This window comes from Phaethon aethereus, assembly GCF_964289735.1.
Source record: "Phaethon aethereus genome assembly, chromosome: 1".
In the NCBI taxonomy this organism is placed as follows: Eukaryota; Metazoa; Chordata; class Aves; order Phaethontiformes; family Phaethontidae; genus Phaethon; species Phaethon aethereus.
The window spans coordinates 214574112-214849114 of record NC_138575.1 but is presented as its reverse complement, the minus strand read 5'-3'; the positions used below and the strand labels follow the sequence as shown (position 1 = coordinate 214849114).

At 45.5% G+C, this 275003-nt stretch overlaps 3 protein-coding genes across 3 annotated transcripts; 2 read left to right on the top strand and 1 right to left on the bottom strand.

Annotated features, from left to right (window-relative positions):
* Positions 1-27593: 27593 nt before the first annotated feature.
* On the top strand, positions 27594-28951 carry FAM181B (family with sequence similarity 181 member B; the record flags this gene model as incomplete). The annotated part of the gene is made up of 1 exon (XM_082014497.1): positions 27594-28951. The coding sequence occupies exon 1, from the start codon at positions 27872-27874 to the stop codon at positions 28949-28951; it is 1080 nt and encodes a 359-aa protein (XP_081870623.1). The 5' UTR covers positions 27594-27871.
* Positions 28952-58643: 29692 nt separating this feature from the next.
* On the bottom strand, positions 58644-200172 carry ME3 (malic enzyme 3). Its single transcript, XM_082008375.1, has 14 exons — positions 199755-200172; positions 130315-130448; positions 125023-125172; positions 104366-104441; positions 95622-95783; positions 92505-92608; positions 76932-77041; positions 64273-64370; positions 62950-63063; positions 62186-62291; positions 61464-61606; positions 60255-60428; positions 59716-59814; positions 58644-58876 (listed from the first exon to the last, which is right to left on the bottom strand). Exons 1-14 carry the CDS (start codon positions 199941-199943, stop codon positions 58715-58717), a joined length of 1821 nt encoding a protein of 606 aa, XP_081864501.1. The 5' UTR covers positions 199944-200172; the 3' UTR covers positions 58644-58714.
* Positions 200173-258475: 58303 nt separating this feature from the next.
* PRSS23 (serine protease 23) lies at positions 258476-260188 on the top strand (the record flags this gene model as incomplete). The annotated part of the gene is made up of 2 exons (XM_082005889.1): positions 258476-258612; positions 259057-260188. 2 exons carry the CDS (start codon positions 258476-258478, stop codon positions 260186-260188), a joined length of 1269 nt encoding a protein of 422 aa, XP_081862015.1.
* Between the last annotated feature and the right edge of the window lie 14815 nt (positions 260189-275003).

The window sequence follows — 275003 nt, the reverse complement described above, 5'->3', positions numbered from 1 at the left end:
TAGATCTTATGAAGTGACAAATAATTGGGGCTGTGCCTTGTGTGGGTTCCTCCCTCCCCCCATTCTGTGTATTGTTCAAATTCTGCACGATCTGTTTGCTGATGGCCCTTCAATAAAAGCCTTTTTTAAAAAAAAAAATTGTTTGCGGGACAAACTATTCAAAACACAGAATGCGGCTATCCTCTTGGATCTGCCTAAAGCCTGATGCTGAGCTCAACAAGCCAGGTGCACTGGGCTTTCTGTAAGGCTTCCAAAACAGGCAAACTGCCCTGATTCATGAGATGGCATATTTGACATTAATAAACGGCTGGGGCCATCCCCTCGTTTTCCAGCTTTGGCTTCATTCACACTGAAGCCCTTCTTCAGAAAGGATTCTTTGCAGTTTAAAGGACAACTTCATTTCAGAAAGACTCAGGCAAGGCTTCTTGTCCCCAGACTCTTAAAATTCCAATTCTGTTGAAAAGTTTTCTCAGCTTGGATATGCCTGATAGTTGAGTATTTTCGTAATACCAGGTGGCCTTTTCTGTTTCCAGTCTCCTCCCATCCTCTGGGAACAAAGGAAATCCAACACTGAAATTTTATCTTTTAAAATGCTCCTGTACATCTTTCCAATAGAGTTCCTGGCATTCCCTTGTCTTGTGTTAAACATGGCATTTATATTCAGACTCTGCAATCTGAACCCCTCATGCTCTTGAGCAAGGTAGTTACTTAAGAGACTATAGAGAACAAGACCAGAGAAAGAACCACAGGGGGAGAAGGAACAGCTACGTAGAACTTGCTTGAAACCTGTTGACTGAAAGCTGTTGGCAATCCCTTTTCCAATAGTTCCAATTTTTGGTACTCTGCTGTAAATAATACTCTAGTCTCTTGCTTGTCTACTTTATGATGACGTGGTAGCCTTGAATTTTTTTGAAACAAATAAAAATGATTGTTTTCTAATCAAATGAGTTGCAGTCAAGTTTTTAGAAATACCATTGTATCTTCTTACATGTTAGTTGATATGTGGTAATATCCTGGTTTACTGCAAGCCAAGGAATGGAATCTGCAAGAGTAAATATGAATTTGGGGGTCACAAATGGTTTGTAACTGTAAGCAAGAGCCTGGTTCAACTGCTCCCACTCTGCTGCTCCGAGTGCAAATTCTGGGAAAAAAACTTCCATGTTGTATGGAGAAGGATGTTGGGATATTCATGCAAAGGGATGTGAATGGTCTGAATTGGCAGCCACTGTATCTAGTAACTTATAGTAATATACAGTGATCAGCTTCTGTCTCCTCTCTTCCCCCCGGTAGCTACCTTACTGTCTCAGGGAGCAGCTGCAGTTTCATTGTTTGGAAGACATTTTGTAGTTTAAGTCAGAATAAGTACCTAAACTTTCATTCCTTCCCCCCCTTTCATAAGCAGGAAAAAAAATTGCCTTTAATGAAAATTAAAAAAACGAAAACCCTGCCATTTTCGAATCTGAGAAATTGCATTTAAAAACAAGTTGTTCAGTGTTTTGTGGGTTGTGGTTTTCTGGCTGGGTCTTTTTTGTGCATTTTTTTGTTGTTGTAGGGTGTGCTTTGTATTTTGATTTTGGTTTGGGGTGTTTTGGGGTTTTGTTTGTTTCTTTTTTGTGGTTTGGTTTTTTTTTTTACTATTCCATTCAGTTTCTGTCTGTGAGAATCTCATTCTAGTGCACGTGGGATCAGGTTCTTACTGCTTGGACCAGCTTATGAATTAAGTGACTAGCTTTGTGTAGTTTTTAATTGTTGTTCCTTTTTACTTTTTTCCTCCTCAAGTTGAGTGGTTGAAACTTCAGGTCCTATTTACCTTGAGCATTCAGACTTCATCTTAACATCTCTGAACACATCCCTGGACGCTACTGAGGGACTGTCTGTGGTGTTTGGCTACCTCGTCTAAACGTTCACTCTCCTCCTTGTTTCATGCAGGTGAGAACAAAATGGGCCACAGAAAATGGCTGATTTCTTTTTCCAGGTATATGGTGATGGGCCGTACTTCTCTAAGGTTTATGTGTGTCCTTGGCATGTGTCATGAATGACTGGAATTTAAAAATATTATGTTTCCTACTCGTTGGGGAAAATGCAGAAGGAAAAAGAATAAATGATTTGCCCAAAACATAAATCTTGCTGATGAAACTGCAGCTTTTATCAATAAAAAATGCATTAAAATACTGAAATGTGAGCGTCTAGAACCGGATTTTGTTTTGCGAGGACGTGAATTTTTATTACGTGGCAGATTTGGAGTTCTGCAAACAACGTTACCTTGTTTGTGCTTGACTCTGGTGGAGCAGGAGGGAGACTAGTTCAGGTAATCCTCAAGTTCCACACACAGCAGTCAGGAGGCCAGATGGTGAGTCTGCGCTTATTTGGTACTTTCTCATTTTGGAGGTTTAGCTGCCTGGTGAGGAGCAAATGTACAAACTGGTTGTTCTCCATAGGTGACCATGTCAAATACAATCAAGCTATTGTAATGAAAAATTAAAAGCATTTTGGTTTTAAAAGCTTGTTCCAGTCAGAAGCGAACACGCACTTCTTGCACGTCGAATGAAGGTTGCGTGGACGGATCCGTAACACTCCCTGACCCAGCAAGTGGAGGTTTTAACTGGGCTGTGTAGCCCACAGTTAATCAGGCAGGGCTAAGGCTGCAGGGTCTTGGGAGGCAGCTAAATAGCTTCTGCAACTTGTTGTGTTTTAGGTAATTTTAACTTTGAAGATCATCAAATATTGCACCATCAAAGATGATGATGGAAAGGAAAGCCCCTCCAGGAACGGGGAACGTGGTTTCTAAATCACAGGAAAAGTGCATGCAGAGTGAGAGTCAAGTTTTGTCTCCCATACTGTCTGCCCACCAAATATTTTGCAGACAAATGTCAGTATGCTGTAAATAAAGTTGGGGTTTTTTGGGTTTTTTTTACCTCTGCTCTTAAAACAGGTATTTAGCTGTTGTGAATCTAATCTCTGAGGAGTGGGAAAGGATCATAAATGACTTAAAGAGCTTTCTGTAGGTTAAAGACTGCACATTGACACGGGTATTTTAGCTCCTTCCAGGACTAATGGTGGAATCACTGGGCTTTCTGGCAGTCAGGAGGATGCTATGAAACCCCATAGACATGGGCTTGAGAGAGCACAGAGACAGTATACTCCAACCTTACGATTTTTGCTCTCCATGGTTGATTCAGAACATCATTGCTATGCTGTAACTGGGGACGTGCATTCGTGAAACTGTGTGTTTAGAGGAAAAAATGGAAGAGTTTTTTGGTAGTTTGAACTACTCAGACTGGTGAGGCGATGATACTTGCACTCACAGCCTTGACCAGCTTGAAGGACTTGTCTGTCCTCACGATGGTCTTTCAGTACAGGTTTGTGCTTGTGTTGCAACAACAAAATAGGCCCTTGCAGAGCTGGGCAAGTAACACATTTGTCTCATCCTTCTGAAACATGCTGCTGCTCCTTCAAAGAGAAGTTGTTCTGAAGTTGAAACCGTGCATATGTGACTTTTACTCCACAGGAACGATTTATAAATGATCCTTTGGAGGGGTTGGTTTGAATCCCTTTGCACGTGTGTCTGTCATTTGCCATGATAGCGTCATCGGCAAATGACAGACACTACTAATTCCTTGATTTCACAGCCTCTGCCTCCAGGTGCTGAGGTTGATGTTTAGTGTAGTACTGGGTGTTACTACTGTAGCCTTGAGATTTTTTACAATCTATCCTCTTTGTGTGTTTTTAAACTAAAGCCTTGGTCTTACAAATATAACTCTTTACAAGTCCAGCTTCTTTAAGATCATCTATGTTAAAAAATTAAAATAGTCTCTTTTGGCAGTGTAGGTTAACAGAAAAGGTATGTTATGGTGTATTACCTGAGCAGTGAAGCAATGGCAAAAGATCTGAACTGAGGATGGTATCTGGGGTAAAATCACAGTGCTTAAGTGCTTTTCAAAATTCCCCTTTTACTGTTTTGTTTTTTTTTAAAAAATCCCTATGTTGTCATTCTAAAGACGCTGGGCATCTGATTGCAGCTTCTGCTGACATCAGTAGATCTCTGCTCCTATATTATTTGAATTCCTTGATTTCACAGGGCTGCCTCCAGGTGCTGAGATGTGGCTGTTGAAGCCCCAAGTCAGCCTTTCATTTTTTTTTTCCCCCAGCCCAGCTCATTTTCACCAGCAAACCTGAAACTATTCGATCCACGTGCTTTAAGGCAGTTTCCTTCTATGTGTCCTTTCAATAATACAAGCCCGATGAAGAAATCGCTTTATAGCGTTGGCTGTATTGCTAACAGCTAGTTTAGTCTGAGCCTGGCCGAGGTGGGGAACTGCTCTGTCCCCTCTGCAGCCCCACGCTGGTGGTCCCCCCGGTCCTGGGGAACGATGCAGAGACGTGAATGCCCACAGCAGCCAAGAGTGAGAACATCCCCCTTCAGCCTGGAGCACCCCGTGTTTGTGCTCTCCAAGGCAGTAATAAACTAGGCCAGCTGCTGCTTATCTTGCAGTTGGGTTTTGGGTGCCAGATGTGAACATCTGGGTCCAGCTGGCTGTTGGGGTGCTCTGGGTGTAACCTGTGGGCATCACCGTACTGGAAAATGCATTTTCTGTAAGGCGGCAGGGCTATGGCCGAGCGTTTCCTCGGGGCGGGCGGGGGCGGCTGCTGCCCAGCTCTTGGGGGCTTTCCCCTCCGCTGGCGATTTGCAAAATCTTTTAGTTCAATCCCCTAGTTGAGAAAGTAGGTGCAGAGAAACACTGAGGCCAGGAATAGCAAATCCCTTCCGTTTGTCTTGTTGTTTTCTAATGTATGCGACCTCTCTGGGTGGTTTAAGCGGTTTAGGTACTTTCTATAAAAGGGATCTTTTAATGACAAAACTAATGTGATTATCTTACCGAGTGTGAGAGGCGTATTCAAGGTTTAAAGAAAATCTGTTAGAATAGCTGAATGTATCTGCTTAATCCTTTCTCTAATGTGGGTGGACAATGCTCTGGGAAGCAATTGGTCTTTCTTTCTTAGAGTAAATGCCTGGTCTCCAGAGGTAGGAACTTGTTTGCAGCTTTTTATACCCTTATGCTTCACCTTCTAGGGAATACAAAGGCACAGGAGAGAGGCAGAGAGCTTTGAGAGGCCAAGTTTTTCCTCAAATAGCCAGGGGTGTAACCAATACGGGGCCAATTCCGGCAGGCAGCCGAGCACCCTCCGCTCCCTTTGACTGCGACCTGAATAGAGGGTCCTCCTTTTGCCCTCCTGCAAAACCACATTCCCTGCAACATGAAATACAGACACGTTTTCTCTTCCCTGAGCGTGCAGGGAAGCTGCTCGCGGTTGCTTGGATGACAGGACCCTGCCTGGTTTTGTGTGTTGGGTGCGCAGCCCTTCCCAGGCGGATCCACAGTTTTGGGGAATTCTCCGAAGGTCCTGTTTTCCATCTCAACGCTTTGGAAAGGTTTGGAACAGCTGACAAGTTCTTGCAGGGTGATGCCTGAGCAGGGGTGAACACGGCCATGCTCGGACAGGGACGGCGGCAGCGAGGGGTGATGCTGTGGGATGCAGCCAAGGCTGGACCTCAGCTGGTACCAGCCTGGCGTTGCTCAGCTCCTCCACTGTTCATAGATCTGTGCTTGTGAATCTTTGATTTCCCCATGTCCCTCTGGATACACAGATCCCAGAAACATTAGGGAATCCTATTGTCCGCAACAGTTAGCAAGATGGGTAGAACCTCCCCCTTGCTGAAGTGTTTATCAAAGCAAGTGGTGGCTCTAGGACTCTTTAGCACATGGATTTGGTTTTGTAGCAGAGGCAAACAAGTTGCATTTTGTAATTTGTTACCCAAAGACACTCAAAACAGCACATAAGGAGGAAAAGGATACTGAGGTGCTGCCTTTCCCAGTATGAGTGAAACGTGCTGTCTCCTCTCACCAGCCGGTAGAGTAACACAGGGAAAAGAGGTACCTCAACATCAGTGCATCCTCTTCACGGAGACAGGCACTGAGCTACAGCCCTACACGCTCGGCTGGCTACCCCAGCCACGGAGCTGGAGTTGGATTCTCTGTTGTGGAGAGAGATGGTATTCGAGGACTTAGTGCACAACCTAAAAACCAGTCCCAGACTGTATCAGACTCTGAATTTTCTGAAGGAGGGGACTGCAATTCCTACAGATGAGGCCTTGGCACCTCCCCAGCAGGCTGCTGTGCGATGAGTAATTGTAGGATGATTTAGGTTTGAAGGGACTTCAGGAGGTCTCTGGTTCAACCTCCTGCTCACAGCAGGGTTAGCTCCAGGGTCAGACAAGGATGCTATGTATCCAGTTGGGACCTGAGAACCTCCAAGGACGGAGCCTGCACAGCCTCTCTGGGCATCGTGCTTGATTGTCTGCATGGTGGAAAAGTTTTGCATCTAGTCTGAACCTCTTGCTTCAATTTATGTGTTATCTTTTATCCTCCCACCATGCACTGTCATGAAGACCCCTGCTCTGTCTTCTTGATGACACCCATAGGCACTGCTATTAGGTGTCCCCAAAGCTGTCCCTTTTCCAGGTTGAACAAGTCCAGCTCCCCCATCCTCTCCTCATAGGCTAAGTGCTCCAGCCCCAACCATCCCAGTGGTCCTCCCCTGAACTTGCTCCAGTTGATCGGTGTCTTCCACTGGGAGACCCCAAACTAGATGCAGTATTTGATGTGTGGTCACCAAGCACCAACTAGAGGGGGATAATCCCTTCTCTGGATCTCCTGGCTCTGCTCCTGTTCATACAGCCCAGGGGGCTGTTGGTCTCTTTGCTGCCAGGACACACAGCTAGCTTATGCCTAACTTGATGTCTACCAGCACCTTTTCCACAGAGCTGCTCCCCAGACTGTCAGTGCCCAGCCTGCATCACTGCAATGAGTCCTTCCTTCCTAAAGGGGCAGGACTTTGTGCTTGCTCTTGTTGAATTTCATGAGGTTCTTGTTGTCTCCTTCCTTCAGCAAGTCTGTCTGAATGACTGCCCTTCCTTGAATGTATGAACTCTTCCCTCCAACTTGGTGTCATCTGCAAGGGTAAGAAATGCCAAAGAACTTGAAACCTGAGAACATCATGATTTCTTTTTTATTTCTGTGTAGAAGATATGCTTGGACTAGTCTTGAAAGCACTTATTCTCAAAAGTATTTGCAGCATTGAAAGGATGGCCATCATTCCTGACCACCTTCTTGCTGTCTGCATCCCTACGTGAGCTCTGCCATGGATTCTGCAGCTGAGATCTGATCAGCTGCCAGGACAAGGGAGTAAAGCCCCACGCCACTCTGTCCTCAGAGCCCTGATGGGTACAGCAGGGCTTTTGGACGTGCCTTGCTGCAATGCCTGTTGTCATACAAATGAGCTTTAGAAGTGACGTTCAGTCATCATGGCCTCCGTGCCACAATGAAAATGGAGCCCAACCCTTTCTTCAAGGAGCTGCAGAGCAGCTTTGACTGTTAAGCACTGCCCAAAAAACTGGGATGGGGAAGAATAGTGGCCTGCGCTACCCCCTTGAAAGCAGCAAAGGATTTCTTTTGGAGGATGGTTCATATGGTCAAACAAGTCAGACAACTCTGCACTGGGTCACCATTGTTACATCACAGGTACTTTATCACCATTTCATAAGTCAGGAATTTGGACCTGAATAAGACATGGAGGTCTTGACTGTTTTTCTGCAGGATGAATTATAAAACTTTTTGTCATATCACTGCCCAAATCTTGAGCGGTGCTCCAGGGCTGCCCACCCCTCCCAGGGAAGTTATCCACTAGATCTGGGCAGATGCTGAGGGGGCTCAGCAGTGATGGCAGGCACAGTCCCATGGGTCACAGTTTCCAACACTGGGCTTCCCCGAGCACCCAGAGCTCTGCTTCCACACCTGCACACACATGTTGGTGTTTCTCCAAGCACTCCACAGCTCCACTGGCTGAGGCAGGCTCTGGCCTGTTCCTTTGGTCCAAGGGGAGAACGGTGGCCCCCTCTCCATGAAATATGTGTATGTACATGAGTATGCATGGGAAAAAAATTCCTCTTCCAGAAAGAAAGGAATTACTTTTTCCTCCCTGCTTGCAGCCCGATGATGTGTTCAACCATGTAAACTGGGCTCTTTGGTTGCCCCTTAACATTTCACTGTGTGCCAGAGAACACAGGGGAGGAAGCAAAGGGTGTTATTTCCTCACAAAGACCAGTCCCCCATTCTCAGTCACCACGAACGGGGCTGCTGAAAGAGGCCAGGCCCTCCCAGGTCACGCTGGAGGAGAGCAGAGGCTCCCACCTTTCCTCCCAACAGATGAAGTCAGTACTTGCTACGCAAACTGGACTAATAAATGTCGGGGCAGCGGGAGGTGAGTGCAATCAAGTGCGAGAGCCTGAGTTATAGCGGTAACCTGCTGAATTCCTGGGTCACAAAGTAATTTACTGAACAACCCTAATGTCATGCAATAATTATTCAGGCGGCCTGGACCCCGGGGGGCACAGCCTCCTGCTGGGTGTATTATTAATACCATCAACAAGCAGCAGGATGTTGGTGTGAAGAAAAGAACCACAACGCAAGCGTGTGAACTGAAGGAACAAATGAAAACCGGTATTAATAGGATATTGCTCCCTAATGAGCAAAAAATTCTATCTATCTATCTTGTCCTAGCAAGTCGTTCAGCGAAATATGAGTGTGTCCCCTTACGCTGACAGTGAAAATCGCTCCTGGCAGTTTGCAGCAGAAGGGGAGGATGATCGGGGTGTCAGTGGCTGCCCATTGATATCTCTCAGCCTCTGCGATAGTCCCCATGGAGACTGAATGGGGAGGGGGGAGGCGGTTTCCAAGTGCCCCAGAATAATTTAAATTAATATCCAGTGAACAATGTAAACCTTCTCTTTGACGTGGCGTGGGAATAGGCAGTCACGGCGCTCGAACTGGGTCAGCTGAAAAGGAAGGTAATGCCGCAGCCCAGGATTTGATCAGTGGAGTAAACCAGGGGCTCGACCTCTGCTATCTCAGTCCCTCCCTTCTCCTCCCACCGCCCCCACCCTCCGAAACATCTAGAAATGGCAGCAAATTCCCTTCAGAAGCTTGTCGTTATGAATGGAGACTTCCTGGATGAAGAGGACATACACGAAACGTGAGAACGGGTGTAGAGGGCAATGTCTGCTGCAACGCCTATGGACCCCAGCACATGGGTGCCAGGAGGTGCAAGTGTCCCCAGGGTATCATTGCCACAGCTGCAATTCTAAACCTTTTTCCATCACTGCTTTGGGTTTTGTGACCCTTCCTCACCCAGCTGAAGGTCTGCGTGGCCTGAAGTTTGCTGCAAAGGGGATACAGGGATAGAGAGTCCTATAACTGGATGGATGCCCCATCATTGGGAGTGTTCAACGTCGGGTTTAAACAACCTGAGAAAGATGTCCTTGACCATGGCAGGGGGGTTGGACTAGATGATCTCTGAAGGTCCCTTCCAACCCAAACCATTCTATGGTTCTGTGGTTCTATGAAACACGTGCAGGTGGGATCTCCAGCTGGGAACCAGGGGGATCTGGGATCAAGGAGTGTGTCCTACACCCACAGCGAGCAGCCACAGCCTGAGGCTTAAGAAGCTCATCCATAGAAATTGTTTCAGTGGCTGCAAATGACTCCTCCTTCCGTGGCCTTTTTCAACATTTGGCCAGTGCTCTTTTTCAGTTTTTGGTTTTGCTTTGCTTTTACACTGCCAGTACCCAGCAGGCAGACAGGAGGGCAACAGAGCACCACGGGCATCAAGGACAGGAGGTACAGGGAGCTCTGATCTTAGTTTTAGTTTCCGGGCCCTTTCTTTCCACAGTTTAGCAATAAATTGCTAGTGACATCCACCCCCATCTAACTTCACTCCTTGATTTCTTCCACATGTACCACTGACCCGAAATGACTGTAATTTTGTGCCTGTGCTGCTTTTCTTGGTGGGACCCATGAAAAAAGAGCGAGAGATGTGTTACTCTGATGTTATCACTGTTGCTGCCCAAGAACAGGATCACCAAAATACTTCTATTTTCCCTTTGTGCTTGTGCACCGATGTTGCTGCTGATATTCCCTGAATTCCCCTGAAAAATAAAGAGTGTTTTATCCGTATTCCCCAAGTGCCCAATACAAATGCAAATCAGCTCCGGGTGGTAAATGTTGGTTTGGTTTTTTTTCCTGGCTGCCCAGCATCACTTGGCGGGTCTTTTCTCACTTGTTTCTTTTCCTCCCTTCCCTTTAGCCAGTGTGTCCGAAGAAGGGTCAGAGATCTGCTCCATTCCCACACCTCTGCCCTCCTCTTCCTCCTCCTCCTCTTGCCCAGCTTGTTTAAAGCCTGTTTGTTTATTAACCCCTTGAGCAGAAGGAGCTGAATGGCTGAGAATAAACCAAGACTTGCTCAAATTCCCTAAAATAATGGTCGGGTGGGCTGCGCCCATCCCAGATTAGAACAGTTGGGCACTTTATGCTCCTGCTGTGCTGCCTCTCCGCAGGGTTCATCTCTTGGGTAAAATCACGGGGAAGATCACGGCTGCAGGGAGTCAGGATCAGAGGGAGGAAGGTGACTCTGAACTTTGCCATCACTTAAATAGGTCAGTGCTTTTTAGGTAATAAAATACCTAAATGAGGGACTCCTAAATCCCCCACAAGTGGGATTTGGACAAGTGGGATTTTTAATCAGTGAGGCTGGTGAGAGTAACCGATGCTGTAAACCTGTAGGCCAAAGCAGGTGTCTACTCACTTAGAAAATTCATGCAGTGTCTTTTAAAACGTGCAGATAGTCTGCAGATCAGGCTGCTGTATTAAAGCCATGCCTGCCGTTTCTTCTTCCGGAGGTGGCACACTTTCTTCTGTGCCCAAATTTCAGACTGATGCAGACTCTCTGTGCCCTCAGGGTCCCTTGACTTTTTTAAAAGAAATTGGTTTTAATTGTATTTAAAGCTACGGCTGAACAGATCTGCAGTTTACATCAAATGCACACAGGATTGCTTGTTACACAAATGCACACAAGGAGACGTTAAAAATGAGACATCAACATCAAAATTCAGCTCCAGCAACTCAGCAAAAGGCAGCCTGCAGGTCCTGTGAGCCTGGGCTGAGCATTGCTGCCAGGCACAGCCGCCGGCTCAGTTGGGATCCATCCCTTCCTCCCATGGGTTTCAGATCAACCAAGCTCTTAAATACACACTTTTGAACAGCTCCCGCTTACCAAAATTCTCTTGCAATGGGCTTAGCACTTAGGATGTCCTTAAACCCAAGCAAAGGGCTGCCGAAGCCCGTGTGGGGCCAAAGGACGCTGCTTCCTTCCCTTCTTGGGTCCATCAAGGTTTCTTGAGGTCCCTTGAATCTCCTGAGCCCATGGACCTGGCTGCGTGTCGCTGTGTTTGGGCCCAGGAGGTGGCCAGAGCTGTCTGCTGGGAGTGACCAAATTTGGGTGGGAGATACATGGGGCCCGACCCGTCACCCGCATCGCTTCATGGCCACCTCCCATCGCCCACCTACCCGGTGCCGATACTGAGCAGCTTGTTCTGCCCTGAATGCCACAGCTGAGCTGGTTCCTAAAAAAAGACCTCAGAGTTAAAAAATTCATTTGTGTGTGTGGTTGTTGGGTTTTTTTTTTTTCCTTTTCATCTTCTTTCCTGCTGCTATTCATTTAGCATGAAATAACCTTCCAAATCAATCCGGAAGAGATCATTTGAAACTGTTGCTGTTCTCCCATTGCTAATTGCTGGTTTGAAATCCCGTTCGAATTGGCCTGAATACACAGTCTGATGTTCCTAAGCTAAGTGCCTACCAGGTATTTTCCCCAGCAGGCTTTTATTTCCCTGAAAAAAAAGAAAAAACAAACCCCAAAAAACCCAAGTCCTGGCTCGCTGGTTAGCTTTTAACGGGACAATAGTGTCTCCATAGTACGTCTTGTTTCCGAAGCAGAGCCGTGTTTTGGCAGGAACCGACTGCTGCCGGGCTTCACAGGGACAGTGGGGAGGTTTGGTACTCGCGGACCCAGAAGTGAAGCAGTTAAGTGCCCTACTGGGAAGGAGGAAATTTCTTGTAAAAATCCCGAATCTGGTTGAACAATGTGGCCTTTTATTTTTCAGCCTTGGAATCAAGCCTGGCTGCCCTTGTAAACAAAGAAAGGAAAGAATCACTGAACCAACCCAACACATAAAAACGGACCATGTCTGTCTTTGAAGTTCCCTTTATGTTGTTTGGAAAACTTGGGATTATGGAGGTTTCTTTTTTTTTTTTTTTTTAAGAAAAAGAGGGATGGGAGTTAAGGGAAACTTTTTCTTAAACAGAGCAGAAGTCATTAATTAGGTATCCCATTCATCCCCGAGGCACCGGCTCATCAATCAGATTTCTTATTAGCATTCTGATGACCCGCCTGACCCCCCGTCTCTGTACTGTCTGCATGACGACACGGAAAACCAGACCACACACCGAACGGAGGAGGATTATTTGACGCTTTTCCTTATGCCGGGGGGGGGACCAAGCCGGGAAGAGGAACGATGACGGACGTTGTTGTTTTGGCTCGAGGCACGTCAGCAAATGGCTCCTGGGGAAACCACCCTGAGAGCCCGGGAGGGTGACACCAGACATGTCCTGGTGGGTTTGCTGATGCGTGCGGGACCTACAGCTTGGTGCTGTCGCAGGGTCTCTCTGCTCCCGTCACGGTCACGGTGGGCTCGAATCCCGAGTGAAGAGCAGGATTTTAGCCCAGTGACCACCGTGCTCTTACACTTGGGTAACCCCAGTCAAGAAATAATCAGCTCTTGAAAATGTGCTGGCAGCTTCGGGTCCCCTAAGTAGGCTGCGGGTACAGGTCCCACATTACCAGTCCTTCAGCCTTTCTCCTTCCAGGTTATTCCTGTTGCAAGTAATTAGCTGATTCCGTCTTCACAAAGATGAAAAAACTTTTGGGCAAGTTTTTGCATTGAAAAAAAAAGAAGACAGCGAGAGCCGCAGGTTACCGGGCATGCACATCGCTCTTGAGAGAAAGCCCAACTGCAGCAGCCCCTTGCTTGGCACGGGGATTTGCACGGGCGCACACGAGCACGGCGCACGCAGCCGGGGGTGACCTTGACCCCGGGAAGGCGGTGGCCAGCCGAGGGAGGCAGCAGCGGGAGACCGCGAGCTGCCCTCCGTTACGTTTGCAGCGATGTTACGCGGAGCCGCGCGTCGGGGAGGAAGAAGGGCGGCATGAACGACGTGCCCGTGCGACTGCCGTGGCGATGGACGCAGGAATATGGCGCTGCTCTTAGGGCAACTTGTCAGCAAGAGCTGGCTAAGATTTCTAAGTGAGATTGTTTTTACCAAGTGTTCTCAAAATAAAACGTTTTTCTTTTTTTTTTTAAGCTGGTGAGGCTGTTTTCCTGACAAGATAAACGATTATTTGTTTTACTATTTTTTACTTCTTCTTCACTCTTCTCTCTTTTTCAAGAGAAAAATTATAGTAATGTGTGTGGTGGATGGAAAAAGGAAAACTGGAAAATATGGATGAAATTGGAAAGCTTCTAAAGCACTTGGGGTATTATTTTTGGTTTTTAATTAATTTCTTTTTTCTGATTTGCTTTAGTTGGAAGGGGTTGTACCTGACCAAGTGTGACATATTCTCCTTTAAGTCTTGCAGTCTGGGATAATTAATTATCATCACAGTGCATCTCTGCACAAATTAGATGCACATCTCGGGGAATTTAGGCAAAATTCCCCGAGTCACATTAGAATCTGGTAGGTATTAGGCACCTTTAGGGGTGTGAGCCTCAAGATTTAGCCCAGCAAGAAACGTCCCTCTGAGCAGGGAATTATATCTGATCTCCAGCTAAAACCCCAATAGATAAAACATCCTTGTCTTTGGGGCTCATCCTCAAGGCAGAGGGTTACTGTCACAACTGAAGGGGCCATCAGGGTACGTCCTGGGGATGCAAGGACATCCATCAGTCATTGCTGATGGAAGAGGAGATGGGGAGGATGGAAGTGAGAAGGGGCGGCAGTTTGGTCTTTCATGTTAAATACCAAAGCAGCACTGGGAGCAGATACCTGAACCCAGGGCTTCGTACCCGATGGAGGTGCCTTTGGCACGAAGCTGCAGGAACAATTCTACTCTCTGTATTGGATCCTGAATTAGCAGACATCAGTGTGAGGGATGCAAGTCAACTTCTTCTGCACTGTGTTCTTAAATTAGCATTTTATTTTCCTTCTGCTGTAGAATGAAGCTTGGGGCACTTCATAGCATCATCTGAGATTTTACTCAATGAATTCTTTGCTATTGTAGAAACCCAGAGACTGACATTGCAGGTGTCCCCTCCTCTCTTCCTGAGGCACGTTACAGTTCCTGATTTGGTTTTTTGCTGGCATTTATTTCCTATGGCCCAGGGTGCATAGTGCCAAGTGGAATGGATGCTCTATGGATCCCTCTGAACTCTGTCTGCTACAGCAGCTTCATGTTCTCTCCCTGACAGAGGCTAGAGGAGACCCTTGGGAAGAGCTATAAGGATGGGATGAGCACAGAGCAACACTCCGCCCAAACTGTCCCCATCCTCCTCCAATTTGTGGCTCGGGGACCTCTGACTACGTAGCTGTCTGAGCTTCATGACTCAGATGGTGTCTTCTGGTCCTGTGTAAGCCTAGACACATACAACCGAGGCAGCCCCTATGGCCCCAAGTGCACAACTTTGACAATGTCGTAGGGCCGTAACCAGCCCTTCCTTGGCCAGTAACTATGCACTGGGGCCAGCAGGATCAGCCGGGGCAAGGATTAGGGCAAGACAGAAGTCACACTATTAGTCAAAGTGGCTGGAAACCAGCTCCCAGGGCTACCAGCACAGACACATCCTCCATGGGCTCAGAAAGGGATCTGTGTATCCCAGACGTGTTAAAAAAGGTCATCTTTTTACGTGGTGATGGGAAGAGCTGGTGTGCTTAGACAGGCAGCCCTTAATGCCATGTTGGTGATGCCAGAGCATCCTCACAAATTCAACTCTGGTCTCAGATCCCTTCTCCCCGTAATCCAGAGGAGTCTTAACGAAGCATTAGCCCATTGGGTTATTGCTGGCCCTTTCTACATAGCCCTTCATGTCATGGTGCAAATCATGGACTGTGGGCATCAGACTGTGAAGCTCATCTCCATGCCTCCATCACAGCAGATTAATGGTGTGTATTTTGCAGTTGGGAAACACAGAGGGGAATCAAACCTATTACATACTGAAATGATAAGGGTGTGTTTTAGATATAGACAGTTAAGTCTAGTTTTCATGGTCCTTGTTAACCAAAGTAGTGCTTGATCTAGTTCCTCCCTGAGGTATCAGCTATGGCCTGTCAGTTGTCTGTGTGTGCTGTGCCATCCTATTCAATACACAGTGTATTTTGAATTTAGATCAGCTGGAATGTCAGATATTTCTCCAATGATGTCATTTTTTCTAACAGAGTGGCCTGGGAAGCAGCAAGTTAAAAAAAACACCCAAACAAGAATGTGTATTGGGTAGATACTGTCACAAAAGAGATCAGATGGGGAGAGACTTGCTCTGTGGAAGACCTAAAAAATGCACAAAGAGTTGTGAGGAAGAAGGCTCAAACCCCTTCCATCTCTCTCCAGTGCAGCAAACGAGGAGGTGAATTTGCCTGGCTACAAATTTGGCGGCTGCTGATCTGGTGCTGGACCATCTGACACAGCGATCAGATGTTGTTTGCAAAGCCTGCATAAATTAAATTCCATGTACATGGAAAAAATTTAAACAGGATCTCTGGTGCCAGCAACTTCTCTTATCACTTTGTAGCCTGTTTGCGTTCCCTGGCAGATAATCACCATGACTAACATTTATCTAACACAGCCAATTTTGCTACCAAAATCTGTTTTCCGACCTTAACTGACTATTCACAGAAATGACAGCTCCCCTCCAACAGTATAAATGCTAACAAAGCTCTCCTAGGAAATAGATGAGTTTTGTGGACACTTTATAAAGCCAAAATAAGATGCAATGAGTGCTCAGGAGAGCTGGATGGAGAGGCTGAGTGCCTTTTATTTCCCCATCTTAGTATTTGTGGTAGTTTCCTTCATCTATTTATTTTCTTTGCTGTTATATGTTGCATCTTCAAAAACAAACTTAGTGCAGTGGGATGTCCACGCTGGAGAAAGAGCTGCCTGCCATGCTCTTCATTCCAACTTGACTTCTCTCTTTCTTTCCCTGCTATTTTCTAAGCCATATTTTCAAGAGGTCTGTACAGGCACGAAAATCCAGTACAGCGTTTGGTGATGCAGTGAAGAGCACTGGGGAATTGCTCAGGTTTCAGATGAACCTGGCAAGATGGAAAAAGGAGAGGTTCAACTTTGAGCAACTCCTTCGGCTGCTCGCCATGGGGCTGCACATGATGCTGGCTCCAGACGGTGGTGAGAGCTGGGGCTGAGACAGGGGAAGAAGGAAGGACCAGGGCACATGCACACAGGTCTCCTTGTGGCTCGTTAGCAGATTTCTCATCTAACAGGGCTCTGCTACTCAGACCAATTCCCTTTACCGACTCATGTTTCCACAGATCTCCACTCACGTCATGTGCATTATAAATCCCCAGTTTATCCTCTTGGGACACAGATTGGGCAGGAGGGCAAAGAGCACTTGCTGGCTCGGGAGAGGAACCTTTTATCCACGATGAGTGTTTAAGCACTTGAGAGTTAGCTTATCTTTCCCAAGAACTGAATTCGTCAAGTGGATCTGCCCATTCCTTCAAAAATCTGTTGTTTGAGTCCTTCTCTGCCCTCTTTCTCCTTCTGATTCTTCCTCCATGAAGCCGATACTGTCCCATGAACCCATATCATGCTTCTAAGGAAAATCCACCTTTAAACAGTGCATCTAGGCCATGTGTTCACTCTGCAGCAGTCCAGACCTAGTGGTCCTCACCTGAAGATATGAGCTGAAGGCCCCAGACTGCAGAGGTATGACTTAAAGATGGTCCCTTGCAAAAAAATCACCAGACTTCCTCTAAGCAGGTCTAAATAAACTGCCTCTGGGCAAAATTGAGTGCACAATGTTTGTATTTCTATATCTTGCATGTCTGGCTGTTTGCCAGAGGCATGCCAGGCTCAGAACTGGCTCAAGTCATTGCCAAAAGTGCCCATCCTGCCTGTATCTGAGGACAGTCTTGTAGCCCGAATTCCCTCATCCCTCAGGGTTTCCCAGTGGTTTCTCTTCTTCACTTTGCCTATACTGATGACTCTCCCCACCCAAGCTGAATGAGTTCTCCGTACTCCTACTCAGATCCTTCTTACAAGCCCCTTCCATACGGCCAAAAGAAACAATTCAAAGCCCTACTCCAGAGAAGATATTGCCCTTCCTCACTTTCGTTTTCCTAGAGCATTGAGCCATACGGACAGGGCTTACCACATCGACAACTCTTTGCTGTAGCATCTGTACTTTCTTGTACGTATAGCAGAGAATATAGGGTGACTTGGAGAATCTGTAGAGAGATGCTCTGTGTTTTCTCTTTCCAGTTATGGTCCCAGCCTAGCTTAAACCTGTAATGAGCAGTAAGTTACTGGCTGGGTGTTTTTATACCCCTCAAAAAGGAGTGTGACTAAAAAGTATTTTCAGGACATTTTGGGCAATGGTCCTGCAATGGTTTGACACCTGGAGCTCCAAAGGGAGTTGGGCCCCATTGGCAGGTGCCCTGATTTTTTAAGATCTGGGTGGGATTAGTTTGATTAGGTTGATCGTGGGGGGGACCCCCTTCAAGGCCAGTGGGAAAGGCAAAGGTAGGATCACTAAAATAGGGCAGAAAGGTTACTCTGGAGCTGCCCGTTTCTCTCTGCCAACAAGAATCGTAGAAACATTCAGGTTGGAGAAGACCCTTAAGACCATCGAGCCCAACCATTAACCTAACACTACCAAGTCCACCAGTAGGCCATGTCCCTAAGCTCCGTGTCCACAGAAGAGGAGCTGTGGATGAGATGCTTGTGTGGGGTGCTCTTCAACAGCCGCAGTCAGTGGCTTTTGGGTCTTTCCGAGTTGCTTGTCAGTGTCTGTATTTGGCAATCTGGAGGGCAGCATCTCATGGTCCTCACTGAGGTCCTTACTGAGGTGAATTATGGCTCTGGGGATGGCTGTGCCCGGGTGTGAGCTGCAATAACTGGGGTCCTCCTGTGGGTCCCCACGGAGGGAGCACCGAGACTCTCGCACAGGTCACCCGAGGGAGGGTGGGCAGCGTACAAACCCTCCATCCTCCAGCTGGGAACCCGCTGGGAGCACCAAAACAAAGATGAGGGTATTAACACAGAGAAAAGGCAAAGCTTGAATGTCTTGATCAAAACCCAAGGCCCCAGGAAGGGCGCTACCAAAATCTACCTCGCACGAACTCAGCAGCCCCCCAACACGCGTGGTGGTGGCCGCAGGAGCAGCCGCGTTCCCCCCGCCGGGCATGCAGCGATATGACGGCGTGCCGAAGGATCTTGAGGGGTTGAGGGGGGGAAAAAATCCTGGCGTGGAATTTAAAATGTGCTCTAACCTTTTCTGCAAACTGAAAGCAAGAAAAATGCTCATAAAACTACTCTTTGTGCACAGAAAGAAGTCCGTTTTTATACTGTTGCTAAGTTCCTTATTGTTTTCTGGCTGTTTTTTGTGTTTCTGTGGCAGCCTTTTCTGTGGGCCTCTTTCAGTGACTTAGCTATATTGGCCTGCAGATAATTAGATCAGTGCTATCATTTTCACTGTCCTTTTTCCTCTGGGGATATTTGCATGATAATGGCAGTTTGTGCGACTCTCTCCCTCCGTCTCCCTCTCTCTTTTAACAAGACACCATTTCTAAACATGAAATAATTCAGGGAACACTCTGTGAGTGGCTCTGGCAAGAAAAGACTGAAAACATATGGTTAAGAAAACATTTCTGGTCACCAAAAATCCAATTTTTTTGTTAGCTATAGCTTTCAAAAAAAAGGTTTTTTATGGTCTTTTTAGCCTATATATATTTGCTGTATGCAAAGCTCCTAACCACCGTACGCTCCCACTCTCGGTATATATGTGTATATAATGATTTATTACGTGTTTATCTAGATAATTCATAGACAAGTAAGATATTAGGATTTAAACTGCTAATGAATCTTATGAACATTTGAAAGGTAGCTGTGCACCACAGAATGGTTTTGAACCCCTTTTGCTGTGAACAAAGTCTTCTGTTCAGCAAGGTATGCCCAAACCTAAGCATGAGAGTAATCCCATTGAAATCCAGAGGTTGACTTGGGTGTCTGATGCTTGTGTTGGGCCGATTTAGGGTGTGGGGCTTTTGAGAACATATCGGGGCCAAGGATGGGCAACACTTTGTGCAGGAGCGGGGACTGCTGCTGGCCCCAAGTCCTGCAGACTGGTGGCCATCTCAGCCTGTCCTTGCTGGAGGTGCAATGTGCCCCACATCTGCAAGACTGTGCTGCAACGAGAAGGTTATTTTTGACATTTGAAAGGGGTCTTGGGACCAGTTCCTGCTCCTGAAGCCATGAAACTCCTTGCAGATGTACCTCATCAGGGGAGAAAATAAATGGTGAAAGAAATGAAGGGAGTTAATAAAATTAGTGCTGGTATCAGGACATCATGATATTCACTTGAGATAAGACCTGGATTTGCCTCCCAGAAAGGACATCTAGAGAGACGGTCCAGGAGGGAACTAATGCAGGGCCTGGAATTTGCCATGGCAGCCTGGCAAGGGTCATCGGTTGCCCCACTCCTGCATTTTTTTGACATGGATCTGTCCAATCTTTGTGTCACCCTGGCAAAAACATATTCCTGGTCCTGCTCCAGGTCTCGAGGGCCTCCTCAGAGCAGCCCGGCCCTGCAGTGGATGGGGGTGAGACTGGGAATAGAAAATCATATTTATCTGTTTAGTTAAGCAAGTTAAAAAAGGCTTGAATGAGAGTGTTTTGCTGAAGGAAATGACCTTTCTAATGGGCCGTTTTCAACAGGCAAGACTGGTCACAGTTTTGATAACATTTTCTATTAAGAATAAAGCAACTAAAGATTCCGCAATTGTCCATTTTATGGAAAAAAATAATCTTGGAAGGAAACAGGGTTTAACCATTTAAATACTGGGACACAATGTTGACCAACATTTGAAGATGGTCTTGTGATGCAAATATTTCCCAACAATTGTAACACACCAGAAAAAAAAAATTTCCGTTGGGTAAATACCTGGGCTCTGATGTTGTGTGCCATGGGGTCACACAGCTCCCACCATTCCGGCACCTGAGCCCCAGCTCTTTCCTTGGGGCTGCCGCAGAGGCCGTGCCACAGCAGCTCCACAGGCAGAGGGCCCAATTTTTGCCAAGGCCATCACATTATAGATCCATCAGCTGGGCTGCACCAGGTTTATTTGAGCCATAAAGGAATAAGAAGAGTTATGATAACATTGCCATGGTTGCAGGTACCTGAAGTTACCTCCAAGTCAGGGGCTCTCCAGGACGGTTGAAGCAGCATTTGAGTGCTACCTGGAACGGGAGAGAGGGCTCAGGCCAGGCCATGGGTGAGCTGGAAGGACAAGCGGAGCTTAGCTCATAGCTACATGGAGGGAAGATGTCCTATGTCCTATGCCACATGTCCTATGAAGATTTTGACATGGGGTTTCCTGGCTTAAGAAAATTGGTTATTCCCAAACGGAGGGCAAAGAGACAGGGACTGGCTCACCAGGGAGTCACTGGTGCTCAGCAGTTCTGAAAATTAGGTCCATTAATTGGGGTTATTCATCATTCGGTGAAAGGAAGTGGGAATGGCTTCACCGGAGGTTGGACACAGTCCTCATTTCAGAGCATAAATAACAAATGAGAAGACTTCTTTCTGAAACGCTGGTGCCAGGCTGTGTATGACCATGGACCACACACCAAGCAGCACCCGGCCCTCCTATGCTCTCCCCCATGACGTGGACGGTGCATGGCCGGACCTCCGAGAAACACCTCAGTGCCTTTGGTTTCAGTGACTGGTTTGAGATGCATGAAGACTATTTTGCAGCGTTTGCTAAATCCTCGCTGTTTGCACCAGGTAAGATTTTGAGGACCTCCTGTCCTCCCCAAAACCCATGCAGCACCTCCTGAAAAAGCCTGTCAGGAGCCATGAGATCAAATCAACTGGTTCCCACCAAGCAGGCAGAGACTAGTGGAAGGATAGCATGCAGCGAACAAGGTGCTTGACGTTAGTTGCTATTTGTTTGCATTTCACATTTTATTTCCACCCAGCAAAGCATTACCAAGCAGCAGCCTGCATGACTAACGAAAATAAAGGAATGAGTTTGATCTCAAAACCTACATGTTTACTTGTAGAAATGTCTCTGAGTGAAGATAATACTCCACATATTTCAAGCAATACACAAGGTCTGAGGAAAACCAAATATGAAAAAATATTTCTCAATAATATGAAAAGTAATTTCCTTTCTTATTCTTTTCAAGTATCCGTAAACCTTTCCTCAATGCATATTTCTACCAGTAGCCAAGTGCCAGACTATGAGAAGGACTTTATGAAAGGAAATTACAATTTTAAGCCCCGAAACTCTTTCCTGAAGAGGCAAGTGGTGGTTTTGCACAGCTCTTGTAGTGGTGACAGGGAGCCACCAGCAATACACCCAAGTGCTGCGTTCAAGAAAGCAGCCCACGAAAGTTACCAAATGCATTATTTTTGCAGCAAAGTTGATGGGTTTGCAACTTTTGTGGGATTGTGGTCTAAACCAGGTAATTTTTAATCAAGCCATAAATAGTTATGCAAAATTTAGGTGGAAGACTGATATATTAACAGCTAATACTCTTCCTGAATCCTCACGTTTTCAGAGTATGAAAAAATATTCCACCCACTGAAGGCAAGTTCAGTGAAGAGCTGAAAGCCTGCTGCTATCACCTTTAAAATTATATAGAAAATATGAACAAAACCTACACTATTATGAAAAAGATGAGTGTTCCTCCAACAGGGAAGTTTATATAATGAAAACCAGTTACAATCTGAAACAGTGAAAGAAACACAAAGTTTTTTTAAGCTGGTGCTGAGGTTTGTTTTCAGATGAGCTGCCCCAGGAAGCAGATTTGGACATGGTCCCTTCCCCATTGCATGCATCTTATGATCTTTCTGTCCCTAACCTTCCAGACTACTTTCCCATAGATAGTTTTCCTTCACAAGCTATCATATATAAAAGCTCATAACACAGCTGTAAAACAGTATTTATGACTGCTCAGATGAAGGAGAATGAGATGGCTATGATGGAAGAGATGGTTCGCCACTAAGCAACCCCAGTTTTATGCTGGAGTAAACCCACTGAAACAAGGAATTCCACTCTTATAAAACCTACGGGTGGGTCAGGCTCACGTGAACGATGGACTTTCCTATTCATCCAGAAGATTAAATATAGTCCCTTCATGTACAGGCCATGTTTCAGCCGAGTCCTGCACTCCTCACATGAGCAACATGATCCCAGAACAGGACGCTGCTGGACTAGGATGAGTAAGACCCCAAGATTTCAGAAAATACTGGCAAACAGGAGATAAAGTCCCTCCCTGAAGAATTTATGAACTTAATTCCAGTGGAAACTTTGGATATACCAACTTGATTGGATGAGGGTCTGAAGTGACCCACTATTTCTTTTCCATTTCTGAACCATATCTGGTTTTTTTTTTCCTGATGGAGTGATGATCCCCTAAGAACAGACAACACAGCTTTGTGCTTGCACAGCTCTTTCCAGTGTAATGCCGTGCTTACAAACCCATGTCACCCACTCACCCGTGCCAGCAGAGCCACCAAAAACTGCTTTGCCCTTTCTTCTGGAGGGAATATATCTTTGGCAGAACACGAAATGCACACCGAGACTGAAAGAGGGGAAGGGAAACTGAGGCAACAGCATCCAGAGGCTGCAAGAAGAAAACTGGGCTTCGTTTGCGGGGTGCCAACTCTGCAGTCCTGTGTCCACTAGTAATTTCATTTGAATAAAATAGCATCTCTACTAAGAATGTAAAGGAAGGAACTCTGTATAGGCACATATACGGACATGCATCATTTGAAGGGGTCTATAGTGATTTAAGGCAGGTGAGGACTGGATCTACATAAGCCATCCAATCTTCTATCTACACACATATAATAAATTTAAGTTATGTGGCTGAAATTTGCCTTTAGTGGAATATGCCTTTGATCCCTCCTTCTGATTTTTCTGAGTATTTTATTGTCAATTTTTCTTTCTTGATTAGTGGGGAAGCAAACCAGTAGGTTTTAAAATCCCCCCCCCCCCCCATTACGAGTATAAACTTCCTGAAGATTTTAGCCTGTTTGCAAAAGATTCAGTAAAATGAAGATTTTTTTTTTTTTAGGTCAACATTTTCTTCTGGCAGACTGAGCCTGAAGTGCACTTTATTTCCCTTTAATTTAACAGCTCCAGCAGCTTTTCCAGTTAAATCGACTGTTCATTATTGAGCCCATTTATGAAGGGCTGTGCAGTGCAGTTTAATGAATCCCTGGCACAAAGCTCCCTTTCAGCGTAGGGAAAGAATAGCAGCCTATTTAGGTCCTGTAGGGCTGTATGTCAAAGGCTGCCTATAATACTTGTCAGGGAAGGGCAGAAATTCCCACTGATATAAGAATGTGCAAGAAATCAACTTTCACAACCAACTCGCCGATTAAGACGCGATCAGGAAATGAGGCTGTAGGTTGCGAGCGGTGGCACCTGTTTGGGCAGCCAGATTTTCCCATAACTCGATAACCATATGGGCCATACCACCGGCCAGGGAAAAAAAGTCCTAGAGATTTTCTTACTTTGACGCTGCCTTCCCGATGCTGCAGTGAAAGGAAAATGGGTGTTGTGAATTGTGAGGGCTGGGCTCAGTGCTCGATTGCCTTCCCCAAGGGAAGGTTTTGCTAGTGATCATAGAATCATGGAACGGTTTGTGTTGGAAGGGACCTTCAAAGGCCATCTGGTCCAACCCCCCTGCAGGGAGCAGGGACATCTTCAACTACAGCAGGTTGCTCAGAGCCCCGTCCAGCCTGACCTGGGATGGTTCCAGGGATGGGGCATCTCCCACCTCTCTGGGCACCCTGGGCCAGCATTTTACTGCCTTCATTGTCAAAAAATTCTTCCTTATATCTAGTCTGAATCTACCCTCTTTTAGTGATGGGGCACAGCATGAGATGTTTCCTTCAGGCTGGAAGGATTTACCCTGCAGAGGATTTACTGTTGCAGAGGATTTACCCTGGTGTTGGACACTGAGACAGGCGGTCCCACGAGCACCAGGAAGGGTGGATTTGGCTTCTGCAACCGCCTCCGATGAGGAGCTGCTCCACAAAAGTGCTGGCACCGTAACGTGGTCCTCAGCTGTGCAGGGCTTTCTTGTTTGTGTAAGGTGCTCTCTCCTTTCTGTCCCGCTCGGTCCGTAAGGAAAACAGATTGATCTTCTTGCGAAGGGCTTGATCGTGTGTCTACGAGCTCAATTTGTGGCCAGCACAAAGCATTAGTGAGTACAGCGTGTCCCTGCTCCCTTCGGTTCACAGGGTGACCATGCTGCGGTTCCCTCTAAAAAAGCCAAGCCTGATGCCAAGGGCATCGCTCTGCAGAGCCTGGGTTTAATCCCCAGAGCTGTTCAAGATGTTGCTGCCTGTAATGAGCAAGAAAGTAAACAAAACCAGATAAATTTCCTACAGAAAAGTGGGCAAGAAAATAGCAGTTATAGCCCCTGGAGCCCCTTAGAGAGCACGGAACACTATCCTGCGGGATGGAGGTTTGGCGTGTGGGAAGTGCTTCTGCAACCACTTCACTCGCCTTGGTCTGATGGGGGGAGAGTGTGGAGGGACCAGGACATCTGGTCCAATCCAGATGTGGGCTTGGGGTTACTTTGTGGGTCTAATCCTGGCACTTTGCGGACATTAGACCTTGCCAGTGAGCCGAGGTGCACCGCTGGCGGGGCGTGAGAGTCACCCGCACGGGCTGAGCATCGTCATCCTGAGAGAGCACAGGCAGAAGACAAGCGTCGCCTCATAGAGCCGCTGGGAAAAACAGACATTTTGCAGGAATAACCAAACCGCCGTTTCCTTGGAAAAATTAAGTTTCTTTGCAAGTTGTTGACATCATGTGGCTTAGCAAATTTCCCTCCAGGCATTGCCCAACTTGGGGTAATCAGCTCTGCTTGAGAGAACATGGAGAATAAGCATGTTTAATGCAATTATGAAGGCTTTCTAAATCTCCAGATCTGGTTGAGAATATGTAAATTTGGCTGCTTAGCACAACGGAATGCAAACTTTCCTTTGCATGCCTGACAATTGTTTTAATACTCTCCAATTTTTAGGAGGTAATAAAGTCTCCCGCTAAACCGTAGCTGAGCTCTCAAAGCCATTTAATGGAATGAATTCAGCCTTACAGCAGAGAAGCCAGGGCTTTCAGCTTTTTTTTTCTCTACGCCACTGGATATTTAGCCACTCTGCATATAATACCACCCAGACTCATTAACAGCCCCCTTTAGACAGACTATGAAATATTGCCATGAAATATTGCCACCATAACGCCGAAGCAGATACTAACTTGAGGACAACTTAGTTGCTGCTCTATTACAGAGTCATTTCGCGTTGCTCAGATAAAAAATGGTCCCAAACTGGCTGCACATCCAGCGACAGACAGTGATCCCCATTTTCTGGACCCATGTGCAGTCCATAGGTGGACTGCGTGAAAGTGGACACCCATGAAGGAGGCCTCAAAGTGCATGCAAAACTATCTAGTGGAGCATGCAGGGGATATGTACGTTGTTCTTTACATTTACCCATCAATAAGGGAGCTTGGAGCAGGCTGCAAAGCTTGACAGGACATGACAGGACGTCAGGGTAAAAGCTCAGGCAGCTAATCCATGTCAGCGGTACTTGAGCTAAGCGGTTTAAATCCACCTCCTATGGATACATACTCATTCTGATATGGAGAGAGATATAGATTTCCCATAGCCCTCTGCCTACCGGTATTTTCTGCTTTGATTACACAGTTGCCCTCAGCGCAGCTTCCCAAAGAAGAGACTCTGGGAGGCTCCAGCGGGGCAGGTTTTGTGAGGAGACCCAGTGCAGAGGCACCGGCAGCAGAGCCAAGGCTGCGCCTGGGACCGCGAGGCTCTGCCTGCTGCTGGGACCCTGCGGAGACCTGCTGGGGTGCAGGTGAGAGACCAAGAAAACCAGCGGGTTTGTTTTGTAGAGGATTTTGAGCCTTTTTTTCCCTCCCATGAAATATGTGCTTTCTCCTCTTTTCTCCTTGCAGTACTTGCTTTGCATTCAGCAAGTGTTTGAAACCACAGTGAGGTGAATTTGGCTGTTTTTTCCTTTTTTTTACCACTAAGTACAGTCTTAGGAGCCTGTTCCTTTCTGCAGAGTTTTGCTTTCTGTTTTTTCCTTCCAATACAAAACTGCTACACTTCTAATGATCGATGCAGACCAAGAAAACACACTTTATTTCAGTCAAAATAAGATACGCATCTTTATTCGTATTTGGACATGTAAAATCACTGAAAATAAATCTGGAGCTCAAAGGGTTGAGGTGGTTCTGCATCAATATAAAAGTTTGCTAAAGTAAAATCAACCAAATACCTTCCCTCGCCCCGCCAAAAAGACAAGATAGTTCCTTCAGGGGCTGTTACCAATACTTTCAGTAGCTGCTTCACTAATTTTTCTACCTTCCATATGGAAGATTTTATACTGTCGCTTCACTAAACCTGTGCAAGTAAAAATCTTCAGTTTTAACTGAATGCAACCCAGTCGTTTAAAATCTCTAGTGGATCACAGCGCTGGATTTTCTCAGGACTTGACCTGACTAGGAAAATACAATATGCTGGGTAATGTGCATGGCAATGAGCTTGGAAAATAAACCAACAAACCCCTTGCAAATTAATTTAGGCTTGTGCATCCTGGCGGGTGTCGGAGCGGGAGCGTGTCTCCATGCCCTTGCACCCAGAGCCGCGCGGGAGACCCAGCACCACCCGCTCAGACCTCGGGCAGAGGAACGTGCCCTGCACCAGCGGAGCAGCAGTGGGGGTCACACCGCTTGGGTCTGGGGGTGCATGTACCTGGTCCAGAGCTGGTCGGGGGATGTCTCTGTACCTGTCCTGGGGGTGTGTGTACCCAGCCCAGTGTGTACACCTGTCCTGGGGTTGCCTCTATGTGTCCTGGTGTGTGTGTACCTGTCCTGGGGGTGTGTGTACCTGTCCTGGAGGGCATGTGTACCTGTCCTGGGTGTGTGTGTGTACCTGTTCCAGTGTGTGTACCTATCCTGTGTCTGTGTGTACCTGTCCTGGGTGTGTGTACCTGTCCCAGGGTGTGTAACCTGTCCTGGGAATGTGTGAACCTGTCCCATGTGTGTGTGTGTGTACCTGTTCCAGTGTGTGTACCTGTCCTGTGTCTGTGTGTGTACCTGTCCTGGGGTGTGCGTACCTGTCCTGGGGTTTGTGTGTACCTGTCCTGGGTGTGTGTACCTGTCCCAGGGTGTGTAACCTGTCCTGGGAATGTGTGAACCTGTCCCGTGTGTGTGTGTGTGTACCTGTCCCGGGGAGTGTGTACCTGTCCTGGAGGGTGTGTGTGTACCTGTCCCGTGTGTGTGTGTGTACCTGTCCCAGGAGGTGTGTGTGTCCCTGTTCCTGGAGGTGTGTGTACCAGTCCTGGGGTTTGTGTGTACCTGTCCTGGGGGGATGTGTACCTGTCCCAGCGGGGTGTGTACCTCTCCCGGGGGGTGTGTGTGTACCTGTCCCGGCGTTATGCTCGTCCCGCCCCTCCGCCGCTGCCGGCCTCCCCAGCCGGGGGTGGGTGCAGCGGGCCCGGCCCCCGGGCGCCCGGCGGGGAGGCGGGCAGGGCCGGGCCAGCCCCGCGGCTGAGCCCTCCTCCGCCCCCGCCCGCCGCCTTTTCCCCGCCGCCGCCGCCCGCCCCGCGCAGCCCTGCCGAGCTCGGGGCGGCGGGGCCCCGCCGCCGGCCATGGCCGTGCCAGCCGCGCTGCTCAGCCCCCACCACCTCCTCTCCTTCTGCTTCCCCGCCGGCGGCGGCCTCCTGGGCTATGCCGACCTGGAGAAGGGCTACGAGGGCGGCGGCGCGGGCGACCCGGGGGACTTTCGAGAAGCCACCAGGGACCTGCTGAGCTTCATCGACTCGGCCTCCAGCAACATCAAGCTGGCGCTGGACAAGCCGGTGAAGTCCAAGCGGAAGGTGAACCACAGGAAGTACCTGCAGAAGCAGATCAAGCGCTGCACCGGCATCATCGCCGCCGCCCCGCCGCCCGCGCCGCCGCCGCCCACCGCCGCCTCCCCGCCCGCCGCCTGCCCCGCCAAGCCCCCACCGCGCCGGGAGGCCTCGCAGGCGGCCAGCAGCCTCCAGAGCAAGAGCCTGGCGGCCCTCTTCGGCTCCCTGCAGCACGGCCGGCGGACGGCGGGCGGCGGCGAGGCGGCGGGCGGCGGGGCGGGGGGCGGCGGCGGGGGGGCGGCGGCGGGCGGCCCGCGGAAGGTGCCGCTGCGGGACCGCAACCTGCCGCCCTCCTTCTTCACGGAGCCGGCGCTGCCCGCCGCCGCCCGCGGGCCGCCGCCGGGCGCCAAGGAGCTGGAGAAGGGCGGCGGCGGCGTGGAGGCGGCCGAGTTCTTCGAGCTGCTGGGCCCCGACTACGGCGCGCTGCTGCCCGAGCACGCCGCCCCGCCGGACGCCTTCCCCGGCGGCGGCGCCGCCCGCCTGCCCGCCGAGCTGGGCCTGGAGCACGGCTTGTACGAGGCGCCGCTGCCGCTGCCCGCCGCCCACCACCCGCTGCTGGGCGGGCTGCTGTACCCCGAGCCGCCCTGGAGCCCGGCCGGGCCCTGCAGCCCGCCCAGGAAGGCGCCGGCGGAGACCCTGCGCCCGCTCTACTCCGGCAGTGGAGAGCCGGCCCCGGGCGGCGGCGGCGGCGGCGAGGAGCCCGGCGGGCAGCTGCCGGCGGGCTTCGCCCCCTTCTTCCCCGAGTGCCCGCTGCCCGCGCCGCCGGGGCCCTACGACTACAGCGGCGGCTTCCACCGCGCCGCCTACCCCGGCCTGTAGCGCCGCGCCGCCGGGCTCGGCCGCCGGCCCGCACCGCGCCGCGCGGGGCGCAGAAATGGGGGGAAGAGAGGAGCGGGCGAGCCCGCCCGCGGGGACCCGCCGGGCGCTCGGGGCCGGTGGGGCCGCCCGCGGCGGGGGCTCCGCTCGCCCCGCCGCGTGTGTGTGTGTGTGTGTGTGTGTGTGTCCCACGCGGAACCACGGCCAGGGCTCCCGCAGGATTCACCCTTGTGCTCTGCGAGTCGCCTCCTCCTGCGCTTTGGGAGCCGCTGCAAATAAAATGTGAAATATTGGGTTCCTTCAGGTGTTTTCCCTTTCGTCAGCCGGCCTCGGGGCCGGGGGTCTCCTGCCGTCGGCAGACGCGGCGGCTTGGTGTTCCCGTCTTACGCGGGGTTGCAACGGAGGGTGCTCTCCTGAAAGGCAGCCCTGACCGCCTGTAAATTACTTCAGTCTAAAAGTAAAACTCGGTCAACTCTTGCGGTGCGGTTGAAAGTTTTTCCCAGTCTTGCCTGCGTCGCAAGTGCTGGCGGATATTCAGCTGGGGACACAAAGGCAAGGGGGGAAAAACAAACAAAAAGTGAAGCAAAATTAAAAATGCTGCTACCAAAACTGTCCTGAAATTTAACAGTGTCTTGCAAGATCTTGCAAACAGCGATTTACAGTGACACATAAGTTAGTTGATGGCGTCAGTTCGGGACAAAAACGTACTGTAGCTACTGCGGCGATGTGATTCCTACAGACCGTTGGATTTCTTCCAGGAATGTGTCAAAGCGCGGAAAGCAATGTGGCTCGGTCTCATTATGTACAGGAGATTATTTGATAATCATTTAAGTTATGTAAAAGAGTCTATGATAGGTCCTATAAAAATAAAGCTACACAATAGATCTAAGATCTGTGGTTGTTACTGCCGTTGCAATGCGGCCTTCGAGGGGCTTTCACCGTGCCTCCATCCTCTGTAATGGTTTCTTGGCAGGAGTTAAGACAGGCAGTGTTTTTTTTGTCTTTCCTAAATCTTTTGAAATACCGTATTTTATCCACAGCGACCTGCGCTTGTTTTGCCTTCACTTGTACCGGCTGTTTCTTTAGCTTACTAGAAAGAAGGGAATGATACTACGCTACAAAGCCGAGGGATGCAAATTGTTACAGTTAGGAAAACAGATCAAAATACCCGGAGGTTTCCCATTAAGATGCGAGCCTTATGAGGCAATCCCGCAGTCTGGCTCCCTGCCAGTCCCAAGTGGATTGTTTGTTTTTGAAACGGGATCCACATACAGATCAGCCTGAGGTTTTACCCTCGGTGGTGGCAAATCCTTGTGCCTTTTATTTTTTAAAAGATAATGTGAAAGGTAAAATAGTTTTCTTCATTCATCAACCCAGATTTAACTTTTTGGGAAACTTAGGGTCAAGATGTCGGGATGTGCAGAGAGGTGAAGCAAGATCTTTTGGAAATAAAACATGAGAGAGCTTCTTTTGGAAATTGTCTTAATTTTACTTTTAAACATCAGGAGCTGTATCTTACGCTGCCTCTTTCCTCCCCAAAAGTGACCCAAGGTCTCTACAAGCTGTATGGAAAGGAACCACTGTGGATGAATGGCCACAGCACTCCAGTGTCTGATAGCTGAACCCTGTTACGGAAATGCACCTTTCAAGTAGAATTTTGCGGTAGTTTATTTAACTAAGCTTCACGAAAGCATGTGTGAGGAACAATGGGCGGCCGGTCCAGCCAAGGTAGCTACAAATTAGGTTAATCCTGCCCTGCTGCTGGTTTCGATGACAGGACAATGTCCCGCTCTGTGAACTTGGTCCTGCCGCCTTCGCTTTGGCAAACCTCCCGGTGAAGAGCGCGCGAGTTTGCATCCGCAAGCAGCACACCGCCAGGCCCCAGCAGAGCTTGCGTAAAACTACATTTTAGGTTATCTAGAAAAGACCAGCTAGGGGGTTGTTTCAGTTGGAGAGGTGGTGGATTTTTTTGTTGTTTAGCAACTGCTTCAAGCATGTGAATTTGTAGCATATATTAGCAGCTGTTTGGAGTATTTCAGCTCGATGGTGCTGTGCTAATATATGTCTTACTGCCCAGCTTTCTCACCTCAGCTGTGCGCCTGAGAGCTGCTCTTTCAGTAGGCTGAGCAAATGAAGGGGAAGCCAATAATGCAATGGTCTCTGCTAAGGAAAGACAACACCTTTTTTCACTTAGGATTTCACTGAGCGATTTATTTATTTCACAAGCTCAATATACAAATGTGTATTAACCAGTGATCTAATCCTGAAGACCTTACAGCCATCCTATTTGTCAACTGTCTTGCAGACTTCAGGGAGATTTTGCTTGAAAACGTCTAAAAGGTCTTCAGGAACATACTCTGGGATATGCTATGTAGACATTGCAAATCTGAACTGTTTGGTTGCCCAGAGGCCTCACCCTTTTACTCCAAGTAGCCGTGAAGTGCCACAAATCTGACCTGACGGTTTTCACTTGTTGAGTACTCCGCACCCTTGTAGATGGTGACCTGTGGTGCTGAGCAGAGCATCATCAGCCTTCTTGCGTTAGATGTTGTCTCAAACCAGTGAGAGAAGTGGCTCTGTGGGTGTCAGCAGAGCTGGGCTGGTATAAAACTGTTGTGGCAGCCCGCTCCAGATGCTGCCAGGTTGGGCGGCTTCTTTGTGGGCTTGCAAGAAGTTTGGGGCAGGCTCCAGGAGTCAGCCTGACTGAGCAGCAGCTGCAGATGTTGCTTAAGCTTAGCTTCTATTCTGCAATAGTTCCTTAAAGGGGCATTTTCAGTTTATAGGAGTTTACACCAGGAAAAAAAAAAAATTAGTATCGGTATTCTTGGAAGTACTGCTGCATTTCTGCCAGAAGATGTATTGAGGAGTTCCTGGTATGAGAAGTCTGATAAGGCTGGAAAGGAGCTAACAATGGCTGGGTTGATCCCGGCTGCTTTTCCCACAGCAGAGGCCAGACAAAGGACTTCTGTGCAACTCCTGAGGAGTGCGGGAGTTCCTCTCGGCACTGCGGAGGAGGCGAGGGCACCGCTACCAGACCAAGGCTTGCCATCTAGCGGAGCCGCGTCTTTTATCCCCTTTGTGCGTGTGTGGGCTCTTTGTGTTGCGGTTGTTTCCCCCAGCTTGAATAGTGCAGGCACTGAAAATGTCACATAAGAGTCTCACTCAGAAACACCCTTGGGAAATTGCTTTCTCCACTGAAACACTGAAGAGCATCATCTTAAGAAGCTGTAAGAATAAAACCTTTTGTAATCAGGGAAGATATTTTGGTTTATCTGATGCACTTTTACAAGGAGTCTGTCCCTAGGAACTAAAGTTGATCCTTTTTAGCTTTTCTGTCTTAAAAGAAGTGTGTCCCTTTGAATGGAAATGGGTTCTGTTTGGTTGGATCAAAGTCAGACTATCAAACTGTTTCATTTTACAAAGCCTACACTGAGGTCCTCAGATATACTAAATTCCATTTTGTTGCTGGTGTATTTTACACATATCATCTGATTTTACTGGACATTTTGGTGGAAAAACATATGCATCTTAATAATTCAGTCAAAGATGATAAAGGGGAATAACAAGAACCCTTCATTATCTTTTCAAGTGAGGGAATCTTACTTTTCCTTAATGGTGATTTACTGATGAATAACTAAGGATTCACCATGAATAGTCATTACTGCGTCTCAATATTTTGTGATTTAAACGGTCTGGGTCTTTTCCAAAGCCGCTTCAAGAAAGCAGAAAGATTCCTTTATTTTATTGGATGAGCTTTTGAAACAGGCTCGCTAACTATTTAATGACCTGAGTTTAGGATTGCTCTAATACAGCCTGACCATTGATGATGAGTCATCTTCAATGAGCTTACACAGTTGTTCAAATAATGTTAGTAAAGAAGATACAGAAGTTTATTGTAAACTTTTTGTTTTCTGACTTTTTGAATAAACTGCTTTTGGCAGCAGTGCAAAAACTGAAGGTCATTCTGCAGTTATTGGCAACAGGAGGAAAACGGTGGTGGAGTAACTCCGTAGTGACTCCGTAGCGAGCAATTACGGTGGACATTTGAGGAGTTCAAGCGTACAAATGTGACTATACGGAAGTTGGGAATACTTTTGGGATAGCTTTATATCACCCAAAGAGACTGCAGCCTGCCTTCTCTGCAATAAACTCATCTCTCATTTTCAAGATTGGTAAATGCTTAAAATCCAATGGTTTTTGTAACATATCTACGTAAAAGAGTAAAAAAAGAGTGTATTATAGGGGCCCCTCTCTCCCAAAATCTGTGTGGGTAAAGATTGGCAGAGGATTGCTGAAAGGCGACTTTATGAAAGTTGAGGGGACAGCTTCTATTTTCTGTGTTTTATAATATTTTTCGATACCTCACTGTAATCTTGATTATCCATGGGGATTCCCCTCTCTCACTGGCAAAGAACTAATTCACTAGAGTGGAGGTTTTTAACCTTTTATGCTTTTTGGACGCCCTCCATATCAAATGGAAATGCACTGTCAAAGATTTATTTTTTGTGGTTATTTTGGTTGTAGTCCACAGACCTACAGTTGTCCAGAGATCACAGCCTCAACATCACTGCATTGCTGTCCATGGAAAATATTTTTAATTGCTTGAATTGGCCAGTGTAGGATTTGAGGAATATGCAGCATTTTCCAAATGATCCTTCACCTCTCCTTCTCTGAGACAGGGGGAATCACGTCTTACGAAATCTCTGTGACCTGCCCCGAGGCAGGTAAAGCTGTATGCTTTACCCTGTGCTCCCTCCAGGTTTTCCCTAAAAATGTTGGGCATATAAGATACGGATTGGTCAGTAGTAGGGGCGGGAGGACAGGATTCAAGCTTTGTTGCAACGGGTTCCGGTGCTCCTTGTTAGTGCATGTTTTGTGTGTTAGGATGTCCCTGTTGGGCATTTTAGACTGCCTCAGTCTTAGCAGCTAATTGTTATTCAGTCTGCGGGCTCTACTGAACAAATTCTGGCAAATCCTGCTGTGCCAGATGAAGAGGTGACTGTCCCCTTTTGCTACCCTGCCTCTTTGCCATAGGTGCCATCCCTTAGCAGCACAGACTGAAGGGAGCTGCTCCTATGCCTCCGTCCCTCCAGCCTGTGAGCAGCGCCCAAGTCCATCTTCAGGGATGGTTCGACTTGAACTGAGGGGTCATACCGATTAGCCCAGGAATGGATGGAGTCCAGCTCAGCCGTTTCAGACACAGCTCAGCTAAGCAAATCTGCTTGCACCCTGGGAGTGAGTTAAACCCGAGATACTGGGTGATGACAATGTTACTTTACTAGTAGCTGTAGATAGGCAACACAGACTGCTGTTTCTTGAACAGAAGCTGGGTATAATCATTGCTGATTTTCTTGTGTTCAGCTTTATAAAAGATACAGGCCCACTGTGTAAACCTCTGCCTCCACAGTGGTGAAAACTCTGTGAATAATTTTTAATGTCATGTGGCCAAGACACTCTTCAAATGTACAGAATCCTGCCTGAGGCAGGCTGCTGGACCAGCAATGGTGGCACAGGGGAGGCAGTGGCCCAGACTTTGTCTCTTCTCGTTTTCTTAATTGCAGACTGTGATACAGGCTCTGCTACACTACAAGGTAAAGAACAAGTTTATAGGGACTGACCCCTATGACCCATTTCAATGACATGTAGTAGATGTGGCCCTGTCTGCAGGCAGTCATCCAAGTCTCTTGGTGAAGGGCTCGAGCCTCTGCTGAGTGTACTCAGGTCTCTACTGCGGGTTCAGGCTGAGACAACGCTCCAGGTGGCCTTGAGAGCTATCCTGGACCCTCCCTTAGTATGCCATACATAATATTTCCTTCTGCTCCCATGGCTCTTTGATGTGTTCAACTCCTAAGGTAGCTGGAGTGCTCCTTTGGGTATTGAGGCTGAGCACCCTGAAAGGTTCTCATTCCTTCCGACAGTTAAAAATGAGGTTCATAATGAATTTGTGAGATCTCTGGAAATCTCAGCGGTTTTACAAACCGATCTGCAGTTACAGATTAAAATACCACTTGTTGTTCTGACTGCTGACTATATGAATACAGCCTGAGTGACTGTGAGCTGGACTCTGACAGATCTCTTGTTTGAATAATACCAGCCACTGTTACAATTCTGTGATCAAGTCCCCTTCCAGTTCCAGCAGTCTCTTCCCTGTCAGTGGTTTGTCAGCTAGATTTGTTAGGTCTGCAGTAAACAGCTCTGTTGTTCTCAATATACACAAAGCAGAGATCAGATAGTTAGGTAAAATCGGGTGTGAATTGTAAATAAAAGGGAAATTCCATCCTTCTACCACCATTTTTCATCAGTGGGTAACTAATAAGGCACCATTTTTTGCATAGTAACGCTTCACAGTAGAACTGGGCTTTAAAGAATAGCTGTAATTGCTTCTGTGCACTCAAATAATTCAATATAAATCAATTACCACCATTTTAGGTATTTGAATAGCCAAGCTTGCTCTATGAAGAAAGACCTTTATTTCCTGTTTAATAGCCAGACCTTTAGCTTCTTTGTTTATCCACAAATCTGGGACAAATGATTCAAACTCAGTCATTAATTAGTGATTTTATCAAGATTTTCCTTTCAGGACTGAAAGGTCAGCACACCCTTGAAGTGCTAGCAAAACAAATGTCTCCGATTTGCACATGAAGTCAAGGCTTGCCAGGAAATGACTTAAGGGGTAGAGGTTTAATTCGGGGGTGGCTGCTTGTAAGAACATGCCTGGTGTGCTAAGCATAAATGTGGTGACCCGATGATAGTCTAAATTTTATCCAAAAGTTTGTGATTATTTTTTATGGATTAGATGACCCTTCAGGCCTAGAGCCAGCTGACAGAAACACCAGGCACAAGGGCTGAAGTAAAAGTTGGGCCAGAGGAGCATGGCCCTGACCTCGATATAATTTATTTTTATTGTATTGTTCAGAGACCCTTTGGTTGCCAGAGCCACACACTGGCTCTTGGATGCTGGGGACAAGCCAGTGCTGCAGCCTGCGGCAGAGTGCTCCGAGCAATGTGCTGGCTTGGCTTATCGATGGGCCCTGCCAGGGAAGGAAGAACACATTTACTATGGGACAAACACTGTCTGACTAATCCAGACCAGCTGGAATTATAAATAAGATGCAATTTTGGTAAACAAGAGGAGAGACATGAGCGACTAGTCAAAGAGAAGTGAAGGGTTTTTCCTGGCAGAGGTAATTTAGACATCAGTCAATTGCTAGGCTTAGCATCATGTTAGGATGCCATAATGATCCATTCTGGGCTTGAAATAGGTATTAATATTGCCACATTATTACCTGTATTGTTATCTTTTTCTTGTATTTATGCTATTTTTCTCACTGGTTGCAAATCACCTCATTTTTCAAAGGAAGAGGAAAAGAACAACTTAGGAATAGAGGACTTGTTCCGCTGCTGAGAGAAAAAGTGGGAGCAAACAGCGAAATCCAAAATGATCTGCTAAAAATATCCTTGCTTTAAATTAGAAAACAAAACACAGATGACAGCTAAAAGTCCTACAATATTCAACTTGTGTTTTTCCTACACTGATTTAATCACTGTTACTAGTCAATGTTTCTTGCAGGGCTGCCACACAGCGATTTCTGATTGCAGTAATGAGTCCCTCTACAGGGTTTTTTTCTTGTGCAAGACTGGACAAGAGAAAAATATTCTTGTCACTGCTTAAGTCCCTGGTAAAACGTGATGTACCACTGAGAAGACCTTCGCAACTAGGCAACAGCTACGGATAAAAGTCCTGTACAGCCCTCAAGTGGTTCACTTGGAATCCTACACATTGGGAGCAAGCGTGTGAGCAGCCAGAACTTGACAGCATTAGGCCCTGTAAGGAGGCAACGAGAAGGCTCTTTAGAGCAGCCCCTTGGTGATCATGCAACCAGGCAGGGGCAGAGCTTCACAGTATGCAGGTGGGGAAAGGGGATAGTGGAGAGGAACAGGACTTTTGTCTGGGAAACAGGATGACACCTCTCGAAGCCATCTGGGAAAGAGTGCTCTTTCTACCCGATATGGCCAAGCCCGTCATCCTTAGTCTCTGCAGGAGACACAGGCATGGATGAGACCATTGCCGGGAAAGGATCGCATTGCCAACCAAGGCAATCAGTAATAAGAGCAGAGAAGCACACTCAGCAAAGGATGACCCTCAGGGGCTTTTCAACAAGTGGGGAAAGCCTGGAGAAATGGCTTAGGCTGAACGCAGTGGCCCCCGTGGGCAGAGAAAGGGCAGGTTTGGCAGTACTTTCAACCGCTTGATGTACCCAGGCCCTCTCTGCCTCATTCCTCTCCCTGCGAGCCTGGTACTCTGCCCACATGCGCTCCTCCTCCCTTTCTTTCTGGAGCCACTCCTCAGCCAGCGATGCCCGGAGGTTTCTTTCGTCCCGCTGCATACACAGGTAGCATACTTCCTGCCGCGAGCAAAAGCATGGAGTGGTGAGAGACAGGGCAGTTACGGAAACGCCCAGGCTCCGTATCCATCTGACGACGCAGGTGTGCTGTCCGCAGGGGGTACCTGTCCTGCTCTCCGGTGACCCTCGCAGACTGGCGGTAGAGTTTGGGGCCGGGCTGTAGAAGACCGCTTGCGCTTCCCTCCTTCTCCCTTCCTTGAAGAGCTCTCCTCGCGCACTGCCGGCAGTCTGCAAGAACGCAGGAGGGGGAGTTTCTGCTACGGCTTGCGCTCACCAGCCGGCTGCCGCTTTGGCAGCACACGGCAGCTCTCTGCGTGGGCCATGCCTCGCCTCTTCTCTGTGCTCTGCCCCAAGGAGAAGCTGTAGCCCGAGCTGTGGCACCAGCCTCCCACAGCAGAGTTCAGGTGTGCACATCCAGAGGAACCCCCTCCCTTGCCGATCCCTGAGCCCTGTCCTCCTCTGACCAAAAGAGGAGGCTCCCTGGCCGCTACGGGGAACAAGAAGCGAGACGTAGCCTTCCGCTGCAGGCAGTTCCCAGCAGGGCTGGGTGCTGGCAGCAGGGGCAGGAGAACAACCCCTGCCAAAACCTGCTTTCTGCTCGCCGCCCCGCAAGGGAAGGGCAGTTTGCTGGGACATGCATGTCAAGCTAGGTCACCTACAGCTGGCTGCCCAGGACCACCGTCCAGATGGCTTTTGAATATCTCCAAGGATGGAAACTACACAACCTCCCTGGGCAACCTGTTCCAGAGCTCAGTGACCCTCACAGGAAGAAAGGTGTTTCCTGATATTCAATAGCACTTCCTCTGGTTGAACTTCATGAGGTTCCTCTCAATCCATTTCTCCAGCTTGTTGAGTCCCTCTGGACAGCAGCATGGCTCTCTGGTGTATCAGCCAGTCCTCCCAAATTTGTGCCATCAGCAAACTTGCAGAGGGTACACTCTGCCTCATCATCCAGATCGTTAATGAAGATGCTGAACAGGGTGGGAGCCCTGGGGTACACTGCTAGTTACTGGCTGCCAACAGGACTTTGTGCAGCTAATCACCAACTTCTGGGCCCAGCTGTTCACCCAGTTTTCAATCTGTCTGCTCATCCAGCCAATAATTCCTCAACTTCTCCAGGAGGATCTTAGGGGAGGCAGTGTAGAAGGCCTTTGAAGTCTCAGTAGACAATACCCACTGGGTTTGGAGCCAGTGGTCCTGGAATATTAACCAGCTTTCCCAGGCCCCTCTTCCCTCCAGGGCCCTATATCATGCTACTCTTCCAAGCAGACCTTTGAAGAGGCCACTCTATGCTGTCCTGAAGTCCAGGGTAGTGAGCTTGCTCTTTGCAGTCCCCTACACCATCCCACAAGTACTTGTACAGCATGAAGCCAATCGTGGGAAGCATCATGGCATAAATATTTGCCTGAATGGCCTCTCCTCTTCCTAAAGGAAGTCCAAACGTAACACGGGCTGGGGCTTCTTTTGGTGTGCAAGGATGGCATTGGGGGTGTCATTCCCACCCTGGCCCCACCCAACACTCCTCTCGGCCAAGCTACACTGTCAGTCTTGATGGCAAAGGTGAGTGTGGTGGGTTAACCTTGGCTAGCTGCCAGGTGCCCACCAAGATACTCTATCACTCCCCCTCCTCAATGGGAAAGTGAGGAGAAAAACAGGACAAAAGGCTTGTGATTTGAGATAAGGACAGGGAGATCACTCAGCAATTGCCATCACAGGCAAAACAGACTTGACTTGGGGAAATTTATTTAGTTTATTGCCAATTAATAAGAGAGTAGGATAATGAGAAATAAGAACAAATCTAAAAGCACCTTCCCCCCACCCCTCCCTTCTTCCTGGGCTCAGCTTCACTCCTGACTTCTCTACCTTCTCCACCCTGAGCAGCGCAGGAGGACGGGGAATGGGGGTTGCAATCAGTTCATAACACTTCATCTCTACTGCTCCTTCCTCCTCCCTCTCTTCCCTTGCTCCAGCGTGGGGTACTTCCCATGGGAGGCAGTCCTTCACAAACTTCTCCAGTGTAGGTCCTTCCCAAGGAATGCAGTTCTTCAAGAACGGATTCAGCATGGGTCCTTTCCACAGGTGCAGGCCTTCAGAAACGGACTGCTCCAGTGTGGGTCCTCTGTGGGGCCACAGGTCCTGACTGAAAATGTGCGCTTGTATGGGCTCCTGTCCACAGGCCACAGGCCCTGCCAAGAGCCTACTCCAGCGTGGGCTTCCCACGGGATCACAGCGTCCTTCAGGCATCCCCCTGCTCCAGCATGGGGTCCTCCCTGGGCTGCAGGGGAATCTCTGCTCCGGCACCTGGAGCACCTCCTGCCCCTCCTTCTGCATTGACCTGGGTGTCTGCAGAGTTGTTTCTCTCACTCGTCTCTCCAGCTGCAGTTGCACAGCAGTTTTTACCCCTTCTTAAGTATGTTCTCACAGAGGAGCTCCCAGCACTGCTGATGGGTGCAGCTTTGGCCAGCAGTGGGTCCATCTTGGAGCCAGCTGGCTCTGTCAGACATGGGGAAGGCTTCTGGCATCTTCTCATAGAATCCACCCCTGCAGCCCCCCAGCTACCAAAACCTTGCCACATAAACCAAATACAGTGAGCCTGGAGGTTTCTATCTCTTCTCCACTCTGTCCTTCCCCAAGCAGCTTTGTCCAGGCTTGCGAGATGCTCTTCTCCCTAAACTACTCAATGACCCCTCTCTGTAGCCTGGCATTGCTCCCCATTTGTTCTCTTGCCCAAGGCCAGAGAGGTCTTGGGGCCTTAGGGAAAGAGAAAGCTCATTTTTTTGAGGAAAAGCTGTCTCTGTGGCAGGCACAAGAGAAACACCAATGGCAAAGAGAAACACCAATGGCAAAACCACTTCTCGCACTAGATTTCCTTCTCTCTTGCCCTCTCTCCCAACAAGAATCCCCCTTAGGAACCTACGCCAGCATTTTGAACCATCCAGTGGTGTCTCATGGAAGTGTCAGGAGAGAAGGGATGGCCACCCCACGGTGCCTGTCTTTTGGAGTGTCAGTATTGGCCTCTCTGTCCCCAGGGACAGACCTGCATCTGAGCACCCTGGGCGTGAGGCCACAGGTAAGCAGCGCAGCTCAGGGCTACTGCTCTGTGCCATGCACTGTTCTCCAGCAGCCATGTCTTCTGCTGTGCACATAGGTAACCTTGTGGTGAGCACAAGCTGAGGAGGAGACTCTTCTCTCTTGTGTGTCTGCAGACTGCTGCCAGCATGGGAGGGAAGCTGCTGCAGGATGCCAGAAGAAGGACAGCGTAAGCTAGAGCCCGGATGCAGCCTTCTGTCTGAGAAGGACATAAGGGAGCCAGAAAGGCATCTTCTACATGCCTGTGTCATTCATGTTCGTATTTCACGAACACTGAGGAACAGCAGCAGAGAGCAGAAGAGAAGTGTGTCTGGGCTGATTTCCAGACTCACAGGGAACAGTTTCACAGGGAGAGGGCCCAGGCACGGGAGGCACTTTTAGACATGTCCCAAAACAGCCATTGCTTCCTCCATAGGAGCTGGAGGATGAAGGTACCTGGGTCCCAGAAGTGTCATTGTTCTCACCAAGCCAGGCTGGGGCTGTTGTCTCTCTGGCTGGCCTCATTCCTACAAGGAATGACTGATGTCAGACAAATCCAGAGGCCACTATGTGGCAAGGGCATGGATTGATCCTCTCTCTCTTGGACTCTCTCAGCCCAGTAGTTAGGGGCTGCCCTGGGGTGGGCTGACCCCAGGGGGGAGATGATCAGTCACTTGAACCCACATGTCCTGGAGGGGCTGAGCTGCTAGCATATGATGCGCCCCCCGCCTTGTGACACGCGCGGTGATGTGACAATGGGGCTTGCCCATTACCCAGCCCCTCTGCCTGCACCGCCCCACACTTGGCTGCGAGGCCTTCAGGAGCGAGGTGCTGGCTGCTGCTCTGGCTGCCACTTTGCTCTCGAGGAGACGCTTTGCAGTGAGGAGCAGAAGGCAACCGGAGGAAGCAAACCAGTGTGGAACGGCTGCTTGGTGAAGGATGGAGCCGGGCCGGAGCCAGAGGGAGGCCAGGAGCACTCCCATCCTGCGCTGTGGCCGCCTCATGATTCCAACGCTCATGAACCTCTCAGATGATGGTTAGGCCGTTGGGAGATGTCTGATGAGTGCTGCTGTAGGGCAGGCTCACCTGTTGTGCCGGAGTTCAACCTGGGGAGGCGGAGAGAGCGTACCAGGACACTGGCACCTGCCTCCTCCATGCCGAGGGCTGACACGGACCATGACCTCCCCTTTCTCTTGCTTTCCAGAGATCGTGAGAATTTGGGATAGTGTATCCCAGTTCATCCTCTGTCAGCTTGCATTGAACAAGGTGTGTTTTGCAGCCTCCCCATCCCCTCCTACCCTGCTCCTTCCAGGAGTCCTTGACTTGCAAACCATCTGCTAAAGCAGAATAAACATCCTGGAGGTTCTCTGCGGGCTACAGGCATGCCAGCGGCCCTGCTGCCATGATGCTTGGGATGCAAAGAAGAGCCTAGCTGCAGCAGAAGGAACTGATCTGTGCTGCCTGCAGCTTGTGCATTGCCCGCGGACAGCGTGGGCAGCCCAGCATTCAGCCTGAGCCATTTCTCCAGGCTTTCCCCACTTGTTGGAAAGCCCTTGGGGGATCCTCCCTTGCGGAGGGTGTTTGCTCTGCTCTTACTAGCACAGCTGTTCCTGACAGAGCAAACCAGAGGGAGGTGAGAAAGGCCCAGAGGACGAGGCCACCTCCAAAGCTCTGCAGACCGCCGCCATCCAGGCCTACCCCCATAAGCTGGGGCACAACAGCACATCGCTTGCTCACAAAGACTGAGCCCTGTTTCCTCTTTTTCTCTCTTTTCAGGGTGTCACAATACCTGGGCTGGGCACCTTCTTCCTTATTAAACACTTTTTGTCCACGGGGCGCTCTAGGCTCCTCCACATGCAGAAGCCTGTCTTCCAGCTGTCGGAGAACTTTGCATGGGTTCACGGGCTCCAATATGAGAAACAAACGTTTCCTGGTAAGAAGGCAGACAAGTGGGGCGCTTTCCTCTTGCGAGGCCTTTGGGGTGCGTGCCGAACTGCTGCTACCAGAGGTCTGAGAGGAGTCTAGAGCCCCTTCAGAAGGCCCTGAGAACAGCCTGAGCTTCTCACAAGCAAAGACAGCCCCAAATCTTGTCTGCCTGCCAAGCCGCAGCTCCTGAAAAGGTCCCTCTCTGCACTGTTTGCACCCTGACGGCCGCATGGGCTGTTGTTTTTGCTCAGGGCAGCTGGCACGGCTGCAGGTGCGGGCTGGCAGAAGGGAGGATGTGGTGTGGCGTGAACGATGCACCACCGGGGTGGGGCACCAGGCCCTTGGAGCTCTGTGTTTTCAGGGATTCTCTTCTCTCCAGTGCTGCCTCTTGGCCCAGAGGGTACTTTGAGCTGGGGCTGGAAGGGGGCTACACAGACTTCATTTTAGAACTGCACCGAAGTCATCTGCAAGACAGCTCTCTAGCACAGCTTCGCAGCTGCCCGTACTTGACTGAACTCCGCTTCAGCATAGTGACTTTGCTCCTCACTTGTTTTTCAACAGGGGCTCCTCCAACTGTTCTGTTGAATTATGCCTCGGTATGCTTGGACACCCGCATTCCTCGGGACACGGTGCAGCGCTGCGTTCAAGAGACCCTGCATTTTCTGTCTTACACCCTGGCAAAGAAGCAGGACGTAGACTTCGTCTTCAAGGACATTGGCTGCCTGTGCTTCCGGAAGAAGAAAGTCAAAATGCGTTTTTCTGCAGACTTTCTTTGCACCCTGGATAGCACCGGCCACCTGCTGAAATCTCTCCTCAGCGTAAGTGCCTCACTCTGCCAGTGCTGCCACGGGTTCTTGGGAGATGCCCTGAGAGGCCGTCGGCAGTGGCTTCTCCTTGTGGGTATGACTCGTCTCCTGCTTGAGACGGCTGCCTCTTGCCCTTGCACAAACCAGGTGCAGGCGCTCGCTGTGCCACTCCTGCTTCTAATAAAGAGGGCTTAACACTGAGGACAGCGAGCTCTGCCAGAGGGCAGCTTGCTGCCTTGGCAGCCCAAAGGCTGGCTGCCTTGGTTGGCAACGGGATCCCCTCCTGCACTGGTCTCACCCGGCGCTGTCTCTCCTGCAGAGGCCAGAGACGATGGGTTCGGACGTACCGGGCAGAAAGACTGCCCTTTCCCAGACAGCTTCTGGCGATGTCATCGTGTTCCCCAAGTGAGTACGGTTGCTTCTGCAGCCCTTGGCTGCTGAGCACGTCAGCAGCTTCTCAGCTTCTCTTGGGTCAGCCGGTGCTGCCAGGGCTTGCCCACTGCTCGGGAAGGAGCTGGAGGGAGACTTTTTCCAAGGCCTGGATCCCACCTTTCTACACGCTTGCTCCTGCTTCTTTTGGAAGATGAGTGGATTCACAGTGTGGCCCATGGGCTAGAGATTGCCCCCTCCTGTCCCAACCCACAGCAAGTGTCTCTCAGAAGGTGGCACCAAGGCCAGAGCCCTGGGAGGTGGTGCCCTGGAATCAGACTCCTGTTGTCTTCTTGCTTCCAGGATCAGGCTCTACATAACACCTGGAAGAGCTGCTGGGGAAGGGCGTCTTCACACTGCCAAGGGGCACGTGGAGGAGGAGAAGCAGGGAGAAGGGAAGAGGGAGGAAGAGGCTAAGAGAACAGGTACTGTGAGAGCTGTCTCCTGGGAGCGATGGCTCCAGCGAGACCTCTCTACCCTTCCCTTTTGCACCTTCTCCTAAGGGCAAGGGGTTTGGAGCTGCATCTGGAAGGCTGTCCTTTGTACAGGATGAGGCCCTACTGTGCCTCTGATTCCCCGTGACAGTAGCTCTGCAGGGCCTTGGCAGGGACCAAGATGGCAGGGCAGACCAGCGCTTCCAATGGCGTTCAGTACCTCTTAGGCCCCTTCTGCACTGGGCTCCTGGAGCTCCCGTCTCCTGACAGCTCCTCTGTGGGCTTGACACCAAGGGGACACTCTGTGGCCATGATGGCAGCAGAGAGACCCAAGGCTCCCTGCCCCGCCTGTGGAATGCAGGGAGAAAGGAAGACCAGTGGGAGCACTGCCAGGCCCCAGAAATGAAAAGCTGGGCGAGGTTCAGAGGGAGAAAACCCCAAGCACAGACTTGGGGGCAAGAGCATCCCTGGTCCTCTCTGCTAGCCCCTTTCCTCACCAGCATGCAGGGAGGCTTGGTCCCTGCCTGCTCACATGCTCACCAAGGGGCTGCTCTCAAGAGCCTTTGTGTCGCCTTCTTACAGGGCCTCTCACTGACAAGCGCCGGCTGCTCTCACGCGAGCGTCTCTCCCCGGCCAGACTGCCTCAGGTGACGGTGGAAGGAGAGCTGGGCGAGGCTGCCAGGGCAAAAGCACCTTCACTTAGGTGAGGCTGGAGGAGACAACCCCAGGGCTCTGGTCTTGAGGCAGCAAGACCCACCCTTGGGACATAGAGTCTAGTGAACAGCAAAACCATCGTGACATGCATGTCCCAGCAAACTGCCCTTCCCTTGCGGGGCGGCGAGCAGAAAGCAGGTTTTGGCAGGGGTTGTTCTCCTGCCCCTGCTGCCAGCATCCAGCCCTGCTGGGAACTGCCTGCAGCGGAAGGCTACGTCTTGCTTCTTGTTCCCCGTAGCGGCCAGGGAGCCTCCTCTTTTGGTCAGAGGAGGACAGGGCTCAGGGATCGGCAAGGGAGGGGGTTCCTCTGGATGTGCACACCTGAACTCTGCTGTGGGGGGCTGGTGCCACAGCTCGGGCTACAGCTTCTCCTTGGGGCAGAGCACAGAGAAGAGGCGAGGCATGGCCCACGCAGAGAGCTGCCGTGTGCTGCCAAAGCGGCAGCCGGCTTGTGAGCGCAAGCCGTAGCAGAAACTCCCCCTCCTGCGTTCTTGCAGACTGCCGGCAGTGCGCGAGGAGAGCTCTTCAAGGAAGGGAGAAGGAGGGAAGCGCAAGCGGTCTTCTACAGCCCGGCCCCAAACTCTACCGCCAGTCTGCGAGGGTCACCGGAGAGCAGGACAGGTACCCCCTGCGGACAGCACGCCTGCATCGTCAGATGGATACGGAGCCTGGGCGTTTCCGTAACTGCCGTGTCTCTCACCACTCCATGCTTTTGCTCGCGGCAGGAAGTATGCTACCTGTGTATGCAGCGGGACGAAAGAAACCTCCGGGCATCGCTGGCTGAGGAGTGGCTCCAGAAAGAAAGGGAGGAGGAGCGCATGTGGGCAGAGTACCAGGCTCGCAGGGAGAGGAATGAGGCAGAGAGGGCCTGGGTACGTCAAGTGGTTGAGAGTACTGCCAAACCTGTCCTTTCTCTGCCCACGGGGGCCACTGCAGACCCCTCTCCCTCTCTGAGCTTGACCTGAAAGCTTCCGTCCAGGAGAAAGCCTGGCACTTTCTGAGTCTCTTTTTTCCCCCCCCTTGAGGATGAGGACTCCTTCCTCCCAAGCCCACTGCAGGGAAAGCTTTCTTCCCCTTGCCTTCAGAGGCCGAGGGCCGAAGCCTTTCCTGCTGACTTTCTTGGAGGCAGGATGCTGCAGGGGAAACTGTCCTGAGCTTGGGCAAAGCCCACCGGGAGGCCGAGGGCCACGCCGCCGAGTGGCAGCTCCTGGCTTGGCACCTGCATCTGAAAGGCATTCTGTGCTTTTGCTTGCTCCACTAGCTGAAAGTGCAGGCTGACAAGCGGAAGCCGCTGGAAGACGGCACATCCTCCCTGCGGCTTGCGGAGCTGGAGAGGAAGGGAAAGGCTGGCGAGAGCACAGCAAATTTGGTAAGCGCCTTTTCTGCAAAGGAAGACTATGCCCGCCCTGGGAGCTCCCTTGCCAAGGCTGGGGCGTTGCTTTCCCCAAGGCCACAGACAGATGAGGCAGGGGAACGGCAGGAACAGGCTCTCCTGCTCCCTGGGGTGCCTGCTCACGGAGGGGCAGTGAGCCGGACACTGGGCAGGGACGGTTGCTTATGAGCTGTGGGCAGGCTGGGAGGTCAGGGCCTGTTGGTGTGGTCTGGCCAAGGCGAGCACAGCATTTGCACCCCGAGCTCCTGCTATGCCCAGCACAGTCCCCCCCGGCCTTGTGCTACCCGCAGGGAGCTGAGCACGGGGTGCAGGGCCCAAGGGGAGCATGGGCTGCTCTGAGCCCTCACACTGACAGTTGTGCTGAGCGCACTGCTGTGCTCAGGCCCTGCAGCCACACCAGCAGTGTCCTTGGCTGGGGAAGTTGCTCTAGCCTGGCTTCAGAAAGTCCACTGGGTGGCAAGTGGGCTGGATGATGGGTGAGGTCTTTGTGTCGCTGTCGCCCATGCTGCTGCATGCTGGCGTGAGCTTGGGCCAGGGTCCCATCTTCGGCTCATGCCAATACAGGTGCAGCTGATGCCCGGAAGACGGCTGTCCGTACAGCGTGGCCAGCCTGGAGTTCAGGTGGCACCAGCAGAACTGAAGCAGCAGCATCTGCTCATCCCTCACCCCCCGGACAAGGCGGCAGAGGTGGCTGCTCTGGACAAGTTGCTGACCAAGTAAGTGTGGGCCAGCTCGCGCAAAGGCCTGTATGAGTGAGGCAGCAGCAGGCCGTCAGGGATGCAGGCTGTCTGTCTGTGGGCTTTTACTCTCCATCCCCCAGCTGCTTCTGGTAGGGAACGATGGGGAAGAGGCCCCAGTGCCAGCTGTCCCCCTGCAGCCCAACAGCTGTGGGCTAAAACTGCCCTGGAGCTGCTGGTCATGGGTCCCAAGTGGAAGGGGGCTGTGCTCCCTGCCCCTGGGGGCTGGGGGCAGGCAGAAGCAGGTGGGTTGACAGCCCAGGTGAAAGCGTTGTTCTCTGCAGCTGCAGCTCCCTTCCCTTGCAGGGCACCTGGGCAAGGAGGCTGCTGGAGAAGAGAAAGGAAGCCCCGTATGATGACAGGCGCAGGAGCAAGAGCTGTGGAAACCCCGAGGGGGACTGTAGAGGAGCTCCTGCTCTGGTAAGCCTCTCCTGCAATGGCCTTCCTCCCACTACCAAGAGCCCCTCGGGCAACCAGGGCCTCGGGCTCTCCCCGCTTGAGGGGCAGCAGCAGGCTTTGGGTCCTGTTGCCCTAAACCACACATCCTCCCCGTGCCGGGGCAGCGGGTGGGTGCTTCAGGCGAGAGCTCCAGCTGGCACCCAACACCCATGGGCAGCTCCACATGCAGGGATTCTCCAGAGTGATTAGGTGCTGGGCTCCAGCTCCTCAAAACCCCTCGCCCCTGCTTCTTGCCCTCCAGCCTCTGCAGCCAGAGGCCTTGCCCTGCACCTCTGGAGCTGCTCGGCCAAAGGTCTCTGCCCGGCCTCGCACAGCCCCTCAGCCTGGTGCTGCGCAGGTTCCCCGCCACTGGCTCGACACAAGGGCCTCCAGAGAGCCATAGAGACCATCGGGACTCCCACGGGCCAGGCACAGGCCCCAGCGCTGTGGGGCAGAGGGGCAGGCAGTGCTTCTCGGCCTCCCTTGCTGTACCTGATCTCCAACCTTTTCTTTCTCTCTCCCTAACACCTCTGAGAAGATCCACCAGGAGGACCAGCCTGAAGGATCCCAGCACGCCAGGTGCTGCAGCTGGGAGGGGAGGCTGGGGCGTCAGCACTGCCCTCTTGCAGCTGTCGAGCAGTGAGCAGAGGAGGGGAGAGCATTTCCCAGGGTGAAATTCCATGGCTTAGTGCACAATAAAGAGAGTTGCTTCCAGCCGGAGGGTTTGGCAGTGTCTTTAGTTGGAGTTACCGGGAAAGGAAGATGGGTAAGCAATTCCCCTCGCCATCCCACAGGGTGTCGTATAGCACGAAGCCAATGTGTGCAGGATCACAGTGTAAATAGTTGCCTGAATGGCCTCTCCTTTTTGCACGGAAGCCCGGGTGGACCCTCCATCCTGCCCCAAGCAGCTCTTTGACTGGGCTCACCCGGCTCTCCTTCCTGAGCTGCCCCTTGACCTGTCCCCATAGCCTGGCACTGCTCCCCCCATTTGTTCCCATGGCCAAGGCCAGAGTGGTTTTGAGCTTTGGCCCTCGTACAGCTCCCTCTCCCCATCACCACCAAGGACACTGGCATCCTGCTGAGGCCTTCTCTGGGGGCACAGGGACAATTGCTCCGGGCTAGGCGAGGCCTCCCCAGGGCCCTGTGACATGGGGACACCACCGGACAGAGCTGCTGGCTTGGGCAGTGCTTCCTGGGCAGTGTTTCCTTGGCAGTGCCCAGCAGAAAACACAGGGGTGGCATGCAGCATGTGCGTGCAGCATCCGGACCTGGGCTCAGGAGCATCCTGGCCGCTACCTTGGGTGCACTGGGCTGCCCACCGTGCCCTTGTCCCCTGAGAGCAGCCTGGACAGCAGGAGAGTTGGTGTGTTTGCTGGCTATGGCTCCTGTGAGGGATGCAGAAGTGTTCAGAGTGTGATCGAAGCCAAGGGAAAGCAGGGAGCATCAGGGGCAGTGAGCCCAAGGGTGCAGAGGAGCATCCCTTGGTAACTCCGTGTCAAGGGTTAGTCCAGAAGTCAGCTCAGTGCCACTCTCTCTTGTGATTTAATTGAGCCTGCCCATCTTGTGGGTAATATGGTAGCAGTGTTCAGGGCCGAGTTCATGAGGTAGGGAGGGGTCACGTGCTCTTGGGATCGCGCAATGGCTGTCTGAGCTTGTTCAGCTCCCCAGACCATTCTTGGAGGCCAGCGAGAAAAGGCTCAGCCATGCCTGAGCAGCGACGAGCTCCTGGAAGGATGAAAGGATGGGGCCTGACAGGGCAAAAGGAGACTGAGATCCTCCTGCCACCAGGAGACAGCACCGGGCCTGTCTGCACTGCGTCCTTGGAATTTCTTCTGGGACAGAGAAGGGCGGCACGTGTGGCTTCCCAAGCCAGAGACCTGATGGAAGACCCTTGTCTGAGACGGACATAAAGGGTCCAGAAAGGCACCTTCTACAGGCCTGTGTCATTACTGTGCACGTTTCTTCACTGTGAGGGTGGTGAGGCCCTGGAACAGGCTGCCCAGAGAAGCTGTGGATGACCCAGCCCTGGAAGTGTTCAAGGCCAGCTTGGACGGTGCTTTGGGCAACCTGGTCTAGTGGAAGGTGCCCCTGCCCATGGCAGCAGGGTTGGACTAGAGGATCTTTAAGGTCCTGCCAACCAAAACCATTTGATGATTCTGTGACATTGCACCCTCACTCACACGCTTTCTTTCTTTATCTTTTGCTAATGCTCTCAGAGACCTCCACCTTCAGTCAGTCCTCCTTGCTCTAAGTTTCCTTCCATTGCAATTGGCTATTCTTCCAGATTCTGCAGGGTATGGGCCGTGTTTGATGAAAACCAGTGTTGCAACGTGATCGAAGGACTGACTGAGGGCTGTGTGGGTTTCCCCTTGGCATTTCTGAAGCGATTTTGTGTCCCCCAGGCACCACTGGTTGCAGCCAGGGCTCCCCCTTGTATGTCTGAGAGGATTCATGGCGGCGGGCAGGCTCTCGGGACCCCTCTCACATGGGGGGCCAGCAGCCGCCACCAGGCCCAGCTGCCCTAGACAGCACCTCGGCTCCCGCCTCAGGGCCTGCTCTGCCCTTCCCACCCAGGGCCCTGCCGCTCCTTCTGGAAGCTTCCTGGGGCGTCTGGTAGCTGGCGCCGGATTGGCAGCAGCCTGCTGTCTTGGCAGCGTGTGATTGGTGGGCCGCTCCTGCTCGGGGCGTGTGATTGGCGGGCCTCGGTGCTGGCTGGCCTGGGGGCGGTGCTCCAGCTGGCTGGAGGGCGAGGCTGAGGAGAGCAGGCTGTGTGCTGCCCAGGGCGTGACCATAGCGGGCAAACAGAGCATCGCGCGTCAGCTGGCGTCTGGCACAGCAGTTTGCACGGCAGTTTGCGTGGAAAGGGTGCACAGGACGGGCGTAGTGGCCCCAGCAGCTCAAGGTGAGTTCAGTCGGTGGTGATTACCCTCTCAGGGGGAGATTAGCTATGGTAGGCATCCAGCGGAAAGCCATGTCCGTTGCACTCGCCAGAATGGATGTGGCAACCCAGACAGAGCTCCCATGGAAACATGCAGCCATCCAGGCCTCGGGCTGCAGGGAGTGCCAGAGCCTCTCACTGGTAACTGATGGCAGCAGCGAGAACAGCTACGTGAGGTGTGACCACGGGGATGAGCTGCTCAGCCTGGTGGCAGAGCTATGAGAGGAGGTAGACAGATTAAGGAGCATCAGGGAGTCAGAGAACGAGATCAAGTTGAGGAACCATGCTCTGCCCTCCCTGATACACAAGCTGGATTGGCCACAAGAAAAAAAAGCAAGATCAGGGGAATCCTTTATCCTCCCCTGCCAGGCTGAAGGTAGTACCTGAAACGGAAGGAGCGAATGGAGGCATGTCCATGGTTGGGGCAGCAGGCGAACCCCCTCCTTGCCCACCTCTCCTCCCCAGGTGCTTCTGTACAACAGGTATGAGGCTCCGGACGTGGAAGGACAGTCCGTGGAGGAAGTAGACAATGGTCCAGCTTTACCAGAGGTGCTGCCAAGGTCAGAAAGGCCTCCCCCCTGCATCACGACCACCCCCACGAGGAAGAAAAGATAGGTTATAGTTGTAGGCGACTCCCTTCTGAGGGGAACCGAAGGTCCAATATGCTGGACAGACGCTTTTCTTAGGGAAGTCTGCTGCCTCCCTGGGGCCTGGGTTAAGGACATCACTAGGAAACTTCCTAGCCTCGTGCGGCCCTTGTACTATTACACACTACTGCTCTTCCATGTGGGTGGAGACGACGCTGTAACATAGTCCAAGAGTGACCAAAAGAGACTTCAGGACCCTGGGACAGTTGGTAAGGGAAGCTGGAGCACAGGCTGCTCCCTCCTTCCAGTTGTGGGCAGCGACACAGGAAGAAATTAGGACAACAGAGCTGGTGAGGGGTCTGGAGCACAAGTCTTATCAGGAGCGGCTGAGGGAACTGGGGTTGTTCAGTCCGGAGAAGAGGAGGCTGAGGGGAGACCTTATCACTCTCTGCAACTACCTGAAAGGGGGCTGTGGTGAGGTGGGTGTTGGTCTCTTTTCCCAAGTAACTAGCGATAGGACGAGAGAAAATGACCTCAAGTTACGCCAGGGGAGGTTTAGATTAGATATTAGGAAAAATTTATTCACCGAGAGAGTGGTCAAGCATTGGAACAGGCTGCCCAGGGAGGTGGTGGAGTCACCATCACTGGTGGTGTTCAAAAAATGTGTGGACGTGGCACTTTGGGACATGGTTTAGCGGGCATGGTGGTGGTGGGTTAACGGTTGGACTTGATGATCTTGAAGGTCTTTTCCAACCTTAATGATTCTGTGATTCTGTGAAATAGATGGGTCCAGTCTATTAATACATGGCTCCATGACTGCAGTCACCACCACAATTTTGGGGTTTTTTTTGATAATGGGACAGCCTACATGGCACCTGGCTTGCTGGCATCAGATAGGATTAACCTTTCTCAAAGGGGGAAAAAAGTCTTTGCTCACAAGGTAATGGGGCTTACTGACAGGACTTTAAAGGGGGAGGGGGATAATAGCAGGCTCACCCATGACAAACTGTGGGATGACACACCACGGTTAGAGGGACAGGGTGCTAGTGAGTCCCCTGAGCCTGTTGCACCAGAGAAAGACCTCAGAGGAACTGAAGGGGGTCCCTCTAAGAGGGTGACATGGCCGACAGCCCAGCTGAAGTGCCTCTACACCAATGCACACAGCACGGGCTACAAACAGGAGGAGCTGGAAGCCACCGTGCTGCTAGAAAGCTATGACCTGGTCGCCATTACTGAAACTTGGTGGGACAAATCCCATGACTGGAGTGTGGCGGTCGATGGCTACAGGCTGTTCCGAAGAGACTGGCGAGGAAGGAAGGGTGGAGGTGTTGCCCTCTACATCAAGAAGTGGATAGAGTGCGAAGAGCTGTCTCTGGGGCATAGGCACAAGCAGGTCGAAAGCTTATGAGTAAGCATCAGGGACTGAGGCAAGAGAGGGAACCTTGTGGTTGGTGTGTACTACAGGCTGCCCAACTATTGACGAAGCCTTCTCACTCCAGCCACAGGAGGCATCGCACTCACAGCCTCTCGTCCTGCTGGGGTGCTTCAACCACCCCGACATCTGCTGGAAAAGGAGCACGGCGAGCTGTAGGCAATCCCGGAGACTCCTGGAGTGCCTGGAGCATAAATTCCTATGCCAGGTAACAGACAGACCTACCAGAGGGGCTGCCATACTGAACCTGTTGGTCACCAACACAAGTGAGCTAACTGGTGATGTCAAGATTGGAGGTAGCCTGGGCTGCAGCGATCATGCACTGGTGGAGTTTGCAGTCCTGAGGGATGGGGACAAACAAAGAGTAAAGTCAGGGCCCTGAATTTTGGGAAAGCAAAATTCCAGCCCTTCAGGGAGCTAGTCAATAGGACCCTCTGGGAAACTGCCCTCAGGGACAAGGGAACAGAACAGAGCTGGCAGGTCTTTAAGGACACTTTCTGTAAAGCGCAAGAGCTCTCGATCCCCAAGTGTAAGAAATCAGGAAAGGAAGGCCAGCATGGCTGAGTGGAGACCTGCTGGGCAAACTAAAGGGCAAGAAGGAAATGCACGGGCAGTGGAAGCAGGGACTGGAAAGAGTCCTGGTACTCTTCCTGGGATGAGTACAGGGACGCTGCCCGGTTCTGTAGAGATGGGGTCAGGAGAGCCAAGGCACGGCTGCAGCTGAACGTGGCAAGGGATGCAAAGAATAATAAGAAGAGCTTCTACAGGTATGTCAGCCAGAAAAGGAAGGTCAAAGAAAGCGTACCCCCCTTGATGAGCAAGACTGGCAAACTGGCAACAATGGATGAGAAGGCTGAGGTACTGAACAACTTCTTTGCCTCAGTCTTCACTGGCATTGTCTCTTCCCACACCTCTCGAGGGGATGGACTGCAAGACAGGGACTGGAAGAGCAAAGGACTGTAAGAGAAGATCAGGTTCATGACCACCTGAGGAACCTGAACATGCACAAGTCCCATATGGGACCTGATGAGGTGCATCCCAGAGTCCTGAGGGAACTGGCTGATGTAGTTGCCAAGCCATTTTCCATGAGATTTGAAAAGTCATGGCAGTCAGGGGAAGTCCCTGGAGACTGGTAAAAGGGAAACATTCCACCGATTTTAAAAAAGGGTAGCAAGGAGGACCCTGGGAACTACAAACCTATCATTCTCACCTCTGTGTCTGGGAAGATCATGGAGCAGATCCTCCTAGAAGCTACGCTAAGGCACCTGGGGGGCAGGGAGGTGATTCGAGACATCCAGCATGGCTTCACCAAGTGCATGTCCTGCCTGACCAACTGTGGAATAATCGCTGAGGGGCAATTTAGAAATTTACACTCTTAAGAACAGCACTGAAACAGGGTAGAACATGGCTAATATACAATGAGTCTGTAGCGTGGCAATTTCCTAGGCAACCCTAGATGTTGGCAACATCAGGGGAACTTGGTGTGCTGACTCTGGGAGAAATTGCATGGAGGGTGGAGCGGAGTGGAGACGCTCTGTGAACAAGGGAATTTAAAGGTACACAGTGTGTACATTAATAATCTGCACATTCGATGCCCCGGGTCAGTGACCTGTCAACTTTGATAAAATGCTCTACTGAGTGAACTTTGGTTATTATTATATCATTATAATACTAAAACGCACACCCCTCTCAAAAGTTACCCACCTCCCAAGGTGCGACCACCCCTCAATGAGCGTGCGCACTGAATTTTTCCTAGTCTGTACCTTTAAACGCGAAGCGAGAGAATTTTGAACCAATCCTGATAAAGGTATGTATGACTAGAGTCACTCAAGCTCCACCTGCAAAGTAAAACACTATAAAATAGTTTGAAAAGAGCTGGATGTCAGGGAAGACACCATCACTCCTGACTTCTAGGATCCACCGACGGGCTGACCCTCTCTTCCCCCGCATTGGGACGCCTTTGGGTAAGATTCGAACACTCGGCTATCCCGAGTGGATCCCCAGGAACTTTAGGAATCTCTATATGGTGTTGTTTCATCACCCCACGCGTGTGTAACCTGACTGTAATTAATTGCACGTGCTTTGCAGACCGTGAATTTATCACCAGCAATCCAAAGAACTTGCGCGTCTGTTGCTTCAATAAATCGCACTATTGATTGACTCAGCCGCATGTGTTGTCCCTGAATGCGACCGTACCCCTGAGTGCGGCCGTGTGAATTCAGGAGGTGTCCGGCTAAGCAGGTAGTGTGATGTTAGTAGTGATGTGATGTGATGTGGGAGTCCAACAAAGGTGTTGGGCATGACCGGACTACTAATGGTGACTTTGGGCATCACTCAGAACCTAAGCTCAGCCGCCTCCAGTCCCTCTGATATCTGAGGATTGACTGGAAAGCAAGGGGGTTTAGTTTCTGCCAAATTGCTCTACCTCTTAACGCAACACCAACCTAGTGGCCTTCTAGGATGGAGTGACCACATCAGTGGGCAAGGGAAGAGTACCGATGTCATCTATTCTGTAAGGCCTTTGACATGGTCCCCCACAACATCCTTCTCTCTACATTGGAGAGCTATGGATTTGATGGGTGGACTGTTTGGTGGATGAGGAATTGGTTGGATGGTCGCATCCAGAGGGTAGTGGTCAATGGGTCAATGTCCAGATGGACATTGGTGATGAGTGGTGTCCCTCAGGGGTCTGTATCAGGACCAGTACTCTAAATATCTTCATCAGCGACTTAGACAATGGGATTGAGGGCACCCTCAGCAAGTTTGCAGACAACACCAAGGTGAGTGGTGTGGCTGACACACCTGAGGGATGGGATGCCATCCAGAGGGACCTGGACAAGCTCTGGAAACATTCCAGGTCAGGTTGGATGAGGCTCTGAGCAACCTCGTCTAGTTGAAGATGTCCCTGCTCACTGCAGGGGGGTTGGACTAGATGACCTTTAAAGGTCCTTTCCAACCCAAAGATTGTATGTGTCTATGATTCTGTGAAGCACTTGCTCAGAGTTGGTTCCCACCATAGGCAGAACCAGCCACCTGGTGAAGGTGGGTACCTTTGTGCCAAGGTTGGCGTGGTGCAATTGACCCAGAGACCCTGGGGCTTGGATGAGTGCTTGCTGTACAGCGGGCGCGCTCTGGCTCTCACAGCCTTGCTTGTTTTTCAGCAGGGACTCCTCCGACTGTTCTGTTGAATTACGCCTCGGTTATGCTTGGACACCCACATTCCTCGGGACACGGTGCAGCGCTGCATTCAAGAGACCCTGCATTTTCTGTCTTACACCCTGGCAAAGAAGCAGGACGTAGACGTCATCTTCAAGGACAGTGGCTGCCTGTGCTTCTGGAAGAAGAAAGTCAAAATGTGTTTTTCCGCAGACTTTCTTTGCATCCTGGATAGCACCGGCCACCTGCTGAAATCTCTCCTCAGCGTGAGTGCCTCGCTCCGCCAGCGCTGCCACGGGTTCTTGGGAGATGCCCTGAGAGGCTGTTGGCAGTGGCTTCTCCTTGTGGGTATGACTCGTCTCCTGCTTGAGACGGCTGCCTCCTGCCCTTGCACAAACCAGGCAGCGTTATTACCCGGGTGCAGGCGCTCACTGTGCCACTCCTGCTTCTAATAAAGAGGGCTTAACACTGAGGACAGCGAGCTCTGCCAGAGGGCAGCTTGCTGCCTTGGCAGCCCAAAGGCTGGCTGCCTTGGTCGGCAACGGGATCCCCTCCTGGCACTGGTCTCACCCGGTGCTGTCTCTCCTGCAGAGGCCAGGGACGATGGGTTCGGATGTACTGGGCAGAAAGACTGCCCTTTTCCAGACAGCTTCTGGCGATGTCGTCGTGTTCCCCAAGTGAGTACGGTTGCTTCTGCAGCCCTTGGCTGCTGAGCACGTCAGCAGCTTCTCAGCTTCTCTTGGGTCAGCCGGTGCTGCCAGGGCTTGCCCACTGCTCGGGAAGGAGCTGGAGGGAGACTTTTTCCAAGGCCTGGACCCTGTTGTCTTTTTGCTTCCAGGATCGGGCTCTACATAGCATCTGGATGAGCTGCTGGGGAGGAGCCTGTTCAGACTGCTAAGGGGCAGGTGGAGGAGAAGAAGGAGGGAGAAGTGAGGAGGGAGGAAGAGGCTAAGAGAACAGGTACTGTGAGAGCTGGCTCCTGGGAGTGGCTGTGTGTGCAGGTTTTGCTTTACCTATTGATCTGTCTTTTATCTCAGCCCAGAGGTATTTTTACTTTTACCCTTCTGATTCTCTTCCCTATGCCACTGCCAGAGAGGGAGCAACCTCTTTTATGGTCCTTAGCTGCCTACAATCATTAACAAGCAACAGATGGTAACAGAGATCAGGGCCGAGTTAATGATCTGGGGAGAGGGCCACACGTTCTTGGGATCACTCCGTATGTGTCTGAGCTTGTTCAACACCCTGGGCTGTTCCTGGAGTCCAGTGAGAAATGTCTCAGACACTTAGAGGGCAAAAGGGCCAGGTGTGGAAGGCATTTTCGGACTTCCCCCAAAACAGCTGTTGCCTCCACCATGGAAGCTGAGGGCTGAAGGTACCCAGGTCCCAGGAGTAGTGTTGCCTCCAAAGAGCCAAGCCAGGGCTGCTGGCTGGCCTCATCCCTACAAGGAACGACAGACGTCAGACAATTACAGAGGATGAAAAGAGGCCCAAGCTGTGGCAAGGGCATGGCTTGATCCTACCTCTCTTGGACTTGCTGTTTGCCTAGGCAAGACGGGCTGGACCAGAACCACTATTATGAAGAATAAACCATGCTTCTGGAAGGCTCATTTCTTGAACAGTGAAGAATTAAGACTTTGAAGCCACCTGTCAAAAAGCATCTTGTCTTTCGCTTGCTTGGCAGAAACACAAAGCCTTTCTTGCTGGCAGTGAAGAGGAAGACTGACAGGTGACTTTCATGACGCCAGCTGAGCACTCGCCAATGCTCCCAGGCTGACACGAGAATTTCCTCTCTTTGTGGCTCCACCTATAAGGCATTATCTCTCTTTCTTTTTTTTTTTTTTAAATCTTGTCTAATATTTGAGATATCAGGCCTAGATGCTGAACACACAGAAAGGTAAACCTTTAACTGGGCAATGGAGAGATGCACAGGAAGGAGAAGAGGGAAGAAACTAACAGAAGCTGTGTAGACACCTTTCTGAAACAAAAAAAGTAATTGCCACCCTGCTACCTCCCTTCTCAAAAGCAGACAGTTTTTTCCGGAAGCAATGGAAAAGGTAAGAAAACCTCAGTTTCAGGGTCTTTTGCTCAGGAAATGTGAGTATTTCTCAGTGTCTGTCCCTCAACCTGAAACTTGACAGATTTCTCTTTCCTTCCTTAGCCTAGGTGAGAAGATCTCCCTGTGAGAGGACCGTGAAAGTTGCTGGCATTACAAACACATGGAGAGACTGTGGCTCATCACAAAGGGATGAGATGCTTTTCCTGGTGCTAAAAAACACTTACGTGGTAATCAGCCTCGGCCTTGCTGTGCATGAGTGATGAGAACTTGGAAGGGAAGAGCTGCCAGTAAGCCTCTCTGTTCTTTCCCCGTTACGGTCAGGAATACTGTCATCCCACTGGGATAGTATTTGGGGACCGTGACAGTTTTGCAGGGCTAGGGGAGGCCTCCCTGGGACTCTGTTACACAGAGAGATGCCCCCAGGAGAGCCTCTGGCTGGTGGCAGTACTTCCTTAGCAGTGCCCAGCAGAAGATGCAGTCAGGCAGCCATGTGTGGGTTTCGGGGTGCCCTGGTCTCCAGCTTGCCTCCCTGCTGTGTGTCCCTTGGCTCCTGTGCCCTTGGAGAGCAGCCTGGACTGCAGAGGGGAGGGAGTCTGTGGTCCCCATGGGGCTGAGAGAGGTTTTGGGGTTTGTTTCCAAGGGGGTGGGGCACAGGACAGTGCCAGGCTGTGTGGCCCATGCACCAGCTTGGGTTGGATGAGACTCCCCAAACACTGGGGACTTCTGAAACAGGAAAAGGTAACGCCGCCCAAGTGTACACCTCTCCCAGCACTATGCGCATGCTTCCCATCATATCCAGAGAGCCACGGGCAAAGTGTGGCTGTCATGTGTGAGGGATGATCACGCATACAGCTGCCACCATGGAAGTTCCGGGGTTCCAAGCTTCCCGCAGGCAGCCCCACTAGGAATGGGACTCTTTCTTTCTGAGGTGGCCCAGGTAGCTTCTCCTGAGGCAGCTGAGCTGAGAGCTGGGCAGCATGTTAAGCAAGCAGCAATGTGCAGTGCTGACTGACAGGGACATGTTGCAGCCATAGTCTGTCTCTCTCCTTAGAGTACTGACTGCCCAGCTTGGACTCTGTTTTAATCCCTACTGAAATGCTCCCACAGAGAAAAAGCAGCGGCAAGTAAAAAACTATTTGGATTCATTTACTTTTATCATTCTGCAAGCCTGGAGGTGCATTTATATCAGCAATGATACGAACCATGGGAACCGATGGAAAAATGAGAAAACAGTTCTCACAAAAACTTACACATCTTGTGTTTGCATAGCTGCGGGGGGCCACCTGTAATCATCAATAACAAACGAATCATAATCAGGACTGTAAACGAGCCGTTTCACAAAGGCTTCCTTGTCTGCTGGCTCGGGGTACCAAGAAGCAAGACCATGCTTGTAGGCCCAGTCAACAATCTGCAAAAAGATAAGCAAAATGAGCTGATGAAATAAAAGTTGGCACATTATGAAGCTGAAACCAACTGCAGTTTGGCCCTGGCTGTATTTTACCTGTTTCTCCCCTTTCCCCCCTCAATATTGTGTCCTTTTTTGCCTTTTTTCTCTTTGTGCAATTCCCTGAGTCAGCTGCACTTCATCCCTTGGGTGAGGGAATGCAAGCTGCCTGCAATTACTGGCTGCTTAGAAATATGCACCCCTGCCCTGGCAAAACGGTTGGAGTGTAAAATTAAAGAAGGAGAGCAGCCCTTTAACCACCTCCACTCACACCCTTAAGCTCCTCAGCTATGCTGTGCATCTGTCAGTAACTCCTAGCAGTTCAATGTGATTCTCAGTAGGTGTCCTCTGAATGGGAATTACAAATTTGAGGTATACAGGGCACCAATCCCACAATTAGACAGCAAGCCCAGATCAGGAATAGTTATTTAGGTACTCAGGGCCCTGTCAAATACAGGAGGAGAGATTCCAAAATAGTAATTTGGAACCTAAAATCCTTCGTCAACTTGTGTCATGTTTGAATTTGACCCTAAACCTGATTTTTTGAAGTCCTGAACACTCACAGCTCCAAGCAAGAAAGCAGAGCTTTGTAAGCTGTGAGGCACCCAGAACTGGGAGGTATTTTTCACATTTAGGCTTTAATGATGGGAGTAATCAAAGCAACAATTCTGGCTGGAAGGATTCCTGAGCATCATTGCTTTAGGCTGTAGAAAAAATTGAATTAAAAAACCACAAAGCAAGAATGATGCCAAGGCAATTCCTGCCCTCCCTACCACAGAAAGTGGAAAAAAATGAGTACTCACTTTCACAGCGATTTTGAGAGACACCTCTCTGATGCTGTCCAAGGGGGGATACAGTCTTCCTTCTGCAAGATTCTGCTCTGTCACCTCAGCAGCAATAGACTAGAAAGAAGAGAAAAGTAAAGTAGTTTATAGAGATGGTCTCAAGCACGTACCACATCCACTAGCATTACGTGATACGTGGCTGGAACCTCAGCAGCAGCGGAGCTGGGGCTAGTTCTCAATGGGAACTGCTGAACTATTCAAAACACATGTGTGTTTACATTTCATTACAGACTTCAAACTGGAGCCAGAATGGTGGAAGTGCTGTGCCAGGGCAGTGGTTGTGGAGAATGAGAAGCGTGTCATGGCTCCTGCAGCTCTGTAGGCACAATGCAAGCGTGAGTCTTCCCTGAGACTAAGAAAGGCTGCCGCTTTTTGCTGAGGCTGTGCCATTTCCACTCAACGCACTGCCCAAGGCTAGGTTCTTGAACACACCTGAAGTAGGTGCACGTGCCTCTTACAATATTTTAAAAAACATTAGTTAAAAGCCAATTGGAAACCTCTGCTGTGATGAGGAAGATATCGTCAGAGATGTGCCGGACTCCACAGGCGATGACTCCCAGTGCCACTCCTGGGAAGACGTAGGCGTTGTTTCCTTGGCCAGGAAAGAAGGTCTGTCCATTGGGCAGGGTTACCTTTGAGAATGGACTCCCGCTTGCAAATATTCCCCGTCCCTGGTAAGAGAGAGAAAGAGGCATCTAAATTCAGAAGAGACATCTTACATTTCTGCTGCTTGCCGTGATCTGTGCTCAGAGGACTCTGATGACCAAGTGGACAAATCTCACACACAGAATCACACAGAATCATTGAGGTTGGAAAAGACCTTTAAGATCATCAAGTCCAACCATCAACCCAACACCACCACGCCCACTAAACCATGTTCTGAAGTGCCACGTCCACACGTTCATCTCCAGCCAGTCAGTGAGAGACATCTCCACCAGAGCCATCTCCAGCTGATAATTCTGGAGGGCCTGGTCCCCAGAGCCATGAACAGGGCCATGGACAGGGCCACTGAGCACTGAGCAGCTGTTTGTACTGCCCACTGCAAGTACTCTGAACTTGCTGAGGAGTCTCTCTTCCTATCAACCATCTATTGAGTGTGAAGAGGGACTCATGTGACATAAACGTCTGGAGGCCCTGTGATTGCCCTAGCCAGCAGCAGGTGGGGGGGGAGGGTGGCAAAGGGGAGAGTGAGACACCTCTCTCACCCCAATTCAATCCACATGACAATAATTCTTCAGACATTGAGCCTGAGTTGGGTGATGAAACTTATGCAAATAACTAGGGTGGCAAAACACAGGGACAGTAACCTGGGAGGATGGGACACCTCAGACAGCTGTGGGTGAAGGAGGCAAGGGCTTTCTTTAGAGGATCACAAAATAATTTTAAAAATTACTGCTAGGGACCCAATATCCTGCTCACAGCAAGGTCAGCTATGAAATCAGACCAGGTTGCTCAGAGCTTTATCCAGCCTGGTCTTGAAAACTTGCAGGGACAGAGACTGCATGAGTAGCCTAGACCCCTGTTCCACCTCCTGACTCTCCTCACAGCGTGCAAGTTTTAATTTTATGACCAACTTGAACCTCTTTTGTTTCAACTTATGCCCACTGCCACTTTTCCGCCCACCATGCACCACTGTGGTTTCCTTGGTACAGTCATGGCTACAGTGTACCTGGAGCACCCAGCTTTCCTATGCTGAGCTCCAGTACCTCGGTGAGGCGGTAGCACTGCTCTGCTGTGCACTCTGCTTTACTTGTGGGGTTGCTCAGGGCAAACACGATGGGCCTCTCATTGAAGGCTGCCATGTCCTTCAAAATCTTCTCAGTGAAAGCTCCTGCAACGGCTGCGACACCTAAAACAACAACAGCAGAGTGAGACGGTGCTTTCCGACGGTCTGACTTCTGTGCACCAGGCTAATCCCTCTTGGATGCCTCTATTGGTAAATGAACTGCAGAAGGGAACAGGCTCCATCTCTGGAGATGCAGGTGGGAATGTTTATTTTTCATATTATGTCAAGATGAAAAGGCTGTTTCAAAATAAAGCGCCCTGCTCCTCTGGGCAGAGTGGGAATCAGTGTTTAGGCCACTCTGGCTGTGGCACTTTGCCTCCCAAAGACCTGCCTGAGCTGTCTGTTGTCATCCTTGCCCTGCCCAGACTGCCAGGGACACGTTCACTGCTGAGAGCCCCAGATCCTGCCTCCCACAGCACCTCCCTCTGCAGCCCTGTCTGGGAGGACTCCTTCAGCTCCAAAAGAGAAGAAGCCTGTGCCCCACGGTGGAAGGGGAAAGGTGGTGGAGAAATCAACTGACAAAATGGGAGTAAAAAAAGCTCATTTCATTTTGACTGGGAGAACAAAAGGAGGCCCTGGAAGAAAGACAAACTTTCCTAAGAACTGAATTGATATGAAAAGGTCGTGCTACAGGAACTCCACCTATAATTGCTGTAGGCTTCACTTTCTGCACAACCTCTTCCAGCGTGTTCACACAGGGGTGGTCCTGGGCAAACATTTCTTTCTCATGGTTCAGGTGGCTTCTGCCCTGTGAGGAAAAACAAGGAGTCAAACTTTGGTCTCTTGGCAAAAGGTGGAGCCATAACATAGTAACTCATCAGTTCATTTCATCTCTTGGCCGTCTACCTAAACCACATTCCTCAGAGCAGGTCCTCAGCATCAGCCAGTCAGGCACTGAGCTGTTGGTGTAATGTCATGGTGGGGCTGGTCTCTGCTCCTCTTGCTCTCCAAAATACATTGATTGTGTGGAGGAAGGATCTTGCTGCCTGGGCAGAGAAATTGTACCTGTAGCACAAGTCTCCTCAAGCCTGAGAAGGGAGAAGGGCAGAGGTCCTGAAGACCCAGGGAGTGCAAAGTAGAGCTGGGCTGGATCACCAAGCAGGGCACGATGTTGCTGTTGTAGCACCATATATGACATGCAAGACTTCCAGCACTGCTTGAGACCATGGCCAGCAGCACATCCTACCCTTTTAGAGGCCCAGCCCAGAGTGTTGCCTTTATGGCAGCCAGTGCTGCTGGTACACTGTTGTCACCATGAGACCTAGTTCTCTGAAAGCAGGAAAAGCTCTGCTGACACCAATAAAACTACAGCTGAGCTGGGGTCCCAGGTATCTGCCTGCTCTGACCCCTTTCTAGCTTGCCGGAGGTGGTGGGGGAGTGGAGCTCAGCTCTGGACACAAATTTACCTTCACAATCAGGCCCTTAGAGTCCACCATCCAAATTTTTTTGATGGCATCCTCTCGTGAAATTCCTTCCTTTTCCATGGCCATGAGGATGAGATGAGCTATGCCCATTGCAGCCTGGAACACAGTATATAAACATTTCATGGGGGTATCATCATCTGTTTTGGGGGAAGATTTTGAATGAGAAATGTGTTCGGTCATCCCCCAGCACTGCACAAAACAGGGAGGATTTCTGCTCCAGGGTTGTACAGTGCCATGGCATGGGGCTGATTTTAGCATTGCAAGTGCTGCCATAAATAAAAAAACAAAAAACAATTGTCCAGCAGAGCAGGCTGCCTGTGAGGCTGGAGCAGTGGAGGTGGTACCTTGACAGGTAAAGGCTCCCTCCATCATTCAAACCAGCTGCTGCAGGGGAGGAAAAGAGGCAGACACTGAACAAACATTGGTGACAATGCCAGTGCAGAGGCACTCAAAGCGAAGTGGGATTGCTGCATCCGAAGTACTGCCAAGAGGAAAGTCCTCTTATCCCATTCCTGCCTGAGGAAGCAGCCCTGGACATGCTGTGTGTGTCAGTGGTCCCACAGCTGTGCCGGGCCCTCCTGCCCAGACGGGGACGAACAAGGCAGGAGGGACTCTGTGCCACACAGACGGTGACCAGCACAGACATGTCTGCCAGGGAGGGTGGAGAAAGAGAACAAGCAATCTTTGTTTCACAGAAGGCTAGACAAACAATGAGTAACAGAACTTCCCAAAGTCCCACAGGTGGGCGAGAGCTGAGCCAGGACCTGGACCAACGCCTTTAGTCCACAGTCCAGGCTTTAGAGACTTTTTCCTCCCCCTTTCTCTTTGAGCGAGGTGCCATACAGACTACCTGACTTCTGCCATGGGGGCAATATGACTGACTCCAAAAAGTGAGGTTATGTTCTTACAGTTCTTTGAGTCTGAGTCCTTTTGACTCTATTGCTGAAGAGGCTCTGTTTTACTCTAGTACCAACCCTGAGGACTCAAACCAGCCTCCTTAACGTTCCTGCAGCACCTTGCCTCATAAGAGACTTCCCTCAAGGTATTGAAAGCCTCACTGACGCATGGGCAGCCTAGTAGCACCCAGGACTCATGGGCCAAGAGGCCACTGAAAGGCTGTTGGCAACTTCTATGCAGCAGTAAGATCCTCCTGTGGGACCCACTCCTGCCCAGTGACAAGGAACCTGCTTCTGTGCTTTGTTTTAATGAAGCCAAGCCTTGCAGGAAGCTTCATGTTTGACTTCTTTTCTCTCTCTAAACTTGAATTTAGATCATATTTAGCAACAAACTCAAGAACATTCCTACCTCTCCAGCTCCCTGGAAAACAAACTTATGGTCAGAGAGCTTGTTCTTTGTGATCCTTAAGGCTGCAAAGATGCCAGCAACTGCAACAGACGCAGTGCCTGAAAAGAGAGAAACACCATGAGATGGACAACCTGGCAAATGGATTGTCTACCCTACTGATATGCTGTTAGAAACCTTGTGGTAGGAACCATTCTCTTAGATCCTGTCACTAAATGATCTGAGTGCCTTCCCTACTCTGAGATATTAATCCCCAGAAGACCCCTGCAAGGCAGGAGAACACCAGTTTCCCTCTATACAGAGTCAAAGGGACACCGAATACTAGAATGCCAGAAGTTAATACCTAACTCCTGAGGGTTTAAGATGTGTGTGACTTGTCTAAGGTCACATAAGACATCTGTAGTAGTCTGGTGGTCTGTACTTAGGCACCCTTGTCACAAAATCCTCTGTGATCATGGAATTACCATTCTCTTCTCCTCATTTACCTTCTCAGCCCAGCACCACCTTCTCTTTTTTTACTTCCCTGATACTCTTATACCCTGACTCAGAGCCATCATGCCTCACTGCCAAGCATGAAGGAGTCACTGAGAACATGACTTGGTCCCAGATTAGTGAGAAAGAATCCAGTATATGGAGAGCGGAGTCCTGCTGTTACAGCCACCATGATATGTATAGCTTTCCATCCATCAAGGAAGGCAGATATCTAGACTGAATAAACCTGCCTTCACCCCACATCAATCACATATAGTAGTCATCTAATGTCCTATTCCAGATGAAGGAAAATGGTGGGAAGAAATCAAGTAAGGCAGAGACTAATGAGGATTCAGGCACTGGTGGTATCTATCTCAGGTCTCCTGGGCAAGCTGGTTACAAGTGTTAAAGGTGAGCTAGGAATGAAGGGGGCAGTTTTATCACAGAGTATCTCAAGTTGGAAGGGACCTATAAGGATCATCGAGTCCATTAATATTATTCCTCAGCGTTTTAAAGGATACCAGTTTGGATGTGCCCCAGCTCTGATGCTGTCTGCAGCAATAATGATGGTCTCTCCATTCTCATCTTCAGAAGCTTTATGAGAAATCAGGGAGTCCACAAGTCTTGTGTGGGTGGGGCAGACAATGAACCTTTTTAGGCTAATAAACCTGATTTCAAAAGATTTCCATAATTTCCTATTTTCCTCCCCATTTAATCAGCCAGTGCATCAGGGTTTCAATCAGACAGTGCTTCAGTGCGACCCCTCGCAGGGTCCTTAGGGCCTGGGGTGCTGCCAAGGCATCAGTGAACAGCCCGGTTGGGAAAGAGAGCAGCTCATGAGCAAAGCATGACCGTGAGCAGTGAAACCAGCAGGTGGTGCTGCCTCTTCTGTCAGAGACCGAGAAAATAATTTCAGCGTTACCTGGTCTTTCTCTTTAGTGCAAGAGCCACAGCTAAACCAGAAATCTACTGGTATATCATGGCATCGGGCAATGATTTACTCTCTCGTTATTTCCATGCAAGCAGAAAACATAGTGGGAGCGCAGTTACTCTGGCAGAGAAGTAACTTTTATTGACATGGCTTATTTTGCTTAGGGAACCTATACAAGCTACTCTCACAAAGAAAATCTTTATTGGCCAGACAAGAAGTGTTTATCAGTACCATTAACTCACCAATATTTTGCATATATAACTCAGATGAGTTTAGTTCTCCAAAAATTAATGACTAGTGCCATCTAAGAGTGATTCTGGTTTAGCAGAGGTGGCAGCAGCCACATTCCCGCAGCAAACATTAGGGCTGTGCTGTCCATGCACAGGCACACCGGCACAGAATGGCAGCAGCATCATTTCTTGCTCGTGAGGGCATCGCAAGCATCTGTGTCTTAAACACAAAATGGGCTAGACGAACGGTTGGTGGCTTCATAAGCTTCTTTCTTGCAACGAATCACTTGAGACACTCGCTTCAGCACCAAGGATGAATTCCCTTCCTTAGCTCAGAAAACAGTTTGTATAATTTTATTTCCAGACCCAGACCATTTGAGTTCAGTCAGTTTAAAAGGGAGTTGATGGAGAGGGAACCAGCCACAGAGTGCTCTGCTGCTTCAGTATTAACATGACAACTCAGACAACTGAAGGATGTATATGAAGGATTTCCTCTTGCTTCTCCTGCATTAAATCTCTGCCTTTTTAAGCTGTACTTAGAGTAATGTATTTACCTGGTGAATTGCCATGTCATCGGACTAGAAAAATTACAGAGGAAAATAATGAACATACCAGGAATTTAAAGAAACACCAGATAATTGCCTAGTTTTTAGATTTTGCTTTTTATGGGTGTCACATAGCTAAGCCCATGCTCATTCCCTGTATTTCGGCAAGTCTATAATCAGCAGGACTGCTTGGCAGATGCTAAGGATGGGACTCCTCTAAGCAAACATGTGTGATCCTGCTCATGCTAAAGCAGACACCTGAACTGGGTCAAATGAAATGCACCCTAGAAGTGTCACTACCACCACAGTTTTTTAAAAGAGACAAGATAATTGGAATACATGTAGACACTTCTATTGCAGACATCTAAACTGTGGAGGAAGGGATCCCACCCTGGCAGTTTAAACTGCAAAGAAGTGGGCAGAGATCAGGGTCCCACAGTTGTCAGCAATGCCAAGCTTGTGACATGCAGTAGAATATGAACACCTACGCATATGCCCTCGCATGCTCACAGGCTATCTCCCAGGCTTATTTTGCACAGAAATCCCCAAATCCCCGAGTGGGTAGGAGTGGGGAATTGATCAGAGGGAAAAATCCAAAGTGTAACAATTACAGTGTGACAGTGTAAGTGTCAGGTCACAACATTAGCATCAATAGATGCCTGGAAAGTATTTAAAAGAAAGAAATGTAACTGGAGAAATATCTTGTTCCTCTTGGTCCTGACCCAGGCAAAATTGCTTTATAGCCTATGATTGTCAAGAAATCTGATGGGACAAACACTGTTATCTGTAAACTCTTTTAAATGGAAAATGCTCGTGGGACATTCAGCAGAGGGACTCGAAGTCTTTTAAAGATGTTACTAGCAGGAATTTGAGAAGTGGGGCATAGGGAAAGAAAGGGTGCACGGATTCAATGCGGAGCAGTGTGCATTCTGCAGAGCGGAGACCTGTGGGACTGGGTGTGCCATTACTCATCCCCCTGCACTTGCACTGCAGCTCTGACTAATAGCAGGACTCTCTTCAGCTGCTGTTCCTAATCCTCCTCCTCTCTCTCCAATGTGTTTCTAATCCCTCCACATCTCCCAGGCTGCATCTCTCCCCCATTACTCAAGTAACAAAGTTACTGTACCTTGGCTTCAGGTCAATATTTTTCTTTGATAATTACAATTTCTGAGTGTGGAACAATAGAGGATCTCTATGGAGAGGAGTTCACAGCTGGTTCATGTAAGGAATTGGCTAATCATTGTGCTTCAATTCTGAAAACACCACAGAATGAGATGGGGAGGAACCTCTCATCATGAGTGTGGCAAGAAAATACCCGACCACCCTTCAGCATGTTGGTGTATCTGTTTTCCAAAGAGACTGAATGCTGCTACTGCAGGTAACTACTTCTTTAAGTAATTAGCAAGAGCCAGCTTGGCTGGTCTGTATCTGAGGTGAGATATGGAAGGGCACAGAGACAAGAAAGGAAAATGCTTGCAAATCATCCCATCTGTCTGAGACTCAAAGTGAATGCTCAACGTAATATCATAAAACAGCAAGCAGACCTCAGGAGCCTCTCTGGGGAGTCCAGGGCAACAGGACCAGCAAAGAAAAGAGGCATTTAAAACTAAGGTGCACTCAGGAAAACGGCCATCCCTGTAAGAATTAATCTCTGACACTCAGGCACGTTCAGAATATTGTGAAACATTAAGGAAACCCCCTCTGAGGGTTGATGTTCCTTTTGCACCAGTGTAAGTAAGAACAAGCTCCAGTAGATGTCAGTGGAGCTACACTGGAGCAAAACCCGGGGGAAAAGATCTGCTCCACAGCTTCAGGATACTGCACAGATGGAAAAAGCTGCAGCCCAGAGGTACCCATGCCTGGGGACCTTACCCTTCCTTCAGAGCGGGGCGAGCGGACAGAGCGGCGAGCGGCTTCGCACCTGGAGTTATGGGCAGCGCTGGCACGAATGCAACAGGGAAGTGCTGCCCAGTGCCGATGTCAAGGCTGTACTGTGTGTGACAGCACCCCGTGGCTAAGCAGGGGACAAGGGGGGATGTGGGGAGTCTCCCCGTGCTGAGGGCTAGCACTGCCCGGGCGCTGGCTGAGCGGAGCAGAGCATCACCACCATGCCGAATCCTTCCGACAGCAGCAGCGATGGGAGCGTTGCAGCCACACCACTGCCTGTTTCTTCATACAACCCCCATGTGGGTGATTCCCCTTTCTCCACAGCACACTGGTGGAAGGGATAGCCAAATTCAACCTGATCTTTTAATTTTTACCCTTGCCCTGCCTGCTTATGCTTCGCCCTATCAAAACCATGCCAAGATGAGGGCCCAGGAAACAGCAAACACCAGTTTAACAGCTCCAGCAAAAGGCAGCCAAGAAAATATATCTGAATTTATGGATGCAGAGGAAGCATAGGGCTTTTCCAAATCCTGGTTCACATTAAGTCCCTGCAGCAGTTCCGCCTGTTACTGGAAAGCAGAGTGGAGCTTGTCCAGATCTACTCCAAATATATAACCAAAAGTCAAACACAACAAAGCTGAAGCAAAAAGCTGCAAAGTGTTTGCAGCTCAAGGTCTTCACCTCCATGGCTGCAGGCTAGTGTTAGCCTTGCCCCGAAGGGCCTCTGTAAGACATTAAGAAAATAAACCTAGAAATGGTGTGGAGCAAGTCAACGAGCAGTGAAACACAAAGCATCGACGCTCGGGAAGGAACTCGCTTTCTTCACTAACAGATTTAGGGACACCGGTGACCCAGAAGAGGCGGTGGTATGGTGAAGAGCAGTCTGACAATGGAGATGCAGAGCTCATCTTAAAGTAGATGCCTCATGCAGGTCATCTCTAGGTGTCTACTTTTAACCCTTGCACTGTAAAGTGCTTGGACTATAGAGTGCAGTGCCTTAAAAAGACATCGCAGTGCTGGCTGGCAGCACTGCCCTCGCTCCCGCCTGTGCAGAGTGCAGACCCACAGCCCTCGCCCACAGAGGCAGAGGCTGCCGGCAGCTGCCAGCACACCGCACGAAAGCATCCCCGTCTCCCTCGCAGCAGTGGGTGCTGTTTTATAGAAATGAGCTAAACCAGGTCAGAGCACAGCCCTGTTCTTCTCTTCATTTTGCCTCCTCAGCCTTGGACTTAAAGATCACAGGCAGCTGAACCCAGAGCGATGTATGCTGTTCTTTACTGCGTAGGAGGAGTTTGCAATGGCATCCAGTGAACAAAAGAAACAGCGAACAAGAAAAGCAGGAGAGGAAAAGGAAACAAATGTTACAGTCCCCAAAATAACAGAAGATACGGGCCAGATCTTTAGAGCCCTGCACCACTAAGCCAAGAGACTGAGGCCCATTCACACCCAGAAGCCCATACCATTCTGACCTGGCTTGTTTAGCAGTCAATGATTTAGACACACATCTAGGAGCTGGCCCTTAAATAGTTAATGTAATAGCATCACGGGAAAATGCAGGAGCCTCTTCTGCTGCAGGGCACAGCAGGTCTGAGAGTGCCTGGTAATGGCGAACACCTACAAGACTGAGAACATCTCCAGATCTATCTTCAGGCCGGGTGAATCCCCACAGGGAAGGCGTGCTGCTCAGGAGCTGCCTGGCAGGACACAGCCTGCTTTGTCCTGCAGCAGGGTATTGTCCAGCGCTCCCTTCCTATTGTGCTTCCCCCCCTCCTTAGTTTCCTGTGATAATTACTGATGTATTTTCCACACCAGCTGAAACAACAGAGTAAGATACTGTACCATTTTAATCTACCGAAATTAGTTAATGCTGAGCCAAAAACTAGCTTTGCCTGCTTCACACAGCACATGGAAACGTGCCTGCAAATTAGGCCACGTTTGCACATGACTGATTTCTAACTTGCTCAAAAGTTTGAAGCCCCTCAGATTTGCGGCACTGGAGTCAGCCCATTCCCAACTTCAGCTGAGGTCTGGGAGCTGTGTTCCTCCAGGGTGAGACACTGCTTCCTGAAGCATCCTGGAAAGGTTATGGAAAGGTTATCTGCTAAGGATAATGAGAAAAGGTGGTTGGTGGGTCAAGAGGTATTTTGAGGCTCATCAGCAGTCACAAATCCACAAAGTCACAAATGATTTCACAAAGGGAAATCATTGCTCTAACAAGCGGGAAAAGACCCAGAGAGGGTCTGTGAAAGTGATGACCACTGTGCATTGCTTGTAGACTACTTTAGTTGTGGAGGGACTATGAAAATACAAAAGGTTGAGTTTAAAATGGCTAGTAATCTGGGGTTTCCCATCTTGAAGTGCCTTGAAGAAGTCTCATTTGCATGGTGTAGGTGTTCAGCCTATTTTAGAAATCCTATCTATTCACAGTGTCTCAAACTGGTTATGGCTATACCTGGATATGGATATAACTGAAACACTCAGATTGGTGTTTTTCTGAGAAGCTATCAATGTCACACTTACATCAGGTCTAGTTTTAAAAGACTGCTGAAGATCCCCAGAGTCAGGAGATAGCAGGCTTTATGCTTCTGAGCACTATTGTCTCTGCCCTGCCCATATAGAATCACAGAATCTTTGGGTTGGAAAGGACCTTTAAAGGCCATCTAGTCCAACCCCCTGCAAGGACCAGGGACGTCTTCAACTAGATCAGGTTGCTCAGATCCCCGTCCAACCTGACCTGGAATGGTTCCAGGGATGGGGCATCTACCACCTCTCTGGGCAACCTGGGCCACTGTTTCACCACCCTCATTGGGAAAAATTTCTTCCTTAGATCTAGTCTGAATCTGCCCTCTTTCAGTTTAAAGCCGTCACTCCTTGTTCTGTTGCAACAGATGCTGCTAAAAAGTCTGTCCCCATCTTTCTTATCAGTCCCCTTTACTGGAAGGCTGCAGTAAGGTCTCCCCAGAGCCTTCTCTTCTCCAGGCTGAACAACCACAACTCTCTCAGCCTGGCCTCACAGCAGAGGTGTTCCAATCCTCTGGTCATTTTTGTGGCCTCCTCTGGACCTGCTCCAACAGGTCCATGTCTCTCCTGTGCTGAGGGCTCCAGAGCTGGATGCAGTACTGCAGGGGGGGGTTCTCCCCAGAGCGGAGCAGAGGGGCAGAATCCCCTCCCTCACCCTGCTGGCCACGTGGCTTTGGATGCAGTCCAGGAGATGGTTGGCCTTCTGGGCTGGGAGTGTACATTGCCTGCTGAAAGGCTGTGTGAAAGGCTTGTATGAAAAATGTGTGAAAGGCTTTTGAATGGCATGATCAGATACAACTAGTTAAATAACATGTCAGAGATTTCTTCATTTTTCTGCAAGTCTGAGTCAACTAGCAGAACAACTTCTGCTGTTCAGTACTGAGTAAGCAATCTAAGCCTGAAGAATTCATGTTTGATCTGTGAATATGGAGGGTAACACACTGATCAACCAGGAGAATGAACTTTTCCTAGAAAAAATAAGGTTGGAAGAGATGCCTGGAGGTCACCTAGCCCAGTATCTGCTTAAAGCAGGGCTAGCTTCCAAATTAGATTAGGTTGCTTAGGGCCTTCTCAAAGGATAAAAGTCCCAAAGCTTCTCTGCACAACTTGTCCCAGTGTTCAACCACTCTCATGGTGAATAATGTTTTTGTTATGTCTGATCAGATAAGTGAATAATGACACTAAGGGATCTCTGTTGGAGCATAAAGATTTCAGTTCAGCAAGCCAGGTAATCCACAGGTTGATGGGTCTGATCCCATTTCTGTTTAGCCCAGGCACAAACTCCTGCTGATTCTTGTGGGTATTCAGTGCACACCTTTGAAGGCTGTGTTGGAATTAGACAGGCTCCTTACCACAAAGACAGTGAGGCACGTGCACACAGAGCCCTAGTCCCACGCTGAGAAACTTTGGTATGCAAATGTACAGGGTTTCTATGGAATACTGCCTATTTAGCAGGGATCATTCAACAGATGAAGTCCGTGAGACTTGATGAGATGCATCTGAGGATGCTGAGGTACGTAGCCAATGGCATTACAAATCATTCTTTGAAAGGTTTTGGTAATCGAGGAGATTCCCATCCTCAAGAAGCGCCAGAAGGATTCAGGGAATTTTAGCTCAGTCAACCTAACCTCAGTACCTGGGGATTACACAGCAAATCTTCCTGGAAGTCATGTCTATGAACATGAAGGTGATGGAGAACAGCATGGATTTCCCAAGGCAAATCAAGCCTGACCTACCTGGCTGCTTTCTATGATGAGACAAATGGCTACGTGGACAAGGCAGTGGGTGTTGCTTTCTTTGACCTGCATGAGGCCTTTGAAATAATCTCACAAAGCATCCTTGTAGCCAAACTGAAGAGATACAGACTGAACAAGTGGACTACTAGGTGGGTGAAAAAGTGTCTGGGCTGCTGGGCTCAAAGACTTGTGGTCAGTGGTACAAAGAGGCCAGTACTATTTACGTTCTATGAACAACCTAGGTGATGAGACAGAGTATACACCCATCAAGTTCATGGATGATTACAAACTGGGAATAGTGAACAACGACTGTCACTCACAGGAGTCTCAGCAGGCTGAAGAAATGGGCTCATGGAAGCCTCATTGAAGGTCAGTAAAGGCAAATGCAAAGTCTTGCACCTGGGAAGAAGGAATAACCTCGTACACATGGTAGGGACTGATGGCTGAAAAGCAGCTTTGCAGAACAGGATTTGGAGGTAATGGTGGTCAACAAGTTGAAGATGAGCCAGAAATGTGCCCTTGTGGCACAGAAGGTAAACAGCCTGCTAGACTGTGTCAACAGAAGTTCAGGCAGCAGGTCAAGGAAAGTGATAATTTCTTTCTATTTCAGCACTTTTGAGGTCATATCTAGACTGGCATCTCCAGTTTGGGGCTCTCAGCACAAGGAATATATTGACAAACTGGAGCAAGTCCAGAGGAGGGCCATCAACATGACCAGAGTGTACAAGGAGGACTAAGGAACCTGTGTTTGATTAGATTGGAGAAGGCTAAGAGGGCATCTAATTTCTGTGTACAACTACTTACTGATGTTTTGTAAAGGAGATGGATTCTTCTCAGAAGGATGAGGAGCAATGAACACAAGTTGCATCTAGGGAAATGAGATATTAGGGGAAAAAAAAGCACAGGGAAGATGAAAAAACTTTGTAACAGGTAGCACAAAGAGGTTGTGAATGTCCATCCTTGTAGAAACTAAAAAATATTTGGCTGGACAAGGCTCTGAGGAACCTGATCTGATGGCAAAACTGGATCTAATGTTGGAACCACTTTTTAATTGAGTGAGGGGTTGGACTCAGTGATGTCCAGAGGTCCTTTCCAAACTAACCTCTTCAATGATTTTATATATTTTCTTGTACGAAGCATGAAGCCAGAGATGCCTGTCTCAGGCATTCACAAGACTTGACACCTTTGTAAGACTTTTCGGTTGTCTACTTTCTGTTTATGCACAATTAAGTGGAGCAAAGTTACATTAGGAAGAGAAAGAGCAGGATCTAAAGCATTCTCATGTCCCTCCAATTTCATACGTGCTTCATCGCCTGCCCTGGTACGTTACTGGGAAAAAGGAAGAAGTGACAATTTTCTCCGGTAGAGCTGAAATTGAAGCTGTTGCCCCTTGCATGAACCCAGACAGAGCTGGGAAAGGACTGATGTCATCACCCCCACAGAGGAAGGAGAAGCACTCCCTTAATGGGGAGCTCCCATCCCCGGGCACTGTGAGCCAGCTCCTGCTAGCTCCCAGGCTAATGGCTTTCAGAATAAGAGCAATCACCTCGTCCTGGTTTGTGGTACCTGGCAGGCATCCCACTCAGCAGCAGCAGGCTGGCTCGAACTGGAAGGGGTCTGAGTCATTTTAATTCTGTGAGGTTAGGGTGGATTTGGCAATACGGTAATTTGTGTAACAACAAAAAAAAAAAGGTGGGTGTTAATGTTTTAAACTGCTTTCTGTTTGTGTAGGCCCTGGGGCAGAAAAAGGGAGGCCTAAGGGAGATTAAGTGGAGCAGTTTCTACTTTCTTCCCACATCTCCTCTGTGTGTGTGTAGGTACATTGCCCTCAGAGCCCCACTAACCAATGGGCAATGAGTTTAAATTAGTATAGCTCAGGCCTGATCTAACTTGCACTCTTTGTGCCTAAGATGTATTTTTAAATCGATATACTTAAATCAATGCCAGCTCAGAAGCTGGGATAATTCAGGCTTCAGGAGGTCTGTTCCTGCCTGACTTGAGTAAAATGAATCAGGCCTGCTTAAACAAGGCTTTGTAGAGTTCTCATTAATCATTTAAAACACAATTTGCATTGAACTCTCCCACTTTTTTAAGTAGGTGAGTCATGAAACACCAGCATGTTAGAAAAGAGAGAGCCTGAGGGAAAACCAAAGAACAGGAGGGTGTAAGTGAGAAAACGGCACTTCCTACCTTTCTCATATCATCTGGGGTACAGAGGGGTATATTAGGATGGGTGAATCAGACTACTCATCCCAGCTTCAACTCCATTAATCTCTGACGTGACTCCAGGGCAGAGTTAACTGATTAGATCCAAGTTACTTCAGCTTCCCAGAGGTCCTCAAAACTCATTCCTGACTACAACCCTGACTTGGAATCCCCTTTTCTTTCTGACAGCTACACAGAAAGGCCTGAAACAGTGGCTTGCTTCCCTTGACTCATTGCTTGTCTGTGCAAAAGATCAGCAAGATTTCTTTCCTTATCTACTACTGTGAAAGCAGTGCCAGCTAGATGCTTTATAGTATAAGGAAGTTTTACGAGTAAGAAGTAAAATCCTACTGTTTTTAACAGGCGGGACTCCAGAAAAGTTTCAGGGGACTTGATATCTCCCATGCACCATGACACACATCTAACTGGGGAGAAGTAGACAAGGTCCATTTTATGGCAATGCTGTTTTACAGCATCCTCCTGGATGCTGCTTTGCCTTTCCTGAGGAGTAATTTCCAGGAACTGTCTGAGACATTCAGCTATGACCTATGGCCAAAAAGAAACTATAAAAAACACGGTCTCCTGCTTCCCACTCAGAATCTTCAGTTTTGCTTTAATATCCTGTTTCTTTTCTTTCTGTCAATTGAAGAAACTATTCCAATTCACCAAGAAACCTTTCCAGTTCATTCCAGTTCCCTCAAGAACACCTACATCCAGTCCCAACAGATCTGCCACATCACTTGGCCTCTCTTCCTTTCAACTTCTGAGTCCCTCTCCACTTGCAGAGAGAGCAACTAATCCAAAATAAATCTTTACATCATCAGCTTCTTACTGTGGGCTTCATCTGTCCATCTCCAGAAAAGTCTGAGTTCTTGGTTCCTCCATTCAAGCCTTCAATTCAAAAATGTATCTACCTATCTCCTGTGTTCTCTTTTTCCGTGCTCCTCTCTCCACTGAAAGCTTTTGTGGCAAGAATACCTAATAAGTCTCCTTGTGCAGGAGTGTATCTCTCACCTTCTCTGAAATGCCTTAAGCTCCTCTGTTTCTAAACCCTCTTCACAACAGTGTCTTTGAGCAGGACCATGCATCCCGTTACACCAACCACATTTCCATAAGCCAAGGCCTTACCCCTTATTGTGCCATGGCAGATATGAAGAAGTTGTTACACACACTGCCAAATATTGCTAGATGGGTAGCAGATGCAGAAATAGTGCTGGAAAGTCTGTTCACAAAAGAACCAGCATTGTGTGAAAAATGACGCTGGCATTTCTTTCAGTCTCTTTCAAGTACAAGTGCGGATAAGCCCAACTGACTGCAAATAATTAAATCAACAAACGTTGGACATTTCTGCATGTTGCAAGCAGGACCAGACAAAAGAAGAAAAGATGAAGGGACTCACAGGAGAAGAACTGGTTATTTGTAATCACTTGTGAAGATCCTGTCCCTGTCAGATGGGCAAACAGCCCTTCCAATGGTTTAAGGCACAGTCAGCACCATATCAAGATGCCAGGAATATGCAGCTTGCATCCCTCTGCGCATTTGAGCAATCCTGCTGAGCCCCACAGGGCCTGGGAGGCCTCTATAATGCTGGTTATAACCCCAGCTTTGCTGCTGTCATTTCTCTTTGGCGCTGGAAGAGTTATGCTAACCACTCTAGGGGAGAGCATACCTGTTCTCAGATTATCACGGAGTTAGCATCCATGGGGAGGAAAGAAGCTGATTTACCTTTTTGTTCGTGCATGTCATAAGGAGCATAACAATCGCTAGGATCAGCTAATGACCACCTGGTTCATGGAAAATGAAAGCCTTGCATAACGTTAAAACATCATCATTGTTTTAGTTAAATTATATAGAAAATTAATGGAACTCTTTAAATTACCATAATAACCTAAAGCATATCATCCATTTTCTCCCTTGAACAATGTTTCTGCAGTGAACGGCTAAATTCCTAAGAACAATGGAGACTCACTTTTCAACTTAGACCGCTGTGCTTTTGTTTATATTTTTAAATGCTTATGTGTAAACTCTGAAATCAATCACACATCTAAGTACTGTATAATAAACAGTCTTGTGATCTTAATCACCTTTCCTCATGACAAGGTGAAGGTTAAATTTGCATCTTCCTATCAGTACTTACCCTGAATATCATCATTGAATGTACAGTATCTGTTCCGGTATTTATTGAGGAGACGAAAAGCGTTAGCATTGGCAAAATCTTCAAACTGGATCAGGCAATTCATGCCGTACCTGCAAGAAAAAGGGTAATTAAAAATGGATAAAAATATTTCCACAATGTAAGATGATATATATGTCTTATATCAAGACAATGTAGCTAAAGACTCTAGTGCAGAGATAAAAATATCCTAAGAGAAATGCATCACAGTCACAGCAAACAGGATCACACCCTTCACAAGGTCCATAGACTCAGAAATATGGACTCACCAAGGATAAATTGTATTCATAATTCAAGGGGCTTCTTAATATGTATACCTATATATATATATGCATCTTTGTACTATTGGTACAACAAATTTTCAGTGGTGTATTTACTGAGGAGCTTCTCAAAGTGAAGGAGATGTTCTTTTGCAATGGATATTGCAACTGCCAGGTTACAATACAGCAAATCTGACTGCAAAGGGAACGTCAGTTAAAGGGACACCACCAAGTGCTCGCTTCAACTGTAGGTGACCAAGAGAGGAGAAAAAACCTGCTTGGAGGATGCCATGGACTGAGTGCTTCACGATGTGATTTCATAGCCACGTTTTTGTGCTTTGGAAGTGTTTCTCTCCACTGAGTTGCTTTGCAGGAAACCAGCACGCAATGACAGCTAGTGACCCGTAGAGTCAAAAGGCAGGAACTAATTGCAAGCTTACCATAACTATCCAGTAATATCAGGGCAAGTGTGCAGTTTCTAAAAATCCGGTACTATTCAGACTGCTCCATATCTATTAACTTTCAGCACTTTGTATGACTCTACGCTGCATTAAAGCTTTGCAAATAAAATCTAAAAGGGCCCCAAGTACTCTTTTCTCACACCGAGATGTGACAGGGCAGTGGGAGAAGCTCAGGGAATGAGTAATGCAACTATTAGCAACCTCTGGGCTGCAGGCAGGTGAAAGGGCTCTAAATAGCTGCACTGTGTTAGAGACCTGAGCCTCCCTGGGACCATAAGCAGTGCAGAGGCAGCATCACCTTACCTACCTCTCATTCAGACTTTCCTCCTTTGCCACAGAAATCCGAGGTAGGGGACACCCTTGCTTTAAATTAGGAATTGATACTGGACAAAACATGCTCCATTTGAGAACTGTGGCTCCTGTCATGAAAAGCTCTTTTCATCGCACTCGCAGTGTGGGCAGTCAGGCTCTCCTGGGAGGGCCTTGAGTTTTTTATTATTATCATTTTCCACTTCAAGTATGTCTGTCAGCAAGGAGACAATGATAAGCACATGCATTGTGCTCCTTTTTTTGTCCATCATGAGAAACTCTTGCTTCATAAACCCTCTGGTCTCAAAAAAGGAAAAGGGCTGGCTCTTACACTTGCTTCACATTCTCTATGCTTGCTTTCAGAAAAGGACCACAATGGGGACAGACTTTTTAGCAGGGCCTGTTGCAACAGACAAGGGGTAATGGTTTTAAACTAAAAGAGGGCAGATTTAGACTAGATCTAAGGAAGACGATTTTCCCAATGAGGGTGGTGAAACACTGGCCCAGGTTTCCCAGAGGGGTGGTAGATGTCCCATCCCTGGAAATGTTCCAGGTCAGGTTGGACAGGGCTCTGAGCAACCTGATCTAGTTGATGTCCCTGCTCATTGCAGCAGGGTTGGACTAGATGGCCTTTGAAGGTCCCTTCCAACCCAAACTGTTCCATGATTCTATAATTCTATGAATGATTTTAGAGCTGTGTATGACTCTCTTAGATACAAAAAGCTCAGATTCAACTCAATGCCTCGCTCCAGTTATGTCTCCCAATATCCTACTAAGCTTAATATTTGCAAAATAATACTAATATATGCAAAAATTTCAATGAAAAATTAGGTGCTTGATGTCTTTGTTGAATCAGGGACATCAGCTGTGGAATCCCTTCTATGGGGTCTGCAATTCAGTGTCATCCCAAGGGAACTGTCACCGCTCCTGTCACCAAAGAGCAGGAAAACGGCACATCTTAGAGAGATGCATCCACCTTGGAGAGCCATGTGTGCAGAGATCCCTGACTGCGTAGAGCACAGCTCCATGCCAGAACATGGTGCTGTTTCCTTTCTCCCAGGCACATTTCGGCTCTATTCAGCTTCTCCTTTGGTGATGTTGGGAATGGATGCAGCACACCTGCAAGGGAGGACATGCCATGGCGGGTGGTTTTCTTCCTGGCTAATGTGGAATTCAATGACTGAGGGCATCTTCAATTTACCTCATGTGCAGTCTGGGTACCTTTCTAATAGCTGGGTATGATCAGAGGTGGACTACCATGCCCAGACCCCACCATATGTGCCATCTCTCCTGAAAGAAAATGCAGTGCAGAGGGATTAAAAATTGGTTTCAACATTAGTCTATATGTATTGTGTGTCATCTGATAGCTGCTACTTCATGAAGTATACTTACTCCGCACTCTGCAATGTCAGAGTTCGGTGAGCCCTCTCTAGGTAGTCAGATGCAAGCATGACTGGTCATACTGGCCAGAAAGGCAGCACCTTCTTGTCTCGTTTACTGTGCTGAAAGGAGCAACAAAAGAGCCCTGTGCAACAGCCCTGTTGTAGCTGCACCACAACCCTCACTGTGGGTAGGGAGGTTTAGGCATGGGTTTTCCAGGGGATCAACAGGCTTTGAAATTCAGCAGGATCTAGATACTCAGGTGGGGAAATGCCAACTTGCAAAAAAGCCCTAGAAAAAGGACTGGACAACTGGTCCCATTGGTTTTCTGACTTCGAACGGGACAAATTCTTTCCTGCACCCTATATGACAGGACACGTTACACAGCTCAACAGCAACTGGAGTCATTAGAAATTTTGCATTGCTTTTTATAAGATGCTCTTAAATTGTCCCGAGCATGCTGCTAACTGCAGGTTACACCGAGTATTTGAGGGACAGACCGCTTATGCACTTTAAGCCTCTCCACTGCAGATTCTGGCAGCTATCAAGAAGACATCCAGTATCAAAATTTCTTCTGAAATGCAGAGCAACACTCTGAAAAGCAATAGATGAAGATTCCCAAACCTCTTTCTCTCTGTAAAGTCTTGGAAGTCAAAATGAACACTGGATATCCAAGGAATTTGTGCAAATAAACAATACATAAAGTGCCTGTGAAAATCAGTTTTCTAATGGATGATTCTCTTATCCATTGTTCGAATGTGTAAGGAAAATATGGCTATGAGGGAGATGACGCACCATCCAAAACATCTGCTAATATCTCACAGCAAAGAATTAGCAAATCTTTAAGTAACTTCAGTTGCTATAGAAACTATTTCTCTAACACCAGTCTTATTATTTAGTTGTATCACTGAGGAAGTAACATTACTGACTTGCTTAATAAAATGATCTCAGCCGGCATTAATGTATGTGTGACCAGCTCTCCAAAGAGTGTAAGGGTAAGTGGGTGGGTTTCCCTGACTACAGAGTCAAATTTGCAAGATTATTAACCTGAACTTTTTTTTTTAACTCTTTTGAGCACAGAATTCTTTCCTCACTTCACATTCCTGGTCTGCAGCATGAGACACTGCACAGTTACTTCTATCTGTTTTTGTCTCTGATAATTTTTTATTAAGCAGAGTACAAGGAAAGTATGGTGGCCCACAAACTCTTCATTTCTCTTCATGCCCCTCAGTATGAATGGACAGTGCTGGAATGCAAAAACTATTCACTCAGGTATTTTTTGAAGATTATTTTCTTTTTCTCTGCAATATGTCCACTGAGCTTTTTAAAGTATAAACCACAATTTGGGGCCTATGTGAGCCTTTGCATAATGTGAAAATTAAAGTTTTTATTAATAAAGACCACAGATTGGTAATGGCAAGACCCTAAGACTGGATGCTTTAAATGAAAGAACCAAATATTTTAGACTTACAGTTAAAGCTGGGAATCTTGGGATGATGATCCTAGTCCTCAAGGACTACTCACCTTACTAGCATTTTGAGAGGACTTTAAAGAACTTGTGCTGCTCAAAGTCACTGAAATTAAACACAAATTAGGCAGCTGACTTACTGAGCCATCTTTAGAAATCCTAATGCTTACTGCTCTTTCCTAATGGTACTTTGGTGGCTGTGTGCAATGCCTCATCTTAGGATGATGTGATCAGCCTAAGGTTAAACTTAGCGAGGACTATGAACAAAACAACTGCTGGGGCCATTTGCAATAACATCCTTGTGAGTATCAACATACTGATTCAGTTTTGCTGTCCTTCCTCCACAGCACAGTAACTCAAGATTTGTGTAACCTGTTTCATCCCAAAGAAATTCAGAGCTCTACAAAGTATTTGGGTGGTATCCAAAAGTAAAATGTAGACAACTTGGGACTGGAGCACAGAATTGCATTAATATGCAACAATGCTAAAAAAAAATCCAGCTTAGGAGAGAAGGTAAAGAATATCTGTTATTGAAAAGGGTGGTCAAAGAGCTGCTACTTGTACTAGAATGTGGCCAATAAAATGCAGCACAGAATGGGATTTCTTCCACTACCTTTACATGTCTAAAATTTGTCTCTGTAATGCCCAGCTATCTCTGCCTGCCTTCTCAGATAACGGAGAGAAAGAGGCATGTCCAAGAGCAACTTCTTTGAACTAGCCTAAGTGGAAAATGGAAGTAGATAACATCTCTGGAGATGCCTCTTTCTCCACAGTCTCTGTGAAGACAATCTAAGATGAACAACTTAAATTTAGATGTCTATCTTTAGACACCTAAATTAGGAGAGAGAGAGAAACATGTTATCTAATTATCGCCGCTGGTTAGGAAGATCTTAAATATATGTCATGCACCCTAGGTCACTTGGCTTATCACCCTTTCAACTGCAATGCAGTTTTTCCTTTCCTTCAAAGCCTGCAATTTCTTTGTTGATCTCTACAGAAATTTCCCCGCTCCATCCCTTGTGTATGGTATCCAAGTGGTCCCCTATCAGGCTACATGGAAATGCTCCAGGATGGAATGAAATATAGTGGCTAGCCTCGCCCCATCATAACATTTTTTAAATGAAAACTGTATTTTGACAAAACTGATTTTACAAAATTATTGTGTTTCATTGGAAACATTGTCGTTTCCATTAAGAAACCAAAATTAACCACTTATTGTTGAAGGAATCATTTTTAGTAAGGTATGCTTTTGTCTAATCAGCTAAGAAATTTTGCTCCGTTTAACTTGTGAGATCTGATATGAATGCAGTCCCAGCTAGTACACACCAAAGCACTTATGCCATGCTTGCTGTCTATAGCTGCAGAATGCCTCTTTTGAGAAAAAGTGATTATAAAGTGAGTATTTGAACAAGGATTTCTGAAGATCCCCTCTGCCACATTTAAATATCCTTAAATTTGTGACTAGAATTCAGTGTGGCCCTGCAGAGAGATCTTGCAAACTGCTGTGGTAGGAAGAGGATCCTGAGGTCAGTCTGCTTGGCTTGTTGCCACTTCTTATAGATTCTTCCATGCTTTGACTGATCCATGTGACTTATCTCCTAACTTTCAGTTCAGACCCTGAAGGAGAGTTTGAAGCCAAGAGCAGCAGGTCACATCAGGTCTGAATGTTTTCCAGTCCAGCAAAGGCATGGCCAGCTAAGGTTGCCTCCCTCCAGTAATCTCATCCTGACCGTCAATGACTCATCTTCCCTAGAGCATTCTATCATCTTCTTGGCATCTGGAACATTAGTAGTTAAACACCCAAAATGTAATTGCCTTTATGTGAAAGGAAAGCTCAAACATAAACTATCAGGATTTCAGACTGACAAGTTACACTGAAACAGAGCAAGAGCCAATATCCAGTTTAGTTTCTTTCATTCCCCAGTTCTTTCCCCCCACTTTCAAAAAAGGAAGGTTTTGGGTTTTGACCTTCTGATTTTGGATTCAAAGCTGTTCCCATTCCTCTTGGGCATACTGAAGAGTGCAGTTCTTGGGATCTCTGCAGTCCTATGTCTCCTTGTGGAACTGGAGCTTCCCCTTAGCATGACAATTTTTACATTTGCAGGCTGTGGAAAAGGATGCTTGGACAGTTCACTCTTGTATCTCTCTGACAGAGATGGTTTTGAAAGAATCAGACATGCTGCATAGAAATGGGGAGAGACTATAAAAACAAAGTCTTTTCTGGTCACTAAATATTACCCAGGTTAATGCCTTAACATTCACACCACAACCACTACAACACATTCACACTCTTCAACAAAAATGAGACTTTTTGGAGTTAAAAGTCAAACTCTGCTGTACTGCTTTGTTGTATGGCAGGTTAATGTCAGGTGCGAACTCTGACATCCTTTGCTGAAGGCTCTGTGTGTTTTTTTCAGATGAAACACTGAATCTATCTTCTCTCTAAAAACAGTTCCTCACTTCTGTCTTGTAACTGGTGACACTACACGAGTCATTATTTAATACTGTCACCATGTCAACTGATTCACTGCTGGCTGCCAGACCACCATCTGGGGACCCTGTTCTCTACCATCTCTGGAATTAATTTAGCCATTTTATAGAACTGGAAAGAAAAAGATGTACTTTGTCAGTTCCTCCTCATTAAAAAAATCACTAGTCTTTCATGGTAAAGATTATGTTGCTGTCCCATTAGTTTGCATATTTTGGAGTTTTGTGCCATAAATAATTATGACCGAAATTCTGTCTTTCTCTCCCATACCTTGCAAAAACCTTCCTGTAAAAATAGCCTTACTGGGAAATGCTTTATAGAATGGTCCAATACACTCATTTTAGTCCAATCTCCAGTCCTTGCCTAGCAAATTTTGCACAAACAGGATTTTCAATTAAATAATTTACTATTGATTAAAATAATAATATAAGACTGTCACTCTAATGAAGGATGACTCTAGGAGCTAAACACATACAATATTACAAGTCTGTTGTAAAAATTACCCCCTGAAAATCTTCATGAAGAAATTATTCCATTTCCTGGAACACAAACAAGCACAGGATTCACTTTATCACTGTACTGTCGTTCTGGTACTATCAACCAAGAGCTACATGGGGGTCTCTGGGCTGTGCGAACAGTTAAGATGCTTTTAGTAAAGTCTGTTTCCCCTGTAGAGGATGATACACATCTCTCTTGGATGAGCACAAAGTGTGGAACAAAAGACTGTGAATCCCAGAAGAGGGAGGCAGATGCTTTCCTGATGACATTGCTTTTAGCTTCTTTATTCAAGAGACTTCTCAATCGCCTGAACAATCTCATTATGCAACTTGGTTCTTTCATCCTCGTTTGTATGCACCTCTTCCAGTTCATCCAGCCTCATTATAAGCCACGAGGTCAGAAAGGAAAAAATTCATGAGGCAGCAGTTACCATTTGAGAAGCATCTAACCAAAACTGCACAAATCAGAACTTCAAGGGTGGCCTGAGGGCCTGTGCAGCACCTTTGCTGACCAGTATCAAAAGGACATGTTTTTCACCATGAGCAGGGAGTATAAAACATTCCTATATGCATGAAAAAACTGTATTTGCAATAAGGTCCAGTTCCTTTACTGGAAGAATCACAAGAAGGATGTTCCAATCCTTGTCTGATTTTATCATTTTATGGCATTGCTTTCAGTCATTCATGATGTAAGCAATCTGCTTTGATGCACTGCAACTCCTACTCATAGTCTTAGATAAAACCAGGCAGAGAAGAACTAAATTGCCTTTACCCTTGTCCTTGAGATCTTCTTACTGCTGCTTGATACACTAGAAACCAAAGTTCTGACCTCTAAGTAAAAGTACTTTTTTTTGGTAAAGGAGCCTGACATTAGAAAAAAATCATGCTTGGCAAGTGACCAGCATTCAGGATTGGAAAAACAAAGTCCACGATAGCAAATTAAACTTAAACAACACTAGCACCTGGGTCTGGCCAGTGTCCTGAGGCCATCCCTACTGTTAAATTGTTAGCATGATCCTTGGCAGGCTTTTGGTCAGACCAGCAGTACTCTGCCGTGTGGGTCAGTTTAGGGGTCAGTTTGGTCAGGCACCTCCTCAAGAGGCCAGCTGAGAGCAGCCCTGCTGAGAAGGACTTGGTGGTCCTGGTGGATGAAAAGCTGGACATGAGCCGGCAATGTGCGCTCGCAGCCCAGAAGGCCAACCGTCTCCTGGGCTGCACCCAAAGCAGCGTGGCCAGCAGGGCGAGGGAGGGGATTCTGCCCCTCTGCTCCGCTCTGGGGAAACCCCCCTGCATTGCTGTGTCCAGCTCTGGAGCCCTCAGCACAGGAGAGACATGGACCTGCTGGAGCAGGGCCAGAGGAGGCCACAGCAATGCTCAGAGGGCTGGAACAGCTCTGCTGTGAGGCCAGGCTGGGACAGTTGGGGTTGTTCAGCCTGGAGAAGAGAAGGCTCCAGGAAGACCTTATTGCAGCTGCCAGGACTTAAAGGGGGCTGATAAGAAAGATGGGGACAGACTTTTTAGGAGGGCCTGTTGTGACAGGACAAGGGGTAACGGTTTTAAAGAAATTCTTTACTGTGAGAGTGGTGAGATACTGGCACAGGTTGCCCAGGGACGTGGTAGATGCCTCATCCCTGGAATCATTCCAGGTCAGGTTGGACAGGGCTCTAAGCAACCTGATTAGTGGAAGGTGTCCCTGCCCATGGCAGGGGAGTTGGAACTAGATAACCTTTAAAGGTCCCTTCCACCCCAAACCATTCTATGATTCTATGATTCAGAGGGAGAAAAGCCCAGTCGTTCCCATAACGTCTTTGCAAAATGTTTTTTCACAAACAAGAGTGTAACAAAACTAGACTGTTGTCGCATCTGACACCAAGGTGGGCTCAAGGCACAGAACAAGATATGCTTTCATGTACCTTAGAAATAGAGCCAGAACCAGAAATCTTACATAAGCAAACACTGGTGCCAAGCTAAGAGGAGGCTTAGAGAAGAAAAAAGTTCATCCCATGTAAAAAGGGTGCAAGGCCCAGGCTCATTTTTGCTTTTGGGGATCCAGTTCCTTCCCACCTCTGAGTCTGCTGATAGCCCAAGTGGCAGCTGAGGTGTGGTTGTTGGGCTCTTTGCAGTAGGCGGGTTATACAGGAGCATAAGTGTGTCCCAGAAGGGTAAGACTTTTCTACTGTCATTCACGTCTGGGAAATCTTACTTCAGGATTGCACTGTTTGCATATTTGTATGTGTTTCTGTCCACAAAGAGGAAACCCAGACAGGTAAAGAGACAAAAGAGACAACAGCAAGAAAAGTTTACAACTTGGAGGCACGGGGCCAGGCAAGTGCACTATTGTTTACAGGGAGAACTTAAAACATTTGTGTGCTTACAGGCTGCAGACAGATGTTACACGAAACATGAGAAAAAGCCTTTCATTTTTAAGACTTCCACATAGCTAAGAGGAAGGCAAGTCTTCCCTTAAAAAACTGACAATGGAAACTAAAATTTTTGTAAATGAACATAGAAGTTAACCTTCTGGTTCTGAATCCACTGGAAACCTTCACTCAGAACCATGATGTGATTTAATAGCATTACTTCTATCACTCATTAACTAGTTCTAATAGTGTTAAAAGGAGAGATGAAGAAATAAGTTAGAAAACATGATCATATCTTACTTTGTTTTGAAATGGAAATGTAATGAGTAAGGTTCATTGATTGCCAGGTTAATCGTAGCATGGTGAAAGTTGGACTGAAGAATCCACATTAGAGGTCATGACTGTTATAGCAGATGTAGCAGTTATGATGGTCGTCAGGAGTGAGACAAAAATGCAATTGCTTTTATGCTAGAATGTTTGGTTTTGAGCCAACAGATGGGAGTTGCAAAAATTTGTAGCCTTTTATATTACAGCCAATACAAAATTTAAAGCCGTAGGCCCTGGGTTTAGAAATCCCATGCCAGGGAGCTGCATCATGAACCCAACAGGAACTCTGCCTGCCTCACCATCGTCTTAGGCTGCAGACTATTTCTAATGTTGGGTAGGAGTCTCACTAGGTTTCTGCCAACATAAACACATCCACCACGCTCTGAGGCATAGAGCCTGCCGCGGATTCAGTGAGTGCTAAATGAAAGTGACCCCTGAAGCACAAAGATAGCAGGAAATCGCTGAATCTCAGATTACTGGAAGCTGGGGGTATGCCAAGGATTGTTTGCCTCTTGTTCCTAGTCATATGCCAGGGCATCTGCTATGAGCTACTGTTAGAGACAGGATACAGGGCAAAATCAAGCCAAGATCAATCACAAAGCTCTTGGGAAAAAAAGTTTTGAAAAATTATAGTCAACCTTCCTTATAATCCTTAAAGCAGCAAAACCGCCCCTCCCCAAACAAACCAACTCTTTCGCGCAGCATGTCTCATGACTCCCAAGCACTAACACAAGCACTAATGGCTGGTATGGCCATTCTTGTGTTTTTGTGCAAAATGACATCATCCTCCTTGCAGTGTATCTGAGGAACAACTGCAGCGGGAGGTACAAGGCTTCCTGGGAACAGGGCATAAGCAGGAGATGCAACAGCATTAGTGCTGACCCTTAGATGTAGCCTTGAGCTACCCTCTGACAGACAACAAGGAATGGAGCCTAACCACCTGCCTTCCACCCAAAGAGATCTTCTCCAGCTACATCTTTTTAAACTGCATATGGCAAACCTGGCTTAGGTGGAAAGCACAGACAGAAAGCCTAGGGCAGAGAGCTTTTCGACATCTGTAAATGCATTATCCCAAAGGATTTGAAGGCCAGGTAATACATTAACACAGAGATCCCGTAACAGCACATCTGGAACTCAATCATTCCTCAGTAGCAGAAAATCAAGCTAATAAAACCTAAATATTGTTCTTTGACTTTAAATATCATCCAGTGGCTAAAAGCAGATCGTAGGAGCTTGCTGATGAGCTCATTTCCACATCAAGGCAGGATACTGGACAGCGGGGGTGGGTCTTCCCATCACCATCACTTCTTCCTTCTGGATGGTGTCAGAGTCCCTCTGGCCATGGCAGCTGGGCAAGAAGAATATCCACCTTGTATTCCCATGAAGGCTGGAGTCAATCTATACCACCAGCCCTGCTAGAGCACTGGTGATGGTGTGCAGATCTTCTAACAGACACATAGATGCTGAGAATGGACTTTAGGTGTTAGCAGTATTACGCAAGGGCTTTGTGGAGGTGCCTAAAGACTTAGTCTTTCAGGATCAATTAGTCAAGCTAACTAGAGCACCTGAATAAATATCTACAGCATCTGAATAAATAACAGATGGGCACCTGTACTGGTGATTTTTTTGTGGAAAGGTGCTGGTGAATTTGTGATCCACGGCCCTGGAGAACTGCTGAAACAGAGACAGCTTTTGTGGAGCTTGTTGGAGAGCACATGGGACCTGACTTGGTACGTTTGCGGGTAAAAGTACTGGGAAGGGATTAGGCAAAGAGAAATCGGGTATAAAACAAGCACAAGGAAAAAACAAACTCATCCGGGCTACTTTCCTCCTTCTCCCATTTTGTGAAACTGAGTGCTTGATCTCCTGACGTCTTCTGTGCTCCGCTGTATGGCACAGGCTGGCAGAAAGCTTCTGTTTCCCTGGTCACCCTGTTAATAAGCATTGATGAGAAAGGAAAGGAGAGTGAAGTTGTAACAACTTAATGAGGCTTCTGCAACACGGTTTGCTGGCATGTGGAAGTGCCTCTTGCAGAGTCTTGGGCCGCATGCTCAGCATCTGCCAGTAAGCAACTGAGGCCAATGTTCGAAACAGAGGCTGGAGCTCAGGGACAGGCCATCCATCAACACCTCTGGTCACTGGGAGCCATCAAGCTGCACTGTTACTGTGCTGATGAAACTACAGAAGGAGTGAATGGAGGAAGACACAGGGTCTTATATCAGATAAGGAAATGATCTATATCAGCTTCTATACTGGTTTAGAAGAAAAAGGAGGAAAGAAGTTTCCAGTGGTAGTTTGCTTTGAATGAGAGTCTGATGATTAAAGAACACTGTTACTGCACAGGCTGGGTGGAAGCTCTGCAAAGTCCAGAGAACATGCCCCAGCACAACTTATCTCCCATCGCATTTTGATTTTGACTTTAATTTGCTCATTTAGGCAAGCCCAAGAAATTCTGTGGGTTACTCCAATTATGATCCTTGGATACTTTAGGTGAATATTTATTCTAGCCTACAAAAATGTACCAGTTCAAGGGTAAGACTGACTTGCCCTTTGCCATGGTAACTGAGAAGAGGGAAAACTGAAGCAGTGTATTTTCCCATACAAAGCGTATTACTCATTGTGAGAAAACAGCAATTTGTCAGGCTGCTTCATTCAGTCATAGGCTAGGCTCAACAGGCCAAATTTTGCACATAGTTGCCTCCCAAGAGGAGCAAAATGTATGGCTTGGAGCTGTTGTTAAAGAGCTCAGTCATTTCATGTGTTTTAGGTGAAAGAGTAATGAATGAAAGTTTAGGCAACAAGAAAACACAGAAATTTATCCAACAGTTTCAGAAAGGGCTTTTCTTTCTAAAATTGCCCAGAAGTCACAGTTTATTTCAAAGTACTGTAAGTGCTAACTCTGAAGCCTCTGATGCACTCCTCGTTTCATTAGAGGTGGCTGTTACGAGACCAGGAGCCCCTTCTGCTGACTGTAGCGGTCTCCAGCTATAGAAAGTTGACATCTGTTTGATATTATTATTCTATTAGAAGAGTAAATCTTCACTCCCCTGACTTTCTTGTGGGCTCTACCACATTCCACTTCAGTGACAAATGACAAATGTCCCTTGAGCCAGCAATGATTTGACAGGGTGGAAGGTACTCCTACAGAAGAACTGACAAATGGTTTCCATGAGAAGTTGAAGTGCCTTCAGGAAGTGGATAGAATTTCTGCATGAACATCAAGCTGAAAAGGAAACCCTCAAATTGCAAGAGATTTGTGGCAACCCAAAAAGTTCCTCCCCAAGTAACTGAATTTGCATGTGACATTATAGACTTGCATAAGAAATCACAGAAGACTGAAGATCACACCAGTGCGTTCTCACAGGTTTCCTCACATGTGGAAGCAGGCTACAATAAAGCAGCATGTTCTTGACCTTCTGAACAATTTCTGCTTCCTTTTGTAACTGAAGTTAGAGCTCCTACTGGGTTGCATCCAGTCATTCCAGTGGAAATCTGAGACCAAATGAATCTGTTTCATATAAGTTTGCCAAACCCAGGCTGATAGCAGGATTATTCACCAGCCCAGAGCTCACAGAGGATCACACTCCAACAACTCTTTAAAGTATGCTGGTGGTGAGGATGATAATATAGGGTAATAGCTCCTTTCACTCAAGGATCTCCAAATACTTTACAGATGTGAATGGAGAAGTGCAAAGTGGAGTTTCCCAGTCCCATGTTGCAGGGAACTTTCTGTGGGCTTACCATGTTCAAGCAATTCATGCTGGCTAAGAGAAATAGAAAAGCTGGGACAGGGGCCCCAGGAACTTGATTCCCACTACTTGGATGAAAGCATTAAACATGACATCACCTCCTCACAAGATAAGAGTTCATTGTTTTGTGGCTGAGTGTCTTCTCCCTTTAATGTGGAGATTAGCTCATATAAACTAAACACAGGAAAGTAACAGCCAATCCCCTCCTCTGCAGCAGCGAGCACAGATAAAGCAAATTGTCCTTCTGGCCCTGTCACTGGCATCGCGGGAGTAATGCGTACAATGAGCTTTGCATTTACCACCACAAGCATAAATCTTAGAGCCAAATTCATGATAGTCCATCAATGAGACCATCATCTGGGTTCTCACTCCATTGTTCCCATTCTATCATCAACACCAACACTGCAATACCCCTGTGGTCTCCTGGCCAGAAGGAAGTGGGACAGTTTCCTTGAAGGATTAATTAGTGACTACAATAAAAACAAACAAAAACCCCACAAATCATCCCTGACAACTCTTAAACCCTGACAACCCTTTTCTATTTGTAGAGCCTCTTGTGATTTCCTAGTTGTGTTTTACCACTGTTCTAGCCTCCAAAAATTTCTTCCCCCTAGATAACCCACAAGTATGTAACATAATACTACACTGCAATCAACTGACATTTCAGTCAAGTTTCTTGCCAAATATAAAGAAGGACAAACCAGAGCACAAACACAAAATTCTCTTCTCTGCAGTCATCCTTAGGGATTTTTAATCCAAAAGGCTATTGTGTTCCTGTTCACAGATACAGGAGCTATAGCACTGACAGACACAGTAAGTGGGCAACTGCAGCTGGGAGGGTTGATGTACTGGCAGGCCATCATACGGGCCATGTCTACACCATGCTGCTGAACAGCAAAGGAGAGTCTCCTGTCCTAACAGCAGCATTGCACATTCACAGATTGCAGCACAACGCTGCACAGAGCCATTCCGTCAACAGATGCTGAAATTCTCCATGATGCACTCATCCCTCTCAAAACTTGGTTCGTCAGCTGTGACTGAATGGTCCTCAGCAGTTCAGCCCCTACTTCCTACCTCCCTCCACCCACACCCAGCTGGGCAGTCAGACTGTACGTAAGGATAGGCTTCTCGGTGGACGGGTAGGTGTTGTCATTAGATGCTGGACATGATGCCTCCTACCTCAAGGGAGACAGGATGAACTGAGTGCTGATGACACACGTACCACCCGCTCCCTTCCAGTTATGCAAGAACACACACACACAGAGCTGGCTGGAGACACAGAAAGAGAGAAGATCAAACAGCTCCTTCAGCTGTGAAGAAAAGACCCTACAACATACAGACCAGCAGCAGCCTATTAATCAGGCACAGACTGCAGCTCTCTGCCACTCCTTATCAATATCATCTGCTCCTTTAGAAAAGGCAGAAAAAGCTGCTTAGGAGCTTGGGGCTTTCAAAATATTATTTTTTTTTCCTTAACAGTTGTTCTCACTTTCCTCCTTATAGTAACCTCTCCAGATACTCATGAAAATTTTAATAGATTATCTTTTTTTCAGAAAGAAGAACTCAATGCAGTGCAAGAGATGCACATGCAGCACTGAGGTTGTGGTTCTACTCTTCCCATGTCAAACTCCCTGCTACATCAGAGACCCTCTATCCCAGCTAGTCAGTAAGAATGGAAACAGCACTCTCTCTGTCCCACCATTAAAAAGACAGTGCTTATAATCCTGGCATGCTCTCTCTGCAGACTTGAATGCCAGCAGGGAAGCTCCTATTTTTAACAAAGTGATAGACAGGCAGTCTGCAGACCCACACAGACATCACTGTGTGGAGTGACTGCCATTTCCAGTTAGATGATTTCCTTCACAATGGTGAAAGCTAGAAACTTCCTTTACAAAATGTAAACAAACCAAAGTTTAGATTCTCCCTAAGCTGAATGAGGCTCATAAACGCACGATGGAGGCCAGATATAGCCCACAGGGCATATGTTTGACACCTCTGGCCTATATGGACAGGAAATGGTTATAAATAGTCAGTCCCGTTTCAGTTCTCTGAAGACAAATATTTTTGACACTGAGTGCTCCAGCACAAAGAGTCATTTGTAGACCACCCAGGAGACTTGCATTTAAATGACCTTTCTCTGCTAGGATGATCAATTATACTAATGTTTATTTCACGAGTTGCAACATTTGTTCTTAAATGGAAGCAGCCCAGAGGAGCCATGTATATAATCCCACTTACTTGTCGGTAACTGCCTGCATAAACTCGTCAATCAGTTCGTCGTACTGTTTCCCACGAACCCTCTTGTGTTTCAGTCCAATATAGAGTGGATCACTCAGGAGAGCCTAGGACACAAAGCAATTCTGTTGACATCTTCTCTTCCATGGACAGATGGAAATTTATGTCCCAGCCTACCCAAAAAGTTTGTTTGTTGTGGTCATATGAATTTTACTTACTATGCAGTGAGGGCCAGCCCACACAGCTCTTCCCGAGCTGAAAGTGTTTTCGTAAGAAGTCAGATTGTGCTATGGACTATCTTTTGGTGTAAATAAAGTCACAGGGATGTAATGCTTCTTGACTGCTGTAGGAAATGGAGCTCTGCATCCTCAGAACAGCTCTACCAAAAGCTCCCTTCCAAAGCGCCTCACTCCTAGTGAATAAAACTGACCTTGTGTGGGGAGTGTTTACTGTTCATTCAGTTCTTAATTTTGCACTGAAGGTTACCAGGAAAGCTGTTGACCATAAACAGTGCCTTCAGATCACCTGAAGTAACTTGAAATGACATGTGTCATACAGGCCTCCAGGTGACAGCCCTGGGTTGACCAGAACCAGTGATCAGATGCCAAAATGTTCCCCAGCCCTGCACCTGCCTAGCACTTACCTCCAGCCATCTGCAGGTGTCAAGGCAGGGTATTTTCATACAAAAGATTAGTTTATTTTTTGGCTCCTGCTGGGAGCATAAAACCAGGACATTCCTCCAACCAGTCCAGCAGGTGTTAAATCAGGACCCCTGCGCCACCTAAAAAGGACTGGGTCAGCATGGAAATAGCACATATTTTGGGGAAAATTACAAGACAAACAGTGGCAGGAGACAGGTGGGCCAACATCTCCGTGAGTCACTGCAAAGCAACTCTACTTCCCTTCCAATTTCAGGAACTGAATCATCCACATGAGAAGGGGACGAGCCATCTCAGTTCTATTGTCCTGCAGCCATATGTGCCCTAAATATTGGCAGGTATGCTAAAATCAGATCTGTTTTTACAGCCACAGCTGTTTTCCCTTAGAAGGAAAGACGAAAGAGGTTTTAATCTGAGTTTGATACATTAACTCTTCAGGGCCCTGAAAGAGTTTATCTTTTTTTGTTTTTCTGTTTAGAAAGCCAACCCATTTGCATTACTTCACTGATTGCTCCCATAGCGCCACGTGCTCTGGGGCTGGTTCATGGAGTATAAAATTGTCCCACAGGCAAGCTGAGAAACGCCAAGCTCTGAAAAAAGACCCATTTGCTGAAAACACAAAGTATTATGGACTGTCAGAAAGACAAGCTGGGAACTGATGCTAAAAATATAATGCAACTGCTATATTTACTCCATTCTACCTGAGGTTCCTGTGTTAGCAACACAGTCACCCCAGGCTTATCATATATTAATAGGCAGAGATGAACAGGATGAATGCCTGTAAGAAGTGTCTTGTTTCTGCACATAAATGAGTTTACTCATGGGGCAGGATGCTTCTAGGACATGCTTAGGGTTTGGTTAAGCTGAGTTTATGCACATGCAAAAGACATTAAATAAATAAACAAATTATTTATATTGAAATATATTGCTCATATTGCTGGAAAACTGCAACTTCGATATCTTAATCCCAAATGTGGAATTTGCCTCCACAGAGAAGTTCCTGGACACATAAGTTACACTTGATCTTGGGCAGAACAAAAGTGCCCAAGGCTGACTCTGGGAGTCCCTTTTTCTGACACCATCTTACCCTTGGAGATGCCTAAAAATCACTGGTGCCACTTTGGATTTTAGTGTCCCCTGGATACTGAGATAGAAACAGATGGTCATGCACGGTCAGAAGCTTCCCATGGGAAGGGAAGCACTTACGCCCAGGTCCCTCTGAAGGGAAACTCCATCTGGGTGGCTCAGAGCATGCTAGCACTCAGTGGTGTGCAGACCAGCATGGAGGAGAAGGAAGAGATGAAGGAGCCAAAGTCAAGTCAATACTCTATTGACTGGAAACTTCAAGAAGTGAGACATTGACACTTAATTCCTGGTTTAGCCTCAGAGGGTCCAAACTCAAGAGTTACCACTTCTCCGGAAAGATTGTGGATCAGGCTGAGATGAGCACACCCTATATTCTACCAGTCCATGACAGGCCTTTGTGTTAAAGGGATAAAATAATCCTGGGATCAGAGATCAAAGAGGTAACTGGGAATCTCATGTTGGATGTCATCTATGGCCACTGATTTTCCTTTCTTTCATTCTTTTCAAGTGTCCAGTGTGAGACACTTGGGGATGGAGTGAAAGAGGTGCAGAAAATCTAGCTTTCCAGTGAGTACAGGCATGGCCAAAAATGTTGGTACTCATCTGTCTTCATACACAAACTCAAAGCTCTTATATCCCAGATTTGTTATTTCTCGCAAGAAACGTGTGTTTGGTTTACTCAGGGTCAAGTGAGGCACAAGTACATTTTACAAAAATGGACAAATCAGGGCCGTCACAAAAAACTACTGGATATTCATTTTAAAAAAGACATCCTCGCAGATGTCCATTCTGGCATGGCTAAAATGTTGCACTTCGGCCCGTCTGAGCCAGAGTCATAAAGCAAAAATCTCCAAACAGATGGGAGTCCTCTTGTCTGGTTATCATGTACAGTGAAGTGTGCAATCTGACAAAACGCTGAAATTAATCATTCCCAAACCGCTCACCAGGGATTCTCCATTTTCTGGAATACAGTCACCTCTACGCACACACACGTATCTGTCTGTTTTCTCACAATTACCAGAGGAAGAATAAATCTGGGACTTCCTGTACAAATTCTTTCAACTCACCTTGCCATGCTGAAAGGTGGAGCTGACCCTTCAGCTCCAACTGGCAACACTCTGAGTCTTCTCATCAGGGGACCATGGGGCTATTTAGTGTTTATTATGTTCTGTTTATTTCAGTTCCCCATAAGAGCAAGTTTCTTGAGCATCAAGCAGGAATGAAACCTGTCCACATTCCTGCAGTGCTGGTCTAGCTATTGTCTCATCTTGGATGTATCTGGCTTTGCCTCCACATTTAGGGAACTGGCTCAGATAAGCATTAATCTCAATCCCTTCTCCCCTCTGACAGATTTATGAAAAAATGTAAGTCTTACCTCGTTGTCTGTGCCAACATCCAGCAGGACAGGGAGACACTGTTGTGGGTGAACTCCACCACAAGCTGTGTACAATGCAAGCTTCCCCACCGGGATACCCATGCCGTAACTTCCTAGATCTCCTAAACCAAGAATCCTCTCTCCATCTGTCACCACGATAGCCTAGGAGGGTCAAAAGAGACTGTTGTATGGTGTTGCCAAGGCTCTAGAAGCAAAAGCAGCTCCACTGTCTTCACAGCGATGCCATTTTGCAGTTGCATTGTGCTATGGATATTTGCTCCTTCTAGATGACAACACGTTAATTAGCTGTTAGTGATAAAGGGCTGTTCATTTTTGGGGGAAGAGAGAGTGTGGCTGATGGGTAGCTGCTCACAGTGTGGGAGCAGCTCTGCTTGCCAGCACTTAAATTCACTTGTAGAAGAGCTCAACCACCATGGCTCTTTGTGCATCCCCAGCTGTATAACCAGAAGCTGCACAAAAGAGATCTGGCCTTGATTTTTCCTTTCCTTTTTTTCTGGAAAAAGAGCTCCGTAAAAAAGTGCTCGTGCTTATGAACTGCATCTGTGGAAGTAACAAGCTCATGTCTCCACACCGTTGCAGAGTAGCTGTGGAGTAGCCAGCATCAGGCCATCAAAACAAAACTCATTATAACTGGGTCCCTTTGCTTCTGGTGCCCCTGACTGCAAGGCAGGTAGACAGAAGCCATCAGCACGGGCAGCAGCATGGACTGCGGAGGGGCTCCCACTCTATGTGTTCAATATTAGACCCTTCCTTCCCCAGCCGGGAGTTAAACAATTGCCATTTAACTCTTTGTGCAATTGGTCTTTTGCATTTCAGCAATACTGTTATGTGCTACCTCACTGAAATCTCTGATCCATAATTTTCTGTTTTTCTTTTTACTGTATCATTTTTCAACTGGTTTATCAGACTGTAGGGGACTCAAGGGCACAGTCTAGCTTGGATTTCAAAGGAGAAGACTGCAGAGAAGTTCTTTATTTGCTGATCTGCAAAGTTAAGGCTAAACTTAGGACATAAGCACGCATGTGCTTTAGTGAGAAGTAAGAGAATGGGGGGATTAGAAGCTACCTCAATAGATGTACTTCCTTGGAGGGGGGATATAATAAAGATGCATTGATTTATTGCTGTGATGGAGAAGCATTTCCTTGTTTAGGAATGGAATCACAGAATCACAGAATCACTAGGTTGGAAGGGACCTTCAAGATCATCAAGTCCAACCATTAACCCAGCACCACCATGCCCACTAAACCATGTCCTGAAGTGCCACATCCACACGTTTATTGAACACTTCCAGAGATGGTGACTCCACCACCTCCCTGGGCAGCCTGTTCCAATGCCTGACCACTCTCTCGGTGAAGAAATTTTTCCTAATATCCAATCTAAACCAGTTCCTGGTGCAACTTCAGGCCATTTCCTCTTGTCCTATCACTAGTTACTTGGGAGAAGAGGCCAACACCCTCGTCGCCACAACCCCCTTTCAGGTAGTTGTAGAGAGCGATAAGGTCTCCCCTCAGCCTCCTCTTCTCCAGACTAAAGAACCCCAGTTCCCTCAGCCGCTCCTCATAAGACTTGTGCTCCAGACCCCTCACCAGCTTCGTTGCCCTTCTCTGGACACGCTCCAGCACCTCAGCATCCTTCTTGTAGTGAGGGGCCCAAAACTGAACACAGGATTCAAGGTGCGGCCTCACCAGTGCTGAGTACAGGGGCACGATCACTTCCCTACTCCTGCTGGCCACACTATTGCTGATACAGGCCAGGATGCTGTTGGCCTTCTTGGCCACCTGGGCACACTGCTGGCTCATGTTCAGCCGGCTGTCAACCAGCACCCCCAGGTCCCTTTCCGCCGGGCTGCTCTCCAGCCATTCCTCCCCAAGCCTGTATGGGGTTGTTGTGACCCAAGTGCAGGACTCAGCACTTGGCCTTATTAAACCTCATACAGTTGACCTCTGCCCATCGATCCAGTCTGTCCAGATCCCTCTGCAGAGCCCTCCTGCCCTCCAGCAGATCAACACTCCCACCCAACTTGGTGTCATCTGCAAACTTCCTGAGGGAGTACTCAATTCCCTCATCCAGATCATCAATGAAGATATTGAACAAGACCGGCCCCAGAACCGAGCCCTGGGGAACACCGCTTGTGACCGGCCACCAGCCGGATTTAACGCCGTTCACCACAACTCTCTGGGCTCGGCCATCCAGCCAGTTCCTCACCCAGCGAAGAGTAAACCTGTCTAACCCACGAGCCACCAGTTTCTCCAGGAGAATGCTGTGGGAGACGCTGTCAAAGGCTTTACTAAATAAACCTCTTGCTGCACTTCCCTATTTCAGGAAGAATCATACTCATCTCTTTCATTGCCCTTTCCCTGCATATTTCAGATGATTAAAGAGAGAAGCCATGGAAGGGCTTAAACTTTCACACTATAGCTTCACAACGAACAACCAAACGCTCTTATTCGACATAAACTATATACACATCCCAAGGCTATTTTCTCCCTCAACATAAACCACTGTTTGCAACAGCAGAACAGAATTACATTACATTACATAGCTCAGGAATAAGCCCGAGGAGAAACTACAGATACAGAAGACACATGGATCTATTCTGCTTTCTACATCTATTTTGCCCTCCAGCAAAAAAACCCTCTGGTAGTTTCTGGCATAGTACATTCCAGGGTTGTAATGTACATAGTAATAGTGGCAATCGCTATGTAATAGAGATTATTTTGAAGTGGTCCTGCTATATTTAGAACATTTGTTTTTGTGCTGTTGCCAGTTCCTTGTCAGTAGGAGTTAGAATTCTTAGAAGTGAACCTTCAGTGAAAAACCTATTAAAACTAAAATGACTATACACCTATCCTTAGGCTAGGTTGAACAAGCCCCGCCACGGGAAATTCAGAGTCATGGCAGTGATACACTTATCCACCTCCATTTTCAAACATTTCCCTATTTGTTTTTCCTTCTGAGTCAATGTGAAGTGTTAGTGATGGGAAAGTCTCTTTTTCGGTGGGCTCCATCTGTTTCTGGGTGTGCGCTCACTTCTTTACCACATCCAGAGGATGCAGTTGGGACTGGAAGGCACTTATGGGAATAGGGAAAGCAGCAAGCATGTACACAACTACAGGTTTATCCTGAAATGGATGCAAATTAAATGAAAAGGAGTCAAAATCCTAATTATGCAGGGAATACCTTTGTTTTAAAACAAATTAATTTCTAATGAACCAAGATATTTCTCTGAAGCACAGATCCCCTTTCATCCAAATAAATAAGTGTTCTCAGGCAAGCCTAAAAACTTCTTGATAGCACTTATATACCGGTCGGAGAAAATTTCTTCAGTCTTAGATGTGCTGCACTCTATAGGTGCAGCACACCAAAGCTCCCCAAGGTAACACCGAAAAATATAGAACAGAAAACACATCACGGGACACTAACTGATGTCTGTATGAGAGAGGGGAAACTGGATTCACTTTTGGTTGTGGCTCTTTGGATGTAAAAAACAACAACAAAAAAGCACAAAGTTTCAGCGCGTACCTGATATACAAGCATATTAATGTTGTTAATTGCTCACGTTCCTGTGATCAAAATTCAACAAACAGGCCATTAATCTCTGGCTGAGCATGACAGACCCTTCAAACTGAACCACTGGTTTAACAATTAGGAACCTGTTTTCTACTTCCAGCTGTGCTACAAATTTTCTTGATGACTCTAGTCAAGTCTTTGGCTAAAAGTTAGGTGTGCAGTTCAAGCCAATCATCTAACCGGTTTCTAAACTTCTCTGATAGCTGATGGGGAGAGACCAAAACCTCCAGAGTGAATCTCCTCTCTCAAGCAGCTGCTTTGTGAAGCGATGAAAGGGCTATTTCTATTTGAAGATGCTCACCTCCATCTTCACTGATCACAGCAGAAGTACTCACAAACTGAGATTAGGCACTGAGTCTTCGGGCAGCTGGTGTTAACTGAGATGACTCTGGACCACAAGGCTGCATGTAGCTAGCCCAGTTTTGCAATGCCTAAGCAGAAGGGATCTGGCCCAGCCGTGATCCAGAGCACTACGCCGATCTCCAAGCTGCCGAGGCAATGCAGAGAGGCAAGTGTCACTGCTGGCATTCCCACTTCTCTCTACTGATTGCATGAGGTCCGCCTTTACAGGATGAAACCATACTCTGCCTTGAGCGCACCAACAAAAAACGCTGCATGGAAGGACTTGTATGAACAGCCTGTACAGCAGTAATCCTGACGGGGATTCAAGATGCTGAGTGCACTTCTAGGGTGAGCATCCTATGGAAGGAGGGAGGGAAGGAGAGAGGGAGGGAGGGAGGAAGGAAGGTAGGAGGGCCGGTCCAGTAGCTTGCAGAGCAGCACGCTTGTCTAGGAATAGGAGATAGGGTTTCTAGATTATCCTCACTTTGAGACGCTTTGAACTCTTAGCTGCAAGGATGACACCCTACCACAGCACTATCCTGTAGGATGACTCTCTGAATTCCCCCTGCTCTAGTTGGGCCATCATGTGGAAAAGAGAACAAGATTAAACAACCAGAGAGAAAAATGGGAAGGGAAGGCACTGCTGAGGGCTATCAGCATTTTATCCAACGCTTCTTCATGGCAGGATTCATTAGCCACCCTGGAAGAGACACAAAAACCCCACACTCCCACATGAGTATGCTCAGAAATGGCTTCTTTCACTGCTCCTGGCACTCTGATTCTTTCAGAGCAGTTGTACTGGGTTTGCCTGGCAAGGTTTTGGTAGCGGGGTCTGCAGGGGCGGCTTCTGTGAGAAGCTGCTAGAAGCTTCCCCCATGTCCGACAGAGCCAGTGCAGCCGGCTACAAGATGGACCCACCGCTGGCCAAGGCCGAGCCCATCAGTGATGGGGGTAGTGCCTCTGGGGAATGGAGTGAAGAAAAAAGGAAAGTTAAGAAACAGGGAAAAAAACCCCCTTGTGGCACTACAGATGGAGAGAGGAGTGAGAAGATGTGAGAGGAGCAGCCCTGCAGCCCCCAGCCCAGAGCAGGAGGGGCAGGAGGGCTCCAGGCACCGGAGCAGAGGATCCCCGGCAGCCCCTGGGGAAGCCCTCGGGGAGACTGGCTGTGCCCCTGCGGCCATGGAGCTCCACGGGGGAGCAGATCTGCACCTGCACCCAGGGAGGGCCCCACGCTGGAGCAGGGGGATGCCCGAAGGAGGCCGTGATGCCCGTCTACAAGAAAGGCCGGAAGGAGGATCCTGGGAACTACAGGCCTGTCAGCCTGACCTCTGTACTGGGGAAGATTATGGAGCGGTTGGTCTTGAGAGTGCTCACAGGGCATCTGCAGGACAACCAAGGGATCAGGCCCAGCCAGCATGGGTTCGTTCATGAAAGGCAGGTCCTGCTTGACCAACCTGATCTCCTTCTATGACCAGGTGACCCACCTAGTGGATGAAGGAAAGACTGTGGATGTTGTCTACCTGGACTTTAGTATAAAGCCTTTGACAGCGTCTCCCACAGCATTCTCCTGGAGAAACTGGTGGCTCGTGGCTTAGACAGGTTTACTCTTCGCTGGGTGAGGAACTGGCTGGATGGCCGAGCCCAGAGAGTTGTGGTGAATGGCGTTAAATTCGGCTGGTGGCCGGTCACAAGCGGTGTTCCCCAGGGCTCGGTTCTGGGGCCAGTCTTGTTCAATATCTTTATAGATGATCTGGATGAGGGAATCGAGTGCTCCCTCAGGAAGTTTGCAGATGACACCAAGTTGGCTGGGAGTATTGATCTACTGGAGGGCAGGAGGGCTCTGCAGAGGGATCTGGACAGGCTGGATCGATGGGCAGAGGCCAACTGTATGAGGTTTAATAAGGCCAAGTGCCGGGTCCTGCACTTTGGCCACAACAACCCCATGCAGCGCTACAGGCTTGGGGAGGAGTGGCTGGAGAGCTGCCCGGTGGAAAAGGACCTGGGGGTGCTGGTTGACAGCCGGCTGAACATGAGCCAGCAGTGTGCCCAGGTGGCCAAGAAGGCCAACAGCGTCCTGGCCTGTATCAGGAATAGTGTGGCCAGCAGGAGTAGGGAAGTGATTGTGCCCCTGGACTCGGCACTGGTGAGGCCGCACCTTGAATCCTGTGTTCAGTTTTGGGCCCCTCACTACAAGAAGGATGCTGAGGTGCTGGAGCATGTCCAGAGAAAGGCAACGAAGCTGGTGAGGGGTCTGGAGAGCAAGTCTTATGAGGAGAGGCTGAGGGAACTGGGGTTGTTTAGTCTGGAGAAGAGGAGGCTGAGGGGAGACCTTATCACTCTCTACAACTACCTGAAAGGGGGTTGTGGCGACGAGGGTGTTGGCCTCTTCTCCCAAGTAACTAGTGATAGGACAAGAGGAAATGGCCTGAAGTTGCACCAGGAACTGGTTTAGATTGGATATTAGGAAAAATTTCTTCACCGAGAGAGTGGTCAGGCATTGGACCAGGCTGCCCAGGGAGGTGGTGGAGTCGCCATCTCTGGAAGTGTTCAAAAAATGTGTGGATATGGCACTTCAGGACATGGTTTAGGGGACATGGTGGCGCTGGATTAATGGTTGGACTTGATGATCTTGAAGGTCCTTTCCAACCTAGTGATTCTGTGATTCTGTGATTCTGTGACCCCTTGGGCAGCCCGCGTTGGGGCCGGCTCCTGGCAGGGCCTGTGGCCCCGTGGGGAGAGAGAGGAGCCCCGGCTGGAGCAGGTTTGCTGGCAGGACCTGGGACCCCGCGGGGGCCAGGCTGGAGCAGCCTGTTCCTGAAGGATGGCACCCGTGGGGGACCCAGGCTGGAGCAGATGGTGAAGAACTGCAGCCCGTGGGAAAGACTCACGTTGGAGAAGTCCATGGAGGACTGTCTGCCGTGGGAGGGACCCCAGGCTGGGGCAGTGCAGAGGGTGAGGAGTCCTCCCCCTGAGGAGGAAGGAGCGGCAGAGACCAGGTGTGATGAACTGACCACAACCCCCATTCCCCGTCCCCCTGCGCTGCTTGGGGGGAGGAGGGAGAGAAATGGGGAGTGAAGTTGAGCCCGGGAAGAAGGGAGGGGTGGGGGGAAGGGGTTTTAAGATTAGGTTTTATTTCTCATTATCCTACTCTGATTCAGTTAGCAATAAATTAATTTCCCTGAGTTGAGTCTGTTTTGCCCGTGACAGTAACTGGAGAGTGATCTCTCCCTGCCCTTGTCTCGACCCAGGAGCCTTTCGTTACACTTTCTCTCCCCCATCTAGCTGAGGAGGGCAGTGACAGAGCAGCTTTGGTGGGCACCTGGCATCCAGCAAGGTCAACCCACCACAGCAGCCCAGCTTCAACAGGAGTGGTGGAGGTGAAGCACATCAGAGCTTGACTGAGGCTTTGGTAAGCTAAGCAAAGCACACTTCCAGGCAGAAGATTCAGGCTTACAACCCAGATTTCCCATTTCCACAGTAAATGCTGTTGCCATGAAGCTCTAACAAGCCACAAAGCAAAAAGGTGGGGCAGTATCTCCAGGTATTTCTTCACTGTCTTTAACGGGACTTACTGGTTTTTCAAAAAACTGGGTCCCTCCAGGGACTTAGGTGCAGTCCAGATGCCTCCCAGCTTATCTCAAAATCTCAAGTGTTCCAGTGCCTACCAATTCAGGCATGGAGAAGTCTGTGTACAGACACACAGGGAACCCTGTGGTCCAAACCAGTGATACCGATGAAATTAGCTGCCTTTGTAGTCTGACAAACCTGGGAAGTAGATAGTCTGAATCTCTTCCATGGACCACTGCCCTTCCTATGGTCTGCTTTGGGTGCCAAAGGGGGCTATTTCAATAACAGTCTCTAATCTTTCTGTGCCAGTTTCTCCATCTGCAAAAAGGTATCTGTTAGCCATAATGAGTTCTGCTCATAGTCCTGAGTCAGAAACAAACGGAAATACTGAGATAATTGGACAGAGCAAAGACAAAATACCTAGTTTGCATCTGTTCTCCATGGTTCCAAAGACAAAGTTATAGGAATATGATTACTTTTTCTGGAAACTTGTTAAAATTTTTTTCTTTTCCCTTAGAAATGGAAAATGCTTGCAAGATTTTCTCGGCTGCCAAACGTTTGTTCCTGGAAGAAACAGTTGACTGATAGGGGACCGAAGCTCTGTCAATAGCCAGGGAAATTCCCAGGCACATGTACTTTCAGACTGATGGAAGGAGGTGATTGGCGAGACCTGTCTTAAGTGTTGACTTTGTTCATGCCAGGGACTTGCCCAGCTCCGAGCTCTAGTGAAAAAACACTTCACAAGATCACTTTTTGGGTGGGGTGTCAGTAATATTTTCAGCTGCTGGATATCAAATATTATTTGCAGAATTGCCAGTGTTCTGGATGCTGCATGACTCACTGGATTTGGGAAGGAGTCCTACAAGCAAATCAGTTACAGTGGTATCTTTAAGAACTTTGGTATATCTAACAAGTTGCAAGTTAGCCATAGAATTCGTCAACACGCATATCTTACTTCTTTGCTAGGACCTCTATTTTGTACAAATTTATTATCATGCACACTCTTTTTCTTGCCCAAGGTCCTGCTGCCTTTGATAAAGATGTTCTTGACCACATACACACATGACAGAGTCTCTGAAGTCCAACCACTAACCTGGAAAATCTCTGAGGAAGGGAGTATTTCTTAGCTTGTCCTTTTAAACAGGCAATTCTGTAAATAATGCTAAGCAGTTCCATTCAGTATCCCATTTTCCACCCAACTCCCTGTAATTTCCCAGTCCACAGAAGACATGCCACATACATACCTTAATATTTTCTTCAGGCCAAGAGTTTAGCATTGTTGCAATATGCCCTTTGTCATGGATGGTAATAAACAACCCCCTAAGAAAGGAAAAAAAAAAAGAAGAAAAGGAGGCCTTGTAAGAAAATTAATAACTCCCAAGATGAAATAAAATGGGTGAAACTTGAAAATGCAGGGAAATGAGCTGCTGAGAACAAAAACAGGCTATTCAACGACATGGAAATGAGACCTCAAGGGATGGCTAAGTAACAAGTTTAGTTCTCAATTCAGTACCCCAAGGCTCAAGATCTTTAATGGCAACTTCACTCAACAGCCATCGGTATTGCACATTTCACCCTTGCGAAACATCTTTGCTTCAGGGAGTAAACTCTGCCTTAGGGCAGAAGAGCTTTCTGATAAATTCTGATAAATGCAGGGGAGGCTGATGGTTTTACCATAAGCCTTGTTACACGTTCCTTCCTGGGGAGCTTATTGCTGGCAGTTCAAACAGGGAAAGCATGATCCCTCTCATCCAGCTACCAATGTCAGTGATGTGGATAGCTATTGCAGAGCTAGACATTTTGGGTCTCCTCTCTAGTCAACAGAGCTCTGACTGGATATGATTGGATCAATATTTGCCTTGACCTGCCCTTGCAACATCATTTTTTTTCTGAATATCTGACCCCAGATTTTGACATTTGCATTCACCAAATTAAAACCACCAAAAATTATGAGAAGTGAAACAGAAAATTAAATGTTTGGATGAAACCTCAGTATGAAGTATTTGCACGGACAATAGCATACCTGATTGCACTAAGGCTAATAATTTCTCAACACAAAGGTCTTCAAGGTTTAAATGAAAATGCCTTCTTTTTAATGAAATTAGGAACTGGAAGACAACATTCTTGAAACATGTTTTAGACCTGTGGCTTATTTTTTTCCTCTTGGCTGTTATTACTAAAAATAGCATCCTTAGCAGGGAGTCTTCCAATATACAAGACAGTATTATTCCCATTGACCAATCTCTGCTCAGAGATTTGGGCATTTTTTGAAGCTCCTTTTATGCAGCGCTAACCCCAAAGAAGCAACCTCCTCCGTACCTGTCCCAGGGGAAATTGCTTATGTTGCTCACAGTGCTCTCTAATTAGCATAGATCAAGGGCTCCAACTTGGTAACTCCTCTTGGCAGGAGGAGGCACCCATTTTCCTTGCCTTGTTATCTGCTCACAAAAGCAGGAGTTGTGCCCATGATTAGTATCAGTTGGAGAAATGGAGAAATGCATTTTTGCTGCTTATATCTTTCTACTATTGCTCAACACCAGTAAGTTCAGATCAGGTCACAGTTTGGAGTTCTGATGTAAAATGTGAGCTAGAAAAAGTCTGATTTTTAAAGGAGGCTGAAAACAACTTCCATTGTAAGTCTACATGAGTGATGAATAATCAAACATAATTGGGCTACTCTCTCCAGCAAAGACTTCTCTCACAAGACTCTTCTAGGGGGACAGATATCTTCCCACAGTTAATGGTGGGAATCCTAACAAAAAAACCCTTTACTTTGAAAAGAAGAAAAATAAAAGTGCTGACTTCAACACTGATCAAGTTGCAATCACACAGAAAGATCAGAAATGCATAAAAAAGGAAAGTAATAGTTCATTTATTCAGTATAATTCTTTAAAACCATGCCCAGTCACCAATGGACTAATCACATACACATGGCCTATCTCAAAGAGTATTCATGGATGTTCATCTTCATAGAAAAGGGGTATTGTACTGCTGCCATCTATGTTTAGAAAACAGTTATTAATCAGGATTTAAAAGCACAAATTGAGAGAGTCCCTTGGGAGACAGTCCTGAAGGACAAAGGGGTCCAGGAAGGCTGGACAGTCTTCAAGAAGGAAATCTTAAAGGCGCAGGAGCAGGCGGTCCCCATGTGCCGTAAGAAGAGCTGGCGGGGAAGGTGACCGACCTGGCTGAACAGGGAGATTTTGCTGGGACTCAGGGAAAAGAGGAGAGTCTATCACCTCTGGAAGAAGGGGCAGGCAACTCACGAAGAGTACAAGGATCTCGTTAGGTCAAGCAGGGACAAAATCAGAAAGGCAAAAGCCCAGCTAGAGCTCAGTCTGGCTACAGTTGTAAAGGATAATAAAAATGCTTCTACAAATATACAGACAACAAAAAGAGAGGCAAGGAGAATCTCCATCCCTTATTGGATATGGCGGGGAACATTGTCTTCAAGGATGAGGATGAGGCTGAGGTACTTAATGCCTTCTTTGCCTCAGTCTTTAATAGCCAGTCCAGGTATCCGCAGCGTATTCAGTCCCCTGAGCTGGAAGATGGGGATGGAGAGCACAATAAACTCCTCATAATCCAGCAGAAAACAGTTAAGGAACTGTTAAGCCACCTGGACACCCACAAGTCTATGGGGCCTGATGGGATCCACTCGAGAGTACTGAGAGAGCTGGCGGAGGAGCTTGCCAAGCCACTCCCCACCATTTATCAGCCATCCTGGTTAACAGGGGAGGTCCCAGATGACTGGAGGCTTGCCAATGTGACGCCCATCTGCAAGAAAGGCTGGAAGAAGGATCCTGGGAACTACAGGCCCGTCAGCCTGACCTCCATACTGGGGAAGATCATGGAGCGGTTTGTCTTGAGAGTGCTCACAGGGCATGTGCAGGACAACCAAGGGATCAGGCCCAGCCAGCATGGGTTCATGAAAGGCAGGTCCTGCTTGACCAACCTGATCTCCTTCTATGACCAGGTGACCCACCTAGTGGATGAGGGAAAGGCTGTGGATGTTGTCTACTTGGACTTTAGTAAAGCCTTTGACAGCATCACCCACAGCATTCTCCTGGAGAAACTGGTGGCTCGTGGCTTAGACAGGTTTACTCTTTGCTGGGTAAAGAACTGGCTGGATGGCCAAGCCCAGAGAGTTGTGGTGAATGGCGTTAAATCCGGCTGGTGGCCGGTCACAAGCGGTGTTCCCCAGGGCTCGGTTCTGGGGCCGGTCTTGTTCAATATGTTTATAGATGATCTGGATGAGGGGATGGAGTGCTCCCTCAGGAAGTTTGCAGATGACACCAAGTTGGCTGGGAGTATTGATCTGCTGGAGGGCAGGAGGGCTCTGCAGAGGGATCTGGACAGGCTGGATCGATGGGCTGAGGTCAACTGTATGAGGTTTAATAAGGCCAAGTGCCGGGTCCTGCACTTGGGTCACAACAACCCCATGCAACGCTACAGGCTTAGGGAGGAGTGGTTGGAGAGTTGCCCGGCGGAAAGGGACGTGGGGGTGCTGGTTGACAGCCAGCTGAACACGGGCCAGCAGTGTGCCCAGGTGGCCAAGAAGGCCAACAGCGCCCTGGCCTGTATCAGGAATAGTGTGGCCAGCAGGAGTAGGGAAGTGATTGTGCCCCTGTACTCGGCACTGGTGAGGCCACACCTTGAATACTGTGTTCAGTTTTGGGCCCCTCACTACAAGAAGGATGCTGAGGTGCTCAAGTGTGTCCAAAGATGGGCAACGAAGCTGGTGAGGGGTCTGGAGCACAAGTCTTATCAGGAGCAGCTGAGGGAACTGGGGTTCTTTAGTCTGGAGGAGGCTGAGGGGAGACCTCATTGCTATCTACAACTACCTGAAAGGGGGTTGTGGTGAGGTGGGTGTTGGTCTTTTCTCCCAAGTAACTAGTGATGGGATGAGAGGCAGTGGCCTGAAGTTGCACCAGGAACTGGTTTAGATTGGATATTAGGAAAAATTTCTTCACCAAGAGAGTGGTCAAGCATTGGAACAGGCTGCCCAGGGAGGTGGTGGAGTCACCATCTCTGGAAGTGTTCAAAAAACATATGGATGTGGCGCTTCGGGACATGGTTTAGGGGGCATGGTGGCATTGGGTCAACGTTGGTCTTGATGATCTTGAAGGTCCTTTCCAACCCTAATGATTCTGTGATTCTATGAAATTAGTAACATCACTGCAGATAGATACTTCAAGTTATGACATAGTTTTAAACAGAATGCTATCATTTTAGTGTAGCATTTTCCATACGTAATAAAGATACCCATTACTTAAGTGGCTAGCTGCGTGCCTCAGATGCTCACATCTCTTCAGTGCTGAAGGGAATCCACCAGCTATTTAACTGTTGAACGACATCCAGTGCTCGCAGCAGAAGCTGACACCCAACTGTCTACCCACCACCGGTCCTGTGGCTCGGTGAATTGCTCATTGTTTCATACAAAGTGGAGAGGGCAGACACCCACTGCCTCAGAAGAGCTCCTGACTCTGACTGTTGTCTCAGGAGGGCAGGGGGCTGGTTTCCAATCCCTGCTCTGGATCTGGCAGAAGAGAGAGTTCAGCTTGGGTCTTCCAAAATCTGATGGCTGCTTTCACTAGGTTGCTTGGGAGAAGGGGTCTCATGGCTATCACCATGGCACGTTTGGTCTGAGGAAGAACTGGCGTGGCTTAGATAGCCAGGTTGGTGGCTGAGAACTATGCACAGAGAGGCACCCCTCCCAGAATTTGTATTCCTTTCCTTAATACTATGTTTATTTGACGTTAAGCAGACACTCCTATCGAGTATGCTGGTTCCATGGATCCTTTTCTGAAAACAAAATGGCTGACACATTCACTCTCCCTTCAGGCCATGCCACAGACTAGGTCCCTACTCCTAGGCTGCTTATCTCTGCTGTCACAGGCGTGGAGCAATTCAGGTGAACAACTGCTCCTTACTTCACTCCAGGCAAAATCAGATGGCTTAATTTAGACTAACCATTAACACACTAATGGCACTTCCAGCTTTGGAAAGGAAACCTTCAGGAGTAGAAATGGTGAGCCATCTGGGGAAAGTGACCTCTCTCACTGACACAACCATGTCGGGAAGGGGGCACATATCTGAGCAAGCCCTTGTATTTCCCTAACAATGAATCCGAGAGCCAAGGACCCAGTTTCAATTAAACAGAAAAGTTTCCAATGGCTGTAGGCACCCAGCTGGAGCACGTTCCTGAATGAGGTCCAGGCACTGTGGGCTCCATTGGGTGTTCAAGCAATCAGAAGAGGATCCTGGTTAGTGGTGAGCTGGAAGTCCCTTGGTAGACCGAGTATGAAAAAACCAACTCTGACAGGCAGTTCTGCGAGATCACTGGGTTTTGAGGAAGAGGTAAAGGGAAACAAACACACGTCAGACTTTAGATTCGGTGGTCACAAGTAAGTCCTCATTTTGAATGGTCCCCAGGAGAGCTGTGCTCTCTCCCCTGATGATAATGGTTACCCACAGCAATGAGCTGGCCAACTTACCTGTTGAAATAAGATGCCTAAAATTGGCAGATGGTTAATCTTTCCCAAAAATCCCTTCTGCAAGGCAGTCAGAAATTAAAAAAACAAGCTCCATAAACTGAACTCAGCAAAAGGTTTGCTGATGACTGAACAGGGAAGAGTAGCAGCTGGGTTCCTCTCAGGGGCACACAGCTTATAGGAAAGGTAACAGGACTCAAAGCTTATTTGTGCCTTTGAGGACACCAGATGTGCTGGTTTGGGCTGGGATAGAGTTAATTTTCTTAACAGTAGCTAGTACGGGGCTATGTTTTGGATTTGTGCTAAAAATAGTGTTGATAATACAGGGATGTTTTCATTACTGCTGAGCAGTGCTGACACACAGTCAAGGCCTTTTCTGCTCCTGACCCCAGCCGACGAGCAAGGAGGCCGGGGGGTGCATAAGAAGTTGGGAGGGGACACAGCCAGGACAGCTGACCCAGACTGGCCAAAGAGATATTCCATACCATATGACGTCATGCTCAGCATATAAAGCTGAGGGAAGAAGAAGGAACTGGGGGACGTTCGGAGTGATGGTGTTTTTCTTCCCAAGTCACCATTACGCGTGATGCAGCCCTGCTTCCCTGGAGATGGCTGAACCCCTGCCTGCGCATGGGGAGTGGGGAATGAATTCCTTGTTTTGCTTTGCTTGCGTGCCCGGCTTTTGCTTTGCCTATTAAACTGTCTTTGTCTCAGCTCACGAGTTTTCTCACTTTTACCCTTCTGATTCTCTCCCCCATCCCACCGTGGGGGAGTGAGTGAGCGGCTGCGTGGAGCTTGGTTGCTGGCTGGGGTGAAACCACGACAGCAGGGTAGAGCTCTGAATACTGAGAGGGACAGGTTGGTCCACGTGGACCAGTAATAAATAAGAAACACTCAAGCAGCAATAAAATAAATTGATTTTTCTGAGGAAAAGATGCAGCCTAAGCATCTGAAGAGGGAATGCAACAGATGCAGCCTTTATCATCATGCCTTCTCCATCCCTCTTGGGATTACATTTGATAAATTGCTTCAGAGAAACAGAAAGACAACCAGGCAGTTCTACTTTAATCCCCTTGGGACTCAATAAAAGTGATTCAATTAAAATAAAATCCTAAAAAGCTAAGTCATTTTGATCAAGTCACATGGGCACTGTGTGGGGCAAACACACATGCCGGTTTACTGGACCAGAAGACTCACCTGTGCCCAGGATCCTGCCATTCTACATGGGCTTAGTCACTGTGTATCTTTATCCCCCCTAGAGAAGAAGCCATGGACGCAGTTAGCTGAAAGCCACACAAACATGCATGGGGATAAAAATAGAAGAAAGAGAGCTTAGTAAAAATTAACTGCCCCAACAATGTCAAGCCAGAATGTACACACTGTACCGCTAGTTCTGGCTAAACAGTAACCTTCAGAGAGCTGTTACCTTTGTGGGAGTAATTCAGAGTGGGGAGTGCTCCAATCTGCATTTGTTAGGGTTTCAGAGCTCCAGTCTCCTATTCAGTCCATTAACATCACAGGTGTTACCACAGCTGCCTTTAGTTAAGGTAGAAGTCAGACTAGATTTTATTGTGCCATTGAGCACGTCTGTAAGGTTCCTGCCAACTTCGAGGAGTGTTACAACTTCTTAATTTGTCACTGAAGCAGCATTTCTGTCTGGATTTCAGCAAGTCAAGTCAAGCTGTCTGAACTGGACTGCAGGATCTAGCAGACTGAAGATAATCATTGCAGAATCTGTCAAAGGGGTTGGATATATCCACCTACACCACACAAGACCTTTTCTCACCCCTAAGCCCGGGACATTTTCTTTTTCTTTCTAGTTTTGTTCTGGCTAAGTTCATGGAAGTGCTGTGGGAATTATAAAGCTACACAGCTTACCATGGGAGCCATGGGCAGAATCCTGCTGTGGTGCTCAATATTCATTAAATCTTGGCCATCCTGATGGCATTTTGAAAGGCCCACAATGAAGACAATCCCAGAATTGTAAGGCTCATTTTAGAAAGAGTTCAAGGACAAGGGAGACAGGGCACATTTGATGCTCAGAGGAGGCAATGCCAGACACTGGTGATGGCTTTTTAGAATAACATTCTTTTCTTTTAGAGATTTGGGAAGGAACAAATTTTAACATGTCTGAGGTATTAGGAAACAAAAATATTCTTTAATGCTTTCATTCAATGAGCGGTTACTTCTTCAAAAAGGCAAAGCAGTGTTTCTCCTTCTGATCTTCATGGTTAGCAATGCTGCCTTGTGAGCTATTTCCCCTTCGAAGAAACATCATACACTGGAGCCAGGAGTGCTATCTCTAAAGCACTATTGTTTATTTACAGAAAACGTGTAAAGCTTCATTTCCCAAAACACAGAGGGGAGTGAAAAAGATTATGCAACTTCTTTCCTCACAGCTCCAAATTTCTCCTCACTTCCCTTCTACCCAAAAGTCTCCCTCCCTCTCCCTAATAGCTTTTCCTTGGCAATTACCAGTGCTTCTGTGGCTGTGTTTGCAACCCTCCGGGTGTGTCTCGCCCACTTTTCTAGCCTACTGCTGCCTCTGACATGCAATCAAACAGAAACCCAATGCAATCAATGCCTTTGCTTTATCAGGCTCCATGTGAAACCTCTTTGGCCAGTGCTGTGCTCATCTTACAGTCTTGTCCTGTGCTGTGGTTTTGGGTAGCACACCTATGACTTCAGTTGCCTGTTTACATCTATACAATTGATGGCTTTTTTACACTTATATGAATAACAGGCTGTAACTATATCCACTGACTTTAAAATTCTAGTCAAAAGCCACAGAAGAGCAGAACAGATGATGGCGCTGGATCACTGACTTGTATACTAGTGTGATGCAAAAGGACCCTACTCTTTGCTTCACGTGAACTTTCTTTACTAGCTGAGATGGGACCATATTTGTGTATTTATGTCCCTGTGGAGGAAAAGAGACACCACTAGAAGGATGACAGAATCATCTAAGTTGACAGGAGTTGAAAAACACAAAAAACCCCACTCAACCAATGCAGCTTCATCCTTCTTTTCCTCCCTCACTGCTCTAAAAGGCCTACTGTCTGAAGAAAAAGATACTTGCTTAGTAGGGGAGGTATGTGTTTGAACAGCATTATCCAATATTTACAGACACTGCAATGGTCAGGCTTGCCCAGGGTTTGATATGTAGCATGAAGAACACAAAAAACTCACATACTGCAAGTTCTACATGCTTTCTGCACAGTAATCAGTCCACCAGTCTTGTTTATTGGATTTCAGAAAAGAAACATCAGAGACATCTTCTTTAATGGGCTACCAGTCCTTGCCTTATATAATTCAACCAAACTCCAAAGAGCACAGAGCAGCGTGCAGCTGCAGTCAGCATCCTTCCACAGTGATAAGCCAGCTTGTGTTTTCGTTTCCTGAGTGTGAAGATAATTTCACCAGGTGAACCTCAGAGTTACTCTGAGACTCTTGCTCAAAGTCTTCCAAGAGCATCATGCCTTTATGGAAGGCAATGGCTGTGATCACTGCAGAAGGTCATCACTTGTTCCTGGGAACAGGGACTAATGAGGGGAAGCAGAAGAAAATGGTAGCTAAGGTCCCTCACTCTCCAGATACTTACACATTGCTTGTCATCCAACACAAGAGAGAGGCACTTGCAATAAATCTGGCTCCTCGTGCGTGTGCTGCCGTACCAGCGTGCAATGAATTGCAAGACTAAACCATGAACATGGCAACACAACTCAGGTTTTTGTTTCATTTTCTTTCCAGTTATTAACTTCTAGTCTGGGTGCCATAAGGGCAATGAGCTCTACAAGCAAGGAGAGGATAAAGACTACCGGGTGACTTAGCATTAAGAAAATGAACATACTCTCAATACTTGTATCAGACAGGCAGGCATCATGATTCAGTGTTTTAATCTGGATAGGAAAGGCTCATTCTCATAAGAAAAATGCTCAGGGCAAAGGTTAAACATCTCCACTCACAACCTGAAGGTGACGAAATCCTGCCCACATAAAAGTCCTTGAGTGTTTTGACTTAGTAGGGCCTGGACTTCCCTTAGAATGGGTAGGAAGTCCATGGGAAGCCATTGTTTAAAAAAGCAACAAACAAAAGAGATGAGTGAGAGCTTTGCCAATACCCAAGCTTGCACAAGGCTGCCATCGAACAGTGATGACAAAGTTGTAAGATGGTAGTCAGAAACCTATGCTAAGATATGGGGTTGCACAGGAAAGGGCTCTGACAGGCGCAGCACAAGCTGACCTTCTGCAGTGATCACAGCCATTGCCTTCCATAAAGGCATGATGCTCTTGGAAGGCTTTGAGCAAGACTGTCTCAGAGTAACTCTGAGGTTCACCTGGTGAAATTATCTTCACGCTCAGGAAAGAAAAAAACAAGCTGGCTTGTCACTGTGGAAGGATGCTGACTGCTGCTGCGTGCCACTCTGTGCTGTTTGGAGTTTGGTTGAATTACGCCCCAAGCCCAGATGACTGGTAGGTATTTTGGCCATCCAAGGCTGCAAAGGGGATGCACGCGAGGGAGGGATCAGCTGATGGCCTTGGCTTTCATTGCGTGCTAACCACAGAAAACTGTCACTGCTGTGCCAGAAGAACAGGCTGGAGGACGCGCTCTGGATTAAAGGCCAGTCTGTGCTAGAGATGCAGTAAGATGTGGTTACAGTACAGCCCTACATTTGGGTTTATTTATTTACACTGTCAAGGCTCATACACAAAATTGACAGGTTGAGCAATATGAGCCTCTAGAGACATTTCCACCAGCTGCACCCTTATTGTTGATTTTTTTTTGGTTCAGGTCTCTGCCAGAACAGGATAAGAGAATTCAGAACAACAAAATAAACTTTGAAATTGCTTGGCTCTTTTAGGGAGCTTGAGATTATAAATGCCTGTGGGCTACAGGCTTTGGAGAGAAAATATGCGCTAGCGTGCACTGATTTGTCTAAATACAGTACAATTAATCATCAAATTGGACAAAATCTCTGTGGTGATTCATCAGCTATTTTTACAGATTTGTTTATAATAAAAGCTAAGAATTTATTGTTGTTTTAGATAATTTTCTTTGTAAATTGTAGGACACTGAACAGTACCCTGAGAAACTGATGAAAAAATACTAGAAACCAAGCAAAATCAACTATTAATGAAATCTATACAGAGATTTATAAGGCAATATCCTACAACTTAAGTATGCTATGATATTTAATTTCAAATAGTCTCCCAGGTGAATAACTGTATTAATATTATAAATGTCCTTAAAGTTGTCATCATATGTTTTAGGCAGGAAAACCAAAATTCAGTGTAGAAGCCAGAAGATGCAGGCTCCAAGGTACCGCAATGAAAGATTCACTACCCACACCAATCCCCCAAACCCAGGCCAGGAAATTTCCATGATCCTAAGGGGCGGCAAGCAGCTAAGCTGTAGGAAACTGTGAACAGACCAGGCAGAGAGAGATTTGAATGAGCACGTATGAGTGATTGCTCCCAAATGCAGAGCGCCGTGCACACAGGCTTCAGTGGAAGCTGCAGCCCTCCCAGTTCTTTGGCATGGTCCCACCCCTGCCACAGCAGGAAGGTCCAGATCAGAGCCTAAAGCAAAGACTTCGGATCTATCTCCTAGTCTGCCAAGTTATTAACACCCAGCACTATTTTTAGCAGGGTTTTTTCCCCGGGAAAATGGTGCTTGTACAATCACTGTGTCCTCTCTTACCTGCTAGTTCATTTCAAGCAAATTTAACAGAAAGGCAAAGGTCCCAAAGATGTTTGCTCTTACACCCTTTATGGAAATCACTGTTGAGATAAAGGGAAAAGATAATGGGGTTCATGTCCCCACCACTCTGGGGAGAGGAACATAGACCGTCCTCTGACAATTATTCTGACAGCTGGCTGAAAAGATAGCTTGCAGTTAGACACAATATGTGCTGCTTCACACCTAGTTCCTACTGAGCCCTCACTAGCCCAGCCCTAGCAAAGTCTCTGAGCCTTCCTGGGCTGCAGGACTAAGCAGAAGGCAGAGAAAAGGGGGAAAAAACTGGTTGTAGAGGAAATCAAATGAAAAAAATAGAATGGTTATGGGGCAGAATCAGAAGTGCACAGATAGGAAACCAGAGGGGACAGCAAGCAGAGCACCCACAGCTGTGCCCACTGCTCCCTAAAGAATAGGGGAGAGGAGAAGCACAAGCTGGCAATGGATGGCTGTGGTGGAGCACAGGTAGATGTGGAGAAGCGATGAAAGACATGTGGAAGGGAACAGAAGGTGCTACAAAGAGGAAGTGTTAGGGACAGTGGACAGAAACCAGGAGGAATCCTGGATTCCTTGGTTCTGCTCGTCAGGAAATAGCCTAAAGAATAAATAGCCCCCTCTTCCTATCTAGGAGGAGCCGATGGAGAAAGACCAGCACCGTAATTACTGATCTGGTCATTGTGCAGCAGTGTGAAAATGCAGAGGGTTGGCATCAGGTCCCCAATGAGTCTCTGCTATCCATAGTGAAGGATTAAGAGAGGCTACTTTGCTTTGGACTTGTCATGAGCTGCTTGTTGGATTCTCAGGACAGAAGGGTTTAACGAGAGAATTGTCTTGTCATAGCAAAATTCATTGGCTAAATCCCATCTGTATTTCAAAACTTCAGAAACAAATCTTTTTCCAGTGTCCTTTTCAGCAGTGGTGTTTCCACATTGGTGTTTAAGAGCTCTGAAAAGATCTACATAAGGACTGAGCCCCTGGAACCAAGCAGGTCTGAAGCATGGGGTCTGACTCTTGCTTATCCTCAGCACCCAGCGCTCCCTTGTTGCTGATGTGCAGGAGGGAGAGGGAGGAACCAGGCTGCTTGTAGCTACTCTGCCACCCATGTGTACGTTCAGAGATGCACATGGGTGAAGACCAGGCTTTGAAGCGAGATGTAAGATCCCACCACCCAGGGATCCCACCAACCAGTAAGTGTGGGCATTTCCCGAATTCAGTATCCTTTGCTGTATTTAAGTTCATCACGCTCAAGGGGCTCGAAGTGTGCTGTTCAAAAACAACTTTAAGTGTAGGAAATCTTGACTCAGCCCTGACTTTTCTGTGCTTTTTTGGATGCTCCCTCCTAAACCTGCCTGTATGTTGGATTCTGGCAGTATCTCAGTAATTGGAAGATTACAGGGTTGCAAAGAGAGATGAGCAATCAGTGATGTTGACCAAGGAGCCCTTATCTGTTTTCACTGCTAAGCACATAACATATTCTGTTTTACTTGATAGTACAGAGGTTAAGGTGGGATCAAAAACCCCTGGGAAGTTAAATTAAGTCCTACCCTGATTATATTTCCTTCCCGCACTGTGCAAATTCTTCCAAGACACACACCTTCACTTTTAAAGTGCACTGCAGGGAGCCCCAAGAATGAGCACAGAATTAGGACAAAGTTTGACAAAGAAAAGAAATATTATTTTGACAACACCAGAGCCACGGGCTTTCAGATAAATTAAATCTAACCTGATATATTCTGTCTTAGTGAATCCACCTAAGAAAAATTTTTAACTTTTGCCATAAATTGCAGCAAATACAGAACATATCAGCAGCTTTTACAGCAGGTCTTCCACAATCACATACTGAAGATGTGTGTGGCTTGCCTTGTCAAAATGTTTGAACAGTGCATCTGCACACGGAGTTCTCCAGAAAAAAACTCCAAAACACAGCGAAACCTAAGGAAGGTACGAATTACAATATCAAAGCACAAAAGCCCTCACTCCCTGCAGACCAGTTGGGGAAGTCTTGGCAAATGTAAACCAGCTATTTATGCTGCCTATTGATTTCTTTCTTCTTCAGAAATGGATGCCCTGTGATTATAGGATAAGGGTGCCAGCTTGCTAGCTCTGACAGAGCCGTCGTACAGCAGCATGAGACTGCATCTCACAGCTACCTTGCAGTGGCATTAAAAAGTCAATATAAATGATATAATAAAAATGTATCATTTATTAATATAAATATTCCATGAACTGAACCGTTAAAAAAGAGGATTGCTCCTCATAAAAAATGTCCCCAGGTCACGATGCATAGTCCACGGGAGGTGTCCCACAGCCCAATGGATATTGCTGTCTGAGGTTTTTATGATAGCTGGTGTTATTTCCCCTCCAATTTACATCCTGGTATTCATTATTCTAAATAATTCTCCTCCCTCCTCCCTGTCTTTGGCATTTTTTGTTTAAGGTGGGGTTGTTCCTTGTGGCAGCAGCATAGATTTATGCCAGATTAAATGCAAACACATCCTCTTGAATTTCCTTCACTAGGTCAACCTTGTTCTTTTGGCCAACTCCACCTCTTCCTTTGCGCTTCTCCTGGTAAACCAGGGTATTTCAATGGACTTAAATCTAAATGACCTCTGACAGCAGAAGTAAGCCTGACCTTCATCAATTAGTGAGACTTTGCTGTTAATTTCAGCGGGCCTGAGATTTTGCTGCACGCCCATGGAAGTTTCTCTTAAGTGCTACAGCCACTGCATGTACATTTTGCTCAGGAAAAGTAAGGGCGAGAGAGAGAAGACTGGAGATATGGAAGGAGGAGCACTGACTATTTTCCTAACGAAAAAAGGGATTTAAAGCCCTTTTCACTCCTGTCCCAATGTAATAACCCTGGTACACCCTCACAACCCCAACAGTGTCCATCCTATTCCCCCAGTCTTCACAGTGCCTCAGATCACAGCTGATACACCAGCTCTTCTCTCCGTACACCTGGGAGCCCATTCTGTGCTCTTCTCATTTTGAGAATTACTTAACTGAAGAGGGAACAGAGAAGGGACAAGGATAGGGGTACAGCATGCTGAAAAAACTTGCCTGGAAAAAGTGGGGTCAGCACAGGGGGAGCAGTGGGAACCCTTGAACGACTTTGTCACCTCTCAGCAGAGGTTTCCAGACTGGCTGAGCTGTTCTCAGCAGCCCTGGGCTCCCTCTGTGCTAACTGCTTCCTCTTGACCTACTCCAACCATGGTCTCCTCTTCCTCATTCCATAGGGACTGTTTCCCACCTATACCTCCTGCCAACGTCTTCAGGGCTTCCTGACTACATACTGTCTCCATGATAGTTTCCACAGATCCCCCTTTCAGTTTGTTACAAGACCAGTCTTCTTGTGGTGATGTTATCTAAATGCAGATCATTAAACACATTCATCTTCTCTTACACTGACTTCAGCTGGTTCTGGAAGAAGGCTCAACCAGGCTGGTGGCAACAAGAGAAGTTATGATAACCACTGTTTTTGCAAGAAGTAGAGATTGCCTAAAGGGGTTTCAAAGCACAATTTTCAGAACAATAATCCAAAACCCAGTCTTCCCACTCGCTTTTGGTTTCCACTGTTTTATGGAAGAGGGAGTGCAGACCATTCTTTGCTTAGGGACAATTCTATGGGATTTACACCTTTGTTCTAATTTCCATCTGGTTTGGGTTTAAAGTGTCTAGAAAGGGCAGGTAACCTTCTCTCCTGCTGCTCAGACTGTGCAAAACCATTTAAAAAAAGCACCTCAGCAGAGCCAGATCTGTTGACAAGACAATTCTGTAGACTGACGGATGTTTCATGTGCTCATTTTTCATCAGAGACACAGATCATTACCCTGTCAGACTTAATTTTCACACCATCTGCATCCTGTTAGCTTTCATTCTCCACGTTCAGCTTCACCCCAACATGTTTTGTATTGTTCTGCAATCAGTCCTCAAGGATATTTATGTCTCCAGAAAAGGAGAGTGAACTTAAGCAAGTATTTTCTGTCCCCATAGCTCTCCTCTGACAGTGATGCACCAACCTGTTCTAGTCCTGCTCTTAGGGGATGCCAAAAGCTTTTGCAGAGCTGCTGTCAACTTTATATTTACAAATACCTGTACGCTCATGAATTACCCAGTGCCTCAAGAGACTGTGGTCTTATGCCACTATAATAAACTATTCCTCACTAATGACAGGACAAATAAAACCCTGATTCCATGTCCTGAGATAAGGTGCCTCTCTGCTTTCTCTTTGTGAGAAAGTATAAAGTCTCTTTCCAAAGAGACTGGCAAAATTAAAAGAGGTCCTCCAGCTAAAAAATAGTTTTTAAATAGCATTGCACATGTTCAGTCCTGTGCTGCATAAGGACCCTCATTCATTAAGTACATTTTACATTGAAAAAAAATGAAAAAGCAAAAAAGGAAAAAAGAGCACAATACTACTATGCACTTTTCTTCATAGAGGACTTTGTATCTTCACTCTAAAGCAAAAAGGACTCTCAATCACAGCCTCAGAGCTTTTAGGGCTGGTAGAAGCATCTCCTAGGATAACGGTGACTCTTTCTATTAATGGGATCAAAGAATAAAGATTCCTCCTTCCTTCCCTCTTTTAGTATCTTAGAAAGTTGTAAGCCCTGCTCTTACATTTCATTTCTTCCCCCTACCAAATTTCTGATGAGGATAAAGGATCCCCGGGCTTTGAAAAGCAAAAACTTCCAAGCCCATGTTCCTTAGTACCTGGCGTAACCCGTCCCTTGCATGAAGCTATGATATGGCATCACTGCTGCTCTGCATAAGGAAACCTGTCCTCCCCATGCCTTGAGCAGCTTGCTCCTGCTTCTTCACATCCCTTTCACCATGTCAGCACAACTCCTGTTGCAGCTGGTGGTGAACTGGCTATCTGGATTACCGCTAGTCTGGCCCAAAAAAGACTTGGATCTACCCAGATTTACTCCTGAACCAGATCACTGCACAGGTGCATGAACATCTGTGGAGACACAGGGGCGGTGGATGGGAGGAGTGAATAACCAGGGATGGATCACAGGAGACAGACTGCAAAGCTGCCTATGTGCAGCCACAGGACCTGAAGCTGTACAACTCTGCAAGAAATCTCCCTTAAACTTGGGCCACCCTTGAGCATCTGGAATGATACCTATACATGACCCAAACCTTGTCCCCCTGGGACACTATTCCAACAATATACTTCGGCCTTGACAATATGAATACATCTGGGTCCCCTCACAACCATTCCAGAACTTGTGAAGACAAATATGGCAGCAGGTTTTTTGTAACAAAACTACAACTGCAAGACCCTGAGACACAAACTGTGGAGGAGCATAACCTGAGAAGCCCCAAGAAATGAGCATATTTGCCTACCCTAGCCGTATTCTTCTCCTGAGGTACCTGCTACTGGCCACTGCTGTAGATGGGGTCCATGCCTAGGAAGACTTCTCTTTGGACATAGTTGCTCTTCTCTTGTGCTCATTTAACATGGTCTGATCACAGAAGAGCGGGATTTTGACAGGGTCCTTATCATAAATGTGACAGAGGTGAAATTGCTTGGTACTTCAACCTGTACTTACAGATTACACAATAATTTCTATTTTTTATTTTAGAAATACAAAATATAAAATGACGCTGTACTTTGGCCTGAAAATTTTAGTGCTTATTGTACAACTTTGAATGAGTAAATATTGGTAACTCAACAGGGAGCTGTCTGGAAAACAAGACAGGAAAAATGTTATTCAGCATAGACACCTTCCAGCAGAAACTTCAGAGCTCGTACGGGACAGCGCCAGAACATAAGTTTTAATAATCTGATGGTTCCACTGCTCTTCCAGTTGTTCTAAAACCCTGAGGTTTCATCACACAGGAAAAAGTCTGAGGCCACATAAAAAGAAAATCCTGCTTGAAGAATTTAAAGCGACTCCTGAAGAGAAAGGCAGTAGGAATTTGGGGAAGGCAGAGATAGGAACCTGCTGGGGCATCAGGAGCTCTGCCTGGCCCACTAGCAGAAGTGGGGAGACTATGAGCATCACAGACAAGCATGCCAAGAGTTGGATGTTTGCAAGTCTTTTTTTCTTAGTAGCGCTTTTCTACTGGTAAACAGAGAAAAACTGTGTTTTTAGACTGCTGGTTGGGTAGCTTTTTGACAGGAAAGAACAGCAGGTGTCTGATCCCATTTGAAGCAGATAAATCTGCTGGCAAACAGGATGCTGGAGCCCTGACCTGGGAGAACTCCAGATACCAGCCCTGTAGAAGTGCAGGTAAAAAGTCTATCCTTAAGAGTTTGTACATAGATGTCCGGAAAGGTAAAAAAGGCACTGAGCCCTGCAATTATGACAGCAGTATCTGGCAAACAAAATCTGTGAACTGAAAATCTGCAGCCATGTGAACACTGATAAATGTATTCTGATGAGAGAAGCCCTTGGACCTCACAGGACTTATTTTTAGATGCTCTTGTACAAGAGTTGCTTTGTAAGCAAGTTACTTGTGCTTTAATCTTTCCAGGCTCAACCTTCAAATATAAAGCCAAGCACTAATGGGGCTGAGAAAGACCTCAACACAGGGAAGAAGCTTATTGTGTCCACAGGTCACTAATTGCTGCTGCTGTGGCTGCAGAAAGACTGCATAATATGTATTATTATTATTATTATTATTATTATTATCCTCACCATAATCTGTTCTATAAGTGCACGTCCATCCATGCTGGAGCACCGTGCAGTGTTAGCTCATCTCCGCAGCCTGTTCAACAGCATTAAATGTGACAGTTTGGATGAAGAGGTAATTGCTGCAGCAAACATTCAAACCAGCTCCCTGTTGCCCAAAAAGTCAGGCTGGGAAGCCCAGCACTCCCGAGGACAGGTTTAGAAAGACTTCGATTCATTGGAGAGATGACCCAAAACCAACAGGACAGAGTTCACAGCAGGACGAGTAGCGAGGAGAAATGCTAAGCACAATTATATAGTGGCACATATCTGGTGGGGTAATCGTGTCAAAGAGAAGATTCACAGGGAAAAGATGACAAAATGAATTACGGTGACCAGACCACTCAGATAATGCTGCAAAAGGCGAGGGCACATTGGGACATGTTAGCAAAAGCTAAAACGTAACTGCTCCAGACTCCTCGGCACTGCCAGTGCTCCGTGGCGAAGCGGTGCTCACTCTTCTGGGATCAGGAGAAATGTAGCCAAGTTGGAGACTTCAGAGTGGGACAACCTGGACAGAACAGCAACCACTACGGGCAAGAAAACCACCAGGCTGAACATGATCCCAGTTTTCTACCCTGAAAAGGCTACTGTAGAGAGGATGACATTGGCAAAGAACATTTAGGTTATATACTAGGGGAAAACCACTTCATATGAGAGTTAAGTACTGGAATGGGCTTCATAGGGCAGCTTTATTCCAGATTTAAAATAAAACAGCATCAGTTGATGAACAGAATTATATGATAAGGCTTGCTGTGACAGCAGAGCAAAACTTAATGGCTTGGACATCCTCTCTGGTTCCAGGTGCTATGTTCTCCCTAAAACAACAGTGAAATATATTTACGTGGGTGTAATTTTGTTTTAAAAACCTTCTGATACAAATAGAATTAGGTTAGAATAATCACCTTTTCAGACTGTCAGTGCAGCTTAGGATAACAAACATGGGAAGAACTAGAGATGTAGATTTAGATCTTAATTCCCGAGTTCCACAAATCTGCAGGTCCCCATGATTTTAGCAGGAAGTGTTGACATCCTGCCCTGAACTAAGTGTCTTGCAGGCCAGCTCTTGATGTATGTAATAAGCTCCAGAAGAGAAAATATATACTGCAAGACAGTAAGAGTCAGACTGACAAAAAAAGCACATATGAATGCTTCTCATTTTAATCTTATCACTCTACATGATATAATAGCTCTTTTCTTTCTGCAAGAAAAACCTCTTTTGCTAAAACAATCTTGATTAAAACCAAACCTGAGGTGGGCTGAAATTCACTCTACATCTTCAAAGAAACAAACTCCCTGCCATAGGAAACTCAGTGTACTAAGGGCATGATAGTTTGCCCTTTCCTGTGGCAGCCATGGGCTGGAATCCAGAACAGCTCCAAGCCCAAGTTCAGCAGCAAAACCGTCAGACTATGAGAACAGATGTTCTTACCAGACTGGTAAAATAGTGTGGGTTTAAAACACGAGAAAGAAGAGAGTGACAGGAAGGGGAATTTTCCAACAGCAACAACTGCAGAAAGAGTCCAGCATACGGCATGAAACCCCTGCATTCCTGAGGACAACAACAGGGACAATAAATAAAAAAGGCAACGCTCCCAAATACTGTTGAACTTCTTGCAAGGTAAAGGCAGACTGAAGGCAGAGAGACACTGGCTGTGCAGCAGGAATTGCCTGCTCTGAATCTCGATTAGCTGAGAACCAGCAGTGTGCTCTTCCCTGCGTGAGAGAACTTGCAGCTCAACACCCGGGGACAGAGTCTGGGCTTTCTTATCTCTGCTACCTTTTCCCCTGCCCAGAAGAAGTGTCCTCCCCCCGTACAAAGAGCAATTTCTCTAGTTTCCTCATACACACTGAGGAGGTGGAGAGGATATGATCAAGGGTTGACTAGATGAATGACTTCACCACAGCCCAGCAGATCCAGAAGTTGGCTATCCGGGAACAGAACACCGTTACCTGGGATAGACACAAGCCAGAAAGGAATCCTGAGGAGCAGCTCATGTGAAGGAATGCAGCGGTTTTACTAGAAATTTTGATGACAAGCAGGATGCAAGCATATTGCCAGGATAATCTTATCCATAATATGCTATTCATTATTTATCTACACAGCCCGTACATCTTTGAGGTCTGCCTAAAGGTCCTCCTGTGGCCTTGAGACAGTTTGTAGAACTTGCCTCAGTTTCCCCACCTACCACATTACTGTCAGCTGAAACTGCAGTTAAACCTCATACTTGTGGTTATTTTAAACCAGTATTATTCCATTCTTTTACTTTGCATATTTGTATAGCAAAATCTAAAATGTTTATCTGCCTACTGGTACGTTTCAAGGACAAAAAACTAAAAAGCTTGCAAAGAAAACTGAACCTTACCATTGAATTTTCATGCTAGGACTAAACTGTATTTCAGAATGCTAATGAGGGCTTTATCTCAATATTAATCATTAAAAAGAATTATGCAGAACAGGGCCTTCCAACATGGTACACAGTGTTTAATGTTGCATGAATTTACACAGTAACTGTTCTGAGCAGCAAGGAAGGCACTGATGCAAAGCATCATCTCCTATGAAAATGATTCTTGCAGGGTGGTTTGTGGAAGTGTATACAAAAGTTCAAAATCAGCACAATGTATCCAAAATCCAACAATTACTCAGACGCCAGCACTGCAGAAAGCACTCAGTGCTCCTGAGACAGCAGATGGGGAGGGATGCAGCCATAAGCACAGAGAGCCATTTGGAGCGAAGTTGCACAGACTGTACAGTACTGTTTGAGAACAAAACCACTCTGTTCGCTGTTTATAGGAAGATGGCAGAGCTATTCTCGACTCCCCAGCTCATCATCAAATGTACACACACGAAGCTGCTTGTTGGTCCATCTTTTGATGAGGGATCGAGTTTTAGATGTTTCAGGCCACCCACATAAAGATGGACAGTCAATACAAAAGAAACATTCATATGAAATTAAAAAAAGGGGCAAGAACAGTCTCTTCACTCACCGTGGTCTCCTGAAAGCCAAACCATACTGCTGACAAGCCAGGCCAACCGTTGGGGTATAAACAATGGGCATGAATCTCTCGATGTTGGAGGTCAGCACTCGATAAAAAAGCTTCTCGTTCCTGTCTTGTAATGTCATAAGAACAATATACCTTAAAAGTAAAATGAAATAGATCCATATCGGTATTGACAGATGTTGGCAGTTTCATAAAAAGCAGTAGTCAGTTCACTCAGTACGTACTCAGTTCTCCTAAGCCCAGACACACCTCAGTGCTACATCATGAGCAGATACTTGGAGCAAAATTTCTCATAGGACCTGACTGGCTCCACCATCTTCACTGACAGCTCACAAAGACTCGGCAGAGCTAGAAGTCAGACCCATGCACATCCTCAGAATTTTGGATTAGAAAAAAATGCGATAGAAAAGGTCAAAAGTAGACTTCAGGGCTACCTGGGACAGAGTGCGACATCATCTTTACTATCAAAATCTATTATGCAATCAATAAATAAGATGAAATAGTATGCAAATATTAATATGCAACTTTCAAAGCATTATCTTTCCTAAAGTATTTCCACATTTCCTTTCCATTATCCTGCGTCCTCAATTACTTAATCACTAAACACAGAAGGATACCTAAATCCCATATTTAAAGAAAAGACAACCAAAACATTAATTTGGAAAATGAAAATGTTAAATCAACTTTGGATTCTTAGCGTTGTCCAGACTTACATGTGCATCACCAGGTTTATATGTCCACTTAGTGATTTAGAATACGTTACATTTCTCCAGAGATCTTTCTTTCTTGAAAATGCTTCATTGGCTAAGATGGAATTTGTCAAATTGAAGCCAGAAAAATGAACTCAAGAAGTAAAGAGAGATTGCAAATTATTTTTTGTCTGAGAAACTTGTATGAACAGCAGGACAGACGCTGGAGCTGAGTAAGGCAGCCTGATCTGCTCCCCATATAACAACCAGCACAGCTAAGAAAAGGCGACGGGCGATCGCAGCAGGCCACTCTCTTCCGAGAGGTCTGGAGGGACCCATTTGCCAACCTGACGCACTCTCTGGAGAGGCGTGCTGCTTACCGGGGGCTCGTATCAGGGATGTCACCGAGAGGCTACCAAGCCTCGTACAGTCCACTGACTACTATCTGCTGCTGTTGTTTCACATGGGCACCAGTGATACAGCCAGGAGCAGTCTGAGGAGTATCAGGAAGGATTACAGGGCCCTGAGAGCAGCAGTAAGGGACTTTGGAGCACAGGTATTTTTTTCATCAGTCCTCCCGGTCAAAGGGAAGGTGCCTGAAAGGGCCAGTCGAATCCGGTGAATCAACAAATCGTGACAGGACTGGTGCCACAGCCAGGGGTTGGGCTACTTAGACCATGGGACTTGCTCTGAGAAACCTGGTCTACTGGAGGCTGATGGGGTCCATTTGTCAGGGAAGGGGAAGAGCATCTTTGGTCATAGGCTTGCCAAGCTGGTGAAGAGGGCTTAAAGCTAAAGTTGCTGGGGGAGGGGAACCTCAACCCATCCCACTCCTATCGGTTTGATGCCAGTGCCAGCAACAGATGCCAAGAGCCTGGAGAAGTATCACAGCTCAGCAGGACAGCACCTGAAGAGCAGCACAGAGGAATTCCAGCCACTCCAGCCAGTAAGTCAGCTTCATCAGGGGCACAACTTAAATGCCTTTATGCAAAGGCACATAGCATGGGGCATAAACAAGAGGAGTTAAGAGACGTGCACACGTCTGCAGGGCTATGAACTTATTTGCATTACAGACATGTGGTAGGATGGCTCCTACGACTACAGTGTTGGAACGGAAGGATACAGGTTCATTAGGAAGGATGACGAGGAGAGAGTGTCACCCTCTATGTCAATCACCAGCTGGAGTTGCATGGAGCTCCACCTGGGGATGGATGAGGAGCCAACTGAGAGCTTATGGGTCAGGGCTAAAGGGAGAGCAGGGACAGGTAACATTATAGTGGGGGTCTGCTACAGGCCACCTGACCAGGGAGACCGAGTGGATGAAGCTCTCTATAGACAGATAGGAGTAGCCTCACATTCACAAGTGCTGGTCCTCATGGGGGACTTCAACCACCTCGGTATCTGTTGGAGGGACAACACAGCAGGGCATAAGTAATACAGGAGGATCCTGGAATGTGTTGATGTTCAATTCCTTCTCCAAGTGACAGAGGAGATAATGAGGAGAGGTGCTATACTGGACCTGGTGGGGAATGTGAAGCTCAAGGGAAGCCTTGGGTGCAGTGACCATGAAATGGCGGAGTTCAAGATCCTTCAGGCAGTGAGGAGGGCACACAGAAAGCTCATTACCATGGATTTCAGGAGAGCAGACTTTGGCCTCGTCAGGGATCTGTTTGGTAGAGTATCATGGGATAAAGCCCTGAAGGGAAGAAGGGCCCATGAAAGCTGGTTAATAGTCAAGGATCACCTCCTCCAAGATCAGAAGCAATGCATCCCAACAAAGAGCAAGTCAGGCAAAAACTCCAGGAGGCCTGCATGGATGAACAAAGAGCTCCTGGACAAACTCAAACATGAAAAGGAAGCCTACAGAGGGTGGAAGCAAGGACAGGTAGCCTGGGAGGACTACAGAAAAATTGTTCGAGCAGCATGGGATCAAGTTAGGAAAGCTAAACGCCCAATAGAATTAAATCTGGCCAGGGATGTCAAGGGCAACAAGAAAAGCTTCTATAGGTATGTTGGTGATAAAAGGAAGACTAGGGAAAGTGTGGGCCCTCTCCAGAAGGAAATGGGAGACCTAGTTACCCAGGATATGGAGATATGGGTACTTAACAACTTTTTTGCCTCCCTCTTCACCAGCAAGTGCTCAAGAAACACTGCCGAAGTCACAGAAGGCAAAGGCAGGGACTGGGAGAATGAAGAACCACCCAATGTAGGAGAAGATCAGGTTTGAGACCATCTAAGGAACCTGAAGGTACACAAGTCCATGGGACCTGATGGGATGCATCAGCAGGTCCTGAGGGAACTCGTGGAGGAAGTTGCTAAGCCACTATCCATGATATTTGAGAAGTTGTGGCATTTCGGTAAAGTTCCCACTGACTGGAGAAAGGGAAACATAACCCCCATTTTTAAAAAGAGAAGAAAGGAAGACCAAGGGAACTATAGGCCAGTCAGTCTCACCTCTGTGCCTGGCAAGATCATGGAGCAGATCCTCCTGGAAACTACACTAAGGCACATGGAAAATAAGAAGGTGATTGGTGACAAGCCATCATGGCTTCGCTAAGGGCAAATTCTGCCTGACAAATTTGGTGGCCTTCTACAACAGGGTTACAGCATTGATGGGTAAGGGAAAAGTGACTGACATCATCTACCTGCACTTGTGCAAAGCATTTGACACTGCCCGCACGACATCCTTGACTCTAAATCGGAGAGACAGGGATTTGACAGATGGACCACCCAGAGGATAAGGAACTGGCTGGATGGTTGCACTCAAAGAGTTGCAGTCAATGGCTCAATGTCCAAGTGAAGACCAGTGATGAGTGGTGTTCCTCAGGGGTCACTGTTGGGACTGGTGCTGTTTTAACATTTTCGTCAAGGACATGGACAATGGGATTGAGTGCACCCTCAGCAAGTTTGTAGCTGACACCAAGTTGTGTGGTGCGGTCAACATTCTGGAAGGAAGGGATGCCATCCAGAGGGACCCTGACAGGCTTAAGAGGCGGGCCTGTGCAAATCTCATGAAGTTCAACAAGGCCAAGTGCAGGGTCCTGCACACGGGTGGGGGCAATCCCAAGCACGAACACAGGCTGGGCAGAGAATGGATTAAGAGCAGTCCTGAGGAGAAGGACTTGGAGGTGTTGGTTGATAAGAAGCTCAACATGAGCCTGCAATGTGCGCCTGCAGCCCAGAAAATGTATCCTGGTCTGCATCAAAAGAAGTGTGGCCAGCAGGTCAAGGGAGGGGATTCTGCCCCTCTACTCTGCTCCGGTGAGACACCACCTGAAGTACTGCGTTCAACTCTGGGGCACCCAACATACGAAGGGCATGGACCTGTTGGAGCGAGTCCACAGGAGGGCCATGGAGCTGATCAGAAGGATGGAACATGCCTCCTATGAAGACAGGCTGAGAGAGTTGGGGTTGTTCAGCCTGGAGAAGAGAAGGCTCCGGGGAGACCTTATTGCAACCTTCCAGTACTTAAAGGGGGCTTATAAGAAAGCTGGAGAGGGACTCTTTACAGGGGCATGTAGTGATTCAACAAGGGGCAATGGCTTTAAATTGAAAGAGGGTAGATTTAGATTAGGTATAAGGAAGAAATTCTGTAGTATGAGGGTGGTGAGGCACTGGAACAGGTTGCCCAGAGAACTTGTGGATGCCCCACCCCTGGAAGTGTTCAAGGCCAGGCTGGACGGGGCTTTGAGCAACCTGGTCTAGTGGAAGGTGTCCCTGCCCATGACAGGGGGTTGGAACTAGATCATCTTTAAGGTCGCTGCCAACCCAAACCATTCTATGATTCTATGACTCTATGATTAATGAACATAATGGTGAATTCTCTTTTGTGTTCAGCGTCAAATCTTGCAGTGTGACTTCAAAAAGGCATCACATGCTGCCCACGATATACAATTTGCAAGATTGATACAAGCCTCTGTGACAGAAAAGCCAATGCAATGGAGTTGCTCTACAAGGGAAGAGTCCTCCTGCCTCAGTCCCCAGATCAACAACAACTGAGACAAGACACACATGCAAACCGTACTGTCCATCACAACAGGAGCAAACACCATCTTCCATCAATAACCCTGATGAACAATTTTGGACACAATGCAAGCTCAGGAACAGACAAGAGTAGTCATTACCCATCATTGTTTCCATTTTTTAATTTTTTTTCCTACCAGATGGCAGGTTCTTTCTGTTCTTCCAGCCAGTGTTTTAGTGAATGTATTGATGAGCATACAGATAGGTACAAGCCATACATGTGTTCACTCTACCTCCAGTGCTCTGGGGCAGGGACTGCCTTTTCGTTGTGTATTTGTACTCAGAGTATACTGAATTGCCAGGCTAATACCAGAGCTCTCCAGCAATGCGGTAGTAGAAAAAAACAGTACCAGTGCTATTTTGGGAGTGGGATGGCATGTAGCTGAGATGACAGCAAACAGGCCAGAATAAACACTCCTGGTACTTGGGGGTACGGACAGCTGGAAAAAAGTGACTCTGAAGGAAACCTGTGTGCCTTGAAGCAGGATCTTCAGGTCTTCTCGAGGGTTTTAAAAATTGAAAATTAAAGGGGAAAGGAGGAGGACATAAGATGTTTTTGACATACTTGTCAAGATCATTAGATTTGTTCTCGTAGTTTTTCATGACACGGAGGACTTGAACATCTTGGCTCAAGAAGCAAGGAGGAAGGAGGCCATGAATTCCCAGTTGCAGCCTCTCTTCAAGTGTAAAAGCCATTCCCTGGGAAGAAAAGAGGAAGGCGTGTTCAAACAGCATGATATGCGCTACCAGATAGGATATCCAAGAGGAAAGCAAGCAACAGCATGCAGCCCCCGCGGCCCTGGAGGAAGTCCTCAGCTGCAGGGAACGTGGGCCTCAGACCACCCAAACCCTACAGCTTCTGGATTAGCAGTTCTTGTGCCAGCAGAGCTTTGATGACTCATACGCTTCCGCCATTTGAATTTGGTTGGTCTCTATAGTGTATACAACTATAGTGTATACATTCTTAGCATTTCTTTCACTTCACACTCTTCTTATATCACTTACTTAGCTCACGCCTACTAGTTTCAATGGCCTTCTGGAAAGCCCAGCTCTCACAATCCTTTACAAATCACATATCAGGTCATAGAATCATAGAAACATTTAGGTTGGAAAAGACCTTTAAGATCATCAAGTCCAACGGTAAAAGTGACACTACCAAGTCCACCACTAAACCGTGTCCCTAAGCACCACATCTACACATCTTTTAAATACCTCCAGTCATGGTGACTCCACCACCTCCCTGGGAAGCCTGTTCCAGTGCTTGACAGCATTTCAGTGAAGAAATCTTTTCTAATATTCAATCTAAAGCTCCCCTGGCACAAGTTGAGGCCGTTTCCTCTCATTCTATCGCTTATTACTTGGGAGAAGAGGCCAACACCCACCTCACCACAACCCCCTTTCAGGTAGTTGTAGAGAGCGATAAGGTCTCCCCTCAGCCTCCTCTTCTCCAGACTAAACAACCTCAGTTCTCTCAGCCGCTCCTCATAGGACTTCTTCTCTAGACCCTTCACCAGCTTTGTTACCCTTCATTGGACACACTCCAGCACCTCAATGTCCTTCTTGTAGTGAGGGGCTCAACACTGAACACAGTATTTGAGGTGCAGCCTCACCAGTGCCAATTACAAGGGGACGATCTCTTCCCTACTCCTGGTGGCCACACTATTTCTGATACAGGCCAGGATACTATTTGCCTTCTTGGCCACCTGGGCACACTGCTGGCTTATATTCAGCCGGCTGTTGGCCAACACCCCCAGGTCCTTTTCCGCCAGGCCGCTTTCCAGCCACTCTTCCCCAAGCCTGTAGTGTTGCATGGGGTTGCTGTGACCCAAGTGCAGGACCCAGAACTCAGCATTGTTGAACCTCTGCCCATTGATCCAACCTGTCCGGATCCCGCTGCAGAGCCTTCCTACCCTTGATCAGATCTACACTCCTGCCCAACTTGGTGTCAGCTGCAAACTTACTGAGGGTACACTTGATCCCCTCATCCAGATTGTTGATAAGGATATTAAACAGAACTGGCCCCAACACTGAGCCCTGGTTAACACCACTTGTGACTGGCTGCCAACTAGATTTAACTCCATTCACCAGAACTCTTTAGGCCCGGACATCTACCTAGTTTTTCACTCAGTGAAGACTATGCCAGTCCAAGCCACTGAGCAGCCCGTTTCTCCTGGAGAATGCTGTGGGAAATGGTGTCAAAGGCTTCACTGAAGTCCAAGTAAACAACATTCACAGCCTTTCCCTCATCCACTAGGCGGGTCACCTGGTCATAGAAGGAGATCAGGTTAGTAAAGCAGGACCTGCCATTCATAAACCCATGCTGGCTGGGCCTGATCACCTGGTTGTCCTGTATGTGCTGCATGATGGCACTCAAGATGATCTGTTCCATAACCTTCCCTGGCACCAAGGTCGTACTGATAGGCCTGTAGTTCCCTGGATCCTCCTTCCAGTCCTTCTTGTAGATGGGTGTCACATTTGCTAACCTCCAGTTAGCAAAGATTTAGATTTGGATACTGAATAGTATACCCTACTCATTAACTTCAGTCACCTTCTAGTTTTCCACCAGACACAATGGATATTAATGGCATATTAGCAGCGCAGAAGACAGACATGACACGTAGGATGCCTTCTCAATACTAACCCTTTTTTTTTATTCAAGGAGCACATAGAGTGCCACAAGTCTTATCAAGTAGCTGCCACTGGCCCACAGCTGAAGCTCAAATGTTAGATTGCGTGGGATATCCCTGCTCTTATGGAACAATTTCATCCTTCCTAGGCAGAAGCCTGAGCATGTCCCATTCCCCTGCACGCAGGGGCTGACGCTCCAGACAACCAGGAGCACCCTGCACTGGACTCAGCCCTATGAAAAGCAACGGTAAATGCATTCTGCAGTCTGGGAAGAAGATTATAAAAGGTCTTAGTCCTTAATTAATGGGATTTCTGCTATGCTGATAGCAGATTAGACAGCAGAATAGAAGGAAACATTTTCAGGAGCGTCTAAGGAGCTTAAATCCTAATGAAAACTTCACCCATAACTAACTGATTCATATCTTGATGAACAGCTGCCAGTAAAATATTAAAAATCGGTAATTATTAGACTACATCTACTCAAGCAAACAGACAAATGCTTGAAAAAAACTTAATGAGCAGGTCTATGACTGCATAGCTGTTAAACTGCTATTTTCTTCCATGTATGTGCTACTCTATGACAAATAACTGTTATTAACGTTGCACAACAAAAACTGAGGACATTATCTCGATGAACTTGGTTTTGGCAGCCTTCCCTTGCCTCCTGTTGCTTGTTCCTGTCCCTGTGCCATCCCAACGGTTGTGCCAGCAGAAGCATGTGTGCAGTCACATGGTTAATCAGCGAGAGGAAGTACCCGGATTAAAAATAACCATGTCATTTGAGCTCAGAGCAGCTCCCCCGGCTGATGAGACACCACAGATGGTTTCACAGACACTGGCAAACCTGGGCACAGCCCCTGGGGACATACAGCCGTAGGAATGGATGGCTGGAAGAGCCGTGCACTTGTAAGTGGTGTGGTTGCTGATGAAAATGTTTGTCAAACTATCAGTGATGTCAAGTAGCCTGTAAAAGATCACACAGTGGTAGAGGCAAAGACTGAAACCAATTCTCCTGTTTGACAGATCCTTGCCTCATATACAGTGTGACACCTCTTTTAGTAATAAATGGTGCACTAGTGTATATTAAAAAAGTCTTCATATATTTCAGAAAAGATATTCAGCCTCTTGGACACCTGAGAAGAAACCGATCTTTATCCCACAAGTATTTTCATTTTCTGCTCTGTATCAGGACAGAGCCAAGTATTTTCCAAATTTTTGATGCAAGAACATGGCAGAGAGAAGTCATTCCTCCTCCAGCCAGCAGATGACTTGTCAGCAGTTGCCTGGGAGGCAGAAGATTTTGCTGTGAAACCCAGAAACGGCATTGAGGTCTCTGTGGTCATTGGTGAATGTTTTACCCAGGACATAGCTGGTTCTGCTGATGTGCCTGACATTTCTGACCCAAGTTTCCCTTCTGGACCTAAGAAGCCTTCCTCTCAATGAGTTTCATAGCAGACCTGGTACATTCCCACAAGATAAAGTTTGAGCTCTTGTGAGTCATCACTTTTTAATTTGAAAATTCCAGCACGTTCTCATCAGAAAACTTGCAACCATCTGTATTCTTCAGACTGGAGACTTTTGAAATACTAGACTCAGATCAACACTGGACATCAGCTCTACGTCAGTAGTTGGCTTTACACTGACAATATTGTATCACAGCAGGGAAAATACAGCTACTGTGAATGTCAAAGTTTATCTGCAATAAAGGGGGAGAAAAAGCTGCAATTTCAAACCATTTACTTCCTGTGACCTTTGAACATGGAGGACAGATAATGGGAGACAGCAATATTTGGCACTAAATACTCCACTTGCTTGTCTAGGGAGACTCACATCACAGGTTGGCTTACCAGGGTTACAGACCTGACCCCTGCTCATCCCCTGGAACAGAAATGAAGCTCAGCAAAAAAAGCAACCAGTGGCAGTTACTCTTCTCAAAGAGAGAGAAAAGACAGAAACACAATATCCTAGGCACTGCTGCTCCCAACCCCTAAATATCTTCTTGTGGTATTTTTTCAACAGGAAAAAAAGACCTTTCTGTTATTTTCCACCCACTAAAACAGAATAAAATAGTGAAAAGTTTCAATATTTCATCAAATGATCACACACCCAATGAAAGAAAAATTTTCTATATTTCTGCTCATTTATATTCAAAATAACACCATGATGCCTTACAGAAACAGCAGTCTGCATGGCCACTAGTACCCGCTGAGCTGGGCTCTGCCTGAATGACATCGCCAACAGCGCAGCGTGGTCAGGAGCATCCAGCCTCCCTTTACTCAGGAGCAGCATGAGAGCTGTGAGGGGATTACAGCTCACTTACAGAATATATAAATACAGAAGAACCTGTATTTGGGCACTTGCCCCTCAGTCCTTCTGGGTTTTTTTTCTCCTTTTTAGGGGGAACTCATCAGGCTGAAAAGTGTTCAGCAGTCTGCTGGGAAACCTCTTGAAGTGGTTCTGGGAATTAATGTAATAATGAATAAGATTGAGTAGAGTCAAAAGGGAGTGTGGGTCGCAGGACGGTTTGTTTGCATAACTTGGGCTGGGAGGGGCATTCATGCACGCCTTGGGCACAACTCTTCTCGGCGCTTAATTTCTGGCTAGTTTACATCTGCATAGTGCCAGGAGTCTGGTCTTCTCCTGTGCTGACCCACTATTTCAAGACATGTCAAACTGAAGAGTCTGAACTTGAATCTTAAGCAATCTGGAGATCTAGATCTTTGCACATGGATGCCTGTTTTTGGATTGTGACAGCAGATTAAATTGTTTAAACACAACCACAGTTGTGCTGTTAACAGCCCAAGGGTAAGCATGGTCATATTAATATTCGGTACCTCTAGCTCACCACACATTTGCACTTAGTGTGTCTGAATGAGCTGTATCACAGAATCACAGAACCATTAAGGTTGGAAAAAACCTTTAAGATCATCAAGTCCAATTGTCAACCAGTATAAGCATCTTCATGATGGAGCGACTGCAACCATGTGTGATGAGGCAGTTGCTGCCTTCACAACCAGTTACATCTCCAAAACATGTTAAAGTATAGACCTGGTCCATCATACACTGGCTCTGCAGCAGGGCCTGGATAGGAGCAGAAATTGCCTGGCACAACTTTGAAGGCTGCTCTCCGAAGCTTCTCGGAAGGTCTAGGAGTAGGAACCCTGGGTGAAGTGGTTATATTCACTGAAACAGCACAGCGTGAAATGAATCTGGAAACACATTCTGCCCCACATCAAAAGCTGGAATTCACTGAGGTATTGCTATGTTTAAGATTAAAGCTTTTAGGGTTGGATTTTTTTTTTTTTTTAAGACTGCCTGAAAGCCATATTGTACCACTCTCTTTCTGGTCTTGAAAGGTCTAATGATTAGATGGTGAGCCACAGCCCTGCAGAGCTAAAGCCAGGTGCTCCGATTCATTTTTAAATGTGTGGGAAATGAGTTGTCATGGAGAGGGCAGATGCTATGTCACTACCCAAAAACAAAGGCAAAAATATCAGCTGCCCACAAGGCTTCACGCTACGTAGGGGCTAAGCGAGGGGTTTTGTGCTGAAAAAGGCTTGCCTCAAAGCACCTCACATGCTTCTGTTTTCTTATCGCTGACAGCACCAAGTCTGTTATGTGGCAGCTCCCCCTCTGCAAATCAAGCCCATAAAAGCCACTTATTTTAGAAACTGAAGGGCAAAGCCAATTCACAGATAATGATTAGTTTTATCACCACCTGAACCCTCCAGCAGTGAGAAGGGGGTGTTTCGCTCTGGGATGAATACAAGCAGGAGGGATGCACACACGGTTTAGCCTTATAATTTACTCATTATAGATTATACTTCTGTAGGTGGGAACAAAGACACAAAATGGTAGTTCCTACGGTATCAGGAAACTGTCCTTAAGACAGTGGGGGCTTAATCAAGGGCTGAATTAGGCCTTACCAAATGCAGAACATGCAGAGTCCACTGCAGCACAGACCACCTCCAGCTGCTCAGCGTCTTTTCAGAGCAAAGTCTTGGCTTACTGCATCTTTCCATATCGCTGTGCTCTACAGTGCAACTAGCAGCCACAGCACAGCGAGTTCATGCAGTTTGTACAGTCCCAGGCCGTTGCCCTCAGTGATGCCGGGGTTCATGCTGCGGTTCTCAGGCTGCCTTTGGGACCACAGTCCCTAATCCACACAACTGAAAGCTGGCCTGGCAGTCTCTGAGCTGAGTAAACAAGGACCAGTGAACATCTCCCAACCCTTTGGAAACAGTCCCTGGAACAGGGAACTTCCTAGTCTGGAGTGCTGGAAGGGGACACACGGGAAATACAGACACACAGGGGTCACCACTGCAGGCTCTGAGAGCAGGCACAGCTAATCCGCTTCTCCTTTATAATTAGCTGTACTAGGGAAGTCCTAATAGCCAGGGAACTTAAAAAGCTTATTCCGTACAGATTTTTCCTATAACGTGTTTTCCATAGATATTTGCACATGTCCAGTTTTACAGCCGGGATGTACTTTGACTAATCTGCAAGCAAAAGTGCCTCCCATAAGGGGTCGGCACCAGAAGCTAAACTGATCCCCACTGAGACTGCACGCAGGGGCTGGGGAGCAGAGAGCAACAGCAGAAAACATCAATTTTCTACACTGTGAAAGATTTTTCTACAAGCGCCAGTTCCTACTGTGGCCTCCTTGGCTCCAGCTGACTTGATAACCCTCTTCAGAGTGCTCCTTCTCAGCCACTCAAGTTTCTCTTGCTGGCATGAACGGACTGCCACAAGCCCTTTCCTGCACTGCATCCCACCCTGGAAAAGCTGTATTGAAAATATTATTTGCATAGAAAGAGGGAAGGAGGCACATGGGAGGGCTAATCCTTTATTTTCTCATTTTAAATGCCTTGTAGCTTCTTATTACCTTGCATTTGTATGTGTTTGTGCTCTTAAGCTTGGAAGAAACCCAAACATGTGATGCTTTGGGGTATGGGGAAGACATCATTCCACGTGTCTTCTCTGAAACCTGGAGAGATTCCCCACTGTGCCTTCTCAGCAGTTACTGCTGGGCAAACCTTTTGCTGACCGTGATTGACGAACTCTTCTCACAGTGTCTATGCCTCCTTCGGGGTTCAATGTCACTAGCTGAAAAATCCCACACTCCTGGCCATCCCCTTTGTTACAAAGTGATATAATCACGGATTTCTAATCCTTTCATATTGTTGTTCCTTCCCCTCCCACAGAGCCTGGGAACACTAAAAAAACCTCCAAGACAAAGATAATTAAGGAACTCCATGTTTGTTTCAATTCCTGGGGAACCATCTTTAATGAGGTCCTCTAATTCAATTACAACATGAGTTGTCCCTACTATTAATGAGGTTTTACCAGTAACTGTTTTGCTTTGTGCAAGTAACTTCCTTTCACTGGATTGAAGGGACATATTTCCATTATTATTCTCATTTTTACCTTGTCTTACAACATTTGATTTACACCGATGTAGGAATGGGCAGAACTGGAATGTGACAAAGTCCCTGTGCCAGAATACTTACTGACCAGGGACCTGATCCTGCACAGTTCATCTCACAGAAGTAAACGCTTTCATGATGAGGACATCCCTGATGGGCATGTGACAGGCAAGATGTGACAGGGTCACAGGCAAGAAGCAGCAAAGCCATGCTGTTCCTACATGTTACAGGAGGTTTACCTCAATAAATAAAACTCGTAAGACAAATGTCTTCAGGGTTTTACTCCTTAATCCATAGGAAGAAATTCAGTGCAAAGCTTCTCAAGCCCTGCGTTGTGATTTCAGACTGCAGGGGGACAGCTCTATACCAAATTTAGCAGAGAACTCATTACTATTTCCCACAGTTTGCCAGTCTCCAGGGCAGCAATTTTTCCTCCATAGAAAAAAAAAAAAGAAATCCATATGCTAGAAATTATATTGTCTGCAAACAAGATTCTGGTGTATTGAGAAAAACAGAATATTTAAAACTGAGCTAGACGAATTTCCCCAAAGAACAGCTGGTTTAGCAGGCTGGTTTTGTGAAGGATCTATGAACTTTGCAGATGGTTAAAAATAGCATCATTGCTTTTTTGATAGGAAAGGTGGAGACAGACAATTAATGTCAAGTAAGGGGTGACAAGATCCAGCTGTTTTTTTAAGAAACAAAAATTTTAGGCCAAATTCAATGCCTTCCTTCTTCCTACGAAAGCAATATTAAGATCCTTGCAGAGCTCTAGCCAAGCTAATGAGAATACTTCTTTGGCTTTAGTGAGAAATAGATTACGCTGACATTTCTTTTGATTTTGACTAGATTCACAAATGTCTTTACATGCATGAAGTATCTAAATACAAGCTTCAGTGTCTTTCAGTAAAGGAGAAGAGTAAAATCACTGCCTGGAGAATAGGACTGCCATGCTGCAGAAAAACTTGCTGTAATAGGGAAAAAAATGGAGAAATCCTGAGAAATTATTAGGAGCAATAGAGCAGCACAGAGTCCCAAACAGGGTTGGGACACATGGTGCATGCATACACGCATACAGCAGAGTAGAAGACTGTTCCTGCCTGGATGAGCTTAAAACACGAAGCACCCACTGGCTGCCTCTTCATGTATAGCAAAGTACGTGGTAGAAAATGGAGGCCTGATGGAGCAAGCAGTAATGAGGACATCAGGTTTTGTGCTACAGCCAAGCACGTGGGCAGATTCCTGAGGTGAATCCCAAGTTCTCAGACCCCTATCAAAAATATCCCATGTGATCTTGGCACACAGATCCCAGTGGATTGGCCCTCCTGACTCCCAAGAAAATGAAGACACCTTGGTGTCTCCTCTACATGATTCCCAGCCTCCCTGTGTAATTCCACATTTGTTTTACACCTACCACTGTCACACCTTTTTATATGAATCAGCGAGTGAAATGAGCTAGTCCAGGATAGAAATGAGAAGCTTGTAGTCTACTTGGCTACCTATCTCAGCTGTGGGGGATGCTATTCTTTCACCTCGAGGGGAGAGGGAGCAGGGTAAAATCAGTTTCTGTAGGAGTTTTGCCAAGCACAAAACCCAGTACTTCTGTCAGTATGGCAGTTTCTGTAATGCTGCAGACACACATTTCTCTCAAATATGATGTTTTGCCTAGACAGGAAGAATTCAGCATAAATTACAATGCTTGCATTCCTGAGTCTATGAAAACCAGCCCTCATCCTTGATTCGGACAAGAAAATATGTCTAAGAAGAAAGATCAAGGCAATTTTAAGATTTAAATGTGATCCAAAACATTAAGAGAATACAGTTTTACAAGCCAGTTTTACAATGCCTGGAAATTTCTCCCATTGTACAGACAGCTGGTCATGTGAATCGTGGGTGCATATAATCTGGGTTCGGTGCTATAGATAGCACTAACTTCCTTTTGAGGTTCCAGCAAATTACATAAAATGTAATTTGTAAGCTTTGTGCACTTACTGCTCGCACGCAAACGGCATCATGCTGTGGGTTTGGAGGATGGGAGTCTCTCCGCAATTTGTATCTCATTTGCTATTGCCACTCCAGCAAATGAGGTTGCTCCAAATGTAGATTGGAGCTGGATGATTGCTGCTGGTTTTATTTGGTCGACCACCACTGAAAAGCACTGCCTAAGCCATAGAACTAGGTGTTCACTTGAAGATCGCTTGGATGGAAGCTTAATTTGAATGAAACCAAGAGCAGTTTTGTTACTGACTTTACCAGAGATGATTTCTCCACTAAACCATTCATATATCCTTGTATGCTTCTTCTACCAAAGCTCTGTAGAAAAGAACCATCAGCAGCAGCTTCTTGAGCAATAGCAGATGATCTGTGCTCATTCCCATCTAATCCAGGACAAGCAGGCTTGGCTTCTGAACCACAGTTTTGATAGCTGTTTAATGAGATGTAACATACGCCTGCTTCAGAGCACTACGGGCCATTTGAGATGCTTACAAAACATTCAGATACCCTCTCAGATAAAAGATTCTAGAGAAAGGCAAAATTTTCCTTTAAAAATTAGGAATATGAGAAATAAAGAAGCTCTAAATAAGAAATCTGTCATCTCAGTAAAACAAACACAGTAGAAAAAACGCCACTAAGCTTTCCTCCAATTATACAACCACCACTTGAAGACAACTAAACATGCAGGTAGACGCAGAGCATCCTGCAGGAAATCTGTGTGAGCCTGCATTTCCCGTTTCAGTAATTTGCACTGCTTTTGTTTTTCCCTCACCACTTCTGCAGTCCATCCGCACTGTGAGGTCGTTGATGGACTTCAACCCAGGCAGCTTACGCTGGGGCTCAATGGAGAAACTGTAGCTAGCGTGATGTGCACACGGCCAAGGTACAGTCAACCACTGCGGTGTCCATCGGCATGGCAACACACCAGCTGAGAGACGTACAGCTCTCCCAAGAGTGTCCAGCTTCCCCTTGGAAGCCAAGAGGGGATGTTCATGCTGTCCTCATTTGGCAGCGCACCTTGGAGTTTAGCTGTGCTTTGCACCATGATGGTATTTTTCTTCCCACTTCTCAGCCTTCCACAGACTCCAGCCCTCTGACGGTCTTTTATTTTGTGTCTCAAAGCATTAAGCATCTTGCTTCTCTCTTTTTACTCCAGCGTTTCCACAGCTGTATTTCACAAAACCTCTTTTTAACACTGACAGGCAGCTAAAGCTGCATGTATGCACACACACACATATATACGTAGCACAAACGCCATGTCCTTTCCCAATCCAGCCTCCAGCCAGCCCTAAGATGATCTCCGTGCTGACCTCAGGGGCTGTTGTTTCGCCAAGCAGATGTTTTGCTTGAATGCTGAGATCAGTCATCCGACTGTCCAAACTACTTTTGGCATCACCAGGAGAGTAGCTAGCCTACCGTGACTACCCTCTGACCCAGTCCCTCGTCCTCCTCCTCATCTGAATATTTTACTTCAAACTTTTTCTTCCTTTCTAATGCAGAGAGGAAAAAGGAAGATGCATGAAGTGCTCACATATGTGCGATCTGACCTTTTGTGTCTACAGCTCTCATCACCTTTGCGTGCACTCTCCCTGTTATCCTGGTCTATTGTCAACTTGATTTGAGCTGTCTCTAAATCATGTGCAGTTGAATGCACAGCACTCAGCATGCTTGGCCCCGATACCAGAGCATCTGGACTGCAATTTGTACAGTAACACAAATACAAAATGATACATCCTTTCTATCAAACTTCCCCCCTAGGACCTCTAAATATTCTTCCAATGATATAGTTCTTTTATTTCCCGCTTTCTTTGCTGCTCAAAATTTTAGCTCTACTTTTTCTGTATGGTATGAGTACAACTATGTCCAAATATTCCAGGTGACAAAACACCACTAATTTCATAGAAGTGCTTTAATTTTTATCACTTTCTTGAGATTGAGCTTAACCATTTCCAGTTTCAAAAGCATCCGCTGCATTAGAAAGATATTACAGTAGACTATAAATCAAACAACTAATAAAGTTCCTGAGATTTTTCCAAAAAAGTTCAAAAATGAAAACTCCCATCCTCGTCTTCCAACTGTTTTTAATCAAGGGCAGTATGAAACAAGTTATTCAAGTTCAGAATGGAAAAAAAAAAAAAGTACAATTAATCTGAGATGAAATTTAAAGATTAAAACCTTTTGATTCCCTGAGATGTTTGATAAATATTTCTGTGGAACAGGAACTGCAGCAAAATGTTATAAAATATTCATGTCAGTTTGCAACATGTGTGACCACATGTTGGTCAAGACAGCTGAACTGTTCATTATTAGTAGGAAGCTGTAAATCGCCCCTTTGGCAAACCTTCAAATGAGTTTAGAAAAAAACTGGTTCAGATCTTGATTCCATTAGATGCTATAACTTAAAATGTAAATAATATTGTTCTTGGCATGGCTGCTGCCTGTCCACCTCGGCACAATTACTCCAGCCTCTCCTAGTTTAGACGAGTACTGTCCGAGGCCAACGCAGCAGCTTCCTTCCTCCAGCACAACATCTACTCTTCTGTAACTGAAGCAATTTGGCTAAATAACACAAAGATGAAGCATGACTGCAGTAAGAGTAACACACACAGTCCAGGCTCCTTGAATACACAAGCATTATCCCAAAATAATTTGCTATATGGAGAAGGCAATGGCTAAAGCATTGATTTCACTCACAGAATCACAGAATCGTTAAGGTTGGAAAAGACCTTCAAGATCATCAGGTCCAACCATCAACCCAACACCACCATGCCCACTAAACCATGTCCCGAAGTGCCACATCCACATGTTTTTTGAACACCTCCAGTGATGGTGACTCCACCACCTCCCTGGGCAGCCTGTTCCAATGCTTGACCACTCTCTCCGTAAAGGAATTTTTCCTAATATCTGATCTAAACCTTTCCTGGCACAACCTGAGGCCATTTCCTCTCGTTCTATCGCTATTTACTTGGGAGATGAGACCAACACCCACCTCGCCATAACCCCCTTTCAGGTTGTGTACCTGAGATACGCAACTCATGAGGTACTCATATACCTCTGTTTGTTAGGTGACACCAGCTGATGCATCAAGCCATCAAACCTCCCATTCAAAGTTGGGTTTCAAGTTAATAATACCTGCCTTGCTAAAAGAGCACGGTGCAGTGTGGGGAGCACTGGAGGCAGAGCCAGCCAGTCTGCAAAGACTCAGAAGGTTGAAGTGATTTTCGCTTAAGACCTGCTGTGAAAGACCTGCATGCAGGACAACCAGACGGCCACTGATTTTGTTTTCTTCAAAACCAGCTCATTACACTGGGCACATCTTTGTGAGTAGACCCCTCAAACGCAGGTTTCAGTCCAGGGTTTTGATTCTCCTCTGCCTGTCACCACAGTCATGCAGCAATATCAGAGTAAAGCAAATGTAAAATGATTTTGAACTTGCTCAGTGTTTGAAATAACTGAAGCCCTGGATATTTAGAGCTGGAAAGCTAGATAGAGACCTTATTGCGACCTTTCAAAATATACAGGGGGCTTATAAGAAAGATGGGGACAGACTTTTTAGTAGGGCCTGTTGCAGCAGGACAAGGGGTAATGGTTTTAAACTGAAAGAGGGTAGGTTTAGGCTGGATATAAGGAAGACATTTTTTAAGATGAGGGTTACAACAGGCTGCCCAAAGAAGTTATGGATGCCACATATCTGGAAGTGTTAAAGGCCAGGTTAGATGGGGCTTTAAGCAACCTTGTCTAGTGGAAGGTGTCCCTGCCCATGACTCAGAGTTTGGACCAGATGGTCTTTAAGGTCCCTTCCAACCCAAACCATTCCATGAGTCTATATTCTGGGGAAACCAAGACTACACTTTGGTGTCAGGATGATTTTGTCAGCTCTCAATGGCCATATGATATTTTATCAGACAGACACAACCACCTTCCTCCTGGGGCTGAAACTCAGATATGAGAAGTTATCACAATATCCAAAAAATCTGAGTGAGGGAGCACTCACTCCTGAAGTTGTTGGGTCACCATTATGTTTGGTATTGAACAAAACTTGAAAAACTTTATTACGCTTTACAATAAAAACATGGCTGTCAGAGTATGTGTCTGTATGGCATGTCTGTGTTTAAAAAAGCTTTGTCTTCTGTTCCATTAGTATATAGAAGTGCTGACTTTGCCAGGTCAGTTGTTAACCCAACATCATTTACTTTCTGGCTGTGTCTCCGCCTTGCTGCCACGCAGCAGCATCCTTTCCCAACCCAGGAGAAGAGGTCAGCAGTTCTGACTGACTGATCCATTATTGATGTTGATGAACTAAAGGATGCTCTCAGAGGGAAGGCGTAAAGCTGAACGGCACCCCAGGGAGTTATTTAACAGTTATTTAAGGATGCGCATATAACTGCATCAACAGCCTCTTCAATAAAAACCGTGCTCTGGACAAAGGTCCAGGATCCCTAAAGATGGGATCCCAGTCGTGATACCCGAGTAGGCAAACTGTCGGCTTTTTTTGTTGGTTGAAAGAAGCTAACAGCAATTTAAGAACCGCATAGAGTTTTTCTTGTGCCTTCAACCCTCTGTAGTTGTTTCAGTGGTATGTGCTTGATACTATACCCCAGTGTCTGAAAACTTGCCTAAAAGCAATAGAGTAGCTGTCAAAGCCCAGATGATCTCTACTCAAGGAAGTGGCAATGTCTACATGAGGGTGCTAGTCCAGTCCCTCTGGACCCAGAACTCAGTACAAGGTGTCAGTGAGAGGCAGCAGGCTTTTCCTCCACTGAGCCGCACACATGGTTTGCGAGCTAACACCGGGGTCTGCCTGTGGCAAATGTTTTCTGCCGGGAAGCCCTACTCAGGGCAGCAAGAGGAGTACCTGAGCGTAAGGTCTCTTGCAATTGTTAACGCCACCATGTCTTACACTCAGTAATTCAAGAGGATCGTATCCTGCAGCTCTGAAAGGCTGTAATGACAACAGAAGTGTCATACTTAACCAAGCGCCAAGTGAGTCCAGCCAGCTGGTTAACAAACTAGCTTGACACGCTTCCTAGACCTTTCTGTCATAAATAACATGACCAAAAAAAAGTAGAATGGAATGGGCAAGGGAAAACAAACCGCTAATGGGTTATGAACTGTGCAGCTCTCTAATACCATGCAGTGGGCAGCAGGAAGCCTGTGGGATACTCCAGCCCCCACGGCAGGGCCAGGCATTGCCCCAAGAGCTGGCTCCGTCCTCCGGCACCCAAGGGGAAGTCCCAAGGAAAGTCACTTGGGCACCAGCATTTCCAAGCTCAACTTCATCTTCATTCCTGAAGTGTTTCTGCTGCTTTATTACAAAACAGAGGTAGCTTGCTCATTCAGTCCCATCTCTCTCTCTCTCCTGATTTTCTTTCATGGAAAATGCAAAGAAGTTAAGTGGCAGAGCTGACAGTTAATGCCAGATTATCTCATGGAAGTTGCCATTTCCAGGATGTATCATTTAAAGCTTCTAAGAATGTCAGTGAACCTAGTGTCTGGGCTGCAGTTAGTCACACTCGGTCATCGTGTTTCCTCTGATGACTTCCTGAAACAAGAGGTTTGGTTTTTCCAGCTGGTATTAGATGTGCGCGTGTCAGAAACTAAGGAAACAAATATTAATAGTGCCAAATCTGCAGGATGAACTTTACTGCTACTTCACCACACAAAAAAGAAAACTCGCCATGAAAATTTAGTTATTTTCGCAGTTATTAATAACTCGGGTTACTTACTCTGTGTACAAATAATGTGAGTGGTAAATACAGAGGATCCTTCAGACAGTTCCCATTCTAGGCTGCGTTAGGCAACTTGGTGCACACTGATTTGAAGATCACAAAATAACTCCAGCTGGCACAGAGTGGCTATCTGCTCCCTTTGGGACAGTGGCTCTTCTGAGCCCATCAGCCTTATGTTCAAGTGTATACACTGGTTTCCAGACAGCAATGTTAAACCTTGGGTCTTGCTTTTTTAAAGAAATCGGTGGACTGAGCCCTTGATTACGCAAATTGAATTCTGATATAGAGCTTGATCTCTGAACCACCACAGTGTCTGGTCTTCTGAGACAGGGCAGATACCATGTCCCAGGGCATGTTGCGTGCAAGCTGCATACACGCATATCTAGCTCTGGAAGAGGCTTTCAGAGAAAGTTAAGTAGGTACAGGGTGTGACCTTCTGGAAATGACCAAAAGCTTTCCCTTCAGCAACTATACCCCTTACAATTCAAAACAACCTTTTATTCCTAAAGCCCTGTCAACTCAACCCTTCAAAAACACAAAGCACAATGAAAGAGAGCCTAACCACAGCATCTGGACTCCCCGAAGGAGAGTCTCCGTGGCTGAGCCTCAGGATGACAGTCAGTGATATGAAGTCTAAAGATGAGCAGCTGAGAGGATCTGAAGCCAAAAGTGCTGAGTTAATCCGTCTGATAGAATAAATTTCAAACATGAAAACTTTAAAGCCAACTTCAGAAGTTTGTCTGAAAGCCATCTCTTCTGCCCAAGGCTTGCAGTTTTGTTCTGAGCTTAACACGGGCCTTTGTTCAGAAGCAGGCTAGGGTGGAAATTATGAAGCTGGCATTTAGGCTGTGCAAAACCATACCCTGCATGTACTGAAAGGGAAAGCAAAGTGGACTAAGCTTTCTTTGTTCCTTAGCCGGAGGGTTTGGCTTAGAACTCAGCCTAGTCCTTTTTTCCAGCTAAAGTCAAATTCGATTCCAGTGGTAAAACCTTGGCTCCAGTGAATTACACAGCAAAGTTCCTGTTGATTCCAGAGCAGATCAGATATGATAAGTCTTTGGGATTTGTTTGCTAGACAAAAACATAAATGTAAATAATGATAATTATTCCATTATTATTCAAAAATAAAACATCCTTTAAGTGAAAGTTGAAGCAATGGCAAGACATACCAAGGTTCAATCATATTAAGCCTGCAAGGTCCTCTGAGGAGCAGGGAGTAGGTCTCGATGACCCTTTTGGGTCCCCCCCAATTTGCATTATTCTATGATTCTATGATATTACAGACTTAAGGTTTTTAAAATAAATATAACTTCTGTAACATAATAAATATAACATTATTAAACTACATTTCTTGGAAGGAAAACTAATGTGTTTTAATTTACATAGAATCAGAGTCAAAGTCCAGTATTGGGTACCATATGTAACAAATGCCAATGAAGTACATTCTTCCAAACATAAATCCTTTAATTTCTGCCACTCTGAAATGTCTCATCCTAATGTTTTTGGATTTGAGTTCAGCTAGCAGGTAAAGTATTTCTTCTCCTTTTGGGCTAGCCACAAAGCTGGAAAACCAACTCATATTTGATAAGGGAGAACTTGTTTTCCTTCTCCGTTCTTTTACCAAAACAGAATCTGGAATCAAATCTATCTAGTCAAAATAAAAATGAAATTTTCATTTACTTAATGAAAACATAGGCATATTTTCCAGGGGTATTTAGGTACTTGTAGATGCAGAATGATATCCACTGGGATTATCAAAGATATATTAATAGGATAGTTCTCTCATCTGCATTGTGTTCAGATCCCAGAGATTTAATATAGCACTGCCTAAATACCTCCACAACTCTGGAAAGGTTACAAGAAACTACAGATTCTCTAGTGGCTCTAAAGATTTTATTTTATACATTTGCTTTTCTTGGTAAAATAAAATTATCCTAAGAGGAGCTGGCTACACAAAAAAAAGCCATTAAAAATTGCTTTCAGAGAGCTCTAATTTCTAGCCAAATAGCCCTAATATAAAATCAGAGTAAAAGCAAAAAAAAGTTCTCCTTTCTGGAAAAGGAAAAAAGAACATGTATGAATGGATGTAGACAAGCTACCTGACTGCTTAAGTAAAACCAAAGTTGTGGGGCTGCCTTCTGATAGCAAGAACTTGCTTACAGACAAACACATGCATAAGCATTGCCGCCCAAGGAGAACGAATATTTAGGAAAACAAAGAAAAATACAAAATCATGTTTCCTGCTTGTTATAGGTCAGCCCATCTCATCTCAGTGAGCCAGCAGTTCCCTCCAGATCATTTACTCCAGCTGGATGCTGTTTCTGCACCAGTGTTGTAACCTGTGAGTTGCTTCCACTACAGGGTTTCACTTAATTCAGAGGGCTAGGTCAGTTTTGTAGACATACAGTTTGTTGGACAACCAAGTTCCTCACCTTCTAATTTTGAGACATCCTCTGCAATTTCCAAGGCTGAAAGCATCCCAGCATATTAAGAGAACGTGCATGAGCTTGGCATTTGTTGTTTTGTTAACAGGAGTCCAGAATCACTAATTAGGAGGTAAGTGTCGCTAGCAGAAGTGCTTAAAATAAAATGGCATTTCAGGAAAGTCTCTACCAGTTCATTTCTTCTATTTAACCATGAACAAAAAAACCCCAACAAAAAACACACCTTTCCCATGGACCCACAGAAATGTATTTTTTCTGGGTTTTTTTGGTTTTTTTGTTTAGAGGAAGAGGAAATGATGATGCACAGATATTAAACTGTACTGTGGACAGACACATTCTGTTAGAGTGGTTTTGTCAGCAACCGTTTGATTACTTGGAGTTTTCTTTAGAGCCTGACGCAGAGCCAGGAGGTGCCTATTGATGGCACTGAAAGCAGAGAAACGCGGTGGAGATCAGTCACCAGAAGAGACCTTTCTGCTTCCACTTTGCCAAGTTGCTTGTCGAGGTGGCTGATGGAAACAGCTTCTTTTCACCAGTTACAATGCGATTCTTTCAGGCTCTTTCTCATCTCAGCCTTATTGTCAGCACAGTACACAGGTCAGTGCTGAGTTCTGCAATGAAGTCACCATAGAAATGACATGGTGAGCATTTACTGACCTCCCCACTGCGTTTCCTTGTCCTGAAATAAATTTGAGCTCAGTTATTATGGCGCCTCTGATTTAATAATTGGCTTTTGGGAGACACTCAAATGCTTCAAATGGAATCTTTTCTTAGGGTCAAATCCTGTCCCTATTGTAGCCTATGGGAATTTTGCCATCAGACTTCAACGAGACAACAATTTGGTCATTAATCCATGAAAATTTGCTACTGTAGTTCACACTGCACTCCCATTTAGGACCCTGTTGTTCAATTCACTCTGAACCAGCTTGTTTTCACTTGCAAGAGAATCGCACAGACTAGGGAGTAATTCAAACAACAAATTCAGCAGCAGCAGGCATTAGCTGCACTAACTATATGACTGCTGGGTGGATGCTGCCAAGCCCAGCTGCGGAATCTTCCCAAACCTGCTAACAGTCACTAAGTCAATGAAAACATTGAAGACATGTCTTCCCCCTCATTTCAACAAAAAGACAGCAAAAGCACCGTAAACAAGGAGTTTCTATGGTGCACAGCCTGGGACCATTAATGCCTTTCACTTCCAAGAGCAGGAGCTGATTCTTTAGGTCAGGGAAGACCAAGGACCAAACTCTGCTCTAGATGTACGTCGGGCCCAACGTTAATGGGAGCGTACCTTAGGGCAGGCCTTCCAAATTGCCACTTGCACATCCTGGTTGGCTTCTATAAGCTTCTATCTATGACAACATATTGCATTTTTGCAATCTTGTTTGATTTGTAGGTCACTGAAAATTTTCCAGCGTGATGCAAAGTTTTTTTTAGAAATGTCTGTACGTTGTTTGCTGTTTAGCAGATGTGCACTTGTGTTCCTAACCATCCTTCATGGACATGCTTGAGAAGCAATTCACAGACTCCTGAGGTTCACAGAACACCAGTGGTATAGAAAATACAGCAGATTTTCAGAGGTGACCAAGGGCAGAGTAACTCCCACTAATTTTAAGTCTGTTAGCTGACTTTTCCTACCTTGCCAGTTGCTCATCGCTCTTGTTCACAGCTAATTCTAAGTTACGCTCCTGGACCTCATTCCTACAACGTTTTGCAACACCTAGAGAAATACCTTTATAAATACAATGGCAGATTTCTGTGTGGAAGGGGGTTAAATAAGATGATATTCAGGTTTCTGTGTCTCTGGTAAATAAAACATAAAATTTCTCTCCTGTTGCCTCTCATCGACCCTGTTTAAGTGATCTGGCACACTCTGAAAATGCACAACAAGGGCTCTATTATGTACACGCACTAGGTACAGCAGGTTTCACTGGACTGTAACTGATTTGTTTCAGATGAAGGGATGCTGTTAACCACCACTGTGAATATAATTGCTTAGTTGATTTCCACATTCCTGTCATTGTTGGCCTGGCTACTGCAAGAACAAGCTGGTGAGGAATTCCCTAATACTGGTTAAAAAAAAGAAAAGAAAAAAAAAAATATCAAACCAGGAGTTCATCCAGACATGTTCATCCACACCAGAGGCAATACAAATACCCCACTTTACAGCTTGTCTTTTGCTCCTTTTTTAGACCACGACCAACTCCAGGAGGAGAAACCCTCCTGGAGAAGAGGGAAAGGGGCCTTTGCAGATGGTCAAAACACCGAGGTGCCACCTCCGAGCGAGCTCTGGGATGCACAACATCCGATTCCTTTTGTCACACGTGGCGGGGGGCTCAGAAGGCTTTAGCAGACTTTCACTACAGGCTGCTGCTCGCAGCCCGTCCTTGCACAATGCACAGCTCTGCTCCCGACACATTGCCTCTGCAGCACGTCCTGTGCTATTAAGTTTGCGGGAAAGCCCCCAGATTCCAACTGAGATCAGCAGAAAGAAAAGCCACAGTTCATCACACGGGGACTTGCCAGTTCTGGATTCAGTTCTCTCCCCTCTCACAGGTTCAGAGCAGAGCGTTCCCACCTTGGAGTCTGGTGGCATCTGCAGTCTCCAACAAAGACTGATGCCTGCGCGTGCCAGACACTATATATACACAGAGTACATATATCCTGGTTTAAAGCTTGTTGAGTGGTGTAGCACTAAGCGTGGGAATGTTATGGGGAAGGTTTTTGCAAAGGCACAACTGGAGAAGTCTGGTAGTCCATGAGGACTGGGTACCCAGATGACCTCAATGTCTCTCTACTGCCATTTCACCCTGCATTTCTAATCCAGATTCTTTGGGGTCTTTTACTTGAGTGTGGAGAAAGGTTTTCTTCATTGTGTTCATCACTGGAGGTTTGAATCTTCTCCTTCGTGGTCACTGTGTCTCCCTCAGGGAAAACTGCCCTGCACATCCTTCCTCCTCTGACTTCATTCTTTTCCAAACACCAGAAATTAAGGGCTCCTGATTTACAAAGGCTTTTGGACATGTGTTTTTTTTCTTCATTTGACATGAAATGTCAAGTGTACACATAATTCTTTACAGACTGGGAGTCCTAGGCTTTATTTCTTTTTAACTTATCTCATTATTATTATTATCTAAATTTAGGGTGCACTGTATTACTCATTTCTCGGTAAAACTCCTTTGAAAATAAGGAGGAAGCACTATTATTTATAGCATTTTGAACATTTTACTCGTTTTAAGTAACTAATCAACATAAATTCTCTGTATGAAAAAAACCACTGGCGAGACATAGCCCTTTATAGAAGCAGCCTGGCAGCATTTAGTATAGGTGACTACATTTAAGAGCATCACTTAACAGCAGCACAAAAAAATAAGTTCAATGCACTCCAGGTACTAGGAGAGGACTGTGAGTTGCAGACAGACTGAAAGAATGGAAGCATATTTCTTTTCAATAAATGCTAAAGCTTTGCTCTGGACTATGAACAAACCCCCCCCCAATATTCATATTAGAATAGCTCCTGTCACGCATCACAGCCTTAGAGTCCAAAGCATGCTGTAAAAAAAGAAAAAAGAGATCAAAACAAAGTAATGAAAAAAAGATAGGCTCTATCCCAAAGAGACAAGCCGTAAAGAGAGGCAGGAGACTACAGAGGAGCAATATTGAGGAGGACGACGAGCTTCATCCTCAGCACAAGTCTCGCAGTGGTCTCAGCATACCCGCAGCCAAGTCGGTAAGTCGGCTCAAAAATATGTGTTATGTTAAAGTAATCCTTCTGTGCAAGTGGCTTTGCTCTAGGATGACATTCGTCTCGGAGGCAAAACACAGAGGATCTTTGGCTGGATTCTGATTGTGAGTGACACAGAGGAAAAAAACCTCACCATAGGGCACCTATTTATTGCCTATGGCTCCATTGAAACGTCTGCATAGAAAATCAGGCTACTCCCAATGAGCTGCATGACACCCAGCTGAGCACGCCGTGCAAATTAGAGAATGTGCCAGCTTTGGCAATAACTGGGCCTGCTGGGGAAAGATGTGGCTAAGCAGGAAAATCATGCTATAGCATAAGAGTCAGCCAAGGAATGCTTCCTCAGAGGGACTATATATCCATTGAACAGCACTATGGATCTATACAGTGGAGGGGAAAAGACAAAACGTTCTTTGTAAGAACAAGAAACACCGAGTAAGAGACGCTCCAAATTTCTGCCTTGCTTCATGTAATTGGGATGCATTACCAGCCACAGGAGGTACATAATCAGCATAAATTACTTGATCATTAGCTACCTAATAGGCAACAGTTGCCCTCAGAATTAATTGGGTGAGCCAGGAAGGGCAGAATAAAAGTAGACAATGACACCGTATGAGATTTTTCCTGCTAATGCCACTCAGTAGCTGCGGTAGACCAGCCCTAAGTGCTTCTCCCAGAATTTTAACCAAAATTTTATTGGGAACATTTGAAAAGAAAAAGACCAGGAGGGCGTAACAATGTGATGTCCATAATGCTATGATACCCATAATAATATGATGCCCACACTAAGAACCCCCAAAGTACAATTACACAGTTGGTGTAAACTGGGGAAGACCCTAAGGGGAAAGCTGTGGGGCTAGAAACAGCTCGTGTTTCTTTGGTGATCATGTGCCCAGAAAGTAATTTCATGGCATTTACCTGGAACAGGCATATTTCCACAGAACATTGCTATATATGTTTTTGCTGACCAGACTCAGCTAGTTATAGCAATACATGTGTTACAGATCATCTATCTACTTACATTTGTATTTACACTAGCAAAAAACAAAAATATAGACAAATACTAAAATCCAACAATCTAAACAAATATTAAAAGATAGTTAATGTTCCAAGTAAGGTATGTCTGAATGCTCAGAAATCTGATCTCTGAGTCCCTAAAGACATTATTTTTATCAGTCGTTCATTTCTAAAGTAAAAAAAAAAAAAAGGCAACATATGGATTGTTACATGGTGACTCTTCTTAGGAGATCTTGAAGAAACCCAAACTCCTCCTGTCCTGTATAATTTGTGTAAAGTTTTATATATCTAAACAGACACTTTCCATAAGAGAGAGTCCTTCCTCATGTTCTCTTGCCTGGCGGCTCAGGCTCAGCCTGGATAAATGCCCCCCGCCCCTCACCCCAGGAATGCCCCATCAGTCTTAATGCTGGTGGTCCCCTGTCTCACCAGAGAGCTCCTCGCAGGGCCCAGGTATCTAAAGCAAAGCTAAGGTTTGGGTAAAGCAACATCATTGCTCACAGCTGAAAAAAAAGGCTAACAGAGGCAATAGTGCTGCACCTCACGTGCAGACAGATTTCTCAGCTCAGGTGATAGTACCCTATAGGTGCTTATTTCTTCCCACTGATTATAAGGGAGGACCAGGGAGCTACCTCTGGTGTAGATGTCTACACCCTGTGTGTGTCAAAGGCAGACCGAGGAGCACATGGGTCAGGAGGCTGTAAGGAGATGTTTGGGATGGTGCTGCACGAAAGGGCATAGACGGCTCCTAGTAATATTCCATCTCCACTTCAGGCCTATTACATTAATTCACAAATTTTGTGAATACATCATGGATCCTACAAATCCGACATGTAGTAAATAATAAGTTAAATATGATCTCAATTCCTCCAATAGCTCACTGCCCATATGCATTTTACTGCAAACACAAAGATGCTTCAGCTTTCCAACACTGCTGCCACGCAAAGTTCACAAGCTGAATTTCGTGGTCTGCAGCTGAAACGTGCAAAATGAGTTTTCAGTTTTACTGCACCAAAGGGAAGTTTTTCCAGACTGCAGAAGAACTGCAGCCAAACATGGATGTTTAGTTTCAGCCTTGCAGGGAGGGCTGAGAAGCACACATGAAGCACACTCCTGCCAGCACAGCTCTTCAGGGAGATCACAGGCTAACGGTTTACAGCACTTTCCCTAAAATGAGAAAGGAATTAATTCATTGTTTCCATATTGGACAAAAGGTTAAAGAAAGACTCTCAAAGGCCAGGGCTCAGAGGTAAGCAGATGGAGCCTACCAAATATTCTGCAAACTTCCTTCTCTTCTTGGATTACCATGGCACCTTAGGAGAGTCTCAGCTAGTGAGACTCAGAGTGGTTGTCCTGGAGGTGGTACTAACAGAGCAAAAACTGGCCCCAAATAGTTTATAAAGCATAAGAAGTCCAGCTGGTACAGCCAGGCAGCAGAGCACAAATACGTACCTGCAAGATAAGCAATGATTTTGATAGATCGGTAGCCTAACTTGGTAAGGTAGTTGTTTTTTGCAAAGTTGATAGTGTAGCAGCTCTGGTGGTACTCAAAGGAAGTTCTTTCTAAGTGAGGGAAAATGAGAGAAAACACAGAATGTAACAAGGAACTGATGGAAGCTCATGTTGCAGGCTGCTTTGAATTGGGAGTCAACAACTTGACAATAAAAGAAAGAAGCCATGCAATGAGAATCACCTGTGAACGGCTCATACCAAAAAGACTGGTTTGATTCTCTAGATAAGAGTGGAGAAAGAGCAGCTCACAGAAAGGCTAGGAACAGAGCAGAAATGCTTCAGGTTAATTCAGATACAGAATTCTAAAAGCCTGGACGAAATTATAGCTGTGTAACATCTTAGCGTAAGAACCACCATATATTAGAGATGTTGTGCAAAAAGCAGTTGATAATACGCAGACATACTGAGTACAACCTTTAGAGAGACATAGGGTACACGTCAAACATGGGGATGGAGGTCGCTGTTGCTTACAGCGATCCAAAAAGAAAGTAGGGAATGAAATACCAAGTTCTCTATCCTAGGTACACAGAGGCAAGCCAATAGCTGGAAGCCCCTTAGGAAAGGTCAGGTAAGATTGTATCTGAATGAGGCTAAAATTGTAGCTCAGAAAGAAAAGGCTGTAGTTTGGAAAGAGATTTGCATGTGGAGAAATATAACTGTAAGATATACATGTAGTGATAGTAGTTGCATTTGTAGTTATAGTTAAGGTCTCTCAAAGATCAAGGGAAGAGAAGTGGACAAATGAAAAAAAAAATGTGATGAAAGAAGTAAAGGCAAATAGCCACAGATAGCAAAAGATATCAAGACTTCAAGAAGAGCGTTGTCACGGCCTTTGTTGAAGGTGGCTGACAGTGGGATAGAAGGAAGGGTGTAAAATACTGTCTTTGAGTTTTAACTCAGACAACGTCACTAGAAAAGTCGCTCCCAGCATGATTATGCAGGGTGTATCACACAGTTATTTAGAGCACAGAGAAATGCTGCATTTGAACTTTTATTAAAGCAGAAGAAACTCCCAAATCACCAGGACCTGGTCCACTAACTTTCAAGTCCTCATGTCACAGCTGTTCCCTCTGAAAAAAAAAACCCAACAAAATGGGATGCAAAGTATTTATGCCTTACTTAAGACACAGCTCAGCTGCAAATAGGAGAAACGGAGAAACACGTGGATAAAAAATACAGCAAAACCTCAGAAAGGGTGGAGTAGGCCCAATGGAATGACAATAATCTGGGAGTGCACAACTTCTGTCCCATGGAAACAGGTTGAACATTTTGATGTGAAAAGCTTATATCAGCCTAAACCCAGCCATAACATAGGAAGTTTTGCATTCCTTAAAAATAAGTTCCTACCCTTCAAAACCCTGCTGAGGAATCTGCCCTATCCAAAAGCTCCAGGTGTCTGCATCAAGCTCTACGTGGAGCCTACAAACAAGGCAACACCACTGCCAGCAGCAGTACTGGGCCACCCCAGTAGGATCTGGAGCAAGGTCTTAAGCTGAGCCAGCAACCTCCTGCAGCTAACGTCACAGCAGAAGGCAGCCGTCAAGAGAGGAGATTCCCTGCCGTTCAGGGGGCTCTTTTTTTTTTTCCTCCTTCAATTCCTTCTGAATCCTGAACGGCTCATCACGGCGAAGCTTAGATCCAGGGCCAAACCAATTTGAACGCTCACAACGTGCAAGTTATTGAACACTTCTTCCGATAGCTGCATCTTTCTTTATAGTCCCCTTGACTAATGTAGGCCCTTCCCGATTCAGAACCTATAGGACTACATATTTTAAAAGCATTCATCCTGTATTAAAAAAGACTGCCTTAAGTGTAGCCAGATGGCCACTGGAATCTGCAAAAAGCTTTTCCTAACAGTGCCACTTGGTTTACTCTTACATCTGTTGTGTAGCTCAGGAATTAGTAGAATGTAAAATGTTTTATGAATTCCCTCCGCTTTCATTCAGTGTTAATATATTCAACATGTTTTTCTAAAATCACATGCAGGCACACACATGCATGCTTCATCCCATTTCTTTTTATTTATTTGTATAACTTAACTCCCAAAGCTAACCTGGAAAATTCACAGAAATCAGAGACAAACCCCATCCACCTATATATAAGCTCAGCCTATTTCTAGTTCTAGGGAGGATCATTTCCAAGGGGTGACATCTGACCTTACTGAAGTTAGTGGCAAAACTTTGAGGGGCTTCATTAAAAGCAAGTTTGGCTCAAAACTACCCCCAGGACTCTTCCCTCATCCCTTTTATTTATAGTTAAGGTACACTATCTGCTTTTTACGAACATGTTTGAACTAGTATTCAGGAGTTTAAAGCTCCTTGGACTGTGCTGAAGCCTACATAAACCATAATGATATTATGTTGGAATTATTAGCATCACAGTTGTTTTTTTTCCTAGACATTTCTTTTTTGTCTGAGGCTGAACTTTCCAACTTGCTTTCTCTCCTTCAATCCCAGGAACTAAGCACAGGTGTCAAATCTGCCAAATAAATCCCAACTCATCTCGGTCTTTTATTTTCTGGAAATGAGTGAGGGAAAAATGACAAACTGTAATTACCATCTTATTCCCTACTGTGCAAAGCCCAAATTGCTTCATATTCTGCATAAATAGTAATTTTGTTCGCTAAAGTAAACTCTGACCTGATTCCAATTTTCTCCTTCATTAAAAAAGTGGTTGGTTGTTGACGGCAGGAAAGAGAAAGCAAGTGCTCAGAACTGCTTATGTGGTACAGACTTAACAAGAAGGGTTATGAAAATCAATGAACAGGAACTTACTGTTTTGGGCGCTGCTTTTCCATCATCCTGATCTCAGACTGTGCTTGTAGTGCCAACATAAATCCATAGATAGCAGCAGCCTCTGCAAATCTTGTGCATCCAGCTGAACTCGCTACTTTAATGAAAGTGAATACCCTTTGCACACCGTGACCCCAGCTGAATGGTTCAAGGGGCAAATCCAGCTCCTCTCTCCTTGCCAGTGCCCTGCTAGCATAGCCCACAACGTCACTGCATGGTGGCATGGGGTATGAAATACATCTGGAAGGAGATATAGGCACAATTTTGCAGCCGTGAGCCAGTTTTTTTTTGCCTCATGCTACTTGCCCCTATTAGTTCTCCTGGGCTGGGGAGAGGGAAATGCATGATTATTGATCTACCTGGAGAGATTACATTCCCCATCAACTGGCCTTGGGAGACGATTCATTTCCTTCCCACTCAGTCAAGCCTCCATGGAAATATCCCACAGCCAACACACCCTTTGGGTCTAAGGTCTGTTCAGCTGCAAAGTTACTGTCCTTCTGTCTCAGAATCAGAGAAAAAAGGGGGTTGGAAGGGGCATGAGAGGGTCATCTAGCTCATTCTTCCACTGTAAGGCAAAAAGAGCTATACCTACATCTCTCCGGACAGACCTCTGCTTTAGTCCTAGCAATCTCCCACGTTAAAAGTTCCCCACTGCCCGTTCAGTTCACTCAGTTCCCGTCATCCAGCCCTCACTGCAGTGAAGCTACTGCTTCCCATCATGTCTCCCACAGCTACAAAAGACAATTTATCTCTCTGTGTTACTGTGGCACTTCATATATTTGAAGACCACTGTCATGTCACCCTCACTCCTCTATTGAATGGCCACTCTCTGGCCAAGTGGGCCACGTTTTTTTGGAAGCAGGGTGCCCCAAATGGGACACAGCACCCCGCTCAACTACACAGGCCAAAGAGGGGCGAAGATTTACTAAACACATTTTGCAAAGGACATTCCAGTCTATACATCCTAGTACAAAGACTGCTTTTCTTCACAGCAGTGTGATGTTGTCTTATGCTTGGTTTGAGATCCACCACCCCCCGCCCAGACCCCTCCCTGCAGAACTGCTCTCTGGTTGGGTTTCTCCCCTCATCCTGTGTTACTGCAAATCAACCTTGCACGTATGCTTTTTCACATCATTTCTGCAGTTTGTGCAAATCATTTTGTATTCTAGTTCTGCTCTCAGATATGCTCACGGGCCCTCCATAGCTCATTGTCATTAGCAAATGTAATGAGCAAATACAGTAATTGCATTGTGTTGCCTACATTTCCTTCAAAATCACTGATAACTCAGAGCCTACAGTATTCAGAAAGCAGTAAAAAGCACAGAAAAGAGAGACCGCTTTTATATCACTGTTGGCATTTGAATTTCTAACAGCCAGCTTAGAGGAATGATTTCTCAGTTTCTGTCTTCTGCCATGGCAAAGCACATGGGAGCACGAGGGGAGGTTCTTCTGGCTGCAGTAAACTCAGGAGGGGGGAACCACTGCTCTCTGCCAACAGCATTCACACGATCTCAAGCAGCAGCAACCATCAGCATCTGATAAATACAGATTGCTTAAACCTCCCCAGTCCATGAGGACTTAGAGGGAGCAGTGAGTAGGGTGAACGGGGAGGCAACATACCAATGGAGTCATTTTACCATATCATTTCTACGTATTGCATCCAAAACATACAAAGCACAAGCTGTTCAGGCACACAAAAAGTAAGTACTACAGCTGCCGCTACCAGAAATGTTGGCTACACCTCACATATCAGGATAAAACATCCTAGACTGGATGCTCAAAGAGCAGCAGGTTCCCATCAGAACGAGCTCCTCAACGGCTGCTGCCAGAGGACCTCTGCATTGCGCTTCTCAGAGGGGACAATGTTGGACTGGAAAAGGCAAAAAAAGTGATTTGTTTTACTTTGTGGGCCACAGTCATTATAAAAGTATAAAAATTAGTTCAGAAATGCATCTGAAATCATGAAAGAAAGCAAATATGAGTCAAGGGAATGCAGTCAATGTACATTTTTCTCTGTTTTGTACATCTTCTCTGTCTTCTTGACCCCTCTTCTTTCCCTCCCGTTCCTTTAAGCTTAGGCATAGCTATTACTACATGGCAGTAATGAGCACTCTTGAACTATTATTTCTTCACACTACCACGGTCTACATCACAAACTTGTGTACAGCATCCAGGCAGTTCACTGCTGTCAGGCATTACCTTCCATCTCTAGCCACACCTCTCCGCTGTGGCTGCAGTCAGCCAGCACAGCTCAGGGCTGCAGGCAGAAGTGGCTGCCAGCTCACATCTGGAGCCAGCTGATGGCTGCTTCAGTCAGCAAGGACTTGTTTCCCATTGCAAAGTCCCAGCAAGGCCACCCCTAGCCCACTGCTGTTGCAGTTCCCCTGCAAATCCCCAGCGCTGAAATGGAAAGGGATGCGCAGGGCTTGGGTATCAGCTCCTCTCCCCACTAAGAATAAACTTTTATATCATCTTTATCTGCCTGGTTCACAGGCCTTTTATGACTCTGCATCAGCCAACCTACAAACCAAGCGCTGAGCACAGCATCTGGGGGAGCGAAAAAAAAAAATTCCCTATTCCCTAACCTGCAGCCAGGGAGGAAAAACACCATAATTAATACTTCAGAGGGTCTCTTCTTCTGGACTTAGACAATAACCTAGTGGTAGACAAGGAAAAACAGCAATAACCAGGAAGGCATCTCCTGAGTAAGTAACAACGTTAAGCTATGTTTTCCCATTTCCCCTAGCCTCTCCAAAGGCCAAATCGAAAAGGGAATAAGAAGCAGACAGCTTGGAGAAGTGATCCTGCTGCATTACATCTGTCCATGCCACAGACACTTTTCAAAAGCTTCAGTTAGCAAGCTGTGGAGGTTGGAGCACTTGGCTTGAAAGGACTCTACGCACAGAGAAGGAAGGGTGGAGAAGCAGCAGCAGCAGCGGCGTGCCTTGGTGAGCTCCCCTCCACCCCCAGCACCTTCAGGGGCAGCGAGCGTGCTGTGGTAGCAAAGCTGGGTGTCTGCGTTTCTGAAAAGCTGGGAATCGCAGTGTGGGAGCGGATGGGATGTCTCCTACTAGGGTGGAGAAAAGGCAGGAGGTGCAGGCAGGACGCAACCAGGTAGGTGTGGAGGCACAGCCGAAACAGCAACGGCGTCAGACCAACGACCCAAGCAAGCTGCTCTCCTGGCTCGGATAACGGCCAGCACCAGCTGTTTGAACATATGGGAAACCAACCACAGGGATGGCAAATGGGCATTTGCTTTGCACCCAGCGGGTTTCCTTCTGAAGGTCTGGGGTTTATGCTGAATAGTCTATCTGCACCTACTTACGTACCAGCTGAGGTGTTCATGCACTCAGCTTAAGAGCCTTTGGAAGCAGAAAATAAGGACCAGTATTTTTATTGTGATTCAGCAATGCTCCAAACCTTCAGGTTCATTCAGTAAATAACAGGAAAATCCAGGGAATTATCCCAGGTCTCTTAAATCCCAACCTTTCTATAACCGAATCTCACTTAGAAAACAGGTGATGTTCCTCCCTTCACTACCTCTTTCTACCTCTCCCGCGGTCTCAGGGCTGCCACTGCTGTCTCTTCAGCATCTGGCTCGAACACAGCACAGACCCATCAGTGCTGGTCTAACTCCCCCAGCTCCATCTCTCCAACACTCGAGCAAAGCTCTGCGCTCGCTGACTCAAGCAGAGTATTGTGCTTCTTCCTGGAGTCAAGGTTTGCAGCCCAGTACCTTTCCAATCTCACCTCAAGTAACCGTAAATACTAGCTTTTATCATTGTATTAAATGTTAGCTTCAACAATGTCCAGTTTCATGGGTTTTATAAGCAATTTTTTTGTTTGTAGCTACATTTCTGAAACTGAACCATGGTGGAAAAAACAGAAAAGAAAGGGCAGCAACAGGAATGTTTAAAAGTCTCATATGATGACAGATTTTCAGATAAGGCACAAAATGATTTTTATTTCACCAAAGCAAGAGATATGGGCTAAAATATTTGAAAGCTGCAGATTTCTGTACACAGTAGAATAGGACGAAATTTGAAAACAACTCTGGTACCTTACTGAACAAAGCACAGAAATGGGTCAGGGCAGGTCAAACAGCTAAACACAGCTTTTCAGGCCAAACTGATCTGAATTCAAACCAACGATGCCCAGTTCTGTAATTTACAGCTTAGTAGCATCTTCCTCTGGAATGTCAAAATAGCAACTCAATGCATAGTCCAGTGCTTTCACATTTCCCTAATGGACCTATTCACATGCTGAACAAAGCCTGAAAGGAGCCAGGCTAGGGGGGGAAAAAGTATGAATCTCACTAAATATTCAGTATTTAAAATGCAGGTCAGAGAACACAAGTGAGTTTAATTAGAAAACTAAAATGGGATCCTGCATGTTAATGCACTTGCTCACTGCTTGGGTTCATTTCAAAGTGTTCCCATTTGATTGTCCTTGGAGACATTTGTGTTTGTATCGAACAAAGGAGATAAAAAACGACAGGAAATGTTTGTTCTGGGTGTATCTGTGTAAATCTGTTTGCAGCAAAGATGTTATTGCAGCCCTCCACTACGGCACTGAGTTCATGAGACAGGAATGGTTGGACACTCCGTGCTGCGTGAACCCTCTCCCCTGGAAAAGCCCTTACTAACCTGCATCCGTAGCAAAATGTAGTTTCCAGTGCACTGGCTTTTGACTTCTACAACTTTGGAAAATTGTGGCAAGAATTAGAGCTGTGACCCAGAGACCTGTGTCACAACCTGCCTGGAAATGATCAGGTTTTCAGTGCCTGGGGGCCAATTCCCAGCTGTAGTGCACAGGGATGCTGCTGAAATGCACAGATGCAATGATAGTGGATTTTAAAATTAAACCTTTACATGCTTTTTAATGGTTATAAATAATACTTCTTCTTGAAATCACTCAGTGTAATAATGAAGGTAGAAACCCCTGAGTGTGTGAAGCACAGTCCTTACTGAAGCTCATCAGCTACTCCTGCTGATGTTACTTAAATATGATTATAGTAAAACACATTGGATAACATTCCTATAAATAAATTTTTCAGAGAGCTCTCTAGAGCTCTTCACTATCTGTTTTTCAAAAGTTATCATATAATATAAGCCTGCAATTTTTATAGCTGGGTTTAATAAATTTTATGTAACCAAAAATAAGGATGTGCTTATGTTTCCTTCCATCTATGGCTTTTGTGGAAAAAAACACAGGGCAGAAATCCCACCTGAATGAAATCCTATGAAATGCATTCAAGAAGCAGTTTAGGCTACTTCAGGCCAGGACTGACCTGAACGGAAGGTACTAGGGGGTCATTCCCAGTATTCGTATGAAAGACTGTCCTCCTTTCTTGACCACATTATATAAAGTACATACATGGGTACAAGGAAAAAGAAAATTAAATACTGACTGACTGGAGGCACACAACATCTGTCTATGTTTACAACAGACCTGAAAAAATAGCCCAACAGGAACGGTCCAAAAAGTCCGAGTGTTTTCAGACTACTCCTATCTTGCTGTTGTGTGTGTAGTTCAAAAGTTTCAATGCTAAACTAGTCCACTGGTTCTCCAGTTTTCCACACAGAGATCTCCTTTCCTTCATGGAGACCTCCCCTGGCTAGAAAATCCCCCTTCTATTTGCAAGGCACGGGAAGGGATGGAGGGCTGGAGTCCTAGTGCCGGGGCATGCAAGGAGTTGAAGTGGAATCAAAACAGATTGTGAACAGAACACTGGTCCGTGTGGACGCTCGCTATTTCAGCTGAGTGAAATACAACTATAGCAAGTGGCAGCAAACACACACACGAAAACTGAGCTCGTTAGCACCATATGTAAGATGTAAATCATACTTTTGAAGAAACATTCAAACCCATTTTAAAGCATTATCCACAGATATAGACATTAAAAAAACCCCACAAACCAAATCACAGTAACATAACAAGGGTGAAGATCAGGAGGAACATCCTCTTCTGTTCTTCCTGACTATCCCAGCCTCAAGAGCAAATGCAAGACTGGAACTGAGATTGTCCTTTTTTGTGTAACAGCCACTTGTAAGTGTGGAACCAGCCACAGGGACCCTTCAGAGTTTGAATCCGGGAGGACAGTTTGTCCTAGACAAGATCTGCTGCAGCTAAAGGCTGTCCCATGAGGGGCATTCCCTTCCCACAGCAGCTGGAGGTGGGACTTGATGAAGTCACAACTCTCCTTCCCATCTTCTTCCCCTCATTCTCTCTTGTGGTCATCAGCAAACCCCACGCCCCTTTGAGGAGTCAGCTGGGACACTACAAGGGAAATTCCAAGCAGATTGGCCTGGCGTCTTCCTAGGAGGAACTAGCAGAGTTGGAGCATCTCTCCAAGCACGCTCGTCTGAAGAGCACACACTGCTCTTCAGAGAAGCAGACCAAAACCCGGGAGAAATACTAACCATCTCATTTGAGTCAAGCCTCATCCAAAGGTACTGGCCCAAACAAAACCAGAATCTGCCTTTAAATCCCCCCCTCCTCGTTTATGACTAAGGATTTCCTTTGGCTGGCAGATGCCTGCACACTTGTATTCTGTCTAGATGAGGGACGTTTCCCTGCCCGCCCTTAGCGACGTACGGTTGCAGTTCGGGACAGATTTCACTCACCAGCGGTGCAGCAGGAATTTGAGGGCTGCATTTTTCCTTCACAAAGGGAAGAAAAAAGCTACCAAGCATTTCTGCTCCTTTGAACCTTGCAGACAAACTGAAAAAAAAAAAAAATCTCGCTACTTGGCACATATTTTACCTCCTGCAAAGGGTGAAACAGGCCAAGTGCAGAGATAGTTAAAAAAACCAACCCACACCCCCATCCCTGCAAACTCACTCAAGCCTAAAGCGTTACCCGAGATCTCCCACTGTGGGGAGCTGCAGACCACAGTGCCCTCGACTCAGAGAGAAATAAAATTAAGGGGCTTTAATACAGCAGGCAGAAACTGGATGTCAGGGTTTCCTGCTGGAGAATGTGTAACAAATGCTGCGGTGTACAGAGAGTCAAAGAGATGGGTACCCACATACCAGACCAAAGTGGTCCCCCCTGAGCAAGGGGCTGGCAGGTGCAGTGTTGCATATTGTCCCCCTCGAAGCCCAAGCCGCAGGTAGCTGATGCCCTGGAGGAATGTGAGCTTTTCCCTCCTTCAGAAATGCTCCTGGCTCTTTGTGTGCTGCTCCTGATAGAGGAATTCCCTTCCCGACCCCCAGCAGGAGATCGGTTTAGGCATGTGCACAGACGGACAGCCAGCTACGCCAGCCAAAACAGGCTTTCTTAAATCCTTCACGCTAACTTCAGGTCGTGAGCTGATATCTAAGAAAAAAGTCTGTTTGTTTTAAACTCCTGCCTTAGTGGAAAAGCTCATAGCTGTGAACAGATGACCCTGCTTCACCTAGTACAGAGCAGTGGGAAAAAAATAAATTAAAATTTCATAATCAGACTAAGTGAAGCAAAGCTGCACAAGGATTTCAACATGACCGGAAGGCATAACAGACGGCAAAAATCAGATAGGAGCTTTTGGGTCCCAACAAAAAGCCTTTAGAGAAACGAATGACAGTGCAACACAGAAAGCCACAGAGGAGTGGCAGCAAGTCAGCCATAAGCAGAAGAGAAGATGTTGCTCCTTAAGATAGCTCCAGGGCTGACTTGTATTGAAGATTTAGCTCGAATACCCACTCACCTACACAACTCTAGGGCGCACCAAGACACTGATCTCTCCAAAGGTCAAATTCTTAATAAGCAGCAGAGTGAAGGAAGCACAAGAAACAGCTGATTTCTTAAATTCCACAAATCCACCCCATCAGCAGTGGAGCCAAATTCAGCCCTGCTTGGAGCTGGACTTCTGCTGCTGGGCTGAATTTGGCCCAAGCAGCTCAAAAGACGGTTGTTTCGTTTCTTCCCCCTACACCCTCAAACCACTACTGTTTTTCTGCCTTTTAGTCTATTCATAAGAAAATAAAGACCTGGTACAGAGAACACAGGCCAGACAAAAGTTGCTCCACCTGAAACTGCTAATGAGAGAGGCTTCCCTTTCTGGCAGGGAGGTTGAACCGAGTTCACTCACATGGCTGTTTAAGCTTAAATTGGTTTGTTTAGATTCAGAGTTGAGGCCACGCACTATACAAAAAGCATTCAGTGATAGAGCAGCGAAGGCATTTATGATCCCCATAGCTTACCAGGTTGAATAAACAAGTACTTTTCTGCAGCAGGTTATGTAAGTATAAAATCCTTCTTTCCTGTATTTTCACTGTATCTGCTGTTTTTTCTCACACATAACCACTGGGTAATTTGTTAAAAACACAAGACCTGATGATTCAGCAGCAGCATTGGTGATATGCAACACACGTAAAATGAGGCTAAACTTACAGCAGTTCCTCCCTTCCAATGGCCCTATGGCCCCTCGCGTCTAACGCCTACTCCCTCTGCTTCAAAACCTCTCCTCTCCCTCTGCATCTGATTTTCGTGGATTATCTGGAGGTGTCAACTGTTTGTACTTTTAGGAGGTTCACTTTATACAAGCAAGAGAAAAATGACCAAACAACAAAGCTACATTTAAATGTTTGCTCATTACTTCAGAGGGTGAGCACGTTTGAGCAAAGAGGTTTCTTTTAAATACCGGCAGAGTTTGGTGGACCACAGCACTGCAGCATCAGAACACCTGCTCAAAGCCTCTCTCACCCACTGTGGGAATGGCTTAGAGCTTTATTGAGTACATATAGCCTAAAATAGAATAACTGCATTCCTGGCAATAGCTGAGGAGCTCTTAAGTAAACAGTTGTAGGGAAAAGTTGATGAAAGGAGGCAACAAACACCCATTTTAAATCTCTGGGCAGTGCTGTCCGTGTTGATGACATGCTGCAGCAATTCCTTTTTTACTCTCGTCCTATTACTTCTTTGACAGCTGTGTCGAGTTTCCTTGGCCATGTTAGGATCACAGAAGACGCAATAGGTATTCATCTGTAGGATAGCCCCAAAGTCAGAAAAAGCATGCACTAACTTTCCATTAACTTCAGCAGAACTGAAATGACACTGACATGAGGCCACAGTTGACGTCTTGCTCTGGTTCTAACTCCTGCAAGTAGGTTTTCTTCCGTAATTGTATACAGGCACAGGCACAGCTGCTGAAGTGGATATAGGTAGAAAATATATTAACTGGGAAACTCTTTTAAGAGTTATAAAAAATGGTTGGCCAAGAGTAATTTTTCTCCTAATGGCAATAGACATTTTAGCAAGATGCCTACCTTGGCTTTAAATGAAAGCCAGAATGAGAAGACATTAGAGATACACCACCTTTAGATCTTTTGTGGATGAAAAGTAAAGTGACAACAAATCACAGGCAAGATACAGTACAGGCAGTAGAATGACATTGTGAATTTTCTAGATTTTAAGGTCCCTGCCGGAACTGCCTTTCCAGAGATTTTGAATATATAAATGTAACATTTGCCATGCATGTCGAGCATCTCTATTTTCATCTTCAAAAGGAAACAAACCGTGGAACTGGCAGAACATAATCTTCTTATGCCTTAAGGAGAGCACACTCAGATGCAACAAAGCAATCCATGGATGCTGTAATAGCAAAATCCCCAAACTAAGACGAAGGGAGGGTGGGCAGGTGAGGGGAGTAATTTTAGGACAGGACTCAATGCCAAATCTGGCATATACATTACTGTACCGTGCGTGAAGTATGAAAGGCCTGCAGCAAGCTCCACATGGCAAATCCAATGGGATATCTTTGCATTTAAACATCCTGGGTTTTCTGAAGGCTGCAAACAGGAAAAATCAGCTTAAAGCCAGATCAGTGTCCTCTCACAGCCCAGATGCAAAGGCAGAAGAGAGAGACCTTTTCAACGTATATTTAATGTAAGTCCTAAAGCAGAATTCCTATTGAAAAAGCCAAAACAAGAAGCCTAAAAGGACAGAGAAAGGAAGAAGCATCATCCCATCTACAGACGGCCAAGTCTTAGCCTGAGTGACCCAAGGGTACCACAAAGAAGAGAGTCAGCTCTGGCAAACCAGCTTCAGGTGGCTGAAAGACAAGTCAGCTGCAGGGAACTAAGACACTGCCACTGAAAAGAAGGGTATTTGCCTAATGCTCTCTCTGTAGAAATACATTTTCTTACATTGTTCTTCTGTAGATGTTCAAAGTAGTACAATCATAACTTATGACTATCTTTATTCTCTGAAGATAATGGCCAAACCTAATTCTTACCTTTAAATTTTGTCTAGTAATAAAACGATTTCCCAGTGATCTGACAGTTCTGGAGAACCTTTGGGAGCAGCAATTCATTGAACAGAGTGAAGTGACAAATACTCTCAAATATAAGCTAACTAGTTCTCTAACATTGGAGAGAATGTCTTTCCTCCTGAAAGCAGGTGACTTAGGGACTGGTGGGACAGCAAACTTCTTCAGGTCTCTTTAGTGGGTGAGAAACCATTGCCCAAAGGCAAAGAGCAAGAGTGTGAAATCAGCTACTGACCCTGAAAACACGGTCTCATTCCATCATTCAGAAATTAATATGGTTAAGCTAAATATCCTGGGAAGAAATAAGTCATTTTGAGGGCACAGTATAAAAAGGACAGTTTGGACATTCAGGACTAATTCAGGGTTAATTTTTGAAATTATTTGCTGGGCATCTTGCAAAAGTATCCATTTCTGGGACTGCACAGACAACAGAGGTAGTGCATTATTGGGTCCAACAGTCGGTATGTGCTTCAAAGACATAATCCTACTCAAGAATATTTACTTGCATCTTAATTACTAATGTATTGCCCTGGGACAAGACAAACATTTCTTTGCCAAACGTGACCAACCTTCACATTCTGGTGATTGCAAAATTTCTTTTTAGTATTTTTCATGGTCTTCAGAAGCATTTGTAATTATTGCTTTATCTAGATCAACACTTTAATACATAAATTAAAATTAATTAGTTAAGCTCAGGATCTTGCCTACCAGCATTTCCTGTTCAGTGATTCGGATCAGCGTGGGCTGATCCTTCCTGGAATGACTGAAACCTTTAATTGTTTCGCACATGAACACAACAGGATTTCATTTTCATGGCAGTTACTTAATGTCCACCCTCCTTTAATGAAGTAAGTCTTTCAAGTTATCCACAGAGAAAAAGTTAACAGCTTTAATACTTTAGCCCATATGGCTTTCGGGAGTCCCTTTATTGATCAGCATAAACCTCAATACTTCTGCAACAACTCTCATAGTAAATAAATGTCAGCAGCAGTTGGGCTGGTTTGGAAATGAGCACTGCTCTGCTTCTGGCAACAGTTAAGGGAATCATTTTCCCTTGAAATAGTGAGCCTAGCTCTCATTGGAAGTCTGATTTTGATATCACTTATCAGCAATACCTGGAGCAACTCCACTGACATTAATAACATAACGGGGTAAAAGCAGGCTAAGTGAAAATAAGGATTCAGGACCACAGGCAATAAACTTTTGTGTCTATTTATACCAGATCCAAGCTTGGCCTGGCTGATCTAACTCTCATGTGCATTCATGAAAAACAAGTATCTACAATGCAGGAGGGGTACAAAGTAAACTTGAACGAGCACACACCAAAGTATTTTTGGCTGCTTCTAATCTCCTCATCCCTTATTTACCCAGTGAATGCAAATTGCTTTAAATACTATTTTCCCCCAATACAGATAAACTTCAGAATGCCTTTCCTCACCTTCCTTCTATTCTGGCAGGTCTGTACCATCCTTCAGAAGACTAAGAATTGTCTGGGGGCTGTACCGTACACCTACATGAAGGAGCACAAATTTAATGTTCTCACATTCCAATCTAAACAAACTTAATACTGCTCACTCTGGAAAGTAAGCAGTGGGCCACTTCAGAGACTAACATGGACACCGGTTTTTGATGTGGAGCTTCATTATTTCTGGCCAGTTTTCTAGCACAAGCAGGTAAACTAAGTCTCTCTAGACCCATTCACTTAGACACAATATGCATCTTAAAGAAAAAAACAACCCCAAGCAATACTCAGAGTCACTTAGAACAATTTGAAAATTGTCACTAATTTTGAGTGCTTTTTTTGAAGCACTTTGTGTCTGATTTTTAGATACCTGAGAAGACATGACTTCAGCAAGCGCTGGAGATGGCCAAGACTTCAAAAACGAATGAAAACAAAAGGACTGAAACCAAGCAAATTAACTCACATCTCAATTTAGGGTCTGAAAAGTTAAGGAAAGTACTAAGACATTCAGAGGGAACTTGTGACATTTTCATCTCCCTGTTTTAACTCCTGGGGATTTTCTTCCAAGACATAACCCATGAAAACGGTATTCTACATTTCATATATGCTGGGAAAACTGAAGTCATCTTTGCCCATCCTTTCCATGCCACCACTCACAATTCTGGAAACCAAATAGTTCCAATCTGGTCAACTCTTCTTTATATGGAAGCCCTTCTACATCTTTGATCATCCTTGTAACCCTTCTCTGGACCCTTGCCATGGCATCCCTTGTTGCAGGGCATTTATGAATAAGCTGAGCAGGACAGATCTCAGCACAGATTCCTCCGGGACTTCACTGGTAACCTCCCTCCACTCACCCCAAGCCTTTGATTCTTATCCTTTAATTACTGATATAACCATGCCAGGATCTTCCCTCCTCTATCACAGCTACTTTGTCTCCTAAAAACCCTTTGGTAAGGGCTACATCAAAACTTCATCAAAAGCCATACAGACAGTATCAGCCAAACCACGTTACCCATGTCTTTGTCAATCCCTTCAGAGATTTACAAACCAAGAGGTTTACAGAAGCCGTACGGACTCTTCCTCAGCAGATTTTATTTGCCTAAGTATCTACTCATCCTATCCTTTATTAGACAGTCTCTGCTAATTTGCTGATATTGCAAGCCTGTAGCTCCCCATCTTTTTAAAGTGGGCATCCATCATCCACCTTGTAGTCTTCAGATACTAAGAAAGTTTTAAGCGATGACATATTTTACTGTAAGCAATGCAGCTCCTTAAGGCTTGACTTCCCCTTGAGCTCATAGGTGAACACCATCATGTCTGTATTGTAACTTCTTCCACAGTAGCCTCAATATTAGACATATACTCTCCTGAGTTTACCCCAAAATGCTCTATGGCTGTCTTGCCTGTTTCTTCCATAGTGAATACCAATGCAAATAATTACAGAAACACAGAATCACAAGGTTGGAAGGGACCTTCAAGATCATCAAGTCCAACCATTAATCCAGTGCCACCATGTCCCCTAAACCATGTCCTGAAGCGCCACATCCACATGTTTTTTGAACACTTCCAGAGATGGTGACTCCACCACCTCCCTGGGCAGCCTGTTCCAATGCCTGACCACCCTCCCCATAAAGACATTTTTCCTAATATCCAATCTAAACTTCCCCTGGTGCAACTTGAGGCCATTTCCTCTCATCCTATCGCTGGTTACTTGGGAGAAGAGACCAGCGCCCTCGTCGCCACAACCCCCTTTCAGGTAGTTGTAGAGAGCGATAAAGTCTCCCCTCAGCCTCCTCTTCTCCAGACTAAACAACCCCAGTTCCCTCAGCTGCTCCTCATAAGACTTGTGCTCCAGACCCCTCACCAGCTTCGTTGCCCTTCTCTGGACACGCTCCAGCACCTCAACATCCTTCTTGTAGTGAGGGGCCCAAAACTGAACACAGGATTCAAGCTGCGGCCTCACCAGTGCCGAGTACAGGGGCACAATCACTTCCCTACTCCTGCTGGCCACACTATTCCTGATACAGGCCAGGACGCTGTTGGCCTGCTTGGCCACCTGGGCACACTGCCGGCTCATGTTCAGCCGGCTGTCAACCAGCACCCCCACGTCCCTTTCCGCCGGGCAGCTCTCCAGCCACTCCTCCCCAAGCCTGTAGCGTTGCATGGGGTTGTTGTGACCTAAGTGCAGGACCCTGCACTTGGCCTTGTTGAACCTCATACAGTTGGCCTCTGCCCATCGATCCAGCCTGTCCAGATCCCTCTGCAGAGCCCTCCTAGCCTCCAGCAGATCAACACTTCCACCCAACTTGGTGTCATCTGCAATTAATTATTAATTAATTTGGCTTCAGTGCAATAGGGCATCCATCATCTCCAACTGCTCCTTTTTTAACTGTGATCATAAAGTGGCCCCACAGACTCTTTGATCAGCTTTTTGCTCTTGATATGGTTGAAGAATTTAGTACTAGTTTTAAGTTCTTTAGCTAGTTGTTCCTTCTTTTTGCTTTATATTGTTACATCTCAACTGACAGAGATTAGGATCCTTTCCATTCTCATCCTTCGGAGATGCTTTCAGCTTTTCAAAGACTGCCTTCCCATATTTCCATAACCTAATTTACTTTGCAGTTTAGCCTGTACGAGGCTCCCTTTGACCATTTTCTAAGCCCTTATTAAAAAGTGATACATACAAGTGGTTCTGGTGTGGCAGTGTTCAGCATCTCCATACATCCTGCAAGTGTTTAATTCTCTTAAAAGCCCTTTTTAACATCCTTTTATCAATCTTCCTCATACACACATACTTAATCTTATAGAAGCTGAGCACAACTGTGGTGGATGTTTGGCCTTTTTATCACTGTAGGGACACAGAAGCTAAAATACCTTGTAGTGACTGGTATGAGCAGCACTTAAAATTTAAGCTCTTAAAACTGGCACCTTAATGACAAGGCAAGGGCTGTATTTTCTTTTGTGGTGCATCTTCATCAGCTGCTGCAGGGAACAATCATTGACAGTGTCTCCATATTTCACCTCTGGGCAAATATTAGACAAGACACGAAGCAACAGATAGTAGTAGCTGGATTTTCCACATACAAGAGTATTTGCTTCCCCTGTAATCTCCATATATGCAGTCAGAATCATGGTCCTGGTAGAAGAGCCAATAATAAGAATCCAGTGTTACATTCTTCCTATTTAGACATGAAATTTCAATATGTATTGTATAGAAATCCCTGACAACCCCTGCTATTGAACCTGACCTTTACACTGCTGTGTGGTTTTTTTATTGCGTGAGCTCAAAAACTACAAATTTATGTTCAGAGTTGCATCTTACTGTGAATCAAGCCTTTCCAGATAGTAGGAGATATCTAAATGGTGGAAGTACAGTTGTTCTGCTCTTATCCCTCAAATAAGCCAGTGACAGGTCTTCCTGATGGCCTTTAAAGAAACAAAGAAATCACCTATGTACAAATCTTTTTAAAATAACAATTTTTAAAAGTCTAAAAATTGTTGCAAAACATGGATTCATTTTTGCATGGAACTGCTATTTGTAAGGATTTTAACTCTGTCCCTGCGAAAGATGAAGTGGCACCAGCTATCTGTCTGCCTTTCACATAAACAAAGCACTGTCAGGAGATGCTATTCTCAGAATTAATTTCTCACATCCCTGTAGTGCTACAAAAAGCATCTTAAGCAATGGCCCAAATATTTCTAGTGGAGAACACGTCAAGCCCTGGCTTCAAGTTTTAAATGAACCAGAGACCTTTGTGCGTGAACACAAGTTGTCAAAGTACTTCTTGCCATCCAAGAGCAGCTTTACATTATCAGTGAAGACCTAGCTAGCAGGAGCAATGTCCCTGCTCCTCACTGCTTCAGAGATGCTCTATGGATGTGCATGTTCTTTAATCTTGAGAGTTCTGTGCTAAGGAATAGGGAAGGAGAAATGAAACAATGGTTCTTCTTGGCACAGATTAAAAAAAAAAATACGCCTTCTGCCAAAAGTTATAGCTTAATTTTGGTCTCACTTTAAAAATAAACATTGCCAAACATTAAAATCCCACACTTTATATCCCTTAAGCAGCAACAAAGGATCAATTAATATCAAGCTAAACACAAAGAATTTTTTTTTTTTTCATAGCTTGAAATTAATAGCTAGAAATGGGAGTCTTCAACCCCTTAAGCTCCTGGCTGCAACCATAAGGACAGAGCTGCTCTTCTAGCTGTCCAGGGCAGCAGTGGAGGCAAAAGCGCAAATCCTGTTATACAACTCACTAAAGTAGAATCTCCCTCAGCTACATGAGTACATCAGTCACAGACTAATTTAGGTGGAAAGAGACCTCCAGAGGTCACCTAGTCCCACCTCTGCTCCAAGCAGGTCAGCTTGCTCAGGATCGTGCCTCCTTAGAAGTCTGCAAAAACCAGGTGGGTTTGACAGAGCAAAGAGAATAACATGACTGGTGCACAACACTGATCTCATCATTTAGGCTCACTTTTCAGAATAAAAGGAATGAAAACAGTAGAAAAATGAGCATGGTTTTGGATACCCATAGTAAACCAAGTTTTGTTAATAACAAAGTGACCAGGAACAGAGACAAGCAAAATATTTATTGTATCTGAGACCTGGCACACTGTGCAAAGGGACCTGAACCAGGCACACCAGGCATTCTCAACCTGCTGAAGCTCTGCACTGACACTCACTGACCGAGGCTCTGCTGCTTTGTTCATCTGCCTGAGGGAACCAAAGCCAAGTGCTTCTTGATCTTTAATCGCTCCCTCTCCTATTCCCTACCTGTCTCGTGTGGCAGAGGACAGCAGAATAGTGTCTCTCACTATTTGATTTAACCATAGTCAGCACAATGAGACTCCAGGTCACATATGCTGTACAGGTCTAGACAATATAATTACAGGAATACCTTTATTTTAAGAATTTTTCATTTGCATATTCCCCTTTTGCCTCTTTTTTCCTCAAATGGATTACTAAAAAACTCAGCCGCTTGTGTTCAGGGAGTTTATCTCTGCCTGTAGGACCCTCGGAGGAGGTTGGATTTTGTTATTTAAACCTTACTTCCTCCTCTCCTGTTCTGCCTTTCTGAAAGAAAAAAATAGATGTATCAGTTCCCTTCTCCTTCCACAGTTATATTCCCTTTTCATTATTATAGCCTCTTAAGTTTGAGCTATTAAAATAAAACCCCCTGCAATGTGGTAATGGGAAGAAGAGCAAAAAACCAGCAGGTAGCCTTTTATTGTACTTTATGACAAAAAGCAAAATTTTCTTTTAAAGAGTAAATGAAAAAACAGAGAGTTTTAATATTTCGATCAAAAGCTGGAAAATTTCAAACAAAAGTGTTCCACTGAAAAATTCTGCAAGATTTTTGTAAAGGAAAAAGTTTTAAACAGCAAATAAATGAAACTCCAAAGTAAGTCCTCACCTTAGAACCTTGGGAACAAACTTTTTAGCAGGGCCTGTTGCAGTAGGACAAGGGGTAACGGTTTTAAACTAGAAGAGAGCAGATTTAGACTAGATCTAAGGAACAAATTTTTGACAATGAGGGTGGTGAACCACTGGCACAGGTTGCCCAGGGAGGTGGTAGATGCCCCATCCCTGGAACCATTCCAGGTCAGGTTGGACAAGGCTCTGAGCCACCTGATCTATATGAAGATGTCCCTGCTCACTGCAGGGGGGGTTGGACTAGATGGCCTTTAAAGGTCCCTTCCAACCCAAACTGTTCTATGATTCTATGAACTGAAGGGCTGTTTCTAGCTGTTCCTATTCACAAAGACATTGGGTTGACCACTTGTCCAGCACTACCAGCCCTACTGGAAAAGTTGACTAATAATTTTCAGCTGATTCCTAACTTTAAGTAGGCTTCAGCCCAAACAGCTCACTTCCTTGTGCTCTGCCACAAATCAAGAGACACCTGCAAAAAGAATTCCAGGTGAAATTCCCTGGATTAAGTGAGGTATATTATGACAACCATAACACAGGCCCCAATTACAGTCTGAAAGAAAAAAAAAAAACAACAACAAAACAGAAAACCCAGCCACTGTGATGACAAACAGCTGAGACAGATGAAACTGCACGATTCATAAGGCTTCCTGCAGAAGCTTGGAAGCACAGGCCTGGAGAGCTGCTTAGGCACCTGCGGCACAAAACTTGACAGATTAAAATTACAAATTATGCAGTCAGGAAAGAAATGTATTTTAGAGCACAAGCTGAAAAACACTTTACTAGAGCTACACCTCTCCAGACAGCAGATGAGCACTACTGGTGACAGCGGTCCTCACAGGCATCTTTATGGGCACACTGTCACTCTGAGAACAGTATTGAAGGCCAAGTTCACAGTTGCCCTGACTCCCCTCCTGCCCTCAGGTCAGCTTCATGTGTCATCTCCAGCATTGTAGTGGCAGAAGCCTCCCCACAATTCCGAATGAAGGGACAGGGCTTTCTGCCTTCTTATTTCCCCCATCAGCAAAATTTTTTCTTTTGTTCTAGGTTTCGGTTTTATTTTCTTTCACACTCCCTGCAGAAGTGAAGCCCGGTGTGAGATACTCAGCCCAGCTAAGAGACACTCCTCAGTGAAGCAGACGAGTGCCCAGTGAGATAAAGTAGATGGACTGGGAGCATAAATGAGCTTTAGGGTCTGCGCCTGCAGGTCCACAGGACATCCTAGGGAGTTTCTGTTGAGGCTGCGAGGATGAACCTGCTGGGTTTGCGTTCATTCCCTTACCAGCTAATAATGAATGCTCAGAGCCCGCTGTGCAGTGGATGACTTCAAAATATGTGGAAACTTCAAGCCCAGCCTGTGGCATCACAGCTATTTATTTTAAATTAAAGTCAGGCTCAGAGTAGATTATTATACAGAATAGATAAGGACTGTCTCCTTAAGGGAAAAAAAAAAAAGGGTGTTTTACACACTTTGTGTGGGTTGGTTTTTTTTTTTAAAAATCCAACATGTAAGAACTGTTGCAAAGACCCTTAAGGCTTATCTCTACAGATTTACCACCACAGTGTTGTTTACTCCTTCACAGAGCACTGAAATTCTATCACATCAATTTTATTAAATATGTTTTGAGGCTGTGGAATATGTGCTTATGTGATGTACTTCAAGTCACAGATTCAGTTTATGGAAGTAATTTCCACTGCAGAGCTGTATTCTAGACATTGCTTTAGAATTCTCATTTTCTTATGAAATGAGAAAATTGTTTTCATATAACTGCACATTTCAAATTCATTTTCTAGCTTTACTCCATCACACTAGGGATTTTCACTATCAAGTCTCCATTCTATTTTCAAATTTTCCACTTATTTCCCAAGAGAATTTAAGCAACTGGCTGAGAACCAATTACTTTGTAAAAATCCATTGATTTTCAGATGTGCTAATTTTTGGTGATCATCTTTGTGACTCAAAACTGGTCTGCTTCAAATGGAATCCACACTTCCTGACTCTTAGTGTTATACTCCTCCACACACACGCGCTGGAAAAAATGGTGTTGAAATTCAGGTGGTCATGAACATCTGAGCGTTACTAATGTATTACATAAAGCAGAATACTTAATAATAAAGGAGAGATATCCACCCTATTTATTTAGCCCTAGTAATTTGTCCCTTAATCTGACAAATTAAACTAGGCTAGTACATGTTGTCCTACTGCAGAACCTTCATCCCACCACCACAAGGCCTTCATCAATAATACTTTCATCCCATCTCCACCTCAGGCGCTGAGATTCTCTAGAAGTCTCTCTTCAGAAGTTGCTGGAAATCGTATTTCTCCTGGAGGCACAGAGAAATCTGTAGTTATTCACAGTCTCTTCTAATGGAAGAGCAGGAAGGCATCAAACACCACCAACAAACTGCAGGTTCAAAATAAAATGAGATATTTCTTAATACAACATTCAGTCATCTTAAAGAACTCCCTGTCTTGTACGTTACTTTCTTACCACGGAGTTTGAAAGGATTTAACAAACGGGGGGAATATTTTGAAGGCTATTAAATGCCATGATTTAAGCTAGTAGGTCCCCGAGCCGCAAACTGCTGGTGGCAAGGAAGCACTGTCACGGCTTGCCTGCCTATCCCCATTTTCCCCTAAGCATCTGCTGGTGGCCACGGTGAGAACAGGATACCAGAATAAATGGTCTGGTCTAATTAACGCCACATAGACACATCCAAGCAATAAAATTATCAAGGTACCTGAGATAAAAGAGAAGGTAGGATATGAAGAGCCATTTGCTTGGCAGAATACAAAGAAACTCCAAAGCAGTTCAAGCTTCTCATCTTTTTCCTACTGTTTCTTGCTGTGGGGTTCTCCACAGGCATCTTTAACATTGATGCTCCAAAGCCAATTCATTGTAGAGCCAAGGGGTGTGCCAGAGGATCTACCACGCAGTTTGTGCAGAAACCAAAATTCTGCAACTACCAAGTAGTGGCTTGCCCTAAAAAGGCAAAAGTATGTTCTAATAGTTTATAAGGCCCTGAAACAGCATCAGGAACTGCAGCCACTGACTCAAGTAGCTGCACATCATGGAATTGATTCTTAACACCAACACAAGATTGCACTTTCTCTACAGCAAGCTTTGCACTGAGGTGGTTATTATTCATGGGGGGACTGGATTTCTTAACGGCAGAGGACTGGGAATGAAGTAGTGGAATCTCTGAGATTTCTTCACTTTCTGATTTTTCCTTTCCAAGCTGTGGAACAGGGGAAAACAAATCAGAGGGTGGGTGGAGGGAGGACAGGATAGAGTCAGCTTGACCAGCCAAACCCCGCTGACAAAGCCAAATAACATCTAGCATCAGTTATTGGCCAAAAAGCCCTACACTGACCCGAGTACATTCTGTAATTGAGAGACATGTAGTTCCAGCCACAGCAGCTAGGCAAAAATGCTAAATAAGCTCAAAAATGGTATAGGTAGCACTACAGAAATAGAACCCTTGAGACAGTGAAACATGTATGAATGGCTTTAGATGAACAGGCTGTAAAGTAATAGATGATAGAGTGTTTTTGCAATTTGAAACTCTTTGGATGTAGCACCATTATTAATGCAAGGCTATCCAGAAGGAAATTTTACTCTATAGAAAACAAGATTAAAAAGCAGCTACATCTTCCAGAGTTTTTTTTTGTATGTTCACAGAGAACTAAATATACCAGGACATCTCAAACTTCTGCTAGTGGGGGAACGCTCTGGCCATGAAAGGTCTTTACAAAAAAGCAGCAAACTATGTGAACTGTCACTGAAAAGACTAGCAAGGCCCAAATATCCATTGGAGCAACAGCATAAAACCCATCACACGCTCTCTACTACTAACGTGTTCACAAGTAGCCAGCTACTAGCACTTATAGGATTTATACCTGTTCCCCTCAGATAAAGACTCAAGGTAAAACTGATGTCTCGCAAGCTTGTGAAGCTAGAAGCCAAGATGCAGTGCCTCCTGAAAGATGCTTAATATATTTAAGAACTGAATGCCTTTCTGAAGTGCTGCAGCATAGCACAGAAAAAGCACGTGTCATTCAGTTAGATCCCCGTCCCCAAGCCAGATCTGTCTGAAACCCTGCACTACACCTGACAACGCTTCTGAACTGAGTCTTGCTAAGCATAAAGACAGCAGGCTCTTGGCGTTTAATGAATGCAAGATCTGTCTCAAAAAAATATCCCAAAACATCTTTTCCTTTTTTATACAGAAATACATCCATTATCTGTAGAAAGGAGACTTGACTCTACAAATGACTGGAGCCCCTTCAGGGCTCACAGATGCAGCAAATACTTTCAAAATCCAAACACCCACATAGAAGGGGTTGTAGCACAGAATCATTAAGGTTGGAAGAGACCCTTAAGACCATCAAGTCCAACCATCAACCCAACACCACCATGACCACTAAACCATGTCCCAAAGTGCCATGTCCACATGTTTGTTGAATATTTCCAGTGATGGTGACTCCACCACCTCCCTAGGCAGCCTGTTCCAATGCCTGACCACTCTCTCAGTAAAGAAAGAAACTTTTCCCAATATCCAATCTAAACCTCCCCTGGCACAACTTGAGGCCATTTCCTCTTGTTCTATCACTAGTCACTCGGGAGAAGAGACGAACACCCACCTCACCACACTCTCCTTTCAGGTAGTTGTAGAGAGCGATAAGGTCTCCCCTCAGCCTCCTCTTCTCCATGCTAAACAATCTCAGTTCCCACTGAAGGGACAATTGTGAAGCAAGTTAGACCTAACTTTCCAAACTCCCTCTGAACTTGGCTCATTAACTCCAGAACACCCATTACCTGATTAACAAAACCCATCCAAGATATTTCCCTTGACAAGGATCTTTTTTGGAAAGAAAATGAACTACTACTTGAAACAGAAGTCATCATTTACTCTGGGGTTGATGAAGTACTACTTTTTGGAGGTTCACTGGACTACTTGCCTCATATTTGGCACCTATTCCACCCAGCTACCCCCATGGAAACCTTTTGCAGGTACCTTTCAATCACACAAACCTTACAGGTGTTGCAGGTAGGAGAACATTTCTATCTGTAACTAGTTAGTGCAAACCAATTAAGAATGCAAGATTTAAAAAATATTAATATGAAGTGAAATATTTTAAATAATAAAGTTTGATAACTAAAAAGATCAGTACAATTATATAAAGTTATCTACAGTTACTTTTTCTGCTTTCATACCAATAACCATTGTGAAAGACTAATCCACAGGAAAAATACTGTCCTGGGGCAAAGAACAACCTTCCATTAGGAAACACTCAGCAAATACATTAACCAGTTCTGGATTAACCATATGTGTTGTCATTCTCGGCATCAAAATTATAAGCTCCTGGCACATGTCAATCATTCCCCTTGAGCTTGGCTATGCCAATCGATACAGTTGGAAAAAGAAAAAAATGGACAAGCTTTCAGGGTCACAAACTCTTCTTCAAATACTGGAAATTTTTGTTTACTCTAGACCACTTAACCAAGCTATAATTTGTGGGTTTAGTTATGCATGATTCATCAACCTTGAGGTAGCCCACAAGAAATATATTTTTTAAAGAATTCGTTAAAGATATGTGGGTAGGAAATCCCTGTTTGTTGCATGAGGTCTTCAACTCTGTTTCTGCTGTGGACTAGTGTAAAAATCAGCACGCAGCAGTCGTACAGACCACACTGGATTTACACTGAAAAGGTGCAGGCACAGAGGTCTGGGGAAGTGGAGCTGTACCAACGCTCAAAGAGGTCAGTGTACTTTACCATATCCTAAGCTTTTAGCCACCACTTTGTAAGTCTTACTAAAGCAAGACACTGTCACATTAAAAAAAAACCACAAAAAATAAATTCTTAATTTAATTTGTACATCCTATTCCAAAGCAACAGAAACAGATGTAACAGAACAACTGAGGTACATCATCAAGGACAGTAAGGACATGTGAAATGCATTTGCATATTTTGTATTTTAAGAATATAATTATATTTAGGGCCTGCTCCACTAAGAAATTCTGCTTCTATTCAGAAGCGTCTCGTACGGGGATTCATACACCAGTCCCTAAATAGAAAGCATGTAACAAAAAGAAATGAGACCCTGGGGTCCGATAAAAACAAAAGACACATCCACCACCACCCAAATAAAACAAACATGCACACACACCCCCCCCGAAAACACTCCAGTATGAATGAAAAGTTTCCCTAGCTGAGAAAATGGAAATAGTAAGGTGAAATGGAAGAGTACAGGTAAGCTGTAAATCATTTGCAGAACTAAAGCCCTAGTCTGTATTTTGAGATTTAAAGAAATCTTTTGTTTTAGCTAACAAAAACTAAATTGCATTTTTGTTAATATCAAAAGTAGAATTGCAGTTTCATAACAAATTATATTAAAAACAAGTGTAGGGGAATAATTAAGTACATAACAGCTGCTGATTACCAAAAGCTGTAATTACCAATACTGTATTTTAACTGAAAACCCATGATGTCTCCCAATAACAGTTAGATTCAAAAATTCCGCAGCAGTCAGTCCTATTTATAGGACTGGGGATTCCTGGAGCAGCCATTTGGGAGTTACGATGGTCCCAGACTGTACCCAGTCAGCAGACCCGCTGTTCTGAAAGGTAGGAGTTTAGCAGCGTGCGTGCAGACCTTGCAGCACACCACAATGGCAAAGAATGGCCTTGGGCACGTTTAATTTGTCCATATAGATACTGCTTACGTCCGATGTATGTCATTCAGGGTTTCTTGAGTTTTCACATCGGCAGGAGTCCAGTGCAACGCAACACTCAAAGCGACTGCATTCAGAGTGCATTGTCTAAAGCACTCCCATGAGACTGGGATGAACTCGTGCTATAAAACCTGTATTAGGAGACTATAATCGGATTATGAATGCAAACATTTAATTATGCCATTGAAACTAGCTCACATGGCAAGGCAGCTCATCAGCTGTGGTTTTAAATGAGCGTCAGAACTTACTTGTCAATTAATAGTGCAGGGAAGGCTGCTAGTGATCACAGAACAGTTGAGATCTGGCAGATCACCTGGATGTCGAGATGGGTAATGTATCGTATTTGATTTTGATTGTAGAGGTCAAGCTGCAACCTTCCTGGATATCACACACACAGAAACCTCTAACCGCTTTCAAAAAAGTTTATGGCCACCATTTCCCCACCAGCTTATATGTTATAATCTACAATACCTACCCTTGAAAATTGCTACAAGGTTACAAGCACATCTTTTAACACCATCATACGTCCACAACCTGATGTCTGATGAAGCACTGTGAAGACAAACAAGTATTTCTAATGGAAAATCCTTGATTCAAATTCAAATCAGGCGTTTCTCTCAAGTCTTTCTATATGTATCAGAAAGCTCAATAAAGTGTGGGCAATTAAAGTAGGTAATATGCTCACATCCAATTAATTTATTTGTGGCAAAAAGCGTCTGGATTAACAAAGGGTTTCTCTCTTCTTACCCTGTTAGCTGAAGAGGTTGCCAGATTAATAGAAAATCTCAAAAATCTTAAACATCACTGCATCTCCTCACCACCTTTTAAGTCCTCAAAGGACAAGAGCAAGGCACATGTATTCATTCTACCTTTGCTCTCCTGAGATATATCAGTAAAGTTTAAAAGCATGATCCTCTCCCTGACTTCAGGATGGCACAAGGTACCTGTATCTGTACTAATTTGCTGCAAACTCAAAGAGCTGCTGACACAGAATGGAGAGGCAAAGGACGCTGCGCTGCAGCTACAGGGTAATTTATACCTGTAAACTGCATTAGGCAGACTTCACTCCCCTCCCCACTGTACAGGATCAGTTTTTCTTTTACCGCTTTTGAGACATTTATTTCTGCTTAAATATGTAGAACAGTAAACTAGTTGAAAATAAAAATATTATATACAAAATTTCAGAAGCAGAAATACCACCTACTTCTACAATGTCTTCCATAAAGCCAGGTTCGAGGCCTGTTTCACCACTTGCCCATCCTGTTTACCCTCAAAAGCCCTCTAAGAACTATTTCCAGGGTGATCAGGCTGCAACGACCAGGGAAAGGTCCAAAATAAAGTCTGAACTTTACAATACACTCAAGCACGTGTCCATCTGTTGTGGGGCAGCAGATCACTCTGAGGTTCAGATGCCTCTTTCTCTCATCCTTTTTTCCGGAGACTTCATGCCAACAGACAAGTCCACACATTTCTTCCTGAAAGGGTCTGCATGAGGGTCTTTGAATTTCATAAACAAGCTGAAGTTGGGCTGTTTACCAAGATAAATGGACAGACAGAACCAGGACCTAGGTTCCTCCAAGCCAGCCCAAGTACAGTATAGATACAGGCACTATGCCAAATTGTTTTTGCTGTGACTCTTCATCTTATTACATGACAGAGATTTTGCTTCTCATGTCCTTATCTTGTACTCCTGATGGTAAAAAAAAAAACCCACTGCTATATTAAAATCCCTTTTTGACATGTATGTCATATTCAAAATAAGGTTGTATTAATAGCATGTAATGTTTCACACTTCTCAAAAGTGTTACAGAAAGCAGCTTCAGGCTTGAAGCTCTGAATGCATTTCCCAAGCATTTCCATTCATGATCTACATCCAATATTCATAAAAGGAGAGCTCTAAAAGAGATGGCTTGTGCAAATACATCTAGAACGTACTATTCAAAACTCAGCATTTGAAAGCTGTTACTGCTTTACAGGAATGTTTTTAAATTGTGAAATACAGAAGTGCACAAAATAATGGGTTAATAAAAAGTGGATAAACATATCATTTGTCCACCACCAGAATACCCGAATTGAAGTATGAACTAGTGGTTGCTAAGAAGCACCATAAATTAACTGATGCCCACAAAACACATTGGTTACATAACAAGATATACTCAGTCTCAACGTCAGTGTTTAACATAAGATAAGGATATGCCTTTGAACATTCTTTAAAAGTCATCATATGCTGAGAGGTCAGAGCGATTGTAGCATGATGTAGAAGATGCTGATGTTTTGCAGATGGCAGTAGCAATGCCTCTTCCTGCAGGAGAATCAGAAGGTTTTCATTTCAGAGAACAGCAGGGGTGAATTAGGACTCAGAATAGAGGCCAGATTCTGCCAAAAATCATGGTCTAGGCACATGCATATGCTTGCTTATGAAAAAGAAAAAAAAAGCAGTTTCAGACACTTTTCATGTAAAGCTCTACTTTGATGAGTATCCAAATTAGACTAAAGTTGCTCAAATCCTATACTGCTGGGGATGTATATTTTGTACCTATCAAAAAAAAAATCTTTCTTCAGATTAAAACATGGTGATATGTTTAGAGGGGTGCCCCTGCAGTTGCACATTCTAAATTAGCTTCCTATTACAGGCAAGTTAATAGAATCAGGTACCTCCCTACTCCATTATGCTGGCCTCAGTCAGCATTTTTGCATAAAAGTTGCCCCGATGCTTCTCCAAGCTTTCTTCTCCATAGACAAAAGCAAGCAGTACCACAGTTTGAGTTTGAGGCTACCTGATAACTTAATGGCATTAAAAAAAAAAATATTTTTCCCAAAAGCCACTAACTTCTAAACTACGTTTATCTTGGAACAGCATTGCTAAGACTCAGCATGAAGCAAATGTTCTGGATTTATTTTTGTCCTCACTGGAAATCTATGCCTTGGAGGTTTTCTTTAATCCCCACCCCCAACCTGGTCATCCACATTCATAGTATTCACAGATCTTTCTACCACTGAATTTTCCCACCAGATCTCAGAATTTGTGCATCATCCTGAACCTGCTACCAGGTGTAAGTCTTTCCACGTGGATTGAAGAGATAGGATTCCGCTTCCTGACTGTACGCACTGCATCTAAGGACCTATAGGATCAAACCCCAAACATTTACATGATGTTGCTGATCTCAACTTTCTTTTCAAGAAATACACAGACTTTTTGCTTTCAAAGGGTCTGGTATGTAGAAGAGAGCTTGCTGTGGAGTTTTATTCCTTTTGTCATACCTTACACACAATCCTCACTATGTTCCTTGTTAGTGCTACACTTTGCTTGTTTTCCCTAACTTCCCAAATGCAAGAATGAGGGACTTGGGACAAGGGAATTCTGAACCAGAACAGCAAATGTATCAGAGTATTTACTTTTGCACCAAGACAAGAAGAACCAAAATTTAACATCTAACGATTTGTGGGTTACTGCACTCCTACAGGAAAAGAAAAAGTTTGTGCTCCACGGCTTGCAGGCAGACCCTTGCTCCAAACACCCTTAATCTATTTAATCAACCATACTTTAATCAAGTTGCTCAGTTCCTGCATAGTATATGGAAAGGACAGGTCAAACTCCTACGCAAGAGTGTAGGATCTAAGACCACTACTAATATAAGGGTCTGTCATACTGCTTCAGGACTTCCTTCTTTTCTTTCATCCACTACTCTTCTGCTCCTTTCTTAAATTAAAAGTGAATCAGTGAAAACATTTCATACCACCTCAGCACTGTGAAGCTATGAGCAAATTTATAGCACCCAAAAGTTTTAACACCTCAAGCAACTGTGTCACTTTGTAGGGTATTTATTACCTGTTTTGCTTCTTATTTATTTAATGAGGCAAACACCAGCTAGAGACATTATAAGCTGTCTGAATCTCATTCTCCAAGTTCATTTTGGTTTTGCAGTTAATTTTCTTCTGTCTGGTACTCAAAAATGGAGATGTATTATTGGTTTTAAATTTTGCTTCTCTTCCCTCTGAATGCAGAGCAGAAGTTTACAACCATTTCTTTGTACCATCACCATTTGTTTACAACCCAGCTGTGCTCCTATAAAGCCACTCCTCAGATAGCCTTTAGCCAGAATATACTCATAGTCTTACAGCAGTGGGATACTACATCAAAAACCTATGCCCCAGTTCAGCAAAACATTTTCTTAAACAATATGAAGCCAATAAGGCTATAGCTCTGAATATTTTACTGCAAAGGGCTATAATTACTCATTTGTTTCCTATCAAATTCAATCTGCTTTGGATCTAGTCCTAGACATTTGCTGGAAGGTGTCATTAAATAAAATGAGAGGAAAGTCAAGCCAATAATATCTTGATTTCTAAGAAATTGCTGGTTGCAGCATCTATCCAATCAGATGCTTAAGCAGCAGCCACAGGGGGACCACACAGCACACCCAGATCTCTGGCCCACCAGCTTTAAAGCATAAGTGTTTACCCTATTTTGGTTCTCTCTCTGAATTATTACTTTAATAATATAGACAAGGTAATTACCTCAAGGTGTTGGCATCTGTAACATACACAGTGCAACTAGAAGTTTTGAACTGTTACATAACAGACAAATTTTAAGTGATTAACTATGCATATTAATGGGAAAAAACGAAGCAAGTTCTGGTAAATAGAATTTTAAAAAAAGTCTTCCGAGAAGAGCTGCTTATTAGCGCTTCCTTCCTCTGCACACAACTTTTGGGAAATATTATAAAACAAAAAGCATTTTGTGAAAAATAAAGCATATTTGATGGCATATATGGGATAGAGCAATTGATATATCACAGGTGTTTCTAATAGGCTGTGGTTGAGGTCATTGCTGGTAAAGATAAAAAGACACTGTAAGACAATAGAGCAAACAGGTATGCTGGCTGAATGGTTAAGTTAATTTGGAGAGACTCATGTTCACCTACTTGGTCTGCCACAAATATCCCACAGTACTTTGGGGAAGCTAAATTCAGTTCCCCACTGAAGTGAGAATAATTCCGTTTCCCCATCTCAGAAGAGTGCTCCAAAACTAAAGGTGAAACATGCTATGCCAATAGGATGCCCACAACTGCCTGATCTTTTCTCAAATGCCTATCAGTGATTCAGAAACTGCCCTCCATAACTATTTGATAAGAAACTCAACGGAGCTCAAGGGTGTTAAATGTAATACAGCGACTGCATTAGGACTCCAACAGCTTGAACTTAAATGCCTGAATGTATCTCATTAAAGAAAAGCAGAAGCTGAATGATACATGTCTTGAAAGGCATATTATGTGCTGAATGCTTCCAAGAATGAGGAATAAGAAATAATAAACCACAAGTATTTCTCCCATTCATGTTGCTTTCATGTTTTTTCCACATCTCTATGTTCAAATTCAATAGTTCCTATATTTTGCCACAATCTGGCAACAACAGCCAGGGATGATGTGTCTAACCACAATCTCACTGGCGTGAAAAAGCACTCTGTCTCTCCACTTCAGGCTCAAGCTGCAGAAAATGCTAAACCTAAGTGGTGGATTCTAGACAAAGAAGATAATTCTTCATTTGTGGAGCAATAAATAAGTACCTTCACAACTTCCACTATCTTTTTTCTTTACCTGATATTTGTCAGGTGAATTACCAAACATGTATATAGATTTCCTCTCTAAAGGACAAGCTTTGAGATCTACTCTATCAAGTACCAGTATCTCAAGGCATGTTCTCTATTTCCATCTAGATCTTTTACTGGGTAAAAATATAAGGACTTTGGCCATTGCCCCAGGATTTCTGAAAGTCCAAAAGCCAGCTCAGAGCTACAGTCTTACATACAAAGTTATTCTGCAAATGGCCAGTAAATCCAATGCATCCAAAAGATGATCAGCTTCTCTGTACCTGTACAGACTACATGCAAAGCAAATGCAGGATGCCCAGGAATCCCCGACATATGGCCATACTATATGTGCGAATCAAGCCCATAGTTCCCAGATGCAAGTTAGTCTCATCACCCAGACAGGTCAGACCTCTGCAAATGCACTGCCCAGAAGGACAAACGGTGCCTACAAAACACAAGAACCCTGGAAATAAACATGAACTCGATAGGAGAATGTAAGCTCTTGGCATACAGAATATTTTCTGTATTGCTTTCCAGGTGATATTTTTAAACCTTAAATTATGTATTTAACAGTAAAGTTAGAAGTACCCCAGGAATGTTTCCAGTGTCTCCCTTTTATGCTAGTGCAGAATCTGTTACCAAGATGCACACGTGACACTGAGAAATTAATGCCGTGCAAAAAGGAGCCATTGTCAGTCTGCGATATTTTAAAGAACACCTGTGAGTTGGACTTTTGTGGTAACCTTGGACAACAGCTAGTTTGGTCTTACAAACAGCTTAGATGAAATACCATCTGCTGGACCAAACCTCTAGAGACACCGAGCATGGGTAATGCCAACTGTGAAGACTCGGTACCCAAACCAGACACAGAGTTACAAACTACCAGGGCGTTGTGCGCACTCATGGTCCGCCCAGGAACAGCAACCCTTAATGTCTCTGCCTTCTTTATACAACACACAGGGCAGGGAAGATTCCTCAATCTCAGAGAAAAAATTTATTATCTTTAATATTAAAAAGTATGTGTTGCGATAACAGAATCCAGGCTGGATAGAGCTGTCTCCTCATCTCACAGGAGCTCTTGTGCTTGCCCCTCTAATCCCTGTTTTCATATTTCTTCTCTGCCTCTCCCTCCACCCCTTTTGAGCAAAGAGAGGATCTCCAGACACATGCAGGAAAACAGCAGTGAGCAAAAATAGGGAGTACAAAGAAACTGATTCAAAAGAACTGGTTGCTCTTTCTATCGCACTTGTCATTTGGTATCCTTTTGCTTACAAAAAGGTAGATGAAGTCAGTCTTCAAAGACCACTGTGTGGAGATCTGTGCAGCAATGCTCTGGGCAGGAGATGAACACACCGAAGCACAGAGGGGAAATGATTTGCTAGAGTACCTGAAGCATCAGTGACAGAGTAGCAACTCCGGCAGAAGCCAGTGCAGGTGTCTGAGGGTGAATGATCACCTTGGGACCTCCTTACACTCAAGGGACAGGAGTGCCCCATCTCCTCCAGAATAGAGACAGGGAATACCTGCAATGCACAGAGTAACATATACCCTGATGGTCCCACTGCCAGGGACACATGCACACTGCAGATCTGGAAACTCTCACGTACTAGAGGCTCCTTATCCTTAGCCCAAGTGCCTCCCCTCTCCTAGCAACATTCCTCTGCCCGGATAGGAAAAAGCAATCTTGTCTCAAAATAAAGTTTTATGCCTCTCTAAGAGGCATAAAACATGTCCCATAGTATGAAATTACTACAAACCTGAAAGGGAAGAGGCTGCCAAGACTTCAAGGAAATTTGGGTTGGGCTCCAAATCAGGGTTCATTGCAATCAGCTCAGACTTTGAGAGCAATTTTGTAACACTAGGAAAATTAAAACCAGCAGTGAACCGACCGAGCGACTATTTTATCAACAAGACTGAGGTTTATGCCTCCCACAAGCACACTTGATACAGTACTACAGCTCAGAGAATAAATTATGATGATACCAAGCAAAGACATCAAGAAAGACACAAGAACAGTTTCAGCTGTTCATTGCTTCCTCATAGATCTGTAACCTCATTCACTGTTGTTCTTCCCTACTCAAACACTGTGGAACATTTAAAGGTCCTGTGAGCTGCTTGCTTTATTCTCTGACAAAATATAAAAAAGTTAAAAGCATCCACCAAATTTGCTATTCCTCAGGAAATACTAATTGAAAACTTCTTGCACTGTGTTACAAATTGCAGTACAAATATTATGATTCTGTAAGTCAAACAAGATTAATATCCCTCTTTCCCTGAAGGAAATCCTAATAAATGCTACAGGGGTTTCCAGCTTTGCAGGAAGTGAAACTGCTGGACTCTCATACACTTTTATATTTGGCTTCAGTGGGAAACTTCTTTTGAAACTCCACCAAATACCAGTTGCGTTCCTACAAGCAAAGCAGCCCAGCTGCCAGTCAACAGGACATTTGACCTTGCAGAGAAACCTGAAAGGCACTTGTACAAAACAACAAGATCTGGTTACAGTTGCACTCTCACTGCCAAATCCATTAAAGCTTATCTTGAAAATGAAATTAACTTTTAAAAAGTGGCCAACACCAAATCTATTTTCCAGCAGCAGCCAGAGTCTTGCTGCTCCTTTCCAGCACTTTTGCATCACTTCTTTTTGATTTATATTGGAAATGACTTTGTTATCTTATAGCTTCAAATACAGTTAACATGTTAAACCCAAAAAAACTACTTGCCTTTAGGGAGAGTGGCCCAGTTTCAGTAAGCATCAGTCATGCATCCATCCTGGTTTCATAATCCCAGTTACCCTTGACCAGTGGACATTTGAAAGGTCACAATTCAAAGGCACTTTTGTAAGTTGTATTAAGCTACTACATGAACACTCCAGGGCAGCTTCAAGCTCTCTGTGGCATCTCGCTTAGTTCCTCCAGCGGATCTTGTGAAGAAGTCCAGCTCTTCTTGCCTGCAGGCCAGAGGACAGCTTTTGGCACTGAAAAGACATCACCGAGTCGATTGCTCCAAATGTCATAAGGAAGATGAATGAGCTTGGACAGAGAATGCTAAAATAAAAAGTAAAAAGCACTTTTGATTTTTGGGACACACAACTATGGAAGCAGCTGGAGCCTTCATGTGGTTCTGTATCAGTAGAAATTGATGATCATGGCAAATTCCATTTTTGCTTTAAGATTTTCTAGGCACAATTTTTTACATATGCTTCCATTTTAATTACTGTTTATTAACAGAGCAAGATGGCAAAATGTCACACTATACTACCTTTAATCTTAACCTTTCAGGATCAAACAACCTCACATCTTGAATGGTGCAGTTGCTTGTTCCTATATTCAAAAAAGGCTTGATGCAAAGTTCATTGAAATCAGTGGAAAGCCTCCCAATGGTTTAAGCCTATGCTGCCTTTTAGAAACCAAAGAGCAATGCTCAGGGAGACCTCTGTGCTGTTATAAGCTTTTTTTCCCCCCCTAGACATAAGCCAGTAAAAGCTGCTGGGATCAGCACATGGAGGGAAAGGCATGTCACACATGTCTCCTTCTAATAAATACTGCTGCACATCACAACCTGGGCAATGTACCAAACCTAAGAGGAATCTGTTGCATGTGTGCAATGAGAAACAAGTCCCAATGGTACATGCACTGAAAATCCTCTAAACTTGAGGGGGGGGAAAAATACTTTTGTTACCTTTGAGCAACAGAGTTTGTGTTTGAATGTGATTTACTTGACAAACTCTTAAGATGCCAATGTAAGCAAATTCACTAGTAAGTATAAAGCAGAAGACACTGCAGAACACAAACCATTTCTGCATTACAATCAGCATTAACTCCTGCTCAGGAAGTTTTTCTGTAGATCTGCCTACTTGGAGCACACGGTCACATTTATCGTTGCTTTCCATTGCTTTCACCCATCAAGCCAAGCCTTGATCAGCTAGGCACTGGGGGAAGTTTTCAGTTGTTCTTCCCAATATCCACATTACTTCAAATACTCTGAGATCCTCTTGCACAAACTGTCTCTCACCCAGAAACCACCTGAACTGCTGAATTACTCTAATGTAAGTGTCTTTCATGCTCCTGCAGCCATTGCACAACTCTTTTCTCTTCCCTACAACAGTGTCTGCCGGAACTCAGACTTTGTGCACATCGCACTAGTGCAAATGGTTTGCTCTCCCAGCGGTTTTTTGTTTTTACAAGAAGATTTGTTTTAAAAAAAAGTCCAAATCAATGGTAGATACATTTTTTTATTTAGGATTTTTAACAGAATTAAGACTTAGCACTTCAGCAAGTAGTTTTTGTTATTTGGCTCATTTTATTGGCTAGATTTAGAAACCTTTATAGAGTATTAGGAGAGAGAAGGGCCTTGCCCCTCCAATAATTGTGATCAAGGGATTTGATTTACGGATGCAGTTGTTTTATCCCAGCAATAAGCTACAGACACAAATGGCAACGTGAAGACATCTAATTCCCCGTGAGGTAGGAAATGGCTAACAGGAAGAAGTTTTGGGTGGGGTTTTTTGTCGTATTTTGTTTATTGGCCCAACTGATCTCATTGGGGATAAAAAAAAAATTGAGTTGCTACAAGAAGGGCTATGAACATGAAAATCCTTGGCTGTACTTCTCCCCCCCCCCATATAAATCAGTTGGCCTCAAAAAACACATTGTCTCTCCCTCCAGTCCCTGCTTACATGCTTAGACCATCCTGACAACAGAAACTCCTAATAATCTGGACACTTCCAAAAAATGACCAGATTTGGCATGTGCAATCCATTCTCTCACTTGCAAATAATCACAGCTAAAATCACCTGCAAGTTTAACAACAAACCCTTCAAATGAAGATTAAACAAAGTTTAATAGTTTCCATAATAAATTTAACCACTAGGTGAAGTGACAAATCCATTAGCCAAGCCAAAGAGTTAAAGTTCAAGATGCCTTGCCCAGGAGAACATAGCACCGCTGTATTTGAAATAACTAATTCCTTCCTATGTTGAGAAACACAGTAAAGCCTTAACTACATGTTTTATGAGGCTGAACAGAGCTAATCCATATGGACATACTACAAAACAGACTTATCACTTCATAAGCTAGACACACAGAAAAAAGTTGCTCTGAAATATGGAGCTAATCTTTTTTTATATACAATAAAGAAATGTACTGAAAATCTGTTTCGGTTCCATGGTTCCACGTGTTGAAAAAGGATACATGTGCCAACAGAGAGCTGCAAAGTGAAGTGAAGCAGAAGATGTTGATACGCAGAAAACTTTTGTGTTGGCATTATTTTCTTTGTCAGAACCATCGTCTGCTCAGTTTATGTCCGAGTTTTGTATTTGGCAGCTGCAGAAACTATAAAAAGCTTTGCCATTTAAAACATTTTTAAAAGAAACTTATTGTCAGCCTAATACAATATCTAAGTCATTTATCAAAATGTCATGTTGTTTGGGGAGACAGATAGCATGTGTCACCCCTGGGCCTCAAAGGGGAGGTTAAAAATTAAGAACATGCTCATCATCTCTACTACAGCACATTATAAGCTGAAAGTAGTCAAGTTTACTGTTGTGCTAAGCCTTCTGTTGAAAGAAACGGAATTGCAGCATAGTGTTTGCTCTCCCCCAAGCATCAAGGCCTGTCTGACCTGCTCACAACAGCTCTAAAGCTAAGTCTGTCCCAAAAGAATTTATTTGGGTGAAAGCTACAATAGGCTCTTCAAGGTTTCATAGCAGGTCTGATAAGTCAGTGAGAAAAAGACAAAAAAACCCCCACAAACAGTCAGAGGAAAAGCCAGAGACAAAGCAAAAATGTGGGGTTTTTTTTTTTCCCCAGCCCGACTTGTCTCCTAGATTTCACCAGTGTAAGAGTTTAGTGTATTTCTGGATCCAGAACCCCAAGGACATTTAAAATAACCATTTGCCTCTTAGCTCCCTTGGTAAAAAAGAAACAAAAACCCCAACAAAACAGGACAATCTATACTCCTGCATGGCATTTAATCAGACACAGGTACAGGCAAGGCTTCTCCCGCATGGGGCAGCATCCAGCTTTCGGCTACAGCACACACATGCACTGGCAGCTCCAACATCGAACTCCAGGCTCTAACTCTGCAAGAGGCTCGGTGCTGGAATTGCCTGTGTGCTGTCTGTACGGGGGCACATGCTGGCAGTGGTGCTCTTTGAAGTGAAGAATGAGTAAAACACTGAAACCACAGGAGAGCTGCCAAAAGCAGATGTTTGCACAGTACCTCCCATCAACCAGGCAAGCTGGGGGGGGGCAGGAAGGTAAATCAGCATCACTTACAGCAAGTCAGAGAAAGAAAATTATCCCAAAGCCCTGGAGGAGCCTAAATATTATAAGCAATCATAACTTCCCCCTTCAGCAAGGGGTATCAAGAGAGTGCAGTTATGCACTGAAGACCCACCTTTCCTTTCTCAGCTCTGAATGAATGCCAGTAACAGCAGCTGGAGTGTTCTTCTGGAGCTAGCTGCTATAGAAGCTAAAGAGGAATTCAATTTACACTCTCTTTATCCAAAATCAAGTCAAATGGAATTTGCTCTAGGTCCAATTTTGTTCAATGAATGCCAGACCTATGACACACCAAAACCAAAAATTCAGGGATCAAACTCTGCCACACAGCATTACAAAGCTGCCAGACCCACCTCCAAGAGGTACCTTACTGCATGGCAAATCCATCTGAAATGACCATCTGAAATTAAAACCGAGCCACAAACTATCGCTTTTTACTTCATCTTGTGAATTAGCACTGCCTTTCAGCAGCTTCAGTTAAATCATCACTAATTCTGATGAGCACCAATGATTCATCTCAACATAGAGCAGCACACAGTTTCTGACATCAATGACATTACATATCACGCTACTTAACATGGGGCAAGGCTTGAAGTCTGCTGAGGTCAGTGGAATGAAGACTGTTTACAGGACCAGCCCCATATACAACATGCTCAGTCTTCCCACCAACATCTGCAGTGCTTCCAAAGAAATCAACTGGTTGTCTGCCACACATTTCACTAGATGCAACGAATAGGAATGCTGAACAAGCCACAACATTCAGCCCTAGATCCATTCTAACTGCAACAATATCAATTTTCATACCATTTATCAAACAGTTTGTGTTAGTTAAGTGTAATTCTTATTCAAGTGCCAAAGAACTTAGTCTACCCTATGAAACAAGGGCTACATTCAGTCTTGGCTCTGCCCTACCAAAACATGCCTGGTGTAAGGATTAAGGCTTCTCTAAAAGAAAGGGCAAGATAAAAAGAAAGCAACATAGGCAGCTGCCAAAGTGATGAATTTCCACAAGTTAAAGGCAATTTTAAAGGTATTTTTACAACATAAACTGCTCAGAAAACAGAAACAAGAATTTTGGTCCAAATGCAATTTATTTTTATTAGTATCTTATAGTGATTGCAAGCATACACTCAATAAAAGCTACCCAACCAATACTTCCGAGACTTCTCAATGCATTTACAAGGGCTAAAGGCAAAAGAAGAACCAAGATGTTACAGGGTTAGTAGAACACAGACAGAGGCAGGGTCTGCATCAGCACCTCTCTCACCTTGGCAGCAATAGACTTCCTCTGCACTTCCAAGCTTTTCCACAAGAGCTCTACTCCAAAAGCATTAGTGGTATCCCAAAGGGGAGAGTGACAGTGTTGGCAAGAGATTATGCAGAGGGGCAGGAAGGCAGATGGTCTCCTGGTTTGGCTATGATAAGGGAGAGGAACTGCAATCCAAGCTGGGGAAGCAAAGTGACTTTTGCAGGCTGCTGCTAATACCAGAAGCACAGCCAGATTTAGTTTGGGCTTAGTTGTTATGGCATCGTCAGCAAACAAGTTCTTCGGTACCAAAATATTACGAAATGCCATTGCCAAAAGATACTTTGGACTCAGACAAAGATATGCTTGACATTAACACCAAACAAACAAATATGAAACTTCACGCACCAGGATGAAGGCTAAAACAAATATTTCCAGACCACCACCACATTTGCCAAAACACTGGGCCAAAGCTCATCTCCTTGGAGTTTGCTTCCAGTGAAGTCTATGGCAATACACCTAAGGCTTGGCTGGTGAAATAAAGAACAAGTAAAGAACAGAGAACAGCCTCTCTGCTCTGGACACCATTTAAGGCTCATCACACTGCACAAGGTGCTCCAGCCCATCCACATTTCAACTCTAGAAGAATTAGAGCATGATTTGATAAAAAGCTCTCTCGCAGACATGGTCTGGCTTAGGTCTGAAGTGGCCCATGTGGTGCTGGGTTTGCCCATGAAAGTGTCTTGTTTGATATCTCTAGAAAAATGAGAGTCCTATCAGGTCAGTTCATCTACATGAGCATCCTGTCTCCAGCAGCAGCTACAAACCTTAGGAAGAGTAAATAACACAGCTAAATAGGATACTCTTCCCCTGCACACTCCCATCCTTTTGGGATTCCTTTTCAGTTTGGGGACTTTCTTAGCCGGGTGTGGTTTTAGTGTATTTAGTAACCCTCAGTGGATTTTTTTTTTTTTTTTTTAAATTAACTTGTCCAGTCTAAAACTTGTCCCCTAAAACTTGCTCGAATAGCTATGGGGTCCTGAAAAAATAAGAGAGGAACCTCCAAACTCTGCTCACCTCATATTCTTACCATGTGCTCATGTTTTGCAAAGTTAAGAAATGCTGGGAGTCACACAGCCACTTAAAGCCCTGTGTGTACCTCAGTAGTTACATGCCTATCCAGACATAAAGTTAGCCAACTGGAAACTCCAGTTATAAGAATATAACCTTGGGGATTTAGGGAAGAGATTTACTCATTTGAAAACAGAATCCTGCCTCGATTTGATCTTGCCAACTGCCATTTCAGACACACTGTTCCTGTGCTCATTACTAATTCTGTTTAAATGCAATCATTTTACAAATCCAGCTAATTTTAGGCCTGTTTCACCACAGTTGCCGAATACAGCCATGTGCAAGACCGTATCACTTCCTTCTCAGCTGCAGTGGCAAATTACTGACACCATGTTCAAAGAACCCTCAGTTAGCTCAATGTTGATCCCCGCAAAGCTGAAGGACAAACAGACTTTCTGCATTTTAATGATGCGTACAGCGGTACATTCCAAAAAGGCTGCAGAAACTTACAGCAATTCTTTAAAGTTTCATTCTTACAGATCCACGCTGGTAATTTTTTTTTTCTGGTAACTCATTATGACGCATTCCATGAAAAGCAACGGAAAGCACGCATGCAGACACATCAGAGTACAGGGTATTGTCCAGACATACACGGAAGACCCCAATTTCTGATCCTTGCACTACACCTTGCAGAAACTTTTAGTGTATTATCTCAACCCTTCAAATACAGCAATATCCTGCTACTCTGAAAACAAACTGTGACCTCCAGTTCTGCACCTGTTTGTGATGGCAGATCTCCAAGGAGGCATGATTTATCTCAAAATCAGGACTTCCAGCAAAATGCATGAAGTGCCATCAACCTTCCAACTGACTGCAAGTCAGGTGTCATGAACACAATCACAGTTGATTTTGGACAAGACAAAATTTTTGAGTCCCTACAGGTGTGTGGTCAAACTGGGAATTGTCCAGCTCAGTCTGTATTTTAACAAACACAGAGAAGGCACATTAATTTGATAGAGTCTGTGGAAGAACTGGGGAATCATGAACAGCACATCCGAGATGAGCAGAATTGCACAAATCTTCAGAACTGACAGCACTGTCAGAGAGGGCACACCACATGGCCTTGACCACACCAAGCACAAGGCAACTTTGATAAATAAGGCAGTAGGCAAGAGATGCCCCATCTTTTCTCACAGGGTCTCAGTATTGAATTAGCTTTTCACAAGGCTGAGGCCCCACAGTAGTACAGACTCCTCTCTCAGCAAGTCACTCACATATGGCCAGAGCTTCTAACAAATCCTCCTGGAATCCAGCTTGCACATGGATTGCCACAGAACAGTCTCACCGGTTCTCTGTGGTTATGTGACATTGTTAACATTTTTATGTTTTCCAATTTTGCAGCATTCAAAGGCAAGAAAAGAACTACTTCATTAGGCACTTCATGAAAACATGCAACAAGCTCTTCTTCGTCCTCCTAACCTATCCGAGACTGTTCTGTCAACTTAGAACAACTGCTATTGCCTTTTAAGACCACAAGTACCTCTCAGAAGAATGCTGACATTTCCCAAGTCCTGCCCTTGGATCAGACATGGGTTGTAATACTTTGCAAGGAAGGAAGAACACTATCTGAATAGTACAGAAACACACAGCGCACTTAGTCTCATTAGCACAGATGAAGCATAACCAGTTCTGCCTTCAAAGTTCCTCCCACTGTCCAAGCTACAAGATTTCCTTGCATGTGACTTCCCCAATGTCACACGGAAAGTCTGAGACACAATCAAACCCAGTCTCAGATACATAACACTGTCTTGCCTTAATTGCAAGACAGCTTTTTCCTCTATGTTTTCCCCAAAATGCCTAGTCAAGCAAGCTCTTACACACAATGCATAGATTTGCCAAATAGTTTAAGGACTAGAGAGAACTCATTTACAATCCATGCTTAATACAGTGTTGGCACCCTTGATCAATATTTAGGAATTCAATCCCTTTACATGAGAAAAACCAGCCAACGTCACATAGTCAAAGACCAAAGGAAAGAAACAACTGCAAATTTCTTACATCCATCACCAGTTTTCCTGTTTATTTTTTTCTTCTCAGGCAGATTTGGAAAACAGATGAGCTTCTCAGAGGACAGTCTGCTTTTCCTGATATTTAGGGTATTACAGAGGACCTGGCAGCTGTGACTTCCAAGTCTGCTGCTTCTTCAAAGCACTTTCAACCTAGTCAGCAAGCAAAGACTTGGGTCAATATCCTCAGACTGTAAATCTGTCTGTGATTCTGCTGGAGGAACACAGCCTTCTTCATTGAATAAATACCACACACTTAATAGCTTTAGACTGACACTTTAAACTTCACCTAAAGGCTATATGACAGCCAGGGCATTGAGTAAAGCAGCAAAACACTTGCTACCCAAAGCCTCACTCCCAAAAAACTTTTTCAGAGGTTCCTGGAGAGATGTAAGGACTATCCCCTGCAGAGCAGCCTTCAATCAGATGAAAGCTTAGATTAAACTAAGATCCACTGCAGAAAAATGGCAATGACCCTGTGCCCGCATTTAGCTACCAAAGGGGTAAACAGTAATTGCTATGTGATGAGGGTACAGCAGCTGCAAATCTATTAAGATCCCTAACTTGGGCCATCTATAGCATAGCAGACTGACGGGCCATCAATCATACACTGACAACAAATGAACTGTCTGAAATACCCCAATTCAGTTGGACACAGTTAATTCCTTAGATGCTACAATGAACTGTTAAGAGTAACAGAGAAAGAAAAGCCTGTTTGGAAAAGTTTGGAAAGAGGGTCTGAGCGTTTAGCAGTGAGTAGTTACTAGTCACCTAGTAAACTGATGAACGGGCAGTCCTTATCTCTTACCACAGATGTCAGCCATTTCTGTCCTTGCTTGAATGTTCTGTAGATGACTGTATCAATGAATGTAAGGTCTGCACTGACAGAGGAACATAACAACATGAACAGCAAGCATCCAGGCTGGAGACCAGCTGGGAGATTTCTCATGGCCAATTAAACACGGCATGCTACAATATATTTTACCTCTAGCAGAAGTAGTTTTCTGCCCTTTTCTCCACATGGTCCAAAATTCCATTTAGACTTAAAGAAAAATACTTTATTTCACTGGAAGGGGGGTGAAAACACTTTAGAAAACCTCAGTTCTGAAATAATCAAATGGGACATTCAAAATCTACTTCTGCAGTAGCCGGATCAATTTAAAACACGTGATAGATTCAACTGTTTGTGTGTTATTATTGCATTACACTGAGCAAAGGTCAAAGTATTAATTTTTCAGTTTGAGCTGATATATATAAGACTACTAGAAACATTAGCTATCTTACTCTTTGTAACTGTCACTGAACACCAAAGAGAACAAGCCAGATGTTGAAGAAAAACTCATCAAAGCCACATAATGTTGATGAATTACTGTTGTTTATGAGATAGTTGGCAATTCCTCTTCAGTCTTACAGACACGCACGGTGTAAAGATTCAAATTGGATTGCCTACAAAGTTGTTACGTATTCAGAAACATTCTGTGCCATCACATGCCTTGGTCCTTAGGGGTGCACCTCCATGGATGCCGGAACAGTACCAGGAGATGCAGCCCAGCACACCATGAACTACACAAAGTAAAAGTTGTCATGCAAAGAGTCTCCAGTCCAAAAAGAAAACACAAGAGGCTGATATACCAGAAAACTGCATACCAAGCAGATGACAAATAATCACGGCCCCATCAACTATCAATACCGTGTTCAATATCTGCTTATTTTTAAGGTAATTAATGTATCTGTGGTTATTTCTAGCAGTATTAATATAAGAAACTGGAACCCAACATTCTTGAATCTGATCTATTTGATCCCAAAATTTGCATCCAGACTGATCTTTTTTCCCCTTCAAATTATGGAAAGGGATGGGAAAGTATCGTGGAGCTATATTACAGGGTATCATTTTACGCACCTTGCAGACCTTGTTGAAAACCGTTGTTTTGGGTTTTTTTTTAATAATGTTGCAGTTTTGGCAGTATTGAGAATGAATACATCTTCATCATCTTCATTCCAGCAAGATACGCTGCTTTGGTAGCGGAACACGCATGGCTATGGATATGTTATGAAGGGAACCTTTACAACAAGGCCCACCACACATGCTTGTTTTATCACGAAGGTGTAAAACGATCAGTACCAATGCTGCGTGCTTAATACGATGTGTATCAAAATACGCCAGGTATTTTCGTCATTTCAGGCAGGCAGTTTCAGGTCCTAGCTAAGGGTGCTTCTGCCCTACACAGGCTCTTCCAGTGCCACCACCACGGCAGCCGCAGCGGGCAAGTGGCCGGCCCCGAAGGAGGCCGCCCACGCCGAACCAGCGGGCGAACACCTGTAAAGCTCGCCCCGCGCTCGGCCCAGGTCGAGCCACGACCGCTGCCTCCCTCCCCGCGCCATCTCGCCCCCTTGCAGAGCGGGGCTGCACGCGGGGATGGACACAGCAACGCTGCCAACGCCGCCGCACCAGGGCACCCGCCACCCGCGCCAAGCGCCTTCCTCCGCCTCCCACCCACCCCGCCAGCCGCCACCGAGCCCCTCTCCCCTTCTTCTCCCGCCCCTGCAAAACAAATCCCCCGCGGCACCGACCTTGTTGAGGTGGGGGTTCCTGGTGATGTCGTAGCCTCGCTTTTTGACGGCCAGGGCCCTGCCGGGGGTCGCGGGGCTCCCCCTCGCCTGGCAGCTGCGGCCCCGGGGGGAGCCGAGAAGAAGCGGCCTCCGGCCGGCCCCCACCAGCCGCAGCAGGCGGCCGCCCGCCCCGCCGCACACCGGCACCATGGCCCTGCCGCGGCTCCTGCGAGGAGACGGCGTCAGCGAACGCGGGCGCCCGCCGGGGCGGGAAGGCGCGGCGAGAGGGCGGGCCCGGCCCAGGTGCGCCCGGCCCGGCCCAGCCCAGCCCAAGCCAACCCCACCCAGCCCAAGCCAGCTCAGGTGCGCCCGGCCCACCACAGCCCCGCCCGGCCCGACCCTGCCCTGCCCGGCCCGGCCCGGCCCAGCCCCGCCTAGCCCCGCCTGGCCCAGGTGCACCCGGCCCGGCCCGGCCCAGCCCAACCCAACCCAACCCAGCCGTGCCCGGCCCAGCCCCTCACGGCGCGACGGTCCCCACCGAAGCGAAAGGAAACCCAGGAAGCAGATCCCGCCTCGACCCCGCGGCGGTCGCGCCTCCTCCGTTACCTGTTAAGGCTCAGCCGGCGGCTGAGGGGAGGGGGTGCCCGCCGGCGCCCCGCCTCCCTCCGGGGACAGCGCGCCCGCCCGCGCAGGCGGTGGCGGCGGCACGGCCGGCCCCGGCGGCAGCCTGAGGGGAGCGGGTTTGCCCGGGGCCTCGCCTTCCCGCCATCAGGGGCCTGAGGGAGCCCCTCGCCCCGCCGCAGTCCGCGCTCCTTTTGTCTTCGTACTTTCCCCGTCAGCCTCGATAAAGGGCATCACGAGAGAAAAGCTTGGTATATGCTATATATATTACATCTATTCTTTATTTATCGTGATCTATATATTCTGGTCACTGGAAGCAGGTCCCTGCATCCATTTTTTTCCCAAGAAATGAGCACTTTTATCCCTTAAAATGGTGACATCGTTGTCACTACTATCACTTCTCATACAGAAATCGAGCAGCTGGATCCCTCCCCAAAAGAGTGGATGATTCAGGCTCAATTCCCTCTTCAGATCAACGCGGCTCCCATACCTGCACCCTCATCACAAAGCTCAGGCCTGCTTTGGGTGAGGGACGTTCCCCAGCTTTTCCTTCCATTTGTGCTGCTGTCTGCAGACATATTTTTCAATATGCTTTAATATTTTGGGGGATAAATGATAAGAGTGTGTGCGGGAAAGAACAGATGCAGAATGAAGGATGCTGATCAGATGGGTATGGTTGTCCTTTCTTGCCTTGGCATTTTATAGGGACTCCATGACCATATGATTTCTCCCTAAAGGGCATGTGCATTGCCCTTGGTGTGCTCAGGGTATTTACACCTGCAGTAAAACAATGATTATAGTCAAACCTCATACCTGAGAGCCATGGCCACTTAATAACTTCCCCTTTCCTTTCAAATACCAGAAATTGGCCATAAATGGAGACATACAACTGGGGTGACCCAAACTGTGGAGATAAGGAATATGTGCATCACTGAGGCCAGATTAGAATCGAGGGGCTTCTTAGTGCATGGAAGACACAAGAAGGAATTTGCCACTGTTATTGCTTTTTTTGTGTAGCTATAAATTAGAAAAATCTTGAGACTTTGATCTCGTGAGGATCAATTTGGATAAAACCAAAGTCAGTATCTTGTCAAAGTCTTCCTACTCCCACCAGCCAGCACCACGCTGGTCTTAGCCAGCCTAAACTTGAGATATTCCCCATCCCACTACAGATTAGCTGTAAATTTTGCAGTGTCTTTTTGGTGGTTGTGTCCATGTGCATTTGACACTGCTGTTTGTAGCGGAGTCCATGACATTACATCTCCAGCTTCTTGAGCCACTCCTAGTAAGCAAAGATAAAAAAAGAGGAGAAACTTCCCTGACTGCTGTGCAAAAGTGTACCACTAAATTGTTTGAGGAGATTTATGTGATAGAGGAAAAAGTGCCAGGCTGAGAGCCTGCACAAGGAGGCTGCTTTGCACAGCTGAGAAGTGTCTCTGGCATCCACTCTCCTAGCCTCTTCAGGCTCAGAGCAAATGCATTTACTGCGCCTTGGAGAATCTAGATAAGCTCTTCATGCTCACAGGACCTAATTCCACCACCTAGTGCTTTCTAGGGTAAAGATACACCACTTACTTAACAAAACTAAAAATAAATCAGTCCACTTTGCCCGTTTTGTAAAATACTGCATGCCTCTTGGAAAAAGCAACCCACAATTTCGTATTGAAAATGCTCCAAGAGAGGGAGAAAACTCAACTTGAGCATGATTTAACTGTGTATGTCTAAGAGTTAACTTAAACTGTTTCAGCCTACGTGCAGAAGGTCTGTTTGAGGTCCATGTGCTTGTCATCTCTGCTATGAACAGCAGAAAAAGTGCCAGTTAGTTTTGTTTGAACTGATTCACTAACTAGTAGCTTTAACACCTTGAATTGTCAGGAGTCAAAACCATTATGTATTATGGCATTATGAAAATACCTGGGAGGTTATGCACAGGCTTCATTGCTGCCCTTTCATAAAGGAAAAACTCCATCCTGAGTGATACAGAGACAGTATCTCCAAAAAATCTACACTGCAACCTCTAATGTATTCAATGCAAAATTTTCACAAAGTATTTTAATGTTTTTAACCCAACATCTGTAGACAGAAAAGATTTCCTTGCATGTTGAATATTATATCTTCTATGCCTAGTGGCAGCTGGACACATATACAAACCCCACAAGAACGGAGATGGAAAGCAAATTTCAGGGCTGGATAAAATCCCTTGTTATGTCACTGTAAGCAGGTGGAACAAATAATTTAGGGAGGATTTCAGACCTGCAACTGACTAAATTTCCAGCTTTTTGGAAACACAGAAAGGCCTATAAAAGTGCAAAATATTAAGCGAAATGTCAAGTGAAAACTTTACTTTTTTTTACAGTAAAGGTGTTTTAATGATGAAAATGAGTGTTATCAGAGAATATTCTCATTTTTACAAAAATGTTCTGTTTTTTCAGTGAAGCTGAAAGCCAAACTAATCTCAATTTTTAATTAGAAAATCAATTATTAAAAAAAATCTACTTAGATTTTCTAAGATTTTTTTACTGTATGAATTTACTTTTGAGTTTCATTTACTAAATAATGCGTTTAAAAAGAAAAGTTCCAAAGTTTCATCTGAAATAAATTAGAATCTTTAGATCAGCCCAAAGAGGAATAGCTTTTATTGGGTCTTTTGCAGAACTGATTGCTTAAATTAATTCATCTGTGGCAAATACTGAAGATACAATACTTCCCTGTCTGGGAAAAGGGCAGAACATTGATGGCTTCTATGTCTACAAACCACGTAGCCTGCAGCCTCCTAATTCTCTAAACCTTCTGGTAGACCTTACTTAATCCTGTGTCAAAGGAGAAGTAGACGACCAAGTACTGTTAAAGACACAACGCAAAAGCGCAGACATCAGCGCAGCTACGACGGAAGGCAGACACCAATAATGGAAAACAAATTTATGGTCCACGCTTGCTTGATAAAAGACAGGGAAGCTGTGGGAGGAGGAAATAAGACATTAAAAGGCCTTTCCCACGCCACGGGACTGCTGGCCAGTCTGCCAGCTTTGGTCTGCTCCTGAATGATGTGGGGAATTCTTATTTCCCGACATTGGACCTGAGTGAAGGTAACTATGACACCTCTTCGGGCTGGGCTCCAATTTTCTAAACACTGCGAGAATTTTATTCTGCTTCTTAATGTTCTTTGAGGTGCCTTCTCAGAATCCGCGAATTACGGCCTCTTTTTGTACAATCGTGAACAGAATGCCTTTTTTTTAACTAGGAATGCCCATAAAGGAGCGCACAGTGAGCTAACTGAATTAACTTATCGTCAAAAGGATTTCACACAGTTTTCTCAAAAGTAAATCAGCTTCTCCTGCCTGATACTGTTCCAAAGCACAACAAAATAAAGGGGCTTCATAGCTTGCTTTGGAGCTTGTCAGACAATGTTGTCCCAAAACAGGGATCTGAAATCGAGAAAGCTCCCTGAGTTGCTGTTTCGGCCTCTGGCTGGGGGCACAACTTCACTGTATCCCTGGGAGAGAGTTGCCATGTAAATCTTGACTTTGTACATCCATCTTCCACCCGTCAGTGCTGGATCGAGGGTCATGACGAAACCATAAAGCTGTGGGTAAACTGGCAGAAGAGAAGTCTGTTTTCTTTTCTTGGCCCTGAATTGATAGGATTATTATCTCAATTCCAGGAGTGCCTGGAAATATGTCAGGGACCTTGCACAGTACCCCCTCAGGAGTTTATGGTCTATATGTGCAAGAGGGACAAATGTAGGTGGGGAAATAGAGACACCCCAGATCAAACGGGAAGGATAGGAATTCCTGCATGCCCCTTCCACAACGGACTGGCAAAAAGTGCAAGATGGGGAGTGAGGGAAATGCCGTGTCTGTAGTATCTCTTTTCTAAATGGGCTGCAGAAATGGCTGCATATAGGATCTCACTGTTGACCGCTGAGAACATAGGACAAGGTTTTAAGGAGGGTTATTTTAACAAGCTCACAGCATTTTGAGCATTTTTGGCTCATGAACACACTGCCACAGGAAGGCAGACATATATAGAGAGATAGATACACATATATATGCTTTTGACTTTATCGTTCCTGTATGGACTTTTTCACATACTTTACTTCCTTCATTTTACAATTCTAGCTTATATGCTTCTCAGAGCAGGGGTGTATTGTATATTTAGAAAGTTCAAGTAAGTTTTTTTCTGCAGCCATGAATTGCCTCCCTACTGTTGTGGAGACACTGAGTAGTGCCTTGTCAGGGGCTTCTCATCTTTTACCTCCTACTGGCTGACAATACCCATCAAACTGATTTTTGCAACTTAGAGAGAAAGAAATTACAAATTCTGGGTTTCTAAAATTTACCTGGCACTGCAAAATAAAGCTTGAATCTGATTTAGATTCTTTATCTCCAGGATGCAGAGTGCTTGCTGTCAGATGCACATGAATGCACTTTGTCTAACGTGCAAGCCTCTCTTGAATGCAAAGTTGATTGAAGCAATGGTTAAATTCTTGATTAAAAAACTAGGAAGAGTGGTACAAAAAAGCTATAAAAGCAATGAAATGCAGACATATTCAGCATTGAGCTCTTAGGATTTTATTTAAGCTATTTTTCAGCAGCAGGAAGGAAACAATGGTTTGTGGAGTGGGATTCTATATACGGTTGGGGACTTGCGGGTTGCTACAGAATGTAATTGAAGTTTCAAAGCATGTTATAAGAGCTAATTTATTCCTCCAGTAATTTAAGAAACCTCTTTGTGCTGTGGCCTTGCATTTAACAGTTTGGCATCTAAGAGAATGCCAATGAAATACTCTTTAAACTTACCAGAGAATGAATCTCTGACATATAAAGAGGGACCTTATAGTGTCTGTTCTTTTACAGCATTATCTTTCCTCTCAGGAAATTAATTGAGCCGCAGTTATAAACTTACATTGTAGTGGTTTTCAAACTACATACCTTCAGAATTCTTGGCATTGCGCAGCGGTCTGTCTCCTGGTTTATTAGATTTTGCAGAGACTGTGTACTATCCATTCATGCAGACTGTTAATTTAAGTTCATCGTGGCACAAGAAGCCTAACTCAACAGGGGCCGTGAGTTTTGATCGGGACCCCTCTGTACAACAAACAGTGGCAAGAAAACTACAAGTGCTATAGAAGAGCCTGGAGCCAGCTGGGTCACAGAGAGCTATGGTGGGCTTCCCATGTAGAAAGCAATGAGCATTTTCATCTGCTGTAGCATTTAGACTGCTCTTCATACTGCTATATAGAATGTGCACTTATGGAGAGAGGTTATCTGTAGGGTAATGTGTATATAGTAAAATAGATATGTTATAGGTAAATGTATGCATTAGCTCAGTTAGAAGTTATGGGCTCAATTTATATGGCATGTACAGGGTATCAGGCTGGGTCAGACCATGGGATCTGAAGGCACCACAGGGATCATCACGCCAGCCTTTCACAACTGCAAGCAATTATATACTTGATGCTTAATCCACAAGGATTCACAAAAGCCTGCTCCAGATGCAGCAGCCCCAGAACCCTTCTGTTCACCTCGAACAAATACAAGACCTAAGGTTACAGCCAAAACGCCACAGATGATCACATGCCACCATAAAATAGCAGAACTCTGCAATGGGGTAACAATCCCCTCTGGTCTTAAAAATCTTTATTACTTCAGCCTGTCCTGTACAGCAAAATTCAAAGTTTTGTTTTTTTTTTTTAAAATATACGTATGGTTAATGCCACTGTGCTAACTCCGTATTTTCTCATACACATTACAGATGGAAGGACTTGCAGAGGGTTCTTGTTCATGGTCACATACTCAGACAGTGATGGAGCTGGGAACAGGATCCATACGTCCTGGCTGTCAGTCCCTTGCTTACTTTGTCATCTATCACTAGGCTCCCTTTGTCACAGCTTACTTCCCTGACGTACGCTCTCACGATGTTATTCTTCAGCAGCAAGAGACTTCACTGTCATCCAGACAAAAGCTGTCTGCAGTTCTGCGATTAAAGCCTTAATCAGACCTTTGGACCTCTTCCCTGGCTTTGGCTAGTTTTAAGTGATAATGATGATGGTTTATACTTACACCTCTTAAAATAAAAAATGAGCATGGAGATAAACACACTTCAGTCAATAAATTCTCCTGTCCTCTCTAATATAAATACTAGCTTTTTTTTTCCCTGTTTTCCTTTTTCCTGCCCTCTTACTGCAGATGTCCTAAGCAGCACGTTAACCCCATAGTGCACATGCATGCTCCTCAGTATCCAAATCCTTGAAGAGAAATGGGCAGAATAGCAAAGACAATGCACTATATAATGTCTTAATTTCTACTAAACAGAATCAATTTATAGTGATACACAATATTATAATTTTGATTTATTTTAAAACTGAATTTTTTTCATAGACATAGGCTTTGAGCTTCCTCCCATAGAAGATCCCATAGGTTTTACAGCAGGCTTCAACAGGACTAGAATACTGCTATAGTCCATCTATAAATTTTAGTCATTTTTTTAATAAAAAAATAATTTTCTGTGCTGTGCAAGAGTACATTTTTACATCTAGTATGATGATACTATTTTTGAGTAACATCATATGTGTCTAAACAGAAGGTTTTAAAACAAAAAGGAGGTGGGTAATCTTTTTTCCTTGGAAGTCAGTTTATTATTTGAAGGACCACAACTGACCTTCCAACTAGTAAAGTGCCCCAAGTCTGACCTTAGAAAATTTTGTGTAATTGAAAGATTGCACTAAAAATATGGATTCATTAAAGTGATGCTGAGTGAGACTTTACAGCTTACAAAAGAATATAACATATCCTGATAACACCTTCTGATATAAAAGAAGTCAAGGAGGTGATCAAAGACTCAGATGCAGGAACGAGTTACTGAGGGGTAAAATGACTATGTCAGCTGGTGCACCCATGCGCATCCTCATTCACTGCTGCTGTGAAGGCAGTTTGAGGTACTTTAATTACCAGTGAAAGTAATCTGTACTACCTGCAGCCAGATGGGGGTAAGCATGCAGGCGGTTGAGTTAACCTCATTCTGCATAGCTCATTTTTGTCATGGCATGGGAACATGTACATCTACAGCTGATATGCAGCAAGTTTAACGAATCATGGTAACCAAAGTTATCACAGCCCTCTCTGGCTTTAAAGCAATAAAATATTTATCATCATACCAGAGTTTGGTCAAAGGAAGTTTTAAGAATGACTTGCTGCCACAAAAGTAAGCATAATGTGTTTCTGAACAATCTTTTTTGATTGTGCAAAATTACAATTAGCACTTGACTTTATCAGTCCAATAGTTTCAGGCTAGATCTAAGGAAGAAATTTTTCACAATGAGGGTGGTAAAACACTGGCAGAGGTTGCCCAGAGAGGTGGTAGATGCCCCATCCCTGGAAATATTCAAGGCCAGGTTGGACAGAGTGCTGAGCAACCTGCTCTAGTTGAAGATGTCCCTGCTCATTGCAGGGAGGCTGGACTAGATGGCCTTCAAAGATCCCTTCCAATCCAAATTATTCTATGATTCTAATTATTTTAAGTCATGTTCTGACATTCCTGAGTCTTCTAGGTCAGTATGAGTCTATATGATGAAAGGATGAAACAGTGTGAGAAGCCTTTAATGAGAGATGATAATTTATGCTTCATAAACATTGTATTCATTGGCTTCTTTGCTAATGTGATTTATAAATGTTTTACTTATGTGTCTGAAAAGGTGAGTTTTAAAAACAGCTATTTTTCATTACTGGAAAATGAGAAAATAATACCAGGTTGCACGTAAGTGAACATTATGAAAACTCCTGCAGATCCAAGTAAACCTGGATATCACAAAAGAGAAAATATCATGAAGAAACCTGCATGCCTGCATGCAAAACATTTCTTCACCCTTCCCTCTACAACACGGCGGTTGCCATCCCTTCATTTTTTGAACCTCATTCCTAGAAGACGAGCCTTTTTAATGTTAGGTGGAGCATTTTCCAAGTGCTATATTTATGTATTACTCTTTATACTCTCCCCTATCCCAAAGGATATCTTCCTCAGCAGGCACGTCTCCAATATGAATGGCAGTAAGACTAAGCACTGGAGGAATTAATCTGTTGAAGATTTCCCAGGCTCTTAGAGAAACTGGTGCCAGTATGGTACAAGGCCGTTTTAGAAATCTGCTTTAACTCAGTTGGTCTCTAGGTAATTATATTAGCTCTGCAATTAAGGATCAGTAGCTATCAAGTGAAATCGCAACCACCACCACCTAGTAAGATCATCTCGTTAGCGCTGTACGTGGAAGCGTGCTTTCTTTAAACTCTTTGGCAAAGGGAAAACGCCAGCATGAAATTTCCGAGCGATTACCAGTTCACAGAGGGCAGCAGCCTCCTGCTGAACTTCGCTGTGCATCCAGCTACGCATGACAGAGCTCCTCAGAGGTATATTGATGAGACGAAGGGCCGATAAGGCAAGTAAACAACTGGAAGTGAGACGTAGCTTGAAAGGTCAGCTGCGCCGTTGAGTAGGTGCAGATGTACTCAGCCGCTGGCACGCTCCCGTACCTGGAGCAGAGCTCTCAATCTCACTGCCATTTAAAAAAAACTGTGTGATGTCAGCAGTTTTGCAGTGTCCTACACAACGATAAAAAAAAAAAGTGACGGGCTTAAATCATGTCACATAAAAGTATGCTATTTACATAAGTAAAGCAGAAATGTTTGCTGGGTTTCTCATTAAGCACTCTTTTTTGGCAATACAAAGATTTGCAAAAATTTTGTCCATTCATCAAGTCTTCAATCAGTTCTATAACCGCCAAGATAATCTTCCAAAAAGCCTTTAGGTCTGATTTTAGGAGACTTTGAGTCTCTTATGCTTATTAAAATAAATCACAATAAGTATTTTTTAAGTCAATCGACCTATATTTTTGACTGATATCACTATAGCTTTTTTTGACATCAGAATTCCTCTTATTTACACTAGCAGAAGGTTGTTTTAACAGACTTGTATCACTGATTTGATCATTTCATTCCAAACACTCAGTATTTTTCCTGAGTGCCTACAGTTATAAAGACATATTTATTACAGGGACAAGAAAAGCAGGAAATAGAATCATAGAGTCATAGAGCAGTTTGGGTTGGAAGGGACCTTTAAAGGCCATCTAGTCCAACCCCCTGCCATGAATGGGGACATCTTCAACTAGAGCAGGTTGCTCAGAGCCCCATGCAACCTGACCTGGAATGGTTCCAGGGATGAGGCATCTACCAGCTCTCTGGGCACCCTGGGCTAGTGGTTCACCACTGTCACTGGGAAAAATTTCTTCCTTAGATCTAGTCTAAATATCCCCTCTTTTAGTTTAAAACCATTACCCCTCGTCCTATTGCTGCAGGCCCTGCTAAAAAGTCTGTCCTCATCTTTCTTAGAAGCCCCCTTTAAGTCCTGGCAGCTGCACGAAGGTCTCCCCGGAGCCTTCTCTTCTCCAGGCTGAACAATCCCAGCTCTCCCAGCCTGGCCTCCCAGCAGAGCTGTTCCAGCCCTTGGATCATTTCGGTGGCCTCCTCTGGCCCCGCTCCAACAGGTCCATGTCTCTCCTGTGCTGAGGGCTCCAGAGCTGGACGCAGCACTGCAGGGGGGTCTCCCCAGAGCGGAGCAAAGGGGCAGAATCCCCTCCCTCGCCCTGCTGGCCACGCGGCTTTGGATGCAGCCCAGGTTGGCATTCTGGGCTGCGAGCGCACGTAGTAGGAAATTAACACTTTAAAAGGCCATTTAATAGAACTGCAGGAAAGCTTGCACTGCTAAAAGTAAATTAACCCAGACAGTATGCTGAGAAATCTCTCTCAGATGTCCTGCTGAGAAGGCATGCACAGCCTCGGTAATACACTTTCTGTCATGGAGGTTGCATGCATGATCCAACTGTAGGAATTTTAATCAAGGTGTTCATTTTCTAATCACAACTCTTGCCCATCATTAAAAATCGTGGTCTGCCAAGGCCCAGCTGAAGCTGCTGGGGACTGGGCGAATCTTTGCTTCTGCTGACTCTACTCTGAGAAATTAACTTCTGGCAGAGCGGGGTGGACAGCTGGCTCTGCTGATGTTGTAAACTTCTGCAGCACAAGTTGCCAAACCTACTGTGTCAGACAGATTTATTTTTTTTTTTAAAGGAGGGAGAGAAAACAGCAATCATAACATTGTACCAGGCAGAAATGAGTTTGGGTATTGGGTTGGTTTTTTTTTTTTTTTTTGCAAATAGACATTCTTTAGGTCACAGTGGGGAATTTTGACATTGCAAAGGGGATGAGTTAATTAGTAGGTAAAATAAGAACAGTCATTACTTGTAGCTGTAATGTGCAAAGGCTGCCAGCGCATCCGTACAGGCTATTGGGTCCATGCAGAAGCCCAGGAGGCTTCCGAAAGCATTTTCAATGCATGGAAAATGCCACAGGTGAAAGTTAATGCTTTATGAATTGCCATCTACTACATGGCGAAAACATAGAGCATTGTAATGATGAACAGTCCAAAATGGCTAACTTATGCCATAATGAATCTTAAATGATGAGCTAAATTGTGTTACTTATAGAATAGGAGGGAAGGACAGAGCAAGCCAAAGGTCCATCCCTAGGGAGCTCAGAATAAGTCCGTTACCACCTATTGGCATGTGCAACGCCGATGAATAAGCTCATTCTCCAGGGCTGAGTGGAGGCAATTCATCACAGATACGGAGAAATCTGCAAGCGGCAAAGATTGCAGTGAGCCATTCTTAAACGAGGAGGCACTCCCGCAGAATCTTAAAAAGCAATTTGATATCAAAATATCTTCATGTCCAAAACTCCTATCAAAATCAATAGAAAACTATGTCTGTATCCCAACATGACTACGGCCAGGAATGGAAGGAATAGCAAGGAAGAAGGTAGAGAGACATGCCAAGTTCAAAGCGCACACACAAATTATATCAAAAAAACCTGCCAGGTTCGAAACATTTCCACAGGATAAATCATACATCTAGCAGTGGTATGTGGGTGGAGTATTTGTTCGTAGTATGCGGTAGTGGGTATTTCACTGAAATGGAGCTGTGAATATCAACATGGCCATGAAGAGCTCTTAAGTGCCCTCCTCTCCTTTGACATTTGATTAGCAGAATATGTAAAGCTTCAGTGCAGTGACCAACTGAGTGTTAGTGGAACAAATTCTCAAAACTGAACCACCAGAACAAAGAAGGGGAAATGGATACTGTCTCTCTATCACAAGGCACACTGTTACCTGCTCAAGCGTCAAATTGCCAATGTGGTGTAATAAAACTTTGTGTAACAGAAGAAAATGAATGAAGGACCTTTTGAGGCCCAAAACCATATAACAAAAAAACCTTTTGAAGCCCAAAGACATTAAATGTTGCTAAACTACAGAAAATGGGATGGCTAGTCTAAGCTAGGCAAACAGATTCTAATCTTGGTCTTGGCAGACAAACTTTTTAGCAGGGCCTGTTGTGAAAGAACAAGGGGTAATGGTTTTAAAGTAAAAGAGGGCAGATTTACACTAGATAGAAGGAAGACATTTTTCCCACTGAGGGTGGTGAAACCCTGGCCCATGTTGCCCAGGGACGTGGTAGCTGCCCCATCCCTGGAAACATTCCAGCTCAGGTTGGACGGGGCCCTGAGCAACCTGCTGTAGTTGAAGATGTCCCTGCTCCCTGCAGGGGGGGTTGGACTAGGTGACCTTTAAAGGTCCCTTCCAACACAAACTGTTCTATGATTCTGTGGTTCTATGATTGGTCTAACCTCGAGCGAACAGAGAAAGATGCCTCCAGAGGACACGTCCTCCCATCCTAAGGTAAGAGTTTAAGGTGTGGTGAATCACCAGCTGGAAGTGCCTGACTCCTCTCATCCTAAAGGTTCGAAGCGTATCTTTGAGCTGCTGTCTCATCTTCAAACAGGCAAAATTGATTAGGATTAATCCTTAGAGGCCACTTGTGACGAGCTTGGTGTGAGTGCCTTGTTCGCTACCGATTAGAAGAGTACTGACCTGAGTTACAGCAAAGATTAGTTTCCTCGCGCTGAAGCTGGCTGCCCCCGGCACTGCGTGTTCACCCCAGTATTCACTGGGAAAAGCCAAGCTTTTCCTGCAGCCAGGGAGGGGTTTCAGCCAACAGCTAATTTCTGGTTAGGTGTTATATCTCTAGCAGGGAAATCTTGGTAACTGAAGTATTAAATCTGACAAAGAGTGAGGTCTGTGTGTGTGTGCCGAAAGCAGAGTGGAAGGGAAGAGAAAATACAGAAGCGAAATTCCTTGGCAGTACTGGATGTGCTGGGAACCTCCGGTATGACAGTCCGCGTACCAGCAGCTGCAACTCAAGCGCACAGGACCCTTACAGCGTGCCAGGCTTCTCCCCCGTTCAAACACAGGCAGATACAAGAGATCTTCCCCTTCCCACTCCCATTTTCTAAAACCTGGATGCTTATTGACAGATGCTCAGCTGCACTTCGGAGCCCGTGTGACTCACCGAGCTGGGCTGTATTACTCACTGCTGAGCAATAGTTAAGGAATGAGGAGCTCTGGGGCTCGTGTGTCGGTGGTCACTATATACACGATATTAAACATGGCAGGTTTGCCTGGGAACCCTCGGAGTCATCCCTCTTTATTCTTTTATTTATTTATTTACTTTTCAACAGGGTTCAGGGACAGGGTGTTCCTGCTTTCTGGGTTATTTTGTTACCCTTGGGTGAATAAGCAGACAAACTGTGCAAGAAAATGGATTTTATTCATTGTGGGAAAATGAGTGTATACAGGGGGAAAAAATGTGTTCCACATTCTCTCCACATGATGAATTTAAGATTCATGTGGAGATAAACCAAAAATACCCATGAAAGGCCTTTGGTTTTTGCATTTCATTTTCACAGGAGATTCCCAGAGTTGTTTGTTTGAAATAAACAACATAAAAGCAGACCCTCTGCCCGCCCTCTGATGTGAAGTAATTAAGGGCTGGATCAGCATTTCCAGTCTTAATTCTGCTTTTCATATGGTTTGTTTTAAAAATTTGCTCCAGGCATGAACTTAACATGTAATAATACTTTTCATTTAGAAAAGTCTTTCATCTGAGCAGTACAAAGTGCTTTGAAAATATTAGTCAAATGAGATTCACAACATCATGAGAGACACAGGCTTTTTTCCAAAGCGAAACTGAGGCATTCAGGGTCAAACATCCTGGGGACATTTTGCCTAGTGCTATGACACTATCAGAAACTCAGATTTCTCTTCATTAATCCTGACAATCATTTGAACCCATCACTGTTTCCATGTCCTACTTAAAGATGGGTTTTTTATCTTTCATACTGTGAAGAAATTTAAAACAAATTTTCAACTAAAATTTTTCTCTGTAGCTAGATGCAGCTTTATGACGTGATTCAGTAATAGATAATAGATAATAATAAAGTGGTGTGTATAATCATCCTGAACTATTGTAACAGACCTCATTAATGGATCGGCGGGAGTCACCCACTGCTGATCTGCAAGCACCTTACAGGTGTCGAGCATCAAATATTTTCGGCAGCCTACATCTGCACTGCAGCAGAGTTTAAAACAGATAATGCAGGTGGGAGGAGGAACTGTAAATTGTACTTACCTGGGGCAGAATTTGACCTCAGTCTCATGATTATTGAGAGTATGGATGGGGTTTAGTCTGGGTAATTTAGGCAACTAACTTAGACCCTAGATTTCCAAAACCTAGTACAATTCTTGTCCGTTACAGGCTGGGTTTCCTGTAGAGTCAATGGAGAGCTGGGTGCTCCTGAAGGCCTCCAGCAGGAAAGCCTGTCTAAGTTTAGGTACCAATTTACGTGCCTCTGGATGTTTTTTGGAAACTTTTTTGGCACTTACCTCTTTCCATTGACCATGCAGACCATGTGGGTTCTGACTTTTAAAAGATTGCTTCTTAGATGGATACAGTTCAGGGTACAGCTGAGGTGCTTCCATTAGACAGATTGGATGCATATCTCCTTCTAACGTTCTGCAAAAATTGTGGTGGAGTCTACAATGCTCAAGTGTCCCCCCGCTTGCCCCGAGCATCATTTCAGCACTTGCTGCAGCATTTAGGGCTGATTTATGGGAGGTTGCAAGAGGTGGTTGTAACAAGCAATCAGAAGGAACTAAGGAAAGAAAAGAGATTTTATAGGAAACCCCAGGATTACATAGCTCTAATGAATACACAGTCAAGCCGTTTCAAGTCAAGTAATTACAAAAGAGTACATTATATGCAGTAGGCATAAAAATCAATGAAAGCGAGATGAGATGCCTCTCCTGACCATCTGCCCAGCTGCAAGCAGTTGGAATTTCCCTGTAAGCATCATGGCACAAAAAGTAGTGGCAGGTGTGGGGAAAGCTAACAGACACAGTGGAAGAGCTGAAGCTGGGCTATTAAGGGCCGAATCATCTCCTGAGTCACAGAATTCACAAAATTAAGCCAATGTGGACTTAATCCACACTGTGGATATCACACTGTGATATCTTACTTGGTTTGTGACATTCAGTTTGCCACCAATGTCCCATTTCGGAACAAGAACAACCTTAGCTAAGAAACGTGAGCCCTGGAAAGAAGACCATGGTAGGCTCCATTGTGGTACTGCAGAGAGAAACATGGAGGAAGGGGGTTAAGTCCTCATTAGTCTTGTTCATTTCTTTTTCTGGACATATTTTTTCCAGCAATTACAATGATCAATCAAATTGCAGTAGTCAAGGACAACCATGTCTGCTCCTTTCATGGTATGATCGCCAACAAGAGAGTAACCACCTGTGTTTTCCACTTAATGACATAACTAAGACCAAAGAGCATTAGTATTTCAGTCAGTTTGCTTCCAAACAAATAAATTCAAACTTTTCATCACATGCAGTTCAAATCCCCCAAAGACTGCAATGTCAAAGCTTGCATATAAGCTGATTCCCTGACTTGTATCAGAAAAAATGTGTTTTAGCTTTAACTCTGGAGAGGCAAGAGTAAGGAATATATGTGAAATATATTGCAGAGTCATGCATTACTCTAATAACTTTTAACGGGAGTGACAGTCCTGCTCTACTGATCACCAAAACAGCTGCCAAAAAAACCCAGCAGTGAAATATTAAATATACATTGAACTTGGCCTTTTTTCACAGTATCTCTTTCCAGGATTTGTATCTGAAGAGCTTCGAGCATGAAATGGTCCTGTTTGCGTTAGCTGTGTATTCCTCCCGCGGAGTCCTCTGTACTTGTGGTGTCAAAACACTTCCCATCTTCAGCCTGGTAATTCGTGCTCCAGTCTCCTGCCATTCCCGTTTTTCAGTAGATCTGCGCCGTAACTAAACAGCGACTGTTTTAGGATCACATGAGAAGTCTGTGTCATAGCAGAGGATTTTCACCTGTCCAGCCTAGTGCCCTAAACCCAGAGCTATCTTTCCCGTTCAGATTTTCGGTAAGTTCTTGGGTGTGATCATCTTTTCCGTTGAACGGTTACAACGCCAAGTGCCATAGGTCTTCTGACTGCAAGTGCAGTAGATACAAATGGAAATAATCCTCATGGCACTGTACGAGAAGTTGGGGAAGCTGCACACAGTAACAGGAGGTGGCTCTAAACTGATGTGTGGCACAGAAAGCGACAGCGGCAAAGGGACTGACATAGGCATTGTATCAAGAAGGTACATCCTTAGCTACGTACAGAGTTTAGACTTTGGTTTGTGTGGAAGCTTGTGATGTTGCATCTTCTTTTTTTTTTTTGTTTGGATTAATCTAGTGCCATTGTTGGTGGTATAAAATCCTTTGAACAGATTGCTTAGGGCATGGCCCACTGTGATCAAGGGCAGCACATTCAGTCCTTGTCATTAAATAACGCTGCCTTTAATCCCCGGAGGTGAATGACGTTCTGTATTTTCCAATGTGGCAAATGCATCTGGCAATGTTCAGATACGGGTTATGAGAAAGCATTTTTTACAGGCACGCATGCAAACATATAAAGCTGTTCTGAGCAAGGTCAGAACAATTCACAGTACATATTGTATCGTGAATGGCTCAGCTTGAAGATCATCTGCAAAACCTACGTACAGAAAACTGCAGGCAAGACTAATAAAAAAATTAATGAGCCTTGACCAGCAGGAATAGTTTATTATTATTTAGTTTAATACTCCCTTCAGCTACTCTTTCCTCATGCAAATAAATATTGACCATTACCTGCCCACGAACCTTTTTCTAGCTCTCCGTGAATCACACCTCAGAAAAGACACTGTGTGGGAAGTGTGTTTGTGTAGACGCTCAATGGATTGGAAGGATCAAAGCCAGATTTGTCATTTTACATCCACACCCAGAACAACTACACCGGAGTCACTTCTCTGTTTCAAAAGTTAGTTTCAAAATACAGTCTTGTTTATAATGAACTATTCTTTTTTTAAGGCTAAAGCCAGAAGATTAGATTTGGATTTCTTAACCTATTAATGGAAGTTATTTTCTTTGTCTGATAAAAGTCCTGCTTGAGTATTTGAGATTTATGCCGGGGAGCGCAGTAACAGGATAAGGTCACAGTAACACATCTGACTGAGAGTTTCGCCAGCGGTGAACTTACCAGGGTTCAGCTCTTCTGTGGTAACAGCCCTTCACGTGCTGCATCCCCAGCAGGCAGGCCACGTTTCCCAGGGCACGTGCTCCAGCAGCTACCGCGATGTGACCAGTGCTCTGTGCACCCACGTCCCAACTAACCCCTCAACGTGTTCATGGGCCTAAGCTCAAGACATTTACAGCTGCAACATACAGTAACGGGGACTCTTTAGCATCGGGCAGAGAATGCTTTTGTCACGTGAAAGATTTTGGGTGTTAACAGAGGGTGGGAGCTGCAGCTTTGCTGGTGAGTGGGTTTTGAGATGAGCTTTGAAGGAAGAGAAGAGAGCATTCTTGGAGTGCAGCAAGCTTCAAGTGCTAGATTTTTTTCCCCCCTCTAAATAACAAACAAAGCTGTGACCACAGGGTCTGCCCGTCCTGAGTCCCTGGGATACCGGTGGGAGATGATGAGTCATTAGAAACAGCTGAAATATTGCTTTAAATCTCCACTAATTAATCCTGTAGCAATTTCACTGTCTTCATAACTTCCTTTAACAGGATATTTTCCTTCTACTGTCTGAATGCTGAAGACAATTTTTGTTATTATTATTATATGTCGAAAACTTGTTTTGAAATCAGTTTTGTCAGGTTGCCATGAGCGAGGCTGCACCTACCCAATGATCCTGCAAATGCGAAGAGCAGCCACAAAGCATTAAACAAATCACTCCACCTATAGGGAACGGTTTGTAGTGCATAAGTGTCCCCCTGGGCACAATCACATCTGCATTCCCAGAGCCAGGTATCCAGCTTGGCGGGACACTAAAGTTCAGCTTCCAAAAACAAACCTGCGACCGCAGCAGGAGGGTGACAGGGGCTCTCTCCCATGACCAGCTTTAGCAAGTCTTCTGAAGCTGGAGCTGGGAAGCAGCTTTTGAAGAGGTGTCAACAAGGAAAATTGTCCTAACCATCCTAAAGGGCAAGTCTGCACCGCTGAATGTATGTGTACGGATCCTGTCAGTGCTAATGCGCAGGTGAGGCAGTGCACAGGACACCTAGGAGGCTGCGTGCTGAAAACCCCAGAGATTCAAAACCCTCATCTGCAAGATAAGGAGGCAGGAACACGCATGAAATAAGTGTTAACTGTGTTGTTCTCAGGCTGCACAACCCTGACTCATTCCTTCCATTTTGACAGGCTATATCTGGAAAAACAACGCTGGATGGTGGCTGTTGTTGCCTACAATCCTGGCAGAGATACAGCAAGATGGATCACACCTCTTTTCATAGATGTAAAAAGGCCAGTGGTGAGAAACAATCAAGATGGAAGAAGGCATTTTTGTTTACTCCACACAGCTGTTTGAGAAGTAAGGTACGTACTGTCCTGTCCCCTCCACCTTTTTCTCTGGGTTGCTTTGTCACTGGGACAGGTTCTCATCTTGCCTACCTGGAGGCAAAAATGGGTCGGTGAAGGTAGCCCGGCCTTGCATCTGTGAGCTCAGCTTGCATTCAGCTTGCTTTGCTCTCGAATGTGGTAGATGAGTTCATGTCATCTGGGAGAGCGGGAGGATTTCTTTGTGACCCTGAGACAAAATTCACATGGGAATAATTCCTTAAAGCAGAGCCACATCCTCTTAACGGAGCTCTATGCAGAGCAGGGGGAAGTGCTGGGAAGGTTTAGAAGAAGTGCTGTGGATCAGGAGCAGTAACTGAAGGATGTGGCTGCTGACAGGAGAAGGAAGGAAGGTCTCAAGTAACTTCAAAAAGTCAACCTCAGCTACCAAAAGGTCTTCCTGCTGTCCTCTTTTGAGGATAACCTAGCTCAAACGCCTGAGTTTAGACTGGCACTTAAGCTGAGTGCTGTAAAAATCTGCTGCAAGGTTCTCTGAAATCCTACGGGGTATAAAGCGAGACAGGCAGCATGTGGGAGGAGGATGCTGTACCTGCCCGTTACACCGATTCATCCGTGACTGTGTAGGAAGCTGTGGCAGAGCTGGACCTTGCACGCGGGTCTCTGGAGCCCCAGCACCCCTGTAACGCCCAGCCAGGCTCGTTTGCTGATTGCCTTTTCCTCATCAACTGGACAAAGCCTGAATGCCACAAATGTCTGAAAGGCAGCCACACTAAACTGGTATTATCTCACATAATGAAACAAAAAGAAGCACAAACATCTCTCATACAAACCCACGGAATTATGGACATTCTCAAGAAAACAAAACGAACCCCAAAACCTGGCCACACTCCGTCCCGCTGGAGCCTGCTGCCCTGTGTTGGCCTCTACCCCCAGGGAAGGGATGGGAGAACAAATACCAAAGGCCAGATGTTGTATACATTGCATAATGTACTACTGGAAAATAATATAGGGATTAATTAATAGACTAATAGTGAATAATACAAAAGAAATAATAATAAAGTACACAAATACAAACCAGAACAAACAGCTCTCATGCAAGAAGCACTACTGGGCTGAGAAACCGTCACCTATAGGAACCAGAGGAAACTCCGTCCCTTGTCATGAGTTTCAGCTAGGCTGGCCAGAGCACTGACATACACCCACCAGGAACACTCCTAGGAGACTGATGAATCGTATTATCTGGATCACTTTCCCATCTCTAGTTAAACATAAGACTATAGAAAAGTCTGTTATAATACATTCAATGCACATTAAAATAGTCTGGTGTTTGACCTGGTAAGATAACTTGTCAGAAGGAGACTTCCTTTTTTATTTCCTTGAAGATTTTCCTAATGTTAGATAAGATCTTTTTTTAATCTTTTTTCTGTGAGACATTCAAGAACATTAAACATATTCCCCCATCTTCCAACAACCACTTACACATAAATAAAGTTTCAGCAAAACCCTCTTTTTCATGTGACCACTTTACTCTCCAGGGATCCCCAGTGGTGAACTGACCTAAACAAATTCTTAAATTTAAAAGATTTTTCCAAAATATGTATATACACATTTTATATACAAATACAAATATATAAATATTCAAATAAAGTCTGGACAACGCTCTTAGTCATATGGTTTAGTTTTAGGTAGTCCTGCAAGGAGCAGGGAGGTGGACTCAATGATCCTTATGGGTTCCTTCCAACTTGAGATATTCTCTGATTCTATGAAGAATTAAGAGCAGGTCTTTTTTATCTCACTGAAGAAAAAAATCTTTACTCTGCTAGGGATTGCTCCATTGATTCCAAACACTAGAACTCATTGTAAAATAGGCCTATGATTAATCTCTTGGTGTGTATCTACCTACATTTGCCCGGACCACCATTTCCTACCAGACGGAACCTGAACTCTGAGTCACAGAGTCCCATGACACCAACATTGATCAGCAATTCTCCTTTAGTTCAGCGTCTGCTTTCTCTGAGGCAGAGCTCTAAGCCACATATTTGTTCATGCAGTGAAATTTTAAGTAACTATAGCTTGAAGGCAACATCTGTTCTAAGAGGTGAACTTCAAAGAGACTTCAGGATAAAGGAACTGTCGGATACTGAGACTGCATTTTAACAGCCCATTTCCTGGTTTAGTGTGCCATTAGGCAAGGTCTATTGCATGGTTTAAACCCCAAGATATGATTTACTCGGAGGCAAACAGCTTGGTGCACCATAGACTGTCTGTTGGCAGAACCATTGAAAGTCATCAGTTGTTTTCCTTGTCTCTACTTTTCTCCATGCCTTGCTCCTTCCTATGGTTTCCTGGCTCCCACATAACTATCTGAATACACCATGAAACAAGCAGCACACCCAATCTGAGCCTACTTCTGAGAGAAAGGCTACAGCAACAAGGGGAAGGTGACAGATGGCAGGAAGAAGGCATGGAGAGGGAAAGGAGAAAGGTGAAGGTACAGAAAGTAAGTTTCTGTACATTGCCCTGATGAATCCAATAGAAACACTGAAGAGGGGAGTGGGGCATGGAAAGTGCTGATAGGGAGAGCTGGTGTAAGCACGTGCACAAAGACCAACCCATTGAGATATAACAGGTAGCTTCATCCTAATGCTAGGGAAAGAGCAGGGAAAGGGAAGGATAGATGATGACCATGGTATTTCAAAGGGCTCTGTCATATGGGCATCCTTGCCAAAGTGCCTGGTTTCATGTTGTAGAACAGAACTGAGGCTTTGAGCCTTGGGGTTCAGAACACGGGGGCTGCCATTTCAGGCATCCGACTGAGAGCGCAGGAATGCAACAAACAGGCTGTGTTACTGAACGAATCACTGCCCATCAGCTGAGCTGCTGTACACACCAACATATGACAACATCACATGTCACACCTGCAAGGCGATATGTGTTAACTGACCCTAGCGTGAAGGTGCATGCCTTGCAAGTCCCTGTGAGGGGAGTTTCAGCAAATGCATGTTGATTCACTCTTCAGAGAGGATTAAAACAAATCTGAGATGATTATTGCTTCTTAGCTGAGAGATGGCAAAGTCACAGTAACCATGTTGCTTTTATTCACATAGTAATGTAAACCACTGCGGTTTTGGTACTGATGGTCTACAGTCAGTTATGTCCCCCTGTATTCCATGGGCTTTCCTTATAACACACACTGAGTAACTTCCCCAAATATGTTTCCTTCATTCTTTGGACCCTGTATTAATAGGAAATATGAATATTATAAAACTGCCTTGGGAACAAGAGAGAGAGGACTAAGTTTCATACCTATAGCTACACTTTGTTTAATCCAGACCCAGATCACAAGGTATCCCTCGTGTGTTACAAAATATGCCATGTAAATAAATCACAAGCCCCTTAAGTGGAGGAGGAGTTAGGGATTGTAAACCTTTCCCTTTATGGTCTGTGCTCTGAAGAGTTGGAAACCTCCCCTATTTTTGTGCTCCAGACAGATATTTGAGTTCAGCTAAACCATTCCAACAGACGTTTCCTGGCATTCACGTACCCTGCGCGATGCTCTCCATCCCAGCATGACCAAGCAAGCACTCACTGGCATTGCTGGTGTGCCGCCAGATCACTCACCCGTTCTGTTAGGAAGGGACTAGTAAAAAGTGTGTGGGACCCTACTGAACCAGGAGAGCAGCTAAGTGTCACTAGGCTTTTTCTTAAGACGTTAATTCAGATTATGATGCAGAGGTTAATTTTAAAAGTAATTGTTGCATCGTCCCTGAATTTAGGGAAGCACCTGGGTGCTAAGGTGCAGGTTACAGTTGCCCAGTACTCGTCCTTCTCATGGATGAATCAAGCCTTGAGTTTACACAGCATCATCTGGTGTGAAAAAGGCTCTATCATTCTCTTTTCTGTTTTTAAGAAGTTTGATCCTTATCTATTCAAAAACTAGTGGGTCCCAGTTCAAACTGGGCTGTTGGATACAAAAGTAAATGTGGCCAAATGCAACAGAAGACATGCAAACTTTACACACACACACAGAGATGTTTGGCATATATACATGTAAATAGTGCATTTCAGGCATATGTATGCTTAAATAGTGGGTTTGTGTGCCCTGAATATTGTACCCTTGAATGAACTTTCCCTCAGAGCAAAAGTGTAGGGTTTTTTATTTGTACTCATAATTTTTTTCCCATAAAAATAGTTTAATGATTTAAGTCCCATAAGCCCAAGAGCTCCAGATGCATATTTTAGTTGTTTGTCATAAGAACTATCCAACATAAAAAATGACCATCCTTTCAGCCAGAATGAGTTTGCATAATGCTTAATGATAAAGTGAAGTAGAAGAGTTTTTCATTATAGTGAAGTAAGTCCTTATAAAAGTGTCATTTGTGAAGCTTTAAAACCAGCAGTAGTAAATCAAGATTTTTTTGTCATCTGAAATACTTTGAAGGGAACTAGGTCTTTCGAAGGTGAACTCCAGTTCCTATCAAAGGCAGCAATAATCTTCCAATTGATTTCAGTGGTCACTTAGATTTTACAAAGATACAGCTTTTAGGTTTTTCACCTTTTGACTTTCTGGAGTCTTGAATTATTACCATCCTACCTGTAACTCTTTTGGGAAGAACTATGTGCCCACCATACATTAACCAAGCTCTCCTGCAAGGGTAGGTTAATAGAGGTGAGACATGTTTTTCCTAAGTTGTCCTAACAGATTAATGAAACTAAACACTGATTTTTCCAGAGGGCCACGGAAGAAATTGCACACCTGCCTGTGATGTTCCTAGATCAAGGCAAGACATGGACCTACCTTCTCCTACTGGGTTCATCCAGGTACTTTGTCAGGGCCTGGATGTGAACACAGCAGAGGAACCCAATGGAACTGCATACATGTGTGGAAACACATGCATGTGTTTCAGAACAAACTGGAATTGCACTGATTTCAGGACGCAAAATTCACTGCCATCCCCCTAGGAATAGGATTCAGATGCATCTCTTATGGCACTTTCTTCCAAATATGCCTATCTCTATGTTTTTGCAGAGAGTGCTTGCAGAGGGATCTGCCAGAGGGAGCAGACCATGTTCAAGGCAGACATGGTTAACAGAACATCTACTTCTCATCTATGTATAAGACAGTGTCATCAGTTATCCAATTCTTTTTCACACTGCTTCCCTTTCACTCTTTGTTAATGATTTTCCCATAAGGAACACTCTTCACTTCTGGAATTACATGGGTGATACCCAATTAATTGCCTTGTGTCCTTTTCACCTTGGGATGAACTCAGATATGAAGAGTGATTTTACCTAAAATGAAAAGTTCTTGCAGTCTTCAGTTAAATATTTACTTAAGCCTTTTTTGGTTTGCCTTGTCCTTGGTATTCCCATGTCCTTTGAGACTTCAATATTAATTCCTGCTGACTCTATAGACACTTCTCTCCTCAAGCAGGGTTACTCAATAGTATTTTGGACACGTTTTCTACTCCTTAACTTGAATGCAAATATTTTCATATTTGTGTTACAAAGGCCAACACAGGCCTCGTGGACAATTTCCTCCTATTCTTAGAAAAGTACATGCAAGGGTGGTTATGATGCAGACATTTCAAACTAGATCCAGATTGGACTGCAGGACCAGTCTGGGAGTATTAACCTATATAACACAGAGTGATTAAGACATTACTGAACAAAGGACCTAGGTCACCCTTCCCTCATCAAAGCACATTTACTGAATATTAGTAAAATGAAGACCATTGCTGAGGTACGTTGAAACCTCTTGGCTTGTCATAAGAGGAAGAAACAGAAAAGCAAGGGAAACTAGGGGAACACCATGGGCCTGAAATACAAGAAAAGTGAGATGAGAGTCAAGGTAATGTCTCTTGGCTCAGCATTGACAAAGCTACCACTCATACTCTCTGTAGCAGCACATTAGTTAGCTAGACCAGCCATTTTCTGAACAGGGAGCATCCTGAGGCTGTGAAAAGGAAGAAGGTAGTATGCTGAATGGGGAATTTCCGCAGCCTTGTGGTTAGGGGACTCCCTTGACAACCATGATGTCTCTACACAAAAGCCTTCTTGCAGCAGGGACTTGCTCTCCAGCTGCTGTTACATTTGGTGACTGCTCCAAGTACCATCTTATTTATTGTTATGAAACAGGTCTTTCTTCACCTCTCTTACTTTCCACATTATATGAGATAAATAAATATTTTTAAGGTCAGGTAGAACTGTGTGAGCCAGCTTTGAGTATAATAAGTTGTACAAAGTGGGAGTAGTTACAAAAGGCTGGAGTGCCTGAAGGCAGCCCCTGGTGAGGACGCAACTAACTTGGAATGTGGATGAATTCAGACAGAATCACAGAATCACAGAATGGTAGGGGTTGGAAGGGACATCTGAAGATCATCTGGTCCAACCCCCCTGCCAAGGCAGGATCACCTAGGGCAGGTTGCACAGGAATGCGTCCAGTTGGGTTTTGAAGGTCTCCAGAGAAGGAGACTCCACAACTTCTCTGGGCAGCCTGTTCCAGTGCTCTGTCACCCTCACAGTAAAGAAGTTTTTCCTCATGTTGAGGTGGAACTTCCTGTGCTGCAGTTTATGCCTATTGCCCCTCATCCTGTCACTGGGCACTACTGAAAAGAAACTGGCCCCATCCTGCTGACAGCCACCCTTCAGATATTTATAGATGTTGATAAGGTCCCCTCTCAGCCTTCACTTCTCCAGACTAAACAGCCCCAGGTCTCTCAGCTTTTCCTCATATGAGAGACATTCCAGTCCCTTAATCATCCTTGTAGACCTCCTTTGGACTCTCCAAAAGTTCCCTGTCTCTCTTGAACTGGGGAGCCCAGAATGGACACAACACTCCAGATGAGGCCTCACCAGCACAGAGTGGAGGGGGAGAATAACCTCTCTTGACCTGCTGGTCACACTCTTCTTAATGCACCCCAGGATACCACTGTCCTCTTGGCCACCAGGCCACATTGCTGTCCTATGGATAACTTATTGTCTACCAGGACTCCAAGGTCCTTCTCCATGGAACTGCTTTCCAGCAGGTCAACTCCTAACCTGTACTGGTGCATGGGGTTGTTCCTTCCCAGGTGCAGAACTCCACACTTGTCCTTGTTAAATTTCATGAGGTTCCCCTCTGCCCAACTCTCCAGTCTGTTCAGATTCTGTTGAATGGCAGCACAGCCTCCTGGTGTATCAGCCGCTCCTCCCAGCTTTGTATCATCAGCAAACTTGCTGAGGGTACATTCCAACCCTTCATCTAGGTCACTGATGAAGATGTTGGACAAAACCGGACCCAGTACTGATCCCTGGGGAACACCACTAGCTACAGGCCTCCAACTGAACTCTGTGCCGCTGACCACAACCCTTTGAGCTCTGTTGCTTAGCCAGTTCTCGATCTATCTCACAGTCCACTCATCCAGTCCATACTTCCTGAGCTTCACTATGAGGATGTTATGGGAGACAGTGTCAAAAGCCTTACTGAAGTCAAGGTAAACCACATTCACTGCTCTCCCTTCATCTACTCAGCTAGTCACTCCATCATAGAAGGCTATCAGATTGATCAAGCACGACCCTCCCTTCGTGAATCCATGCTGACTACTCCTGATAACTTTCTTTTCATCCATGTGCCTAGACATGGCCTCCAGAAGCAGCTGTTCCATCACCTTCCCTGGGATGGACGTGAGGCTGACTGGTCTATAATTTCCCGGGTCTTCCTTCTTGCCCTTTTTGAAGACTGGGGTGACCTTGGCTTTCCTCCAGTCCTCAGGCACCTCTCCTGTTCTCCATGATTTTTCAAAAGTGATGGAGAGAGCTGTTGCAACACATCAGCCAGCTCCCTCAGCATTCGTGGGTGCATCCTATCAGGGCCCATGGACAGAGGAGCTTCCCTCCTGGCCCAGGTGGGTGATGCTAAGGTATTACATGTAAGGGGCAGCACATGAAACAGAGGCACTTCACAGATGTCTTGTCCTGGCTGGTTTTTGTACCAGACCAAGCAGGTAGATATGCTCTGAGCTCTGAGGAGAAATGAATGCCCACCCTGAGGATCCCACCAGAACTTTGTCTTTAATAAAGATCCTTAGCAATGAGGTGGTGGCAGGATGTAGAAGGCTTTATTTGTACATCAAAATATTTCTTCTTAAGCATTAATAGGTTTTTCCTGTAGTGTTATGCAGCAGCTGACATGGCTCCAAAGCTTCCAGTGGCACTCCAGTATTGGACTCTGTACCTAAATAATTATTTTGATGTTTGAAGTCCATTGTGAACATAGACTTTAATGTCTGCAGTCCAGAAAAACACTTTCTAATCACTCCTAGCCCGTACATGCAGCTGAACAGAAAAGCTTTTCTGTATTTCCCTCTCCTTCCCAACAAGGATCCCTCCCTCTCTATTCAGTGGTAGCTAGCCGCTCAAGATCTCTGCATGGGCTGGAATTCAGTAGGAACTGATGGCTCAGTCAGCTTTCTGCCAGTCTTCACCTCCCCAAATGATTTAGCATTATCAGAATTGCTCATGGCGAAAGGTAACGCCCATGCTTTCTGGAATGCAATGCGTATCATTTCTGCTTGTCCCTTGTCTAGAACTGACATTTCTATGGCAAACATGCAATACTGAAACAAAACAGAACGATTACAGGATTGTCTCTAAACGTTTATGAACTTCCTCCTGTGTATTAAGTATAACGTTTCTACCAAATTCAACCATGCATGTTTTTATTTCAATATTTGATTTCACAAACCGTAGTGATGCTGGTTTACCTTTTTGCCTTTTACTGACTGACCAATCAATCCACTGACACTTAGGTATCCTTCTGCCCAGTCTGTACCCAGAGATTTCTGGGTTCAGTGGCCTACAACAGCTGAAACAAGAGGGAATAAAGAATGCTGGCAAGAAGTAGAGTCCCCAAGTCAATCCTTTCCAGCATCCAACATCTTTACACAAGTGGCGCACAGGAGCAAAGAGTTATTCATAGAACCATAGAATCATAAAGTAGTTTGGGTTGGAAGGGACCTTTAAAGGACCGCTAGTCCAACCCCCCTGCAAGGACCAGGGACAGCTTCAACTAGATCATTTTGCTCAGAACCCTGTCCAACCTGACCTGGAATGGTGCCAGGGATGGGGCATCTACCACCTCTCTGGGCACCCTGGGCCAGTGGTTCACCACCCTTATTGGGAAAAATTTCTTCCTTAGATCTAGTCGAAATCTGCCCTCTTTTAGTACCCTTTGTCCTATCGCTACAGACCCTGCTAAAAAAGCCTGTTCCCATCTTTCTTATAAGCCCCCTTTAAGTCCTGGCAGGCTGCAATAAGGTCTCCCCGCAGCCTTCTCTTCTCCAGGCTGAACAACCCCAACTCTCTCAGCCTGGCCTCACAGCAGAGCTGTTCCAGCCCTCGGATCATTTCTGTGGCCTCCTCTGGACCCACTCCAACAGGTCCATGTCTCTCCTGTGCTGAGGGCTCCAGAGCTGGACGCAGCACTGCAGGGCGGTCTCCCCAGAGCGGAGCAGAGGGGCAGAATCCCCTCCCTCACCCTGCTGGCCACATGGCTTTGGATGCAGCCCAGGATGTGGTTGGCCTTCTGGGCTGCGAGCGCACATTGCCGGCTCCTGTCCAGCTTTTCATCCATAAGTACCCCCAAGTCCTTCTCAGCAGGGCTGCTCTCCATCCCTTCTTTGCTTCTATGAAAGTATCTGTGCACTGTCAATCTAAAGACCCATTTAGGGTGGTGGCTGGCCTAGGCAATCCAAACCCTCCCATTTGGTTACTCATGTAAAAGCACCTCAGGTTAGAAGTTACTTGTGTTTACCTTGAAGATAACTGATCAGGTTCAAGCCAAGCCTTGAACATGCCCACAGGCATGGAAAGGTATTTGGGAGGGACAGTGCTAAGCTTTCTTTGTGTATGTTTAATCTTAGGTTGCTGATAAAGTTTGGGAAGTGTGGCAAAAACCTCTGTGCGTTGACACAGCACCAAGACCTTTGTGGAAATATTCTTCCCCTGAAGGGGATCGGGCTACTCTGTACATATTATGGGCTTTCTTCAAAAGGTACCTAGTGATGCTTTTCACAGTTTGTTTAATTGTTCCACAGAGCTTGTTATTAAAAAGTTCCGCTGGCTACATCTGTACTACTTAATGCAACAGACCAGTGACTTTTGCCTGACATGAAGCCAAAGGGCACATTAAGATTCATATCCACATGACTAAACCCTTTTCTCCCTAAAAAACAGGGTGACCACACCCAGCCTGCCTATTGGGAATGCTCCCAAGAATATGTGTTTCTCTACACTGTGCTCAGGTGTTGGCTGGTGGCAGATGCCAATCCACGAAGGAACCATGGGACCATGAAACAACATAGACAAGCATGTGCCAGTGTTAGAGCGACTGTTGTGCCCCGTTTAATTTGCTCATCTAGACATAGCCATTAATATCAAGAGCTCATCAGCATTCTTGAAAGGGACAATGCATTTAAGCTAATAAGAATATCCAGAAGAACAGGAAAAATATTTCAAAAGCAAAAACCAAAACCAGATCAGGTGTTCTGGCAGTCAGAAAGTGCTAAGTTCCTCTGGGAACAGAATACACAGAACTGCTTCTTACAGTGTTTCTGGTATCCTCCCCAGCAACACCTGGTGCTGCAGGTTCTTGGGAGAAGGATGCTGGAGATGACAGCCCTCTGCACCTGGGTCAGGGCAACCCGCAGTATCAGTACAGGCTGGGGGATGAAGGGATGGAGAGCAGCCCTGCCAAGAAGGACTTGGGGGTCCTGGTGGATGAAATGCTGGACGTGAGCCGGCAATGTCTGCTCGCAGCCCAGAAGGCCAACCACATCCTGGGCTGCACCCAAAGCCGCGTGGCCAGGAGGGCGAGGGAGGGGATTCTGCCCCTCTGCCCCGCTCTGGGGAGACCCCCCTGCAGTGCTGCGTGCAGCTCTAGAGCCCTCAGCACAGGAGAGACATGGACCTGTTGGAGCGGGTCCAGAGGAGGCCACAGAAATGATCTGAGGGCTGGAACAGCTCTGCTGGGAGGCCAGGCTGGGAGAGTTGGGGTTGTTCATCCTGGAGAAGAGAAGGCTGCGGGGAGACCTTCTTGCAGCCTTCCAGGACTTGAAGGGGCCCTATGAGAAAGATGGGGACAGACTTTTTAGCAGGGCCTGCAGCAATAGGACAAGGGGTAATGGTTTTAAACTGAAAGAGGGCAGATTTTGACTAGATGTAAGGAAGAAATTTTTCCCACTGAAAGTGGTGAACCACTGGCCCAGGGTGCCCAGAGAGGTGGTAGATGCCCCATCCCTGGCACCATTCCAGGTCAGGTTGGATGGGGCTCTGAGCACCCTGCTGTAGTTGAAGATGTCCCTGCTCACTGCAGGGAGGTTGGACTAGTTTAAAGGTCCCTTCCAACCCAAAATATTCCATGATTCTATGGTTCTATGATTTTATGTGCAGCATCCATTTATATTGAAAAAAATATCATGGATAACATATCCATATGCCCCTTTCATTACAAATGCAGGTTTCAGGTATGAATTGAAATGTGAAACCACATCCTATATCTCATGCCGAGTCCAAATTCGCACCAAGAGAAGGCTGTGGAAATACAAAATTAAACCCAAGCAAAATCCAAATGCAGTTTGTCCCTGTTCTTTCCTGTAGGTCATATTCAATCCATTACTTAGGCTTAGCACAAAGCCTAGCCAACACTTAAGCCCCTCAGCAGGATGTTTAAGTGGTGTCTAGGCTTTGTGCTGGGTCTCTGCACTAGCGTGAATTTTTACCAGTGGGGAGAAGGATTGCTTTGTCTATATTGAAAAACACACAGCCAGCCTTCTCTGTAGTATGTCTCTTAATTTATTTTTTATTTAATCTTTTGCTTTGAAGGGATGTTAGTTGCCCTAAAGGAACAAAAGCTACCACTCTGAGGCATGTGCCTTTTACTATCCATTGAATCCAAATAGTTGCATTCAAATCAAATCGAAGCAATTCAAGAGCAGTTTTTCTTAATTCGCATGTAAAGTTTTAGTTCCTTTTGTTAATATTTCAAGGCAAGTTAAAAGCAGTATTTTCAATGCTGAGGATTAAGCACAGTGGGCTCAGATGTGCAAATACTCCCACACCTTTTGTTTCATCTGACCTACCTGAGCTCTGAGTAATTGTAACCACAAGCCTTTGAAGACAGCACTTAATCCTTACAAACTGCAATAGTTGCATTAGGTATGGTTCATTATAGAAATATTAAAATATTTAAAGAGATGTCCATGTATGATGCTAATCATAATTCACTTTGGACTGTATACACAGGTTTCCCTGCATTTCTATTCTGCTGCTGTTTTTATAGCAGCTGCTTTTTGGATGCCAGAACATCAGATGCTGGCCATGTTGCCTTTGCATAGTGGGTTTCTAGCGATAGACTTAAGGACTTGGGCTGTAGGATGGTTGTCACATAAAAAGAGGAGCTGAAAAGCTCTGAAAAACTGTCAGCTAGAATATGAATGTTTTGGTTCAGCGGCTTGGTAAATATTCCAGGAAGTACTCTTCTCTCTGCGGTGTCGGGGGGAATGCTCCCTCACCGTCCCCGTCTCCTTGTGGAGGTGGATGTGTCTGGTACTCATCAGGGGGTGGTGACAGCAATGGGACCAGAAGAGCTCAGCTACGGTGAGGCACTGTGGTCTCCTGGTTCAGGCAGGAGGCTGTGTGACTTGGCCGTCCCGACCTGCATTCCGGGTTTGTCATGCGGACTCACCGCCTGGCTACGGACAAGTCCCAGGTGCTCGGGTTCCTTTTACCTGTACGTTCAGTTGTACCGGGTTTGCCTGGCAAGGTTTTGGTAGCGGGGGGCTGCAGGGGTGGCTTCTGTGAGAAGCTGCAAGAAGCTTCCCCCATGTCTGACAGAGCCAGTGCAGCCGGCTACAAGATGGACCCACCGCTGGCCAAGGCCGAGCCCATCAGTGATGGGGGTAGTGCCTCTGGGGAACGGAGTGAAGAAAAAAGGGAAGTTAAGAAAAGGGGAAAAAAACCCCAAACTTGTGGAACATCAGCTGGAGAGAGGAGTGAGAAGATGTGAGAGGAGCAGCCCTGCAGCCCCCAGCCCAGAGCAGGAGGGGCAGGAGGGCTCCAGGAGCCGGAGCAGAGGGTCCCCGGCAGCCCCCGGGGAAGCCCCTGGGGAGGCTGGCTGTGCCCCTGCGGCCATGGAGCTCCACGGGGGAGCAGATCTGCACCCGCACCCGGGGAGGGCCCCACGCCGGAGCAGGGGGATGCCCGAAGGAGGCCGTGACCCCGTGGGCAGCCCGCGCTGGGGCCGGCTCCTGGCAGGGCCTGTGGCCCCGTGGGGAGCGAGAGGAGCCCCGGCTGGAGCAGGTTTGCTGGCAGGACCTGGGACCCCGCGGGGGCCAGGCTGGAGCAGCCTGTTCCTGAAGGACGGCACCCGTGGGGGGACCCAGGCTGGAGCAGCTCGTGAAGAACTGCAGCCCGTGGGAAGGACTCACGCTGGAGAAGTCCATGGAGGACTGTCTGCCGTGGGAGGGACCCCAGGCTGGAGCAGGGCAGAGGGTGAGGAGTCCTCCCCCTGAGGAGGAAGGAGCGGCAGAGACCAGGTGTGATGAACTGACCACAACCCCCATTCCCCGTCCCCCTGCGCCGCTCGGGGGGAGGAGGGAGAGAAATGGGGAGTGAAGTTGAGCCCGGGAAGAAGGGAGAGGTGGGGGGAAGGGGTTTTAAGATTAGGTTTTATTTCTCATTACCCCACTCTGATTTCATTTGCAATAAATTAAACAACTTTCCCCAAGTGGAGCCTGTTTTGCCCGTGACAGTAACTGGTGAGTGATCTCTCCCTGCCCTTATCTCGACCCAGGAGCCTTTCGTTACACTTTCTCTCCCCCGTCCAGCTGAGGAGGGCAGTGACAGAGCGGCTGTGGTGGGCTCCTGGCATCTGGCCAGGCTTAACCCGCCACAGAGTGCTCTCCAGCCGTGCGCAGAGGCTGGGAGATGCTTTGGTGAGAAGCACTATAAATGCAAAGACGCTGGCATATGGGTGACGAAGGGGAAGTATTTTATCAAGCGGAGCTACAGATATCGTGATGGGGAAGGGGACAGTAGAAATAACAGTCAGTAGCTGGCAGCACTGAACAGAAGAACATGATGACCGGTGACCCAGGTGACCAGTAACAGCTGAGAACTTGATCCCCTTCTTGGCTCTGGAAGGTCCCAAGTACAGGGCTGTAAGCACAACACGAGCTTAATCACTGAGCTTAAGTCCATAAATAAACAGCTGCTTTCCAAGAGCACTGAGCACCAAAATGAGGTTCTCTTGAGTTCCTTTGAAGTGTTTAGCTTATATAGACTTATCTTGTCAACTCAGATGTTGGGCTGTCCCTCCTTTCTGGTGAGTAGGATCGTCGCATGACTACAGGATGGAAAGAGTTAACCCCATCCCTCACATAGCCTGTTGTCCTAGCACATCTCAGCTGACTTCAGGCACTTATCTCATACATCTAAGGCTACGCCTCCACTAATAAATTAAACAAGCCAAGGAATGTTACAGGGCATGGGACTTGGACGGCTGCTATACTGTCAGAAGGGCCCCTGACATCAGTGTAGTGGAGGGTACTAGCCCTGTCCCAACAGTCCCTGGTCATTACCTGGGAGCCCACCAGGCTGGGACCACTGCCAGCTGGTGGTCCCTACAGAGACACTTTGGTTTGGAGAGCAGGAAAATTTACTCACCTGGATGGCGGCTGCGTGGTGCCACCTGGCCTCGGGGCTAGAGCTTGGACACATTTAACTAATACAGATGAAGCCCAAGATCTGGAAAGATAAAAACACTTCAGAGTCTGAGTCAGACCACCCAGGATCTGAATAACTCCTGGAGGTGTCTGTCCATCTGTCTGCACTGGGACACTTCAGTGTTATCTTCCTAGGCAGCTGCCTCAGCTGCAGGCGTACGGTTAGGGCAGATGAACCCGGGTCTGCTCAAGTAAGGGTTGTTGCCAAGGTGTATGGGATTAGACCAGAGGAGTGTATTTTCCCTTGTAGTCTGTTTGATGATAAATTAATTAAATGGTTGATATTATTCTTAACACTCCTATCCTGGTTCTCTGATCACAGTAATGATAGTATTTAGTGCTTTGATAGCTAATCTGGATGTTTTTATAATAAGAATTTGATACTTTGTATCCACTCAGGATCACAGAATGCTTTATAAATTGTAGTTCATTTCCATCATGTTCTCAAGAGGACTCTGAGTAGTAGTGTCTCTGCTCGATCAATGTGTAAACTGAGGTACACAGAGCAGAAAAGACATTTTGTCCTTATTTTTCCCCATATAGCTAGTCAGAGATGAAGCTGGAAGTGCAGCCCCTGGGGCTCCGTTCCTACGCTTCCAGACCTGCCAGCCGAGAAAGTGTCTCACTTTGTTTTAATGAAGTTCTGTTTGCCTTTTCATTTTACAGACTGTTAGCCCAGAATAATGGGAAGTGGGTGCCCTGATGGATGACAGGAAGCTTTTCTAATTTGTCAAAGTACAATTAATAGCTGGCAAGCTCAAGACCAGCTCTCTGTCAGTAAATACAGTTTGGGCCAGAGTCACTTAAAGGTTTCTGTCCTTGTGCCTCCAGCTGGGAGGGTCAGCTGCAAGCAGAAGCAATCCTGATCCTGCAGAGTCCTCTTAGAAAAGTTATCCCAGGCCTCCAAGACCATGAGTCTTTTACATCTGGTCAGAATAAAGGCAGAGAGACAGTCAGCAAAGGGCGAGGTCTGATTTGTATTTTTTAAAGGAGTTTTGTTGTCCTCAGGCTTTTCTCCGAGGTGAATTTTCTTGCCAGACATTATCAGCTTCAGTGGTTTGGCTCAAATTTTTGCTCCAGATTCTTTTGTCCTGTTGACTTTTGGATCAACTCCGTACTGGCTCTGTTTTGAAAGTTGCTTTACCCATATTAATGTTTAACTTAAACAAGTATTAAATCATAAGTCTAACATGGAAATATTTTAGTCTCTGGACAGTTCCTTTCCTTGCTGCTTTTGAGCTGTGCATGAGTACAGCTTCACTTGGCAGGATTTCTGTTTGGTGCTGGTCTCAGGACACTCTGTTATTACTGCTGCTTTAATGCAGTGGAAAACAACCAAAAAAACCCCACTATGGTATTGTAGGCAATACTGTGGGCTCCTGTGAGTCAAAGTGGCCCAAGGTAGGGGGACAGAAGCCTGAAATTCATTTATTTCATATTATATCCATCCAGTCTCCATGGGGTGTGTTTTGAGACTGGGAACTTGGTGGTAGATCTGGAGGCTCTATGAGGAAGGAAAATGTCTCTTCTTGTTGTCATATACCTCTTTACAACTCATCAGTTATGGTCTGGGCATTAGATGCCAATACCAATAGGAATGTGAGAGAAAAACAGGTATTAGTTGTATCAGGACAGTTATCCCCATGAAGAGTAACTTGACTTCCCATGTTGGTACTACTTCGTGCAGACTTTCCAAGGAACATGCTGATAAGAGTTGCTGCTATTCCCATTGCCCTGAATTGACTTCAGTGTCTCAAAGAGAAGCTTCTAAAGGCTTAATACCCTGAATAGCATGGGTCTACCACCTTCCTTTTCTGATGTTACTTTGTCCCATATCTTCCTTTTGTCTGTACCATCCGCTGCAGAAGATTGATATACAGTGGAGTTAAAAGCCATCTTGTCAAGGTCCTGGGTGGCTCTCCCTAATCATGGAATCATAGAGCATCTCAAGTTGGAAGGGACCCATAGTCAGTGAGAATAGAAACAGTTACAGTTATCAGACAACAGACTGATTAAAAGTCCTGCCAGCCTTAACCTCAGCAGAGCTTGCACCCACGCTGAGTTGTGACTGCCCCCTCCATACCTCTGAAAGATTCAGGATGCTGTTTTTCCATGTGGGAGTCTCTGCATGGCCTCTCTGGTCTCAGTTTGTAGAGCTTGTCTGTGAGTACCTTACAGACCATGCTCACTGTACTTGAACTCACACTCTCCACCATGCACGTTTAGTAGCCCAACTGCATGGGCTTTGGCCTTCTCCTTGTCTCCTGCTCCTTAGGCAGTTCTAGAGCCATGGCAGGACAGTGGAAATAGAAGCCAAGGCCTCTCCAGATGGCTACAGTCCTCATTCCATCCATATTTTTTTGTGGAAAAGTCTTTTAGAGAGAGAATGATGTATTTAATCTTTATTTCCAGCACACCCATCAACAAACAACCCTTGCTTTGGGGAAAATGACATCTAAAGATGATGGTCATCTTCTGCCTGGTACTTTTAGGTTCCCTGCCTTTGCTTCTGCATGTGAGGGTACCATCAACTTTCATTGCTTTGACTCACTCTCCTGCTGTGTGTCCACTGGGACACATTTTGAAGGAAATCTTGTCATCGTGCTCAGCAATGGAAAGGCAAAGCAGCCTGGCAGTAGGAGTTCCACACATTAATCTCAGGGTATTATCTTGCTATTCTGTCTCCCTCTACAGCCATAGCAGAAAGCTCTGCCTTTTGAGAGAGGCATCCTTCCTCACATCTGAGTGAGCTCTCTAGACCTTTCTGTTCAGCTCTGTACAGCATGCCTTACCTGCCCATCCACAGCCATGGCAGAGTTAGATACTGCGCATAAGGCATATCAAGCACTTTTTAAGCCATAGGTAACTGAGGCTGCTGACCACCTTCGGGGGCAGAAACGCAGTGCGGGTGCCTAATGTCTACCTTGTTCAGATGAACTGGGGGGACAATCAAAGGGCCCAGAGCTGTGCTTCCTCTCTTAGCACTCTCCAGAGTAGTGAGCATGCTGCTCGTGGCCTGAAGATGCTGAGGCTGTCTGGGTTCACCAAGCCCTCTTCCTCGCCATTCAGTTTCTGCGTGGATATGCTGGTGGTTTTCAACAAGATTGCAATTTATAGTGTGACATTCTCAAGGCATTTTATAAATCTAATACTTAAAGCACGCTCTGCTTAGCACTGAAATACTCTCATCTAAGTTAGCGCTCAGCAGAGCAACTACTCAAACAGCACTGGTAGAGCTGTTAAGGTCAGAGAGTGACAGATAAGTATCCAACAGCTACTGTCAAAGCAGTGCAGAAAAGTACATTGTACTTAGATTAGAATTTGCCTAAGACTCAGACCTGAGCAGCTTTGTCCTGCAAAAAGATTTCAGGGTCTTCAGGGAGCATGGGCAGTTTGGTCTTCAGATTTATATCCCCTGCCCTTGCAGCAGTATGTGTGCTGTAAGATACAATGGGATGTTTGCCTGCTATTTAGTCAAATCAAAGTCTCTTTCTGTGGTGACTGGGAGGGACTTTTGGGGCCTGTCTACTCCCTCCTGACTTCTGCTGCTGCTGCTTACAGGAGCGCTCTCAGCCTGAGGGCAGCTCTGGCATCTCTGCCTGGTTTCATAAAATGGAGCCAGAAGGCAGCAGCGTGAGTAAGGCAGGATCCCATGTGACTGAGTAACCACTGCTTTCCATGGGAAGATATTTCTCACATTAGAAAGTCCGGCGAGTGGGAGGGGGGAAATCTATAGCAGTGGTTTGGCTTGGGACAGTGGAAAAGATATGTGATGCAAGCTAAAATACTGGCCTCTCTCACCTTTTCTTGGCACAGAAAAACTGTCTCTTCTTTCCAGCTCACAACTGGCAAAGACTGTGCAATGGTTATCTACTAAAAGGTGTTGTAGTTCTGGGTTCCTCATTGTGATTTGTATTTTATTAGATGCAAAAATGCAAAAACTTTGGCTTTGTCCTGCCTATAAATAAAAAGACTGGGCAGAATCATTCCTCCGACACAATCCCCCAGAAAACGAGGAGGAAGTTCACTCAGTGAAGCAAAGGGATGGTAAGTGGAGCCGTGCACATCGTTTCTGGCTCCATCCAGCTTACTGAGACAGCTTGCCAACCTCGCTCGTCAATGATAATGTATTCCATTTTCCTCCCCATGACATGTGAAGTTTAAATTAATCAGAGCAGCAAACAGAGACAGAATCTCTATTGACTGATTTTGGCTCAAAGTACATTTTCTAATTTCCAACCACATTTTTCATGGAGGTTAAGATCGTTTTATGACACAGCCATGTCTCCTTGCTTTTATGAGAATACAGCTGGATTCTACAAAGCAGGTGTGAGTCCCTGCCCTTAAAATTTTAGTCTATATTAAAATAATAAAGGGAATAGTTATAAGGGAAACTTTTCTCCCTTTCTGTGAAACAGATGCTATTAGATCTAGCTGAAACCTCAAGTTTCCATTCCACAAGATATGCCAACATTTGAATTCCAATTCTTTTATGGTAAGAACAAAGAATGCTATTCTGACTTTAGCTTTTTGGAGTATTAATATAATGTAATATAAAACAAAATATGCTTGGAGACAACAGTTAGTCAAAGGAATCAGATCAAAATATCATCAAAGTCAGCACTGTTATAAAGGAAGCTTTCAACGTCAGTGAAACAGGAAAAATACCCTATCAGAATATTTTCAGGCAGTCGTAGGTACTTTAATTATATATACAGTTGCATTATTATATAGGTAGAAAAGGTGTAATAAATAAATGGTGAGAAGATGATGGAGGATTAAGCTGTCATTTGTCAGTGAGGATTTACCTCGGGGTGACGGCAGAGGCGGCCGCTCTCCTCATTAGTGGTGCCCACAGCTCCTCCTCACCTTTGGGTGAGACAAGCTGTGTATCTGTTTCCCCACTTGCTGTGAGCCCTGCACGTACCCCCACCCTTGCCTTGTGTTGTAGCGGGTTCGCAGGGGTGTATACCCAGGGCATGGAACCAGCCGAGTTGCCAGGTTTTGAACCACCTGCTTTCACCGGCGGGTTATTTTCAGGCTGCCTGACCCAGAGAAGATAACGTATGCCCGCGCCGCGGAGCAAGAGAAGTGCTGACATTTTAGAGCAGTTGGCACAAGCCCCTGCCTGGCCGCTGGCTCCTTGTCCTTGAGACGTTCAAGTTCACCTGTGATTTTGATTTGATTGCAGTATCCCAGCAACTCCTCTTTGCCTTCCAGAGTGCCGGCTGCTCCCTGTGCTGCACCCCTGCAGACTCTGCCAGACTGCGTCTCTCGGCTGCGGGTACCTTCGTCCCAGTTCCCTTACGGCAGCATTGTGCATCCTTCCTAGTGTGCGCGGCCTCTTCTCTCCACATGAAGATCTGGAGCCTACAGGGGGAAAACCAGAGATGGCAGAAATAAAGTTTCAACACAGTTACCTGTATGTATCTCATTTAATCATTTGCTTATTGCCATTCCCTTTCTTCCGCTGGCAGGCAGGAGCAGTGCCCGATTCTGTAACTCCACAGAGCATTTGAAGTTGACTGCATTCAGCTTCTTGGAAAAATCTCTTCTGGCAAAATTCTCTTCTGGCCACAGAGGGACCGCTAAGCGAAAGAGACTTTGCCAACCTGCAGTCAGTCCCAGTTAAGCGCCAAAGGTCCTCTGCCTTGGAAACCACTGGGAAACGTGACTGCAGAACTAAGGTGGCAACTACCTCCCACCCCACTCTTTTGCTTCAACTTCCAGAAGGCTGTTTCTGACAGGGTCTAGCAGGACAGGCATCCAAACTATGAGGAGGCTGTAGGAACTACCCAAAGCAGTTAAGCATGGAACTGTGTACTTCCTGTCCGTTGCATTTAATAAATGCAATAGTCGAATAAAACAATTAGCTGCGTCTATCATTGGGCATTAGTTGTCACCTGCAGTAAGTTAATATAGTTGAAAAGGCAAAGTGATTGGTCAGAATGACTTCTTAAAGATCTTAAGAAAAAACTTAAATATAAGCTTTCAAGATTTCACTTGGCATTTCTTTATATTATGGCTCTGACAGTAGTATCTCTTCAAATAATTGTTTGCAAAGCAGCTTTTAAAGTGAATTTTTATTCCAGGTTACTATTTGCTATAGCAATGGAGAATGATAGTGCCTGCAGCTGAGCATGGAAATGATTAAGGGCTTCTGGGCAGCACAGACAAACGTTCCCTCTTCTGATGGCTCCAGCGGGAAAGGCCAGAGGGAGACATGGAGGGCTGGGGAAGACAAAATGTCATCAGGTAACTCAAGGAAAGTCCAGTCAAGGGTAAAGTGACTTAGAGGTGTCAGTGCAGGTTTAACTCCGTCTTTTTAGCCCATTCCTCCGTCTTATGACCCTCTATCCCAGCCCATTCCTTCATGAGACCCACAGCTTTAAATTTTTGCTGTGACTGCTTCTTAACAGGCTTTTGGGCTTCTAGTACTTCACTGTAGTAAAACGTCTATTTCTAGTGCAGAAAACCTGTCCTGGTTCTATTCTGTCATTTAACCAATCACAGTTTCTTAGATTGCCCTGTTTTCCTCTATAAATGCAATGCTTGCAAGAAGCAACTGAATGTTAAGTCTACCAAAACAAGAACATCTTTTTCAGCAGAGGGTGTCAGGAACTTGTGTTCTTGGCAGTGTCTTTGTAATTCCACTTTTATCACTAATTTTGGCGAGTGATCAGGAGGGAAAAAAAGAGTTATCTAGCAGAAAGCAGAGGGAATAAACTGTGAAAAGGGAAAATGGACAATGTAGGCTGGCCTCCTGATCAGACATCTGTGAGGCAGAAGAATAATCCTCCATGGCAAATGTCTCATGGAGATCTGTAGAGAAATTTAGTTTGTAGGAGACCTCTGGAGATATCTAACCCCATATCCAGCCTGCTGGAGCTCTCTTGTGCACTGAACACAGCCTTATCATAGAATCATAGAATCATTAAGGTTGGAAAAGACCCCTAAGATCAAGTCCAACCGTCAACTCAACACCACCATGCCCACTAAACCATGTCCCAAAGTGCCACATCTACACACTTTTTGAACATCTTCAGTGATGGTGACTCCACCACCTCCCTGGGCAGCCTATTCCAATGCTTGACCACTCTCTCGGTGAAGAAATTTTTCCTAATATCTAATCTAAACTTCCCCTGGTGCAGCTTGAGGCCATTGCCTCTTGTCCTATTGCTAGTTACTTGGGAGAAGAGACCAACATCCACCTCGCTACAACCTCCTTTCAGGTAGTTGTAGAGAGCTATAACCTCTCCTGACTAAACTCTAGATCTCCTAAAAAGTGAGTATGCAGGTATTACAGCTCCATCTGAGTGCATCTATGCACTCCAGCCATGCAAACATCCCACTACATCTCTGTAATTGCAGTGACGGTGTAGCTCTGCCGCTGCAGAGACTCCAGTTCCTTCTGTTTGTTTCCCAGCTGGTGTATTAGTGTGGAGGAGCTCCCCAGGATGTCCTTTGCCTCCAGGGACTATAAAGGCCTCCTCCAATGTTCTGTCTCCTGTGTGATTTTGTCTCCATCCACAGATGAACCTACTTTTAATTCTTCCTCAGTAGGTTAGAAAAGACAGCCAGAGGAGCGTTTCAGCAGGACCAGACAATGGCACATGGAGGTTTCCCTTTTTGTCAGGCATTCACAACGGGTCCAAGGCAGCAGCAACCCGAGTAACTGTCAGCTGGTAGTTTGGAGACATGGGCTTGTAATCTAAATCCAGTCTTCCAACAGCACCACTCTTAGACATATTTACCAGTTGTCCCAGCAGAAAGGCGAGACTGAGCGAGTGAGGAAGACCAGGGGTTCCCTTGCCCTGGCATGGAGAGTGCCGCATGCTAAAGGAGCAGGTTGCTGGTGCATCAGAGGTCTCTCCGGAGCAACAGCACACCACCGATCCCAGAGGGGAATCACAGAGGCTGTTGCCTAAACTGAGTCTCTTTTTAATTCCCACACTGGATGATCTCTGTGAAACTGAAATTAATTAACCACGAAGAGGAAACAAACAGCTCCTCAGAAAACTTTTGGAAAGAGAATCAGTTTAACCTCAAAAGCTGCTGTTTTCCAGCTCCACATTTCTTTTGTTTTCTGTCCCTCAAACATTTCCCAGAAGAAGGAAAATCAGCTCCACAGATTTATTTCTATCTATCTCCTCAAGCACATTAGAAACAAATTAAAAGTTCTGTCCTTCACCAAATGTCATATGTCACAACAGGATCTCTGTCAGTCTCCTGAAACTACTATAGAATATGAAAGAATATGAAATTCAAAGGTGAGTTAAGTACTAAGGTTAGGGATGTAGCTGAGAAACCTAATTTAATTAGAACAATATTGCCTACTGGATGGGAGTTCAGGGGACCTTGGCTTTATTCCAGATTGTGCCAGTAACATGGTGTGCAAACATAGGCAGATAGACTGCTTTTTCTATTTTGATTGCAAAATAGGGTGAGCAAGTATATTTTATTTTTCTTTTTTTATAATGCATAGCACAGTGCAGTTCCAAACTGAGTTAGGACTTGTGGATTCTGGAGAAATATAAATAATAGATGTAGCAATATAATGCAATATGGTTCTTAATCAGACAGAGCTCCCATTGATTTCAATGTGAATACTGCCTGCAGGATCAGGTCGTCAGGTCCTAATTAAGGCTCAGTCAGCTGTCAGCTTTCCCTGCCGAGTTCAGTACAGGGGACCCAACTTCATCTCACCCTCCTTCTGCTACTCGCCTGCCCTCACAGCCGAAACTCCATATTCACATTCAGAACAGGAGCATTCATGACACACTGATTTAATTCTGACCAGGCCTGGCATTCCCGTGGCTTTGTTAACGTCTGTGCTTGCTTCGGTGCCGTCGTTTATTGTAAGCCTAATAAGTACATAAAGGCTGAGGAACGGGAATCCGGGCAGACTCACAGCAATGAGCTTCAAGGAGCTTGTTTGCCCGGGCAGACAGACTGGGTAAACAATTAGCTCCAGCTCAATCGTTCAGGTCCTGTGGAAGAACTGGATGCTTTGCACTGGCCTCTCTCCATGACGTTCAAAATTTGGCTTTTCTCCAATCAAATATTTAAACATTTGTGATCGTTTGTCCAGCCCCACAGGCTCAGTTGGGAATTTCTGCTGCATTCTATTTTTGTAAATGGAAATAGGGCGATTATTTACTAAGAACTTTGAAAAAAATGTGCTGAGCTTTACAGCAAGGGTAAAAGAGAGTTTGTTTGAAAGTCATATAATGGAACAGGTCAGCAGCTACCAGCATAATACCATAAGCAATGTACACTTAGACGAAGTATAGCTTGGAGCATTGCTGTCACAGAGCCTTCTGTGTTCATCGCTGGTAGCAAGCAGCTGGCTTTTAATAAAACATAATGGAGAATTTGTTATTTTAAAACTGCCTTTCCATCTGTAATCGTGCCTGTTGCAGTACAATGGAGAATTGTATCCTTATTCCTTCATGCTGGCAATGCAGGAAATATTTAACAAGTCCTCGTTAAGTATTTATTTTAAAATACGTTAATGGTGTGTCTCCAAATCAGTAAAGTTAGTATACTTTGAGTCATGCATACATGTTGTACATTTTGTATCAGGACGTCACGTTTATTATAATCCACGACTTTCATGGTTTCAGATTGATACAGTAAAAGATGCACAGTATTATGTAAGTCAATCCGTATATCACAAACTCCTACATTACACCCTATTTCACTTTATCCAACCCAACTCTTTGGTTAGTGTAAAGAATTTGAGTAAGTTCTCAGGAAATTAATCTGCTGTATGCCACAGGTCTGCCAACCCAGCTTCAACACGGTAAATAAGTAGATAAATAAATAAATCCATTCTGGTAAACAACAAATGAAAAATTGCAGGGAAATATTTTTTATAGGACATTGGAAGAAAATCTGAAAAAAATGTTGCTTGTTTTCATTGTTTTTCACTTGTCTTTGAGAACAGAATGAACCCATTCTTACATAACCACTAAACTTGCTATTAATTGTCTTCTTCAGCCATATACACTCAAGATGTTTAGAAAAGAACGGAGGGTATGCGTTGATCACCGTGTGGATGTCTCAACCTGTGAGGCTGTACACATTCCCATCAAGAACTCGCAACCTGTTCAAAAGCAGTGGATGGTCCCTGATGGGTATTCTGCAAGAGAGGGGCTTTATTCGACCGAAGAGGTGAATCTAAGGCTTAGCTTTGGACTTGGCCCTGCTTTGAGCAGGAGATAGGACTCGAAGACCACCAGAAGCAACTTAAATAATTCTATCGTTCTCTAAACAGATTTGACAACAGCTGATGGTCTACATGAATACTAATGACAGGTCATCTCATGTAATACTGACAGCAGAGATCTCAGCAGGGAGATGTTTAGAAGAAGCAGAGAATCATTAAGATTGGAAAAGACCTTTAAGATCATCAAGTCCAACCATTAACCCAGCACGACCATGCCCACTAAACCATGTCCTGAAGTGCCACGTCCACATGGTTTTTGAACACTTCCAGTGATGGTGACTCCACCATCTCCCTGGGCAGCCTGTTCCAATGCTTGACCACCCTCTCTGTAAAGACAGCTTTCCTAATATCTAATCTAAAACTCCCCTGGTGCAACTTCAGGCCATTGCCTCTCGTCCTATCGCTGGTTACTTGGGAGAAGAGACCAACACCCACGTCACCACAACCCCCTTTCAGGTAGTTGTAGAGAGCAATAAGGTCTCCCCTCAGCCTCCTCTTCTCCAGACTGAACACCCCCAGTTCCCTCAGATGCTCCCCGTAAGACTTGTTCTCTAGACCCCTCACCAGCTTCGTTGCCCTTCTTTGGACACACTCGAGCACCTCAGCATCCTTCTTGTAGTGAGGGGCCCAAAACTGAACACAGGATTCAAGGTGCGGCCTCACCAGTGCTGAGTACAGGGTTACAATCACTTCCCTACTGCTGGCCACAGTATTTCTGACACAAGCCAGGATACTGTTGGCCTCCTTGGCCACCTGGGCACACTGCTGGCTCATGTTCAGCCGGCTGTCAACCAGCACACCCAGGTCCTTTTCCGCCAGGCAGCTCTCCAGCCACTCCTCCCCAAGCCTGTAGCGTTGCATGGGGTTGCTGTGACCCAAGTGTAGGACCCGGCACTTGGCCTTATTAAACCTCATACAGTTGTCCTCGGCCCATTGATCCAGCCTGTCCAGATCCCTCTGCAGAGCTCTCCTGCCCTCCAGCAGATCAACACTCCCACCCAACTTGGTGTTATCTGCAAACTTACAGAGGGAGCACTCAATCCCCTCATCCAGATCATCTACAAAGATATTGAACAGGACCGGCCCCAGAACCGAGCCCTGGGGAACACCGCTTGTGACCGGCCACCAGCCGGATTTAACACTGTTCACCACAAGTTTCTGGGCTCGGCCATCCAGCCAGTTCTTTACCTGGCAAAGAGTAAACCTGTCTAAGCCACAAGCCGCCAGTTTCTCCAGGAGAATGCTGTGGGAGACGCTGTCAAAGGCTTTATACTAAAGTCCAGGTAGACAACATCCACAGCCTTTCCCTCATCCACTAGGCGGGTCACCTGGTCGTAGGAGAGCAGGTTGATCAAGCAGGACCTGCCTTTCATGAACCCATGCTGGCTGGGCCTGATCCCTTGGTTGTCTTGCACATGCCCAGTGAGCACCCTCAAGATGAACCTCTCCATAATCTTCCCAAGTACCGAGGTCAGACTGACAGGCCTGCAGTTCCCAGGATCCTCCTTCCGGCCTTTCTTGTAGGTGGGCATCACATTGGCAAGCCTCCAGTCATCTGGGACCTCCATGTCCCAGACGATGTTCAGGTGATCTGGAAGAACCGGCAAATGCTAGGCAGAAGCTACATAGAAGCGGAGTAAATAGTTCAAATGAAAGTTTTGAGAAATGTTGGCCTGCTTTTCCTAGACACAGTTTATATGGCCTCCAAATCAAGAGAAGGGCATATAGTCACAGCCTGGGATCAGGCTGTGGCACTAAGCCGATAGCAAAAGAGCAGAGTGAAAAGGTAGAAAAAAAGCACACTCATTAGCAGAAGATTAAAATATCATAAATCAGCAAAGCAACCAAGAGACTTACAAAGAAGAAAATATTTCATTTCCCCGGGTCTAATACTCAGAGTCTGGAAAATAAGGAAGAGGAATTTGCCTGTTCATTAACAAAAATCAATTTGACTTGACTTAACTAATATTACTGAATTTAGTGGCAGGATTTCTGTGATCAGACAGTTTAAGTCACTTGTTATAACTAAACCAGCAAGTAGTGAACTCAAAATCACAGAAATTGTATGTCCAAAATGGCATCGCCTCTTTGTGCCGCTGGTAAGGGAAACCATTGATCTCAAACTTTTTTGAACCACAGGATAAATATCTACTTAAAACACCTCTTGGCAATGTATAGATAAAGTGCCTTAGTCTGAATGATGTATTCTGGATTTCCCACAGTGACAGTGGGACTTTCTAAAAATTACATAAGAATAGGAAAACTACAGTTTCCCATATCAAAAATCAACACAGAAAATATATATTAGCCTTGCCAACTAACAGAGGTACCATTCCAACAGGTAAATATTATTGCTCACAGCTGTTACTAAAATGAGACATTTTAAAATCAGGACTTATCAAAAGCTTGTCAAGAAGCTCTCTTGACCACTGCTATCAATTTTCGATTAGTCCTAAAGCAGAAGGAAAACTGTAAATGTCTGGAAGAAAGTGAAGGTGATATGAGTATTTGAATTGGATATATGGAATTACCCAGATAGCTGTGGGCTTTTCTACTCAATTCCAATCTCAGACCACATAGCCAGATTGATGATATATTTCACAAAGGATTAAAGTAATATAATTAACATTTATGGAAACAGATTTGTCAAAGAACAATACTGCTTTTGATGAAAGTTCTAGAATAACAGTAATTGTACTGATACAGTATATTTAGACTTTTAAGGTCTTTGACCATAACACGTCTTGACAAACAGCTGAAGTATAAATAGAAATAATTAGACAATGATGAAGCAAAGACTGTAATGTATACCTACAGTGTAATAAATTCAGGTTCAAGACTGACTGTTCTTTAAAATGTCTTTCTAGCTCAAACAAGACTGGTGACCAGGGGCAGAGAATTCCACTGGGTAGTGCAGGATGTCAGGCTAGATCGCAGTGCTTCCTTCCAGCTATAAAACCTTCTTCATGTGCGTAGCTTGGCTACCAAGTGAAGACAGACCAAAGTGTTTTGCAGCACCTGAGGCACAGCAAAAGCTGGTACTTCTGGCTGGGGTCTTCCCTCATGGCCCAAATCCACTACTCCAAATGGTAGTTATATGGGATCCTCATACTCATACACTAGGAGGAGGACAGTGTCAGGACCTTTACTTCTCTGGAGTGTGGCTAAACTACCATTTGAGAAGTATCTGTGATGTCTGGATTGGGTGCAGTGCTCACTCCTCTCCTGTCCTAGGAAGTCTTCTGCCAAGGTGGCCATGGAACAATGGAGTTACACAGGATGCCTCTCAGACTTACTGTCTTAGGCTGTTGCTAAATGTAGGCAGGTATCTATACCCTGTTTGTCTTACTTCATATTTTTAATGAAGGTGAGAAAGTTATGTTAAATTCTAAATTATATTTACAGGTTTGATGCATCACTCAGCTCCTGGTGTGGCGTTGAGGTCCTAGACTCAGGTTCATACTATCTATATCTTTATCCAATTTGGCTTGTGTGTGGTTGTATACATGCCATTAAAAATTAAATTTGTGTGCTTAAATCTCTCTCCTTGGTACAGATGGGAACCCAACTTCGCTGAAAGAGTGTAGACCAAGTGCATAGATTGGACATTTCAGAAACAGGCTTTGTCACTGAGTAGATTTGAGAGAGGAAATGTTTACAGACCACCAGTAAGTACCTGGTACATAGTATAGAGCAGTACAGGGCTATTTTTAGACACTAATCTTTGAGTTTTGAAATACACTCAAAGGCACACTGTGTCAGAAATAAGTTATAAGAAATACAGACTTGCTATAAATATCCCTTGTGGGATGCGTCTCTGCAAGACATATCATCAAATGATTTTCTTACCTTCTAGGCTTTGAACTATCAGTTGTAGTAATTAGTGCTGGGAAAGAGCTATTGGATCACCTAAACTGCTACATGATATTCAGGATTGTTCCCTGTCCTAATGTTTTGCCTCACAGTTTATATAACCTTGCAGAGGGGGAAAACCCCCCTGGGATACTATTTCACAACCAGTTCGCAGTCAGAAATCTTTCTGGTGACATTTAGCCCAAATATGTCTTTTCTTATCTCATCACATTGTATCCTTGTCATTATACTCTTTAGTACCATGTGAAATAATTCCTCCTTAGGGTCCTATATACTCTACACTGCAAGTGTAGACTGTTAGATACATCCTATGATAAACTATGCAAGTTTTCTTTATTTACCTTTAATCATTTTTAGTTTGTTTTTTCTTAATCACCTCCAATTTGTCTACATTTCACATGGAACTAGGTAGCCAGAGTTAAATACAGTACTGCAGCTGTGGTCACAGCTGAGAAGCATAAAATCACAATTATTACCTTGCAAAGATGTCATCTGCCACAAGGGAAGGAAAAAGATCATAGGTTAGTGAAACAGGTTGCCTATTTGATAGAGAAACCATTGCTGTTTTCATAGCTGGATACACTATGTTTGGAAAACAAGCCAAGCTCATCTTGACAAATGTGAACATGAGCTGCCCAAGAGCAATTCTCTGATGAGGAGCACTTAACTCTGAATGGTGTATTGCCATCTAACTTTAAAAGCCAAATGTCATCTCCACACGAGCTGTCTAGGCTGCCTCTATTGACGCCCAAGAGAAAATAACTCCAGACTGCAGTTCATTCCATAATAACTTCAGCATCTAACATGGGTGGGATGGATTGCCCTCTGGAGGTGCCTCCTCTCCTCTGACTTAAAGATGGCCTTCCTTAGGCTACTGGCATAACTTTTAGGTGGCTAAAATTAGCTGAGCTTGATCTCGTTTACTTGTTCCCAAGCTAATCATAACTGACCTCTCCTGGCTCTAATACGTCTTCTCTTCACGTTTCAGACCAGAGACCCCTATCAGACAGTCCCATGCATGGGCTGTGATGGCTGAACAGCCCTCCTGTACGCCTGGACCCCTGTGTTTGTTCCCCTTAGGAGCACTGATTCACGGGTGTTATGTGGACTCACAGAAATTCTACCAAGAAAGGCTTATTTGACCGAGAAACTTAAGGCAGAACCGCTTATTAAAATAGTCCCAATTCCTGCCTGGTTCTCCTTTGCCTTTATCTCCCTAAGCTGGGGAGATACACTTGCTTTAGGTGTTCCCACAGGGCCTACATCCATTGCAGGATGGTCTTGCCAAGAACACCACCTTCAACCCTTCCTCTCCCCGAAGGAAGTTTTAACTGTATAGGCTCTTTCTGCACTGCCAGACAGATTGTAGCTAGGACATGGGCTGAAATATGATGTGGTCCCTCATGAGTCACACTGCTAACTTCATGCTGTCTTCATGCAACATGACCAGGCATCAAACTAACTCTGAGTTCAAGCATCTTAATAGAAATCCCACCAATTCTCACTGCACAACAGGACAAAGAAAGGCCCTTCCCAGCATTAGCCAAGCAACATCACTGCAGAGGCTGAGGAGCAGGTGGTGAAAGGTTTGACCAAACCCCGTGCCCAGCTCATCTGCACTACAGGCATGGTCTCTCACCGTGGGGAGAACCTTCTCCTTTGCTGTGTGCATTGAACACAGGCTTCTCTTTAAACAAGCTGGGCACGAGGTGAGTATGATCTCCAACTGGAGCTGCAAAGCAGACTATAAATACCCTCAGTGACCTTCTAACCATATAGTAACTTCATGGTCACATACATTACTTACTTATAAAATGTTACAGCTCACTATTCTTAGATGAGTACATGGTGGATTCAAAACCGCTAGACGGAGCAGTGAAACCTACAGCAGAATCTAAACCCAGCAGATAGACACAGGCTAGCATGAAAACAAAAACAGTAGTGATGAATGTGATCCAGTTTTGCATAACACTGGAGATCCCCTTTTTCAGGAAATTCCTGAAGTTCTCAGGGAGTGCAGTTGCAGTGGATGTTTTAGTTTCAAGGTGTTATTTTGGGATTACTTCACTGTATTGATATGATGTTTATCCAAGTGGTGAAGATGCAGTGTCTTACAAGAATCTCAGTCTTCTTGGATCAAATCCAAATGCCTGTTTTATTTCAACAAGTTTTCACTATCATGAAATTAAAGGGACATTGTTAGTTTAAATATCACTTGTCAGATATGTTTTCAGTAGTATGAATAGCAGTAATTCCTAAGATCTGCATAGTTAAGAGCATATATAATATATATGTTTGTGAATTTTGAAGCAAGCTGAAATCAAAATGTTCTTCCTCATTTTCATCTTTCTATAGTTTGATCAAAACTTTCTACATAACACACTCTATTTCAAGCAGATATTTAGACAATCCCAGTCCCTGTCTGACAGATATAGGTAATCCCAGTAAACCTTTCAATTGAGAATGCTGGGGGGAAACATAGAAAATTATTCCTATTTTCAGTCCAATGTTACCTCTGCTGTTTCCCATATAGTAGTAGATTACTTTTCCAATAATTTTAGAAACTTTCTGTAAAGCCTGAGTTGTCTCAGGCAAAGCTCTTTATTTGCACATATTTTATGTCTGCAGGTAGAATTGTGCAGTAGACACCTTGCCCTGTTGGGATGAATTGCAACTAAATGCTCATATATCCCTATTCACCCAGGAAGAAGATGGACACACTGAGTGGGATTCACTTCACGTAACTCTAGGCATCAAAAAGTTAGCTTGAACCTCTCCTAATAGGCAGTACAAGGGAATGAGTGCTTTTAAGGAACAGTTGTCTGGCCTATATTTTATTTTAGGATGTAATAAATTGCCCTCTGAGGTAGCCCCTAGAGGCCTGCAAAAGGAACCTAGAGTGGTCATGCCTAGCTTTTAGTTGTCTTTATTTGGGCAGAGGAATCCTCTCCAAGGCTAAAGTCCTCCACCCTCTTCCACTGCATCACACTCGCTGATGACAAGAATTTTACCAACAGAGGAAGGACATTGTGTACATTCAGCTGTCAGTTTTCCCACTTGGCAATCTTTTTCATAAACCAAACAACTCAGATTCTCAGTCCTCACATACTTCCTTTAAGAGCTGACAGCAAAAGCATCCTGCATCTGGGAACTAGGAATAAGTGCCTCCCCCACCACCCTTGCATCCACAGTCTTGGAAAACCTGAGAAAGAGAGTTCATTCTCTCTGGGTGGTATCATCTTCTGGTGCAACATGTCTGAGGCAAATATCTGGCTTTCCCCTTCCTGTCATCACAGCACCCAGTCATGGGACAGTCGCTGCTGTATTTATCGTCGTAATACTGCACTGAGACAGAACACGCTCTACCACTCATGCACAGACTGGGAACCAAGGCAGGAGAGCCTTCCCGAAGTCCTGCAGTGATGCAGGGGCAGGGACGAGGACAGGACTCGCTTCTCCAAAGTCCCAGTCTGCATCATCCTTGCCTTCAAAATAAACTGTTCTCAAAGGGATAGAGAATGACTTCACCTTTAACTTCTTCCTTCCGCAGTTAGAAAGGGCTTTGGGAAACAGGGCGTCTGTGAGCCTGGGTCTCTGTAGGTAGAGGGAGCTGGGTAGCCGCCATTGCAGTGGGGAACTCCAAGGCCCTTTCTGCTGCATTACATCAGCAGTGAGCAATGGGAGGACTCATCTGAGCCAACTGTGGGTTGTCATTCTTCCTTCCAGACTCAGTGGCCTCTGAAATCACTCCATTGTCTGTGGCGGAATCTGGCACAGGCCCATAATGCCAGGTTACTTCACTTCCCTGCAGAATAAAAGATTTCTTCAACCATGAGAAATTATCTCCTGACAGTGCCATTCATTAGGGCTCCCACCTGTAGACTGTTTCATTTTCAGCTTACTCGCAAGGTGCTGAAAACTCAGCGTGTGTGTTATCACTTGACAATATAGTACAGCTAATACCTCTTCACCCTTACGTATGCTGTCACTTACTGCTCTTTGCCTTAACAATGGCTCACAGTAACACTCAGATCTTGGACTTCACTCTCTTTCGAAAAAAGCTTGTGCAGCCCAATTTCACCAGAGCTCTTGTTTCTTAAGAATTATACACATAGGGAAAAAAGAAATCTATAATTGGTATTTTTCTTCTCTTTTGAGTTAGAAAGTTAAAACATCAGATTTTCTCTATAGCTGCTGGAGAGAACTGGACAGTGGCTCATTTTTTCTTAAGGTAGGCATTAAGAGAGGCCAGTCGAACTGTCTTTTCTGAGCTTATGGTGCAATATATGCCCTAACAATCATAAAAATGTAGAAGTTTTTATGGCAACCAAATGTCTCATAACTAAATTTCAAACTAAACATTCTTCTCCACTTCTTTGGACAAGAAAGAAGTTTTGCCCAACACTTTCTTTAAGGTTTCATTCTCAGGTGGAGTCCTGTAGACACCAAGCCCTGTGGCTCCTATTCATCTATCACTGCTGTACGTAGAGGCACATAATGTCTTATAATCTGTATAACTGAAATACCGTGGACTTGTAGCTATGGACCAGCTCCCCATGGTCACAGGTGCTGTACAAACCTAACACAAAAAGGAGGCGATCCTTTCCCCTAATCAGAAGTAGAGAGATAGCAGTCAGTCACAGGAAGACAGAGATATACCAGGGAACTGTGAGAAGGGTGGTGGGATGGCTCTAACTATGGACATTTACATAGACACTTTTTTTTGGAGCAAGTGCCTTCATCTTTCCCAGCACTGACTTTCATCTGCTGCTCCGGAAGGAGAAGGTCTGTAGCCCTGTATTGTATCATGGATAGCCCAGGGCACCCCAAACCCCGACAGTTAAATGAGGCGAACCTCACCATATGTATCTTAGCAGTGTCTTCTATCTCTGCCCCCCTGCCTGCTGTAAATATTTCTATCAGTGTCATATCTTCTAGGATTGCATCTATTTGAATTTGTACCTGTAGATCAAACAGTCCTTCTTTAGTCAGTCAGAATTTATTCTCAGCAACTGTAAATAAAAAATTGGGGAAAACATACAAAGAAGGAAGCAACTATGCTAATATTTATTCCTTCTTCCCACTAAAACTCTTGAAAACATCAGTGTGATACAGGAAGGCTGATACATCTGGGATAAAGCAGGAAAAGGACATATAGAGAATTGTTCAGTGGAGGGTTTGCAGTCATCTAGAAGTGACTGCTGGGCAACCTGTACTTTGCCAGAAGAGTAAAAGTGATCAAGAGGCCTCGTTTGGTGTGGTGACCTACTACAGTCAGGAAGACCTGTGAGAGGAAAGCTGGGAAGGCCTGGGAATACACGTGGCAGCTGTGAGAGAAGAGGCTGTATGCCCATGGGAAGCAAGAGCCCACCTGGACCACTGCTGCAGCCCTGAGTCCCACTACGTAACCAGGCCTCACAATGCTTTCACCCCCTGCAAGACACGGACCACCTCCTCCATCCATGCAAAACAGCAGAGGTGCAAGGGGCAAAGCTTCCTGAGCAGTGGGACCGCGTACCTCATCAGGAGGCAAGTAGATGCAGAGTGCAGGTAAGGAAGAGTTCTGTGGTTAGTGCAGTGTGGCTGATGGAGACTTACTGCTTACTAGCTGCCTACTGATACTCCAGGTATCTTCCTCGCTGTTGCATGGTCATTTCCTGGTGGCCCAAGAGCAGCTGAACTTGTGTCACCAGCCCTTGCTTCCCTCTGACACCAGCTGTGTTTCTGCTGGAGATGTTTGCCCTCTACCTGTGGGGACCTCTCCCTCATGTTGTAACTCTCCTCCTTATTCGTAGGTAAGAAACACTTGTCAGAGCAGTTATGATTTTTGTAGCACTCGCTTTCTCCAACCATCCGTTAAAGCCTTGCCACAGACCCAAATGGGCTTGGTGCTAGGCCCAAATAAATGCAAATTAGAAAAAATCATGTCCAAGAATGTAAGATCCTGTAACATCTCAGCTCCTCACGTAGGGTCCATGCGTGAGACACAGCTTTTGCCGTGCTGCAAGCTCTCCTGGTCCTTTGCCAAGGGTGGCAGCGGGGTGAGGAGATCAGCAGAAGGCAGCAAATAAATTGATTCCTATGAAATTTATACTTCCTTTCTGGAGTAATGGCAATCAGCTGGGAATTTTGGCAAAAAGTTTTGTGGATTTTTCTTGCAGAGTTAAAACACATTGCAGGATTTTTGCCTTCTTGGCTCTGGTTTCCTCTTTTCTTGCCAGATATCATTATAAGGATTCAAGAAGGATGAGTAATTAAAACCCATGCAAAGAATGTGTCTGACAAATTCAAATATCTGCCCGATGAGGCAACGTAGGTGACAGACTGCAGAGCTCCTGGAGCATCCATTTATGCCTTGCAATGGCAGGAGGGACCCCGAGGGGTCACCCCCCACCTGGGGACCCTCCGAGAAGGCACCTGCCATGCTGCGGACCCCAATGTCGGGAAAAAGAGCCTGGCACCCTTCAGGCCATGGAGGTGCCACCACTGCACCCCGAAACCTCCTGCCCCAGCCCTCCTGCCCCCGAGCTGCCCGCACGGCCGGGACACCGCGAGTAAAAACAAGAATGAGGAAAAAAGTATAGTTTTCCTCAGGAAATAAATGAAAATGGCAGTGTATGAGGAAAAAAAAAGGAGGTGACGCCCCACAGGGTGCACTGGGGCGGCGGCCCGCGGGGGGAGGCCTGCGTAGGACGGCCCCGGCCCCGGCCCCGGCCCCGGCCTGGCCCGGAGCGGGGCGGCCCCCCGCGGCCACGGGCGGCCGGCGGGACGGGCAGCGGGCGGCAGGGCCGCCGGGAGCGCTGCGGAGCGGAGCGGGGCTCGGCGGCGGGAGCCACCTGCGGGAGGCGCCGCTCCGCCCCGCGCCGCTCCGCCCCGCGCCTCGGAGGGAAGGCGCCCGGCGGGAGGGAGGGGGGAGGCGTCCCCGAGCCCCGCGGAGGCGGCGGGAGTGATGGGACCGGCCCCGCCACCTGCCTGACGGCGCCCGGAGACGCCGCCGCCGCAGCGGGGAGCTGGTAGGTAGCGGGTCCCGCCGGGCGGGAGGGCGCCGCGGGGTGCGGGTCGCCCCGGAGGGCACGGCGGGGACGATGGCGAGGGCCGTTCCCGCCCCTCACCTGCCGTCGAGCGCGGCGCTGAGAGGAGCCCGGCGCCGCGGGGCTCCGGCCGCCCCCGCCGGGCGCTGCCGCCAGCCGGGCTGCGGGAGCCGCTGTCCCGGCTCGGGGCGAGCCCTGCTCGCAGGGGGGTTAATTTTTAACCCCGCTCGCATCCACGGGAGCGCTGCCGGCGCCGCCTCCCCGGCGGCGGGCGAACAAAAGGGATAACGCGGCTTCTCGGCGCCCGTCCCCGCGTCGGGTGCCCGGCGCGGCGAGCAGCGCTGCTCGCCTGTGCCGGTGACTCGCTTCGGAGGGACGTCTGCTGAGGAAACAGCTGACAAAAATCCGCCGTGGCTGCGTTTCGCGCCTGGGAGGCGTCAGAAGCAGCTCCCCGCTTGAGCCGCAGCGGTCCGATACTTTGATTCATCACCGGTGACCGAGAACATCCGTGTTTTGGGTTTGTTTTGTTTTTAAGAAATACAGCACACGACCTCTTCAGCGAAGCGGCTGCCGGAGCCCGCGGCAGTTGTTCGCCGCCCGCCCCGAGCAGGGTCGCAGGGTCGGTAAGGTCCCGCCGGAGACCCGCTGCGCGGCCGAGCATCGCCCGGCGGGCCGGGCAGCCCTGGGCCGCGCTCCTGGCCCACGGCTCGCCGTTCTGTCCAAGCTGAGCCCCGCTGCCCGCCTGTGACACGCTCGCTCGTGTGCAGTGGAACCGAAGCCGCTTTACGTTGCGGGGAGAGAGAAAGAGGAAAGAAACGAGGCAGTAAAAATACTCTGTAGGAATTGGACGAAGTGGTAAACACATAATACGATCCCTTTCCTCTGCGTGTGCGTGTGTCGCTGACACGTGTGTCAAAATACCCGCTGTGTACGTTAACAGACACCCTTGGCCTGCCAGTAGCAAAGTTGGTTTCAGGTTTTCCGAGACATCTCATCCTACAGCCCTCAGGCTAGCGGGTAGGGCAGCGCAACTCCCGCACGACTCTCAGCATTGCAGGCAGGCTCCTAGAGATACTAGGTTTTAATAGCAGTAAGGCTTCTGTAATTCTTAAAGCGCGACTCAATTATTTTTGCTGTGTTTTAACAAGTTCTGTGACTAAGAAAAGCAGCCGAGGTATTTTGGCATGGCGGTGACAGTGATTTAGTTCACCAGTATAATTTGGTTTGAGGCAGGTTTTTCTTTCTTATTTTCTTGGTTTTCTGTCGTCTTTCCCGCCCCCCCCCCCCCCGTGTTAATCATTCTGGCTTCCAGCACTGTGGAAAAACTTTCTTCATTTCAAAATGTAATGGAGACTGTTCGCTTCATGGGCTTTCATACTGTATGTTCCAAGATTTATTGTTATTTAACCATCTATTACAAGAACCACCCCTGAAGTAGTGAACTCTTCCAGCAAAATTACTTGCTTATTAGAAAATGATTCATGTCCGTCCTGAACAAGGCAGTTCTCTTTCACCAACATCTATCTCAAGGCGTGCATGCCCATAGCAGGCAGGGAAATGTGTCTGTAAAGTGTTTCAGCGGCGTGGGGAGCCCCGGGGTAGCTGTCACTGTTTCCATTCTCTGAACAATTTTAATGCCATTAGCAAGTGTGATTATGTACAAACCGCTTTCTAGGGGGTTCCTAGGCTGGATATCAGAGCAGGGCTTTGTACTGAGTCAAAGGGTGGATTGAGTTTATGACACAGTTTAAATAGAAGCAGAAGAGCAGTACTACAGTCGAGCAGCACATCGTAATTCATTCAGTATCGTTTTGTGATGGCTGCTCAGGGAAGTACTCGCTTCTTACCAGCTTGTTCGCTTTGAGAACATCCTTCAGGGTCACCCACGGGTAAGTAGCTGAACACGGAGAGTGTTAACCCTGTTTTTTGCTGCTTTTTGGTTTTTCTTTAAACAAAAAGGAAAAGAGAAAGGAAAAGGAAAGAAGAGGCTGACTAGTAGGTGTCTCTTTAAACTACTTTTTAAATTCAAACTGCTTTTAAAATGTCTTGATTTTTCTGCTTAACCGTTTATTTTTTCGAGAGGAAGTATCCTGCATGGAAAGAGGGGGAAGAAGTAGTATGCACTAATTTGGCATCTTGTTATTAATAAGACATATTTATTCTATTTATTGCAGCCCAGAGCTGGTTTAGTACCAGTTACGTCTCCAGATAAGACATAATTACAAGGACTTCAGTAAATGCCTTGGTTTGTGAGCAGTGTTTAGCTTCTATGGTCAGGTATAAACTCACAACTGTATTTTATTTTTAGGTTTTAATAATACTGAAATAATAGAAAAGTTCTGTAACTGATGGAAAAGCTTTTTTCTCCCCTATACCTGTGATGTGGTCATAGCACAGAAGCAGGGGAGGGGTGCGGGAAGGTTTGCCCAAAGACATGGAGTAGGTACTGCTTTAGGGAGCACAGCACAGACACAGATACCATCTTTTGAAGCCTTTTTTGGGGACCAGCCTGAGCCCCAGCCTCTGTCTTGCTCTCTTCACCGGGCGGCTGCCCTCTGCTGTCTAAAACTGCCTCGGAAAGTGTCGGTGTTGCTGCAGTGGTGATGGGAGGGAGGTAAGGGGAAGGCAGGTTGCAGGGAGAGGTAATTTCTCTTCTCAGCCCCGACGATGCTCTTGGAGGAAGCGGAGAAGCTGCTGGGCATGCAGTCCCTTCATCAGCTCACTGCGCTGGCAGGCACAAGGGAATCTTGCTCTTGTGCAAATAACCACTGACAAGAGACTTACAGTTTTCCCCTGCCAGCTCAATAAAGGCCAGCATTGGCTCAGTTAGCATGCATGATTTTTAGATCCAAGAAGTGGCATGAGTGGTGCAGTTTAGACAGAGATTCCGTCTATCAGGAAAGTTTCAAATGTAATTTGTGGGAATAACTTTGGTGTGAAGCAGATGAGAGCAGACTGCTTATAAATATGTGCTCTTAATAATGGGGTCTGCTGCCTGACGCACAGCATAACTGTGATTTAGTCTGTTCTCAGCTTCTAACTGGGAGACAAGTAAACGTTTCTGTGCACAATCCTCACTGTCACATGTAGGACAGTTAACAATTGACTTATTGTCTTTGTGGGGATGGAGTGGTATCATTTGTCCCTGTTACCTTCTTTTTCTGTTTTCCTAATCACTGTTATACAACAAGTATATTTGATATACAGCAAGTGGGACATCGTTATATCAACAGGATTATCTGACAGCTTGCAAAACCCAGCCACCTGCAATATTAATCTCTGCCGTGGAAGGAGCCAGAGGAGCTGGTGGTTTCATTAAGCAAGTATTTTCCAATTTGCGGACATCCAAAATTATGCAATTCTGCTTCATGTTTAAAATGGCCTATATTTTCCAGCATGACTTGCCTGTTAGGCGTAAAGCAATGCATTCTATAGAGCTTAGCCCTTCTAGAAAAAATTACATTCCTTTAAAGATGTCCTCTTTGTTAATGAAAAAATTACCAACAGAATGTCTGGTCGCTTCTGGAAGAATCAGTGCCTGCCTCTGTGGGTATCAGTAGCATCAGCTCTGTTCATCTACATCTGCTTTTTTGCAATGGAAATGTTTTGATATCCTGCATGAGTCAATTGGTATTTTGAAGATTGTGTGCTTTAATTGTAGCCTCCATTCCCAAAAAGGATTCTACTAACAATGGAAGAATCCAGGCCCAACATTTGAGTTGGACACCTTTGGACTTTAGCAGTCTGTAGCTTCTGAAGTCTTTTTTGGTGCAGCTTAGGGATGGAGTATTCCTAAAACAAGCATTGGAGAGAAGGATTTTTCTTTTTTATTCTTAGATAGCTGTGGTCATCTCCTGCATGATTTGCTTTGGTTTACTCGTTTGAGGTATTTCAGGAATGATCCTGCAGTTGTGATCAGTGTAACCTCAGCAGGGTTTTAAATATGTGTAAGCTCAACATAATCATGAAGTTTTGTTTGAATAATCTTTGTGAGAGGGGAGATCCTTCCTGCCTTCCTGCCCAGGGCGCAATGCTTCCTGCAGCGATTCAGCTGTATGACTAATTTTCAAATAAACTAAAGTTACACATTTTCTTGACACAGTACTAGTGCACGCTGTTCTCTTCAGTCTAAGGCAATCTGCCTGTGGTTCATAAACACATTTGCAGTCCCATTTGCCTCCCTGTGCTCGGGGGGGGGGTTGGTTTGCATTTCTAATTAATTGAGTTTATAAAGGAATAAAGCAGTATGTTAACTGAAAATTCCCTCAAGAATTGTAAACTTACTGCATTAGCTGCCCTAGCTAATGGAGGGTCATATCACCCTGTCTCATGTAAGGCAGGGGAGACCGAATGCTGCGTGGAGCAGAAACCTTCCTCTATGAGTTGCGAGGGGAAGCGAGTCTCCCGTGCGGTCATGTCCTGCAGCCCAGCTCCTCTTCAGGTTACCTTCTTTGTCCATCTGCCTGTTCCTACCATCAGCGTGATGTCTCTGGCTAAGACAGCAAACGACGTGGGGTGACTGAAGGACCTCTCTCAGTGGAATCAGAGAGTAGGTGGGAGCTTTCAGAGAATGCTGTAACCTAGCTGAAGTAAGCCACATTTACTCTTTGCAGGAGCTATGGTTTCTGAATGCAGGAATTCACACAGTCTGAATTTTCTTTTCCGTGTGAAGACAAATGCCATAACTTCCTACTGATGTCAGCTGGGCGTCGGTGGCTCAGCACATCTCAGGGTTAAATGCGCTGTGTTTCAGTGTTAACCTGGGGCACTTGTTTTAGGATACAAGTTAAGGTATTAGTCTAATGCTGAGAAGCCTGAAGGACTTAATGATAGTTGGCTCCATGCAAATCGCTTGACCCTTTTTATATTACACTTGGCTAGCAAGCCATTGCTTAGCAAGGTAGATTAATCTTGCGACATGTTTGGGTGAATAACTGGACTTCCTTTTGCTTTCCACAGACCGGCATTCAGAATGGCAGGCTTGTCTACTTTAATCCTCCTTTTGTGTGCTGCTAAAGATGTGATGCCCTCCAGTTCTCACTGGAAGCCGACTTGGCCATCTTACAGAGTTCCAGTTATCCTGCCACAGTCTACCCTTAACTTGGACAAACCGCAGTTTGATGCTGAAGCCAGACTGGAAGTGGTGTCTCCCTGTGGCCCAGCGTGCCACAAAAGTTCTCCGCTGCCAACTTATGAAGAAGTGAAGAACTACCTGTCCTATGAAACCTTGTATGCTAATGGTAGCCTCACTGAAACTGAAGTGGGCATATATATTCTGAGCAACAGCGGTGACGTGTCTCAAGGCAAATCTCGAACTAAGAGGCAGATCTATGGCTATGACAGTAGGTTTAGCATTTTTGGGAAGGACTTCTTGTTGAATTACCCATTCTCCACATCGGTGAAGCTATCTACAGGTTGCACGGGGACACTAGTGGCTGAAAAGCATGTTCTTACTGCTGCTCATTGTATCCACGATGGCAAGAGTTACGTCAAAGGAGCTCAGAAACTGCGGGTGGGGTTCCTAAAGCCCAAACTGAAAGATGGCAGCAAAGGGGCCAATATCACCAACTCGGCAATGCCTGAAAAAATGAAATTCCAATGGATCCGAGTGAAACGGACACATGTCCCCAAAGGATGGATCAAAGGCAATGCCAATGACATTGGCATGGATTATGACTATGCCCTGCTGGAACTGAAGAAGCCTCATAAAAGAAAGTTTATGAAGATAGGTGTGAGCCCACCAGCAAGACACTTGCCTGGAGGGAGGATTCACTTCTCTGGCTACGACAATGATCGTCCGGGAAACCTGGTTTACCGTTTCTGTGATGTCAAAGATGAAACATATGACCTGTTGTACCAGCAGTGTGATGCCCAGCCGGGTGCGAGTGGATCTGGGGTGTACGTGAGGATGTGGAAGAGGCAGAATCACAAATGGGAGCGTAAAATTATTGGAATATTTTCAGGCCATCAATGGGTGGACATGAACGGCACCCCACAGGATTTCAATGTAGCTGTTCGTATCACACCCCTCAAATACGCACAGATCTGTTACTGGATCAAAGGCAACTACCTTGACTGCAGGGAAGGATAAAGACAATGAAACTCCTTGAAAGCACTTAATGACTGTTTTTAATTACTCATATGAGGAAAGGCTAGACTTCTGCTGCAAGTGTGTGTGATACAATCTTGCAACATCGGGATGTGATATATCGCTTTTCAAGCAAGCCACCTTGTTCTTAGGAACAGTGTGGGGCTGTGTGGTGCTGTCATTGCAGCTCGAAACTGGGGAGAAAGGAACGTCTGCTGGGTGGGGAAGGAGCAGGTGGACTTGCTGAATTCGCAGCTGAGCAACTGAAGATTAATTAGGGGCGGATCAGTAAACAGTACGAAATCAGAACCGTCTCCAAAGAATCTTATAAAAGGGACGCTGTTGACTATCTCATGCCTACAATGTTTGTTTTAATAAATCCTAGGATTAGTAGAAATGCTTTGATCTGAACTTTTAAAAGAAAATATTTCTATGCTGTTGGGGGCTGAAGAGGGGCGTTTAATGGTGTTTGCAACCCAAACATTACAGCTTTGTGTTCCTGCATGAGAAAGGGAGTGTGAAAAGGGCAAGGCATGCACTGTGGGAGATGAATGCCACACAAATAGCTTGAAAGGTAAATAACTGCATAACACTTCTAACCTTCTTTCAGCCTGAGTGATTTGAGACTTTTTTAGTAACATAGTTAAGAAAAATGCTTTTTGAGCAAACAGACCTTGATGTTGCAAGGACTTGACTGTGAAGATGATGTTGGTCATTTGAGCAGTGCCAATGCATCCAGCTTTGGGAAACACAAATCATACATGGGCTTAAATCTTTATAGCAGCTGGGGCATAGCCTTACACCTGGCAGGATCCCTATGAATATACTGTTATAGAAAGTGTATGGGGACAGAGGCTTGTTTTCTGTTATGACCTACTTAGATCTTTTAAGGAAAATCTCATGACAGCAACTCAGATTTTCAGAGGGGAAGCCTGTCTTTGGTCTTGATGGTCGTCTGAATTCCTGCCTGCAAAGTAGGTAAAGGGGAGAGCAGGACAAAGGTTCTACTGAGTTTTTGCCCTTTTTCTTGAAGATCCATGCTGTTCTACCTAAAAACACACCAGGTAGAGGGACCCTAGATTTGTAAGTGTCTCTCTATCGTATCTCTTTGACAGTGTAATTTGTACAGCATCTTGACTTCCGTTTGTTGTGTTGTTTGCAGCAGGGATCCCTCTCCCCATCAGATTGTTGAGTTACAAATAATTCTTGGCAAATGCACAGTTTGGTAATTCTACAACTGGAATAAAACCACATTATAGGATGTAGTCTGAGTTCTCTATGAAGTGATGCTCTGCTGTCTCTTACAGATAACGGCAACTTACATTTTTACTGTAGCAGAATTGGAGTTTAAAACAAGAATTGTCTTTTATAGGTAAAATCAGTGCAGCCAAATACTTGTAGCTCAGCAGACAGCATTGGGAAGTCAATGTGGTCTGTACAAGCAGTGTTGCTCAGGTGGATTGTGCCACTGTATTGCAGTTACATGGATAAGTACATGCTGCCATGCCAATATTATTTTGTTAAACAGGAGGATAGACACTGGCTCCAGTTCCAGTTTCTCTTCCATCCATCTCTCACCGCCTCCTGATGTTTACCAAGTTGCCCGTGGTGCTTGGTGTTGTGGGGCAAATGCAAGTCCCTGGTGTGAAATGGCAGAGCTGGGAAGGAATGAATCTAAGCAGAGCTTCCCTATGCTATACGAGGAACATGTTAATTCAGCTAAGCCTTTTTTACACTCTACTAATTACTATGGCATTTGTAAACATATGCCTGATGGTGCTTTATCTTTGTGATGGCTTTGGCTCTAGTTCTAAAAACCATTTTTTGCTAGAGCTGCCTATGATTATTATTTTTATAGGTGCAGCATACAAAAACATGGAGCCTCATGCAGGCTTTTGGTGCACTCAGATACAAGCAGTTACTAATGCTTTGAAATATGAATAATCACCATATGTATCTGATGATCTTTTTCTGCCTTTTTATTTTAATTTCCTTTACTTTATGGCTGTTATCTGGAGCACTTTTGTTTGAATGTATCACAGTGAATAAAGAAAAGTTATGGAATTTCAATGCAGACATTCTTGTATTTGTACTGTACTTGAGTTGCACTTTCAGTCTTGTTTCAATTACTTATTTGGAAGGACATTCCGATACAGAACAGTTGTATTAATATGCTCAATGCCATTTATCTTCCATCAGTTTTCTACATGTTATAGAAGCAGTTTAATTTTTTTTTTCAGTAGGCTTGGTTACTCTGTGTCTTTGGACAGTAATAATCAGTCTTAGCTTTCATCTATTTGTTGCATTTCCAAAGCCAGTCATAAGCTCAGATTAGTTAAAGCTCAAAATAACCTATTAGACTAAAGAGTCACATTTTTTTTAATTAACTTTAGGGTTGATAAAATATGTAAGAACTTGAACCAGTCAGTATAAGGTGATAAATCAGGTCCATCTTCATTTTCTTTTAGTTGATACAGTAAGAAAAAAGTTCCTCCGAAGCCACCAGTGAGACCTACACGTTTTTGAGGAACACTAGAGTGCAGAAAAGCTCTAATTTTTTATTTGGGAGTTGCTGTCCATACACCTTTCCTGATTTCCGGATGTGCACGCTATGTCATGTGGGCTTGAGAACATAAATCCTGGCTTATGGGACGTATTTCCTGTCCACTGGTCCTACGTTCTCAACTGCTTCGTTGGACTGTAGACCGAGATCTTTTATTCTCTCGAGATGACTGGCAGAGTGGAGTTGTGCAGAAGGCAGATAAGCTTGAGTAATGTGAACGAGGTTTATTTTTTTCTTTAAATGTATGCAACAAGCTTAGTGTAATCAGGGGTGGGAGAGTCTCTTTCTACTGTACACCCTATGCAAACGTTCCAGATTGCTTTTGGAAAGAAAAGGAAATCTCAGATAATGTGGGCAGAGTTGTTGTGCTAAAGCTCAACATTTCATCTGTGCCCACCCGAGTCGGTAATTTTGCCAGCGTGGTCATTCAGAGTGGGGTTGGGCCATTGGTAGGAAGGTTTGGAAATTGCATTCTGAGTATATTTGCTTTGACACTGTAAACAGGGCTCTTTTTAAAACCAGACCTTTAAACCATGAGAAAGATAGCCATGCAGCCAACATAGTTCATCAAGGAAACACAAGTAACTAAGCTATACGCAGGCATGACACTAGAAATTTCATTGTCCAACTGATGGTGGCTGCCGATGATCCGCAGAACTGAATCCAGTGCTTCATCATTCTTGTATCTTAAGGCAGAACAGCAGATGCGTTCTGTATCTGTATTCTTGTATCTTAAGGCAGAACAGAGGGGCTGTTTGGGTTGTGAATGGAAAGGATTACAATCTTCTGCTCCTGCGTCTTTTAGAGGCTGTCATAAGAAAAATTCTAGTTAATATGATATAATTCCCTCGGAGAACAGTGCTGGAGGTAGAAACTGAAGTCTCAAGAAAGCACAGACCATGCCGATCTCTTCCAGAGCGCACAGTGAACTTAGTCTACAGAAGACTGCAGAGTATCATCAAGTTTCTTTCTCAGAGGAAAGGTATTTTCCTTGCATCTGTAATTGTTTTGCCACTGAATTCCCAGGCCTGCCTCTTTAGAGGGCAGCCCTCATCTTAAAAGTTGCACGCTGAACTCCAAGCAAGTATAATACATGCTTGAAATTCTTTTCCATGTTTCCACTTAATCTGCCATTTGTTAGCGGGTTTTGGTAGCGTGCCAACGCAATATGCACAGGCCTTGAGAAGAGAAGCTTTCAAAGAGTGGATGAAGTATGATGGGTGGCTAAAAACTTCTTTGCTTTCCTGCAGTAAAAAGGAAGCACGGACAGAGCAGAGCGGCAGAGAAGAGCGAAAGGGCAATACGATACTTACTGCAAGGGCGAGAGTCCTCGTGAATCAGTTGCTGGGTATGCATGCACGTGTATGGATATGCACGCCTGTAGTGTTTTTATGAGTAATACTGTTTTATTTCCATTCCCTCTTCCACTAGGAACAGAAGAAAAACTTACGAGCTGAAGTGCATTAAGCCTCTTAAAATCCATGCATAAATGCCAAATCTGAAGCCAGCATGCGGCACCCACATATGAGAAGTTTAGACTGTGACTTGTCTACAGGTACAGGAGGAAAGCGTGTCAGTGGCATTAGAATTAGGAACCTGATCTTTCCCACCCAGAAGATGTTTTTTCCGGTCTCACAGGGTGACTATTAGGTTGCATGCCCTTTGTGCCTGCTGTGAAAGGGAGTGTGGGCTTTCATAGGTAAGTGGTTAAACAAGGGAAGAGAGGAGAAACATCTTAGCATGCCCCAAACACTGTTATCAGCACTGACTATTCCCAGGATAAAATTATCAGTGATGCTTTGGGTGTGGATTGATTTTGAAGTAAATGGGAATAGGTTGAGTCATGAAGCAGGCTCATACTGTTTTTTTATCTGAAGATCTCTACCAGTAATTAAGTGGTTGAGGCTCAAGGGGAGACAATGAATGTTCATCTGCAAACATTTTATGGACAATGTGGGTTTTTTTAACAATACATTCAATTTAAAAGATAAATATGCATCAGCAGAGATCTACAAGAAGTTAAACACTTCTATTACTTCACCAAGCAAACGATAATGATATAAAATATTCCATTTAAATAGCACATATAATGAAAATATCTGATACATGTTAACTGACATTTGCTCATTTGCACGCGTTCCAGTTTTGGAAATCACCCTTCCTGCCAATTTGGTGAGGAAAGAATATTTTTCTGGCAAGCCTGGTCAAATCCAATACAAAGAGTGTGTTCATAAAAAATTAGCGTGTGATGGGAGTATGAAGGTTGTTAGCTGTTACTGGAGTGACAGAAAAATAAGGCAGAATAAATTATTCCAACTTATCCTAAACAAATTCCTATAGCTATTTTATGCCACATTATCATAGATTGGGTGATTTTCCACAGGTTGCATACATGAAGAAGTTAATTTAATGATGATTTAGATTTTTTTTTTTTTTTTTTTTGCATCCCCTTACCTGTGAAGCCAGATGTATTTACTGCTATGGGCAGGTCAGAAGAGGACAAAACTGTTCACATTTGCAAAAGTTCTTTAAAGGCTTGTCTAACATAAAGTCCCACTTCTGAGCTGAAGTTGAACTATATTTGCCATGATACAGAAAGGGGTAGGTTCAAATGGGGTTGTTTGGATGAGTTTAAACCTGAGCTAGCTTTTCTGTTCCTGCCCATCCTTGGAAAAAAAAACTTCCCATGATGAAAAAAAAAGGAGATGCTTAAAAATGAGGGGGTAAGGTACACTTCAGAAAACCTATTTGACTGGTGTGTTTGTACTTTCCTGCTGCAAAGAGGGTGCGTACTCAATGGCTCGGCTGTTCTGATGGTTCTGGGACAGGCAGGTGGCACTTGCTCTGGTTTTGACTGAAAATTTCCACCTGGGTCAAAGAAACCTTTCTCATAAAAACTTGTTTGAAATCAGGATGTTTCAACAAAGCTTTGGTTTCAGTGAATTGCTATAAAAGGCTATTTTTCTAATAAATTCCTAGTCAGACCCTTTTTCAGTTAACTTTTCCTGGGGTGATGTTCTGGTCCCCAGGGGAAGGAGGATGGTGTCCCTGCTTGGAAGATGATACTATGGCTTATCAACTGCATTCAACAAACTCCTCCCATCCAAAAGTCATGTTTTACCTGAATTTGTTGCAGTTTTGTTCATTGTGGATGGAGCACACAGGGGTTTGCTTCGTTGTTGGTAGGGAAAGGAGCACGTGAGGAGGTACGCACCGCGGCGGCGCAGGGTCAGCCGACCGTGGGACCAGGGGCTCCAGAAGCAGGTGGAACGATGGGGGATTTCTGGCCTCCACTGTCTCACAAAAGCTTCACTCAGCAAAGACGCGTGGGGTGGAAGAAAATGTCACACTGGGCTTCATCCCGCACCCACCAAAGTCTGCTATTGTATCGGGTGGGAGCAGGATCCGTGCGCAAAAGGATCTGCCACACGGCTTAAATGTCACCGGTCGTGTGGGAGCACTTCTCCCCAGCCAGCCCTTCTGAGGGATCATTGTGGGAAATGAAAGGGCAGGAGGACTTTTCCAGAGCGTGTGGGTGGGGGGAAAAGCAACCCTTCATGCTGGGAACGCATCAGACGTGCGGATAACTCTGAAACGTCTTGTCCCTGAACGAAAGAGTTGGGCTGGGTGAGCTCTGCAGGTGGAAGGAGAGCAGCTTTGCTCAGCAGGACACCTCCCCATGCCCAGAGATGTCCCTGGCTACAGCTGACCGAGAGGGGATGGCCACGCTCTCGCCTGTATGGATGAACCACTCAATACCTGCCACCTGCCTCCTGCCGGAAGTAATTATTTAACAGGAAGAATAATAAAAAATGAGAGAATAGCCTGAAAGAAGCTGTGAGATGTGTTCGGTTCACAGTACCAATGAAATAACTGTTTGCAAACCGGTACCCAGAAATACTCCTATTTTTTCTAAGCGGCCGCTCTTGCCAGTACTAAAAATCTTAACTGCCTGGGCTGGACCCAAGCTCATAGGTACCGTAGAGACATCTGCATTAGAAATTCAGATTTCCCAGGCTTCACCGTAAAAACAGACTTTCTGTCTCCTTGTTTCCACCAAGCCTCATTCAGGAAACACAATCCCCTTTTAAGTGCATGATCTTAAGCTTTGTATAATGAAATATCTTTAGGGTATTTCTCGGTAATCGGCTCCCTGAGTTCTTCCTGTGAGGCATTCTGCTGCTCTTCCCAGCCTTGTGTTATCAACAAGTTCCATTAATGTGCTCCTTCTTCTCGTGCAGATGTTGCTGGTGATTTTATTTAGTTAAGGCTGGCTGAGAGTGCTGCTTGAGAAACTGGGCTTGTAACATCCCTCTACCCTGATGGTTCCCCTTTCAGCACCTTTTGTCTCTGCTTCAGCCAGACCCTTTTGCTAATAATTCCCTATATGGCACCGCTTCAATTGCTTTGCTGAAATACAGTTAGATGAGGTCCACCAAAACCAATTATTACAAATTAAATTGTTGCTTGAGCAATGCTAAGAATCTGCAATAAATTACGTGCAAAATAGATGGCCTATTTCATCATGCTCGCTTTCATCTTTATTTTAATGTTCACCAGCAAGAAATACTGCAATTAAGATTACAGTTTTGGGGCATAGCTTTTAGTGTAATATTATCAAAATAATCGGGGATCTTATGAGACAAAATCTCAAAATTATCTAGGTTTCAAGCTCAGGAAAAGGTTGTATACATTCGTTTTTATTAAGCTCTAATCCGGAACATAAACACTATATTGGTTCTCTTTCTTCATATAGCTAATTGTTTAGGAGCTGTTAAACCACAGATAAAGCCTAAGGACACAATTGTGATTTTTTAATTTTCTACAGCTGCCTTATTTGCATTGTTACTAATCTGAGCAGACGCAAGATCTTTAGCGTTGTCATGATGATAAAACAGCTTATTCTTTTGATGTCAGATAAAATGCAATTTTGATGTGATTCTGAAGCCAAGAATCATAAAATCTGCTGCCATAATATCTTCCCCTACACTTGAAAGGGCTGCGAGACATCTGGAAACAGAAGAATCTTCCTTTGCCCCATAAAAAACAGCGGTGCCCTCTTTTTCCTCCCGGTTTTGACTCTTGCAAGCTGGAAAGATGACAAAAACGGTCTGTGAGGTCAGTTTATGGAAGGCTTTGGCGGAAATCCTCCGTTTGGGGTATGGAATATTTTTCATATTTGAATGGAAGGGTTAAATCAGGAATCAAAGTTAGGAACGTCGTCGGCACCGTGTCACACAATCCCGCTGCGTCGGAGCTGCCAGTGATGAGAGGGGCACGGTTCCCTGCATCACCCCCACAGCCTCAGAGGGGTCTCCGGCAGGCGGGGGTGACCTGGCACCAGCTGGGGGCTGCCGGCACCCCTGTTTCCCCCGCCGCAGGGCAGCGGGAGCAGCCTGGGTAGTCCTGGCCGCTTGGCACCCAGCTGGCATTTGTGGCTTCCAGCACCGTCGCGGTGCCAGAGCCAGAGTCGCGTACCCGTCTGACCTGAGAAAATCCTCTTCGATCACCCTTAGGTTTGACCAAAGTAATTCCGTAGCTCCTTTTTGGGTTAGGGTTTCGCTTTGGTTTTGCCCACCTCTGTTGTTGGCTGCTCCCAAATTTCCGCAGCAACGCCTTCCCTTGCGATGGAAGGAGAATTGCAGCCTCTGGACTGATGCACGGCGAGACTTTTTGTTACATTTATACCAAACGCCGGCACCTTCACTGTAGTCACTTGCTTTCAAGTGCGTTATTTTTCCAGAACTCCTGTTGCTGAAGGGACAAGCCATAGGGAACCATATGCCCAGCAATGCACGCTTGCTTTTGTGAAAGATCTGTAGGTTGAAGGTGAAATGGGAACAGGCTGCACGATTTAATGAACTATTTGACATGATCCCTCTGAATTTAATACATATGGTGGCTTCAGGTCTCACAGCACTTCACAGGAGACCGAGTGCCATTGCTACTATACCCTTTAATAAACACAGAAATCAAAGTCTGCAACTTCTGAGCTCTGCACATATTTTTGCGGCTTAGTGCATGATATGTGTCTGCTAAATGTTCTTACCAAGCCAGAACATGGTATATTAAAAGGCATGTAAGAGAGAAAGCATGGCTTGCTTTGATCTTGGGGGTTCTTGTGCTACTTGCCACTGAAGGTTTACATTTGCTCCTCGTACACTATATGCAATTTGTTTGGCTTTCAATAAAAATGACAGACAGAATTAATAACAGCCCTGATATCTCATCAGGACATGCATTCCAAAAATATCTATATCTATACAGTGAGTGTATGAAAGCCTGTATAGGATCCTTGTCAATAAAATTCTTCTGCTTCCCCCAAAGACAGACTTTTCATTAGTTTGGGAAAATGCTTTCCTCATTACAACAGCTCACTTCCATGCATCCAGAAAGATATTGAAGGTAACTCATTATTTCTAAAGAATAAACTTTTCACACTACTACTGCCTAAGTTTGCCTTTCGTTTATTAAAAAAATAAATCATAGAATGTTCTCTGTGGAAAAGGATGAGGCTATATTGAATTGCTCTGGGACTCACTGGAGAAAACACATGGTACTGTTTAATTAACGAGTTTTATCAATGTACATCAACCTTGATTTAAAGCTGTGTGAGCCAGAAGGATGCTCATGTTTCTGAACTTTGGAACAGTTTGGAGATTGCAAACTTTAACTGTTCTACAGGGATCCATCTGGTACCCCCACTGGTCAGCAGCACACATGGACCACGGTCTTACAGCAGAAACCCTCCAGCATTTGAGCTAAATCAGAAATTGCATCACTAGATAGTTGGAGTTTCTGAGGGAGGGCCAGCTATGTAGCCAGGGATGGGAGTTATCTTTGTCCTTATACTTCTCAGACACTTCCTACCAACAAAGGAATGGTTAAACTTAGGACTCTCAGATTCCAATCTCTGCCTTAACAAACAGAAATTCCTGTGTATATTTTCCTGCCAAGTTTTAGCTTGTCTGCTGCACTGCCCTTTCTTCTTCGTCACTACCATCGGGTGCTGGAGACATTCCACTTTGTGTTGTCTAAACTGGTTATCACAGAGTTAATGAGTACCTGGGTAATATGGGATGGAGACGTGCTCCATCCTTCCCACACGTCCTGTTTAGTCAGTGGGATTTCCCCCTCTCCTCAGCTTTATTTGTGATGCAGTAAAAATAGATCAGCAGAGTTCCATGCAGTATTGTGAGCAGAGTTTACTTTTAATCAAACTATGTGGTCTTTTCACAATATCAAAAAAGCTCAAAAAGCTGCTGTTAAATACCTTTGAAGTTCTTCATAGCCTCCAACCTCAAATGCTTTAGCAAAACAGATCTATTAAGGCTTTTAATGAAGAGATAAAGAAAGTGAGTAATAGGAGCTTGGAAACAAAGCTCCCTCCATTTCTTTTGGAGTGTTGAACAACTCTTCAAATACCAATGGGCATGAGCAAGCCTAGCCTAGGAAGGGAAGGAAGATAAGGACATGTTTGGATGCCATCCATTCCCAAGAAGACACAAATGATGTGTCTTCTGAGGATGAGGAAGCAACCCTCTCACAAATATAATAGTTTTGTGTTGAACACAGTGTCAAGCCCAATGACTGTATTTATGTAAAAAATCGAAATATCCACTAGCTGCTGTGTGGTCTAGGTACCAACAAGTTGAAAACAAGACCCTGGTCTCTTAAACTGCATGGGATTTATGTCTTGTGGGGTCCAGCTGGCTAGACCATGTCTATCCACAAGGTGATAGGTGCTGTTTGGCCCTTTCCCCTGACTGATAACTGTCCAAACACCAAGAGATTTTTCTAGTAAGGTCAAAGTCAAGAGCTGTCTACAAAAGTTCTAGACCAGGAGGCTGGTAAGAGTGGGCCTCTGCCTGGAGAAAGGCCTGTCCGCCATAGACGCGAGCAGATCTGTAAGTCAGTAAAAAGCCCATCGATCCAGAAAAAAAGAAAGCATTAGCGCTTAAAAGCATTTGAGATTAAAACCATAAGGTCACAGCACACAGGGTTGCTGTGAATGTGCCAAACTGGAACCCTTCTACACCCCTGCACTATTTCAGTGGGAAATTCCCCTCCCCTGTCTATATGAAACATTAACTGAAGCCACAAGTTCCTTGGAGAAGACAGTGAATACAAAATATTCTTTCTCCCAGTCTCACTCACCAGGCTTCTCAGTCAATCTCCTCTTTCCCAGCTTTTCTTCCTCTTTTTAAGCTCACCAAGGGAGGAGAGGAAGATATCCTGGCCATGTGTTCCCTTCTTCAGCCTGTGTGTCACCTCTGCATTGATTCCAAATCTGTATCTTTGACTACCTGTCCCGTACCAAATCCCCCAAGTCACAGTCTCACATGAAAATTGAGGTCCTTCTCAACTTCTCTGTTGCATCTTCTAATCCTTCCTAATCCCAAATTTCCAGTTGCCTGCCAATCCTTTCCCTTTTCCTACTCCTGTTTTAAGCGTTTCCATGTTGAATTCAAATGCTTCTTTCTTGGTGCTCCTGACAGTCTGTGTCACCCAGAGCAGAGTAGATACCAAGTCCCTATCCTCAGTTCCAGCACCAGCCACAGCTCTTCATCATTGGGAAAGTTAATGTTTGTCCTCACTGTCTTCAACTGGAGAAGTCATAGAGGTCTGGTGGATGCGATGTCTTTGCAGGCAGGTTAGCGCCAGGCCCTGGTTAACACCACGCTCTCATGAGTGTAAATGATTTGAGCACATGGGAAAAAAATGAAAGGTTTGAGCACGTGCAGTAAGGACAGACTCTTCAAAGATGGCAGCTATTTGCACGGAAGAAGCTTCTGTAGAGCAAATATAAGTGTTTTTTTTCTGAGAGCTTAGAGATTGGTCAGATTTGGGTGGAATTTAGGAAACAAGAAGAGAAATACAACTCCTGCAAACACCTGGTCTGCTAAAATATAAGCTCCTCTTCCAAATCCAGCTGCACTAGATCAGTCTTTTTTTACCCAAAATGTTGTGCTTTTTTTTTTTTTTTAACCTGTGCAACAATCTCTTTAATCTCTTTGTTTCAACCCAAGAATGAGTGAAGCTTCCAGGAATAAGTCAGCAGAAGGCTGAACATCAGGAACATCACTACCTTACAGCTTGAGTTTGCCAAGATCTTGGGACCTTTAACTAGGATCTTATAAAGGAAAGTAGCAGGGAACCTCAGTAACAGCCAGAGTCAGTGAGCTCAGAGACTTGTAGCTGAGGGCTGACAAGAGTTAGGGAGCAGAGGATCTGAGACAGAGAGGCTAAGAGCTCTAGAGCTCTAGAGCTGCTCAAAGTGTTTTGAAGGCAATGGCAGGAAGAGCTGCATATGGACTTGGATGACTGGAGAAGAAGGAGTGTTAAGGCAGCAAAAAGGACAGGAAAAATGGACTGGACATCTGTTTCTTCGTTATGACAATTGTGATTCAATTACAGGTAGAAGTGGGTGGAAACCCCTTTCCACCTCCCCAGTGAAGGAGGAAAGCTCTAGTAGAAGAGGAGAGAAAATTGGCATGGAGGGAAAGAGGCATACATGAAGGGAAGGGAAAGGCAAGATGATTATTTTCCCTGGGAAATATGGTGTTTGAGTTAAAGAAATTTACTGCAAAATTTAATAACTGAATGATATCACTACAAAGAAATCCTATAAACCATTTCCACCCTATTGTACAACTTCATGTAACCTATGGCAGAGGATGATAACTCAAACAGCTATAGAGCTTTCTGACAAGATTCAAGTGTAAACATCTGAAGCAAAATAATCTAGACAGATGTGATTTTAGATAGATTTGGTGTGGTGTAAATTTAAGATTATTAGAGGTAGGATTAAGTTTTAAATAATCAGACAATTTAATTCTGAGGAAGAATTCTAACATGAAGGAAATACTGAGATTTAACCTTCTGGGGACTTTTATGCTCTGTTGAACAGAAGAACTCAAACCATATTGGCTCATTTGGAGAATTTAGAGAACTGAAAGAGAAGCTAAAAACAAACCATTTCTCATTTTATACCAGACCCAGAAGGAAGATAATCCAGTGATCAGAGGTTAGCCTGGAATTCAGACCTGGATTTACTTCCCCTGTCTGTGTAACCACGCACAGATTTGGAAGACATTTAAATGTCAAACACCAATGAAATAAAGAGAATTAGTCTGGGCTTTAGCTTCTCTGGATGCAATTTGGGCTGAGTAAATGCAGATGTCTACGATGTGATAAACAGTTCTTCACAGTCAATGGAGAGGAGAAGCCATTTTGGGGGTCACGATTCAAGTTTCCCTAAAGCTCATGTTTAAAATAGGTCAGATGAATCACTGAATAATATTGTTTCTCTCTATTGGCTCTAAAAGGAGCTGAGGGCTCTTAGCTCAGTTACAGAAGAGTAGAACTTTCCTGTTTTGGAAAGGTAGCTGACAGCTAAAACTGTTAAATTTGGAAGGTGCTCAGACACTGGTCTAGCAACATCAAAGTACTATAGATAGGTTTGAAAGGTCAGCCTGGAACACACTTTGTTTCCTCTTAAAATTCAAAAGGATTTGAGTCAGATGTGCTCTCCACAACGCAGCTTTAGGGATTCTGCCTATCTTTGAGAATTATTCTTATTTTCTGGGATCCAGTGAAAGCCATGTGAGGGCAGATTGCGAAGTCCTCAAAAGACAACACAAGCCAATTCTTCCCTCACAGTACTCCCTCATCACCAGGCAGACTTGCGATGGGCCCCAGCACAGTCACTCCTTTCCTTTTGTCACTTGACAAAAGCCACAGGGCAAATAAATTAAGGAAACTATAACTAAATGCAGTACTGAAAAAAAAAAAAAATTAAAATTGAAATTATCCCCCATTGGCCATGCCTAGCTCTGCACATTTACAGGGCTTTGCATCTTTTCATTGTATTTTATAAGTTCACTTTTCATTCCCACTTTCAATACCTTCTCCCCTTCCTCCCTTTGCAAGGAAAGTTTGTTTTATGCTGGCTACATCACTCTGACAGATGTCCTGGTATCACACCACCTGCTCTGGAAACCACCTTGAAGTCAGGAAACCTGTGCTTCATATCTCATTCCACATTTAGTATTGCTGTGATGCTCTGACCACATCAAATGCAAGCAGAAACCACCACATGCACCGAAAGGCATGCCTACTTCCATCAAATCCCTTCCGTATTGCTTCAGGAACAGGAAAATTGCTTCAGCCTTCAAAGAGGCTTTCCTGGTTTTGTGGCACCATTTGTAGGTGCCCACCTCTGTCCCAGATCCCTGGGACCTTTACAAGAAAGGTCTCTGTCCCTTCCCGTCTACTTGTTTCCTCCCCGACACGTCTTTAACGCGAGGGCAGCACAGCATATCAAAGCACCACATGGCATCAGCTCTGGAGGAGCCTGTATGGCAACACCTAATGAACTTTGAGAAGGTAAGAAGCAGCAGAGGGAAAAGTTAGTGCTCTGAGCTGCCCGGCCAAAGCAGAACATACTGTGGCACTTTTAGCTAACTAACAGTTTCCTCCCTTTATGTGTGACCTTTCCAAAGCCGTGCAAGATATTATAGAACAAATCGCAAAGCCCTCGCGTTAAAGACGTGTTTCAGGATAGTTCTGTAATACTGAGCAAGATTTGATGCTGTGTTTGTCGGTGCAGAAATTCGTCCCCCCCCTTCAGAAAACCCAAATCACATGAAAAGCTGTTCTACACAGAATTGCAAGGCTATTTAGGAGAAATAGAGAGCCAGTTCTTTTGCAACTCTCAACATGCTTGAGGATCCTCATGTGCAGAAAACCTACAATATCTGAATGACTCTTATTCCAGGAATTTGGGCAATAGGATCCTATTCACTTCCACAGACACCACCTTCCAAGAATCTCAAAAGTCACGTATCTATTTTTCACTGTTTTCTATGGGTTTGCACCTCTTGAGCTCTGACCACGGCTCCACTCCCTCTCTTCCACCGTTTTCTCCACATGCTTCCACATCTCCCTTTGCCATATGTGTCTACCCCGAGAATTCCCTTCTCATTCATTGTACACTGTTGCCTGTAATTCACCTCTTCTTAACTCTGAAAAACCACGACTTATCCCGTCTTTTTTAATTACCTTGCCTCTCATAAGAGAGGAAGATGACACCAAGACGTGCTGGTGCATGTTGAATGGGGTTCCTAAAGGAGCCAGAGAGAGAGCAGAGGGCTTCAGAGCAGTCCCAGACTGTTTTTCTATAATAAGCTCACCAAAATGGTCAAAAAGGTCTTTTGAGTGCAAGCTTTGTTAGAGCACCAGCAGAAGGCAATT

What these genes read in the sequence shown, in the direction of transcription:
- ME3 (XM_082008375.1), bottom strand. Translation starts at nt 199,943, where the DNA reads ATGGTGCCGGTGTGCGGCGGGGCGGGCGGCCGCCTGCTGCGGCTGGTG. An exon ending in GGCCTGAAGAAAATATTAAG is followed by an intron (nt 95,784 to 104,365) that starts GTATGTATGTGG and finishes TGACCCTCCTAG; the next exon opens with GCTATCGTGGTGACAGATGG. An exon ending in CTAAGGGCCTGATTGTGAAG is followed by an intron (nt 62,292 to 62,949) that starts GTAAATTTGTGT and finishes TTTTCCTCACAG; the next exon opens with GGCAGAAGCCACCTGAACCA.